General features: G+C 35.6%; 9 protein-coding genes across 18 annotated transcripts; 6 read left to right on the top strand and 3 right to left on the bottom strand.

Annotated features, from left to right (window-relative positions):
• Positions 1–7,734: 7,734 nt before the first annotated feature.
• Positions 7,735–98,928, top strand: LOC102804016 (serine/threonine-protein phosphatase with EF-hands pef-1-like). 3 transcript variants are annotated; one of them, XM_085497869.1, is made up of 18 exons: positions 7,735–7,870; positions 45,742–46,508; positions 59,408–59,535; positions 59,892–59,991; positions 63,176–63,217; positions 64,513–64,667; positions 69,236–69,350; positions 70,312–70,358; positions 70,818–70,984; positions 80,528–80,564; positions 80,742–80,801; positions 81,924–82,073; positions 85,411–85,527; positions 85,724–85,909; positions 87,145–87,287; positions 88,808–88,914; positions 89,718–89,960; positions 96,057–98,928. In XM_085497869.1, exons 2-18 carry the CDS (start codon positions 46,448–46,450, stop codon positions 96,326–96,328), a joined length of 2,130 nt encoding a protein of 709 aa, XP_085353995.1. In that variant the 5' UTR covers positions 7,735–7,870; positions 45,742–46,447; the 3' UTR covers positions 96,329–98,928. The 3 variants fall into 3 exon arrangements, with proteins under 3 accessions (XP_085353995.1, XP_085353996.1, XP_085353997.1); XM_085497870.1 differs by lacking the exon at positions 63,176–63,217; XM_085497871.1 differs by lacking the exon at positions 80,742–80,801 and having other exon boundaries at positions 80,528–80,579.
• A 4,850-nt stretch (positions 98,929–103,778) lies between these two features.
• Positions 103,779–106,029, bottom strand: LOC100373225 (mitochondrial import inner membrane translocase subunit Tim10 B-like). Its single transcript, XM_002737323.4, has 3 exons — positions 105,842–106,029; positions 105,334–105,429; positions 103,779–104,129 (listed from the first exon to the last, which is right to left on the bottom strand). Exons 1-3 carry the CDS (start codon positions 105,869–105,871, stop codon positions 103,839–103,841), a joined length of 417 nt encoding a protein of 138 aa, XP_002737369.2. The 5' UTR covers positions 105,872–106,029; the 3' UTR covers positions 103,779–103,838.
• On the top strand, positions 106,026–127,515 carry LOC100373374 (arfaptin-2-like). 6 transcript variants are annotated; one of them, XM_085497864.1, is made up of 6 exons: positions 106,026–106,232; positions 116,507–116,688; positions 119,381–119,401; positions 120,065–120,629; positions 123,257–123,431; positions 123,869–127,515. In XM_085497864.1, exons 2-6 carry the CDS (start codon positions 116,517–116,519, stop codon positions 124,031–124,033), a joined length of 1,098 nt encoding a protein of 365 aa, XP_085353990.1. In that variant the 5' UTR covers positions 106,026–106,232; positions 116,507–116,516; the 3' UTR covers positions 124,034–127,515. The 6 variants fall into 6 exon arrangements, with proteins under 6 accessions (XP_085353990.1, XP_085353989.1, XP_006819747.1 ...); XM_085497863.1 differs by having other exon boundaries at positions 116,507–116,700; XM_006819684.3 differs by having other exon boundaries at positions 116,507–116,808.
• A 764-nt stretch (positions 127,516–128,279) lies between these two features.
• On the bottom strand, positions 128,280–130,225 carry LOC146746649 (mitochondrial import inner membrane translocase subunit Tim8 A-like). The gene has a single exon (XM_085497867.1). The coding sequence runs from the start codon at positions 130,137–130,139 to the stop codon at positions 129,897–129,899; it is 243 nt and encodes an 80-aa protein (XP_085353993.1). The 5' UTR covers positions 130,140–130,225; the 3' UTR covers positions 128,280–129,896.
• Positions 130,226–130,462: 237 nt separating this feature from the next.
• On the top strand, positions 130,463–153,546 carry LOC100373527 (uncharacterized). The gene is made up of 11 exons (XM_006819685.3): positions 130,463–130,608; positions 138,423–138,469; positions 139,598–139,702; positions 140,602–140,655; positions 141,265–141,382; positions 143,614–143,782; positions 144,458–145,258; positions 145,531–145,641; positions 147,670–147,728; positions 151,191–151,305; positions 152,285–153,546. Exons 1-11 carry the CDS (start codon positions 130,489–130,491, stop codon positions 152,437–152,439), a joined length of 1,854 nt encoding a protein of 617 aa, XP_006819748.2. The 5' UTR covers positions 130,463–130,488; the 3' UTR covers positions 152,440–153,546.
• Positions 153,547–153,843: 297 nt separating this feature from the next.
• Positions 153,844–181,215, bottom strand: LOC102804257 (gem-associated protein 5-like). Its single transcript, XM_085497861.1, has 25 exons — positions 180,836–181,215; positions 175,830–176,011; positions 175,331–175,518; positions 174,686–174,926; positions 174,263–174,422; positions 173,651–173,863; positions 173,215–173,300; positions 172,577–172,653; positions 171,827–171,960; positions 171,535–171,608; positions 170,983–171,215; positions 170,201–170,340; positions 169,546–169,717; positions 166,430–166,780; positions 164,343–164,456; positions 163,861–163,956; positions 163,034–163,171; positions 162,319–162,466; positions 162,047–162,166; positions 160,838–161,048; positions 160,374–160,539; positions 158,903–159,102; positions 157,899–158,055; positions 155,367–157,447; positions 153,844–154,770 (listed from the first exon to the last, which is right to left on the bottom strand). Exons 1-25 carry the CDS (start codon positions 181,130–181,132, stop codon positions 154,558–154,560), a joined length of 6,192 nt encoding a protein of 2,063 aa, XP_085353987.1. The 5' UTR covers positions 181,133–181,215; the 3' UTR covers positions 153,844–154,557.
• A 177-nt stretch (positions 181,216–181,392) lies between these two features.
• Positions 181,393–193,235, top strand: LOC100373677 (large ribosomal subunit protein uL22m-like). Its single transcript, XM_002737326.3, has 7 exons — positions 181,393–181,429; positions 188,685–188,724; positions 188,991–189,141; positions 189,468–189,533; positions 190,624–190,701; positions 192,456–192,525; positions 192,902–193,235. Exons 1-7 carry the CDS (start codon positions 181,408–181,410, stop codon positions 193,108–193,110), a joined length of 636 nt encoding a protein of 211 aa, XP_002737372.1. The 5' UTR covers positions 181,393–181,407; the 3' UTR covers positions 193,111–193,235.
• A 4,428-nt stretch (positions 193,236–197,663) lies between these two features.
• LOC102801531 (putative defense protein 3) lies at positions 197,664–201,062 on the top strand. Its single transcript, XM_085498520.1, has 4 exons — positions 197,664–197,954; positions 198,697–198,919; positions 200,027–200,094; positions 200,436–201,062. Exons 1-4 carry the CDS (start codon positions 197,735–197,737, stop codon positions 200,534–200,536), a joined length of 612 nt encoding a protein of 203 aa, XP_085354646.1. The 5' UTR covers positions 197,664–197,734; the 3' UTR covers positions 200,537–201,062.
• A 4,017-nt stretch (positions 201,063–205,079) lies between these two features.
• On the top strand, positions 205,080–209,962 carry LOC146746648 (uncharacterized). Of its 3 annotated transcripts, XM_085498519.1 has the most exons (6): positions 205,103–205,198; positions 205,505–205,664; positions 206,252–206,940; positions 207,603–207,762; positions 208,947–209,082; positions 209,316–209,962. In XM_085498519.1, the coding sequence occupies exons 3-6, from the start codon at positions 206,864–206,866 to the stop codon at positions 209,462–209,464; spliced, it is 522 nt and encodes a 173-aa protein (XP_085354645.1). In that variant the 5' UTR covers positions 205,103–205,198; positions 205,505–205,664; positions 206,252–206,863; the 3' UTR covers positions 209,465–209,962. The 3 variants fall into 3 exon arrangements, with proteins under 3 accessions (XP_085354644.1, XP_085354645.1, XP_085354643.1); XM_085498518.1 differs by lacking the exons at positions 207,603–207,762; positions 208,947–209,082; positions 209,316–209,962 and having other exon boundaries at positions 205,080–205,194; positions 206,252–206,847; XM_085498517.1 differs by lacking the exons at positions 207,603–207,762; positions 208,947–209,082; positions 209,316–209,962 and having other exon boundaries at positions 206,252–206,847.
• Positions 209,963–244,286: the final 34,324 nt, after the last annotated feature.

Raw genomic sequence — 244,286 nt, 5'->3', positions numbered from 1 at the left:
TGTTGTTATCGTCGCTTGGGGCTCAATTGCCGCATGTGTGCAGGTGACGACCCTCTCGCTTTAAAGTAGCATTGTCAAAACTACGCTCATGCACGTTCTTTTGTTTTCTGGTTGACCTTTACTAATATTGCACTCACTGTGTGTGATATGCAGTTCATTTGAACTCAATAAACATACTCTAAAATGATTTAACTTCACTATTTTAACATTTGAGGCTTTCAGTCCTTGTTCGGATGAAGTATGAAAACAGGGGCTATCAACTTTAGTTTCATCTGTGCATCTGTTTGGAGCCATTTCTTGACATGCTTTGACCAATCTCATTCAAACTTCACATATAGACAATGTGTGGCGACTTACAGGTGCACGTAATATTTTTTCTGTGATTCAGACAAAAATGGCAGATTCTGTTTTTGATTTAATTTCTATCCTGATTCCTCACTTGTATATCACTTGATTTAGTTAAAAGTTCATACTCTATTAAATTACTATACTCGGGGTTGTACTCGTAGTTTTATCAAATTGATGGCCATTTTGTCTAAAATCTTCAAATCAGTCTCTAAATGTGTTCAGAACCATTTTTTGGATGTGCACAGAACAATTTCATTCAAACTTTGTATAAGAATCGTGCCTATTGAGTTACAGGTGCATGTCTTATTTTTTTCAAGATTGGTGGCCATTTTTTTTTTCATTCATTTCTATTTCTCTCTAATATTTCACCCAATTTAGTTGAAAGCGTGTACACAATTACTATGCTCATAGGTAATATCAAAGAATATGTTTTAATCTGCTTTTGCACAGAAATTGGATTGATATGTGATCAAGCTCGTATTTCATACATAAATTTGACATATGCGCAATATGCATATGCATTTTTTTTCCTGATCCAATTCAAGATGGCTGAATGGCAGCTATTTTAAAGCCAAAATTGATCAAAATCACACATATTCATCATTCTGGAACCACATCACAGTTGTGCATGGCAACCATTTTGTTTTAAAGAATGTAGTTCCAGAACCATATCTCCTTACATTCTTGAACCGATCATATACATCAGACATCATATTGGACAAATGCACATAAATATTGATTCATCATAAAACACCAAAATTTAAACTAGTGCAGTTCTAGGTACAAATAGGCAACATAATAGGTGTGTGTTACCTCATTAATGTGCATAAAGTGCTGTTGCAGACATGTGCATGCAACCAGGGCTATCATGAGGGCATAAGGCAAGAGATATGACTGAAATATGATTATACATAGCCTCTACCCCATCAATATATTGTATAGAGAAAATATTGCAGATAAGATGTAAACAAAAAGCACCAGCACATAATTATGGGATGAAAAAACTGAAACCCAAATAATTCATAACAAGGATAATATTGATATCACTGGTGATCAAATCAAGTCCGAGAAGTGGACGCACCCAAATATAAACTCGAAATTACGAACAAGACCAATTATTAAAAAACGGATGAACAGAGGGACCAGGTTTATGGATCTCCAAACTAAAGGACTTCTCGACGAAAGTAAGAAAAAACATATGGAAACTTGGAAAGTTGTTAAAACAGCGCACCTTAAATGTGACAAACTAAAAATAGATAAGTAGCGGCAACACGGGGGGGGTGAGCAGTTACCCCCCCCCCCCCCAATTCAAAATTTTGTGCTGCCACCTCTGTAGATGATGAATTCTAAGACACAAGACCTTTACCCACGATGCAATCAGAAGATGGCCAGGGCCCAGGACTAATAAATTTGGACTAGTATTAAAGATGCAATATGAACAAGACCATGTCATTTTTTAAATTTGTTTGATAGTGTATATTAATGAAAAGGTTTTAGAATTGTTAATAACATTTTTATTTTGAGTATCATTATCAACACATATCTATCCCAACAAAAAAACAGAATGTACTGCGTGTTCATCAATTTCCATTATTTCCATTATACTATTTTAAAATTATTGAAGAATGACTTATTTTTCGTTGAGCGGGCAGCGGATGAGCGGATTTAGAGAGCGGCCGAGTTCCCCCCCCCCCCCATTTTTTCAATGATTCATCACGTGATGTTGGCTGAAGTTGGTAAGACCGTACTGTTGTAAAACATACGACTGTAAAACCATTCATCATTTTCACTGATATCATAAACTTCGTTGTTTTGATTACAGTCCCTCAACGGGACTGTGTTTTGATGTATTGAGCAATTTCACTGGGTTTTCAAGTTCATGAACTTGGCAGAGAAACAATGAGTTCTACCGTTATTTTACATGACCACGTGGATTTAGCGGATTTTACTTATCGACGAAAATAGCGAAATTAAAAACCAACGAATAATTAAAGGGGAAGTAAATAGAGCCCAATTTGGTATCTGTGAGTATTAAGTTACGTATGTTGATTATAAATTTGAAAACAAAAAAATTAAAAAAGATGACTATCTTCAGAGTTATAATGATTTTAATATGAGAAACTTACCCGCGGCAGATGAACATGCCACGAAACGACGGGCGCCGCCAACGACAAACAACGTTTATAATACGCAGCATCCATTACAGTAGATTACATATACAGTTATTAAAAAGTTAGGTCTAATCAAATTTTCTATTTTTCAATTACTTGTGGAAGGTCGGATTGCTTTTAATGGCTGCAGGCTAACTAAAATAGGAACTCTTGTCCTCTAAAGGGTTTAACGAAGTGTCGTATATCTTATAACGGCATCGAATAATTAAAAAAAAACGAATTTCCAATTATTCGCAATATTTATAAATTTCGTGAGAGCGCTTTAAATGGTAAATCAGCTGGCGGCTGTAACTAGATTCGCCTAGACCTGCCCATAATACTGGTATATACCGGAATACGGCCAAATATAACAACGTAAATGTAGGCTCAGCACAATTATTTCAGTCGCATTTCTCTCAAAAATGCCACCGTAGTATAAGCACCACCGGGGGCGATGTGCAATGCACGAGTATTGTGCCCTCTCTCACTGCGATGAGAGCATTGATTGCATTTGCCACAAATCGTTTTCTGAATTCTTACTTGCCTTCTCCGAGCATACCTCGTGTTTCTCAAGGAATGTAGCCTCCGTCATAACAGAATATCCAACATTTGGGATGGTCAGCGGCTGACATCAATATGACGTGTTGGCGTCTAGATTCAAAACAGATTCATGAATATTGAGAATATATTGATTCTAAAGTGTTTGTGGGAGCTATTCCTTTCGGCTCCGAACATACCGAACCAAACTCAGTTTTCGTTCGGCTCGAACCGTATAAACACACACGAGATAGTATCCTGTTACTGTAAAATACTTTATTTCCGCTTGAAATTTATTTTCGCTGAAGGTGTGATTCAGTGAAAATAAAATCCGGTGAATATACCTTTTTTCCTATATTTAACATTCAACTCATCAAAAATCAGTGAAAATACATTCCATAAAAAACACCAACAAACTTTTTACAGCGAAATTTAATTCATGCTAAAATAATGTATTTTACAGTAGTTTGTCAAAAAAGAAATAGTGTTCGGCTGCGGTAAAATGCTGCCGTGTAATTAAATGATAAGATTAAAATTAGTATTGATCCCATCATACTCCTTCAACTACGATTCTACTTAATAATTAGGTTTGTGTGAATGGGGGGGTATCCAACCTCACGGTCCAAAGAATATAATGTACCACTAATACAGATAATTTCTAGGCTGATTAATTTCCTCTTATTAAGGTGGTTCTTCGCTTATCTCTGGTAAATCTAATATGAGAGTAGCCGAAGGGCCCAAGAAGTAAGAAGGTAATCGGGCTAGCTAATTACAGTGGAATACAAATTTCTTGGACTCGGAGTCTGGGGAAAACTATTTACGGAATAATGAATAATATATGGCTAAACACTTGTTATAGAAAAATGACATAATAAATAAAAAGGTTTTAGAAAAAAATGTGTTAAACATCTGATAATACATTTGTTTTAAAATCAATCATTAACAAACTTCTTAAAATTGTAAAAAAAAAAATTGTCAATCAAAAGTTCCAACCATGTGCATTTGCATATGATTTGTGGATCGAAGTTATGCGTCTGATACTGTATGAGGGCGTAGTTTATACTACAGTCTCTATCATCTGCTGATCGTGAGTATGCATACATCATTTGTGAAATTACCAAAAAAGGTAGTAAACAGACCATTTAGTGAGATACGGGAACAATAGCAATTCTCCCCAATTTTATTTAATATATTTCTGTATGATTTATCAAATAAAAAAAAGTGTATCAACTGCCATTAACAGCAACACTGCAACGTCATAAATTAAAGCTACATTTTGTGGTGATACAGCTTTACACAGGTAGCAGGAAATCGGAATACATTTATAAAATTCATTTAAAAACCGGTTAACCACACTTAATAGTAACAAACTCTTGGAATTTGACAAGTAGATTAAAAAAAAATAACAAATGAAAGTTGAAAATAAATTATGATACGGATATATTAATGAAGAGGCACCTCAACTAATTGTTTGAGAATACGTAACGTTGCACTATAAGTTCTATTAGAAAACTACGGATTTCTAACTAGTTGCTAATTCAACAGTCAATACAGCGTTCTTCTAGTAATCAGCGTACAAGTCATGTTTGTAATACAAAAATACAATTGGTGATGAAGCTTATTTTATTCTGAATTGCACAGAACCCAAAACAACGAATTATAAGAAACCAATTTTTAGATTATAACGATGAAGTTTGACAAACTATATAACAAATTTAAATTTCTTTAATGTTTCAGACGTAAATATGTTACTTTTCAAAATGTGTTCACTTTATTGTGCTATCGGTAAACCATAACTAAGCGCAGTTGTTAAAAGCATACATTTGTACTTTTCCGTGTCAGTGTTGGGTTCAGTTCAAATCAGCCGTCGAATGCAGTGCATGTCCGACAGAGAGGGCGCAGTATAACAGCACACAGCGGTCACTCCGAGTTCAGTGGAGGGTTTAGTGCCCCGTACGTTCCCATCTAAAGACGAACATCTATACGCACACAGTTCAAATGATATGACCGTTATTTGCATTTTAGTATTTAAATATGTTCGCGTAGATGCGTGTATCAAGGTTTGACAGATACATATCTTCACTATCTATTCCCGCATACTACAATATGCGTGCCGACCAACATCAATAAATATGCGCTTTGATGACTATCAGTTGGTTGCCTTGACTACGTCAGTTTACTGTGTTGGAACTTTTGATCCGTGATTACCTCCGTGTAAGTTGCCAGTGCAGTACGAGTCTTCTCATCTTCTCAGCGGCTCAGACGGAAGTGACTGTTAACTTAGCCGACAGATTACCCTATTCCTATATCGGTAATACAGTATAACAGTGACATCACGGGGAGGTAGCAAACACATAAGGACTAGATTCGCAGATACACAGCTAGATTTGCAGATCAATCAACGTATACCAATCAAGGTAAGCAATTCCGCCTTTCCCGGCCGCAGTGTGATTTAAAATGTATTTAATTATCACATATCGATCGAGCTAGTGTGCCACATGTATAGGTAATGCGGCAATTCGTGATATAACAACACACGTTTCCTTTATCGGTCGAGGCTGGCACTTCTTATAGCATACGGTGACAAGAATATATGGATCTTATACATTGCAATAAACGCGTCTGACTTAGGTGAGTATCATACCATGGGCTTTGTGGTGGAAGGACACCACTCGCACGAATATCAAGTAATTTTCTATGAATATGGTACCCTTCCCTTGGTATATTCATTATACGGAAATCAAATATTAATTTCTAATCGCATGCATTGACTCTGCACATTGTTTCGTTATTAGCTGATTTCTTCCCCTCCTGTCCAATTGGCATGGTTTCGATTTTCAGTCAACAGTTAGATTACTGCCAGTGTGGGTTGAATTAGTTAAAAATAGTACGACTTAAAACTTGCTCAATGTTATCTCTGCACCGTAACCAGTGTCACCAGGCTACTGTTGCTAAGATTACAAACAGGGGCGCGTGTTGTTGTTTCACGTGACTAGGCCAGGGAAGCGTTTCATGATTAATGCTAATTGGTGGGTGATACTAGCACATGAACAATATACTACGCGTGATAATTACTGACTCAGAGATACACAGTGTTTTTAAAACCACGTTGCTCGATCGGTCTGGTGAGTTTACTCTAATCTCTTTGCGGGCGGTTAGAAACCGATTAGTAAACGATCGATGTGTTGAACAAATAAAGCGTGCGTGACGTAAAATTGTGACTATAAGTAGCTACGAAAATACTCAATAACGTAGCGGTCGTATATTTAAAAAAAGGAAAGCAGTTATGCATGTGATTAGCATTTTTTTCTTTACATTTCGCAAAAGTTGAGTAGGCGCTGCTAAATAGAATATATCCCCGCGCCGGAAGTAAATGTGAAAACATTACTAGCTAGTTTGCCCAGACACATTTCCGTTACTCGTAATGTCACTCTGAACGTGTGAAAATTATTATTATTTGCGTTGTTGTCACGGTTACCGTCTGTATTATTGGTGATATACTACCGTAGTACTGAAGATCGTATCCAACTATTACTGTGACCGCAAGCAAGAAAGGAACGCTATTAAATAGCAGTATGAGACACTGTTTTGATATGGCATCATTTTGTATAGTGCAGCTATTTTGCTAGCGAAACGGTGTCTCATGCTGTAATATTGCCGTTCTATCCATTCTTGTGGTCACAGTAATGATCATTCCAATCGGACTGCTTAAGATCCTCAACATTTGGTTGGTGAAACAGATTGCAAGGAAAACCAGAAGGGGTCCTCGAGATGGTGTGCATCATGATGACGCATACTAGAGGCGGCGGCGCGAAGTTTTGCATGAGCAGTGGCGGCGGCACCGGGCGGGGGCGGGGTCGTGGAGGGGATGTTGCCCACCCGAAAAAAATGTTGGGGCGACGCCCCCAATCAAGCTGAAACCATTTGTGTCGGCGAAATGTTCCCCCTCAAAATGCAGGAAATAGCGTTTCAGTGTGTCTAAATTTCAGATCTCGCCTCCCCACGCAAAACGTCGTGCCGTTGCCTATCTGTGAATACACCAAAGTCCGCGCAACCTCCGCGTAAAGAGCGCACTCTGGAACCACAGTCACTCTACTAGGAGACTGACTGTGCTGGAACGGACCAGTGAGTTTGGGTTAGGTAGTGTATAATCCCCTCCCTCTCGGTATTAGTAGTACTGATTACTGTAAGTGGAAAGGTCGCATAATTACAAAGCTGACTGTTCCAACGGATTCACATCCACGATAATAAAAAAAAAATATATTCACTTTTCAGTACTCAAGCTGCAAGTAAAGTGCATTGCGAGCATGGGTTTTCATTAGGGCACACACCGAGGACACTCGATTCGCGAAGAACCCACAAAAGTGTACTTATTTTTCTGCCTTGGTAAGCTACACCGGGTTGTTGACCATTTGAAAACAGAGGACGGCCGGTAGAATTGAAAAGATGTTGACACATTCAAGAAATTAAAAAATATACAAATAAGGCAACGCGAAAAAAATGCACCGTTCACAATCAAAAGAAAAAAAATAATAGTCAAAATTGTAATTTATTTATCAGTTGGCTATGTTCTATTCAATGTCATTGTGAAGATATTACAAATACTGTTCACCTAATCACGGTTACTAACCGTGACCGAATCAATGACATCATCTCTATCAATTCATCCAACTCAGAGTCAGTCCAAGGTCAAACATGGTCGGCCACCCCTATAGTAAATGCCCCACTTGTTATCGTCCACTTTAAATCTATTATGGCGGCCATTCCGAAAAATAGGGAGACTGATGTATCGTCACATTTGGGAGATTTCCTGAGAATTATGAAGACTGCGTGAGGTAAGATACCATTTTTCGCCCGTAGAGTAGAACAACTGCGATTTCCGTCGCATGTTCTCGACGGTGCTGTTGTTTTTCACTCAAAAGATAACTGTCGTGTGATTTAAGACACGAGTGGTCGCTCCCGGTCGTTCGCCAACACATAACAAAATGTTGTGTATGGCGGCGTCAATAGCAACACGCGATACAGACCCTCATGCGTTTCTTCGCCAGCATGTCCCACGATAAATATAACTCCAGTAACGGTACAGTGGTTGAATTCACACACATTCCATGTTCATGTTTTTTATGGTGCGACCACAGTCCCCGTGGCGTGACTGTGACAGCCTGTAAACAGTGCGATTCTGTGATAACACGCTCGAGTAGTTGTCACATACGCAACTGGGGTAAACATTATTATAGCTGCTCACCCGTGCACTGGTTTCGATTAGAAAACAGAATATCATAAATTTTATAAAATCATAATATGCAGGAAAAACGTTTCACTGATATTATTATTTCAGTTTACGCTATCATGACCTTGCTATCACCGCGCACTGCAGTATGATAGTGATGTAGAACATTTTACATTCCCGTGTGCGCATAGCGAACCACCTTTTAATTGTAATAGGCATAAATAATGGTATAAAAACTATTGTATTGTCATAAAAATCTCTGTGTGATAAAAACTGCAGGGGAAATATATTTACAGGGCATGGAGGTGATTGCTTAGATACCCTACCTGAATGCCTTGATGCCTTACAATATTTCCTTTAATCTGTCGAAGGTATTTCTTTTTTTTAGAAATTTAGACATTGGACTTATGTATTATCATGAAACCAAAGTTCAAACCCTGATATTTTAGAGTACAGTTACTCATAATATTGCATAATGAATTTTGCAGCAATTGAACCTATTCTGAGCACACCCAATAAACAGACGAGTAAACAAAAACAAACTAGAATTACTAAAATTTCTAAAAACTGCTTTAAAATTGATTGAAATTGTGAACTAAATTACTATCTCAAGTCTTTATGGCTTTCGTAATTTTTGACGGTTGTATTTGTCTTCAATTCTTTTGTGTACACTTTTCAACTTTTCTGGATATGTGTAATAATTTGATTTTCATTTTGGAACTTTCACCTCAAATATTGAAAAACTATATAATAAAATATATAAAGTGTGCAAACATATTCTCAAAACGTCTAGACTCTGATGTAAAAGTTTATACATGTATATTGATGCAAATTGTGACAAGTAACTTACTGAAGCAATTAATTCAATTTGGGCTTTTTAAAATTTATTTTTTCTGTTGTGAAATTTATATATAAAATATCTGAAATAAAAAAAATACATGTCGTGTAATACATCAGATTTATTAATTACATCAAATCTGTGTTCTTTGATCAAAGTTGTTTGACGTAACACAGTAGATCAATATGATCTAAACAGTTATATTCCAAGATACACATATTTGAAAGTTATATCATACCACAATAAATCAGTGGATCAGACTGATGTCTTTTCTAATCAGTGAAACTTGACCCATTCTGCAGAAGGTCTCTAAAAATCAAACTAGCAGTGGTGAGTCAGTCTCTATTGCCTTGATAATTATTTCAGTTATGGAATTTAATCAGAAACCATTTTTATTTTTGGCTTAATGAAGTCTATGAGGTCATACTAAATACATCTTTGTGCAACTTTATCTTCTAATAAAGTTGAGACATTTTAAAAATTATTAGATGTAATTTTTTATACAATGGGAAAGGCTCTAGTTGTTTACTATCGGTATGTTATTTGTAATATTTTGTTTTTATCCTGGATTCGAGCTGAAGGACTGTGTTAACATTCTCAGCATGTGTCTGTACTGTGTCATAGCCACATATATGTTCATAATACACATACTATGTGTCAGATTAATTTTAGGCTTAGACAGACAATATAGTATGCTGCATGTTTTTTTTTTACTAACTTATAGTAAGTTAGATCCAACCACAAGCAAAAATTTAATTTTTTTTATTGCAGTGAAAATAAATTCAAAATATTCATTGTAGTATGTTATACATTTATTGACCCAAATTTATTAGATTTTTTATGTTGCTCGTCATCAATATTTTGGTTGAAGAGAGAAAGTAATCTGTGGTACAATGTTGTATTTCATGCTTTTACTTCATGCCTCATTACCTGAAAGCATTTGTGGGTTTTTCAGGGCCATCTGTTATATTCACATAAACTAATTGTTATTATATACGTTGTGCCTTTGCATGTATGTTGTATAGAAATGCTTTGACAAATATGTATATGTATGTTCATAGTGCCCCCATCATTTTCCCTGGTTTAATGTCACGATATGACAATTTGTCAGCATTCATGGGAAATACAATTTTGCAATAGTCATTGATCCCAATGAAATGTTCACGACTACAAAATTTTGCATTTTTACATGCTTCATTCAAGAAAATTTGTCCCTGCTGCAAAATAACGTGGATTACAGTATTGCTGCAATTGTCATCCTATTATTGGAATTCCTTTCATATTTTTTAAATAGCATATTATGATTTTTCTATTAATGCCCCAACCAATTGCCATATTTCTCCACATAATTGTAGCATTTGATAAATCACTCTCCAATTCCTAAAAAAATTATCCAGTTACATATCCCTAGTGTTGTTTTGATTCAATTCAGTTGACAATTAATTTAATATAATCTCTGCTGAACTTCTATCTAGCGACAGCTGAATGAAGTAAGTGGGTTTCACTTGCAACCCATAAATGGTGACCATTACCCGGTATATTCACTGCAGGTTATATTTTGTTTGATTGAGTAAATCAATAAAAAATTACTAGCATACACGATGGTGGCAGTGAAATGAGAAAGAAATCAATTCTGCGCTAATAAATATTTGTAGGTGTCCAGATCTCTTATTTTATACATTCTGGTTGACAACAGTGCATTGTGGGTAGTTTATTCAGCCATCATTTCACACATGATAATTGCTCTTAGCAATTAGTGGATTTCTAGGAAAGTTCAAAAGCTACTCCCGTAACTATAAAGACTTGAATGCTGTGATTTGTCACTTTGCTGACTGAGGTTAGCTTCTGTTGTTCTGCCAAAATGAAACTCTTACCTTTATGTTGGTAAGGTTGAAGTCTTGCGCCAGTGCAGTCTTGTGTACATGTACAAAGTGGCATAGCTTGACACTGTGCTGTCATGTTTATTTGTGGAAGCCTGAAATATTGATGTTGTGTGTACCTGTAGAAGGTACAGGTAGCTGCTTGGTGCAGTGCTGTGTATTTGGATCTGGAGACCAGTGAGTAATGATAGTTTCTGGTTTTCTGGGAAAAGTAGACGTAATAAGTTATAAGTAGAAAAACAATTGTTTTTAAATTGGTGTACTAATATTTTAGTAAGGTTTTTCTTATTACCAAAAGCTTACAAGCTTTGACTTTGTGTGCACTTCAGAGAGAAACTTGATTCAAGTCAGAAATGAGCTACAACAACTAGTTTTCTCATAATACCAATACATTCATCTTTTTCCAAAACACTGATCTTTTCATCTTTGAAAATATTTCCGTGGTTATCCTAGTTTGTTAAGTGGCAGTTGGTTTTTTTTTTTTATAAGCCATTGAGGGATATTCTGTGATTGATAGATGTTGAGGCTCTTATCCTTGTCATTTATCAATGCTTGTGAGATATTGTTGGTTATACATGTAGCAGCTGCCAGCTTTTCTCATGAAGTATTTTTTTTTCAGCTAACTCTAAAGTTGGTGCTCTGAATGGCTTTTACTAATGGTTTAATGTATAAAAATGTTCACGTGAAAGGAAATGAGAAGTTTTCAATTGTAGGAGGCTTTGGGTACTGCTCGCTAGCCAATTAAATTCAGTATTTCTGGATCATTTACAGCCATATTTCAAATTGGAGATAGATCAAATTGAATTTGTTCCAAATTACTTTCATTTTATAGTTATATTTTAGTGGTAGAATTACTGTTATTTCCAAATTTCTGGACGGTTTTATAATTTGTCAGTAACTAGTTTGAAGTCCTTGGCATGTGTAATATGCATAGTATAAGGTATCTGAATTCTTGCTGATAACCACAAATTATTTTTGTAGATTTATTATGATTGAGCTTTCAGCATCTAAAGGTATCATCAATTCAAAATCTCGGATGGGATTTTCTGTTAGATGACTGAAGATGAACTATATTACAAAATCAATATTCGATCTGAAGCATTACCCATTAAGGTTGGTCTGAAATGCACGCCAGGCTCTTGAGTTGAGTTTCCTGTAGAGTCATTAAGGTCCTCATGTTTCCATTGCATCTGAGCAAACATCAAGCATTACGAACATTCTAGGTTTGTTGTGTTAAGCGCATACGCAAAGCAAAATTCAAAACAGCCAAGTTACAGTACTCAAAATAGGTGATTTTCCGAACAATTTCGAGATCTCGCGAGGTGCATGAAAGACGCGCGTCAAACGTCTGCCGCAAAAATCGAACGATTTGATTTTGAACTATAATTTCTTTATTTCGCAGCTTACATTGACCGGCCGATCTTCGACAGAGGAATATTGCTTCCGAATACCCTCACTTAATCGAAATTGCCTATCATCAAATGTGGACAGCACATTATTAAGCATGGAAATGTCCCCGAAATACTTTCGCGTTTGTCGAATCCCACGCGATGTTTGACGCGACTACGACGCTATGACCTTTGTTTGTCCTGTTTTTACGTTCGATTTCACGCATAACGCGTGATTCTCGCAGTGTACGGAAAATGGTCTATTGAGAGGGCTTTCAACTAAATTTTGTCAGGCTAGGCTACAGAGACATTATTAAATCTTGTTTGAATGTATTCCAAACATTGAGACTTATTAGTTCACTTGCGTGTGCGTCCATACCAACATCAGTACAAACTTCACATACACATAACACATATACCGATTATAGTGAGGGTCACGGAAATCGTTCCCTAGAACTAGTCTAGTCCATGATCCTTTGAAAAGAATGAACAAAATAAATAGTAAATAATTATATTAATAATTTATATACAAGTACATAGTTTTATAAATAGTTGAATAGACTCAAAGTCTTAAATGAACGAAAGAGGTGAAAGAAAATAAACTGATTGAAGCATTTTTGTCAATTACTTGGAGAAAAAAAAACTTAATCATACAAAGTCAAAACAGTAACAATAAACTTACAAAAAAAAATATATATTTAATGGGAAGTGGTGTATCGGTCCCATTTTAAAAACCCAAATTGCCATTTAACAGCCCAAAGCCAATTTACGGCAGAATCCTGAATCAATGAAAATCTTCTTTGACCATAAATTTACTGTAAAATACTTCATTTTAGCTGGAATTAATTTTCACTGCATAGACTTTTGGGTTGTTTTGTTTCGAGTTTATTAGTCCCCGTTCGGACGCAGTCCGAAAACGGGGACTTATGTTTTGCCCTGTGTGCGTCCGTCCGTCCGTCCGTGCGTCCGTGCGTCTGTGATCACCTGTATCTCGAACATGCATGGACCGATTAAGTTCAAACTTCACTCATACATCACACATTATATGGGACATATGCACATGCATTTTTTTCATGATCCGATTAACGATAGCCGAATAGCGGCCATTTTAAGGCCGAAAATGCATCAAAATCGCACATTTTCACCATTCCGGACCCGGATCTCAGTTATGCATGGACGGATTTTGTTTAAATTTGGTACATACATTAAACATAATAGGACCTTGATGCAGGTCATTTTTTTTTTGGATCGGGTTCGAAATGGCCGACTGGCGGCCATTTTGTTTTAAAGAATTCAGTTCTGGATCCGTATCTGAGACATGCTTGGATTGATCGAGTTCAAACTTCACACACACAAGGTACATCATGTCACAAATATGTATGTGCATTTGTTTCATGATCTCATTAACGATAGCCAAATGGCGGCTGCTTTAAGGCCGAAAATGCATTGAAATCGCACATTTTCACCATTCCGGACCCGGATCTCAGTTATGCATGGACGGATTTCATTCAAATTTGGTACATACATTAAACATAATAGGACCTTGATGCACGTCATTTTTTTTTTCGGATCAAGTTCGAAATAGCCGACTGGCGGCCATTTTGTTTTAAAGAATTCAGTTCTGGATCCGTATCCGAGACATGTCTGGATTGATCAAGTTCAAACTTCACACACACAAGGTACATCATGTCACAAATATGTATGTGCATTTGTTTCATGATCTCATTAACGATAGCCAAATGGGGGCCGCTTTAAGGCCGAAAATGCATTGAAATTGCACATTTTCACCATTCCGGACCCGTATCTCAGTTATGCATGGATGGATTTTGTTCAAATTTGGTACATACATTAAACATAATAGGACCTTGATGCATGTCTTTTTTTTTTCGGATCAAGTTCGAAATGGCCGACTGGCGGCCATTTTGTTAAAGAATTCAGTTCTGGATCCGTATCCAAGACATGTCTGGATTGATCAAGTTCAAACTTCACACACACATGGTACATCATGTCACAAATAGATATGTGCATTTGTTTCATAATCTGCTTAACAATAGCGGAATGATGGCCATTTTAAGGCCGAAAATGCATCAAAATCACGTATTTTCACAATTCCAGAACCGGATCTCAGTCATGCATGGATGGATTTTGTTCAGATTTAGCACAATGTGTTGTACATATGCAGGTGCATTTCGGTCATGATCTGCTTTGAATGTATATGTCTCTCAAATATGAACGGAACAGGGACGTGTCATTGACAATGACTTGTTTCTACTGATTTTTCATGAGTTGAATTTAAAATATAGGAAAAATATATATTTGCTGGAATTTATTTCCTCTGAATCATAAAGTATTTTATAGTGATATCTTCTTTTACAGTGACTGTAATGCCTGTATAAAATATTGCTTTTGTTGATGTTAAATGCAACTTTTAATGGCTATTAAAATCTTCATCAGAAACGAATCATTTTATACACATCATCTTCAATTATTTAAGTTGAGAGCATCTTTGTAAATGTTCTTGTAAAAGTGGATATTGATTCTAGACAAGTGTTTTCTTTTTACATCTTCAATGCTTTGTTCTCATGGCAACCACCGGTTTCAAATATTGATGTATTCTACATGTACATGTATGTGGTAATACTATTAGACTGTTTTCATTTATTTAAAATTGCCTATTGTCCAATTGACTGTTCAGAACAAAACTATATACTAATACATGTATTATATTTGATCTATTATAATGTGCATGAACTTATGTGAATGAAGGATATGTGCTTCTAATAGAGCAAATACAGTATAATATTATACAACTACATGAATATACTGTAAAACATGTTGAATAAGCGACATGCACTTTCAGCGAATTGAGGTAAAATGACGTAATAGAGAAATGTTGATTTAGCGAATCTCTCTTGTCATTGTTGATTTGCTGTTTTCATGATACATGTCTGTCACGTACCAAAACAAATGCACAGTTGTCACCTCCGTAAAAACAAAGAAAAACTGTCAAGTGTAATTAGGAAGTGCCCCAGAGTTTTATGTTCCGGATTACTGTATACATATTCCCAAACCTTGCCCATTTTTAATTCATAATAAAGTCATTATTGACATCTTGAATTAGCGAATCAGTTCTCTCGCTAAATTCGTGAACAATTTTTGGTACATCCAATATTAGTTTTCACATACAGAATACTAAGTGTAGCTGAGTAAGGTTTTATCCAATTCCGGAAGTAAATTGCTCTGCATTATGTTATTATGGAACAACAATATCTTTGATGAACATATTATTCAACATTGTGTCTATAGAACAGTTTTTATAATTTTCTCAAGTCAAACTTATTTGATTTGATCACTCAAAACTGTTGTTCATGTTGCAACAGTACTGTTTAATTATTTTCTGGACAAAGAATATGTCAAATGTCAAATTGTAAAAAAAATAATGGCAAAAAAATAGAAAGTACTTGTCTGAAAACTTTATCAAAATGAAAAATAGCAGTTCCGAATTTAAAACCACAGACATATAATAAATTTGTTGTTGATTATTTATGGTTATTTTGTCATTCACTGGTAATTTTCAAACAAAATTGGTTTGTAGAAATTATGTCTGTCAAATGACGTTTTGTATCTGTCTAAATGTATATGTGGATTACTAAATGTGGTGCGCCTGTCTAAAGTGACAGGTAGACAGGTGGCTGGCTAAAAGCCGGGTTCATGTCAATCATAATAATCTAATCCAATGTCCAACTGGTGGCCATTTTGTTTCTAAAAAAGTCTGTGTTTAAACTTGCGTTTAAAACTGTCTGTAAAGATTTTGATAAACTTTTGACAGAATCACTTAATGGTATTGTATAAAGCTGGAAGTTACCATCTCTAAAACTATTACCATGGCAACTTACAAGTACACCATCACCTTAATAATCCTCTGTAATATCTACTTCTTTCTTCGCTGTTTAATGCAGGAAATTACGAAAACATGTTGTTTAATTACATAATAATTTTAACTGAATCTGAATGTGTTATTAATAACGATTGAACTACAAATAAATCAACAGAGATTGAAATAATTAACACTTTTGAAGAGACTTAGGAAATGAGTTACTATTTATAGTCCAGCAGAATTAATGATTGATTCAGATAAAATGAAATAGGGAATTGAATATATAAAAAATAGCATTATTGTGTTCATTTTATAGTGAGTCCTTAATTGGGCAGTTAAAATGCACTAGTACTTGTATCTTCTCTATAAAAGCATTGTTGCATGTAGATGTAGATGGTGTCATGTTCTTGATGACCAGAAATGGCGAAACTAGGGTGAAAAAATACTCCCGCTTTGTGATGGCGAGAAATCGACAGTTGATAACAGGGGATTTTATTGTGGCAACGTTGATTGGTACACCTAGAAGCACAATATCATGTGTACAAGTTTAGGTTACACCCGCACGCATACATATCTTCGACTTCCAGGAAAGTGGGGTATTGATGATGCAACATATTTGAATTTTTTAATTTGATGTCATTTTTTTTCATCTTAGAGTAACTTATGGTTTTAGCTAAAACATTGATGAATAGTAAAAATGAAGCGAAAGTTTTATCTGTTCTGTGGTGTGTTGAAAACCTGTAAATTAAAATTGGAACAGTCATCACTACTTTCCTGGTGAAAAAATGTTCACTTTTTTTTATGTCAATTAAAAGTTTACCTGTATAATGTATGAGAACAAATCCTTAGTACCGTTTTTTTTGCTGAAACACAGTTCTAATATTACGAGAAGATTATTTTTCATTTATTGTTATTGAAATGGTTCCATCTTTTTGAAAAGATTTGTACATATGCAGAAAGTATGAAGCTTATAGACCACTCATGTTTTAGCTTGTTATTTTGTGTAGCAGTTTCAGAGTCACCATGGAAACAGTAATACATAATCTGTAATATCGTCTAACTAGCATATAGTCTACTCCTTGTTAGAAACAGAAATGCTCCTTATTATTTCAAAGATGATGATTTAGATCCTCACCATTGGGTTCCTTAGCAACCACATCTTAGCTATTAATTGATGCTGCACAGAGTAATTGTGTTAGTGGCCTGACCTTTATGCTTAGATTTCTCAGTAGAAATGTTAAATTTATAAACGCTGTCATGACCATTGCTATCTGTTCCAATGTCTGCCTGTGGAACTTTACAATCTTTTAACCAACATTGCTGTTGCATAGAAAGGTAGAATTATTTGGATATAGAAAGTGAATTCAAGGTTTGGAAAACACATATATTTATATCAAACTATATACTAACCTTCACAGAAATCCATTATTAATTAAAGTGCAACGCCCAAGACAATTCACATCAAACTACATCATAGAAGATCCATCACCCTCCTCACTGAAAACGCTACTCAGTTTCACGCACATCATCCTGATTGATATGCGAAGGCGAGAAAACTGCATACACAAATTTATATTATCCCTATTTTCTAAAATTTATACTCAAATACTTGCAAGGCTTTCCTGGAGGCATTGAAGACAATTTTCTTAGATGCACAATACCCGACTGCCTTCAATAAGTGCCCTGCAGAAAATCCTCATATTGTCTGTTTTATTATGTATTCTAAAGGTACTTTCTTGAATCATGCAGTTTATATACATGTATGCATGTAACGTTTCATCACATGCTGATAGAAAATTGCCCAGAAGTGTGTTGTCATTGTTATCCCATCTTACATAGTCGGACGTTTAAAACATATAATTCAAATTTATACCGTAGTGTTCATTTAAAATATTGCATTTTCTGTTTTAGTGCTGTGCTGATCTGCAATATAAATATAAAAAAAAATAATCATAATACTGGAAATTCAAATTTCCGAACTATGGTTGAATTTCTGCTATTAATTCCTTGGCAACATTGCATGTTTGAATTCTGTGTAACATTGTATTTTGCATGTGTTGTATACGTTGTTGGACGTTTAAAACATATAATTTCATTTATAGTGTTCATTTAAAATATTGCATTTTCCGTTTTAGGGCTGTGCTGATCTACAATATAAATATAAAAAAATAATAATCATAATACTGGGAATTCAAATTTCTGAACTATGGTTGAATTTCTGCTATTAATTCCTTGGCAACATTGTGTGTTTGAGTTTCGTGTAGCATTGTATTTTGCATGTGTTGTATACGTTGCCGTCGCATGGAATCCAATTATCAAACACAGCACAATGAGGCTCTTTAATCTCAACTGCAGTAAACATCAAAGCAAAGAGATATTCTGTACACTATCTGTTGCAGATCATGTATTTCATTTACATTGTTGCATGGTTCAGTGCAACCTTATGTGTCACATTTTCCCTTCAAATTGTACTTTTTATCAGCATGTTATTATCAATCAAAGTGTCTTTATAAGTGTGAATGTACTTGATTTCAAGTGCAATACAATTACTTTTGTTCATACCACAAGCATTTGGCTTATGTATTCTGATTGTCAAATTAAATTTCTAAAACATCGATCAATGGCTGCCCACGTGTAAAGTGACAATCAGATTTAAGAATAAAGGCTACAATATACATCAAATTGTGCATTTCTGTTCTTTCTGTAATAGAAACAACCTGTTGTGTTGTGTGTAATATCTCTTAATACATGTATGCATGTCCCAAAAGGTCACACATCAAATAAATCAGGTAGATAAATTTCCTTTTAATACTGAGTGCTACTATTACTCAAACTACCGGTACATGTATATTCCCTTTAAATTGATCAGACGGTACCACATGCTGCAACCTTTTTACATTGTAACTAAGCCAATGTTTCTCCCCATTTGCTTAAGCTACAAACCCATCACTTTCTTTCATGTTACCTCCTAATTTAACCCATGAGTCTCTTTTCACATGTCATGCTTTGTGAATGTTACATATACTGTAGAATACTTTATTTTCGCTTGGAATTTATTTTCGCTATTTTCACTGAAGGGATGATTCTGTGAAAATAAAATCTAGCGAATATACTTTTTTTCCTATATTTCACATTAAACTCATCAAAAATCAGTGAAAATAAAATTCCACACAAAACGCCCAAAAAGCCTTTCAGCTAAAATTAATTCCAGCGAAAATAAAGTATTCCACAGTAACTAAAATACATACAAGTGTATATGATGTGCTATAAACCACACTGTTGATTTCATTCTTCTCAAGCTACTACTCTATATTAATTTTGTTGAAAGTCTGTTATATAGTATTTGAAACAAAGGACTTCACATTGTCCATTGGGGATATTTGCTTAATTAAATAATGAGCTCAACTGCATCTCGCCCATTACTGTACATAAATCTGTCTGAGCCCTGCTTTCGCACGGTAATGGACAGTACACTGTTCTTGATTTCTTGACTATTAAACTTAATTTTTTTCAAAGACAGATGCTTACAATGTACATTTGTTTGTAAAAATAATTGAGAGCATCTCATTTATAGTGAATTTGTACCCCAATAAGTGTGATTTTTAGTGGTCATGCATACTTGTAGGTCTGATCCACTGATTCATGACAAATTATAGGGTTAGTTCATGGGAAAATGATTTTTGCTGGTTAATTTTCAAGGATTCCAGCAAAAAATACAAATTGATTTTTTTCCATCACACACATCTTGGAAGATAAAAGTAAATCCCACATATTTCAAACTGGAATTCTATTAGGCCAAAAAAAATAGTCCAATGATTACTGCGATATGCAGAAAAAAATGTTTTTGACTAGGAACAAATCATTAATTTTTGTTGTCTTTATTAAATTATGCATATTTTACTTCAAAATAAATATAGTAATTCCTAATATCACTTCACTCACTCATTATATCACCTGAATTGTCTCTATCATAAATTAAAAAAATAGTTCAACTAGTGTTCATCAAATACAGTCTGTGTCTATTTAAAATTTTCACTGCTCAAAATGATGCTAATTTGATGACTAGCAGATTTTGCTCACGTCATGGTGACTATACTTTCTTAAATGTTCACTAAGCGCTACATAATTGCGCGATCTTCCTGAAATTCACCTGTGTAATTTTATGAAAATTTGTGTCACTAGATTCACAACTCAAATAAGTTGGACACACTAAATTCGTTTGACAGAAGTGAGGTTCTCTGATCTTGAATGAGGAAAAAAATGTTGAAATTTAAATGAAAAATAATAATTTTCCGAGACTGGCCTAGTCGTGGCAATTTTCTAATTCTTTCTTAAATCTTGGTCCCATGCGAAATTACCTTGACTGATCTATTCTGAGGTGTATTCATTGCTATTAATTATTCATGATATGCAGTGACGTTATGGGACCCAGTAGTTGAACACTTCCCAAAAAAAAAATAAGAGTGCTCTTACGCAAAAGATTCTGCGTGTCAGGTCACAAGTGTGTTATAGTTGCATAGAACAGGTCAGACCACCTGCCTTGCGTATAAATTTTGGTTGGCAGCTGATAATTAATGCTACTCATTAGCATTTTTTTTACTGTTAGGGATTCTACAAACTCGTTGTCACACGCAACGTAATATTACCGTAATTGGTATAGTACAGGTGTGATGGTTCAAATACCAAAATGGCAACAGTAACATAAAGACTTCCCTGGCGGCGATGATAAAATACGAACACGGAGCCAACAGATGAGGTTTCAACTGGTACTGGTATTATTATACTCTGCAAACATCAAGTACAATAACGCGGTAAAACTCCACTACTCCAATAACTAGATACTTAATCTCCAATACAATTCAACGAGATCTCCGATCTGAACTCAGTGCTGAACAACTCCCCTATATATACCCCCACTGTCTATAAATAGACCATTACATCAGCATACATAATGAGTCTGGAACTTACTACAAATTTCTAGAATGTTCCATTACCTTCTATTGCCTCCTACAGTGTTCTATTCAACCATTTTCTAATGTGACCATTAGCCATTCTTCTTTCCAGAGTTCCATGCGACTAGAATACCAAAAGTATCCCACACACTGCCATTTAGTGGTGAAACGCCACAAGACTTTTTCTTTGTGTATTCGTGGTGTGTTTTTATTATTAGAAGGCTCTCGTGTTGATTTATTCCTACCAATAATCAAGTTTTGGTCGGTGTCTTTGAAAATAGTACCACTGTGTCGCATTGACCAATCATAAGATTGTAGAAATATATAATCATAGAACTCTGCATGGGAGATTGACCTTTAGGGTCATGAAGAAGGGTTTCTAGACAACTGGACCCCAAGACAACTGGACCCCAGACAACTGGACCCCGAGACAACTGGACCCCAGTCAACTGGACCCCCCATACGTGACGGAACGAGTTGTCTACATCTGTGCCGTTTATCATGATTTTGATAAATAAATGGATCTGATTTAACACATCTCGGTAACCCTAAACCGATCTGAGCGAGTTGTACCACTGATGGCCATTACGTGCGAATAGCTACTTCATTGGAAATGTACTCCATTGTTCATTACCGTTCACATGCGTCGCCATGTTTGGGCGATACCACCCTCTTCTTTGTAAGGGGTCCAGTTGTCTGGGGTCCAGTTGTCTTGGGGTCCAGTTGTCCAGTTACCATGAAGAAGGACTATCCAAGGACAAGGTTCTTTTAGTTACGCTATGTTTTCTTAATTGTTTGGTTTATCACTTTCATGTTTGAAAAATTAATCCATGTACAGTGTCAGACTGAGAGTTGATCCACATCCTGCAAATAACACAGTTTATCATTGATGCCACAGACTCTCAGACACGATAGATTAACAAGTAGACTTACCTGGTGAATAATGCGAGTACTTCACGCATTACCATCAGTATATTGTGACATCCCTTGGAGATTGGGTAATATACTGCATTAACGGTTAATAAATAATGACAGGGTCATCAGTTACATGATGTCTGGCTTGCAAGCTATATTAGAATATGAATATAGTTAGAAATCAGGTGAAAATACACTATGACAGAACCTACAGGCTTTTAAAAGATAATTTTTGACATTATTTGGTGGATATTAAAAAAGATCTGAAAACTATCATACTTGCTAAATTAAGAATCTCTAGTCTTACATGAAATATAGGTACCCGTAGGTATAACTAGACACATTACACATACAGACAAGGTTCTGCAAATCTGCAGTTTAATGTCTTAAAATTTTATCTATGATGAATAGTTGTGGAAATTATAGTGATTTAGAGTATATTGTTGATTTAAATGCCATAAAGTATTAGATAACAGCAGATATTTTTTGATTGAAACCATTTGTTAAATTCGGTCATCAAGGAATATATCCTGAAAGTTCTTGTGGTAGACTGCGTTGCAAAATCCTAAAACATACAATAAGGTACAGATAGCCTTTGCTACTACATTGTACGAGTAGATATACATGTACATGTACCTGTAATAATACATACATGTGCTGATACATGTAGTAGTGTATACTGTCTTAAATTTACCAAATTGATTTTTGCTTACATCAGCTGACAGGCTTTCATTATACTGGTATAACTTTTGCAGGTTATTGGATTCCTTATTATTGACCATTTATTACAATTTTATTTTTGTCTAGCCTGGATAATTTTATCGATGCATGATACTAACTTTACCTATAATCCTTTTCTGAAAAATCAAGATGGTGGACTACATAAACTGATGAAAAGTTGAATATCTAGAGAATGAAAAGTGATATATTGTCAAGCTCTTTTATCTGGGAGCATTATGTTGTTTTAGTTCTATTTTGTACCTAGTATTAGTGATTACACTTGAATCACTGAGAGCTGTGAAAAAACAGATTGCATTGTTCGATCATATGATGATTGTACACTTTTTCTGCATCTGGTATACCATTCACAGAAACCAACAAACTATAGCTGCGTAATGTTAACTTTATGGCTTTTTGCTTCGGGGACAGCACAAGCAAGGTAAGACACCACCCTTCTTGGGTCTTAACTAAGTACGAAGTTGATCATAGTTTGTTTTCATCCCGAACTGGGAAAAGACTTTCATAATTTTTCTGTTTGCTCTGAAAACCCTCCACCGATCGGCGTCTGACACTGCCTACAGTTCAAAATAGTCATTTTGACTGACCAGAGTCTATGGTGGGTAATTAAACGTAGTGTATTTAGGCGAGGGTTCTCTGAACCCGCCTATTCACATAGTTCATACCCACCATAGACTCTCCCCCCCAACCACCCCACTTTTTCTGTAGCATTGGTCTAAGTCCTTGAGGCGGAGAGAAAGGAACCAGAGTGATTGTACAGCCGCCTATGGTGCTGCCATGTGGCCTCGGTCACGTGGGTTCGTGACGTAAGGGGTAAAAGAATCTTGGCGTCATGGGGCTTCGCCAGACCTAGATTCTATCTCTCCGTCACCGGCAGAATCGCTGATTAATGCCTACAGTTCAAAATAGTCATTTTGACTGTCCGGAGTCTATGGTGGGTATGAACTATGTGAGTAGGCGGATTCGGAGAACCATCACCTAAATTACATGTTTAGCAGATTGGTTGAATGTATAGTGTTGTATTCCCTATGTACATGTATGTCCTGTTGGTATTTTAAATCAGCAATTCTAGGGCAGGATCTGCGTTCATCTATCTTGCTAAGGCTCCATGGAGAAAGGTGAATCCCTAAGAATATAAATTCTATGCTACAGTAACCTAGAGCTATCAAAATACAATTTAAATTGTAATTTGTTGCTCAACAAAATGATTGGGCTTATTTTTTTTGTAAATCCTCCAAGAAACAAATCAGTCATTCATGTTGATTAGAAGTCATGCAGGGTTTTTATTACAATTTTTTATGCTACAGGAGATTCAGTAAAATTAAGCTGTACATGAATTGTGATTACTCAAATTGTTAAGGGGCTGTGGATAGTTACACACAGCAAACATAATCTCTTTGTTTTGGATTGTTGCATATGCACAAAAATTTATACTTATGTTTAGGGGAATAGCGGAATAGCAAAAAAAAAAAACAGCGTCAGCAGCTTTTGTTTTAATTATCCACGATCCCTGAGTAGCCAGGGGCATTCTAAGTCTCTTCTTCAAAACAGTTGTTGGCACAAAGCATTTTCCATCAACTGTGCTTTCAAAATACATTTTATGAATTTTACTCCGTGACATAGAGTGATGGTTTCATTTCAGCAAAAAAACCAAGTCTATGTGGATTTCTACTTTGTGTACATGTAGTCATGTATCACACACTGTTATATGTACAATTGTCATCAAAGTGACAAATTTTGCCTAATGAAACTTTTTATTGTCACATTACATGTATTTTGAAATGTCTGAGTGTTACATGCTTATCTTTAAAAGTATAATACCACATTTGAACCTTCATTTACCCAGAGGCCTGAACATACAAAATCGGGAAAAAATGGTGGTGGGCGCTTACCCGAGGACTACCCCAAAAAAGATTTTAAAAAGTTGTTTTTGTGATCGTATGATAAGGTAAAATAAAGGAATGCTTTCGTACACTTTGTACACGTACTTATTTCTTGATTTATGCGAGGTTTCAATAAACGTGAGCACTCTGTCAAGAACTGTGGGAACACTAAGACACGGGGTCGAATTTCAAGAATAAAACTTGTTTTATGTCAGCGAATGAAGTTGTATTACTCACTGAAATTGGCTACAAAATATGGTAAGTATTGTAATCAATGCACGGTTACTTTTTTAGTAACTGTGATCAGTGCATGCAAGTGGAAACGGCCGGGAAAAACTACCACTTGTAATCCAAGATGGCGATGACCTGATTAGCATAATTTTGTTCACGCACGTATTGATACATCGCATCGTAATTACTGAAAAATAGCAGACAGGGTTATGAAACAAATAAACCTTTTATTACTGATGTGAAATGTTCACAAACACAAAGTGCTAGCTCTCGTTATGGATTCACAGTCAGCGAAATACTACGTTTTGAAACCAAGGCTAAGTGCTTCAAACCACTCACCAAGGTATGGATCGTTGCAACATTGCAATATTGGATTCATCCTGAATGAAGAGAAAGCAGAACGTGTGTGCCACATGCTGCGTGGTTCATCTTATGTCGTTAAGTTCCAATGAGTTTTTACGTAAAAACACAAACAAAGCGGCCCTTTTCAGGGCCACCACACACTCCAAAAAGAGAACTACTGTAACAAACACACTATTTAAATAAATCGTTCGTTTTTGACAAATAAAACTTTATTGTTGACCCCGTTCTTGGCTAAAAATCACCCTGGGCGTTTAACCGAGGATGTCCCCAACATGTAACTTTTGTGAAAACAGGGGGTGGGCGCTTGCCCAGGGAGGGGCGCGTGCCCGGGGTAGTACGGTATAGTGAGCATGTCTTATGGGTAATAGGATAGGATAGGATAAGATATTTTATTTGGCACGTACACAATACAGAGCTAGTTTAAAGTCCAAAATAACACAAACAAAATAAGCTAAAACAATTCTAAAACATGAAAAACAAATTTTTCTAGACTACTACAAATAAAAAGATCAGAACTAATTTTGTCATTTTTACATCTGAAATTGTAATGTTTTTTATCAACAACTTCATTACAGTTACACAGATGACAGAATCTGTCTTCTCTTTTAATGCCTCTATGTCGACCTCTTTTGACTGGTAGCTGATTGGCTGAAATCCTGAATTTGGTTAGAGCATTTCTAAATAATATATTTTTTCATACACTGTATGAAAAGTGAACCTGAACAGCTGATAGTAGCTAGAGTTTATTACAGAGTATTGCATACTAACCCCTTTGGTTAATGAAATTTTAATTTCATAAACAAATGGGATAATTGCCAATTATCATATAATACTGGTTAAATAAAATCGAAATAACAGTGGATAGCTCCCGTAGGGGGCGTCCTTCCCCTGTCATCTGATTTGCATACTTCCATTTTTAACCACGAGATTGATTCACGGTTGAAATTTGGGCTTGCCAAAATATCATTGTTTTTGCGGTGGAAATACATTGTTACCACCCATCAACACAGCCACCGAACTATTAGTGTGTCAGGAAGCTCTTGTGGACATCAAGAACTTCGTACTTAGTCACCTTGAGTAAAAAATTGTAGTTTTAGTAACGAAACTCAAAAGCCCGCCTTCAGTTTCAAGATGGCGGAAAATATGGATACCGGAGAGTTGAACACCGTTCATCCCCCAGCACTTCGGATTCAAACACTTTCGGACGAAAGTGTGAAGAGTGCCATATATCGATGCTCACTTACGATGATCACCGTATTTGCATTCCATGTGGCAGAAAATGTAATGGGCACATCAACTGCGGTGTTTGCCTCGCCTGGCCGATAGAAACTTGGAACTGGGATTCCCGCCTACGCAAGTCAACGGGAAAATCAGGAAAGAAGAAATCCAAAAAAACGTCATTTGGAGGAGTCTTCGGTTTCATCGGTACCTACCAACGCTGAGGACGAACTATTGGCAGACGAACCCAGCCAAAAACGTCCAAAGGAGACTGACAATGAGCAAAGTGTTATAGCTCATTTACAGAACAAGGTGGATCTACTGACCAGAAAAATTAAAGTTTTGGAAAACCCAGTAGACGAAGAGGTACCACCAAAAGCATGGAGTGTCAGCGCTCTCCAGGCGGAAAAGAAAAAATCCTACACAACAGTGGTGCGAGAAAATGTTGAAGACGCACTGGCTGAGGCAGGCGTGATTTTTTCTACTGAAGATGCTACAAGCAACGCGGGGGAGGCCGGCTCGTCGAAAACCACAACAGCGAGTGGTACCGACAAGGAGGACCCCGAATTCAAAATCCGCTCCGATGCTATCACGAAAGGTGCGGTTATGGTCAAGAAAATCTTACCTCTACCGATTCCACCGATGGCGGACGCCCCACGTTTCTCGATCGGTTTGTCTACACTGCCGAAAAAGGACACTTTTACGACTTCAGCAATGCTACCATGGTCTCCCCGACTGACACAGGGCGCTGCTATAACAACGCGTGATCGGAGGAGGCAAATGGGATCGTGAAGTTACCGAGAAAACCGCTACAGCCACCAAGGACGACTTCTTGGGGACTAACCGGGACGATTGGAGCAGACGCTACCAAAAAGTCATACCGCCCGCTGATGAGTGGAAAACACCGGTCGGTACCGACGCCAGCCTGCACGAACGACCTCTCGGCGTACAACCACCAGAACTGGAGCCATGCGTCCGGGAAATGGTCGCCGAAGGAAGTATAACGAAACATCCACTCGGCAAACCACAAGTTTACATCCCGTATTGCCTGTCCCAGTCAACGCTATGTAGATTGGAAAACAACGTTTGGGACACTTCTCTTGCATTAAGCCATAGAGAATTTTTCACTACTACTACACAAATTCAGTTAGCGAAATTCAAAACAGGCAACATCACCAAGGATGAACTGTTTAGCACATTAGAGCCGCTGTTGGTCGCGACTAACGTCGTCGACGCTGACATAATACAGAGTCACCTCCAGTTACGAGCGACTATTCAACACTCTCGCCGTGCAGCAATTTGGTCCGCTATGCTAAAGACAGCCGCCAACGCTGAAATCAAGAACGAATTGGCGACGATCGATTTCAGAGGGACCAAATTATTCGACGGAAAACTCAGCGCTGTGAATTCTAAGTTGAATGAGAAAGCAGCGGCAAAAGTTAACCGTGTGATGATCGAAGGCGCCTTTAAAGCCAAGCAAGCCGCTAATAACAAACAGAGCATCGCGACCAAGGCGAAGCCAGTTAACCAAGCTACTACGGGTCAGCCCAAGGGAAACGCAAAGGCAAACCCGAATCAGGCAAAAGGAAAAAGTGAAAACCAGCAGCGACAGAATAAACAATTCTCGAAACAGACTGGTAACACTAAAAAGTCTTCCTGACTATACGTCAGCAAAAATGGTAATGTATCAAAACAAGGTGCGATTAAACATGTCAAATATTACTCAAGTCTCCGAGTATTTTTGTCAAACAAATCAAACCACAGATCCCCTTACACATATACCACTTGCATTAAACGATTCGGTTCAGTGCCCAGGTCGGCGGGAACCAAGTCGTGCAAAACATCGTGCATTAAGCGATTTTGTTCAGTGCCCAGGATGGCGGGAACTCAATCGTGCACAACAAAAACACGGTCGGCCGCACCTCAGGTCGGTGGGCGATCGTATAAACAAACAACCGGCCGAATGCGTGGACCTAGGGAGAATGACGCATCGACCGGTGAAAAAACAGAAACCCGTAAGGCAGAGTCCCTACTCCCCTCCAGGTTGGAAAAAAAGGGGGGGAAGGACGTTAAACGGGGATATAACGCCGCATTCACTCCAGGGGGAAATGGAGAAATCGGCGATGTCAATGTATACCGCCACAAGCGACCGAGGGTTGGTGAGTCCCTCGACGCCGGTGGCACTGCGTCTGCAGAAATGTATTCCCCGGTGGAAAGAAACTATAAACGATCCGTATGTGATATCGATAATAACACACGGGTATCGAATACCGTTGATAAAAGAACCGAAATGCAAAAAAAGAACATGTATTTCGGGGAAACCGGGCTCTACTCAGTCAACAATACTGAAAGAAAGCGTGGAAATACTACTCGAAAAAAAGGTAATTCAGCGGGTACAAAACCCGAAAAATTCTTTCATCTCGAGGTTATTTCCCGTCAAGAAATCCAACGGTGGGTACAGGCTGGTGCTGGATTTAAAGGAGTTGAACAAATTTGTGAAGAAAGAAACGTTCAAAATGTTAACTCCGGCACTAGTGAGAGCGTCAATTCAAAAAGGGGACTGGATGACGTCCCTCGACTTGACCGACGCTTACCTGCACATACCAATACACACAGAAAGCAGGCGCTTGTTACGATTCGTGGTGAACGGTGTAACGTATCAGTACACCGTCCTACCTTTCGGCCTGACGTCAGCCCCACTTCTGTTTACAAAAGTTCTACGCACAGTGGTGGCGTTACTGCACAAGAACGCAGCAGACGTCAACCCCTACTTAGACGACTGGCTGATAAAAAGTCAAAATCGGAACCTGATTTGTCAATCAACCGAGCGGACTGTCAGTCTACTGTTAAAGCTAGGTTTTCTGATAAATATGGAAAAATCAGAATTAATACCGACGCAGAAAATAGTCTTTCTGGGCATGGAACTGGATGCGGAGAAAGGCATGATCCGACCAGCCCAGCACAGAATCGACAATGTACAAAAAATGATACAATCATTTCTAAAACAAAAACAAGCCACACTACGCCAGGTAATGCGACTAGTGGGGATGTTAACTTCGATGAGGGGCTTAGTACCGAGAGCGGCGCTACAGTCCAGACCGATCCAACGCCTAGTGTTAGACACACAGTTAAAAATGCGACTATCAAAGGACGGGATAAAATACGAAAAACCGGTACTGTTCACACCGGCCTTTCTGGAATCACTTCCGTGGTGGGGCAACCTCAAGAACCTCACGGCGGGGATTCCCATGGACAAGGCGAAACCGACAGTAACGTTGGTGACGGACGCATCCATGACGGGCTGGGGAGGGCACTGCATGGACGGGATTGCACACGGTCAGTGGAACGAAAAACAAAGGAAATTTCACATAAACCGACTGGAAATGCTAGCGGAGCAGTTCTCCCTGCAATCCTTCAAAAAAGCGGTAAAAAACCGGGCCGTGTTAATAAGATCCGACAATCAGACTGTAGTAGCTTACCTCAACAAGGAAGGGGGAACGAAATCACAGTCGTTAAACGACCATGCTGTAGCAGTGCTAAAGTGGTGTGCACAAAACAAAGTCGAGCTGATGTGCAAACATATACCGGGAGTCCAAAACGGTGTAGCGGACTCGCTATCCCGGGGGAAACCCTACGACGACACAGAATGGGAGCTGTCACAGACGGCAGTAAACCTAGTGTTCGACATGTTGGGGGAACCCCAGGTAGATCTGTTTGCAACACCGGAAAACAAAAAACGTCCCGTTTTTGTGACGCGTTATCCGGACAAACAGTCACTGACGTGGGACGCACTTCAGATGGAGTGGGGCGGAATGTTCAGTTACGCATTCCCACCATTTCCATTGATCCACCGAACGTTACAAAAACTGGAACAATCGGAGAACTCGCACATGATTCTAGTGGCACCGAACTGGCCGTCTCAGACTTGGTTTCCGTTACTGCTGTCTCTGCTAACGGACCATCCGAGAAGCCTGCCACAAGAAATCACGTTGACACAACCCGGCGGTTATACACCAACCAACCCGGAGCTGTACCAACTTCACGTGTGGAAACTATCCAGCAATTTAGAATTGCGCAAGGGTTTTCAAGCCAAGTGTCGCAAACAACGACGGCCGGGCTTAGGGATTCCTCAAATGGATTGTATCAATACCACTGGGAAAAATTTCGTAATTGGTGTCTTGCAGGGGATATACATCCACTCTATCCCTCTTTGCCCCAAGTAGCGGAGTTTTTTTCTTATTTGATCAACGAAAAAAAGTTGAAACCGGGGACAGTAGAAAACTATAAATCGGCGATCAACTCTGTACTCAAACTAAGCCTAGACAAAAACATTTCGGATGACCCGACAATCTCCGATCTGTTCAAGGGCTTTATTACACAGGCGGGCCCCATTGAGAGGTACAAAGCACCTGCATGGAGCTTGTCAGTAGTCCTTGAAGCGCTACGACAATTCCCATACGAACCGAAGGAATTGGCGTCACTACAGGACTGGACGAAAAAGACTGTTTTTCTACTAGCACTCGCTTCAGGGAGGCGAGTTAGCGAAATACACGCTCTGTCATTTGAAGACAATTTTACGGTGTTTTATCCCGATAAAGCGATTTTAATGACATCAGTAAAATTCAGAGGAAAAAATCAGAAACTGCACGAGACGGCGACTCCGATCGTTATCCCGGCACTGAGCAATATTTCCAATGAAAAACAAGACAGAATTCTTTGTCCGGTACGTGCGCTAGCTTATTATAAGAAACGTACTTCCGGGGTCAGAAGGGGTCAAAGGTCGATGTTCGTTTGTTACCAAAAAGGTAAACAAAGCTCAGCGGCGTCGAAATTCACGTTAGCGAGATGGGTAAAAGAGACAGTTTACCACGCTTATAGTGATAAGTATTTGAGCACAGAGGCAGGCAAAGTCACTGCCAAGATGCATGACTTAAGAGGCATAGGTAATACACTGGCATTTGCTAGCGGAGCTTCTTTAGCCCAGGTGCTAGCAGCCGGGTCCTGGAAAACTAGCAACACTTTTCTCTCTTATTACCTGAAAGACCTAGCGGCCGAGTCACAGGGCCTACACTCGTTAGGCTACCTAGTGACAGGCCAAGTTGTAACGAAACAATAGGGCATGTAACTTTCCGCAACTGCAAGAATTATTCAGTTAGCGGGAGTTATACAGTTGGGGGGATGGAATTTTTTCAATTCCATAATCAGGTGGGGTAGTATTTATCTGCCAAGAGATATTCTCTGGTAATCTGTCCCATTTGTTTATGAAATTAAAATGTCATTAACCAAAGGGGTTAGTATGCAATACTCTGTAATAAACTTTTAAAACTAGCGCCGAAGGCGCATATTAGTTTTTATGTTTATATAAGAGATTGCATACTTACCTTCCCACCCAAAACCACCCCAGATAAATAGCTACGAATCAATATCGTGGTCAAAAAGATCTGGAAGTATGCAAATCAGATGACAGGGGAAGGACGCCCCCTACGGGAGCTATCCACTGTTATTTCGATTTTATTTAACCAGTATTATATGATAATTGGCAATTATCCCATTTGTTTATGAAATTAAAATTTCATTAACCAAAGGTAAGTATGCAATCTCTTATATAAACATAAAAACTAATATGCGCCTTCGGCGCTAGTTTTAAAATTATAAAGGTTTGTGAGCAGTTACCCAGTACTATAGAGTTTGTCATAATAGGTGTTTTTCCGTCCAATTGCGAGATCTTGCGAGATGCATGAAAGACACGCGTCGAACGTCTGCCGTAAAAATCAAATGATTTGATTTTTAACTCGAATTTCTTTATTTCGTAGCTCACATCGACTGGCCGATCTTCGACAGAGGAATATTGCTTCTGAATACCCTCACTTAATAATCGAAATTGCCTATCATCAAATGTGGACAGCACATTATTAAGCATGGAAATGTCCCCCAAAATATTTTCGCGTTTGTCGAATCCCACGCGATGTTTGACGCCACTACGACGCTATGACCTTTGTTTGTCCTGTTTTTACGTTCAATTTCCTGCATAACGCGTGATTCTCGCAGTGAACGGAAAATGGTCTATTACAAGATCTCACTAAAAAATAAAACTGACGTAATGATACATCACAGTACAGACTGTGAAAAAGATAAAATGAGGACAACCTGTGCAGACTCAGACAACCAATACAACAGACTGGCAACGCGCAGCATTTTCTATTGAAGTAATGCATGCCGAGTTTCTTATCTTAACTAGTAAACGTTGCAGAGCAACAAGATTATCATTAGATCTCAAAAAATAACGCGAGATCTATTCATATTCCAATCAACTATCGCGATACATTGTGGGACGTACATAAACACAGGAAGTGACATAGACGACAGTAGTTCTTAATTGAACCACAGCGTACTTCGAAAAAGGCATTTACAGAAAAATTTGGCAATCTGACAACGATAGTTATGACTTGGAAGCTATTTTAGGAGAACATTTTGATGAGAACATTGACACAGATAATGATAATTTCTCTGAAGATCCCCTGTGCGATCTCGTGATCGAAGCCTCAAAGTTGCAGAGTTCCTTTTTCGTTTGTCCTGTATGTGAGAAGACACTGAATTAAATACTGTAAAACTGTCTTTTTCGCGAATTTAGCGAGGGAACTGATTCGCCAATTTAATATGTCACTAATGACTTTTTTGTCAATTCAAAATGGCTGCCAAACAAAAAAATCAACAATGACAAGAAGGATTCGCTATTAAAATCAAAATTTCGCTATTACACCATTACGTCATTTTACCACAATTCGCTAAAATTGCATGCCGCTTTTTCAATATGTTTTACAGTAGCTTGAATTTTCTGTTATTTTTTACTTCGCTCACCACAAATTCAACAAATCATTGATAATTTATTTTTGTGTATGTTTTCCATTTTCTGAAATTCAGAATAAATAGAAATATAGTGGGCTATTTTTATACAAAACTATGGCGGAAGTCAAACAAAATTAGTGAAACTCCAAAATAGCAACAATACTGACACACTATTGACTATTTAATTAGTCACTGAACTACGTGTATATCGCATACTATGAAGTCGGACCCCCAGTTTTTACCTTTAACCAGATTACGCTGATACATTGTATCATGTATATGACACCCGCTATCCCATGTATCAGTAATCCTGAACGCAAAAACAAAACTACATGTACATTTGTATTGACATCCAAAGTGGTATGATCGCTTGAAACGCAGTAAAATGTCCTTACCAAAAAAAAATATTGAAAACCTTCAACAGTAAGAAATATCATTTCGAAGTTGTTCATTATATATTCAAAAACTATTTGAGGTATATACTAAGACATTCAGTTACTTGTAACACACCTAAATGCTGGCTGATTCTTAAAAATCGTACACAGCTGCAAAGGTCCAAAATGTCCTGAACGTATCTCCCATTGTTTTAAAATATCTGGATTCGTTTTACGAAGAAATATGCGAAGTGTGCAGAATATATGCTGTTTAGTGAATTTTGACGGTGCTACATTGTATGTCAATACAACTGAGCGAGGCGCACATAGCATATAGAATTAAGCCGATTAACACCTTTAAAGCTTAAACAATAGGCATTGCCAGTCGGTTGTATTGGTTGTCTGAATCAAGATCAAGACATTTCTAACCCAACAGCGATATTTCCTGCAGTTTTCAGTGATTTGTTGTGTAATTCAAGAATGTTTATTGCCAGAGAAAGCCCTTGGTAAATTACATATTAACAGTTATAAATACATCTGTCACTAATTAGATTTTGTTCACTTACTTCTTTGTCATAATCAATGGTTCCCATGAATAACTAAATGCATGATGTGTATTCTGTATAGGCATCCACATTTAATATCCTCTTTCTGTCTGGGCACGCACTCAATTGTGGTTGAGCTGTTCATACCACCAAGTACCTTGGATGGTTTTTTCTCAGATTTGTTCATTTCATGTCAAAATCTCAAATTCTCTAATTTTGATGAATATTTTTGTTATTTTTGGTAAAAAGTGATATTTTCAACTTCTTGTTAGAAACGACAAGTTCGATTGCTTTGATATTACATATATAGGTACTACATGTGGACCTCTTTCAGATTTGTTCATTTCATGATGATATCTTTAATTCTCTAATTTTGGTGAATATTTCTGTCATTTTTGCTAAAAAGTGATATTTTCGACTTCTTGTTAAAAACCACAAGCAAGTCCAATTGCTTTGATATTGCATATATAGGTACTACATGTGGACCACTTACAGATTTGTTCATTTCATGATGATATCTTCAATTCTCTAATTTTGCTTAATATTTTTGTCATTTTCGGTAAAAAGTGATATTTTCGACTTCTTGTTGAAAACCACAAGTTTGATTGTTTTTATATTACATATATAGGTACTACATGGTGATATCTTCAATTATCTAATTTTGATGATTATTTTTTTAATTTTTGGTGAAAAGTGATATTTTTGAATTCTTGAAAACAGCAAGTCCGATTGCTTTGATACTATACATATTGTTCATTTTCTAATGATATTTTTTGTTCTTTATTTGAAATGTGCATTGCTAACAGCGGAGCTATCTCAGCCGACTGGCTGCTTGTATTTCTCTATAAAATAAAATGTTTGTTTTTTTTGTTTGTTTTGTATGTAATCTTGTTAGGTATTGTACTTTTTGTGATTTAAATTTTTATGAGAGACAAGTTTTCCCTAATTTCAACGTAGTGAAAATAGTCAAATTTTATACATATAACAGTGAAAATTTCTGATTTTTATTAAATTTTGTCCTTGCAAATGCAATAAATTTATCCACTATATTCCATGTCTGTCACGGTGCCTCCTTGCCTATACAATCATAGTGATGTTGTCAATGCTATAAAATTGCAGGAGTTTCCCTAACATTTCTGCAATTAAAGCGGTTTATTTAAATGAAATCATTTGTTTTGGAAGCCCCAGTAGTGTAAGTCCATGTATAGATCTAGGCCATTAAATAATTATTGTTTGTTTACATTTATGTTGTTTACAGTATCTGTGAGTGTTGATATTTAAAATGTTACTTGTCAAAATATTGCACAAAATCGTGAATTAATATTTACCTTTTTTATTAAACAAATACCTGCAGAAAAATACTAGAAAACATGATATCACATGAATACTCAGATGTGTTCTACAAGAACAGTGCTTTCATGTCATGATAAATCGTAATCCAATGTATTCATCAATATGCAGTGCCAAACATCAATATTGAATATCACATGTTTTCATCTATATTGTGACTTTCAATCCTAGAGAATGGTGCCAAAATGGATTGTCACTTTTCTTATTTTGAAGTTGAGGTACCCGGTATAATAAAAGTCACCACCGTTTTGAGAGCTCAACTGCATTAGTCAAATTGCTAGAAAATTGAAAACCTCAGTGGTAACATTTCCTTTTCGTAGAGTCATACCTACATTTAAAATTTGATGGCCTATTCATTATTATAGCGCTATTTCCTGACTCAATCTGTTTTTGTATATATATATGGATATAATGAATGAAGCAAGCAGTGTGATATCATTTTAATGTCTGTGACTCACATACTGTATATGCATGCATGCTTGACTAGATCACAATAGATTGCAATCTCACTGCTGCCATCATGTTTTAGACGGTACATCTTTCATGTATTCATCATGGGTGAATGAACGGCAAGGATCAATGCAGACAATTTGATAGTACTCACTATATAACAGGACTAGACTTACAGCTGAGTATGTTGAAAGATTGTTATCCAGACAAGTCTGAATATTATAGTTTCCTATTTTATATTACTTTTTTATGTCAGAAGTGTTTGCAATTTGTATGACTATTCTGTGTTTGATATGGGTTCAGCTTTCCTATGCGACATACAGTATACAGTACGTTTGTCTTGTTTTGATATGAGTTCCATATATATGCAAGATATACAGCAAGCCATGATGCAAGTCGTTGTATACAATTCACAAGTTCAATATGGGCTCAATATGGTGTATACAGGTCATATGGGCTCCATTTTGATTATACAGCAGGTTATATATTGATATGGGTTCCATTTTGATTATACAGCAGGTTATATATTGATATGGGTTCTATTTTGATTATACAGCAGGTTATATATTGATATGGGTTCTATTTTGATTATACAGCAGGTTATATATTGATATGGGTTCTATTTTGCTTATACAGCACGTCATATATTGATATGGGTTCTATTTTGATTATACAGCACGTCATATATTGATATGGGTTCTATTTTGATTATACAGCACGTCATATATTGATATGGGTTCTATTTTGATTATACAGCAGGTTATATATTGATATGGGTTCCATTTTGATTATACAGCACGTCATATATTGATATGGGTTCTATTTTGATTATACAGCAGGTTATATATTGATATGGGTTCCATTTTGATTATACAGCACATCACATATTGATATGGGTTCTATTTTGATTATACAGCAGGTTATATATTGATATGGGTTCTATTTTGATTATACAGCATGTCATATATTGTTATGGGTTCTATTTTGATTATACAGCACGTCATATATTGATATGGGTTCTATTTTGATTATACAGCAGGTTATATATTGATATGGGTTCTATTTTGATTATACAGCACGTCATATATTGATATGGGTTCTATTTTGATTATACAGCACGTCATATATTGATATGGGTTCTATTTGATTATACAGCACGTCATATATTGATATGGGTTCTATTTTGATTATACAGCAGATTATATATTGATATGGGTTCTATTTTGATTATACAGCACGTCATATATTGATATGGGTTCTATTTTTATTATACAGCACGTCCATTTTGCTTACATAGCGTTTTTGCTGTTCAAATAAATTAAGTGCGCCCTCAACTGAGATGTATAGTGATAAACAAGAAATAATTACTTTGGTAACTATGACGCATATATTTAATTATTTAAAATGGATTCTTATGGCATCCTATTCAGGTTCATTTGAAATAAATTCCTTTCCCAGTAAATCAGTGTGTTAGAAAAACAGCTTCTCTTCGATTGAATTTTGGTAATGGATTGATTTACTGTAATACATACTATTCTTAAAGTGAAGAGTTGATTTCTGATGAAATAATACATTTGTTTCCATGGAAACAGATCAACAAATGCTGACCTACTTTACAGCAGCCTAGTTGTTATAGCAACTGCACATCTTTTCAGCAATATGTTTGTTTTGTAAGAGAGATTATTGCGAGAAAGTACTGTTAGTGGTTTCAAGTTTCTTATATTCCAGGAGCAGAAATTTAGTTGCTTGGCCGAGCAACTCAGTTTGACCTTGTTTTTGTTGAATGGGTGAGGGGAAAAATGTATGAAGGATAATATCTGTTCCTTTTCATCGTCTTTCTGGTTACTGTTTTCTTCTTACTATATTTACTCTATTAGAAGTGCATCCCTTATAAAAGCATACTAGTACATAACTGAAAAATGTATTTATTTTTTGTTGGATCAATTTCATTAAAATTCATTACTATGATGCTTTCTAATCCAAAGACTCATATGTAAGCATGTGAGTTACTCACCAGGCTTGAACTCCATTACTCTCTGAGTACAGACAATTTAAAGGCAAAAATTATTCAACATGCCTTATTAGACTGATTGCAATTGTGAATAAAATATTTAAATATTTGTTTGTGGTTATAAACATGCCTGTCTCTCAAATAATGAAACAGTTTAAGCTTTTCACCACCAGACTTTCTTGCCCAAATTTTTCTGTAATTTTTTCCTATATTCTTCAATATTTCTGGAAATGAACCCTAATTTTGGAGCCAACAGACAACATTTGAGTCAATTTGAAGTTTTTACTCAAAAAGTTTGCCTATTTTTGTCCCAATCTTCTGAAGGAAAGTGCAGACTATAAATGGGACTATTGTGAATATGTGATAAAAAGAGGGAACTGGTGGTGAAAAGCTTGAAAATTGTATTAATTGGCTATAAAGTAAAAGAATGTACTGTAAATGCATTAATTATTCACTGGGTTTTAATTTAGCTATAATCCGCTAAATTAATTCTATATGAACATGTTAAATAACAATCAAACTTCTTTTTTCCTTGACAAATTTGTGAAATTAAAAAAAACAGTGAATATGCTCAAAACATCAAAATAGTGAAATAAAATGTCAGTGAAAATAAATGGTTTTACAGTAACATAAGCCAAGCATAGCACTCTCAGCATTATTCACCGCATAGCCTATATGTTACACATTGTACTGATTAACTTTTTTTCGTCTTTTTCTATGGAAACCTAATATAGAATTATTAATAATCAGTTGATTACAGTGTTACAATACTGGTAGTTTTTTTTTTTGTATATGCATTCTCTTCTTGTGGGGAAATAATCTTTATTATGGGTGACACATTAGGATAATTACATACACGTACATGTATAGCTGTGATCAAAATTACTTGACTTTTTGTCATTCCTGTTAGACCACCATTCATGTATATCTGAATGATTTTGTTTACAGCTACATGTACTTTGTATCCTCAATGATAATAACAAATTGAAGTAACTTGAAAACACATCTACTTGTAAATCACAGTAATGATTGAAGTCCAATTTTGAATCCGATCTGTAAATGTAACTTGCTCATTTTAAAAACTTGACCAATCTTGACCAATTGATATTTATCGTACTGATTATATGTCTTGCATCAACACATTTTTGAACAAGCTATAAAAGCAAAATTCAATTTTAAATACATGTACTAGCAATTTTTTTGAAAATGTCACATACACCAATTTTGGAAAATACATAGACAAGAAAAGATTTTTTTTTACCTATATATAAATATACATTTTGCCCGTATCTAATAGCAACCAGCTCAATTTGATAACCACTTAACCTATGTGCATGTACATTTGTACATACTGTACTTGTAACAAACATAGTCTTTCTCAACTACTTTCTTGTTGATTTTAATAGCCAGAAACATTACTATGGCAACTGTAAAGAAATATTTAAGGTAACAGATTCTGATTTCAGCTTTAAAAATCAAGAAATACGTATGATATAATTTGATTGTACTCATTATTGCTACATGTTTCATGAAACGATCAATATGCGAAAATCATTTGACCACATTTATGTCAAATGTGCCAACACTTCTGAATTATTTAAACAGAGTTGCTGCTACAAATGTTCCACATATATAAATGCAAGCCTCAATTATTCGTGAAAATATGTTTTTATATTCTGTACGTGTGTGCGCTTTGATTGGTTGGTTAAAAAGCACATACAAATTATGGTCTTTAGTGTGTTAGTGTTAACTGTTAAGGGTGGAGTCCTTCCAAATGCATTTGTGACGTCTCATGTAAGTAGCATGAATCTTAGTACATGTAGATGTCAATGCACTAAGTATACATGTACGTTTGATCTATTGAAAGTAAAACAAGGAACAGATGGTAGCGGTGAGATCTGTTCAACAAATTGCCATTGGATATGTTGTTGATTACTGTTCATATGAATCCCTCTCATTGATTCATGTGTGTGTTATTTCATATATACTTTGCAAGGCTTCTAACGCATACTCTAGCTTCAGGTTTGTTGAAAACAGTTTTTAAAATTTTTTGTTAATATTTGTCGCAATGATAGACATACGATGCATATATCTGTGATACATATATGCATGCCCGCTTAAAGGCCCAATTTACTTGCCCCGGGCAAGTGTGAATTGGAGGTGTGGCTATGCTAATGAATGTTGTTAATCACTTGCATAGCCTATGACGCATCCTGTTTCAGCGGTCCAACATCAGGTAACTTTGATTGACAGTAGTTAATTATTCAAAATTAGTAGCGCGCCCCTTTCCCCGGTTTGTGTTTTTGACTTTTATCCGACAAAATCTCAGCTCGTACACTATTTATTGTCATAAATACTAAACACAGTCACTGCTGTGATATTCGTAGTCACATACATCCACTTTGGCATGACATAATCGACCTGTAAGTTAGAGAAAACGCGTTTTCACCGGAGCTTGGCTGGAGCTGTTTACTACAACGTGACAAGCAAGGAAATAATCCCTATTGTTTAGGAGCGTATTTATAGTATACCTGGGCCTTTAAGAATAGCTAAATATTGCATTAGAAGTGAGACTACAATAGTCCAGTCACTGCGATATTACGTAATGCATGAAATTGAACGTAAAAATGGGACAAACAAAGGTTGCAGCATCATAGTGGGGGCAAAACATCACATGGGATTCAAGTGAAAGTATTTTGATGGCAGTTTAAGAATGTGCTATACACGTTTGATGATGGTCAGATTTGTTGAAGTAGAAGCCTTTCCATGCTATATTCCCATTGAAAAATCATGCAGAACCCATATCAATATATGACCTGAGCTATAACAAAAAAAAGTTCAAAATCAAATCATTTGGTTTTTGCTGTATATGTTCGGTCTACGCCTTTCACACAATAAGTGTGATCTCACCGTGAATGGAAAATCAACTGATCCGCATGTGAGCATAACAAATTTGTTTTAGTGGGATCGAGTTGTGTCTGTGATCAAAATAAGTCCTATTTTAGCAATCCAGCTTGCAATAAGTCTTTGGCTTATTTGCTTTTCTATTGGAGATGTGCTCGTAATCTAATAGAACAAGTATGGTAATTGTATTAGGGAAGAGTTTCAATGCTTTATATCTCTATTTTGAATATTATGTTGCTAAATCATTATTATTTAACATGTTTCAAACCCCAAGCCATAATAAAACTTAACCTAAAACCTTGAAATATATGAATCCAGAATCTATCCCCAACCCTAACTATAATGTCTCCCCCAAAAGTGTATAATCTTGAACTATTGCATTCGTGACATGTGAAAATAAAAAAAATTGAGTTTCTATAATTTATAATAGAACTGTTACATAGCCTTATTACTGCACTAATGCCAGGCATCTTTCTTTAATATTTAAATTACTTGTTGAAAGTGTCATTATTTACTGTTGTCTGAGGAGACTTGTAAAACTACAAAACTTTTCTGCCAATGATTTATTATTAAATACTGCCATTTTACCTTGTTAATGGCTCTTATGGTTCTACATCATGAATCCTCATCCCATATGGCGCAAATGTGAGTATTAATCATTTGGTTTGCACTTGATATTCATTAAAGTGAATATAGTGCTATTTTTCCTTTCCATTTACTGATGTTTGACAGAATTCCAGGTTTTTTTTTCTCTTGTGATTCAGCAGGAAGGATGATGATGCACACTAATAAATGCAAACAACTCTTTTCTCTTACGGCAGATTTTGAAGAAAACAAATCAATGGCCTCAATCCAGAAAAAAACAATCATTAATTCACAAATTGTAACTCAAAGGTTTTTCTAGTTAAGAAAGAAGATTGTCCTGAGGTACAGTTTTAATTCTCTGATTATATGTAACTGGAGGTGGCTTTCTTTTTGTTTGATTGTATCTTGTATCTGTCAGTTTAGGTCCTGATGTCTATTCTGACTCCTCCGACAATATGTTTGAATACATAAACCATGCAAATGTATCTAGTACATTGTATGATCACTGGTTATGGCCAGTGGCGGATCCAGCAACGCTTAAGATATACGGAGTGTAAATCGCAGAGAAGCTATGCGTAATCCAGATAATACGAATCGTCATGCCCCCCCCCCCCTCTGGATCCGCCACTGGTTATGGCCAATGTTACAGTACATGTTCTCACTGGTATGGCCCATGTGACAGTACATGCTTTCAGATAAATCTTAAAAATAAGTAACATCAGTGAACACATTTGCCAATTTAACTCGCAGCAATCCAGGAGTTTTGCCAGTTGTAGGAGGGCTGTCACTAGATATTTGTCTAAATTCCTGATATTTTATCTCACATTTCTGTTTTCAGACATAAACATTTTTATGAGGATCTGAATCTTTGGAGCTGGCAAAACCCTCAGAATGATGATAGATTGCAGGCCATGTATAGGCAGTGTCATAACATAAACCACAAATAATTGCATTACATTGTCTAACAAACAATGTGACATGCAATAAGGTCCTATTAAGTTCAATGTACATACCAAGTTTGAACAAAATCCGACTATGCATGACCGAGATCCAAATCCGACATTGCAGAAATGCTTGATTTTAATTTTAAAATTAAAACAACCGCAATTCGGCCATCTTGATTCAAATAACCAAAATATGAAATATGTACATGTGCGACATGATGACACGTTTGAACATATATGTAGCTTTGGAACTACATTTGTTAAACCAATATGTCTCCCAGGCATCCATTCTTAATTCGATCTGAAAAACAAAATGATGTGCTTCAAGGTCTCATAATGCCCAATGTATCAGTATGTACTATTAAAGTTGGAGCGAAACCCAACTATACACCACTGGTATCCGGAATAGCAGAAATGCTTGATTTTGGCCTTGAGTCATAAAATTATTGGATGTGCACCCGATATATGTGATGTATTTGTGAAGTTTGAATGTGATCACACTAGGCATGCACATGCACAGACGCATGTACAGAGGACAAAACATAAGTCCAGGTTCCAGGACTGCATCCGAACGTGTACTAAATATACCATGCATGCAAGGCATCAATTTTCTTCTTTGGGTTATTTCACAAATACTGTCTGTGGTAGAATTAATTTGTATCTATAACTGACATTCTCTTGCATAATCATTTTATTACTATTCTGGGTATGCTCACATCAATGAATGTTGTTATAATTAGATTTCTGGAAATCATGTTCTTGGAGCAAAAAGCTTTCAGTTGAAGGGGTTTAAAAGCTTTCTTCTGTAAACAAACATTGTCTATCATTACCTTCTATAATGATTTCTTTGCCGTGCATAATCATCGTAAAAAAAAAACGCTATATACAAGTGCTAGTGTTATTACATGCTAAGGATCTGGACCAGGCCTTTAAAACAAATCACATTTAACCTGTACCCTACTTAGCATTTCTTAGCCCTTGCTAAGCATTTGCACATGCTTTTTTTAGTGCTGGCTAATGTTTTTGACCTCTTAGCCTGGGCTAAGAAGCTATGTGTGAACGCAACTATGGGCATACATCATCTTATCGTGCGTAATTAAGGTACCCCTGACTGGTTTCATAAAAATGTTTGTCAGAGTGCATTTTTAATGTCATTTGGGAATATAAGAATTATTGAAAACGCCACAGTAATATCACGCCAGCATGTGTAAAAAAATGGTGTAAATATGCATTACCGGGGTATTTTGTATTGAATAGTGTAAACATGTGATGATGTTATGGGACCCATGTCAAACACTAGTTGATTGTCATGATGATCGTAGCACAGGATAGTATATCTATTGATCTAGATCATAAACTTTGGATGCAAGTGATAGATGGGATCTAATTGAGAGTGAGAAAGCCACAAAACTTGTTATTATCCTCAAAAATTATTTCATTCTCTCATCACTTGTTCTAAATAACATGGCTACTAGATCAGTAATTGAACAGTGGATGAGAAGGCAAAGAAAAACTATTTTTCGTGGCCATTTGCATTTAACACAAAATGGAACCACTGTAAAGTTCAGAATACCGGTAAGACCCCTTTTCTTACAAAATAAATTTTAATGTGATATTCTTCGATTACCCACACTGCATTATAAAATACTATTTTCACATTGTTATATGCATCACCTTCAAATCACTTTCCAGCCCTTAACAGCTAAAATGATTGCAATTGTGACTAAAATTCAAAAGGGGTGACTAAAATGTCTTCTTGGTCGGCGAATGGTGATTGATGCATGTGTGCTGATATTAAAAGTGAGGGCTATGTGTTGTTTACAGTATGAAAATTGTTTTGTTGCTGCCATCTGAATGCATTGATCAATCAAATAATCAGTTCACTTCATGAACTACATATTACTATTACGTCATAATGTTATAAACAGGTTTAATTACCAAATTCAAACCCTACAGGGCTAATTAAGCCCAAAACAGAAGTGCGGGTCACATACTACGGATATATTAATTACATAATTTGCTCAATAATTCATAATTTGTTTGGCTTTTATATATCTCAAGTTCTAATCACAATTCAATCCTGATATATATATGCTCTGTGACTTTGCACAGACCTTATTCTTTTTATATTAAAATCTGTGTATATTCAGTACCTGGTTTGCCTAATAATTAGTCATTTTCAGCTTTTCGATCAATGTCTCAAACACTAATCATCTTGTTTTAATGAATCTTGGTACATACATAATGTAAATACTTCAAGACAATACAATGAACTAATTAATTGCTAAATACATCTATAACAATTACCTAATTTGCATAATAATATATCTAACGATACCGGAGAGTTCTTTCTTTTTAAGATTTTCTTTTACTAGTATTAACAAATCAAAAAGACCTGCTGTAAAACACATTGACATAGCTACATATGTCATTTAAGTGAATTTGATTCATATATTAAGAAAGTCTTAATTTAGCTGTGCCAACAATCAGTTAATAAGTGACATCTTAAATTAGCAAACTTACGGATTAGATAAATTATCTTAAATAACATAATAGCTAAAGAAACATGATCGTCAGTACAAATGTATATGCAAATATATGGCATGCTCGATAGTTTTGCTAATATATGGGTGATATAGTGATATATCCTGTATATCCACTTTGAATTAACTGACCCATGTGCTTTTGTGAAGTAACCACAATATCATGCCTGGATCACCCTAAAAAGACAGAATGTTCTTAAACTGATTGTAATTCTCATTGCGCATATCGCTATTTACTCTATTTCTCTTTGAGTCATTAATAACTGTCTGTGACAAAACAGAATCTTCATGTTTTTCCTTCAATATTGTAACTAATGGTGCATGGCGTACATAGACCACTTTTCTATAGTTGGTTATATGTTAATTTTAATATACCAGTATTACATCTCAAGTCTATGAAATCTCAACATTTGATGGTGACGTCAACATTTAATTTGTATGTTATCATTAATGTCAACTGACAGCGCTCTATTATGATTGGCTGCGTAATTGTTACATGAAGACCACCCTTTGATATGCGTCTCATTTACCTGTCTACGGGGGGTCAATACCCGTCATATTAGACGTAAACATGACAGAGATGTATGATAAACTCAAAAACTAGTGATGTATTTTCACCACAATGTCTTCCTCTTTTACAGGGAAGGCGATTGATTGACATTTAGATGCTGAGAAAGATATCAGATGTTACTGTTACTACAGCAGGAAAGTGAATTCAATATACAGGGGGAAAAAATAATTGCTCTCCGTATTGTGAATTGTAACCGCAAGGGTTTATGATTTGAGTTTCAGAATTCTCTGCATCTAGTGTTTCTTTTGGAAACCTAATGAGAGTGCTGTGTGACATTATCTCATGTGTGTTCTCAGCGTATCCCACCTTCAAGGTGTCATCAACTGGGATGTCGTCACCGCATTGATGTTTTCTCTCGCTTCCATGCAGAGCTCACAAATTGATGACTTGCCTACTGGGATATGAGCGGAAAAATGGATTAAGCCTCCCATCAAACAAGGCCCTTCATAGTGGGTGAGAAACATGGAAATTAAATCAACGAGCTACCTTTGTTTGCAGATTCAATCATAGCCTGGACTAAAACATGTGAGTGAAATGTTGATAGACTCTGTTTCATCTACACTGAAGAACAGTGCGTTGAGTATAATAACATTGTCTGCTAGCGAAATAGCCTATGAGTACTGCATGATTACATTACAACAGGCTGTTACCATTCTGTGAGTACTTTGAAGCGTGAATGCTTAAGCAACATTGAAAAAAAAGAGTACATAGTCTCTCTTTTAAAATATTTACACTGTAATAGACCAACGATTTTGACGTGGAAATTTAACATTTATATGATCATGGGATGTGGTACCTCAAATCAGAGCTATCAAGAAATGACCAAGTCCGAAAAGGGTAAGTCGATTTTTGCTGTGTGTCCTGTTTTTGTCTTCGTTATTGTACTGACATTTACATCTGTTACTAGTAATAGGATTTCTGTATATATTTTGGAATTTTGGTTTTCATTGCATTCAGCTTAAAGTAGAGTAGGTTTAAAGTAGGTTTAATATTTTTTTATAAAGTGAAATTAATTTATTTATGAAATAATTATTGTGGGATTCTCAATTTTATGGGAATCTTAATGTTTTTATGTACAGTTGTATTAGAACATTACTGAAAGAGTTTTAACTGTGACCACATAAACTCACCTACATTGCTGGTTTGGTTTAAATTCCACCACTGCGACCATGTGGCACTCACATAAATTGCTGGTTTGGGTTTAAATCCCACCATTGCCACTATGTAACACTCACATTGCTGGTTTGGGTTTAAATCCCACCACTGCCCCATGTAACACCCACATTGGTGGTTTGGGTTTAAATCCCACCACTGCCCCATGTAACACTCACATTGCTGGTTTGGGTTTAAATCCCACCACTGCTCCATGTAACACACACATTGCTGGTTTGGGTTTAAATCCCACCACTGCCACCCTGTCGAACTCACATAAATTGCTGGTTTGGGTTTAAATCCCACCACTGCCCCATGTAACACTCACATTAGTGGATTGGGTTTAAATCCCACCACTGCCCCATGTAACACTCACATTGCTGGTTTGGGTTTAAATCCCACCACTGCTCCATGTAACACACACATTAGTGGTTTGGGTTTAAATCCCACCACTGCCCCATGTAACACACACATTGGTGGATTGGGTTTAAATCCCACCACTGCCCCATGTAACACACACATTGGTGGTTTGGGTTTAAATCCCTCCACTGCCCCATGTAACACACACATTGGTGGTTTGGGTTTAAATCCCACCACTGCCACCCTGTCGAACTCACATAAATTGCTGGTTTGGGTTTAAATCCCACCACTGCCCCATGTAACACTCACATTGCTGGTTTGGGTTTAAATCCCACCACTGCTCCATGTAACACACACATTGGTGATTTGGGTTTAAATCCCACCACTGCTCCATGTAACACACACATTGGTGGTTTGGGTTTAAATCCCACCACTGCCCCATATAACACACACATTGGTGGATTGGGTTTAAATCCCACCACTGCCCCATGTAACACACACATTGGTGGTTTGGGTTTAAATCCCACCACTGCCCCATGTAACACCCACATTAGTGGTTTGGGTTTAAATCCCACCACTGCCACCCTGTCGAACTCACATAAATTGCTGGTTTGGGTTTAAATCCCACCACTGCCCCATGTAACACTCACATTAGTGGTTTGGGTTTAAATCCCACCACTGCCCCATGTAACACTCACATTAGTGGTTTGGGTTTAAATCCCACCACTGCCCCATGTAACACCCACATTAGTGGTTTGGGTTTAAATCCCACCACTGCCCCATGTAACACTCACATTAGTGGTTTGGGTTTAAATCCCACCACTGCCCCATGTAACACCCACATTGGTGGTTTGGGTTTAAATCCCACCACTGCCCCATGTAACACTCACATTAGTGGTTTGGGTTTAAATCCCACCACTGCCCCATGTAACACCCACATTAGTGGTTTGGGTTTAAATCCCACCACTGCCCCATATAACACACACATTGGTGGATTGGGTTTAAATCCCACCACTGCCCCATGTAACACACATTGGTGGTTTGGGTTTAAATCCCTCCACTGCCCCATGTAACACACACATTGATGGTTTGGGTTTAAATCCCACCACTGCCACCCTGTCGAACTCACATAAATTGCTGGTTTGGGTTTAAATCCCACCACTGCCCCATGTAACACACACATTGCTGGTTTGGGTTTAAATCCCACCACTGCCCCATGTAACACACACATTGGTGGTTTGGGTTTAAATCCCACCACTGCCCCATGTAACACACACATTAGTGGTTTGGGTTTAAATCCCACCACTGCCCCATGTAACACACACATTGCTGGTTTTAGTTTAAATCCCACCACTGCAACCATGTACAACTCGCCTACATTGCTGGTTTTGGTTTAAATCCCAACACTGCCTCCACGTAGAACTCGCCTACATTGCTGGTTTTGGTTTAAATTCCACCACTGCCACCCTGTAGAACTCTCCTAAAGTGCTTTTTTGTGTTTAAATCCCACCACTGCGACTCTGTGGCACTCACATAAATTGCTTGGTTGGATTTGAATCCCACCATAACCACTATGTAACGCTCACATTGCTGGTTTTGGTTTAAATCCCACCATTGCCACCATGTAACACTCACATTGCTGATTTGGGTTTAAATCCCAACACTGCCACCACGTAGAACTCGCCTACATTGTTGGTTGTGTTTGAATCCCACCACTGCAACCATGTGGCATTCACATAAATTACTTGGTTGGATTTGAATCCCACTGCTGCCCCATTTAACACACACATTGGTTGTTTGGATTTAATCCCCGTGTTTGGTTTGAAACCATCCTCTTCTGCCACATGTATTATTTAATTTTCATGAACATGTGAATTAATAAATATCATTGGTTGGACATTATGTGATTGCAACTAAAACTAATTTAAATCTTATTTTCTGTGTGTGATGATGTTTATACAGCTACAGTGTTCCTGTCAATCGTGTGGAGTCTAGTGTAACAGTGACATTTGAAGAAAAAAAAAAAATTCCCTTCAGAATGATACTACCGGTATTACTTTCACCAAAAAAAGGCAATATTTTGACGTTAAATGAAACTCGTATTTTATTGCATGTAATACTGTGAAGGCATTAATTATTCACTGGTTTTTAATTTTGCTATTTTCGCTGATAAGTAAAATTTGCTAAATAAAATCCACATGAACATGTAGAATAACTAGAAATTATTGTTTTCCTGCCAGGTTTGTGGATTTGAAACCCAGTTAAATTGACCAAATAGTGAAATTAACTGTCAGTGAATAAAAATGGTTTTGCAGTACAAATGTATTTACATTGTAGTTCAGGTTCTCATACAGTCCATTGATCATATACTTATTCATACTGTTTTATTCATACAAAAAGAACAATCATAGTAATAATAAATATTCTGAAAATATATAGATTAAAACGCCTATAAATAAACCGTCTGTGTTGAATTTGCAACATTTCAGTTGACAGGGTGTGTGGTATTAGTATTATTACTATTACTCAATAAAAAGGACTCACAGCAGTTAATAATAATAACTTCAGTTATTAACTGAAATTAATAATACCAGTACATGTACTTGATATATAAAGCTTGTTGCTAAGACAACTCATTGGAGATGTGTATACATTTATGTCACCATGACAACTGGTGTGGGTCTCTGATAATGTACATTTATGATGTAGATGTGGACTCCATGGGGTAATGACTGTTGAGCTGCTCTCTAGTAATGGTAGCAACTAAACATTTTAAGCACTTTTACTAAATTAAACGCTATCATTATATGAAGTCTTTGTTATAAACAATATGTAAATTCTTCTTTGCACTAGATATAAATACACTACTTATTACTATTCAATGAAAATGATGTTAAACTTTTGAATGCCTGTTACAAATTAAACATTAAACTTTTATATATGTTTCCAAAAAAGTTGTTTGATCCAAAAAGAAAAAAGAAATAAAAATACAAATAAATGTGAAATGGTATTGACAGGCCAGGCCTTATTGGTCGAAATTTTGATGTAACATTTTTTTTCTGTATTTTTCCATGATTTGTAATTTTTTTCAGGTCATAACCAAAATTTAGGAGACAATAAGATGCTATGTGAGTATAAGATATATTAACACATGGCAAAGTGGTTGGGTTTATTAAGGTACTCAATTGTAAGTTAGCACATCTAGTTTTTAGTTGGGCAAACATATTCTTTAATGTAATTAATAGTTTTTTTCTTCTTATTATTTATTTGACTTTTTAAACTTTGCTTGCAGCTAGTCTATGCCTGTATACTGTAAACTGCTTTAATTACGCAGGAATTTTTTTGTGCAAATTTTGCAAGTTGGTGATAAACTTTCGTAGCAGTGAAAATTCCTTTGGTGTCCCATGACACCGATTACCAGGACTTTTGTGATATTTTTTTTTCTCAAATGCAGTAGAATTGTCTAACTACGAAAATTTTCAGCAGCGAAAATTAAACGTTTTACAGTATCAATGCATACTAGTAGACAGTAACAAGCTTATTACCGTACTCATCTGACTTAGCACCCATGTTCAACTACTGGTAAGTGGCCTTTTTGGGTTCACGTTCGACTGAGTGCCCACCCTTTTTGAAAAGCCCCATTTCAAACCGGCAATCAGAAAACATAGTCATTGAACATCTTTTTAGTTTTTCAAATAATTACAGTAATAATACTATAATAAAATGTGCATATTTTTTTCTGTACTTTTATTCATTAAATTGTAATGACAATGCAACTCATTTTGCAATTTTATTTATGCAATATTCTTGGTAAAAGTTAACAAAATAGTCTTGTACCAGTATAATTTATTTACACATTTTTTTCACAAATTTGTATCAATCCTGTAGGAAATTGAATTGTTTAAATTTGATCTAAAATTAACAATGAAATCATTAAAAAATACATAAAAATGTGCAAAATGCTGCACCGGTATTTTTGCAACCAAAAATGATCTGTTTTTTTCAATACTTATAAGAAGTATAATGTTGAATTTATGGAAAATGTACAAGTAGCTCTTTTTAAATAAGAAGTGATTGAAGCCAATAAAGTGATGTACTTGCTGTATTAAAAATGCATTTCCAATTGAAATGGACATAATTTCAAAAATTGCATTCATTTGCTATGTTCACACGGCATCATTCTATCGGAGCCGAACTACTGCTCCTCCCACGGATTAACAGGAGATTATCTCCAATGCGTTCATACGGTCAGGAGCCGAACGCGAGCCGAGATCTGCCAGAGTTCGATTCAGTTCGACCAGAGCCGAACGGAACAGTGCCCTTGAATAATTAGTGACAGAAAACGATTTTAGTGTCGGGCTTGTGTTTTTTTTGTAATACATGGCATGATGCTGTTGAGCTAGGAGAAAAAAGAGCCTGAACATGGAGGTAGAAAAGACAATGACTGGTATTACGATTTAGGTACTAGTATCTCGAATAAACAGGAAACACGGCAGCTAAAATGCGTTTAATACAGCCTATTCGCTCAAGTTATTGTCATGCAAAATTACCATTTTGTAACTATTCAACTGTAGTGATATCTAAACTACGAGGAAGAATCACAGATTCTCTCTATATATCATAGAGGGACTATGGAAGAATCTAAACCTACCAGGAACACGTCACCGTACCGCGTTTGGTTCTACGATTTTTATCTTTAGTGTCTTTAAAAAGTTTCCGTTCAGTCGTTCTTTCAAGTTTTTGTCGCATAATTTCGCACGTCATTTTTTGTTTCCCGTTGAGCTGTTAATCTATCGCAATAATTCGTTACTATATATTAGGACGCATACCTCTTATTCAAGCCAGAAATTGCGTGAAATTATGAAAGATGTTGTCTTGAAATGAGAGGTTACTCGAATAAGACAATTGAGGGCGTGATTTCGGCTCCGATAGATGGGCCGGCCCTGATGCGTTTACACGATCGGAGCCATGTCGGGACTGAACCCTATCGGAGTTCAACCCTGAGGGTTTAGTGGAGCCGAACTTGGCTCGAGCCGAACGTGTTTACACGGCCATTTTTGCTGGCTCGAGCCGGCTCAAGCCGTTGGGCTCCGATAAAATGCTGTCGTGTGAACGTAGCAATTGTGTCAAAACCTAATGTCTTCATATCAACAAATGAAACATCAACAAATTTGATTGAATCTGGATTAGATATAAAATTTTGATAAAAGATGATAGGATACAAAGTCATGCATTTGATGAAGAAACTGATCCATGCCTGTAGCTATTTGTAAATTGAGTGTTTTTTTTAATTCCTATGCTTTAAACTTTAAAGTTTTGGTTTGTGATGGTGGCTGGATTTATTTGTAGTTTCCATAGAATCAGTGGAATGTAACATTTTGTGTAATGGCACTTTTTACACACATTCTTTTTGTGATTCAGCAAGTGAATCAATCACTTTATTTAGATTTAATATCAAAGATCAACTGTTCAAACGTAACATCTACTAATATTAGTCATTAAGCACATTGACAAACTGTGTGGACAATATGCTGAGTGTATAGCCACATTTATCGCCCAGATTTGATTGTGTTAATTCGCCAAACTAGGTCATCTTTTGATAATAATGTAATCAATTTATGCATGAATAAAGTATTGCTGCTTTACAAATTTCAATAAATTTGTTGGTATTATAGAATCTCCCAAGTGACCTTAGTCGTTGGTTTGCTGGGACTTGAAGTAACAAACAAACATGTGAACAATGGTGCTGAGGCATGAAAAACAAGCAACATAAAAGTTTATATTCCATATGTATATCCATAGACCCAAGATATATATATGTATATGGTATATCCTAGCAGTATAGTGAGATCACATATAGGTTTTTCATTGTCACAGATATCGGGAAGTCTGTACAGGTAACCTGTTGTCAGCTTCTCTATGCAATGTTTAAACTTGCATATCTCAAAATTATCCTGAGATCTCAGACTCATAGTACGGATTGACCTTTAATTTAATTGAAAAATCGTGTGGATAAATAAATACAATGATGGTACGGTAGTGTTTTCGTATCCAAATAATAGTTGTGCTCGGTAGCTTAGCGACAATGTTAAACTTCATACATTTAATCTTATAAATTTTAATGTAAATTATACAATCATTAGTATTTATTTTAGTTGAGCTAATTTGTATTTCTATTGATTCATATTTTATTTCTGTTTCCATTTAAAATGTAATTACTGGTGCGCTATTAAGTTATTGTAAAAATTAAAGTGTGGCAGTCGTCATGCCATGTGCTGTTCGAAATGGGACTCATAGTGACGTATTGAATTTCAAAGTTGATGGGTGTATATTCTTGTACAGTCTTTCTGATACGTTAACTGCAAAGGCTGCTAGTTGATGGACCAATTAAATTTATATAGGGCATGGAATATTAAAAAAATTATGTGGATGTAAGTCAAATATGCTTGATACTTTGTTGGGAAATGTGTTGTCAAATAAAGTTCTGATAACGAGCAAAAATCAAGTGATATCACATCACCGTCTTTGAATGCCAAAAGGATGGAGAAATCATATTTTGATGGTAATTTATGCTAATTATACATGACCTAAAGCGTGTTGGTGGATTTGCATTAACAATTATGGCTTCTGATGGTGTTCTATAATATTTTTTTGAAAATAAACTTTCCGTTGACATTGGTTAGTGTCATTTCATTATTGTTACATCTTGAGTGAAATGCAGTATACCGGTACCGGTAGTTATGTGTCATATTGCAATAATTTTGTAGTACCGGTACCATATTTGCTCTATTAATAATAATAATTATAATTTCATTGCCTCCGTATAAAAAGATTTACATAGGATAAGTACAGCAAAAAAGAGCTTTAAAATAATAACAAGATATATTAGAAGCAAATCCAAAATTCTCACTTGTTGTTTTAATACTGAATCATTAAAATATGACTTGTTTTGACCATAGAAACACCTCTTACATAACACATACACTACTAACAGACTAAATGTAGTATGTATAATGTAACTAGATGCATGTAAGAACTATTCGAAAAACCTGAATAGATGATTTTCCGTACAATTGCGAGATCTCGCGAGATGCATGTAAGATGCACGTCGAACGTCTGCCGCAAAAATCGAACGATTTGATTTTGAAATTCAAGTTTCTTTATTTCGTAGCTCACATCGACCAGCCGATCTTCGACAGAGGAATATTGCTTTCGAATACCCTTACTTAATCGAAATAGCCTATCATCAAATGTGTACAGCACATTACTAAGCATGGAAATGTCCCCAAAATATTTTTGCGTTTGTCGAATCCCACGCGATGTTTGACGACAGAACGACGCTATGACCTTTGTTTGTCCTGTTTTTACGTTCGATTTCATGCATAACGCGTGATTCTCGCAGTGAACGGAAAATGGTCAATTCTAATCTCTTACACAATTAACACATCAGCACAACTTAACTTCCAAGCTGGCTATCAGCTGCCTTTTCCTTTTCATATAAACTTTCAAATTTTAAAGTGAATATTGTCATCACTAATTTCAACATACTCGATGTAGTCTTTAGCAAAATTATTAAGAATCATATTCAGGCAGTTTACTCTGCATATTTTAAAGGGTGATAGTCATCATGCTGCGTCCTGTTCGATATGGGACTCATAGCGGCGTATATAACGTGTGTAAAATACATTGTTTATTTACATAAAATTTGAACATGTGCTGCGCAACGACCACCGCGCTTTAAATGGTGATTTTGAAAGCAAACTAAACCAGCTTCAAGCCAGATAAAACTACATGTAGCTACCCATAACTGCAAATGAGCATGCAATTTACATTTGTTCCACACCAGAACTGTATGACCATCATGAAGTTACGCCTGCATGGTCTATACTGAGCTGATATGTACTTGTAGTTCATTTATATGTGTCACTCACTCTAGGACACATGCTTTTAATCCTATCTACAGTATTCCAAGTTCATTGAGAATCCCTGATAACACCAGGCTTTATTCAGTCTGATGATATTAAATAGGTTCTGACTTTTTATTTTGAAGTGGTAATTGAAATTTTATACTTCATTCAGCTTGCTTAATTCAAGTGCATCTCATGCTGGTAAACCTTGTAGGAGAATTAAAGATGTATTCCTTAGTGGCTGTGAAGACACAATAACCTTTTTGAAGGAGAGTCAAGTTCAGGAATAAGTTGCATTGAGTCTATTAGGGGTGTGTGTGATAAACTCTCAGTGGAGGGGAAGGAAAAGTGAATTTTGAAAAACAAATCATCATAGATAAAATTAAAAAAAAATTACAGAAAAAAAAATTGATTGAAAAACAAAACAAGCACACTGACATCATCTAGAAAAAAACCCATCTATCATCTTCCCATTCATATACCTGAACCAAAAATTGCATTCAATGTGTACAGTGGGCAAAAATTTTACATAAAAACTGAACTGTTCTTTATCACATTGAGTGCTGAAAGTCTCCACGGTTATAGCAGTATAAAATTGTGTAAAATTATGTAAAATTTAGTTACCTATACTGTTAGAAGCATATCTCCAATACAGAAGTTCATACATAAGCCAAAAATTACATTTATCATTGCTGTGTTATTAAAATATGACTTCTAGTGTATTTTGACCACAGACTCACTTACATCTGTCATTTTACCATATACTATAAAATGACTAATTTTCACTGGGTTTAAATTTCGCCGATTTACCATTTCAGGCATATTCAGTGGGTTTTAAATTCACGGTTTTATCATTTAGATAATGTGTTCTATGCTGAATTTTACATACTCACCTGGTTTTAATTTAGCGCATTTTTCAGTCAGCGAAATAAACAAAATTAAAACCCAGTGAATAATTAACACTAATAAAGCAAACACGGTACCTTGAAATGTTGAAACATCAATTTGATGTGACTTTGATTTTTAATTTCTGCAATATGTCAGTCACTTGCCACACATCCCAATTCAAATGGTTATTCATCAACATATAGTTTTATTAAACTTAAATTCAATAGAGATCTATTAGATTTTTATAACAAAGAAATATCATTTCATATCTGATACATTGATAATGAAGAAAAGATGGTTGAATCATAGATCTTACAATAGATAGTAGCTTGGGTCAATGGTTGAATACACATCATAGTATTTCAAATATTAGATAGCTATTTTTTTTAAATGACGCGCACTATGAATTATCAATTTCCATCAAATTATGTTTACCCTCAATATATACATACATGTATCAGTAAAACAACATTTTTGACTTATAGTTTTATTCCCACTTGATGCCTGTAAGCATCATATGGGCTTTGGTTTTTGTACAATTCATGGGAAGTCTTATCAAAAGAAAATTATTAAATCAATTTTTTCAACGAAAGAATTTTCTAAAATAAAGTATAAAAGTAACCTTGAGTGATTACAAAAGTGAAAAGTATGTTTGATTCAACGATTAGATCACCATGAACTTCAGTGCTCTAATATTTCAAGATTTCATAAATTTCATGGTGATCACAATTATCAGTGGGAGGTTTTCTGCGTATAATTGTAACTTTCTTTTTTATATGCATTGTAACCTGTTTCCCCAGGTTAGTGGGGTATATTTCTTTAGAGAAATGGAAATAAAATAATAAATATTAAATAATATAATACAAAGTTGGAATTCAACATTGTTTGTTTGCATGTAATATGAGCACTTGTGGTGAGACTGGCGTTTTAATTTCTCTTTTAAGAAGAAAATATTGGTTATGCATGTTCAAATGTAAAAATATCAATAACTTCTGACAGGTCTTCAATAGTTTCACTATGTTTTCATGATATATGCTGGGGAGAGGCTCAATTAGGTGTGAAATTTACTTTTCAACAATCAGTCAAATCTATAGTGAAAAAATTCTAATCCTCTCATAGTAATTGATGCTATTGAACAAAACGAAGACTTACTGTAATTACTGTAACAGTAAATCCTTGCTATGCAACTTGCCCCAAATTTTAAGCAATCCAGCTTGCTTTCATGTTTTCTGATCTTTTCACTTTTTGTGTAACTGACACCAATTTCATTAAGATTGGTTGTAATCTTGCCATTGCTTGTGCTTATAAATATTATATTGCAAGTATTATTTTCATGCATTTTGGGATCATCTTTTTATCAATTTTCATCGCTCATCACCAGTTACCGTGGAGATAAAAAAACACAAGAGATGTACATGTACTTTATTGATTTTCAAAGTTAGTTATTTTAAAGTCTTCTACAGTGTATTGCAGTATAGTTTTTATGCATGCAATTATTAATTTATTTTTAATATTTACTGGGTTTCACTATTTTGATGTTTGGATTTGCCATGTTGGGCCTTCACAGTTTCAGAATTTAATGAATAAATTAAATGCCTAATATTATTTTATGTTTAACACATTTAGCAATTGTTTTGACAAACACAACTAATCCTGCTAAACTATCAAGAAGGAATTAACATAAAAACCCGTGAATACTAGTAATCAAGACTTGTGTAATATTTTATAGGGTTATGGTTATCATCTGCATCAGTTCAAAAATATGCATCACAGCTTTTTAAAAATGTCTGAATTTTTCATAAACTGTAGACAAATCAAATTTTCATGAAAAATTAAAAATGAAAGTGTGCAATAAATTTTTTGAAAACAACTTGACTGAAATTTTATAATATTTTTCTGGACCTTATTGCATTCATTCTTTTTGTGTTTTTTGATAGTAAAGTTCTTGTAATTTTTTGACTCCCATGTGCGAAGCACAAAATGGGAGTCTTTGCAGTTAGTGTGTGTGTGTGTGTGTGTGTGTGTGTGTGTGTGTATGTGTGTATGTGTGTCCGACTGTTCCACTGCTATCTCAAGAACCATACATCGGTTTTTGATGAAACTTGGTACATAGATGTCATATGACACTGCACAAACCTAATAGTTTTTATGGTAATATCAGTACATATAATTACCTAATTTGTATAATTAATTAATTTTCAGCTTTTGATATAAGTAGTGAGCATTACATTTCAATGAAACTTGGTACTTACAAACTCAAGGACTATGCAGAGATTGATTGTTTCGGATAAACATTTGTGCATATTAATCTTCAGCTTTTCCATGGGTATCTCAAGTACTAATCATCGCATTTCAATGAAACTTGGTACATAGATCCTTTAGGACTATGCAGAGACCTGATTAGTTTCAGGGTAAATAATTGTGCATATTAATTACCTAATTTGCATAATTAATTTTCTGCTTTTCTACTGATATCTAAAGTACTAATCATCACATTTCAATGAATCTAGAATTATGCAGAGACCCAATTAGTTTTTGGTAAATATTTTTGCATATTAATCACCTAATTTGCATAATTAACTAATTTCCAACTTTCACACTGATATCTCAGGTACTAATCATCACATATCAATGAATGTTTATACATGGATGCTGTAGGACAATAGACAGACCTGGATAATTGTTGGTTAAAATCTGTACATATTAATTACCCAATTTGCATAATTAACCAATTTTAAGCTTTCACACTGATATCTAAAGTACTAATTTCCATTTTAATGAAATTTAGTACAAAGATGCTCTAGGACAATGTACAAACCTAATTAGTTTGGGGTAAAAATCTGTTCATATTAATTCCCTAATTAGCATAATAATTCATAATTTTTTGGTTCTAATCACATTTCAATTAAACTTGGTACATAGAGTTTTTGTTACATTGCGCAGACCTCATTAGTTTTACACTCAAATCTGTTCATATTAATTTTCTGATTTGCATAATTTCGAATTATATTTAATGTGTCTCCAATACTCTCAGCACATGGGAGTTCTTTCTAAGCTTTCTTTGATTATTTTTTCTTGTACATTTTGTAATTAGTTTTAATAATATGATCAAAAAAGATGATGATGGAGGATTGTGAAATAAAATATTGCTATCAGCTTACCATTACAAACTGTTACTTTTGAATTATTAATATTGCTATTTTGTTGACAAAACGGTGAACTATATTGCCATGTTGCTGGATGGGTTCTTTTTCGTCACAGTAAAATATATACATTGTAGTTGAGAAAATGCTGATTATGTATGAAGTAATCATCTACATATCATCCACTACTTACTGCTGCTGAATCCAAACATGGATACCGAGGTGTTAATCTCTTCTCACTTCTTATTTATTATTTACGTCATCATGTTTTGTCTTTATCTTGTAGCGATGAAAGCTGCCTTACTGATTCAAAGATGGTATCGTCGATATCAAGCCCGCCTAGAGGCAAGAAGACGAGTCACCTGGAACATCTTCCAGTCGATAGAGTATTCTGGGGAACAGGATCAGCTCAAGGTAATGTTGAACAGTGTACTCTGAATAATTTATAGTCCTGACTCGGTGTTTCAGTAGTATTTGCTTTAAGCATAAAGAAATTGTGAAATAATCCAAACCAGGATTGAATAACAAATGAGTGAGAATAATATGTTGGAGAACAAAAAATGCATCCATTAAGGAAATGCTTGCAACGACTTTGTTGAATGAGTCCCATTCTACACATAGCAACATACACATTTGTACATGTTAGTCAGGTGTCTTTATTTGCAAAAAAACTGAATGCACATGATGGCTATGGCAGCCATCCTTTAATTTTGCACCACATATTTAAATAAAATTGGACCAAAATATTGAAAGTATTTTTTTTTTCTTAGTTGTATAACTTTTTCAATGACATGATAGACCATGTGGCTGAATCAGAACCGGGAAAAAAGAAGTTTCAACATGCATTGAATCATCACCACTACGACTTATGTAAGTAGACTCTCAATCTTCATGTGAGGAAATTGTAATATCATACAATGTATTACTTCAGGGAAAGTAAGAGAAAAAATACATGTTTCATCAGGGCAATTAATGGCTCCTTGATGCAGTAATCATAAGTTTTCCGATTTAAAAAATAATGTCTACAACAATTGGATTTTTAGCTTGCTTGATAACCGATTTTTTTTATTTTTTAAACTATCTAAATCAACATAAGATCATTGATGTTTAAAATAAAACTAAACACTTGTATTTTCATCATGTCTATACTCATACTTCATACTAAATTATTCCTCAAGTTTGGCATTACTGTCTTTTTAGTCCCCGTTCGGATTCAGTTTGACCTCTGTGCGTCCGTGTGTGCGTTCGTGTGTGCATATCTTAGACATGCCTAGACTGATTACATTCAAACTTCACACATACATCATACATAATATTATACATATGCACGTCAATTTGTTTCAAGATCTGATTCAAGATGGCTGAACGTTGGACATTATGGGATCTTGATGCACGTCAATTTGTTTTTCATATTTAAAATGGCCGACTGGCAGTCATTTTCTTTTAAAGAATGCAGTTTCAGTGCCATATCTCAAAGCCATGCTTTGACTGATTATGTTCAAATTTTAGAAATTCATCATAGATCATGTCATAGATGTACAAATATATTTGTTTGAGTATCTGATTCAAAATGGCCGAATGGCGGCCATTTTTGTGCTAAAAAATCATCAAAAATAAAGCATTTCTGGCATTGTGGAACGGGATCTTGGTCGTTTATAGATGGATTTTGTTCAAATTTGGTCCACACATAAGACATTATCGTTCCCTGATGCACATAATTTTATATATCAAATCTGATTCAAAATGGCTGACTGGTGGCAATTTTGTTTTAATAAATGTGGTTCTTGAGCCGTATCTCTGACATGGTTTGACTGATTATTAGTCCCCGTTCGAACGCAGTCCGAAAACGGGGACTTATGTTTTGCCCTGTGTGCGTCCGTCCGTGCATCCGTGATCACCTGTATCTCGAACATGCATGGACCGATTAAGTTCAAACTTCACTCATACATCTCACATTATATGGGACATATGCACATGCATTTTTTTCATGATCCGATTAACGATAGCCGAATAGCGGCCATTTTAAGGCCGAAAATGCATCAAAATCGCACATTTTCACCATTCCGGACCCGGATCTCAGTTATGCATGGACGGATTTTGTTCAAATTTGGTACATACATTAAACATAATAGGACCTTGATGCACGACATTTTTTTTTTTGGATCGGGTTCGAAATGGCCGACTGGCGGCCATTTTGTTTTAAAGAATTCAGTTCTGGATTCGTATCTGAGACATGCTTGGATTGATCGAGTTCAAACTTCACACACACAAGGTACATCATGTCACAAATATGTATGTGCATTTGTTTCATGATCTCATTAACGATAGCCAAATGGCGGCCGCTTTAAGGCTGAAAATGCATTGAAATCGCACATTTTCACCATTCCGGACCCGGATCTCAGTTATGCATGGACGGATTTCATTCAAATTTGGTACATACATTAAACATAATAGGACCTTGATGGACGTCTTTTTTTTTTCGGATCAAGTTCGAAATGGCTGACTGGCGGCCATTTTGTTAAAGAATTCAGTTCTGGATTCGTATCCAAGACATGTCTGGATTGATCAAGTTCAAACTTCACACACACATGGTACATCATGTCACAAATAGATATGTGCATTTGTTTCATGATCTGCTTAACAATAGCGGAATGATGGCCATTTTAAGGCCGAAAATGCATCAAAATCACGTATTTTCACAATTCCAGAACCGGATCTCAGTCATGCATGGATGGATTTTGTTCAGATTTAGCACAATGTGTTGTACATATGCAGGTGCATTTCGGTCATGATCTGCTTTGAATGTATATGTCACTCAAATATGAACGGAACGGGGACGTGTCATTGACAGTGACTTGTGTTGAAATGTTATATATTCATTCTACATCATGTTATAGATATACAGATGTATTCAAAATGGACAACTGGTGGCTATTTTGTTTTAATTAATGCTGTTCCACAGCAATATCTTTCAATATGGACAAGTACTCGTTTGACCAGATACAAGATGACTGATTGTCAAAAAATCACTATAATCAAGCATCAGCTTCTGGATCCATATCTCTGACATGTTCATGTTTGAACTATATTACTATAAACAAAATTATAGCTTGATAACTAGGTATTAACGAGGACTGTGCCATGCATGGCTTGTTTTTTTCTATATTTGTTGTCATTCCACCCAATGCATGCTTTGATAATGAAACATTTTGTTTCACATTCAAGTCACTTTCACTTTTTGTGCACTCCATACAAGTATATAAATATATTACCTACACATGTTTATTATCATAATTGTATATGATTGTTTGTTTGTTTGTTTGTTTGTTTGTTTACAAAAATATTGAGTTACATGCTTACATTATGTTATCATTATTTTAAGGTAAAGAGTGAAACTATTTATACAACTGGTGTCCAAAAAATACTTTCGAAATTCACTTACCAGTATGTTAGCATTGCGAATAAAAAGTTTAAAAACAAATAATGAGATGAGTTTCAAGTTCACTGATTTTTGCTGTGGTTTCTAGTCTTGGATGAACACTTAAACAGTACTGTATGTCAATTCTCATAGATGCCTCTTCCAGTTTACTTCAGAGATGGCATGACTTTAATATGCATGACAATTTTTACTGGCTGATAAATTTGTTTGTCCGCGAAAGGCACAAAATGTTAATATATCATCGTATTTCCTGATACCATTCAAACTTTGTTTGACATTTATAGTGGATTACTGAGATAGATTTTTTTAATTAAAAATGGCTGACTGGCCACCATTTTTTGTATGCATTAATCTTACTCATTTCTTGACGCTCTTTGATTTTGTTTATGCAATTTGTTCAAATTATGCAAACTACACATGCCGGTATCTCAATTAAATGGCTCTTAAACTGATGAGGGAATAGTACAGTTACAATTAGTGACCTGGCATCTAAAGAACTTGAAGCTCCTTCATTGCAAACTCTATAAACTCACTTCAATACGACTTTAATACACAGTATACTCTCCTCTTTCTCCTAACTCTTTTCTCAATCTTCCTTCCTTGAAACGATTGCAGTCACGGACTTGCCAGGATCCCCTTTGCAGTCAGCATTTCAACGTAAGAATCACAATGCATGGCAATCACAAACACCTTCCTATCCTTCGTGACAGTACAATATCCCACCATCCCTTGCATATTTCACATCCCCTTCAGTAATGAACTGTTCAATTATGTTGTACATGTATATATGAGAACACTTTTTGCTAGTCAATGTTTTAGTTAATGAGTAACATATAATGAAGATGAAGAATTCCACTGTTCCTTACATGATTATACCCGTGTTTTAGTGTCCAAAAATATTTGTTAACTGCACACTTTGAGATGACAGGTTTAAAGTATACACATACCTTGACCCTAAAAATTAGTTACTGTTCGATTTTGACAATTTTTACCGTACTTTCATTTACATTTCCGAACACTTAAATAAATTACAGCGACTTTCATTGTCTGAAATTTTAAATAATTTTTAATAAAAATGGCATCACATCTAAATATAGATGAAAACATCCTAAAAATATGATAAATTTGCTATTACATTTCTGTGAGCATAAACAAAATCTATATATACTGCACCCTTGTTGTACACCCTATAAATTCAGAATAAGAGTAGAAAAGTGGCAGTATATGTGTGTGTTTTTTTTTTGGGGGGGGGGGGTTTACATACATGTCATTCGTAAAATAAAAACAGTGAATTTTCAAATAAGTTCCCAGAAAAATATTCTAATTGATTAAACATTGATTCAAAAACCCAAAACATTCAAAGAAATTTCAAGAGTTTATGTAGGGCAAATATCGCCATCGACAATGCTATGCATGTCGCCAATGTGAATTTGCACCATCTATCAGCGTATACTGCATGGCAACGCTTAGTGTGCCAGAATGTCGTATTTTTCAGCCTTGTTCGGAGGTTTTCTTCAGTTATTTTACATCAATATTTCGCAGTTACACAAATTTTGGGTCTAACACAAAAAGGCTAAATACAAAACCCGACATGCTGGAACAACATCAGCAAGGTATCGATCCACCTCCAATTATTATTGAAGACTATTGTGTGACGTACACATGGTATTTCAATAATTGTCAGTGTGTCCGAATGTTTGCTTTTTTTGAGGCTTCCGTCAAAAGGCTATGACAATAACAGCTTTGTATGACATTTCCCCTGTCACAATCTTGCGGTTAAAATATAGAAATTCTTTACTTGTGTGCCATCTTGTTTGTGCTTTATAGCCTATTTTCAAATGAAATTCCCTATCTTTATAATGCATGCATAATCATCTCTCTTGATTCTTGAAAAAAAAAGCTAGTTTTGATCTCAGGCCATACCTTTTATACCTTCCATTATATTTAACCAGCATCCCAAAACCAGCAAGAAGAGGATGCAGAGCTGGAGAAACTGACAGACTTCAGCAACATTAGTATAGAAGAGTCATATAGTGGGCCACACATAAAGTTTCCTCTGACATTGTCTACTGTGAAGAAGATGATAGAAGCTTTCAAAACTGGACAGGTGAGTCAGAATGCAAATAAAAGTCTCCTGCGGAAAATAGAAACTGAATGATTAAAGCGTCACAGTCATGGCGCCACGTTGTTCAATGTGGGTCCTATGTGACAATTACATTTGTAAAATAAGTTTAAATATATGTTTACTTGAAATTTGAATTCTCGCTGCATGACGACTGCAGTGTTTCAGCTTATCATTGTTCATGGGAATACTTGCTAAAGTGGTGTAGAGTGAGTCTTCATTTTCAATTATAATATGAGGTTATTATGAGGATACCCAAAAGTATGCACGAAGACAGTACAGTAAAGCGGGAGTATCGACCGGCGTGCAGCGGAGGTCGATGTGGCTGCGTACTGTCTGAGTGTATAGTTTTTGGTATCCTCATAATAACTTTATTATTATACATCTTTTCCTCCCAAGGATACAACATGGGAATGCTGGAATACAAAAAGTTTAGAACAGATTGAGCAGTCAAACTCTGGGGGCAGCCATGTTTGCTTTTCATTGTTAGAGCACGCTTACGTGCGCAATCGTTCCATATTTGGAATTCGCTAATATGGTAGGATTAAAATACCCAGTGCAATACCACAAAATTATGGCACACTGTAACTTATGGCATTACAGTGACAGATGTATAATAATTAATATTATTGTAAATCTACCACAGAAAATGAAAACAAAATTATCGCTCCATAAATAGCTGTATTTGCACCTGTTCAATACATCTTCATTTTATTGTTTAAATCCCTTTATTTGGGGTAAACTACGTCATTACCATTGAACGTGTTTCAAATTATTGACATCACATCCGAACACTGGGTGACTCAGACTAGCTGCATCTTATAAATTTTAGAATGAATAAATCCTTCGGATACTAGTATATTCTCGTCAAACTGCCTTAATTTGAAAAATTATTTAATTCTCATTCTGGTCATGTTTTCTGGCATTTTTGACTATTATAAAATATTAGCAATGCACTGAGACAATAACTATTCCAGATACATCATTAGGAAACATGTACACACACTTGCAGGTATTGTTTTGGATCATTTCCAAGCTTGGATAATCCTTGAAATTTTAATCATCAATATCCAGATTTGGTGGCCAGCCCTTGGGGAAAAGGCTCTTTCAGCATTATTCATACAGATTTGCAGACATGCTTTGTGGCTATGATGTACAATGCAATACACACTATAAATTTATTTGGTTTAAGGGCCAGTATCAAACCAATCTTGATTAAAATCCGCTGTAGGTTGAGAATCCATTACAATGAACTTTTAATTCCAGTCACCAATCTACATGTACATCCGCTCTAACTAAATCACATTCAGACAGCTTCTCTCTGATAGAGATTTGTCAACCAGTTATAGCACGTCTCACTTGAAAGCTGCTGGTAATACGACATATAATTAATTGCTATTATAAGAACTGAAATAACTTAGATACAAGTCATTTGATAGATGTAGAGTACATATGTATGTGATTTACGTAAAAGCTTGACGTTAACTTTTTAAACTCACTTATCCAAAATGTAATGTATGTTGCCTATATACATATATAATTACTATTATGTTAAGGCAAGGGAGTAAGTTGTCCGAATGACAATTTTACTTGTTCCAGTTATGTATGGGATAAACCTTAGTGTCTAGTTCTGTCCACTTGTCCAGTGACTGAACTATGTAGTGCCACATTTGTAGCACTGCATCATGGGAAAATTCAATCTGTTCCAAGTGACATAGGGAGTAGGTGTAAAATACATTTTTAGTCCCCGTTCGGACAAAGTCCGAAAACGGGGACTTATAATTTGCTCTGTCCGTCCGTCCGTCCGTCCGTCCGTGTGTCCGTCCGGAGTCGGAGTCATTTGGATATGCTTTGTCAGTTTTCATTCAAACTTGGTACATAGATTATACATGTTAGGATACATGACCTCCAACTGTCTGTGTGTGCGTCCATCCGTCCGTCCGTCCGTCCGTCCGTGCATGCATCCGTGCTGAGTCGTATTTCAGAATCCTTTGAACCAATTTCGTTCATTCTTCGTATGTGCCTAGTACTTTATGTGGGACCTATGCACATGCAGTGGTTTAGCGATTCGATTCAAAATGGCCGCCTGGCAGCCATTTTGTTTTTTGAAAAAGTCGTATTTTGGACATGCTTTGTCAGTTTTCATTCAAACTTGGTACATAGATTATACATGTTAGGATACATGTCCATGATGATTTGTTTCACAATTGGATCAAAGATGGTCGACTGGCAGACATCTTGTTTTTTGAAAATGTTGTATTTTGGACATGCTTTAGTACATAGCATAGATCATACATGTTAGGATACATGTCCCTGACTGTTTGTGAGTTTCTGTCTGTCCGTCCGTGCGTCCGTCCGTGCATCAGTCTGTCCAGAGTCATATTTCAGAATTCTGTGGACTGATTCTGTTCATTCTTTGCATGTGCTTACTTTAGAGATTCAATTCAAAATGGCCGACTGGCAGCCATCTTGTTTTTTGTAAAATGTTGTATTTTGGACATGCTTTGTCAGTTGTCATTCAAACTTGGTACATAGATTATTCATGTTAGGATACATGTCCATAACAATTTATTTTGCAATTGGATCAAAGATTTTATGCGGTATCTTGTCAGTTTTCATTCAAATTTGGCACATACATGTACGTTATACATGTTAGGATGCATGCCCATGACAATTTGTTTCAAAATCTAGTCAAGGATGGCAGCCATCTGACTTTTTGGCCTTACTACTATATTTCCACAATTTATGTACCATTTTCATTCGAATTTGGCACATACATCATATACATATCAGTGTGTTTCATAATCAGATCAAAGATGGCCGAATAATGGCTGTTTTTATTTTTGGCCATATTACTACTACACGGAACACGTGTTTTGATGTAAATAAACAATCTGTTGTATACGCCACTTGAAACTCAAGTTTCAAGGACATGCTCGCGACAACCCCTCCGCTTTAATATGACGAGCACAACGAGAACTTTCAAACATTTAACAGGGACTGTGTCATTTTCAATGACTTGTTAGTTTATGAAGTTTGATTGTGCACTGCGTGTTGACTGTCATGCTTTAACCTTTTCACCACTAGTTCTCTCTTTTCAACATAAATTCACGACGTGGTCCTGTTTATAGTCTGCACTTTCCTTCAGAAGATTGGGACAAACACAGTCAAATTTTTTTGAGTAAAAACTGAAAATTGACTCAAATTTTGTCTGTTGGCTCCAAAATTTAGGTTAATTTCCAGAAATATTGAAGAATATAAGCAAAATAATATCTTCAAATTAATCTTATTCAGCTTCAGACAAAACATTACACATAATTTGGGTCTACCGGAGTATACCGGTATGTATACCGGGGTACATATATAATAAAGTACACTGTTTAATTTTTGCTGCTAGAAATTTTCAAGATTTCAGAAGTTTATGGCATTTGTAAAGACAAAAAGTCACTGAGAGGAATTTTCCTTTACAGAACCCTGATAGTCTTTTATTATGTGTCAAATTATAAGACCTAACATCTTTGGCAACACTTCCATTTGGTTTATTTCAATTCTCTGCATACTAAGTTTTGAGATGTACATGGTAAAGAGTTGCATTTCCTGATATGGTGAACAGAAAATCTCAAGTATGGGTGTTTCCAACATGCAGTGAATAATGCAATTTGTAGCAGCAGCAACACACTAACAAGAACTGATTATCAACCAGTATTTGACCCTTCTTGATTGCTGTAATCCCTGCAGGGTTTCCCACTTGGCAACCTGTTATCAGTGTCTTTGTGTGTTGCCTTGTAATTGTAGAACTTTCTGAAGATGTTATTATCTTTGTTGTTTGCCGCAACAGATAATATACACTTTATACAGTGTCTTCAATGTGTTAAGAGTTTTGTCCTTGCGTAATTGATAGAAGTTCACTGGATAATATAAATAAATTTTACTAAAAGATCAGTTTCAATACCTACTAGCGACAAAACACTTCTGTGATATAGAAAGTACTATGTAGATGGGTGAAAAACGATTTTGTAGAATATTTCTATTCTATTCTATTCTATTCTATTCTATTCTATTCTATTCTATTCTATTCTATTCTATTCTATTCTATTCTATTCTATTCTATTCTATTCTATTCTATTCTATTCTATTCACCCATAAGACCTGTATACTGTGCCCTTACTCACTATAATAAGCTTGTGTGTACCACAAAAAACAAGCTTAAAGTTTAGAACAGCCCAATGACATACATGTATTATATGCATTTATAGATTTATAAATAATTTTTTTTAATTCTGACTTAGTTTATACATAGATACACCTCACATGAGACCATCTGCTTACTACCAGGGTAATATAGCAAACACAGTATACTGTTTTAACAAACAGCCTGCTGGCAAATTTTTTCTAATTTTTTTCAGCTATCTGTGGAGGATTTTAGCAAGGAAATGTGTTAAAATAATGCAAACCTATGTAATTTGACTGATCGGTCGCCGATCACGATGTTGGTAACAGTTTATTATAAAAGAAGCTACACTACAATATATGTCACCTTTTTATCTCTTCAGGTTTTACATGCCAAGTATACATTACAGTTACTGCATGAAATAAGGAATAAACTAAAACTGATGCCTAATATTAGCCAAGCAACAACCAGCCTTGCCAAGCAGATCACTATATGCGGTATGTGAAAAAAGTATTCACTTAGATGTAGGCAAACTGCTTAGTGGAATGGTAGCAAGCATTGGATAATATTTCATTCTTCAATTTTGGCCCATTTCTAACTTTACATGTAACTAATTTCTAACAAAAATGTGTTGTGCTCATTACAAAAAAGCTTGTTATATGATAATTTATTTCAATCACATCAGCATCAATATGAACTGATCAGGGAAATCTGTTATCTATCTACGGTACCTATTAATCTTCCTTGCAAAATTGCAATATTCCTAGAAATAATGTCATTGTTTGTTGTAGCTTTGCCTTCCACATTTATTAATCCGTATGATTGTGATTAAATATAATTCATTTCAAATGTGCCATTAACATTATTAAGATTCAATAATCCACCATTTTCATATTTTTTTCAAAATCTGACTTAATTTTCATAAAGCCAATTTGGTTTCACTCATTCATATAACGTTTGAATCTCACCAGTTTTCACTGTACTAGTAACATGCATGTGTGCAGAAGTGTTTGTCTTGGAATTTCAAGAAAAACTGATAAGGAGATAATGGTTTTAAGTTTATTTTGGCACCTGCTGTAATTGTCATGTATAAAAAATTTTTTTTTTCACTTTTCCTCCATACTAAAATTATAAATACTGTAAAATACTTAGCTGGAATTAATTTTCACTGAAACACCTTTTGGGTCTTTTGTGTGGAATATATTTTCACTGATTTTTGATGAGTTGATTGTAAAATATAAGAAAAAAGGTATATTCGCAGGATTTGATTTTTCACTGAATCATTCCTTCATTAAAAAAAGCGAAAATAAAGTAGTTTACAGTATAAAATATACATGTTCTGGCGCCATCACTGTACACTGCAAAACAATGAAGCCACATGGATATTTTGTGAATGCAATCATGTGGTAATTTCAATGTTCAATATTAAAATTACAACTTTTTTTTTTTTTTTTACAGGGGATCTTCATGGCAAAATAGATGATCTTTTTATGATTTTTTACAAGGTATTGTATTATTGATTTGATTTATGAATAATATAAAGATGTCAGATAACAAAAAAAGCTTGATAAATCGTTAATACCCAAAAAGGTTAATATCTGTTGAGAGAGTCTGTGAACTGATTTTTCTTTCAGTTTTAATGACAATAATCACTAATGTTTACCATATTTGCTTCATAAAGAGTACATTTTTAATAGACAAAATTTGAGAATCACAAATTTATTCATTATTATTTTAAAGTAAATGAGAAAAAAATTCAAATTTTATGAAAAATCAAAATTAACATCACATTTTTAATGACAATTTAAAATAAAAAAAACAAAGAAAAGTGTGCATTGATTTTTGAGGACCAAATGACCAGACACTTTTTTTTTATTGAGCCTCAACTTACTTGTTGACAACCATTGTAATCCCCCACTGCGACTATAAATTCTGGCTTGATATTGATAATTATCTTTTTCTAGAATGGTCTGCCTTCCACTGAAAATCCTTACATTTTCAATGGTGATTTTGTAGACAGAGGACCCAACTCAGTGGAGATAGCACTTCTTTTATTTTCATTTATCTTACTCTATCCAAATGAAGTCTACCTTAACAGAGGGAATCATGAAGATCACATTATGAACTTAAGGTGAGTAAAATAAGATAAACTTATACAGCTGAATAGAAATGATATATTTCCATTTGAGCGTAAACATGTTAGTAAATACAGTAATAAAACAAACACAATGAAGTCTTTAAAAAAGACTGATTATTTTTGTCTTTTTTTAATAAATGACTTTTTTCATTTTCATTTACAATTACCGGGTACCAGTAGTTGTAAGCTGAAGCTGGTGGAAACCATAGACCCTAACCCTTATCTACTGTACCATATTCAATCTATCTAAAACTGAACCCTATCTGCCTAAGCCAAACTCTTTAGTAAATTAAAAACCTGCATTTCTAATATAATAGTTATCATGCCAGAAAACATGACCAGAATGAGAATTACGTAAATCTTCAGTTTGATGAGAATATACTTGTATCTGAATGATTTATTCATTCTAAAATTTATAAGACTTCTTGTTAAAAACCGCAAGTCCGATTGCGTTGATATTACATATATAGGTACTACATGTGGACCTCCCTCAGATTTGTTCATTTCATGATGACATCTTTAATTCTCTAATTTTAGTGAATATTTTTTAATTTTGGTAAAAAGTGATATTTTTGACTTCTTGTTGAAAACCTGTTCCTTTGATACTATACATATTGTTCATTTTCTAATGATATCTTCTGTTCTTTAATTGTAATGTGCATTGCTAACAGCGGAGCTATCCCAGCCGTCAGGCTGCTTGTTCCTTAACATTGTGCTCCATGGAATTGTTCTAAAAATAGTGATTTGGGGAAAATATTAGGACAAAAATACCTCACTGTATCACACAAAAGAATGCTATTTCATGTTGAAATGGGACAATAGCTTCACGATTTTATATAATAAACCAGTGAACATTTTCATGCGATTTATGACCATATTTTCAAAAAGTAGGCTTCTACCTTAAAAAAAACCTTGGTGAATTTACCAGAACTTATTTAAAGGTAACTGAAACTGAAGGTTGATTAGAGGCCTCTTTTCATGGCATTACACTATACTGATGCTATTGGCTTTGCCATGAGTACCATCAGTATAAACACTTGAAGTTTGTGTTTTTACCTACTTTGTTCAGACAGTGGATCTTAAATTGTTTGTAAGTAGTTAATACAAAATAATTGATGGGAATTGGATATTGGTGTCGGATAATTTTCATCTGAGCTTATCAGTATCTGGTGTCTTGTGAACATGATTGGACACACAAATGCAGATAGGCCTCATGGATAATGTATACAGCGGTGAATTGTGTGTAAAAACTGATCAGAAATAATAATTGATAATCAAATTTTTTTCATGGAACTGATCATGCAAAAAAATGACAATATGAGACAGTGTTGGTAATATCTATGATGAACAATGGAAGACAACGACTTTGTAAATTATCAATTAGTTTTGACACACTTTCATATATTTAATAACTGATTTGATGGCTGTTGCTTTGTCCTAACTATGACTGATGACAGTCTGTGGGGTGACTCCCCATCATGACATTGTCAACTATGCTTCCTGCTTGCTTTTGTTTGTAGATTGGAAGACTGATGGTTGCCTGCTGGTTGTTGTATGCATGTGTGGGTGTATATATTAATATGACTAAACTGCATTGTTCAGTCGTTCCTTGTTATATCTGATCTTCAATTGCCAGATGTACGGTATATATATATAGATAGAAACCTAGAGATACATCTGCCTCTGAGGTGTTGACCTTCAAAGTCAACCTTATCAGTGGTTTTGCCTTGCCCATAATTTAGAAGTTGGGTAAGGTATGATTTAAAAATTGTAGATTAATGTTTTAAACTGGAATACCAGTAAATTAATTTAATAATGAATTAACACCAATAAAACAGTTACAATTCTGTTTGACTAAACGATGAGAATATTTAGGAAATAAAGATAGCTGCATCAGTTCTCCACAGAATGATGATAAGAAATATGCTGCCAACTATGAATGAAGTCGTAGATCTATAAAGCCGTTATATTTCTCTATAAAATATTTGCATCCTATGACTGTTTGAGTTGAATTCAAATTTTGCTACTTCCCATACACTGAAAACTGCCGAATTTTTGCTGCTGGGAATTATTGTGATTTGAAGATTTTATTATTGCTGACACACCTGCAATTTTCATGGGTGCAGAATTTTATGATTTTCACTAATTTTCTAGACAATTTGTCTCATGCAAAATTAAAATCTTTTTACAATATACAAAGCATTATGTATAAAAAAGAAAACTATTTTCAAACTGGAAAAGTTTTATAAATATTAGGATTTGTATCAATTATACTGTGAAATACTACCGGTAGCTGGAATTAATTTTCGCTGAAAAGACTTTTTGGGTGTTTTGTATGGAATTTATTTTCACTAATTTTTTAGTTGAATGTTAAATATAGTAAAAAAAGGTATATTCGCACGATTGTATTTTCACTGAATCATTTCTTCAGCGAAAATAGCAAAAATAAAGTATTTTTATACAGTAATTAATATATCACCAAGCCAAATTGTAAGATATGGAGAAATATAGAAACCTGTTTGAAAATGCAAATTTGTTGACATTGTCTGGTGACTCCAGTGTTTTACAGTATCCTGATGGCATGAACCCATAACGATGATTTTTTACCATTAAAACATAGATAAAATTGATTACAGTATAAAATCATTCAAAAACTGTTGTTTGATGATTCACATACATGCATGTCATTCATATTTAAAGTTTTTATAGAGATACATGTAGAAGGATGTGTTTTCAAGAAAAAAAAAGCAAAATAATCTAAAAAGAAGCCATTTTAAAGCCATTATTTTCTATAAGATTCCGTGTAAACACATTATTCTATGAATAATTTACATCGTGACAGCCCTCATAACACTACATATTATTTTTATAGCATAAGTCACTGAATAACATTTTGAAATATCACAGAATGTTTCTGCCATAGAAACCAATTGTAAACTACTCAAAACACTCATTTTTGGTGGCAATTTGTGGAATACTTAGTTCAGTGACCAGATATTTTTGTTTCAGAATTTTGAACATCAAAGTAACCCAATCCCTTTTGCTGCATTTTGAGAATTTCTGAGTACGTTTTTTAATGGCAGCAAACTACCTTAAGTATATAACAGTAGCAATTAGCTCCTGATAATGAACCCATAAGCATTACGTTTTTATTAGTCCCCGTTCGAACACAGTCCGAAAACGGGGACTTATGTGTGTCTGTGCGTGCGTGTATGTATGTGTGCGTGCGTGCGTGCGTCCGGACCTGTATCTCAGAAATGCCTGGACCAATCACAATCAAACTTCACACATACATCATACATGATATTATACATGTGCACATCAATTTGTTTCAGGATCTGATTCAAGATGGTCGAATGGCGGCCATTTTTGTGCTAAAAATTATCAAAATCAAGCATTTCTCAGCTGTTTACTGATGGATTTTGTTCAAACTTTGTATATACATTAGACATTATAGGACCTTGATGCACATTATTTTGTTTCACGATCTGATTCAAGATGGCCGAATGGGGGCCATTTTTTGTGCTAAAAAATCCTAAAAATCAAGCTGTTTACAGTTGGATTTTGTTCAAACTTTGTATATACATTAGACATTATAGGACCTTGATGCACATTATTTTGTTTCACGATCTGATTCAAGATGGCCGAATGGGGGCCATTTTTTGTGCTAAAAAATCCTAAAAATCAAGCTGTTTACAGTTGGATTTTGTTCAAACTTGGTATATACATTAGACATTATGGGACCTTGATGCAAATAATTTTGTTTTTCAGATAAGATTCAAAATGGCCGACTGGCGGCCATTTTGTTTTAATGAATGTGGCTCTTGTGCCATATCTCTGACTTGCTTTCACTGATTATATTCAAATTTTAAATATTCATTATACATGATGACATATTGGTTTGACAATCCTATTCAAAATGGCCAAATGGTGGCCATTTTTGTGCTAAAAAATCATCAAATATCAAGTTATTCTGGCATTTATGGATGGATTTCGTTCAAACTTGGTACATATATTAGACATTACAGGTTCCTGATGGACATCATTTATTTTTCAGATCGGAATCAAAATGGCTGTCTGGCGGCCATTTTGTTTTAATGAATGGGCTTCTAGACCCATACCTCTGACTTGTTTTGACTGATTATATTCAAATTTTAAATATTCATTATACATCATGTCATAGATAAACAGATATATTGGTTTGACTATCCTATTCAAAATGCCCGAATGGTGGTAATTTTTGTGCTAAAAAATCATCATATATCAAGCATTTCTGGCATTTATGGGTGGATTTCGTTCAAACTTGGTACATACATTAGACGGGTTCCTGATGCACGTCATTTTATTTTTCAGATTGGATTCAAAATGGCTGACTGACGACCATTTTGCTTTAATGATTGGGGTTCTAGAGCCATATCTCTTAAATGCTTTGACTGATTATATTCAAATTTTATATATTCGTTATACATCATGTTATATATGATGCCTGATTATGAATGCTGTTCCAAAGCAATATCTCTCAATATGGACAAGTACTTGTTTGACGATCAGATACAAATGTCAATCATTTTAACGTTAAAAAATCATATTCCTGACATGGTTATATTCCAGCTATATTACTGTAAAAAAAACTATATATCTTAAATTTGATAACTAACGGGGATTTTGCCATGCATGGCTTGTTTAATGTAACTTAAGATCCCTGAAATCCAAATTCCCAATCTGAATAGTTCTATTATGCTCTACATTATGAGCAAATTTTAAGCTATATACATATAATAAGGTGTTAACATATGGCAATAAAGCCTCGTTCACATCAACACTAGTTCTTTCAGATTCAAGACATTCAGTACTATGGGCTGGCGAGCTCAGATGTTCAATGATAATATGCTTGCAATAAGCCAGAATATGGGAATGTGGGATTATGCATGACTGACAGTTATTCAACCAATTGAAGCAAAATTTTACTGAGATATATATTACTAAATTTGTTACGCTGCTGTGCATTTAATGAGGAATGAGGAAATTGCTCAGACATAGCCCATAATTTTTTGGTTGGAAAATTCAATCATCCTGCTGTGCTCTGTTTCTTTATAGGGGTCTAGATTTTCTATTTGCCCTCAATTGACTATCGGTAATACATTCTGTTGAGTGCATTATTGTATCATTTACATTTAATCTTTATTGAAGGGGAATGTACATCGAGTACAGTAGTACGTCTGTCTGCATCAGATTTGAGTTGTTGTTCACACCGTCTTGTTAACTAAATGGCACTGAGCTATGAAAAACATGTAACTGCAGGTACTTTTCCATGCTAATCATGATTTTAGAATTTGTAGGAAAACCTGCGTCAATGTTCTCTGAAAGTTGATGTAAAATTTTTTTAATAAGACCTATAGGCATTGTGAATCTGTATCCATTTGACCCAAAATTGACCATTTCAACTCCAAAAATCTATAGAAAACTAAATATGTGACTGGTTGGTTAGCATGTGATCTTGATCATTCTTTCAGATCACCGATTGTTAAGGCTGTTCATGAATCAGAAGGTCTTTGATTGGTTAAAGTGCCAGATTATGAATATTCAGCAGATCACTGGTTTGTCAAAATGCCTGTAAAACACTTGCTACCTTGATGTCCAGCATGAAATAAATATTTAAATAAAAAAAAACAAGTTTCAAAGTTCAAATTTATTATTTATTGAATTTTAAATAAACTTCCACTCATTTTTTTTAAATACAATCTCAGACGACAAATGTACTGTACTATTAGTTCTATAATAACTTATGGGAGTTCGGACCTATTTATCCTACATTAAATTTGCAGCCTGTCATTGTGGCTTACAATGGTATATCATGAGTTTTCCCTCTGTAATCAGTTTTCAGTTTCACTCGCCAATGTCTTTTTTAAGCGGTGGTCGTACTTTTAAATTAGTGATTGCATATTGGGATACTGACTGTGCCAGAAGATGGATTGTTTGATAATATTTTGTACCCATGGAAATAAAATAAAATTACAGACATTTACAACACAACCATGATTTTTATTAGCATACTAGAAATGTCCACACTTGAAAAGAGAATAGTTTTACAACTATGGTATTCTGTGGATGGCACCTGCATGGCTTCCTATTGTGTCTGATGTTAGTTGGCACAGTTTCACTTTGGGGTAAGTCAGAAAGCCAGAAACAGTTGACTGCGACAGGAAGAGGGTGTGGCCACAACTCAGAATCTTTCTTCAATTGATTTCAGATGATTCATTATTTAAAGCAACAATAGCGGTAACTATCAAACTTTTTTCTCTGTTTGATGAAACATTTCCTTAGTCATTATTATTAGTGTTAATTTGTAATGGCCATTGTCGAAATGTGGACACTAATACATGAACACTATATACATGTACTAACATTGTACGTTAAATCACTTGCAAGTGAAAAAAAATGGCTGCAGGGTTACGTCCAGTTTTCAAGAGGGCGCCCTCTATTCAAATTCAATTTTGTAGGTGAACCTCAAGGATTATGGTACAAGATGACAAATTACCAAGGCCCTAGGTGAAATGTCAATTGCATTGCCGTCTTGAGATGCTAAGCCACTCACTGATGGCGTTTCAATGGTGATTTAATGTATTATTTCCATAGCAGTGTGCTGCATGCATCTGATTTTGTAGTGTTCACGATGTGATTGATTTAACAAAATGACGACTACTTGACCCTTAGTTTTCACATCTCATTTTCTGTGATATTAACCTTGAGTAGGACCACTTTGCCTATGCAACTGTATCTAAAACGATATTCCAGTTAGATTTTTTCATCTTTATTTGATTATATTTAGACAAACAAATGTTCAAAATCACAGCTATTGTCACTTTAATGATTTAAATTTTTTTTTATACGAGATGTTCATTTCACTGCAAAAGAAACAAAAAACATAAATGTATTGATGGGCATTTCACAGGCACTTTAAAATAAGTTTGATAGATGTTCATTGATCAGCAGTTTTTTGATTGGTGATCATGAATATTCTTTAATCTATTCTGCAAATTTAATCTAGCAGGTTTGATTACTGGAAGGGTAAACCTAATGTGATGTGCTTGATAGCTAATACTATTGTAAGAATGATGCATTTTCAGATTGATTACTTGTGTATGCAGGCTTTCATGGTCCCAATCACTATCAATAGCAACCTAAAATGACTCCAATGTACGCCAATTTTAGATATATTGATTGTAGTAACAAGTTGACATTGACACACATAAAGCAATACTGTTGACAAGAAGTGGTGGTGACAGTATATCAATCACCGTCTGTTGCTTGATACCAACTACTAATTTAAATGTCATTGTCAACTACTGTCATGCTGCGTATACTTGTAAAGGCATGAGACAGAGATTAGGAACTTGTAGTTTATGGTCAAAGAGAATTCATTTGGTTCAATAATAATAACTTTATTACACTACTAAAAATCTTCTGAGGGGATTTGTATAATAAAGAACATAAATACAAGGAAATACAAAAGAGATAAAATTGAAAGGGAAAATAAAAGAAAAAATGTCAGTAAAATAAAAAAATAAAAATTAATTACTTTCTGTGGTTTTAAAAATTGTGCTCTTCAAATATTTTTCTAAGGCTATCTTATTCTCCATAATCTTTTGAAATATGGATTTCACATCCATTGTGTAAATATTTTGGTGGGCATTGTGTGTGTCTTGCTTATTGCTTATATGGTGGGTCCATATAACACCAATGGGTGTAAAAAAACCACTTTGTTTACACAAAAGAGACCACATCCCCTTAAAAATAGGATATTTTGTTTTCCTCTTTATTGATTCTTATGTTTATATTGTCTGTTGTTACTTAATCTGGTCGTGTAGGCCCCAATGTTGTGTCCAGTTCCTAAATGCAGTTTTGTTCAGTGAGATCATAGGAAAGTAAAATACTCAACCAATCACCGGGTACTGTAAAATCTGTATTAGAAGCTGCGGCTTCTATTAAAATGGTACAATGCAAAAGAAGGAATGCGGCTTCAATTAGAGCATCTACACATATGAGAAAATGTAAATGTTTGGTACTCAATTGCTCAAAAAGGATGGGTGCGACTTATATTAGAGATGCGGCTTTTAATACAGATTTTACGGTACATCATTTTACTTGGCTTTATTGTACTTAAACATTAAATCATCAAATATGCAACGTGCATCTTACATGGCTATTGAAAACTGGACACTTTTTATACAAGGCATTACAATAAGACAGTGAGAAAATAGAAACGAAATTCCATACATGTTTTATATTGTGAATGTTAAATTTTATGTCACATGAAATGTGTATGTTTGATATTTTGACCTTCTATCAAATCTTGAAAGATTAAACTATTTCTAGTCTTTCCTCACCATACTGCAATCACCATCCAGGTTTTCAAGGACAAATGAAATGTGGAAATGAAATATTTAAGAAGTAATAATCTGTCATATTGAAAATGGAATGTAATCTCGGGGTATTCTATTCAATAAAAAAGCATGAATTTTTTTCTATTGTAGTATCTGTTATTAATTTTCTCCATTGAAATTGAAAGTATAAAATTGTCTACTAATCTTTTTGCGTTATTGAAAACAGACGTCATAATGACATGTACACTTTGTGAGTAGCTGCCAAAAGAAAACTGATCGCTGTCATACTAGACTTGCTGTGCTATGTGTGTGTAAATAATATTAGCTTGGAATGTATTGATTTATGTGTCTAATATAGCTACGAAAATAGTGCATTAACCTTTAAACTAAAAGTCAACATTCCTCACCTTTCTCAAAATATATTTTTTTCAAATGTTTTAACCAAGACATGTAGCAAATGAAAACAATTATAATATGCCCATTATGTCCAAAATTGACAAAATAATTAGAATGCCGGGAACCAGGGAAATCAGCAAACAAATTGTACACAATTGCACATCATTACTGTGCATATACATTGCATTTTGGTAGATAACTTCCCATTGTATATAATGACTAATTATTATTGCTTATTAAACAATATTTTTTTGGCAATTTTATTCATATATATCACAATACATTATAAAATTCATGTCACTCAGTGAAATTTTCAGAAATTAAAAAAATACTTTGACCATAGAAAACAATGCCAAAACAAAGATAAACTGCAAATTTTAAATGAAACAGACTATAATGAAAGAAACAGTAGAATTTGTCATAATTTTTTTTTACAATAATCACCATTATCATGATGTTTATCATGTTACCTGCTTTGATTGTTCGTCATAGCATTAAAACGGGGGAGTCGTCACCTGCACATGCGGCAGATGGCATAGCATGTCATTAAAAACGACCGACTGTAACACAGTCATTAAATGATGTTAGTATAACTTGCCTTATATTACCGGTAATTTATTTATTGTGCGGGATACACCATATTAACATTCCTATTTACAGTTGATGCTAACTGAAATTGAGATATCAGCAAATTAAATCTTTAATAAAAATAATATTTTTCAGGATTTTTATGGTTCTGCTATTTGGTTATTTTCAGATATGGGTTCATCAAGGAAGTCATGAGTAAATACAGAGTAGGTATATATAAAGTAGGTCATCTTTTTATTAACCTAGTTGTATTTCAGTGTCTCTTCCTGTCCGCGTCGTCCATGTTGACCACCCGCCCGTGATACTGTGATGGTTTGTATGATACCCAGTTTTGTATTATTATTCCTACGTGTTTTGTTTGCTTTATGTTTTGTTTATTGTAGATTGACAAAAGCAGTTTGAGGCCAAATGAAAGAGGATATATTTCTGAAACGTTTTTAGAGGTAGGGAAGAGCGCCACCAATCAGACGCTTCTCTCTTCCTCGACCTTTTTTTTTTAATTTTCTCTCCTCTCTCATGTACACCTCAATTCTCTGTTGAAGCTGATGAATCACATTGAATTCATAATGCAAATATTATCTTAACTGAACACTGTAAACTGAACCCTATGTTTGCTGAAAACCTGTCTCAACTGAACTCTATGTAAACTGAACCCTATGTTTACTGAAAACCTGTCTTAACTGAACTCTGTAAACTGAACCCTATGTTTGCTGAAAACCTGTCTCAACTGAAATCTATGTAAACTGAACCCTATGTTTGCTGAAAACCTGTCTTAACTGAACTCTGTGTAAACTGAACCCCATATTTACTGAAAACCTGTCTTAACTGAACTCTGTGTAAACTGAACCCTATGTTTGCTGAAAACCTGTCTTAACTGAACTCTGTGTAAACTGAACCCTATGTTTGCTGAAAACCTGTCTTATCTGAACTCTGTAAACTGAACCCTATATTTACTGAAAACCTGTCTTAACTGAACTCTGTGTAAACTGAACCCTATGTTTGCTGAAAACCTGTCTTAACTGAACTCTGTGTAAACTGAACCCTATGTTTGCTGAAAACCTGTCTTAACTGAACTCTGTATAAACCTGTCTTAACTGAACTCTTAGCAAACTGAACCCTATGTTTGCTGGAAACTTTTCTAAACTGAACTTCGTACAAACTGAATCGTGTGTTTGCTGGAAACTTTTCAAAACTGAACCCTGTGATCTGGAAACCTGTGATTAGTGAGCTCTGTGTGAACTGAAGCCTCTATTTGCTGCATACTTTTCCAAACTGAACCCTGTGTGGTCTGGAAACCTTTCTTAACTGAATCATTGAAACTGGAAACCTTTCTTAACTGAAACCTGTGTAAACCAGTTTAAACTGAATCCTATGTAAACTAGAAGAAATCTGAAGTTAGAAATGAGTGTGATTTATTTTTCCACATCTATCTATCTACTGGAATTGAAGTTGTTAAATTTGATGAGGTGATTCATTCAATCTATGTTTATACTGTTAACCCTCATTGAAGGGTGTAAGATAATTTACAAAAATAATCACTTCAAACTTTACTTTCTTACACACAGAAACATGCAACCAAAGTTGTGAGGTTGTTTGAAGATGTTTTTAGTTGGTTGCCACTAGCAACAATCATTGATGCTAAAATCTTAGTTGTTCACGGTGGCATCTCAGATAAAACAGATCTAACATATATGAAGAATATTGACAGACATAAGGTAAGTAACAATTGAATACAAATGACAACTGTTTTCATATCTGAAAATATGGCGTCCCATATTGCTTGAATATGAAAATTTGTATAAACGAAATTTGTTGTGCTTTACTGTATTAGCTGGTTTCTTGTCTCAAGTGACATCGCATACCAAATCACAAGAGGTTTGTAACTAGTCATGGTACACGGATTTTGATTGGTCCATCAAGTTTATATGTTTTGATTTATTTTCACTTGGTTACCTGATACAAGCTCTTACTTTCACAGGGAGTGGTCATAGAGTAGGATTACCAATTTACTCTCAAATGTTGTAGGGTTATATAAAATTGTTTTGTTATCACTTTGCACAAAAATAGCAATAAAAGGTAGAACAATAACGTATAAAGTGTAAGCAGGGAGACTGAGTGGGCGTGACGTTTTTGCAGTATTACAGACAGGTTTACATAGGATGGAAATTGGAATGTTTTCAGTTTACTTCGCAATTCACAATAGACTACAAGAACCTAGAAACTATTTGTACTGCATGAATAATAATGGGTCAGGTATTGCAATTTGTGTCAGTTAATTGTGATTGGTCACTACTACTAAATCCTGGTGGGGATTGATCTCTACTATTAATGCCTGGTGGGGATTGGTCACTACTATTAATGCCTGGTGGTGATTAGTCACTACTATTAAAGCCTGATGGTGATTGGTCACTACTATTAAACCCAGGTGGTGATTGATCTCTACTATTAAAGCCTGATGGTGATTGGTCACTACTTTTAAAACCTGGTGGGGATTGGTCACTACTATTAAAGCCTGGTGGGGATTGATCTCTACTATTAATGCCTGGTTGGGATTGGTCACTACTATTAAGGGCTGGTGGGGATTGGTCACTACTATTAAAGCCTGATGGTGATTGGTCACTACTATTAAACCCAGGTGGTGATTGATCTCTACTATTAAAACCTGGTGGGGATTGGTCACTACTATTAAAGCCTGGTGGGGATTGATCTCTACTATTAAAACCTGGTGGGGATTGGTCACTACTATTAAAACCTGGTGGGGATTGGTCACTAGTATTAATGCCTGGCAGGGATTGGTCACTACTATTAAATCATGGGGTGATTAGTCACTACTAGTAAATCCTGGTGGTGATTGGTCACTACTATTAAAGTCTAGTGGTGATTGGTCACTACTTTTAAAGCCTGGTGCTGATTAGTCACTACTATTAAAGCCTGGTGGTGATTAGTCACTACTATTAAAACCTGGTGGGGATTAGTCACTACTATTAAAACCTGGTGCTGATTGGTCACTATTATTAAAACCTGGTGCTGATTAGTCACTACTATTAAAGCCTGGTGGTGATTAGTCACTACTATTAAAACCTGGTGCTGATTGGTCACTATTATTAAATCCTGGTGGGGATTGGTCACTACTTTTAAAGCCTGGTGCTGATTAGTCACTACTATTAAAGCCCGGTGGTGATTAGTCACTACTATTAAAACCTGGTGGGGATTGGTCACTACTGTTAAAGCCTGGTGGGGATTGGTCACTACTGTTAAAGCCTGGTGGGGATTGGTCACTACTATTAAAACCTGGTGCTGATTGGTCACTATTTTTAAAACCTGGTGGTGATTGGTCACTACTGTTAAAGCCTGGTGGTGATTGGTCACTACTATTAAAGCCTGGTGGTGATTGGTCACTACTATTAAAACCTGGTGCTGATTGGTCACTATTATTAAATCCTGGTGGAGATTGGTCACTACTTTTAAAGTCTGGTGCTGATTAGTCACTACTATTAAAGCCTGGTGGTGATTAGTCACTACTATTAAAACCTGGTGGGGATTGGTCACTACTGTTAAAGTCTGGTGGGGATTGGTCACTACTATTAAAGCCTGGTGCTGATTAGTCACTACTATTAAAGCCTGGTGGTGATTAGACACTACTATTAAAACCTGGTGGGGATTGGTCACTACTTTTAAAGCCTGGTGCTGATTAGTCACTACTATTAAAGCCTGGTGGTGATTAGTCACTACTATTAAAACCTGGTGGGGATTGGTCACTACTGTTAAAGCCTGGTGCTGATTGGTCACTACTATTAAAACCTGGTGGGGATTGGTCACTACTGTTAAAGCCTGGTGGTGATTGGTCACTAATGTTAAAGCCTGGTGGTGATTAGTCACTACTATTAAAGCCTGGTGGGGATTGGTCACTACTGTTAAAGCCTGGTGCTGATTGGTCACTACTATTAAAACCTGGTGGGGATTGGTCACTACTGTTAAAGCCTGGTGCTGATTGGTCACTACCTTAAAACCTGGTGGGGATTGGTCACTACTGTTAAAGCCTGGTGGTGATTGGTCACTACTGTTAAAGCCTGGTGGTGATTGGTCACTACTATTAAAACCTGGTGGGGATTGGTCACTACTGTTAAAGCCTGGTGGGGATTGGTCACTAATGTTAAAGCCTGGTGGTGATTGATCACTACTCTTAAAGCCTGATGATGATTGGTCACTACTATTAAAACCTGGTGGGGATTGGTCACTACTTTTAAAGCCTGGTGGGGATTGGTCACTACTATTAAAGCCTGGTGGGGATTGGTCACTACTTTTAAAGCCTGGTGGGGGATTGGTCACTACTTTTAAAGCCTGGTGGGGATTGGTCACTAATGTTAAAGCCTGGTGGTGATTGGTCACTACTGTTAAAGCCTGGTCGTGATTAGTCACTACTATTAAAGCCTGGTGGGGATTGGTCACTACTTTTAAAGCCTGGTGGTGATTGGTCACTACTATTAAAACCTGGTGGTGATTGGTCACTACTTTTAAAGCCTGGTGGGGATTGGTCACTAATGTTAAAGCCTAGTGGTGATTGGTCACTAATGTTAAAGCCTGGTGGTGATTGGTCACTACTGTTAAAGCCTGGTGGTGATTGGTCACTACTGTTAAAGCCTGGTGGTGATTGGTCACTACTGTTAAAGCCTGGTGGTGATTAGTCACTACTATTAAAGCCTGGTGGGGATTGGTCACTACTTTTAAAGCCTGGTGGGGATTGGTCACTACTATTAAAGCCTGGTGGGGATTGGTCACTACTTTTAAAGCCTGGTGGGGATTGGTCACTACTTTTAAAGCCTGGTGGTGATTGGTTACTACTTTTAAAGCCTGGTGCTGATTAGTCACTACTATTAAAGCCTGGTGGGGATTGGTCACTACTATTAAAGACTGGTGGTGATTGGTCACTACTATTAAAGCCTTATAGTGATTGGTCACTAGTATTAAAACCTGGTGGGGATTGGTCACTACTTTTAAAGCCATGGTAGTGATTGGTGAAACTAATTGTCACATTTGTGCCATTATTTGCAGTATTTATCGGCTCTTAGACCTCCTGTGGATGAGTCAGTAGAGCAAATAGACCCAGACTCTCCAGAGGCAGATGATGAAGAACCGAGAGGTAGAGTGGATGTCCAAGAATGGAGACAGGTATATAGACACATTACATATCAACAACTCTATTGGTAACCATTCATTTATTCTTTCTGTCATGTTTTATGGGCTTTATTATTTTTATTAAAATTTAATAAAGGAAACAAAAAAGATTTGCCAACAATGTCAGGAGTGATAGTTCATTGCAATAATTCTTTGCATCAGATACTGAATATTCCTTTTGTTTGCTCAGATCCTGGACATCCTATGGAGTGATCCCAAAAACCAAGAAGGATGCAGACCAAACACCTTCCGTGGAGGTGGAAGTTATTTTGGTCCGGACATAACCAAAAAAGTATTAGCTAAACATAATTTAGATTTACTAGTGAGATCACATGAATGCAAGCATGAAGGCTATGAATATACACACAATGATCAAGTAAGATATGACATAATTTTTATGATACCCTCATTATGAAGAAATAAAGTTGATATGAAAGCGGGAAATTGCCACCTATGCATGAGCCTATGTGTTTTTAGCATGCATTGCAATCATATATTTAAGATTCAATTCTCTCATGTGAGCAGGTGACAACCACAGTCAGCTGGCGCACTCGGGATAATAAAATAAATGCGATATTTACTATATGGGGGCCGCCATCTTGAATATGGCATAAAACTAAATTAGCAAGTGGTGACGACCCTTTACTTTTACCCTTTGAGTGCCAAATTTGGGTACATTTGTTCACATTTTCTGTTGTTTTCACTGAATTCAATCTTAATTTTGGGACCAAACGAACAAAATGTTACCTTGCTTCTATTTTTTGATAAAAGTTTTAAACAGAATTATTTGTGGATGGTACCTGAAATTGACTTTGGCGCTCAAAAAGTTAAAGCAACTCTGCCTCATCAAAACTATGCACGTACATATTCTACTGTTCTTGTAATTATTCTTCTATTCTCTGCTTGGTCTTTACCTTGTTCTACATGCTTTACACAGTTCAAAACAATGACATCACATGACACATAATTTTGACAATTTGGATTTCCTGGCTTGGCTGTAAATATGCAACTGTCTCTTATCGCATCTCTAAAAACTGGCTGCTATCTTTATATAAACATTCATTGTTATATAAGCTTCCCCTATTTACATGTGCTGTTCTGACAACACTGTCCCTTGGGTGGGAGTGACATGCATATTCAATATAACTGAATATGAGTTAAACATTTTTTGATTTTGAATTTTGATATCTTGTGCATTTTTGGCTTGATGTCCTAAAAATTGATGTACATTATAATTTCGCTGGCCTAAAATAAGTAACCTAATTCTGGACTGCAGAATAAGGATATAGTGTTTTTTGGTAAAATGTGCAATAGCAGGTTCAACTGATGGAAAATAGGTAATCAAATTGTATGGTACATCAGATTTTAGAAAATTAGGTGGGTAATATGTCATTTAAAATATGCCTTTTGCTTTTGTGCTAAATCAAGTGAAAAACGACACCCAGTTGCATAGCACATACATTATGTACTAGCACCACATGAGCCATGGGATATACATTCCTCTTCTTTTGTTTTTATGATTGAATAAGTAGAGGGCGGTATTGGACAATGTGGATTGAAGTGTAACATATTTCTGATTGGTTCTAATCTTATGGTTTCCTCTCTTCACAGGTGTTGACAGTATTTTCTGCATCAAATTATTATGAACTTGGCAGCAATAAAGGAGCCTATGTCAAATTAGACACTGACCTCAAACCTCGCTTTGTTCAGTACAGTGCAACTAAAATAACTAGGAAGCTGACGGCAAAACAAAGGTAAATTGTATAGAAGTATAGAAAGGCAAAATATAAATGAGAATAAACAAAATCTACAAGTAACTGTTGCAAGAGATTCTGTGAGGAATCTGTATTTTGTTAACTTTTTAGCTCTGAAGTCGAGCAGAGCTTATAGTATTACTGATTGTCTGTCGGCACTCGTGGCCGCCGTCGCCAACTTTACATTTTCGACTTCTTCCTAAAAACCACAAACTGTATAGCTGTGAAACTTTCTAGGAAGGTACCTTGGGTGGTTTTCTCTCAGATTTGTTCATTTCGTGTGGATATGTTCGATTGTCTTATTTATAGCGAATATTTTTGTAATTTTTGGTCAAAAATGCTATTTTCGACTTCTTCTTAAAAAATACTAGCCCAAATGCTTTGATACTTGCTATGTAGGTACCTTGGGTGGACCTCTCTCAGATTTGTTCATTTCGTGATGATTTCTCTAATTTTGATGAATATTTTTGTAATTTTTGGTAAAAAATTATATTTTTGACTTCTCCTTGAAGACTGCTAGTCTGATTGCTTTGATATTGTATATGTAGGTACATCAGCTGGACCTCTGTCAGATTTGTTGATTTTGTGACATCTTAAATTCTCTAATTTTGATGAATATTTTTGTCATTATTGGTAAAAAGTGATATTTTTGATTTCTTGTTAAAAACCGCAAGTCCGATTGCTTTAGTATTACATATGTAGGTACTACATGTGGACCTCTCTCAAATTTGTTCATTTCATGATGATATCTTCAATTCTCTAATTTTGATGAATATTTTTGTCATTTTTGGTAAAAAGTGATATTTTCGACTCTTATCAAAAACCGTGCGGCAGGTCCAATTGCTTTGATATTATATATACTACATAGGTACTACATGTAGACCTCTCTCAGATTTGTTCATTTCATGATGATTTTGTTCTTCAATTATCTAATTTTGATGAATATTTTTGATAAATAGGTATATTTTTGAATTTTTGTTGAAAACAGCAAGTCCGACTGCTTTAATACTATACATATTGTTCATTTTCTGATGATATCTTCAGTTCATTAATTGAAATGTGCATTGATAACAGCTGAGCTATCTCAGCCGATAGGCTGCTTGTTTGAATTTTGTTTGTCTTCTTGATTTAAAATGCTAAGTTTGTGCATTTCTGATTCTGCAGTTGAACCATTTCATCGTTCCCAACAAGCATCAATAATCATTGCATTGTTGAACAACACATAATGGAACAGCAAGATGGGGTCTTCATTACATATTAACACATATGGTTCTGAAAATTGCATGCATTTATCTTATATCCTATATCAAATACTGTAAAGTACTTTATTTTAGCTGGAATTAATTTTCGCTAAAAAGACTTATTTTGACAGATTTTTGATGAGTTGAATGTAAAATATAGAAAAAAAGGTATATTCGCTAAATTTTATTTTCACTGAATCATTTCTTAATTAATTCCAAGCTAAAATAAAGTATTTTACAGTAATCACTAATTAACTAATATTTTTCTTTCTCCTATAGTTTAAGCATTGTAGAAGAGTCAGCCATACGAGATTTACGATATAAAATTATTGCAAATAAGAGTACATTAATGGAGGAGTTCTTAAAATATGACACCCATAAAAATGGTCAGTATCTTGCATTGTGACACATGTACCATAGATTTCTTGCACTAATGTGTACTGAATGATATTTTTGTGAAAAATGGAAACAATTATTCAAGTTGGTGGAATAAATCATTGACTAAACAAACAATAAATGACAAAGACGCAATTCTTCTGAAATTTGCATAAATATATATATATTTTTTTATAATAATCATAAAATGACTTCCAGCCATTATTTGAACTTGTGCTGTTATACATACCATATTTGTTCTGTTAAATGTACATCTCCAATAGATGTGCACTTGTATGTTTGATAATTAATTACTACTTATTTTGACCATTTACAAAATTATGTAAACTTAGTAATACAGCAAATATGTCACTGTAGTGCTCTTATCGAAGTACTATGGCTTACAATGTACTTCTACTAAATGTAGGCTTGAACTTCGGTATCCTGAGGGTACCCAAATTTATGGCAGATATTTCTAAAAAAATAACTTGAACTGAAATTGTGAGGAAACTATTTAAATGGCATCAAGAAATTCAGGTGGCTCATCTTGATAATCACCCCTGTAATTTTCAAGTCTTGTGTACAGTACTGTCGCTCCCTATGAGGGCTCTGTTACATTGTCAGTTTTAACACTTCTGTATAATTAAATTAATATTTTTGTTGCGAGGAATTGATTTAATATCATTCATGAGAACAACATTTCATACAAGTTGCTGTAACATTAGGACTGCTTTGTAGTAATGTTTTGTAGTAATTAAGAGATACTGATGTATATGTAGGTAATATTATGGGATGTTTACCTCAATTCCTACAGGCACAATAACAGTTGGTGAATGGGCACAGTGTATGTCTGGTGTACTGGATCTGCAGATTCCGTGGAGATCATTCAAGGACAAGCTTGTGGAGGTTGATGGTGATGGACGTGTCATGTATGAAACATGTGTAGATCTGGATGTCATTCACAACTTAACCTCAGGGCCTAGTATCACAGAAACATTGTATCGAAATAAAACTAATTTAGAAACAATATTCCGCATAATGGATAAGGATAACTCAGGTGAGTTTACATTTACAGGTTGTTTGCTGCCCTCTAGGGGCCAGAATGGGTTATCCAGAGAGGTGTTTCACTGTGATGTAGATGTAGCTTAAGATAAAGTCACTATGGCTTTCTGAGGCAAGTATTTGTAGCCCTCCCAATGATGTTAATACCACAAATATAATACAGTGGCCCCTCGCTAAGTCACGAGTGTCGGGATCCAAGCAAAAACCGAAAGCCGCGACTTACTGAGGGACCTCGTGAAAGAGGGGGGGGGGGGGGGGCGTGCATTGAAAAACATATAAAAAGCACATATAAACCCTCGGTTTAGTTAATTGATGTATCATCATATGTGTCAGGCAGTATTCGAATAAAATCATGACTATGTTTGCTGTAAACACTCCAGTGATGCGTTGTTTATTTTGTTTGTGTCCGATAGTATGTGGGTTGTTTACTTTTGCGACTTCGACGGTAACAGCTTCCAAAATGAACCAGTTTTATTGCAATTATAAACTTGTTCATCAAAATAACTATCTTCATAGATAATTTCCCTCAGTTTTTCGGGAAAAGTTCTGACAGCGTCCATGTTTGCAGATCGAGCTTCGCCTTGGATTGAGACTGCGTGTATAGCATGTCTTCTTTGCCATCGCTAGAACCACCCTGAACTGGCCTCAAATTCTAGTTGCGTGCTTTGCATTGGGTGATGGGACCAAAGAGTGGAGTTCCAGCAGACCGTTCCTGAAGAAATGTAAACAGCTTTATCGATGTCACCATTGTCGGACAATTTCGCACATTTTTCTGTTCAGTCCCGCCTCTTGGTAAACTTTGAAAACAAATTTACTCTTCATTTTTTACCCACCCACGAATAGTGGGCTCACCCACTGCTAGATCACGTGCAATCCTTAACTTGGTTTCACCTCTTCTTGACACGGTCGATCGCTGTGAGTTTATGGCATACGAACAGACTGGATAGCTTTCGCTTTGACATGCTGCTCAGTTGAGAAATAGAGATCAGATAATGAATTCAACTCATTGTTGCGAGTTTTATTGAGGTATACCAAAATGGGACCGGCCGAGAAGCACGTACGGTCACTACTCGACACCCCTGTTGACACCTTGAGTAAGGCCGCCGTCACCCATTGAATCTAAGCAATTGACGGACAGTAGGTGTTAAGTTGTCTTTTTAACGGTTGGTTAAAAACACTATGCAACGAAACATTAGTCTTTGTACTTCAAAACTGCTCTCAAAACACAATAGAAATTTTGGGAGCCATCAAAGTACCTGCGACTTAGCCGAATCGCGACTTACCGAGGCGCGACTTAGCGAGGGGTCACTGTACATGGTTTTGGTGTGATAAAATTAATAGTGGTAATTGATGCAAGCTCATATTTTGTGTCTGACAACATGGACTTATGGAACCAATCGAGTTCAAACTTCATATATACATCGGACATCATATTAGACATATGCACATGCATTTGTTTCATGATCTGATTCATGATGGCCGATTGGCAGCCATTTTAAGACCAAAAATGTCTCAAAATGACACATTTTTACTATACTTGGTTTATACATTGAACCTAATGGCACCTTGTTGCATTCCAGATTATTTTTCAGATTGGGTTCAAAATGGCTGTTTGTTGGCTATTTTGTTTCAAAGAATGTACGGTAGTTCTTGATCCATATATTTAACATTCTACAGTTCAGACTTCGCACATACATCAGACATCATATCACCATCAAATCCAAAATGGCTGACTTGTAGCCATGCAGTTCCATGAAGTCATATCTCATACATGAATGGTCCAAACAAGTTCAAAATTCACTTTAAACTCTATACTAAACTTCAAAAATGCTGAATGAAACATAATAAAGCTCACATTGTACAAATTTGCCACAGATACAGCATCTTTGCTGCCAAGGTTCTACATTGGTTTTTTCACAACTCAATGAGCGCTTTTTTTTTTAGCTCCGCTGTCGACTTTGTCGAGCGGAGCTTATCATATAAGTGATTGTCCGTCGTCCGTGTCAATGTTTTACTTTTTCGACTTCTTCTTGAAAACTACAAGCCTGAATGCTTTGATACTTGGTGTATATGTACCTTGGGTAGACCTCTCTCAGATTTGTTCATTTCATGATCATATCTTCAATTCTCTAATTTTGGTGAATATTTTTGTCATTTTTGGTAAAAAGTGATATTTTCGACTTCTTGTTAAAAACCGCAAGTCCAATTGCTTTGATATTACATATATAGGTACTACATGTGGATCTCTCTCAGATTTGTTCATTTTGTAATGATATCTTTAGTTCTCTAATTTTGGTGAATATTTTTGTCATTTTTGGTAAAAAGTGATATTTTCGACTTCTTGTTAAAAACCGCACGTCCAATTGCTTTGATATTACATATATAGGTACTACATGTGGATCTCTCTCAGATTTGTTCATTTTGTAATGATATCTTTAGTTCTCTAATTTTAATGAATATTTTTGTCATTTTTGGTAAAAAGTGATATTTTCAACTTCTTGTTAAAAACCGCAAGTCCAATTGCTTTGATCTTACATATATACCGGTAGGTACTACATGTGGACCTCTCTCAGATTTATTCATTTTGTAATGATATCTTTAATTCTCTAATTTTGGTGAATTTTTTTGTCATTTTTGGTAAAAAGTGATATTTTCTTCTTGTTAAAAACCACAATCATTTATGGTGAAAAATGATATTTTTGAATTCTTGTTGAAAACAGCAAGTCCCATTGCATTGATACTATGCATATTGTTCATTTTCTAATGATATCTTCTGTTCTTTAATTGAAATGTGCATTGGTAACAGCGGAGCTATCTCAACCGAGAGGCTGCTTGTTTTATCTATTTACTGTTTTGTAACCTTTTATTCCTTTTTAAACTTTTGTAACCATTGCCAATCCCTCCGGGGAATGTGTAAGTGTTAATAAAATTATTACTGATGGAAAAAGTACATCTTTTGGTTCTGGGCACAACTTACACTAATTACCACCGATGACTTCTTTGATACTTTCTAATCATCAAAGAAGTTACCTAATTAAGGTAGAGATGCAGTTTACCTGATGGGTATTTTAATTAGGAAACTAAGATGACCTCCCTTGTCCACAAAACTATATATTTTCGGAAAGCTTATTGTATGAATTTTAAAATTATGTTAGCATTTTTCTTTATGGACACTGTAGTTTGAAATATGCACAAAAATGTGCTTTTTTGGTCAAAAGTGATTTTAAAAAAATTAGCTCCTAAACCATGTTTCTGTTTCCTGTCAAAATTGGTTTATGGGTACATCTGCTTACTATGAAGAAAGTGCCGTCTTGAAAACTGTCTACCAGTTGTCAATTTTGCAGGGCAGCAGCTCAAATTTCACTAATTCAGTTTTTGCATAAATTAACGCCCAGGCTAGTTGTCTGTACGATTGTTGTAACACAGTTCACTCAAAAACAATGCCCCGACGGCGTTTTGAAGATAAACACATTGTCAATCATTTGTGAAAATTTCAAAACAAAAGGTTAAAGTGTCTAGGAGCTATTTTTTTTTATAGTTCTGGGATGTGCACTAAAAAGAAGCTGAGATAATGGCTAATTTGCATAACAATTCATCCAGTAAGAAATTTGCTTATGCTCATAATTAAAATGGCTGTAACAGTTCCAAATTTAAATGTATTATCGTTTTGTTAAAAGTTAAATATAGCGCATAATAGGGAGATCCTGTCATTTCTTTTTATTATTTATGTACAGCCTTGCTAAATCTTGCTAAGCATTCAAAAGAGAGAATGTTTGTACCTGTTTTTGACTCCCGTGTGCGAAGCACAAAAGGGAGTCTTTGCAGTTACCCTGTCTGTATGTCTGTATGTATGTCACTTTTTTTGTTCCACCGTTATCTCAAGAACCACTAATCAAATTTTCGTGAAACTTGGTACATAGATGCTCTGGGATGATGCGCAGAGTTGATTAGGTTTTGGTAAAAATCTATGAATATTAATTACCTAATTTGCATGATAATTAGCTGATTTTTAGCTGTTCCAAGACTGTTCCACTGATATCTGAAGAACCACTCATTGGATTTTGATGAAACTTGGCACATGGATGCTCTGAACTAGTGCGCATATTTGATTAGTTTTGGGTAAAAATCTATGAATATTAATTACCTAATTTGAATGATAATTAACTGATTTCAAGCTGTTCCATGACTGTTCCACTGATATTTGAAGAACCACTCATTGGATTTTGATGAAACTTGGCACATGGATGCTCTGAACCAATACGCAGATTTGATTAGTTTTGGGTAAAAATCTATTAATATTAATTACCTAATGTGCATGATAATTAACTGATTTTAAGCTGTTCTATGACTGTTTCACTGTTTTTTGAAGAACCACTCATTGGATTTCAATGAAACTTGGCACATGGATGCTCTGAACTAATGCGCAGATTTGATTATTTTTGGGTAAAAATCTGTTAATATTATTAATTACCTAATTTACATAATGATTAATCAATTTTCGGCTTTTCCACTGATATCTCAAGTACTAATCATAAAATGTCAATAAAACTTGGGACATAGATGTCATATGACACTGCACAGACCTGATAGTTTTTAGGGTAATATCAGTACATATTAATTACCTAATTTGCATAATTAATTAATTTTCAGCTTTTGATATTTCAAGTAGTAATGATCATGTTTCAATGAAACTTGGTACATAGTTACTTGAGGACTGTGCAGAGACCTAATTAGTTTTTGGGTAAATATTTGTGCATATTAATCACCTTATTAGCATAATTAGTTAATTTTCAGCTTTTCACCTGATATCTCAAGTACTAATCATCACATTTCATTGAGACTTGTTACATAGATATTCTAGGACTGCAGAGACCTGATTAATTTTGGGATAAATAATTGTGCCTATTATTTACCTAATTTGCATAATTAATTAATTTTTTGCTGTTCTATGGCCGTTGCACTGATGTCTAAAAGCCACTCATTGGATTTCAATGAAACTTTTAAAGAGTACCCATCACATTTCAATGAACCTAGGACTATACACCATATAAGTTTTTGGTAAATATTTGTGCTTCTTAATCACCTAATTAATATAATTAATTAATACTGATATCTCAAGTATTGATCATCACATTTGAATAAAGTGCTCTAGGACAATAGACAGCCTGATTAATTTGGGGTTAAAATCTGTTCATATTAATTCTCTAATTAGCATAATAATTAATATTATTTTGGTTCTAATCACCTTATTAGTTTTACACTTAAATCTGTTCATATTAGTTACCTAATTTGCATAATTAGTTTTCTGCGTTTCCATCAACATCTCAAGTTCAAGTAATTTTGAATTAATTTTGAATGTGTCTCCAATACTCTCAGCACACGGAAGTTCTTTCTAAGCTTTCTTTGATCTATATTTTAAAATTATTTTTTGAGTATGTTCCACTATTCACAATTCTACAAAATTTTAAGTCTATAGCCAAGACTGTTTGGATAATAAAAAGCAAGAACAAAAAATTTCACTCCCAAGTGCCCACGAACCTGCATCTCTACCTTGAAGCTTGGAAACGTCGCAGTGTGTACTGGTTGGTCTGCACAACAGTCAAAGTCGCCATCTTTGTTCATGAGACCCATATCATGCACATGCGTGGCATGGCAGCCAACCCCCTTTAATTTATTCTGTTGTCGCCTCACATTATACCTTGGCAGTACTTCCACTATAAACCTGTATTCACTCTTGACGAAATAAAACACATCTGCACATTCTCTTGTGCATTCCCATGGTAAGTCAAATGTTGTGATACATTTCCATGGGAAATCAAATGCAAAGTTGTGTGTTTATGTTGGTTAATCAATAATTTATATACCTCAACAAAATCTATTAGTTGAAGTTCGACAAAAACATTCTTTGATGCATCCAGCTCCTTGGCACCTAATCCAATCATTCAATTTAACTGAGGTCAAATACAGCTTTTCCCAACACGATCACACACAGGTTTGTAGATACGGAATTAGATACTGATGCAGTGGTAAACTAGAAATGTAAATATTTCCTTTCCATGTTTAAAATGCAAACTATTTTTTTTATATGCAGGTCAAATTTCAATGGATGAGTTTGGAGAAGCGTGCAAGATACTGGCAGAGCACATCAACAGCAGCATATCAGATGAACAAGTACGCGACATGGCGAAGAGTATCGATATGAATAAAGATGGATACATAGACTTTAATGAATTCCTTGAAGCATTCAGATTAGTGGACCCCCATTCTGGGAAAACGCTGGTCCCATCACGGCCAGGTTCTTCCAGAAGTATGTTGAAAGCTAATGGGAAGACGAAGTCTAAAGAAAATGTTAACATGGTATAGCAATATGGTACTGAAATGAGTTGTATGCTCTCACTCAGAAAAAATTTAATGGAACTAACCATTATATCCGGAGGGGTGAAAGGCCATTAATGCAGGTGCACACAGGAGTGAAGGTTATTGATACATGTGCACACAACTAAGAAGAACTGAAGTAAAACCAAATTTTCTATTCCAAATTGCTCTTTTTAAATATTTATTTCTCTATTTTACTAAATTCTGTTTAAATTGTACATATATCCCACTACTTTTATGAGGCTTTTATGTAACAGAAGATTGTACAGTATGTGTTTAATTAATACAGTCAAGGAAATTTGTACATATTATTGCGTAATCACCGTTTGTTTCACATTTCTCTCTTATTCACATGTATACTGAAGCAGACCGGATTTAGAATAAAAGGCAACCACATGAATGTATAATTCATACAGGGTTTTCTGTACTATAATGATAATATTTTGGTAAGTCTATTAATTGATGATAGCAGCCTTGTGTTGATTGGCTTGATACATTCCATTAAATGTACAATATTTTATATTTGTTTTAAAACACTAAAATGTAACCCAAATTTTAAGTCAAATGTTACATGTTCAAAACAGATAATTCTTTGTAAATTGCCCTAGTATTTAATTCACCAGGGTTCCAAGACATGGAGTTACAGTAACTTTGGTGAAAACAATTCTCAGAATTGGCATTAATCATCAAATTCTTAGTGTGGAAAATTAAATGGTTTACATTAAAAACATTCCTGTTATGATATTGGGATACATCGTAAAATCATCATTCATGAAAATGGTTTTTGACAGTAACTTTTCTTCTTTTGTTGATTATTTTTTGTGTCAAGTAGGTTTTCAAATTGAGAAAAACAAAGTAATGGTCAATAAACATGATATTACAGGCAAAATTATAGACATTTAAAAAAAACGAAATGACAGTTAAGCTTTAGCTTAATCGCTTTTATTGTTACAGCCACACTGAGCACGATCACTGACACATGGTATTCATTTATTTACTGTAATTGTATTTATTTAAGAAATCAACAACATATTAGTTTGTTAACCATGTTAACATCAATCAACAGATAGTATACATTACGAGCAAAGTAAAAATCTGTAATTATGACACCAGTGTTTTATAATTCCTAACACAAGTTTTAACAAATTTTTGTACAATAAAATGTAATTTATATTCAAATTAATTTTTTAAATGTTGTGAATTTCAAATGATTTGTTTTGTATATAAAAAAAATTAAAGAATATTTAAATTTATTTCCATGTGGACATGAATAGTTAATGCTATATGTTGTGACTAATATTTAATTTTTCTTGCCGTTAATTGATGTTTGTGAAATTATTTAATTGGTGTTTGTGAGTTTTTATTTACACAGAAATTTGACAGATCAGGCTGAGGGTAACTTGATTTACTTGTCCTTTCCTCATTGAACGCTTGATATTAGCAATTTAACTCCTGCAGTTCAAGTTTCATTTGTTTGTTTCTTACAAGTGATAAGTAATATTTCTTGGTGGAAATAAATCAATTGAAACTTCTTTGCTCTAAATGTAAATAACTAATCATAGTGCAATTGTTTAGAAATTCACGTTTAGTGTGAATGTAATTATATGGAGTCTCCATAATCCTGTTCCAGCATGATGTACCGTAAAATCTGTATTAGAAGCCGCATCCCTAATAGAAGTCGCACTCACTCTTTTTGAATAATTGAGAACCAAAAATTCATCATTTCTCATATGTGTAGATGCTCTAATAGAAGCCGCATTCTCTCTGTTGCATTGTACCATTTTAATAGAAGCCATGGTTTCTATTACAGATTTTACAGTACTACCATATGTGCATTCATGTAAAGGATGTAAACTGCTTTTGTAAGAATGAAAAGTTCACAGGGGTTCTACGACACATAGTGAATGCCATAATATTGTACATTTCTAGCAGTTTACAGCATTCCAGGGCAGGGCATGGACTGTACTCTGTATACAGGATTTACACATTTACTAGTTGTAGTTGGCAGCCCCTTTCTCCAACCCTGTATAGCGACTTGTCTACTGTGGAATCATTTATTTTAGCTGGAATTAATCTTCGCTGAAAAGACTTTTTGGGTGTTTTGTATGGAATTTATTTCCACTAATTCCCGACGAGTTCAATGTAAATTATAGGAAAAAACATATATTCGATGTATTTTATTTTCACTGATACATTCCTTCAGCGAAAATTAATTCCAAGCGAAAATAAAGTAATTTACAGTACAATGTAAATTGTTCTGTCTTTGCTAATTGGTGGTTGAATCCTAGATACTCTGCGAGGGGAAATTGTGCAAATAATAGTTTTAATCTAGACTTTTTATCTTGATAATGTTGTTGTTTTTAAGGAAAATGTTTTCAATTCTGCTGTAGGAATGTTCTTCCCCTCCCCGGAGTTTCAAATGTTCAACCTCTAAAAGAGGGCATTTTCAATCTTGGGTGCAAGGTAATTTTTTCTTGCTTTTTTCCGGTGATCTCATCTTTGTAAATGTTGCATACTAACAGGGTATATCAAAAACATTTTGTTGTCTAGTTTTTATACTTTAATAAAATCTAGAACATTTTTTTTTTTCAATATTCGGACTGCTTTTTGGTCTTTTTTGTGCAAGTGTGTGATGAACTGGTGAACATAGTTTTGAAACTACCCTTGAATTGAAGCTAAACTCACAGAAACAAGAAATTAAAATGATGTATTGAACAGTCCCCATAATTAAAATTTCAATGAATGGAAATAAGATTACACACATGCCAGATCTAGTTCCAGACATTTCATAATGCCCAATTGTAGCCCATCTAATAATTGATTGGATGACAGATATGTGCATACTTATGCCATGATATACAAGGTTGAGGTGTTCATTGAGGGATATCTGATATTTTATGTACAGAAATGTAATTTTCAAAAACACAAGAAAGAAAATCGCTGCCATTTTGAATGTGAAAAAAAGCCCTGCATGTTCAACTATCACACCAGATCTGTGGAAAATCAGTCAATGCATGTTGAAACGAGATTGTAATTTTATGCTAGGAAGAAAAAATGCAAAATTTATAGAAACAGATTCAGCTTGGTTAAAAAGCACTCTGCAGTGCACATTACAATCAAAGAAACCTCAGAAACAACTGATACATGTATGTACTATAAAGAGTATTTGAGGTATGAAGTACAAATCAATACCGTATTCATTTATTAGCACAACTCAAAATCATTGAAATATGTCTTGTTTATGACTTCACACCAATTACTACCACTTTTTGTTTGAAGTTAAATATTTGTCTAACATCTCTGAGGAAGGCTCCATTAAAACACTGCCCAATAGGCTGTCTCAAACTTGCTATGGCGCCCCAAGGCTGGCTACACCAACATGTTGGTCCTTGTCCTTGTTACAAGGATTTTTTTCAGCAGGCAATATGCTGTTTCACTGGCCAATATTGGTCTGGGAAGACTGTACTTAAGGTCGTCTTGGCTGCAGGTAGGAGATGCAGCAAGTACAAGCTATTTACTTTCACTGATTAGTGTTTTAGTCTGACTCGGTCACCTAACAACCTTCTTAAAGTAAAGAATCAAGACCTGCAATTCAGCCTCTGTTATACTCAACCCACGATTGAATCCGGTTCCTGGTACAACAAGGCAGCTGCAGATCCCATGTCCAGTGCGCCTGCTATTGCATTGCCAGAACAATCACTAGCAATGAGTTGAACTGGCCCAGAGGTTCACTGGCCAAACAAACATAGCTAAAATACACAAGGCTTGCCCTGTATATGTTATATGTTCTAATTAATACCAGCGCAGTCCTTTTAATATGGTAAAACAAGGGAACAGTTCTAGTAGATATTCCTTTCAAATTCATTTACATTGTTAGAATTTATTGAACAAAATGTTAAAGAGTGCCCTCTGTTGACAACATCTGCAAAAAATGTGACGTAATGAGAAAATAAAAAAAAGGAAAAAAAAAATAATTCAAAGATAGAAGCACACAAAAATTATAGAATTTCTAATTCAAAAGAACAAAAACTAAGTTAAGAGGTAAATCAAAATAAGCAAGATTGGGGAATACTCAGGAACAAAAGTTATCTTAGTGTCATATCAATGTTTAATGATAGAATTACAGCTTTTGTTTATCTTTCCCAGCAAGCACTCAAACTATACAGAAGTTATCAATAGTTGTATTCACGTTACACAAAGTACGGGCTAAGATTTAAGCTGATTTAGGCTTATCTAGCATATTTGCATTTCGGCTAGACCCAATTGCGTCCACGCACAGGGAGGGCCAGTCGTTAGCACGGGCTAAGGGGTGCCATTAGTCGGTGATCTTTGGTAAGCGAACGAAAAATGGATGACACGCGTGAGGTTCTATTTCTGCTGCTGGCATGTTTCGTTCTAATTTTGAGCGACGTGCACAGGAACGGGACAGAAGACAGACCCAACAGTAACAGTATACAACGGGCGTAACAGAATACAGAGTTTTATTAATGCATGTCGTAGACAGCGAATCAAATTTATTTCGTCTACAATTGGAACTGCTTTATGCTCTACTACAGCTCTACTATCAGTGTGGAAGCGAGCGTGGAGTAATAACTGGTGGAATAGAGTCGTTATAAGAACATGGGACAATTTTCACACCCAAAGGTCGCTGCAAAGGGCGCTTAGCCCTGGGCTAGGCATTCTCGCATACTTCGTTAGCCCGTGCTAAGGGTCTAGACCGCGTCTTAAATTCGGATCAGATTTAACCCGTACTTAGCATTCCTTAGCCCGTGCTAAGCGTTCACGCACATTTTTTTAGCACGGGCTAAGGAATTTGACCTCTTAGCCCGTGCTGAAGTGCTGTGCGTGAACGCAACTAATTTCCTTCCAGTAAACGTACTTGTATGCCCAGAGTATACTGACTGTATCTGAATAGTACTAATCTAAAATTGGCAACAATATATATAATATATAAGGAGATGTACTGATCGGTCTGCGAATTTAGTTTTAACGGAATACATAAATGTAGTATACTGATGACTATTACTGGACTAAACAAAATTACAGTATTAGTGCACATTTTTATCCTGAAATCTGTATTGCTGGCAACATTTGTTGAAAGTGCTTAAACTTAATGTGGCTAAACAAATCTGAATGTTATGGAATTTGTGATCTACCAGTACATGTACATGTATCCTGATTGAAACTGAGCATTTTAATAGTTTATCATAACAATGTTCTAATAAGAAAATCCCATCATGCATTGGGCAAGTGATGAACACAACTTTAGGAACTACGTAACGTTTGATGTTCACAATTTGAGTGGATGTATGGACCATTTGGCCATTTTGAATGGGACTGTCAAACCAATATATCTGTATATCTATGACATGATGTATAATGAATATTCAAAATTTGAACATAATCAGTCAAAGTAAGTCAAAATATGGGTCCAGAAGCCCATTCATTAAAACAAAATGGCCGCCAGTCAGCCATTTTGAATCCGATCTGAAAAATAAAATGACGTACACCAGGAACCCGTAATGTCTAATGAATGTAATAAGTTTGAACGAAATCCATCCATAAATACCAGAAATGCTTGATATTTGATGATTTTTTCAGAACAAAAATGGCCACCATTCAGCCATTTTGAATATGATTATCAAACCAATATATCTGTATATCTATGACATGATGAATAATGAATATTAAAAATTTGAACATAATCAGTCGAAGCAAGTCGGAGATATGAGTCTAGAAGCCCATTCATTAAAAGATAAGTCCCCGTTTTCAGACTGCGTCCAAACGGGGACTAACAGACTCAAAGTCTTGTATGCATCACACACACCAATGCTACACATAGAAATTAAGATTTTGTGATATGTGCATCTTCAAATTTTTCACCAGAATATCCTGTATGTGATTCAATGATGTAATTATGTAATGATTTGATGATTCAATGATTTGACGATGATGATTCACTTGTTTAATGCCCTATTAGGTGATGAAAAATCAATCTATAGAAAAAGTTTTGGTAAATTTTGGCAACTAGTGAGAAGCATCTGTAAGATGACATCAAATAAAGCAACTGTTGCACTTACTATATGACACATATAGTGGGTTTCCATCCTGGTGCAAAAACATAGCTTTAATATCAAAAACTACTAATAAACCTAATACAAGTTTGTTCGCATGTTTTTTATGAATACGGCCAAAAAAGAGACAGTGACAAGACAGTAATATGAGGTTATTACGAGGATACCGAAAAGTATGCATGAATACACTACAGCGGGAGTATCCACAGATGTGCAGCAGAGGTCGGTGTGACGGCACACTGTCTGAGTGCATACTTTGCAGTAACCTCGTAATAACCTTATTATTATACATCTTTTCCTCCCAAAGATACATCATGGGAATGCCAAAATCCAAAAAGTTTAGAACAGATTTAGAAAACTTCTTTGTGTGGAAGTCCAGTCAAGCCCTGGGGGCTGCCATGTTTGTTTTGCATTACAGCAAGTCTCAGAAGTATTGGGGCAGCCAATTTGCAAACTCGCTAGCGAATTGGCTAAATGTTTGGGTTTTGACTAAACAGTTGGCTTTCGAATCTCGCTGGTGCCAACTCGTGGTCGCGTCCACTCCGGGCCAATCTATTTTGCATTAGGAAACATAGTATGATTTTACGTAGCCTGGTATATGTCTTGATTCCCCTGAATGATTTGCTTTGCGAGGCGTGGTAATGTGAAAGTAGTTCCCCTGGTCAGCCTGAGAGTGGCCACAGTCAGCTGGCGTACAGGTGATAATATGATAAATGCAATTAATCCATTGATAATTACTATATGGGGGTAGCCATCTTGAACACTGATTGAAACTAAATAAAGAGACAAGTTGAGAAAGTTTCCTATAAATCAGGGAGAAAATAAATTTTCACATCCAAACGATTCGTTGGGGTAACATTAAACCAACTGCTAATAAAATTCGACTTCATTCATCGTTTTTGCATGGACAATCCCTTGTATACGAACACCACGAAAAAAATAGAACACTTTCCCTGGTATATTTGAAAGCGAAATCGCCATCCAACTAAAGTATGACGACTGTCCCCTACTGTTATATAGATTCACTCGGAGTGGACGTGACCACAGGATGGCGCCAGCAAGATTCGAAAGCCAACTGTTTAGTCAAAACCCAAGCAGTTAGCCAATTTGCCAGCGAGTTTGCAAATTGGCTGCCCCAATACTTCTGAGACTTGCTGTAATAGAGGATCCTCTCGCATGCAATCACTCCATATTTGGAATATGCATTTCCAAATATGGTAGGATAAAAATACCCCGTGCAATACCGCAAAATAACGGCACACTGTATCTTATGGCGTTACAGTGACAGATGTTTAATAATGTGTTTTATGGAGTAAAGGGTAGGCAGGGTGGCTACAAAAATTGTAGTTTGTCTTCCGCAATAATTATGTATCAGTACATTTAATATCAAAGCACAATAGAAATAAGATATCTAGTCTGTGAGGCTAACTTTGATTACTCGATGCAGCCACATGGGGTTCAACTTCGGCTGCTACAGGGTCATTGACAACAGGAGCCACTGCCTCAATTTTTGTAGTGCCTTCTTCAGTATTTTTACTCAGTTCTTGATTTGTTTTGTCAAGTATATCCTCTACTTGGGCCGCTAATTGCTTTAATTCTGGAGAGTCTTGTTCTGTAAATTGATTCTTGTTCATAGGGTTCAATTCCATATAGGTTCCAATCATCCTATGGTTAATGTTGATTAACTTGGAAGAACATTTGTCAATACAGGCTTCCTATAATCAAACAAAATATCATATTTTGTAAACTTGAGTTTATTAGAACTGTGGAACTACTTGACTTTACTCTGACTTACAATTATTATGTTGACATACTGTGTTAATATTAGGAGTAACATCAAAAGGTCAATGTTGGATAAAACAGCATGTGGTGTTGCACCATTCCTGTAAATGAGGTTATATTTTATGTTCATGGTCACTATTATGGAATTAAGTTTTATTATATTTGCACAACAATAGTACAGCTCACACATCTTTAGTTGTCTAGTCCACACCAAATCATTGAGGTTACTGCTATCTCTCCCGACATATTTTTTTTGTATTCGTTATCAATTGTAAGTTCACATGGGAATCTGTCATCCAAAACTATGTAATACCAGTTTTTTAGAGGGCAGGGCAGAATATACTCCGATTGAGAAGTTTTGTATAGTTAGCTCAGTTGCCTTTGGCTTACGAGTATACAAGTTGTCGAGAGTGTGATTTTTTTGTTCAACTGCGAGATCTCGCGAGTTGCGTGAAAGACGCGCACTGAACATCTGCCGCAAAAATAGAATGTTTTAATTTTTTTCATAGCTCACATTGAAGGGCTGATCTTTGACAGGGGAATATTGCATTTGAATATGCCTACTTTATCGAAATTGGTCATCATCAAATGTGTACAGCACATTATTAATTAAGCAATTGAAATACTTTCACGTTTTTTTAGAATCCCAAGCAATGTTTGTGACCACTACGACCTATGACCTATGTACATATGTACTGTTTTGACATTCAATTTCACACATAATGCAGGATCGTCTATTACTGTAAAATTTGTATGAGAAGCTGGATTCCTAAATAGAAATGGTACACCTATTTTAGAACAATTTAGAATCAAAAATTCACCATTTCTCATCCCCCTTTGTTGCATAGCACCATTTTAATGGTAGCACTGGCTTAATACAGATTATACAGAAGTATGTATATTCAATGCAAACAAGTCCCTCGCTATTAGTTTGACATATCCTGTTGAGGTTGGTTTGACTGACTTTGTTCTAATCAGGGCGTAACATTACAAGATCATATAGCAAATCAGTCAGCAATGTTGCCGTTCGAAACAAGAAAGCGATGACGGTAAAACTGGGCGCCTTTTCAACTATATAGGCATATAAAAGTGTTTTGACATTTCAAATGTGTAAGAAATGAATATTGATGTACTTACTTCTTCCTGGGACAACAGTCTATAGTTGAGATTTGCAATACAGTGGCCAAAACAACTCTCAGTAAACTTATTATACTGTGTTAGGAAGTCTTTAAACTGAAGAAAGAAAAAATGATGGCTTGCTAGAAAATTTACACTAAGAGGTTACACCGATTTGACAGATTTTTTTTTGCAAACATCTTATTCACAAACTGACAACATTTATACTTTTACAGTACGCAGTCATGACATAAGAATCGATAATTGACAAATTACCCTTTGAACTGCGAAATTATTGTTATATTTTTATTCACGAATTAATTAATCAACCTCTATATAAAAACCACCTGTCTATGAAGAATATACGATGAACCAGGTGTTAGTAACTAAGTACGCAACACAGATTCTACCTGATTCTACTGTTTGTTTTGATCCCAAAAGTACATCATGGCCATCACACATGATGTCGTCTGCAAATTGGCGTGACCATTGATTATTATAATATTCACGATTATATACAAATTCTTACATTTCTAGCGGCGGCGCGGTCTTGGTCCATGTTCACTCACTCAGTAGATTACCATATTTTGATAAATAACAAACAATAAAACGCTATAAATACGTGTTCTTTGCGAAGCAATTACTGCTCAATTGTTCCACACATGTGTTTCATGGTGAGCTCTCGAACGACCCCCAAAAGGTCACGAGATTTGGCGAGACTTTGGCGGTTGTCCCGGATGTGTCGACACACAGACAAGTGCACAGTGCAGTGCAAGTTGTTGCAACGAGTAGGTGGTGTATTGGAAATCTAATTTTTGATGGATCTCTGATCGGTATATTGTAAAAATTAAAAGACTTGGTATTTGGGTTGTGCAGGAGTTGGATGATAGCAGTTGTAACATAGGTGGATTTTTCCTGTGGTAAGTACTTCGCAAAAAACGCCTTTCGTCAGCAACCGTTGGCCAAGCAATCTTGCCAGAAATTAATTTCCCCATCTCATTCATAATTTTTTACACGTTTGAGGTTCCACGTGGGTAATTTGGGTTCAGTTACTTATAAAATGGTTATTACATTTAAATATCCTAAGCGTCTGGCTGTTGACCCCAACACGTTACTGACCAAAACCCCGTCGCATAAATAAATAAAGCTGGTTCAATTGTAATATAGGGTTCTCTGATTCGTGGCAAAATGAGGTGAGTGATCGTTAAATTTAGTCTAGTCTCGACCACCCGGAAGTGACACACTTAATGAATGTTTACATTCATCCCTTTACGCTTATATGTAACGTTTTATTTTTTAAATATGCCCTAGACTTTTCAAAATAATAAATTAACAAGAAACATTTTTGTGTGGGAATTTGAAGGAACAATTTATCAAGCTTTGGGAACTTGTATTATGGGATATATACTAGATGGGTGAAAATTTAACAATAAACTAAGACTAATATTCAAATTATTTTTTTGTTCATGTTTTTTAATGTTAATTTTTTTCTTCAATAGATTATCAGGAACACTAAAATTAGAACTGAAGTAACTTATAGAATGTAACTGAACACTGTCAGTAAACATAAAATATTGACAACATGGGCGGATTATATTTTTCAAATGCCAACTTCATTTCAGCTTTTCAATGAATTGTTTTATGAATCACAAGAAAGTTTATATTAATAGCTGCACAAAACCCTTGCACCTTTATTTCAACTGTTTTCTACATGTTTGTCAATATTTGTTTTTGTGAATCAAATGATCAGTTGAAAATTGGCATCATTTGAAAACATCATAATAATATGTATGTTGTATTTAAACAATAATGTACCCCCTCTCCCCCGTGGCTCATAATGAACAAAAGCACACTTTACATGACATAATTATGAGCCACCAGGGAGTACATTGTTACTAATCTGTATACTGTATTTAACATCAACACGTTCACGCAACAATTCCCATTCACACACACGCATTCATTTGAACATAACACGTATACAAAAAATAGAGAAACTTGGAACTCCCTATCTTACATGATGTTAATTTTGCGATGATCGGGAGGACCATTGATGTGTCGATGGTTTGAACCTCGTTAACCAGGCAGCGACGGCTTGCTGTATTGCACCCCATCTTGCTTGCAAGCTGAAGTGTAAAATTCCTGCAGCAAGTCAGCAAGCTCAACGACAGGAATGTTCTTAAAATTGGTGGCGTATGCCCCTTGTGTTCAAGCCATTCTAGGAAGAAAACTTGGACTCCCTATTTAGTCTGCTGCGAAGTATTTTTTTTTCATTTCTAGCATTTTCGAGCACATTTAACTGAGATATGTGACATCGATAAAACGGGTCATCGTGTTTGCCTTTGGTGAGCTACGTTTATTTACGCGTTGGACGCCGGTACCGAGTGTTTCTCACGAAGCTGGGAATGGCCAGACTAAAACTTGTGTTTGTCGTTATGGCGGGAATGACATTTTTCATGTAAACTAAGAACAAATAACAGGTTTCTACCTGTCAGAATAAGTAATATTTTAATGCACTGTGACAGTTTTGGTGATGCAATATGCTACCGTACACCCTGAAACTGTAAAAACTTTTACTAGGTTTTAAGGCATCTTTGCCATGCTTTGTTCATTTATTTGGCAGTCGCTTCACCATTGTTACAACACTCCAAGTGATCTAACTTTGTTTTCGCAAGGCAGTCTGACCGATTATCCCAGTATGTAGTGCATTATCTGGATAATGTCCACCAGCTATCTACTTTATAGATACAAAGTCATTACTACTGTTTATTTTAGAGACTGTTACTCTCTGTGACTTTCATATATTTGTAGAAATTACCAAATAATGAAGCTGTGGAACTAGACACAATGCCCGGTAAGAGTTCCTTAAGGCCTCCTCACATATAACGCTAATCCTAACCCTTCCCCTCCAGTGCCCTACCCCATTTCAGTTGTACATACTCTATTTCTAGTCACTTACAGTTGTTTGGAGGGGCATATTGAATACCGGTACAATTGGGGCTGGAGTGTTAGGCTTAGGGTTCAGGTTAGGGGTGAGGGGCCTTAAGGAACTCTTTCATGTTGTGACGCATTTCCATAGGTAAACAAACACAAAGTTGGATTTTTTTTAGCAAAGCTATGACGTGATATAAGACTGCAAATTCTATTGATATATCAAGCTTCTTAGCACATCAAATCAAACCATTCATTTTAACTTGGCGTCAAAAACAGCTTTTCTCTGTATGATTACGCACAGGTTTGTAGCAACGGCCATGGGTAGTCGGCTACAGTGAAACTGCGATTCGGACAATGGGTTTTAAGAGCTTGAATAATTTTGTTCATGATTTTATAATTGATATTTCCATAACTGACAAATTCTGACTTTCAATCACTTCCCAAAAATGTTAATCAAATTGTGAACTTGTTCAATGAAAATAAAAATTTAGCCTTGTATAATTACCGTTTATACAATGAAATAAATTACATGTATTACTAGCGTACCTGGGCCATAAGTACTGTACGTTATTGTGATTGGATGATATCCTATATAATTTATGCAAGCTATGGTTAAATGGCTCATAATGCACCATTTATCCATGGCTTATGATTTCAACGTTATGTTCCAGATTATGAATACCAATTATTGATACCAAGTCAGTAGCTTTTGAAAATTGAATTTAATTTTTTGTTATGCTGGGAAATTAAAGTAAAATGATGGACATTATGATATATTCAGTGAAAAAGGAAAAGAAAAACCAGTATAATAGATTGTCGTCTACATTGGTTCACTTAAGCGAGCATCACTGCCTATGTACAATGCTGTTCGACAACTGATATTTTTTCAAAAATTGGTTTATTATGATAACATCAAATCTATCAAAGTCTCTGCTAAGAAACACAATTTAATTTAATCTCAAAAAATAAGAGGCTACACCTTATATTTCTTCGTAATTTACTATTGACACATCAAGAACAAGTTGTTTGATTTTTTTACCAATTCTACAGGAAGATAACTGTGTGTAATAACAATAACTTGCACTGATGGTGGGTATATCACAAGATTGCATAATTCACCAGCCCTGTGGACTTTTACAATGACTTGACAAGATAAGACTTAAATAAAGCATACAAAACAACTATTAATTTGGCTGACAGCGTGTCATTGTTTTTCTGCTAGCTTGGCAACAAGACTAATTAAAGGCTTTAAACGCGCAGAGTTCACCGTTTCTGACCATGATATATGGTAACTGTTATGTGTGTCTATACATGTACCAGGGACTGTACTTGAGTTGGTGTTTATTCAAACCAATATCCAAGTACACAGTTGTTAATTTCAATGTCATGCTATCATCTGTTACATAATTTGTGGACAAAGAATATATTTAAAGGTCGGAAATATCATTTTAAAAACTTCACACAAATGTTATTCCAATTGTTGCTTATGTAACAGTTTTATAATTGCTACATTGTACGAGTTTTAATTATCTCTCTATCCGTGTGGCATAAATGAGTAGCACTGTGCCGGAAATTAAAATAACAAATATTCATCTGACCTTCAAACTGATTATGCTTACAAAAATGAATTTTAATTAATATTCATAGCTGTCACTTTGGGTAAGTTCATGTATATAAAATTGAGTTTCAAAGTATATATTCTAAATTTAGAATTCTGACTTGAAAACTCTATACTGTGGGTATAACAATTGAATAATGATCGTTGATGTATGATTTATCACTACTGTAAAATACTTTATTTTCGCTTGGAGTTAATTTTTGCTCAAGGAATGATTCAGTGAAAATAAAATTCAACGGATATACCTTTTTTCCTATATTTTACATTCAACTCTGTCAGAATTCAGTGAAAATAAATTTCATACAAAACACTCAAAAAGTCTTTTTTAGCGAAAATTAATTCCAACTATAAAAAAAAGTATTTTACAGTACTTTTTTTTTTTTTTAAAGGGATGACATTCCTTATAAATGCATGCCTAATTTGTGCTCGGTAACTTGTACATGTTTATGTGTGTCAATATGGACTTGTGTGCCAAGTGTTTTCATTCCCACACAGCGTGTTTAATAAAGTAAAGAGTTCACTATCTTTATTGTTCATGTATCTTTATTTATGAAATAACACTTATTTTGTTGGCTGCCAATCTTATTTTGATAGATTTTGTGTACGTGTTATAGCATGTTTGTTTGTTACAGCCCCCCCCCCCCCCAAAAAGTTATAATGCGTTACATACTAAGTTCAACATATATTAAAATAATGTGTTCAAATACATGAATTAAAGGTAAATTTAGATCACCAAAACATCCTCTGAAACTTAGAACAATTCAGTTGAAATTTCTAAAAATGGCCATCCTAAGATGAGAATTGATGGATGTGCTTTCAGGCACTGGTGATTTTTACCAAGTGAGAATTGAATCGTAATACATGTAAATGGTTGGCTATGCATGTGCATTTACCATGCAAAATGTTACCGGTACTGGTTGTTATAATAATATGCCGGAACCCCACACCCTCCCCATAGCTTTTGTTGCGTATGGAAGTTATTTTCACGAGTGATGCAGTGTATCCTGTGGGCGGACTTTCACTCGGCAAGTATATTCATGTGCCCCAAGGGAAAATATCGTACTTTTAAATATTATTTATTTCTGCTATGTTTCAAAAAATGGTACTCCTGAAGGGACCTAATTTGCATATGAGGTGTGGAAATACCGATTTTGATTTCAGGGACGAATCAAAATAAACTGTGATAAAAGCAAATATTACATAATTCATAAAAATGAATGAAATTTAGCATGCTATTTTTTCTATACAATTGAAAATTGGTTCATGTGAATAAAACGATTTGTACAAAATCATTTTAAATTATAGTTCATACTGTATTTACTTTGGTTGAAAAAATATGTGCTAGTACCTGATGATGAGGGATTTCTCTGCAACAGATGGTACCTTGTATTACAAAGTGACAATGGAAAATTGGACTTAGATGTATTGTGTTTTGTAATATAGTATCACGCTTGGAAAGCAAGTACAATTACTGTGCTAAAATTATAAGTGATCCTAAAATCGGTTTATTTTTCTATCAATTTAAAAAAAAATATGTTCTGCCTTATATTGTCTGTTGCTGCAACACTATACGATACAAGTACATGTACACGCCTGTTTAACTGTCACACATGCAGACAATCTTGTCTTGTCTGGGCTCACTGCTCAGATTTTGCGCATTAATCATGTAAATGGAGCAGCCAGTGTACCGATTACTGTTGGGAACTGTCCCCAGGCACAAAAACATAATAACAGATAAAAAAAATGACATGAACCATATTTGCTTTATTATTAATAGCATTTAATGTATTCTGGATCATTAAAATATCACTTGTTTTTACTCATATAGACAGTGTGTTGACACCTCAGCGATTTATCAAATTTCTGAGTGAATATGGTACGTTGTAAATAATGATGTTTTGTATTTCAATTCATGAGTAGCATCATATTATGTATGATTTGTGAAAAGTAGTTATTGTAAGATTCCAACAGCTGTCAAATATTAGAATCATAAAAATATAATTATACAATATAAAAGTGATTTATTACATATAAATGTTGCATCATATGAAGGTTCATACAAGTCGCATGGTTGTTGCCCATTTGCACATGAAATCACTTCATGTGCCACAGCCTTGTGATTGTTAATATTGTCTAACCTTACTGCTTCTGTTCAATCTCAGGTTTCATATATACATGTATGTAATATTGCTAGATGAAAATAATAACCTTTTAAACTACATCCTGACGTTTTTAAACAATTTGTATTTTATTTTCTTATGCATTATTATATTTAAATGTTTGAAGGAGATGATTTCATTCACAGAAAAAAAAATTCTTTTAAAAATACTAGCAAAAATGTTTTGAGAAATGTGTAAATTATTCATTTGACCAACGATTAAGATGTCTAGAATTTAAATTTTAAAACTGACAAAATAATGAAATTCTCTCCGAGTGCAATGTGTGGTAGGCAGAGTATGTAGTATAATGTTTGTACATGTATATTGTTATCAATTCCTTAACAAGAAATTTCACATGATTCAGGCATTTTTTGAACATGACCAATCCTATATTTGTATAAATGGCTGGATAACAATAATGTGATTATGGGGATCTGTGTTGTTTAAATCGCTTCAAAATGGTATGTAGTCACTCTGTCTGGGGCAATGCCTTGATGTTCAACCATCAACAAATTCAACAAGAAATGTTATACAGGCTCATGGCCATGGAAACACCATAATATTTCACTTTCTTTAGTTTTAGCTGATTTGATCGATATTCAAGTATTCTACGGTGTATGTGTCAAATTCACTGATTTGTTAAGGAAACCATGGTACCATAAAAAAAAAAAAAGGCATTCTGTGATTCTTTTTTTTAGCTCCGCTGTCGACTTTGTCGAGCGGAGCTTATCATATGAGTGATTGTCCGTCGTCCGTGTCAATGTTTTACTTTTTCGACTTCTTCTTGAAAACTACAAGCCTGAATGCTTTGATACTTGGTGTATATGTACCTTGGGTAGACCTCTCTCAGATTTGTTCATTTCATGATGATATCTTCAATGTAATTTTTGGTAAAAAGTGATATTTTCGACTTCTTGTTGAAAACCGCAAGTCCAATTACTTTGATATATTATACATATAGGTACTACATGTGGACCTCTCTCAGATTTGTTCATTTTCTAATGATATCTTCTGTTCTTTAATTGCCATGTGCATTGCTTACAGCGGAGCTATCTCAGCCGACAGGCTGCTTGTTTATATATTTCCCTGGTTTTCATCAGGTTCATTAAGATGTAGCTACATGTGGCATTAAAAACAAATCCAAGTGAATGATTAAGCATTTTACAATAATATTGATCCCTCTATCCCTTCATGATACAAAGAAACTATGTCATCCTTATATGGGAACAAGAACAAGGTTTTGTATAATTTATATTTGACTTGTACAAAACAAAATTCTGTGCTCTACATGTATGGAGAAGTTCATTTAAAAAGTAACAATATAAGAAATATAATAATAATATATTCATTGACAAACACATGTATTTAATATTATTTTGGTAAAAGTAAATTATTCAGTCTTAAAAGATGTTCTAGATACAAAGAACCATGTCAGTTGAAAACCCGTCTGTGCCCTGAAGCCACTTGGGTATAGAAAATGGGTATCACTGTCACCTGTGAAATCACTGATGCACATTTAAAAAGTGGAAATCGTGTATTTTAAATTGGACTAAAAATTGCGAGCAGATGTTCAAATGTAAGCGGCGCAATCATCTAACCTTATCCAGGAATCACCTAAATTTCAAATGAATTTGAATATTGGCTGCATATAAAAATTGACTTCAATCCTTACATATTTACAGTGTAGTTAATAAAATAAATGTACTGTAAAAGCATTCATTTTTAGATTTTAATTGGAATATTTTGATCATATTCGCTGAGGTTTATTTTTCTTAAGATTTCTCAATGAAACGATGGGTTGTGATTTTACATGCTCAAGTGGATTTCACTTATCAAAAGCCGCAAATTTAAAACCCAGTGAATAATTAATATGTTTACTGTACAATTGGGACATGCTGTTTACTGCTTTGTTATGCACATTCTCTTCGATCTTGTTCTCATTGCACTGTCTGGTTAACCTGGCATTTATCAGTTGCTCTCAGTGTCCAAACAGGTGCTGTAAGTGTACTTGCTACAATTTGATTTTCACACATTAAATTGTTTCCTGAATAAAAAAACAACTCTCTTCTATGCTAGTCTGTTTAATTGACTCACTGCATAGCTTTTTGTTCTGAATAGGATGTAGACATGCCAGATTGTCCCTGTGAAAAAAAAACAAAAAACGTACAGCTCATTTGCTCACTATTACTTGATCTGTCAATTCAAAAGCGTGTCAGTTTGTGTCCTAATATTATTTTATTTTGTATTGCTTCAATAAATTAAGATATACATAACACTACAGACAGAATACAGTAAAAAAAAACAGACAAAAAAACAAAACAATAGGGCAAGTTATATATGTTTTCAAATAATAAAGAGTAATTATGACTAGAGATCTTTAAATGCCGAATTTCAATTGTACCTTGTATTATCTTTTTTAATAAGCTGTTTATTTCTCAACATTACGTGATGTCATATAATTGCTTTACACATGTAGTACATGTGCACATCAGATTAGATTTTTATTCTATATCTTTGGAAATTGGCATCCCTAAAAACATGAACAGTGATTGCTTTTGTAATTGATATTATGTGAAAAAAATGAAATAAAGCACTTTTTGTCAAGATTTTATCTATATTCCTTATTTACCGGTAATTAATAATTCTACAAAAGCCTTGGTGTGTGAATAGAATCTTTTTCTTATTATATTCATATTATTATAATACTGAATTAAATCGCTTGATTCTTTGAGATAGACACATCAATAACTTATGTGATGTAGTTCAATCTTTTTTTTTTTAACATGTTACATGTATTACATTGATCCATTTTAATTCCAAAGTAGAGTACACCAGCAGCTGCTGTCACACAATGGTGGATGCTTCTTAGTGATTTCAAAGTACAGTACATGTGTCATACATACAGTGTCACACATACAGTGTCACAGGATGTCTGTCTGTGTACTGCACCATTACTTTGGCAGACAAAGCAACCCGCCAAGTATGGTTGCGATGTTGCTGGCGTTTTTGTTTATGAAATAGCAATATTGCTCTAAACAGGATATCTACAATGTAACTGTTTTTAAAAATCACTGTCAAATTGAGATGCATCTAACTTTTAGTTGTTTAACCTTTTCACCAGTTCCCTCTTTTCATCACAAACCCACAAAATAGTCCAGTTCATAGTCTGCACTTTACTTCAAAGGATCAAGACAAAAATAACCAAGTTTTTTAAGTAGAAACTGAAAATTGACTCAAATTTGTTTGTTGGCTCCAAAATTATGGTTTATTTCCAGAAATTATGAAGAATATAAGAAAAGTTCAGAAAAATTTGGGTGAGAATCTTGTGGTAAAAAGGTTAATTTCAATGTACTGCTACTGATACATGCACAACATGCATTGTATGTAGCAGTCTGTCATGTACATGTATGCATACGTGAAGTGGAGTTACCATAGTAAAACGAGGTCAGATTTGCCTTGATCATAAATATGTACTTGATTAAGATAAATATAACCTGTATGTAATTTATTCGGCTGGATCAGTGAGATACATGTACATAAAAAGCAAGGTGGCAATGATGATGTGTGCTGTTGTAAACCTTGAAATGCATCTCATCAAACAAACGTGTGGAATTCATGTCAGGGTTTTTTCTAAACCAGGGAACAGGGGTGCAGCGCCCTGATACTCGCAGCTGGTACCCTCTCACCGAATTACCGATTGAACTTTAAAAGTCATAAATATATTTTTTGCGCCATGTACTTCTGTGCTGCCATACGACAGTAAATCTTTCTCTGTGAAAACCTCCCAGCAACCCCAGCTGACAATGTGTCTGGACACCAAATACACTAAAATTACCCCCAAAATATTTTAATGGCGATGTATACACCGTTAACATGGAGCAGAAACCTTCCGTTATGGCGTTTCCATGTTGATCCGCCATGTTGTTTCTGTGCTAGCTACTCTCGCTCAACTCCCTCGCCTGTGTGTGCTCTTTCTTGTTCTTGTTTTTCTAGAAAAACCCCTGCATGTCATCAACCCATATTGCTATATCTAGGTAGTGATTCTGATATGGAATAAACAGTTTATGTTTGATGTGCAAACCATACTTGGCTCATGAAGATACTTTTTCTCTTGATTTAATTCAAATTTAATATTAGTATAAATTTGACATTGAAAATAATAGAATTTACCCGTCCGTAAAATTATGGATGCCTTCTTTATGGTAATTGTGTGTCGTGTTTACCTCACATTCAAACACTTTCCTCTGTTTACTTCAGGCACAGAAGCGCTATCAGCGTGTGATGGAAATAGAATCCTGTCTCTGAACACAAACATTTGCCATTGCTCATTAAATTATGCGATGGTCGATACGATCACCATACTACTGTCTTCATGCATACTTTGGGGTATTCTCGTCATAACCTTGTAATATTAGAACATTTTATGTTCCAGAATGAAATTTATTTCTTACATTATTTTTTTTTTCATGTGTGTTTTCTATAGGCGTTAATCGATGATGTCAGACTTAGGATATTCCAATGTTCACATTGATCACGGCGAGGCACCAAACGGCACGGAAACAGACGATACATTTGAACAGGACTTGAAGAACATGTTGCGAGATGGACCAAACCTGACTGACAGTTCGTCAACAGTGCAGGGTGGCGCGATCCAATCACCCAGTGGTCAGTTTACTGGTATTGACCTAACTAGCCCTCCTAGAACTACTATCCCTATCACACCTCCCACAGTTGTCCCCAGCGACGCTGCCGCCAGTCGTTTAGCCAATCTACAGGGTGGTACAGGTACATAGTCATATTGTAAACAGTGGCATCTTATAGTTTTTCAGAGCTTAGCTGGCTGACTGATTCTCTCATCAGTATTTCTCTTGTGCATTCATGTGTTTGTGTATCTGTAGTTCATTATTATTTTGCTCGTGTACTTGGACAACGTCATTTTTTTTTTTATACACAAGTCAGTTTAACTGGCATGGAAACATAGGAAACACTATTCAAATGTAGATACATGTAGGTAATTGATATTACAGATTTGCATGAAGAAGATATTTAATTTTTAGATTTATAGTGCATATTTTATTTTTAGAGAGTAGTTTTAACTGTGTTGAATGTACAAGTACTATTATCATCAGACCAAAATTAATTGCATAACTTGTAATCAGAATGAATATATTGTGTTGGTAGGTCTAGAATAAGCTCTTGAAACTGTAAAAATGAAGACATGGTAAAAATAGACTACTAGTAGATTCAGTAGAAAATGTTTTATGCAATGTAGCATGATCAGCTAAAAAATAGCATTGAAAACATGTAATCCAGATCGGTCAGGTCCAGTGTTCTCACCAGGTTTTTTAACCTTTATATGGTTTTGCATTAGCGACAGAATTGCCAAGCAACATAAGTAAATTGTTTCTATTGTAAAAACTATCGGTATATGCAAATTAGGTTGCTTTAATATACAATGTAGCCCTATGCATGGGCATTTGCCTGGGAAAAACACTGAAGACATAAGTTTAAAAATATCAATGTTATTCAGGTTTCTTCTTTTGTTTATATTTTAAAAACTCTAGTACAGTACTACTTCTTAAATTCCATCACTCGTAGCGCATAGGATTCTTGTAACTTCTTGTGAATTACATTTACATAGATTCTCCAAGTACAGGTTTTAGTTTACAAATTGTGTGCTTGTTGTTGTTTGTACATGTATTATTATTAGTGTTGTATCTAACATAACCGTATGTGCATGTTGTGTCACTGTGTTGCCAACATTCGTCCATGGGAGCTGTGCTACTCAGAAAGCCTCTATATGTACTGCTAACTGTGGCTAGGCCTACACCACCCTGATAAAAATCCTGCTACTCTCCTTTTCTCTCCTTTTAAACCATCATTCTATCTACTCTACACGCATTCAAGGTTTCAAACACTCTAAATTACACTAGGCTGCCTTGTGATTTTGTTAGCCCACATACATGTACCGGGGTACTGTCATTTTATACAGCGCCCTCACATGGTGCAGTATACATTGCCTCTCCATACTCAGCACTTGACTGATTACTACAAAGTTGCCATCTCTCAGAACCTGGCAGTACATCTGTTCCATATTTGTTACCTGAAATTGCATAATGAGAGGCGGTCATACATGTACATGTACTGAGCAGTCAGCAAAATACCAAGGAGCTGAAGTGTCATTACATTTCATTGATTTTTAATGCATAAAACTAATAATAGACTTGTGGTACTGCGCCAATGATTTTAAGTCTGTCACAGTTGTACTGGTAAGCAATATCACTACCAAACAAATACCATCCACGTATTATATATACACAAACAAACAAACAAACAAACAGTCTGCATATAAATTTACAGGAACTTTGTAACTGAGCTGAGCATCACATTAATATAAAGATGTATTTGCTTGATAGTGGTCTTCTCTACAATTAGTGAAAACCACCAAAATTTTGTCTTTGAGATTGCTCAGGATGATGTAAGGTCAGAACAGCTGAATACTGGATACTTTGTTTCAAAGTTTTGTAAGTACGTACTTGCAGACGTTTGTCTCCAGTCTAGACATTATTTCTATGTGTGAATATGTTAGGATTGTAGTGTGTCAGTAATCGAGAATATTATGAATTAAAATAGATGAACAATTGTTCTAATCTTACAACATCCATTGTATCTCACATATAGAGTTCACTTCATGGCCAGTTTAATATAACGTCTTATATACATGTTACTCATTAAATTGTCTAAATTTTCCATATTATGATAATTATTCTGATTGCTAATCATGCGATATCAAGCGAAAACTTCATAGATTTTTCTTTGTTCGACCTTGGAGTCATACCAGGGTTGGAACAATGGACCTTCGGGAAAAATTTGAATGTACATTGTATGAATCTGTTTATTACACTTCACAGTGCATGTTACTTGTAATTGTAAGAAACAATAACATTTATCATCATCTTGGTTGTCCATTGTGAAAAAAATGCATAGATAATCAAAATAGTGATAAATAAATACATAACATTTCTTAACACAACGTGTGTCTTTTTATACAGGAATCCTAAACAGTAACAACCATACTTGTACCTCAAGTTCATTACTAGCTAACAATCAGAATCACCTGCATGAAAAATAAATTTAAGTTTCTCATGCCAATTTAAGTTCAACTAATATTACTATATCCAGTAGTTTATTATCCGCATCCCCTAATTTCATGACAGACTTAATATTGTGTGTTTAATATGCAGTACCATTTGGCTTCATTGCCTGGCATTGCGACATATCACCAAACTTTGAATGCAACTAATCTTTTATCCACATTGAATTTCCTTTCCATATTGAATGCTCCTGGCTATCGTAGAAGACAATGGCAGTTTCCAAAGTATGTGCTTCTGAATATGTACTTACATGCTTGCACTTGTTTTTTTGTATTTGATGAAATGATTTTACAAGTGTGTGTGTGTGTGTGAACCTAAAGAGAAGTCGAGTGCACTCACATATGTACAGTTTAGTAATTCGTCCATGATTTTTGCATTTCCACAGGTATCAAATAGGTTTTGTTAGATATAAAAAAAAAACACCTGTTTGTACAAGACACTTTAAAACCACATGTAATTTTCCCAGCAATGTATATGGATGTTTACCCTCACTTTTTTCGCTTCTTTTGGAAATGTATTTTTAGTGTAACAGTAGGAGAGAATATTGCAATTCATTTAGATGCCATTTTTCGTAATGCATATACTTGGTAATTGTTAAAGGGCGATGGTTGCCGTACTGTGACCTGTTCGATATGAAACCAATAGTGACATACATAGCGCGTGTTAAATGCATTGTTTCTTTACATGAAATTTGAACACATACTGCATGACAACCACCTCACTTTAATTGTACCAATGAAAAGACACCCAGGCTCATACAATGTACAATGGTAAATGAGGGTCATTAATTAAATTTTATACTGTGTTAGTCATTCAGTGACTGGATGGTTATTCAAAATGCATTTGTATCTCTCATTCAGTTACATTTTCTTTCTTTCTACAAATAGCACAACATTCAACAAGTGGAAATGTATATGGTGGTAGCACCCATGAGGGTTATAGCGCTGGAGGCATGAGCACTGGGCATGGAGCTATGACTACTGGTCCAGGAGGCACAGGAAGTCAGCGATTCTTAGAAAATTCCAAATCCAAAATAGATGCCATAAAGACGTGGAGCGTATCCACATATAAGTGTACTCGGCAGATGATTTCTGAGAAATTAGGTCGTGGGTCCCGAACGGTGGATCTACAGTTGGAAGCGCAGATAGAAGTCCTTCGTGACACTCAGAGGAAATATGCGAATATACTTAGATTGTCCCGGGCATTGACGAATCACTTCTATCAAGTAGTGCAAACGCAGCGGGCGTTAGGTGAAGCATTCACAGATCTGGCTGTCAAGTCACCAGAACTACAAGATGAGTTCACCTACAATTCGGAAACTCAAAGAAGCCTATGCAAGAATGGAGAAACGTTGCTAGGTGCTTTGAATTTCTTCACCTCCAATGTGAATACTCTCTGTCACAAGACAATGGAGGATACTCTACTGACAGTGAGACAGTATGAAACTGCCAGGTGAGAAAAACATGGCTTTATTCAGTCTCCATGACTAACATTTATTGAATGTGCAATGGAGCAAAATTAAACTTGTTTTTGTTGTTGCTGTTGTCATATTACTAAGTGTACAAACTTTACACTGACATTTATATTGTATTTCTGGTATTTGTTGGCGGTTCTTGTGTGCTGGTTCCCAAATATTTTTTCCTCATACTTATAGTATTAAAACTTATCTGGGAAATATTCCAGCAACAATTTAGCAAACAGCTCACTTGATTCAATCATGGCTTCAGTTTTGTCCGATAGCCATGCTGGTCTCGTCCATTTTGAAGACTGCTGTGAAAAATGGTTCTACCTCTACCAATTAATCTGATATATTTTATACAAGTTAGGAGTTCTTACAGGGCTGGTGAATATGACGTAAATATAATTATATTATACCAGTATATTGATGGTGTTAATCCATTGATTTGATTGGTCCAAACACAAAATTTGCATATGCAATCCATGGCTGATAATGCACGGCTAAACTAAGTGGCCCTGGAACATGAATTGACTACAGATTTAATACGGAAATACATAAAACCGGTATTATTTGATTTTTAAGGAAATATAGTCGTTGAATTTTGGAAGAATATTGAAAAAAATACTGAATTAAAAACATCTGAAAAGTTATATAACTATAATATTGCTTTTTGTTAATGGTGGGGTCCAAGTTGTGAGCGTCGGTCGTTGGGTGATTGTCGTTCGCCACACAAACCTACTAACCACCGTCCCTCAACACCGTGAGGTGCCTACACGGATGCCAGAACGCTGTGTTCTCAGTGTTGTTACTTTGGGATGGATTGCGAACTTCCAACAAAGAAAACTTGAAGGATTTAATGACATAAAAATGCAAAAAACTACGAGTCACAGGCAAAAATGTATGCCACCAATAACAACCAGTGTCCGGTAGCGGCAGCCGGCTGACAAAATTGCAGTGCACCCGGGTACTGTGGAATACTTTATTTTCGCTGGAATTAATTTTTGCTGAAAAGGCTTTTAGGGCGTTTTGTATGGAATTTATTTTCACTGATTTTTGATAAGTTTAATGTGAAATATAGGAAAAAAAGTATATTCGCTGGATTTTATTTTCACTGAATCATCCCTTCAGCGAAAATAGCGAAAATATTTAGTATTCTACAGTAATTGCCATCTGTTTAAAAAAAAACACGGGACAACGCTGGATTCGACGACGATATATGGTATTGTAATTCTCCACTATGGGTAAATAAATTATAGGAGATGATGAAGCTAATTTCGAAAGCTACAGATTTGTGCCGAGTGTACACCAACCACTGTATTAGAGCGACGGCGTGCAAAGTCTTTCGGCCGGGGTTGAGACAAGGCATATCATGTACGTGTCACAAAAACGATGCGAAAATCCGATCTTACACCATCAAATTTATCCCAGAACAACGACAAAACTTGTAAGTCATACTGTCACAAAATTTTGGTTATACCAAAGGTATCCAGGTCAGATGTTGGAACTGAGGTCGCTGTGCCGGTCGCCGTACATGATACACCGCGTCCGCCGTGTCTCAAATTTCGGTCGAACTAAGTACCGCTGAACGTCAAATATCCACAGTTAGAAGTAGTATGATGAGTCACAAAACCGGTTTATTTCACAACTGTACTTTCAATGGGAAAATTACAGTCCAAATTGTACAAAAACCGGAATGAAAACGTGGAAAATCCGTTGTTTAAATGATCCAAACTGTACACGACCCTGTATTTCAAATCGCGTTGTGCGTCAGTAAAAGGTCAGAAAGGTCATCCTTTGTTATGCTAATATGTGTGTTTACGCTGCTCTATTCAACGTGGATATGTTTTTTTTTCATGTGGAATAAAAATTAGTTTGTATTCAATTTGAACTGTGTTGCGCATGTAATTTTTGTATGCATTCAGCGTACAACTACATACTATTCTTATAAATATTCATGTTCAAGGGCCATAATCATGATCTTTTAGTAGATGAAAGTAAACTCTTTTTTTACAAGATTTATCGAATTGTCAATATACTGGTATAATATAATAGCAATAACCCCCGCCGAAGTTGGGTATACCACTTGATATTGCACAATTCACTCCATATATGCACTCGCCTGTGGCTCGTGCATATATGTCGTGAATTGTGCAATATCTCGTGGTATACCCGCCTTCGGCGGGGGTTATTGCTTAAATATACAAAATAGTTTGTGTAATACATTATAGTTTTGGAGACTAATAAGTGTTAAGTACCATTGCATTGTTCACCTCTGCTGCAGCATGCATTGGTCTGCCAAGGGTGTGTGACCACTGATCTGCGCCAGGTCATCGGCTTAAAATGATACAATGCAACAGGGGACGAGAAATGGTAAATGAGAAGTGGTAAATGTTTGGTTCTAAATTGTTCAAAAGGAATAGGTGCTACTTATATTAGAGATGCGGCTTCTAATACAGATTTTACGGTACTTGCTGCCCATATACCCTTGAGACAACAGTGATATTCAATGTCAGGACTGTCACCTGGCACAAAAAAAATAATTACAGAAATAATCTGTAAAATTATATAATCGTGTGCATGCATTCCTATATAAACCATCAATCTTTATATTTCTCTGTAGGGTTGAATATGATGCCTATAGGACAGACATGGAGTCCCTGCAGCTTGGTCCAAGAGATGGTGGCACTGCAACTAAATTAGAAGAAGCCAAGACCAAACATAATTTACACAAAGAAAAGTTTGATAAGTTGAGAGCTGATGTTGCGATTAAACTGAAATTTCTAGAAGAGAATAAGGCAAGAACTTTTCCTTTGTTGTGAGATAATAAATATTTTGATAAATAAATGTTTTGATTCACTTAGTAAAAGAAGATGACTGCCCCTTTTTCATAATTTAAATTAGCATAGTAGTCAAACGCCCAAAAAAGACCAAGATCACTCACATTACAGGTAAACTGCATACGTCGTATGAACTCAATGTGAAATATGATGGTACATGCATGGTGACTGTGGCACAATTTATAAATTATAAATCTGTCTAAAACCAAACTCCAAAGTGTTCAGTGGGGTTATTTTCTATTCTCAGTTGTTTTTTTGTGTAGATAAGTTTAGACAGTTTTCCAGTTTACACAGGGCTCTATTTAGACAGGCTTCCAACTTAGACAGGTTTTTGTGATTGCAAACATACACAAGCAGATTTATAATGGAATTGTACATTATTCTCCATATTTCAGGTGAAAGTGATGCATAAACAACTACTGTTGTTCCACAATGCAATATCTGCTTACTTCTCCGGTAACCAGGATGCCTTGGACGCCACACTCAAGCAATTCAGTATTAAACTGAAGACCCCATCAGAGACTGTACCTTCATTCTTGGAGACTGATCAACAACATTGAAGTTTTACTTTGTATTAGTTAACCTTTTCTGTCTGTAAATGTTGCAATTGTTAGAATGATAAAATTCTTTTTCATCTTTATCTAAACTTGAATTTTGATCATTTGTCTAAATTATTAGAGGTTGATGACAATCACTCAATAAGCATGTTCCTGTTCTTTTTGGGTTATTTATTACCCAGTTAAGGGGACATTAATCTCTTTATTTTGTCAATAAATTCTGCCTATCTATGCCTCATAAGGTAATCCTGTTTAATGTGTAAACAGAAATAAGGCCCTCCCTGCTACATACTGTAAAATGACTAATTTTCACTGGGTTTACCGTAAATTTCACTGATTTACCATTTCAGGCATATTCAGTGGGTTTTAAATTCACAGTTTTATCATTTAGATAATGTGTTCTATGCTGAATTTTACATATTCGCTGGGTTTTAATTTAGCACATTTTCCAATCAGCGAAATAAGCTAAATTAAAACCCAGTGAATAATTAACCCTTTTACAGTAGATGGTATCGTGTGCAAATACTTCACTGTCTCAACACTTCCAGATAACACTGATACGTTTAGTCTCCAGTTTTGTTGTTCTCTTTAGTGTGCACGTATGAGCAAGCAAATTTAACTGCCTCATTAAAGTTGCAGACGAGCACTACATTTTTGAACTGTAAACATTCAATTAAGGTTTAGGTCTAATAACATCTTGAATTCACCAGTGAAAGAGTACTTTCGTCATTCTACCAGAAAGCAACATTGGTCTACTGCCCTCTGTCCATGTAGGACTATTCAAACAACCCTTATTTTAATAGGCTGACTCCTTTACTCATTTGATATTCTAGTTACTTTAAATCTGTAATTTATTGAAAAAAAAAATAACAATCATATTATTGAAATCCACATCTTCCAGTTGAATGGAGGAAACATTTTTAGCTTTTTCTTTTTTGACAAGATATCTTCATCTACTGGTAGTTTATTTATATAAAAAAAGTACTTTGATTGAAGGTTGTCCAGTTTCTTTTTATAAGTAATCATCTACAAGCAAAACCAGGAATATAAATTGTACTGTGACACTATATTGCAAGAAGTGTGGTGTAGAAGCATGATCTGAAAATTGTTGATACAACAGTTATTCATTCAATTGTAACTTAGTGAGTGGGGAATCGCTCACAAGCAGGGATGCCCAGTGAAAATAACAAAGTAAAGCACCACACTGTGTGCAGACCAGTCAGTATCAAGGTTTTTATACTGTTATCTACGGTGAGGAGACACACATAAAAATTATGCACACTCATGCTGTTCTTTTATTTCTTTTGTTATTATCACTGCGAATCATCGCCCTAAAGTGGTTTCCCCCACTTGATGCACACCAACAACATAATGGCTATAATGTCCGTATTCAGGATTTTCAAGAAAACCAACTTTCCATAGTTTAGACATTAATTTTCAACACGCATTATTGTCATTCACATGCTTCTCATCATCTATGAAAAACAAATTTGACAGCCTTTACATCAAGTGCTTTTTCTTTACTTTTTTTTTAGCGCTTATTTCTCTACTTCTTTTTTTTTTTTTGTTGTTGAGAAATTGGTGTTTTGAGAGCTTTCATTGTATTTAAGATTGGGATCTTTATCAATTTTTACTGCATACAATTTAAGTAATAAGTAAAGTAAAATGATGTTGTTGAATGTGTAAATAATTAATGAATAACGCAAACAGGATGAATATGCGATTTTTGAAAATTGTAACTTGGTGTGGTTTGTAATCACTATTTTTTTCTAAAAATACTATGTTCTTGTACTGTAGATATTACCTTTTCTGTGTGCCGTGACTTTGTGCTATGATAGTCTGTAGAGTAGACATCTTAATATGTGTCAATAACAAAAATAGATATTAAACCTATCAAGGGCAAACAATATTTTTGTTGCTCTCATGTTACTTTTTGAAGAGTTGGGGAAATTTTCAAGATGTATATTTGCATGGCTCTGAATCAGCCCTAGTGGAGAGGTTATAGTGTTGGTATGTATGTTGTGTTACTGTGCCCACTCTCTGAGACTGTTGGGCATCCAATTTAACAATTTATATTGGAAGACTGTTCTCAGCAACAGTGACACACCATACAACCAACATGTAGACCTATAAATCAATAATAACTATATTTAAGGTCATCGAGTCTAGAAAACAACATACAGTGATAATCTCTTCTATCCTGTTTATATACCGGTACATGTGCCTACTACTTGTACACATTGGTGTGGGTACTGTATTATAGACATATAGTATTGCACGCTGAAGTACCGAGTACTACTAATTGTAATACCATATTTACTCTATTAGTAGCAACGGTCAAAATATTTTAATGATTTAGTATACAGCCAGCATGATTTTGGGTTTTGTGCTTCTAATGTTCTATTGGAGTTGTGCTTCTAATAGAGAAAATACAGTAGTAATCTGTGTCTACAATATGACACTGATTTGTGTTCCACAAAAACCACATGCTATCTATTCTGGTGTGCATGCCTGCATAAAGTGTTATTGTATTGTATTCTATTATAAGTCGTGTATCTGGTATTATTAACCATTTCTTAGAGTAAATATTCAGAATATAAGCAGAATTGCAGCGACTCGCTCATAAACAAATGAAGGGTTGGATGTCCTGCTCTGATGTTAACAATTACAACAATCTAAGGGCAACGTCAAAAGATTGATGTAGAATAAAAAAACTTGATTCCTTAATTTTTCTTCGGCACCTGATCTGAACATGTTTTGCCAAACCATGTTTATCATAAACAGATTCTATGATTGATTTATAATTCTGTCATTGATTGAGTGTCAAATATTAAAATAAACAATGTTAATAACTTTAAAGCTTGGATATCAAAAATTCATCACAAATTTATGATGAATGAGGACGCATTAAAAAGTAAAACAGATTTTGTCGGATAGACTTGTTTCAGGCCCATAGCAGTTCCTTTCCCATACTAATGGAATTAAGTTTTTTTCCCCACTACATAATGTTTTGACGTTTTCCCAAAAAATTGTTATTATAGGTTTATATCTACCCTTGATTCTACTTGTCCCTCTTTTAGATATTTGATGGTAATAGATCAATTTCAATATTTTCTGCTATGCTGATAAGGTATGCACAATGTATAAAGCAATATTTATTCTATCATACATGTGAAAATCTAAAAATGTGACGCAGGCTAGAACAGGTACTGTTTTTTTTTAAATGGCCCTGCATGAAACGGGCATGTGAAAATGAAACTGAACATTTAATTGTTCTGTGTATGTAAATATAAACATAAACGAGTAATACATTATTTGTCTTTCCAAATTAATAATGTACTATGTTTCAAGTATTTTGTGCATGATGTGTTGACATGCATGCTGCTGGTTTAACTGTAGTCAAACTTTTATGCTGTATGTCTTAAATATAGGGGGAGAAGCGTGCAGATCACTCGTATGTAGCATTAAAAGAAATGATCGCAAAATATTTTGTGTGCAGTCTTGTGTGTGGGTCAAATTGGGACATCTGCATTATATTTGGGATATTTATAGCAGATAGCCATATACATGTAACCTAATTATGGAAATCTAGAACATTCATAATCTATGCTGTGGTCATTCTTTGACTGTGAAGGAGAAAGCTTAGCAGCTCCAGACCGTTGTAGGGAGAGAGAGAGGGGGGGGGGACAATCCCACAGATGCATGTTGGTTTACCCAGCTCACCAGATAACTGACTTGTGTCTAGCATCGTCTGTCAAATCCAAAATGGTTCACTGGCAGTCTTGTTTAAACAAATGCAGTTTCAAAATGCCACATCTTGTACATGCCAGGACAAATCAATTTAAAACTTCACATGCACGATACACGTATCTGACATGCCTAGACCAATCAAGATTTTTGCCAACTGGTAGAAAATGAAAGTGCGATAATAAATACGATTCATTAAGGCCTGTTGACACGTCCCACACTGGCAGATTTTAGTTGGGCAGATGAATCAAGTCTTTCCTAACTGACCAAATGGGGGTAAGTCCCAAGTTACTAAGTTTAACCCATGAATGAATATTGAATGAAATGTGCTATTGTACTGTGTAATACACACTTGTAGGAAAATCACTTTACCTTCTCCATGTCTTACTTTACATCTGTAAGTGGTTCAAATCAGGCAATGTTTACATGTCACAAAGGGCATAAAAGTGCGTTTATTGTATTTTACTTTGTTAAATGGTATTAACTATTTCACTGGCAAGGATTTGTCAAAACTGTAGGATATTTTATTAAACATCATTCACATCGAGATAGTGTACAGTTCGTCTTGGATTCAGCTCGCATCTGTTCTTTCCGGCATATATTTGTACTTTGAAGTATGTAGAATTCAAGTTGCAGGAATCTGAACACATGCAAGGCGTCAGTAAATGACCAGTTGTCACACGTATTAAACTTTAATATAAACAAACGTATGCATTTACGTCGCATAGGACCCACATCAAAATGACAGTGTAACAACTATGATACTGAGACTGGCCACATGAATTTTCAATGTTGCACTATAATGCTGACAGACAACTGTTGGCGCACATTTGAGATTCAATGGTGAATCATAAAAGTTCACTAGTGTCTAAGCATGGATGTCATGAAGATTACATTTAAAGTGGTTGTCTAATATCCCAGCCTTAGTTTCCACTTATTTACAAATAACTTCATGTTGAGAATATTCGTACCAAATTGATGCAAGTAAAGTCAAAGATGTATAACAAAAGAAAATCAATTAATCAAATTCAGATTGCCAAAAATGTGTGTACCACTAACAATGTATGTCTAAGTATGGAGGATTTGATAAAATCACATAATTCATTTAATAGACCGGTCACCCAATCTTCACAAATACTGTAAACGGACAAAATTGTCAAATTTTGCAGTGAACATTTTATTTGGAACTTTGTGACTTTCATGGCTTATGTTTCAGTTTCAAGCATTTTCAATATGATACTGACTTCTGATGTACCCCATCTGCTCTAAACCGAAGCCACACCGTTGAACAGTGCTATGGGACCATTCCCTTAAAATTCTAACAAGACGGGATACATCAGCAATGAATTAAACATCAGCTCGTTATGATAAATGAATGATTGTATTACTCAAATTCAGTAGTAAAACTTGTCACATGGAATAAAGACAGCGCTCAGGGTTTGCGCTAGTGTCTCGGCAAGACGAGTCCCACTTACAAAATTTTAAGAAATTGAAATTTGACCCTTTATAACTTTATTAGAGATTGGACCCCAGCTTGCCTGAAAAACTGGGTCCCTCTTCAATAATTGGAGTCCGGGAAGCAAAATATGTGGTTAACGCAATCCCCGAGCGCTGTACATGATACTAAGATATTATAACTGTTCAATACATAAATGAAACAAGTGTCATCACTGTCGGAAATAATACATGTCCACCCTGACAATTTGTTTTTAGGAAACAGATCCACTCGTTCATTTACAGTTCTGCCATTTACTCAACATGGTAATGTGAATTACCAGATGACTGGCGGTTGTTAGATCAGAATAAAATCTCAAAATCAGGATAGATGTTGGAGACCTGATGCAGGTGTTCAGTAGGTATCATTCAATTCTTTTAAATCATTTGGGATAAAAAGTCCTCACATTTAGTACAGTATTCTTCATTGAGTTGCGATTATATCCTTCAACAGTTCCTATTGTGTAAAGCCCAGGTATGTCCATCATCCCTTGATATCATTGTCATTTGGTATGTCCTGCTAGTTGGATATTGATAATTCTGGTATGAAGTTCATTGACCCCAGTGAATGAAAACTACGGATATAGTTCACACACCAAACTATATTCACCTAAATGTCACGAAGTTATTTGTGAGAGTTCTCTAATCGATTAACGATGAAATTTGTTGTATCGATGAACCTCTCCACGCAGTTCACAATGCAGCTCTCCGATTTGGAGTCCATTTTGCTACTGAGTCTGGAATCGGCGAGACATTTGTCCCAACACTGTCCCGTTAACTGGTGCACTAGAGTCTGGAAGCGCTGCCTCTGCGATTCTACATTCAGGAAGTGTGCGACTTCTGGGTCGACGTCGGGATTACCCTGCATGGTGGAGGTTGTGTTAAAGGACGGTGAGCTGTGTAATACAACGGCAATCGTCGAAACCTCGTGTCACGTAGTTTAAGATCAAGGAGTGACCTCTTCCCATAAGGCAGTTGGATTATTCTATTTTCAGTACGAGTTTTTAAGCAGATATTGCTATGTAATCAAAACATTATAATAGCAAGAATAATAGCAATTAGAAAAACAAATTATGATATATATATTTCGAGAATAATACAGAGATTTCAATTAATACGATGAAATTGTTGTTACGTGAGTAAGATCCCATCTTGGACACCCCTACACACAGAGTGTTATGATCTACTTATTCCGGTTTCCGCACGAATCCATCAACATGGCGGCGGATCGGGAATTCACGCATTCGTCCACATTGTTCACCAACGAAAGTGGCCAGCCGATGAAGTTTTATATGCGACCATGTGAGACTAAAGCAAACCTTCGGCCACTAGTGGAGGTATGGAGTTTTTCTTTTACAATTTGGAAATCTAGTAAGTTCGATTTGATCCGCTAAACTTTACTGTGCTAATAATAAATTGCGGGAGATTCAAAACAAGCTGGAAATTATATCGATTGAGTAAAGTGCTCGATTACAACGCCTGGATCAGGAAAGTATTCTCGGGATATTCAAAACAAGCTGGAAAGTATATCGATTGAGTAAAGTGCTCGATTACAACGCCTGGATCAGGAAAGTGCGACTTTGTTGGAGTTGCAGCCTCGGAATTATATTTGAGCGTGCACTTGTTAAATTACTGGCGAATAAAATTGGAAAGAAGAGTGTTTTTGCTTTTGTTTGATACCGTGTTTGCCATAATGCCCGTCGTTATTTACCCGTAATTTGTGAATTTCACATAAAAGTGTCCGATAGTTGGGCCAGGGAGTGTATTCTCTTGTACTTGTAGATATTTGCGTTTGCTACCAAATACTCAGGATTTTCCCGGTCAAACAACAATGTTAGAAATATACGAATGCCGTGATAAAAAACAAAACATGAAAACAAACTCTTTCATTCAGGAGACAGCAATTCACTTTTATCTCAAAATGAAGAGATATTAATTTTTACCTTGTCTGTATCATCTTAGATAAGGGTCAAGCTATACAAGGGGGAAATGTATATGTCCTTGTTGTTATTGATATTGTTGTTGTTGTTTTTATTCAATTTCATTCAAAGGTGCTGGAAATCTCGACATAAAATAATCTCGACTCATTTTTTATTGGACAACTCGACTCAGTACCCCTAGATATCTCGACCCACCTATTTCAGACGACCTGCCGTCTTGACCAAATCTCAATAGCGAGCATAGACTAACATGTTTGTTTTAAACACTGAATTATTATTTTTTGCTGCTTTCGTTGTTCATTTCACAGCGCTTGACCTCTGAAAATGATGTCATTTTTTTGAGTGATCCATTGCACTTGATGGGTGAGAAGTAATTCTTCAAGGGGGTGACACCGAAGCCTGTTGTCACTAATATTGACAATTAGACAAGTAACAAAAAGCGTGAAATGTTGTTAACAAACTTTTTGTTTTATGTTTTAGATGCAGGCTTATATTTAAAGCCCCACGTGTGTTATTCAAGATTGGTTAAATATTAAATAAATTTTTTCGAAATAAAATTTGTGCCTTGCCTTGGTATATCTCTTTTTGTTTTGTTGTTTTATATGTATATGGCTCTTGTGGTGGCCCTGAAAAGGGCCGTTTTGCTTGTGTACAATTGTACTAATTTAGTGTTTGGTTTGACCGTATATTTTGCTGCAACAGAGTAGGAGATAAGTTGTCGTAATGTCGCCAGCAACATGTTGATCTCACAACTTAAATATCTTGCCCTGTACTTGTCTGTATATTGATCTTTGTTATCATTGTAATTTGTCTTCTTTAATTAATTTTAATTGTACTTTAGTGTACATTGCCTCTATGCAGTAGCGGTATAATAACATATAATTGAAGCTTGCTTCTTCCTGTTCTTGAATTCAAACAGCGGTGCTAGCCCTCAACGTCGTTATTCCTGCGAATGGTTCTTCTGTATACCGTCCATGATGATGGTGGCCAATTTGCACTTTCTATCCATGTCGATCTTGTATACTGCACGAGTCCATCAGTCTCTTCTACTAATCATGCAGCCGATGATTTCATCTTCGGGTAGGAATGGTAATGCTATTAGTTGGCGGATATAATGATGAGTAGGGCCGTTCTCGTTATAAGAAACTTGCAACCCGAGCTGCCCAACACAGCTTATGTCCAGTGAAAATAGCAGCCCTTGATGTGAGAGCCAGGAAAAACACTCCTCACCGCAGCCAACATACCTGCCTCGAAGTCCATCACAAATTTCTGTACCCCGAGTCCTGGCAAAGCTAGTTTAACATTCTTCGAGACTTCCTCATAGTCTCTTGCCGTTCTCCTCAACATCAGAACATACTCCAGTGACAACTGTTTGATATTTTCACAATCCACAATTTCCACAATGGAGAACATCTGATAAAATGGTCGGCTGACAATCTTAAATGTTGCGTCCATGTACCATGTCTTTGAATGGCCTAGGTGATGTAACCATCCATTCTAAGGTCTCTTTTGACAAAATCTGGAGGCAGGAAACCAGTTTCAAGATCGAAATCTATTGCATGTGGTTCTTTAGATCTCATTTTTTGTTTAAGATGGTTGGCAGTACGAATTAAATTGGCTTCTACGGGGTAACTGTATGATGGTTCGTCTAATATGTCTCCATTGCCGATCGCCTCTTGTACTATATCTGCAGCAGAACATTGTACAGTGTATGTTGCCTTTAGCAGTCTTATTAACTTCAACCATGCTTTTTTATTTTGTCGAAATACCCGGCTGGCCTGGCACTGCAACACCATGTTGTCTTCCTTGAGTTTTTTACGGTCTTCGCTTTATAGGAATAACCTTGGTTATCCACTAACATGAAGTTACCTTGAATGGACATTCCTTTGATGATCGCATGTGTAACGATGTTTTCTTCTCCAAAACGAGGAATGGGATTTGGCAGATCTTCATTCGAAAGTGCTGTAAAAGAGTTGTCAGAGTCCGATAACAATGGCATTGGCTGGACATCCATATCAGCATCAATTGGCTGCTCAATTACAGCGGTTGCGTCAGTCTCTAACAATTCAACACTAGGCGACGGACAATCACTGCAATGCCGTGTAATAGATTCTATGTCTCCACGAATAAGTTGACGATAAACATTCCTTGAAACACTAGAATTACACTTGCGTTGTTGTCATCTATTGCAGTTGCCACTCAAGAGCTTCTTGGCGAGGACGAACTTCCATAGAACATACATCGCATGGGTACACGGGAATAGCAGACATAACTTTGATTTAACTTGGAACTCAGGGAATGTATTGAGAACAGCTTGAGCAGGTTGAAATCCTGAACTCATGGACCTCATAAGCAGTTTTTTTTTTATTGAAAGTTGATTTTTGCCGACATTTCACACTTCTTATCCAATTAAAATTTGTTAAAAATATTTTACTATTTCACACTTCCCGGCCAATCATATTCATTAAAAAATATAATTACCTTTTAAAATGTACGAGAGTTAAAATCATAGTCATATATACAAAATTGTTGAAAACATATGGAAGCTGAAATCATTTAGTAATGAGTTGCATATGTCGGTAATATTGTTTGAAACGTACGTGGGTTAAAAGCACTTAGTGGCATACGTTGGTGCTTCACGTGCAATTGCGATCTTCGGTGGGCGCCACTTTTTAAAAATTTGTCAAGTACCTAAATGTTGGCATGTGATTAACAATGCTTTGTAACCGCAAACAATACAATGCTGAGAAAAATATATATGAAAAGAATGAACAACGAGACGCCAAAACTTATGGATTGAACCATCTTTACTATGGAATAATCAAACGTAATAAACTTCATTATAATGTCCATAAAAATAACCAGGTTAAACACTAAGTGCTATTATGTCACACCACAATCATTTTTATTACTAGAAAAGAATACTTCTTTTGCGGCATTGTATGACAAATATTACACTGTGTACCTAAAAAATCAAAGGAAAGACATTTACATTATTGTAACAATCACGCTTTTAAGTAAACAATTTTGTGTGTTGGTATTACCTCTTACATACTTATTATAGGAACATCAGCAAAAAGCATCACCTCACCTATAATAAAAGTCAGTGAGAATCATCTTTAATTAACACTTACAAAAGAACAATGCGCATTGGCAAAGATGTACCGTAAAATTCCTTTTTGAGGCCGTGGCTTAATCAAGAATGGAAATCTCGGCCCTCCCACTTGAAAAACAAAAAGTCAGGGGTCGGCTTCAATTGAAGATGTTTGAAAGCCCAGTGCATGGATATGCAAATTAGGGGTTAATGATATGTTAATGAGATGCATGCATATGGTCGAGACTTTGTTTCAAGCTTAGTAACTAAACAATAACAAAAAAAAAATGCCTCAATAAACATTCAAAATGCATGCAAATATTAGTCTCACATAATATTCAATAAATACACACATGGTAGTTTGGTGCAGTCTCGCTCTTTTTGGAATATGTGATGACCCTGAAAAGGACTGTTTTGTTTGGTTGTGTGGAAGCCACACAGTTAGTTGGATTGTTAAAATCAATAAATGTCTTAGCCGTCATCATCGTCGTCCCTGTAAAATATCTCTGCAATTTCTTCACCAACTGCTTCGTCGTCTGTTTCAAGGTCTTCGTAGAGCAGGTTATCCTCAGCTCCATCAAGAGAATTGGATATCCCAGTCTTTTTAAAAGAATTTGTAGCTGTTGATTCCAGAATTTTGTTCCACAACGTAACAACTCACTCAAGCACGGTCTTCTTAACGGGGGCCTTGCGTTTACCAGCTGGTGTGAATAGTGCCTCACCGGTTTTCATCCACTCGTCACACTCTACGTGCATATCGTCCTTCAGCGGTTTATTAACGCCCACATCTAACGGCTGGAGAAGAGACATTAATTCACCAGGAATAACAGCGATGTCTATGTTGCGGGAATACAACTCTTCTTTCACCTTTGCTGTGAGGTGCACGCTGCGAGTCGTCGCCACGTTTGGGAAAAGAAAACTCGGAAAACTATCGAAAAAAAACAGCGTTTGGTAATAGTGTGGAATGAAATTGATTGATAAATTCAATGATTTTGACCGCAAGAATTTGATTTGTCTATATTTTTGCGCGGCCATCTTGAAGTAAAAAAAAACATGACGAATCGAGTTAATGTTTCAATTTTTTACGTGTAAATCATGTGACCTTTCATAGAAATCCACGGAACAAACAAATAAATACTTACTTACAGGACTCGTTTATATATCCCTTTTTTTGTACTTCCACTCTTATTTCTTTCCACGTGAGGTTGTCTAGTCGTCATTTTCCTTTGAATATAATTAACGGACGGACCTTCTGACCATCAGCCATTATCGTCAAAACTGCAGCCCCCTTTTTTTGAATTTGTGGTTTTAATGTGCACTGTTTTGATACCCTGGTGTTCCAGAGTACGGTTCCCGGGCATATCGAACCACAACGGTGTCTCGTCCATGTTGTATATGTCACTCAGAGGATAACCATGCTGATGACGCAACTGGATGACGTATCGCTGGAATTTCAGGATCTTGTCCTCGTAGTCGGCTGGTAATTTTTGCCCAATTGATGTACGGGAGTGAGTTGATAACGAATGACGTGCCTTAAATGCATGAACCCAGTCATCGGTTGCTTTAAACGTGCTGTCCTTACTCATTCTTCGAGCTTGTATTTGTAGCTGATTGCCATTTTTCCTGAGTCCGTCAAACCACTGTACGAGCCTGTCATCTTAAAGTCTTCTCCTTCACTCTACGGCCAGCACCAGGCAATCGTTGGGCTTGACTCTTGTTGTTGTATAATTGATCTTCGCTCGAATCCATTGACGGACTTGTTTCTCGTTAATACCAAAGTGGTCAGCCGTTTTTCTGTCGTTCTTCCACTCAAGTGCTTTACAAACAGCTTTTAGTTTGAAAGATGAATCATAAAAAGCACGGCTAATACGGCTAATTTGATGAGGCATGGCTTCGATAAAAATAACGATAAGTTGCATAAGCGAACAGAGAACTTTGAGCAGTATCAGAACTGGACCCAAAATGAAAATTTCTTCAAAACTCGGGTTCATATCTTGATGCATCTCTTTCATTGTATTTTTTCAACCAATCACGAACAAATATTCGTTTAATCGATTGTCACTGAGCTTTTGTTTTACTCAAGACAGGAAGAGTGTATTACTTTATTTCATTGACCGTTTCACAACCCTATTACCATGTCGGCATATCAAGTCGGTTCCACTCAAGTTTATTGTCACACATACAATAAAAATAACACCATGTCTAACACTCAAACACAAACAATTAGACAACGTTTGTTTATTAGACAGAAAGAGGGACAAGATATAGCAAGCATATGGTGACCTACAGGAAACACAACAAGCAAACATTTGGTATTGCACAATAAAAATAATGTCTATCACTCAAACCTTCCTTTGTTTACGGGGCCATGGCATGTACTCACTGACAGGAAACAAGGCAAACACAGGTCTGTCTCAGAAAAGCAGGTCGGCTTCAATTAGGATATTTTGGTGTAACTGAAAATTCCACATTTTTTGATTGATACATTGTTGCAAAGTCTGGGGTCGGCTACAAATAGACATGCGGCCTCAAAAAGGAATTTTACGGTATACGGTATTGATGTATGCGGTATATCCTTGCCATTGATTGGAAAGGAGACATGACGTACTAATATATATTCTTGCTGTACGAAATGAGAAATGCCGTACTGGGGAAATATATCCTTGCTATTTGCCATATCACTGAAACGCTATATACACCCACCAAGTTAAATGGTAGAGCCCAAGATGGCAGTTGATTTGCATTTACGAATCGGTTCAATCAGGCTCTCTGGGTTTCATGTTTTGAATCAATAGATGTCAATCATTCAAATACAGTACGATGTATACCATCGCAGGATTATTAAGTTATGAAGGGCGACACTATCAATTTTGAACGTCGCGTCGCGTCGCCACATAGGGTTGGGTCGATGTGGTGGGTCGAGATGTCCAGGGTGTCTGTGTCAAGAGAATTTTGGGTCGAGATGTCTAAAAATTTGTTCAAACATGAATTTTACTGTAGCCAGTTTAGGAACTATGATTATCAGTCTAACTGGCAGGTTTATTTTCAAGACATGGGATAAAATTAATAATTCTGTCTTACAAAGACGTAGAAATAATTGGACAGAACGAAGACATTTTTACTACTGATAATGAGAACCAGATGTTAGTAATATGCTCTCCAATATCTGTCAATAAGTGTAGTAAAAAGATGTGTTGTTAGTGGAGTTATACAATCATTTTATTATTCTATAACTTAAGGAACATTGTACATGTAGTATTTAGGTATTTTCTTGCAAAATTTTGCTCACCGATAGATGTGTTTGCTCTACTATTATTTATTTTAGGAACTTTTATACAATGTTACATTGTTCTATAAGTGATATTGAGATTAATATAGTGCTTGTAGTATAATTTGAGGAAGATGAATATTAATTATTTAATTAATTATTAAATTTTAGTCAGTATTTTCTATGCAAAATGTTTGCATATATAAATACATCGTTTCACTTTTGCTATGCAAAGAAAAGTTTGAGACTCTGAATAAACGGACAAGGTTCTAATAGTTACGTTATGTTTTTCTCCTCATTACCCAGTTATATCTATAACAGTGTTTTATTTTTCGAAAAAATCTCCAAATAACTTTTCTAGGTGTGAACAAATTAAGTTAAAGATTGAGGGAGTATATCCCCAATCAGGGGACTTGGGCTGCTTATCAATTACCAAGCCTTGTTGGGTCAAAAACTGTCACTGTATGAAGAATTGTCTTGTGATTTGTTTGCCAATCTGATGAATTTTGTGGCAAAGTACGCTACTGGTAGATGTTATTACCTCAGACGCCCTGTTTTGAACCAAGTTCGGTATTGACTGAATAATACAAACCTGAAGACCATCATACCACCTGTACTGCCATCACTACTGACAGCATTAATGGCATGGTTTCCAATCATGTAATTGATATTACCAAAAAATGTTTGTATCGACATCTGTGTTTGACTGGCAGCAGAGAAACTTGTTAAAATGATTCTTGAGTGTTTTATTTTTTTTCAGCAATTTGTTAAAAGCAGTAAAAATATCACTAGGGTAGTTGTTTTATTGGAAGCGAAAATAGTATTAATGTGTTTTTTTTATATTTGTAGCATGGAGGTGGAATTATCACGAGCAAGTTGGATCAAAACTGTATAAAGTAAGTTTTTGCAAAATTTGTATTACCATTTCAGTGCTCCAACAAACAAATGACCCAAGTGGCATACCACATGACAGTATCATGAGTTGGTAATCAGACCTTACTTTCCAAGGCGAGTGATCACTTAACTGACCTATGACTCATCCAAATTAAGACTAAAGACTAAGGATGCCTCAGTGTTTTAGGAGAGTTAATTTTTCAGTCTCTGGGCATTCTAAAAAGGCAGGCCTGAGAAAAGCTAGTTAGTATACTCCCAATTGATATACTATTACTGTAATATACTTTACTTTTGCTGAAGGGATGATTCAGTGAAAATAAAATATAACGAATATCCCATTTTTTTTCTATATTTTACATTCAACTCAACTCAAATATATTTTGTACAAAACACTAACGTCTATTCAGTGAAAATTATTCCCAAGTAAAATATTTTACTGTATTTAATAGCATAGCCCCCCCCCCCCCCTAATTGCAGACTTCAGAAATAAACATATTGTGCATTTGCTATATTACTAGCAGATGCACTTATTAGGTAAATGACAGGTGTGTGTATGTTGCCAAAATACAATGTTCTTCTCAGAAGAATATCATATTGTATTGGTTAATTTGCATAACAATACAGTACATATATGTGAATTATTTTATCATATTCATTGTTATGCTAAATTGGCCCTATTATTTATCAAAAATTAAACATTTAAATGCAATTTTTTGCATAAATGTGCTTCCAAAAATAAAATTTTATGTTCATTTTCTAAGGGTTTATCATTATAAATGTGCCCTTTTAATTTAGCAAAAGTTTTTTTTCTTTTTTAGGACATCCAATTTTGTGTTATTTTTATTAATGTACTGGTTGCCTAACACCTTTCTTGTTTGCCAAAACTTTACCAACAAATATTTAATAAAATTAATCATACCATGAACAAATAATTATTTTTAGAGGTGGCCACTTGTTACTGGTCACTGAAACAATCTCTACGCTACAATGTACTGGTCAGTGAAACAATCGCAATATTGTTGTAAATACATATACTCATTGCTTTCATATTACAAAACAAGAATGGCCAAAGTTACTTAATAGAAAAAAATTTATGTTTTAAATTATTTAGTATGTCATTGCATATTCAGAATTGCAGATGCCAAGGATAGCATACGATCTGATAACTACATCAATGCAACATATATCAATGACTGTGTTCAACAAAATAGACTGATATCTACAGATAAATACAAGTAAGTCATCAGTAAAACAAAGGAATTTATATTAGCTGCCACTTGGAGGGCAAAATTTCCCACTTGTCCAGTTCAGCAGATTTCACACATCTCATAGCATATCGTAGGTGAGACTATCTCATTTTCAGGCATCATGCCCCCTTCATACAATGCTGAGGCTGTGGCACACTTGGTCATAGTACGAGGTCAATCTTGTTTGGTATTCAACTTGAGCTTGGACTTTGTCTGGTGCAATAAATACTACGCTATTGGTGATCAGGGCTAAAATAAACGATTGTAATTTATGTTTGCGAGAAGAAAGTTCAAAGAAATACATTTGTGTTACTCACCTACAATCATTTTAAATATATACGACATTCAGCTCACCATATATATAACAGTATATGTTATGGTAAAGTTTTTGCGAGATACAAGCACATATGGACATTGGTTTGTATTGTCTTAGTACAATATATCATAGAGAATAATCTACTAACAAGTAATCAACTGGTTGTGTTTTCAATGAACATGCAATTATAACTTGCTTACTGACTTTATCGCACTGAATTTGTGTTGATTTTAGAGAAACTGAAGAGTTTCATTCTCTTACTTTTTTTTCGAAAAAAAAATATGTACGATGCAACTGGCTGATGCACATGCTTCATTTCTGGTCAATTTATTTTCTGAAATCCATTTAGGAATTTTTTTTTGAATTTTTGTCATCGAAATTATGCCATGTGTAAGTACAGTGTATGGTGAGAACATTTTATCCAAGGAAGCAATGGTAAATGGTTCAAAAATCTCCATTTTCATGGATGTTTGGTGACCATATATTTTTAGCTGGGTTGTAAAAAAATATCTAATCACCATTTGGTGATATGAGAATCTCACTAACACATTTTGTCAATCATTTATTTCAGATTGAAGTTTAAGGCGAGTTCGCCCACACCATCATTGAGTGACTCAGTATGCAGGTAAGCATTCATACTCCACCCACACCATCATTGAGTGACTCAGTATGCAGGTAAGCATTCATACTCCACTCACACCATCATTGAGTGACTCAGTATTCAGGTAAGCATTCATACTCCACTCACACTATCATTGAGTGACTTACCCGGTAGTATGCAGGTAAGCATTCACTCTCCTCCCACACCATCATTAAGTGAATCAGTATGCAGCTAAGCATTCATACTCCACCCACACCATCATTGAGTGACCCAGTATGCAGGGAAGCATTCATACTCCACCCACACCATCATTGAGTGACCCAGTATGCAGGGAAGCATTCATACTCCACCCACACCATCATTGAGTGACTTAGTATGCGAGTAAGCATTCATACTCCACCCACACCATCATTGAGTGACTTAGTATGCAGCTAAACATTCATACTCCACCCACACCATCATTGAGTGACCCAGTATGCAGGGAAGCATTCATACTCCACCCACACCATCATTGAGTGACTTAGTATGTCTAAAAACAAGTATTCACTCAAATATAAATTTGTCTTTCACAGCATAGTATTCTTTAATTGCACTAGGGTGCTCTTCATTGTTTTATTGTTAATCTTTCTATAGCGTTGGACGATCCAAGTATAATTCTGTAGAGGATGATAAGATACTTAAATATCTTGCTTTACATCGCTATGAGTGTCTTGGTGGTAACCAAATATGGAAGAAGATGGAAATGCTGAAGGTACCGTCACATTCTTTGAGAATTGTCTTGTAGTGATAGCATAGTTGGTTCTGTGGTTACTGTAAGCCTTCTACCGCATGTGCTCCAATTTGTAGTGCATGCGAGTGTGTCTACAGTGTCTCCTTTGCTCTATTAGTCGTGCATATCTTTGATCAATGTGCGTAATATTTCAATAATTCATTAAAAAACAAACTTATATATGTATAGACGCTTCTATTTGAAATTTATTTTCAATAGAGCAAAATACAGTATAAATAATTTATTTCTTGGATCACCAAATTACTCTCTATAAGCTTTTTCTTTTCTTAAGGAATTCAACCACTTGGCTAAGAAATTAAAGTACTTAAACGATATCAGTCCACCTTGATGTTTTTTGTTTTTGCTCCAGACTAATGCGCAGATTTGATTAGTTTTGGGTAAAAATCCGTGCAATATTAATTACCTAATTTGCATAATGATTAATCAATTTTCGGCTTTTCCACTGATATCTCAAGTAGTAATCATCACATTTCAATAAAACTTGGTACATGGATGTCATAGTACACTGCACAAACCTGATAGTTTTTAGGGTAATATGAGTACTTATTAATTACCTAATTTGCATAATTAATTCATTTTCAGCTTTTGATATTTCAAGTAGTAATCATCACATTTCAATGAAATTTGGTACATAGATGTCATAGGACACTGCACAGACCTGATAGTTTTTAGGGTAATAGCAGTACATATTAATTACCTAATTTGCATAATGAATTAATTTTCAGCTTTTGATATTTCAAGTAGTAATCATCACATTTCAATGACACTTAGTACATAGTTACTTAAAGGCCCAGGTATACTATAAATACGCTCCTAAACAATAGGGATTATTTCCTTGCTTGTCAAGCTGTAGTAAACAACTCAAGCCAAGCTCCGGTAAAAACGCGTTTTCTCATCCTTACAGGTCGATTATGTCGTGCCAAAGTGAATGTATGTGACTATGAATATCACAGCAGTGACTGTGTTTAGTATTTATGACAATTAATAGTGTACGAGCAGAGATTTTGGCGGATAAAAGTCAAAAACACGAAATAATTAACTACTGTCAATCAAAGTCATGTGATGTTGGACCGCTGAAACAGGATGCGTCATAGGCTATGCAAGTGATTAACAACACACATTAGCATAGCCACACCTTCAATTCACACTTGCCTGGGGCAAGTGAATTGGGCCTTTAAGGACTGTGCAGACCCCTGATTAGTTTTTGGTAAAATATTTGTGCATATTGATTACCTTATTAGCATAATTAGTTAATTTTCAGCTTTTTGCCTGATATCTCAAGTACTAATCATCATATTTCAATGAGACTTGCTGCATAGATCTTTTAGGACTATGCAGAGAGACCTGATTAGTTTTAATTGGATATTAATTACCTAATTTGCATAATGTTCCACTGATATATAAATAACCACGAATTGGATTTTAATGAAACTTTTAAAGAGAACTATGCAGAGACCCAATTAGTTTTAATTGGATATTAATTACCTAATTTGCATAATGTTCCACTGATATATAAATAACCACGAATTGGATTTTAATGAAACTTTTAAAGAGAACTATGCAGAGACCCAATTAGTTTTAATTGGATATTAATTACCTAATTTGCATAATGTTCCACTGATATATAAATAACCACGAATTGGATTTTAATGAAACTTTTAAAGAGAACTATGCAGAGACCCAATTAGTTTTTGGTAAATATTTATGCTTATTAATCACCTAATTAACATAATTAACACTGATATCTCAATTACTGATCATCACATTTGAATAAAATTTGGAACATGAATGCTCTAGGACAATAGACAGGCCTGATTAATTTTGGGTTAAAATTTGTTCACATTAATTCTCTAATTAGCATAATAATTCATAATTTTCTTGTTCTGTTCTGTTCATAATAGTTACCTGATTTATATAATTAGTTTTCAGCTTTTCCATCAATATCTCATGTACAAGTAATTTTGATTTAATTTTTAATGTGTCTTCAATACTCTCACAGGAATTCTTTCTAAGCTTTCTTTGATTCTTTCCATGTGTCAGATTTTCTATGTTTAAACTCATGTTACCTCTGACTTAAAACATACTCTAAGTATCCAACAACTCAACAATTAAACTCCAATTAGTCCAATTAATGGAACGGATGATCGTTGTTGTTAGAAGAAACATTTAAATCATTCACTGTTTATTCTCAGATTACTGATCATAGCTGGCAATCGATGAAAGACCACTTTCGACGAATTTTAAAGCCTCGGTTACAAACATATATCAAGAAACATGAACAGGCAAAGAAGAATCAAGTTGACAAAAACTCTAAACCCAAGTCACCAATTAAAAGTATACTTAAAAAGACTCCACCGACAGGTATGAATGCATTACATGGAAAGCTCAATGATAACCATTGTTTTTTATTAAATGGCTGACTGACAGCCATTGGTTCAAAATGGCTGACTGACAGCCATTGGTTCAAAATGGCTGACTGACAGCCATTGGTTCAAAATGGCTGACTGACAGCCATTGATTCAAAATGGCTGACTGACAGCCATTTGTTCAAAATGTCTTACAACCACTGATTAATAATGACTGACTGATAACCATTGGTCCTAATTGGCTGACTGATAACCATTGGTTCAGAATGACTAACTAGCAACTATTGGTTGCTAAATGGGTTTTCTAACCCCAAAGATGATATGGTTTTGCACGAGTTGATAACAATTTTCTATTTGAATACATCTGATTATTGTGGAGCTTTTGAAAGAATTGAATAAAATTAGAAAATAAACGTAAAAACAAAACAATTTCAATCACGTTATTTCAAACCGTCTGTCCTTTTAACGGTAATTCGGTGTTCACTTAGACACTGGACATCAGCAATTTGTTCAATTATTTCGGATAAAGGACCTCAGTTTTTACACCCAAAATTGAGCAACAAATTAGTGATGTCTAATGATGCTAATTGATATTTTGGACAAAATGTCTAATGCTAATTTTGCGACAACTGAATCCTAGGGGTCACAGTGTTTCAATTTCATTTTCTAGATACCAGTGAGATTAGCATCAGTGAGTTCAATAGTAGTCAAGATATCAGTGATGTGTCTTCATTCGACGCTGAACTGTATGACGCAGCAAATATTCAACAGAAACAAGATTCTATGGAGAAGAACAGAAAGAACAGAGAATCTCTTAAACAATCACCTCAGGGAAGTGTTCCAAAGAGTCCAGTTCAAAGAAGAAAGTCACCTCGAAAACATTTGTTATCCTCTGGCAATGAAGAATTGCAGAGCAGCGCAAATGGATTGTTTATGGCGAGTACTCCACGTAAGAATAAAAATGTGAAAAAATTACACACAAAATTAAACACTAGTCATGATGATCAGTTAAAAGAGAGAATACAGGAATCAGGAGATGATGATGATGAAGATTCTGAGCCTGAGATGCGAACAACAAGGAGTAAAACATTCAACAAAAAGAAAGTTGGCAGGAACAAGAAATCAGGAACTGATGAGACTGATGCGGGAGGATCAGACGTGACTGGCACACCAGCTAAAAAAACACTCGCACTGCAGCAAAATAGCGATGAAGAAATAGTTCATGTTGAAAAACCTGGGTCTTGGGTTGAGCCATTGGAGACCACATCAGCTGATGATGGTTGGGACACAGAAAATAGCGAGCCTGTGAGAAGAGTTTTAAGAAGACGAAGAGAAGCATTTCACAGTTCTGAAAGTAATGAAGAGGAACGTAAAAAAAGAAAAACACGAGAACACAGACAAGTGGTAGAAGACGCAAGAAGACTGCGGAGTAAAAAAAGGAGGGAGGGAGATCAGCCTGGAACACTAGAAGGTAATATAAACTTTATAAATGTTTTAATACATTTCATGGGAGCGGCTTGCAGGTTGTAATTTTCATTCCATTTGTTGGATGATACCTCATCAAGCTGACATCCTTTTGCTGTGTGTAGTATGCTATTAAAACTCGTATATTATTACCCCTCTTCTGTCCTGTGTTGACGTGAATACGAGTACATGCGAACACTATAATATGACACTATGATTTATAGCGTGCATGTGATCATGTGCACTTGTGTGTTTATGAATTATACCATCTTTTCACAGCGGGTCCTAGTAGGGAAAGACGTAGCAGCTTGTCTTCGCCACCGATGTCACCAAGGGCCAATCATAAACTTAGACAATTTGTCATGGAAGATATGGATCAAGAATTTGTTTGTGAGTTTTGTTTTCATTTTCCACCCTTGTCCTGCATACAATTGCTTTACGCAGGTTTTTTTCTAGAAAGAAACTGCAAGAGGGAGCATTTCAATTCAGCAGCGCCACCAAGTGGGGGAGATAGTTATTCCTACCAGGGTGTGGAGTTTCCTTGGAGACAAAATTACTATCAGACAGGTCACAGTTGCAGACTGTGGCCACATGTGATCTCTGGTCAATGGGAATTGTATGGTTGCCAGAAGATCTGCTTCCCAGGGTAAAGGGCACATGGCCATGGCATGAGGGCGCTGCGCCCCTGTTCCCTTGTTTAATAAAAATCCCTGCTTTACGTGTAGATTACATGTACATTGCCTCAATCATTGGTGTCTGTCCTCATCATAGTTATCTCTGGTGTAAACGTTTTACTCAATTAAATCTTTTTTTAAACTTGGATATTTTCTTTGCTTAAAAATTCTTTTGTGATTACAATGGCTCAATGGTTTTTTTGATCATGTACAGTAAAATGTCAATCAAGTTCAATGTTGGTGTACCTAACCAGCATGTATGATTTTAAAGATATAAGTTAACTTTAGCTAAAGTAAAACATTTGTTTGACATAGAAATAAAGGCACATAATGCAGATGTTTTCAAAAGCGAGTGCGTCATTGGTTTGCATCAGTTTTATTTTGAACTCACTGTTTAGTATCTGTTTAGTATATGTTTAGATTCTCGGTTGGCTGAAAAAAAGTTGTATTGCCTAAAGTAATTATTTTATCTCATTTGTCGTGAATTTTTCATGAATTACATGCAAACCAATGAGAAAAATGTATTCTGCATTTTGTGTTTGTTGCCTCACCTTTTCAGCAAAATTAAATTTCAAGTGAAAAATAAAGTGGTCATCAGCGAATTGTGTATATTCCAATTGTAGTTGTACTCTAGTTAAAATGTCATCTTTGTTCTCCATACTGAAATAATAAAATCATTTTTTCCTCAAAGAAAATAATCAAAAAATTACCAAAATCAACTTGACTTATCAATAAGATTCTGTATGTTTTTAAATTTGCCAGAAGAAGCAGTGACTCGCATGATGCTGGTATTTCCAGTGATGAAAGTAACTACTAGTATCATGTGATTTCCTTCATCCCCTTTTAGAGGCCACTCATGGAACTTTTTGGCGGTATTGTTGTCCTAACAGTAATTACTTCCAGTAATCCTCGGGGGCGGACATCCGGGCATTTTAACCGCCTGGCAACCCGCGGCGGTGAAAACAAAGGCCCAAAACTCGCAGAAAACAGTACTTTGGGATGATTGTTGAGACTCCCCTGAACAGTGTAACAAGATTAGCCCTACGTGTGTAACATATATAAATTTGGTTGTTCAGGATTACTTCAAAGTTGAGTTTGTGTTGTTTTCTCGAATTTTCACCGGCTCGACCGGCGTTCCACAGCAGCACGCACAGAGCCCATAGAAATGCATGGCACAGTGGTGCGCGTCTTAGCAACGTGGAACGTCTGTGACGTAGCTCCACCCCCGAGGATATGTCCTTCAATCACAATAGCCGAGTGTTTTTGGGGCGGAAAAATAATTGATAAAGTAAATTCAAAAAAACTACTCTAAGAATTTGTGACTTTTAGTGGAAAACAGACATTTTACCTTTTGAGCATCATCATTTTTCCTGCCACATTGTTGGTGCATTTTTTCTGTATTTTTTTAAAAATCTTCTCCCATGTTCGTGTTAATTTTAGACCAACTTTGTGCAATTGTTCATTTGCAACAAGTCCTAATTTATGGAACAGATTATGTGGGTTTATTTTGTGTATGGTGGGAAAATTCAAATTTGCTGTTAAAAACAAGTCAACTTTTCTCACCAATCACAAATTTTTAACCATAATACTTTTTTTTTTTAAATTTTGACATAAATTGGTCCAAAATGATCAAAATAAAATGTAGAAAAATATTTAAAAACAGGCAAAATGTTGCACCCAAATTTTTTGCTGAGAAAAATCATGGCGCTCAAAGAGTTAAGTAGAACATTGTTATTTCTTTTAGTGTCACAAACTATGGAAAATGATGAGAGCAGAATGAAGCAGATTTATGACCAAGTTAAGGTAATGATGACATCACACTTATTCAGTCATAAAAAAAACAGCCAATTTTCACTCTGTACCAGTAGTTATCTGTTGATTTCATTGTTTGACAATATTAGGATGCAATCTGAGTGAAATATGCACCTATTGATTCTGTTCACTCTTTTATGATTGGATTTGTGAACTAATCAGCAAATGTGTCTTACTTTAACCTCCTCAACACAAGACTTTCTCGCACACATTTTTCTGCACTTTTTTTTATACTCTTTAATATTTCTGGAAATGAAGCCAAATTTTGGAGCCAACTGACAAAAGTTGAGTAAATTTTCAGTTCTCACTCAAAAAATTTGGCTATTTTTGTCCCAATGTTCTGACGGAAAAGGCAGACTATAAACAGGACTACCGATATTTTGTGAATTTGTGATGAAAAGAGGGAACTGGTGGTGAAAGGTGTCGATGAGAGGGAGAATAATCCACTATTATTTCCCTAATTATTACTGTGATATTCCTTTGTATTATTGATTCAATATTGTTCAATTGGGTTTCAGTGCTTTCTTATATTGTTATTGTGTTTATTCAATTCAATTGTTATTGCATGTTTAACTCGAAGAGAACTAGCACAAATAAGAGGTATGTATGGGGTTCTAAAAACTAACTCTGTGACGCGATTGTGCGACTCGCCGAATGTCGATTATTGCACTCTGCGACAGGAACGCAGTGTCACTCTGCGAAGAGCACATTTCCCATTGGTTGGTCGAAAAGCGTGAATCTCAATGGTCGATCGATGTAAGCGTACACAGCATGCCTTATAGAAATGTTCAGTTTTAAATGGTTATTTCGCCGACTGCTCGCGAACTACGGTAAACAAGTATTTACCGACGACATGCCGCACGATTCGGTAATCAGCAAGTATTTAACATTTATTAACATGTATAACATCCCCCGGAGGGTATGAGAGGGGTTACAAAACACATGTACGTTGGTGTTGGGTGCCTTATTACGGTGTAACATCAGGGAGCTGGTAACATTAACGCCATCTTGAAGTTGTAAGGCTTCGTCCGCAACTATGCTCATTAGCATAGGCGGCAGCTTCAAAGCGAGTAGAGAGCGAAGTACGTTTCATACGTTGTTACTTTCTTTTTTTGTCATTAGCAAGTATAATTTGTTATGACTATTCATCACTTTGAATTCCCAAATAAAGCGTGTAGCGGGTCAAACTGTTTCTAGGCAATCAATATCGTTTTATTAAGAATATTAAGAGAGAAAAAACGTAAAGCTATGTGAATGGATTGAAACTACTGCTGAAGATGGAAAACTACTATTAAAACGGCAGTGTCAACGGAAAATTAGATGAGTGGACGCTCTCTGCATAAACGGAAACGATGGCTTTGTTTATATAAATTGCATAAACGAGGGGTGAATGCAAAAGTCCTGTAATTTTGCATCGGAATGATCCGAATCACAACAGGCTGCAGGCTAGTCTAAATTAGTAAATATGACCTTGAGTTGCAAATTTTTCTTTGTCTCGTCTGTCATTGGCGTCTTTGCTTTCTTTCTTTTTATCGCCATTGCGTTAGTAAGATGGTGTTATTAAAATAGAATATAGACTTAGAAAATAAAACGATTTCTCAGACGAAGTCTTGACTGATAATAATGCTGACAATGGACGTTAGATAAATATGCATTGTTTGCGACAGGAAGCTTGTCACCCGTTCTATCAGAATCGTCAACAACAGAGTATAACCGGTAGTATACATATACATGGTATAAACATTATGCAAATATTAACGAAACGGTAGTAGTGTTAGCGTTTGAGCACTGGTCTTTCCGAAATTTCGAAAAGCTGGGATGATGAATCAAGGTACAAAGTAACCGTTTCATCAATTATTGAAAAAAATCAAGAAAAAAAAATAATTTCCCTTCCTGCTACATTAAGATCAATATGGACCACCGAAATTTGGCGTTGATTTAAAAAAAATAAACCAAAATTTTCAGTAATACTGACTTCAAAAATTATGATACAAAAATAATTACATTCATACCACAAAACAATGCCGTTTTTGTTTACTTTTCACAACTGTTGCAAAGTATTTCATTTCTGGTGGTTAAAATACCAGCTGATCGATCGTAGACCACAAGTTTTGAGTCCGTTTATGATCTAAACGAAGGCAGGCGATTGCAAACAACTGTTGTCATGGCAAAACGTTGCAAGTCGTGAATGATTTTTTTTTCCACAGCATGCAAATTATTTTCCCTGATGCTCTCAACAAAGTCAAAGCTGACGTACAACATTCGTTGCAGAACGCGTGAAAAGTACTTTGCGTTCCACTCGCTTTTTCTAGCCAGCGGCGTGATGCGTCTAAGAACTGTAAACTATGTGTCATTTGTTTGGTCCCACAATTTGTCTTCCATGTGCTTGCCGATCACCAAACAGTGCGGTATGTCGCTGGTACATAGTGTTTACACACTTTTTTTTTACCGTACCTTTTTTACCATTTAAAACTTAATTTTTTATAAGGCCTGCGGTGAACATCGACCATTGGGATTCATGCCTTTCGACCAACCAACCAATAGGAATCATGCTCTTCGCAGAGTGACACTGCAATCCTGTCGCAGAGTGCAATAATCGACATTCGGCGAGTCGCACAATTGCGCCGCCGAGTTAGTGTTTAGACCCCCATACATACATGCAAATAACGATAGCAGACGCCATTTCAATGCTATTCTCTTATTAGCCAATCATAGCTCATAGTACTATGAACCAATCAGCACCAAGCCTGCTGAAAATTTGTTACGGTTGCTCATCCCACCAAGGCTATAAAAGGCTTGAATACTTGTTTTTAGCACGCGAGTACATGTAACCATTTCCAGTGACATGTACTAAATGCAGTTTCTTCATATCGTTTATTTGTTTCCTGTTCCTTTGATTGACATTCCCTTGTTGGAGTTGAGATAAGTGTGAAACTCTATTCTCAATTCCCCCCCCCCCCCCCCACAAAAGGATTGAATAATCTGGACTGGCTGAGATCTTCATGTAATGTAACTAGTAGCAAGATGTCTCACAGTTTTACCATTTCAATTGCATTATGTGTTTCAGAGGATTTAGTAATAAATATAAAAAAAGCATGATTTGATCGATACCAAACAGGTCAGTTGTAACTTCTGGAGCAAGCATGGCACGTATGTTTCATTATTGTCGAAGTTGCAATTATCAGAATGATACTAAATAGTCTCTGGATTTGATAGAACAATAGCTGTGGTAGCTTGATGTACCTGAAGTGCAAGTGGCATCCCCCCCCCCCCCAGTCTCATTTTACACATCGTCATGACCATTATGTAAAAAAAACTGTTGATGTGTACCGCTAGTGTTCATTGCTTTGTACTCATATAGCATGTGCTTTTGTGAAAAATACTTCTATTTATCTGTTTTGCTGATAACTTTTAAGTTTAAATTGTGTCATATTCTCATGTTTGTTTTTTCAGAGATTGATATACGACTATGATGTTTCCATGACTACAGCTGTTAGCGCCCTCTACCAATGCAGTGGTCATTTTAAGACTGTGAGGCAGTTATTAAAGACAGCTAAATGTTCACGGGGTAAGAAACAAACAATATGTATTTTTTTTTTTCATGCGTAACATGCACATCTCAACAGTGTAAGGTAATACAGGACGGATCAAGAATTCATGTCATATAGTTTGACATACTGTAGAATACTTTATTTTCGCTTGGAATTCATTTTCGCTATTTTCGCTGAAGGGATGATTCCGTGAAAATAAAATCCGGTGAATATACATTTTTTCCTATATTTTACATTAATCTCATCAAAAATCAGTGAAAATAAATTCCAAGCAAAACGCCCAAAAAGCCTTTTCAGCGAAAATAAAGTATTCCACAGTAATATACTTTGCTATTGTTTTTTCCATCGTACGTGTGCCAAGTTTATATGTGGATCGATAATTATGGATTGTGGTAAAAAAAAAATAGGAACAAATTTGACGATATAGTACACCATCGCTGTTTCATTTTTTTGGACTGTGGAAATATAATCCATGTGAAGAATACATGTGATTGCATGATATTTTCTTTTCGGTTGATGTCAGCAGACACTTGTCACCGCCACAGCAACATCAATACTCACCTATACCTCAAACTCTGACAGTAATCACTGACGTCAACCTAAGAAATATTGTGGGATTACATTTAATTATTCGAATTAGTAGAAATGAATGTTTTTTCTTCTGCCACATTTTCTTTTTTGTTGTTGGTAAGACACAAGCGAGTTTTCATGTTTACCCTAGCTGTTTGTCCGTTTCATTAATATGTTTGGGAAGCACACAATTAAAATGAAAAGTGAACAACAACTGCAACTTTCAAAGAATGTATTTCCAATCCAGTTAAAGGTAGTTGACAGCTCACCATTTTGTTTTTATACTTAATCGTTCAAGGCTTTTGAACAGTTGTACTTGGCATGTTGCAATAATGATGGCCGACAGGGACTGCATTTTCGCTCACAAAGCACCAAGTGACTATTACTTGAACTGTTGTTTATATCTAAAACAAATAAACTTTGCAGGTACCGGTACTATGTCATGGTGCAAAGCTGACGAGAGAAAACTACAGAGCAGCAGAGCTGAGGATTTGAAAACTTTGTCAGCAAAGTACAGTCCTACTGTTATTACCAGGCATATGCAGTTCTTGGAAGATTTGTCATCATCTGATTCAGACTAGTCTATGAATTCTATGTTACCATGACAATATATATTTTTTTTCGTTTTCCATGATGCCCTATCAACATTTATCCATTCAGAAAATGTGGACAACTATAACGAGAATGATTAGGGATGAAATGACTTCAGACTGCCAAGTATTATGTGATAACTGTCTCGTTGACCTCACCACTGCCCAGTTCTAGTCTGATAACCACACGGTTTTAAAACATGTTCATGATATTTTGGATTGAAATATGTACTCCACATCAAAGCGAATTTATGTACATGTAATAATGTAGAATATTTATTATGAACTTCGCTGTCAACAATTGCATTTTTTCGACTTTTTCTTGAAAACTACTCAGCTTAATTGCTTTGATACTTGGTATAAAATTGAGCTGGCACTTTTCAAAAAGAAGTCTTTTGGGTGTGTGTTGCTCGTAAAGTCCTTAGTTTCATTTAGGATGTCATCATGTCACATTGTGAAACGAAAAAAACATTGTCATCAGTACATGTGATCCGGAACTTTTTTTTTTTTTACACACTTGTTCAACGCTTTTATCACTCCCATGTAAATTTTGTATTTTTATTTGTGAATTTGCATATTTAGTGATTTTTATTAGAGATAGATTATTTATTTCTGTGTTCATTTTTATACACAATTTTTACAAGCATTCTCTTTTTTTTATCCTTTTTCCTGGGCATTGACTCGATATAAATACATTGTATTATTGTACATCTGTCAGCGTGCCATATCAGGAAATGCAAACTCTAAATATGTCACGATTACACACAAGCATCCTCTAATAATAAAAAAAAATAAACAGGGTCTGACTGGTCACCACACAAAGAAATTCGGCCTTCCCATGATGTATTCCTGAGAGGAAAAGTTGTATAATTATTGCAAGAATGCATTCAGACAGTACTGTCTTTGTGCATACTTAGCAGTATCCTTGTAATAACCGTATTCAAAGTAACACTGTGTTCAGAAATGCCTGTCATCTTCACTGCCAACATGAATATTTACCAAAGACACTTTTCTAGTGTCCTTGTATTTTGTGTTCTAACTTAACGCTTGTACAGTTCAATAAATACGAGTTTATAATAAACATGTTTTCAGTCTGCATTGCCATTGTACTCTTCCAAGTGTAGAACAGATTATCATTACCAACCATGACTACCAACCTATTTTGGGATTTGTATGCACATACATGCACCCTATGGTGGATCAAGACCGATTACTTGGGGGGGGGGGGGTAAAAATTGACGTTTTTGACTTCTTTAAAACTGATTACCGGTAGCCTTGATATTATACATATAGGTACTTCAGGTGGACTTCCCAAAATTTGTTCAGTTTGTAGTAATTCTGACCTATACCAATACACACGAGATGTTTCAAGACAATACTAAATAAAAGACAATATTCTATACATTGTACTGTTGATTTATTTTATCAACTTATTGGTACAATAGTTACGTCCTTTGTTTCAATAAATAAAAACATCTTGTCAATCCGATGTATTTGCTCCACCAGAAGCACATCACTATGCCTTATAAAAACAAAGGTAAAATTGCAACTCGACTGTAGATGGCTCACTCGCCATGTAAATAATTTTTTCTCCTGTTGCAATGACGAGCATGTGAAATAATTATGTACACACTACTGGAGTGTTGAAATGAAAAAAATTAATCTGGCTGAAACTGACCCTTTGTTTATAACATGCTCTTAAAAATAATTTAATCAAGTTTGAAAATAATCCAAAAGTTTCAGCTTTTGTGACCCTTCATTCTGTAGAGTAACAAAGTGAAATAATTTACTTTATATGGATGAATGAAAAGATTTTTTAGCAAATGGCTCACAGCACTTTGTCTAACACAGTCAAGTGTCAAATAAATCAATATTTTGTCTACCATATACTACTATGACTAAAAGCTGGCAACCCTACTTGTATAACAGATAAAATCATAACAAGTAAAATGAATTATAGACTTATTCCTATGTTATAAATACTTTGCATTAAAAAAAAGAAATCAACGTAATAGTAGACATCTTGTATAAACCCTCATTCTGAGGGGGAAAAAGAAAGGTATTAAAATATACAAAAACTTAGAGAAAAGTAATTTTCCAACAGATTCATTACTGTTGACTTTGCAATATTTCCAACTTTCTGAGGAAATATTTTATCTCTTGACTAGTCTGTGCATGCTTCAGACCCCATTGCACAACATCCATACTCAGCTGACTCAGTGGTTGGCATCTCTTTTCACCACATTCAACGCAGGGTTTTTTATTAATACAGTAATGACCCAAAATCATGGCAGACTCCACTGGTTCAGGGAATACAAATTCCTAATTAAGAGAAAAAAAAAATTGAGATATATCTAAGTCTAGATGTGGGAGTCGATTATTCCAAAACAAGGTATATGTAGAGCGAATATAAACGGTAATCGGGGAATTAATACACAACTACATGAAACTCGACAGCACTGTTGCAAAGTTTATAATGTGTGCTCGTTGGTGCAGTGAATTATTAAACATAAAACTCCTGATTATTCATGTAGTTGTGTATTAATTCCTCTATTACTGTATGTATATATATATATATATATAATATATATATAAATATATATTCCATATATTGATTTTTTAATAATAATCTACCCTATATTCAGTTTTTCTAAGTTCCTGTTTACATGATTTCAAATGATAATGGCTTATTTGTATTTAGAGAGCTGCACTCTGGGTAATTGGCCAAATGTTCAAACCATCTCAAATTCCTTGGACACATACAATCCCTAACAATCCACACCAGGTTCATGATTACTTTTGGGTAGACAAGCAGATACAACACCATGGTACATCCAGTACTCTGAATCACAATCCATTAACTACTAGTAGATACATAACCTATGTACCATTATGATCAAATTAATCGTTATACATACCTTACTATTTGGAAATTGCTGCAACTGTTCAATGACTTCAGCTTGTTCTTCTGATAGAACTGGTAGAGTGACAGCTGGATGGGAGTATCTAACATCCACTGGCATATCTTTCCAATCAGGTGGCAGATCATCTTCATCATCATTTTCAAGCATACTGATATCTTCTTGACTGTCTTGTTCAGCAACGTCTAGTTTCAGTTTAAAGTCAGATTCGGGATTGTTTGGATTATCTTGTGATTGTGATTTCAACTCTACTGATTTAACCTCATTCAATTCAATGTCTATAACAGAAGCCTGATTTGTAGAAGAACTACTTTCTTCAGGGGCTGACTTTTGGTCGATAGTAGAAGGGACACCCTGTGAAGTAGAATGATCAGTGCGAGAAGGATTATGATCTGTAACAGAAAAATCATAGTCTGTGGAAGAAGAACCATACGCTGGTAAAGGTTCATGCTTTGAGCTTGTAGGATCATGTTTGGTGGCAGACAAACCAAGTACTGGTGTAGAAGCATCATGAACTGTTGCCATGGGATCCTGAGCCAGATTAGAAAGATCTGTGGCAGAAAAAGCATGCTCTGTGGCAAGAGGATCATACTCTGTGGCAAGAGGATCATGGTCTGTGGAAGGAGGATCATGGTCTGTGGAAGGAGGATCACGGTCTGTGGAAGGAGGATCACGGTCTGTGGAAGGAGGATCACGGTCTGCGGAAGGAGGATCACGGTCTGCGGAAGGAGGATCACGGTCTGCGGAAGGAGGTTCACGGTCTGCGGAAGGAGGATCACGGTCTGCGGAAGGAGGATCACGGTCTGCGGAAGGAGGATCACGGTCTGTGGAAGGAGGATCACGGTCTGTGGAAGGAGGATCACGGTCTGTGGAAGGAGGATCACGGTCTGTGGAAGGAGGATCACGGTCTGTGGAAGGAGGATCACGGTCTGTGGAAGGAGGATCACGGTCTGTGGAAGGAGGATCACGGTCTGTGGAAGGAGGATCACGGTCTGTGGAAGGAGGATCACGGTCTGTTGAAGGAGGATCACGGTCTGTTGAAGGAGGATCACGGTCTGTTGAAGGAGGATCACGGTCTGTTGAAGGAGGATCACGGTCTGTTGAAGGAGGATCACGGTCTGTGGAAGGAGGATCACGGTCTGTGGCAGTAGGATCATCGTCTGTGGCAGTAGGATCATCATCTGTGGCAGTAGGATCAGCACAATCATGATCTGTTGTTGAAGCTCCATGAGCTTGTGCAGAAGGATCACAGGCTGTGTGCTCATTTATGTGGTCACCAGAACCTTGCTCAAAGCTGGTTTTAACACCAGATACATGTTGATCAGGTTCCTTGACTAAATCATAGACTTTCTCATCATCAGAGTCCTTCACATCAGGCAACTGTTTTTCTTTTCTCCTCTGCTTCTGTTCCTTCTTGTCCAATCTTTTCTGTCTCAAAATCAACCCTTTCACAGCCTTCTGTATGTACATCATTCTTGTATTCAGGGCACTTTTCTGGGCTTGTATATCTGATAGAAGAACATTTACTATCAGTTGAAGTTTAGAGATATCGCAGGAAATCCAATCATGAGGTGGTTGATAAGCAGTTGCATCACTTCCAACTACATGCAGGTTGCCATCACTCACTTGGTTTTCATAGCAACTAACATCATCCTGTGATTTGTTTTGAAAAGATGTCTCAACACCATTCAATCCTTGTAAGGCTACCTCAGCATCAGATCGAGATTCACTTATGTCAGTGTCTTTTTCTTGTTCGGCATCTCTGTCTGAAGAAAATCCATATTTAGTAATGTCAGTGACACCACCTTCAGCAAGGTCTTTGCATTCTCCATCTGCAACATGCTGAGCAGAGTCACCATTTGCTTTGTAGCTATCACCACCACCAATCATTCCAGACATAGCCAACTGTTGACTCTTTTTATTGTCTTCCCTTGACCACCATAAACTATATACAACTAGGAGGCAGTAGTATGCTTCTAAGCTGTCTAGTTTATTCAACTGTTGACTATGCACGTTTTCATCTTTATAGTATGTACCTTCTTTCATCAACATTCTTAGAAGCGAAAACGTCTTCCAACCTGTATGTGGTAAATAAAATGCGAACAGAATATTTGAAGTGGTATTGAAGAACGAGCTTGAACTTTGTTTTTGAAATTTTCAAGGCAAAAATTTAGAAAATGACCTTAAACATATAGAAATAATATAAAAGGATAACAAGGCAATCTCATTGGGCATCAAGGCAATTGACTTTGTGATGTTGAAAATGAGGCCTGTAATTAATGGAAGTGGTACTATTATTCTTATTGTGACTAAACTGCATCCATGAAGTCCATATAAAAGTATTCCACAAAAGAAGTCGCCATTACTAACCACTATATTACGAAGCTGCATTCTTACTTTACATTATACGCAGAACACCCCATATCCCCTCTGATTTTTAATTATAATACATAGCATAACTATTACAACATGGTACATGCAGTGTGTCATTAGAGTCGTATTGGATTGAGAGATGAATACATCACTTACCCTGAGGCAACATAATAGTAAAGATATTCTGTTCCATGTCATAGTATCCTCTTTCATGACATAGTATAATGGCTTGAAACCAATGATTGACAGGGGTCTGTGATGTCACAAGAGATAGCAATGCCAAGGTCATCTCATGTGACAGATGCAGCAGAATCTGGAAAAAAAGAAACGAGCAGATTGAGTTACAATAACATGAATAAGGACCTCAAATTAGAACAAAATTGAAAATCTACGGTAGAGTTGAATATGTTTTATTGTAAATTTGAAACTTTTGTGATTTTAGGAGTGGACCATTAGAAACTCTGGAGGGGTACGAGATGGCTGAATTGAAAGAAGAATTTGCACAGAAAAAAATCCTACAAGTACAATGTATCAATATATTACACGCCGGAAATCAAAAGTTTTATTTTAATAATTTATCCTGTGAAAAACAAACTGGCACAGTGAAGGAATAAAATTAGTTTTCCTGCCATCAACCACAAGTTTGTAATGATCCACCCCTTAGCTGCAATTTATATATATTTTTTTTTTTAAATCTCAATCAATTTTTGAGTGCTTGAAGACAATTTCGAAAACATTTCATCAGTTTATTAACAGTGTAAATTATTGGACATCTAGTAGTGTGGTACAGTACATTAAATTACCCAAATTTCCATGTCAGATAGATAAGGTGTTGGACATGTAGAATATACTATCTAAAACCTTGCCCACAAACGATGTTTTGGCATTTGGCAGGTTGGCATCTTTTGGTGGCCGAAAACTCAGTCCATTTATTTACTAGTCACAAACAATATCTAATGCAGACCAATGTTTCTGAAATTTGCTGTAAGCATTTTGTTATCAAATTTCAATCATTCCATACACTGAAACTGAGTTGAATTTTGATGCCTATATTCAAGGTTATACTTTGTCAATAAGCTGAGCTGTTAAGCATGTGACAATAGTTCATTTCACCATATACTGGTATTTATTATGGAGTGTTTAAAGTAAAACTATCACACCTCTTTCTGAGATAGATGTTCTTTTCTCGTTGGTTTGGACTGAGATAAAGCTTCATAAACATCAGAGAGTTCATCGTACTCTATATTGTGGTAATGTAACCAGATTCGTATTGCTCGACAATAAAATAAGTCACCGTTGTCAAAAGTACAGATTGGCCACCTGGAAAAGTCATCTCCACATGCCTTGGGTTGCAGGTATTCTGAAAAATGAACATAGTCTTTCATACTTCAGAGAAATGTACAGCAAATGGTACTGAATGAGTGATTCAACTATACAATATGTCTTTGAATTTGATGTTCAGAAGTGGGTTGTAATGTCAATGATATAGTAGTCATTTGTATTGTACACGTGATATATTTTATATATATTATCTAATGTCTAATGTATGTGTGAAGTTTAAACTTCAATAGTACAGGCATGTGTGAGATACGGCTCAGTGGAACTGCATTTGTATAAACAAGATGACCGCCAGTCAGCCATTTCGGATTTGATGATGAAAAAAATGCATGTGCATTTGTCCAATATGATGTCTAATGTATGTTTGAAGGTTGAACTTTATCGGCCCAAGCATGTGAGAGAGCACGAGAAGGCTGAATAAAGACGCGCACGCGCACACACACTGAAGTCCCCCTGTTTTGTTTTTTTCCAAACGGGGAAATAAAAATATTTCTGGTCAAATTGTTTTTCAAAAAACTTGTGCAGTGGCTTACCAGGAACATAATTTTCATTTTATGCCTAATATTCGTTTTTTTCAGTGTCAGTGACAAAACTACATATAGAATGAAATGAAATTGAAGTGTATCTACATGTATGAAGGATGGACAAGTAATTGTATCACATAGGTCCCATTAGTTTAAGAAATAGTTTTGTTTATCATGATTTAATTTGGACATGAATGGTCAAAACATGTCAGATGCGGGTTCAGAACTGCATTTGTTATAACAAAATGGCTGCCAATTGGACATTTTGAATCTGATCGAAAATCAAAATGACATGCAACAATGTACCATAATGTCTAAAGTATGTACAAAGTTTGAACAAAATCCATCCATACGTGATGGAGGTCCGACTCCAGAATGGCAAAAATGCTTGGTTATGATAAATTGAATTTGAAAAATGGTTGCTCTTCTGCCATCTTGAATTGACTTAAGAAATTAAAGGACATGCATATGTTGCCAATAAATTTTCAAACAAAGACCGATTTGTTATTATGGTTAAGCCTTGTTGCGAATTTAAAATTGATTTATTACCCCAAGTCATTTCTTTTAAATAGTTTCAAATAGGCGGTAGAAGGGAATAACGAAATACTGGTCAAAGTTTTGTTAGTTCCATATATCTTTAAATAATGAACAGAGTTTCAGTTTTCAATTAACATTGAAAGTCTCAGGGCACCAAATATAGCAACTTGGCAATAATGTTGACTGGGACCTATTCTGAACACGACACTTTAAGATACAAATGTAGCCTGACCTTTGACCCCTGGACTCAAGGCATTACACCATCTTTGCATTCGGTCCTGCATTGTGATTGGATGATCAGTGAAAAGCACATCTTGGTAAGCTTCACTCGATATAAAGTTCATTTGTAGAAGTGACTTGACCAGCATCTCATGTAGTATTAGCTGTAAATGATGTCCCTGGGTAAAAACACAATTATCAAGAGTGTTACTCAGTCTCCTCAATTACTTAGTTTAGTTTTCCTAACATTATAGATTTTTATTTCTGTGCCATACACAAATGTGAAAAAATAAATTTAACTATACAATTCTAACTACTGATGGTAACATTAAAATATCATTTTCAAGCGAGTAAATGCGAGCTCAAACGAATTTTATTGCTTTGCTTTTTGAAGTAGCAGTCCAACATTTATTATAGAAAAAATACTTTTACCAAAATAAAATCAAATAGTATGCCAGATTTTCAGAATAACTTTACCTTCAAATTGGGAAGAGTTAAGAGCATTTCATGAGCCTGCAGCCAATCACCACTCTCCTGACACTGATTGGCACACTGAAGAGCCAATGAGGAAGCTTGATCTAGCTCATTTGCATACACAGCCACCTGGGATGCTATTTTTAGAGATGTGATATCTCCCCTTCTGGCGAGTGATCTGATAGCATCACATCGGTTATCAGTAGCTAAATAACTGAGAAAATAGACATAAGAATATTGTAAAGTAAAATCAATGTTGCTAATATTGGGACACTTCTTGAATTTGTTGATGTAGAAAGCTCGACTGTGTCCAAGTACTTGATTCAATTTTTATTCTGCTGCCTCTGACAACTAACTTAATTATATATATTACATAGTTACTTATACCACTTTTGATCATTCGAACCGCTACTGTGATTTCTGTAAGCCAAATGTATTCATGCTGTAAACAGCCACACTTGTATTTAAATCCTAAATGAAAGTTACTACATATAAACACATGTATACATAACTTATAAACCACTACTATAAATCAAACTGTGCACCTTTAAGTAAGGTGCAACATCTGGAGTTGAAGAGTAAGAGTTCTTTCTCGTCTATTTATACAAACAAAAATTAGGCAAGGGTGGGAGGTTAGAACCCACATCAACCGTTGCAGGTAAAGTAGCCTTTTAATGACTGAGCTATTGTGAACATTATCATCAAATTCCTGTACAAGAATGGTCATTTCAATGTCATGTGGTAGCCATGAGCAAATTACAGAGCTTATGGATAGACCTTGCAGAATATCAGTTTTGTCCGCAACACTCGCTCAATATTGTGGGTTTACAGATACCGTATAACCCCACAGTTTATACAAATTGGTCAGAATCAATTAATCAACACTATCTCATGCATATAATACAAATTCATTTCTCTTTCTCTGTACATTTATCCTTACCATTTCCATTGTTAACATTTATTAAATTTATGCAATGACTTCAAGTAAACTAAAAAAACCATGTATATCCTATTCTATTAAAATATCTTTTGGTATTGAACATCTCGTTCAGTAATAGTTTTTCTATGTATGCAGTGGTCAGTTGTCAGTGATTATTTCATGGTGCGTGTTTGTAGAGGTCCGAGGCAGTCCATACAAATGCGAGTAAAGCATACATTTAATGAAACAAAATTTGAAATCGTATCAAACTATTGATGTACATGCTTACTTACCATTTAGCAGCCTGTTCATAGTTACCATCAGATTCCAAGTGTGCAGCCCATTCCCAGTACAGTTCTAACAAGACAGGATCTTTAGGTGATAATCTGACTTTAGATAAAGCTACGGCTTCCCTGAGACATTAAAAACAATATTTAATAACATATAAATGAGTAACAACCCATTTCATGTGTTTTTTTAGCAACAGCAATAAATATACTGAATATTTGTATTGATAGTTAAACTCTGGACATTCAAACATACAAATGTTATACAGTGCACCTACTTGTAAAGTTTATGTTCCTTTAATACGTTGATTGCATCATATACTTTGTGTGCTGAAAGGTAATAGGACACTGCTTTCATGTACTGTTCCTGTGAACACAGTTGCTTTGCGTAGCATTCACATGACTGGATCCAGAGGTTCTGACCACCTGTAAATAAACAGTAGAAATACATCACAAAAATACGTCACAACACCTGACTTTGTGTCCCATTCGCCATGGAAATACACCATTTATTAAGAGTGAATTCAGGTTCATCATGGTGAAGACGAGATATCACATGATGGAGCAAAAACATTATGAAGTTTAGTACAAAACCACACAGATTGCCATGTGTGGACTAATATGCCATGTGATACTTTTGTTATACAAATGTATGCTAATCACAAATCTATTTTTACCAGTTTTTTGGTGTTTAGATAGTGTTTTTTAAATTTTTTTGCCCACAGCTCAATCTGGCTCAAGCCAGTAAAATTTAAAGCTTCAGCTACAGTTCAGCTGTAATGAACCCATGGGGTTGAACTTCGATATGCCTATGTTCAGTCACAACTGTAAAAAAGCACAATTTCCAGTTAATTAGTGGAAGAACATTAGTTTGGCTCTGATAAAATGCTGCAACAAAAACCTAGCAACGAATTAATCAATTGTAATTTCCTGTCCAGCATGCTGGTGGTTATCAAGGTGTGGCTAAGGAGTCCAGGTACATTTTCTACTGACCTAAAGGTGCCATTGACACCAGCCAATCATTGAGCTGTCCTTTATCCTTGGCAACCTGTAGGGCTCTTCCAATATTTCCCTTCCAGATTTCCAATTGGATGAAGTTGTCTATATTGCCTTGCTCCAAATGATAATCACCTGCAATAGATTCAGAATGGCAATAATGTATACAGAATGTGGAAAGTGATCTACTGTAGGTGATGTCATGAAGTCTTTCATTGACATCATTCATATTCATTTTGAATATTGTTGCTCAGAAACAGCTCAAGCTGAAATCCTGGGCTGGGGGCAATGTGAAAGACCTGTCATCTACCCTCTGGTGACATCCTAATGCCAACCACTATTTTATTAACCATCTTCTACTAAACATAACTGTACATCTTGCGCTATCAACCATGAACAAATTAGGGAGGGGTAAGGTATGCACTAAATCCATTGAATGTCAGAGTAGTAGTAGATTAATGAAGGTTTGATTCACAACAAATTTCACAAAATCAACATCCATTATTTGGTTATAGTACCACATTTTTTGTCTTACTTTGTTGTAATAAAATAGTGGACAGCACTGTGGGTGGGATTTAATCTGGTCAGGGCAATGTAAAAGCTGGTACATCATGGGGCTGGCAGGATAAAGGTTAATGTGTTAAGAGTTGCATATATACAAAGAATACATAGAAAGAGCAAAGAAAGACAATGTTGAGATATCTACTGTTTTAGTTACTCATGTTGATCACTATTCATTTGACATGCATTTGTGCTACGTGCAATGCATTTGACTGATAAAGACTGGTTTTATGAAAACGTATATTTCTTGATTTGTTTCATACCTTCTTGTTTGAACATCCTAAATGCAGCTTTTCTGTCAGAAAACATTCCTAGATTGGTATGTTCACCTTGACCAATAGACAGATCACTGCCGGCACCTACAATGAAATGAACATGCAATATTTACAGACAAACTAAAAATTTGAATACGACGCAAAACGAAATACGCAACACAAGTATAATGTGACATTACACATCCCATGATTGGGTTGCAGAAAAAAAAATAAAATAAAACTTGATAAATTTGCATTATACTTTGTGAAGTGTGACAACTTGGAACACTGATGGAAATTTGGCATCTACATGAAGGTTTCTGTAGTGTTGTCGCAGCTGTCCTTCAATTATCAGTTATGAAGTTCAAAGAACGAATCAAAATCAAGGTCAATAAACTATTATTTGGCCTGGTTTACTCATACCACTAGATATTGCGAAGAAAACATGTGTTCTTATAACTATGGTGTATCACAATTATATATAGCCTTACTATAGATGGTCTTGGCTAGATACCGGCAGTCTTCTTGTACGTAATGTTTACCCCTATTATCTAGTGAACTGCAATTTGGAAACAAAGATTTTTGTTTCTTTCTTCTTTTATCTGCTGTTCAAGGTAAATATAAAAATACAATTGTAGTTATGATGTAAGAAACTTGAAATGAGTTTTAATGTATTCATGATTGCTATGATTTAATGTCATATAATTGCGGGTTTATCTATATAAATAGAAATGCAGGGCCAGGAAATACAGCGCCATCTGGAGTCATCCAGTGGAGATGCCTGAAGAGGGCCTTATATTACATTTGTTCTTTTCCATAGCGGCCGATGGATAATTTGTTTCTATAATATAGATACATTTATTATTAACTGGAATTACTTTTTTCTGGTACAAGAAAGGATGGAAACAAATTCAAAATCAAAGAAAGCTTAGAAAGAACTCCCGTGTGCTGAGAGTATTGGAGACACATTAATTCAAAATTACTTGAACTTGAGATATTGATGGAAATGCAGAAAACTAATTATGCAAATAAGGTAACTAATATGAACACATTTAAGTGTAAAACTAATAAGGTCTGCACAATGTAAAAGTAATAAGATCTGTGTAATTTAATATCTATGTACCAAGTTTCATTGAAATGTGATTAGAACCAAAAAATTATTAATTATTGTGCTAATTAAGAGAATTAATATGAACAGATTTTAACCCAAAATTAATCAGGCTGTCTATTGTCCTAGAGCATTTATGTACCAAGTTTTATTCAAATGTGATGATCAATACTTGAGATATCAGTATTAATTATGTTAATTAGGTGATTAAGAAGCATAAATATTTACCAAAACTAATATGGTGTACAGTCCTAGACATGTAGGTTCATTGAAATGTGATGAGTACTCTTTAAAAGTTTCATTAAAATTCAATGAGTGGTTCTCATGACAAATTAACTAATTAAGCAAATTAGTACCGTAGTTAATATGCACAATAATTTATCCTAAAATTAATCAGGTCTCTGCATAGTCCTAGAAGATCTATGTCACAAGTCTCATTGAAATGTGATGATTAGTACTTGAGATATCAGGTGAAGGGCTGAAAATTAACTAATTATGCTAATAAGGTGATTAATATGCACAAATATTTCTCCAAAAACTAATTAGGTCTCTGCACAGTCCTCAAGTAACTATGTACCAAGTTTCATTGAAACATGATCATTACTACTTGAAATATCAAAAGCTGAAAATTAATTAATTATGCAAATTAGGTAATTAATATGTACTGATATTACCCTAAAAACTATCAAGTCTGTGCAGTCTCATATGACATCTATGTACCAAGTTTTATTGAAATGTTATGATTAGTACTTGAGATATCAGTGGAAAAGCCGAAAATTGATTAATCATTATGCAAATTAGGTAATTAATATAAACAGATTTTTACCCAAAACTAATGAAATCTGTGCATTAGATCAGAGCATCCATGTGCCAAGTTTCATCAAAAACGAATGAGTGGTTATTCAAATATCAGTGGAACAGTCATGGAACAGCTTAAAATCAGGTAATTATCATGCAAATTAGGTATTTAATATTCATAGATTTTTACCCAAAACAAATCAAATCTGCGCATTAGTTCAGAGCATCCATGTACCAAGTTTCATCAAAATCCAATGAGTGGTTCTTCATGTATCAGTGGAACAGTAATGGAACAGCTAAAAATCAGCTAATTATCATGCAAATTAGGTAATTAATATTCATAGATTTTTACCAAAACCTAATCAACTCTGCGCATTATCCCAGAGCATCTATGTACCAAGTTTCACCAAAATTTGATTAGTGGTTCTTGAGATAACGGTGGAACAAAAAAAGTGACATACATACATACATACATACAGACAGGGTAACTGCAAAGACTCCCTTTTGTGCTTCGCACACGGGAGTCAAAAATATATATCATGAACTTGAATTTTCCCGATATTTTGAACTTTTGTATAAGGATTCAATGAAAACAGATGGGTAGCATACATGCAACTTGTTTCCATGGAAATGTACATTTTAGATTTCCTCACTAATTTTGAATAACCTCACCTCTTTTGGCACCAGTGAAAGCAGTTTCCATAACATCAGCAGCACTGCTCTCAGAGGCAGCCACATTTGCCATACTAACTTCAAACAGTTGACTGGAAATTATCTTTTTCTCACTAGGTAGTATCTGGCCTACAGAGGGCGCATACTGGTTATCAGTCACAATCCCGTAGTAGTTTAATGCCTCTTCGGGGGAGATCTGTGGAACGACTCCATGCATCATTTCCACGCATTCAACAGGTACTAAGGTGTCCTGTAGAGGTGGTATCCTTGATTTTACATCCCTATTCTGTCTGTTTTTACCTCTTCCACGGCTTTTACCAGTTCGTTGAGAACTCTGAGCTGCTCTTTTATCTATAGAGAAGTAACAACATTTTAAACAGCTATTAACAAAGCAAGCTTTGAGTATGTTCAATATTCACAGGCAACTGTAAATGGCATAGTTCCAACTAATAATTTCTTTGACATTATAAAAATTAATGTTCAGACATGTTAGGGAAGAGTAGGAAATCAAACGGGCGGTTCACCGCGGTAATCACCGCGGCTCTCCGCGGTACACCGGGGAGAGCCGCGGACTGCTTATAATTAGGGGTTTCTACCGCGGTGGCCACCGATACCGGTTGCAACCGCAGTCGTGGAAAGGTGTGAAATACGTACTTAACAGTTTCCTTTGTGATTCCATGAGTCTTTGTTTCAAATAGCTGTTTTTAAATCGAGCAGGTTACGAGCACCGCTGGCATGGAAATACTAAGCATATACCGTAGTAATATTATCGGCCCACATATTTTATTAATATAAAAATCCATAAGTCCAATGCTGTATACGAATTGTTGTTGCGTGAAACAATGTTGTATTTTATGCATGTATTTATCACCAATTCCAAGAGTAAAAGTCGTAACTTTCGAAGGTACGAGTATTATGACTCGTCCATACATTTCACTTACGTTTGTTACACTTGAATAAAGTCTACCACATGAAAATAATGTTATTTACGAAGTTTTAAATAGCCGAGCCTTCCTGATTCGAGCCTCTTGTTGATTTGACAAGGGTGGGTATCATTAATGTTTATTCTTTGCCTGTATCGCATTCCAGACAAAAAGTTCAAGATCGGTAAACAAGAAATGGACGAACTAAAATGTCTCCTGTGTTTCACGTGCGACATGATTATTAAAAACAACAGAGTTAAGCGGTCATGTACGTTCTATAAATCTAACCTTGCACACATAATCTTGTATTGACGTGTTTGTTTGTTTTTTTTGGTCAAAAACGACGTTGCCTTTGAGGCTTTCAGTTAACTCTTCGCGAGAGTTTTATAATACCGATTTTTTGAACAAATATTAAGTAACTATATCGTTTTGCGTCAAACTGGGTGGCCCGAATTTAAATGCGTCAGTGCGTGAACTCATTGAGGTCATTGCCCATTGCCGCACGTAATTCAAACACGTGGTTATTAGAGTTCAGTCGAAATGTACGTGAATAACGCGATCGAAGTGCGCTGCGAGTTTATTATAGAAAAAACAAACATTACGCATGTTATTGTATGGTTAATATTACATATTCACTTTATTTCGAATAAAATAATTCACCGATGAGTCACAAGTATGTATTTAAAATATTTTCTCGACTTTCGTTAGACACCTGACTCCGGGACCTGACTATCTGTTTCAATGATTTACTAGTAAATGCGCCCATGTTTATATTTGCGTAATAATTACGAATGCAACACATTATCAAGTCGGTAATATTGAAATATTCACAGACCCAATAGCCCAGGTTAGTTTTCCAACAATAATAAAAATAACTTAGTTTGCGTAATTATTATAAAAGTAATACATTGCAAAGTTGAAATATTTAGAGCCCGTCCAATACTGTAAACATATTTGCGTTATTAGAAAAGCAGCACACTAAGTAAACGATGTTGAAATATTCAAAGCCAACACAGAGTTGGATACAAGTTGTGTTATTACAGTACCGCCGGATAAGATAACAAATTTACGAGATCGAAGCGCGGACCAAGAAAGAAGAGGGTTGCTAAGGTAACGCGCCAGTTCAGTGCGTGACTTGGGGGTCAAACTTCGGTCAACACACACTTGATGTCAGCATCGCCGCCTAGCAAGTTTCGCAACGTACTTGAAGTTCAATTGTGCCCCAAAATGATGTCGACGATCACTCAATTGTCGCAACGCATGTTGTACCAAGTCCATGATACACCCCGTTTCGACTTTGGCTTGCTTTTTTTTAGTGCATGTTCTTTTTCACGTAAATGCGACCTCTCACCAATGTATTAAAACACTTTGAATTTATACTTTATGCGTGATTATATTTGGTCTACGCGAAACATTAATCTTTCTAAACATTTTCTGAGACCATGCATGATATATATTCACAAAATAATGCGATCTTATTTTATATTATGTTGATCTCTACGTCTTTCTGGATCGTTTTGTGATTTTATTCCAAAGCTCAGGCAAATAAAATAATGTGAACTATTATAGACTATTTTCCTAGCTTTTGGCTAGGCCAAATTGGTTTAATTTTTCATTAGAACTTTGTGATCCTTTTAATTTCTCAGTTCTTTGTGTTCATTAATGGTCTTGACAATAAGTGTGAATTGCTGTGCGAGCCCACCGCACACGACCGCGGTAAACCGGGGTCATGGAATCTATGCATAAATTTGCATAAAATGCGGTCGACCGGCGAGTACCCACCACCACCGCGGTAATGACCGCGGTGCACCGCCCGTTTGATTTCCTACTCTTCCCTTAGTTCCTTTGTTTTCTGACTTTTCCCCAGATGGGGAATAAACACCTCTCCCCACTCAAACAGTGCTATGGGATGTGTTTATGTCTATAAGATAAAGTATAAAACGTCAATCATTTGTACATTTAAATAGTAGATTACATAATAAGAGAATGTGTGTATTGAATTTGTGAAGTTGCACACATTTGCTTCTGGCTGCAAAAGTTCAATTGCTGAAAGAAGGTGTGTAGTTTCATGCTCAAATTAAATAACCACAACTTTACTCTTAAAAATGAGATAGAGAGCAATACAAGTGCAGATGAATCACATATTTTTTTCTCTTGACAGTGTCTTAGTATGAGGCTGACAAATATACTTACTTTTAGGCGGTTTGATGAATTCTTGCTGGGATATTCTCCATTTCTGTAGTGTGAAATCTTCACCACCAGTGTACACTACATCAGGATGCAGCACACTCCAAATGACACTGAACAGTCTGCCATGGTGAGCACGGTAGTTAGCAATGGGTTCTCCATTCATTACATCCCATACCTACAATAAAGTCATAGAAGATATGTATACACAAGTGTAGATGTAGTGTTTGTGTCTCTTTTCAGAGGCGAGACACTCGTACCAATTGTGATTAAAATCATTCCATTCCATCTTGCATTCCTGCGAAAATGAAGTTTCGACTCGTTCTAATTAAAGTTTTGTATTCATTCAGCTTGGCATATTGACTAAAAATCATGAAGTTATTCCTCCAATTTTAATACAGGGGAAATAACCCTCTCCCACTCATTCTGAGATTTATTAAATCAAAACTCGTATCAGAATTTTATCTTCTTTATCTTCTTAGTCATTATTTATCTTAGCTCAATTTCTGAAATTGTCATCAAATCACCTATACCAAATGCTTCAGATCAACATTGTGATCAACATTAACCTGGGACACAGGACCCATAATTGACAGAAAATATCACTTAACTTAAATATTGGATAATTCCGGCAAAAAATAAATAATCTGAAACAAGTTACCTGAGCAGTTCCATCATAAGAAACAGAGGCCAATTTCTTATCACCATGGGGACTCCACGACAACCCAGTCACTCGTTGAGAATGTCCATTAAGTGTAATATAACTGCCAGTAACCGGTGTATGCAGAGGAACTCCAGCACCTGAATAACGGAGTAAAACATCTGAAAAACCTTTCACTGCTCTTATCAACTTTTGATGATTGCACAGGGAAAACATAGTAAGATTTTCATCAAAGTTCAACATTTTTAAAAATACGATTTATTTTTTTTAGTTTGTAAATAAACATTTTGTTAACATGTAACAAACAAATAAGAACAAAATTTAGAAGACAAGCAGCCTCTCGACTGAGATAGCTCCGCTGTTAACATTTCACATTTCAATTAAAGATATTATTACAAAATTGACAAATCTGAGAGAGATCTAATGTAGTTCCTATGTATATAATGTACTAGCAGTTTTTAACAAGAAGTCGAAAATATCACTTTTTTCAAAAAAGGACAAAAATATTCATCAAAATTAGAGAATTGAAGATATCATCACAAAATTAACAAATCTGAAAGAGGTCTACCTGAGGTACCTACATGCATAATATCAAAGCAATCAGACTTTTAATTTTCAACAAGAAGTCAAAATTATCACTTTTTACCAAAAATTACAAAATATTCTTCAAAATTAAAGATATGATCATAAAATGAACAAATCTAAGAGAGGTCTGACCAAGATATAGACAAAATATGGTACCGGTATATGAAATTCACTAGCCAAATTAAACTGGTACATACATAAGATAGCTGTTAGATCATAAACGTGTATTGGTGGATCATTTCCACCAACAGCTAACCAGTTTCTGCAGTCCTCGTTATCTCCGCTATCAATATCAGGTACCGAGCTGTGTTTACTGCTACGTTTACTGTGTGTGAAGTCAGGATACCACTCGATACGATTGATGATTTTATGGTGGATTTGAATAGTGCAGAGCAGCAGAAGATGTGGGGCTTGAAATACCTCCACTGAACTGGAAAGGATGCGAAGAATATTAATGTAAATAAACTAAAATTCTATGATGATTGGTCAAATTTAGTCGTATGACCATTGTCTTAATTCTGATTGGTCAAATCTAGTCATATGACCATTGTCTTAATTCTGATTGGTCAAATCTAGTCATATGACATTGTCTTAATTTTGATTGGCCAAATTTGGGGCATGTGACCAAGCACAAGTCTTGAAGATAAAGTGTAGAAATATCAAACTGATGGAAAGATTAACATATAATTCAGGTGACAACACTCTGTTGGAATGCATAATAGCGACACATGTACATGTATTGTGTTTACCCGTCATCGTTGCCAACTGCACACACCGTACCATCAGGTTTCCACGACACTTCACTTCTCTGAGGTACTTTGTGCTGAAAAAATAAAAAACATTGTATGATACTACAAGTACAGTAAAAAGCAAACTGTTAGTGAAACATTTTGTCCATTCTTATCTATTTCTCAATAATTATATTGTGTATTTTGTATCAAAAAGACAATTTCCATTTGTTTACAATGAACATTTTTGAAACAAAATTATGCATATACAATTTCATGAAAGACAACCTAAATAGACTCCAGTAAAACTTACTTTTATATTGTTAGTTTTCCTAATGACAGAATTGATATCAATAGCATCATCGGCCAGTCTATACGGATTATGTTGTAGTATGATACCCTCACCACCACAACTATACACACAGTGACTAGGGGAAGATTTGTTGTCTGTAGAAGAGCATGTACATTTGTGAGTACAGTTGCATGCACACATAGTATCGGATTCTGCTGTAAATTCGCCCATCTGAAAAGTCGCCCTGGACGATTTCACGGCTGGTGGGCGCTTATTTGGGGTTCAAAATTTCAAAAAATAATCATGAAATATTTTTTGGGGACTTCTATTTTCATTGAAAAATTCAACTACACCGACTTTCAATGCCGGCAGTTGGGCCACCCAAGACGAAAAGAAACTATTGCAGAAGCAAGTCTAAAATTTGATACATTTTTTAAAAATCAAAACTGCCTGGGCAAATTTACGACAGAATCCTGTATGGGTCAAGGTTTTCATGCATCCTCATAACCTCGTAACAAATCTTCCTGATCTTACTGCTTGGTGAATAAACCTCAGAATTGAGTAAAAAAAAAAAAAAAAGTGTAAATTATTGGAACTTCACGATCTTTGTTTTAAAACAAGCACGCCATCTTGAAATATCACAATTGTTTTAATATTTGGAATTTCCATTTCCAAATAAAGTAGGAACCAAGTTCAAAAGCACAAAATAATATTTTTAAACAACTACTAATTGATGAATTTGATGTTGCGTCATCAATAGAGTAAACCTACCTATTGGAGGGCAAGGAGGACCCCAGTCTACACAGTACACAGTCCTTTTATGGTAGGAATTGGACACACTAGCAGGTCTGCAAAACAATACAATAGTGATTTATTACATCATTATGGACAACACCATTATGCAATATAATAGTTGAAAGATACTGGTTTAAAATCTGATATGTGTGTGCTGGATAACCCATGGGTATCTCTCCCATGATGACCTACATGTACTTTTTTTACCAATCAATGACCAGTTTAGTGTGGGGGTTCTTTCCCTAGATGACATGTGTTTGCTTCCCTCCCTGGAAAACACATATGGAAAGGTTTCCCTTTCTAGATAAAATGTGTGGAATTCCTTTCCCTGGATAATGTGTGTGGGGTTCCTTCCCAGAATAACATGTGTGAAATTCCTTCCCTGGATAATGTGTGGGGTTCCTTACCAGAATAACATGTGTGGAACCCCCTCCCTGCATAACATTTATGTGGTTCCCACCCAAAATAACATGTGTGGGCTTCCCGCTGGATAACAAGCGTGATTCCCAAGCTAAAGACTAGAGGCCTTCCTCTCTGGATGAGACAAGGATTCCCCTCATGATGGATGACATGCGGGCAGCAATGAGAGTGAACTACCAAACTCTATAACCTACTTCTGTGAGAATACATCATGTATACCAACTCTACCATCATCTGTACCATATGCTAGATGACCTTCTCGGAATGGATGCCATGATAACTGCAAAATACAGAAATGTTTTGAATCTGTATCTATACTTCAATAAGGCAAACTCTGAAACTGAAAAACCAGATTCAGGATTATCCAGAACCTTACTTATACTTCATTTTAGAGACAATGAAAGACAACCTTTATCATGATGGTCGTCCATTATAAGATAAATTATGGTAATTATTCACTAGGTTTTAAATTCTCTATTTTTGCTGACAAATTAAATCCATGTGGGCATGTAAATTAAATAGAACTTATTGTTTCACTGAGAAATCAATTAATTTAAAACCCAATAGATCAGATCAAATATCAAAATAGCGAAATGTCCTTAAGTAATAAAGTAACCACCAATTACTTACAGCTGTGACCTTTGACCTAATTCCCTGCCATATCACAGTGACATCATATGTGTTTGATGGTGATGATGTATTCCAGATACGTATCATATTATCCCCAACACCTACAGCGAGCCTGCCCGGGTCGATAGGTGATGCCACAATGGTGTATACAAACCCACCCAATGTTGGAATTGTGCTCACTGCTCGGCAGCTTTTGAGATTCCACAAAATAATCTGTAAAGAATTAGAAGATGAATTTCAGCAGGATCAATGTGAAAGGTTAGTTTGAATTTGATGAATATTGCAAATTTATATTACCATAGCTAATTTGTTTTTCAAAACCAGGTTAGTAAAGCATGTTGAGACAGACAGACAAACAAACAAACTGAGGGATGGACAGATGGGCGGAAAGACTGATGGACAGATGGGTGGAAAGACTGATGGACAGATGGGCGGAAAGACAGACAGGATCAGAAATTATTAAGTAAATTTTCCGCAAATAAAATTAATACAAACAGTTTTTCTGTAATTTACTCAAAACTGAATGTGTAACTGACATGAATCACTTAGTTTTTGATATTCAGCATATATGATATATCAGTAAGAGCTCTGTTCCTCCATTTTCAAAAATACCTGTCTATCCATGGACACTGTTACTATAGTATTCAGTGCTGCATCACCACCCGGTACGATATTAAATACAATCCGGTTATGACCTTTGCCATCACTCTGTCCTAGCAGTTTCCATTTCTGCTTTCCAGGTTTACATAAATCCCACATCAACAAGTCACCTCTAGAAAGTAATTAGGAAGAAAACAGTTTAGAAAACAAATTTGGCAAATTCCAAAATCATTTTAAACTGATTAAATTGGTTGGTCTATATTGTACAAGGAGTCAAAAGTATTAATAATACAAGAAACTCATGAAACTGTCATTTCCATGGAAATAATCTCCATTTTTATATAAATTTTTCACCATTTAATGGTAAACCGCCTTATAGTGTAATAGTATTTACACGTTTTACGAGAGCAATATAGCATATGTTAACGCAATTACCCATGAGAGCTGGACAGTAGTTCTCGGGGTTTGTTCTTAGGCCAGTAAAGAGTCAACCAGACTCTAGATTTCCCAGTGTCTTCCATTTTGCCTTTGAAACCGCTGGCTTTTGAAGGAAGTTTCAGTGTTAGCACAGCTTTTCCTTTAGACGTACTCCATAGTCTAATGGTTCTATCTCGACTTCCAGAAGCCAGTAAACAACCATCAGTGGATGAAGGAATTTCATTTCCCAATTCTTCTTCTGAAGAATAAAACAGGATAGGCTGTGTATTTTGAAAATGAATGGCAGCTAAAAATGGCTCACCTAAACACAGTAATGTAAGCGAATATGAGAGCTGTGCTATTAACATTAATTGGGGATTGATAAGGGTGAGTGAAGTGGTCATTCACCTAAGAAAGAAAGATCTGAAGAAAATATATTGTGTTCTAATCATTGTAAATGACATGCCGCATTTCCTCTACTAGAAGCACAACACCAACAACTGCATTTATTGTATTCACAATTATTAAAATATGACTTATTTTTACTGAATACATATACAAACAGAGCAAACACGATAGTACCTGAGATGAGGCTTAATCAAAAATAAAAGTGAAAAATAAGGTTAATGACTCTCTCACACACAGTATACATCTCCTCAATACCTGACTGATCATCAACTGCCCCTTCACCATTTCCTGCTTCTTTTTTCTTTCCTTTTTTCTGTCTGATGTCTTCTCCCAGAGTTGGTGCCCATGACAATGAGTGAACTTCATCATCATGACCTCTCAATTTGTGTATTACACATCCCCTGTTCTTAATGTCAATTATCAATATATTACCGAGTTTGTACCTGAAATTAAGACAAAAAAAAATGCATATCATAATATTAAATGATACCCTAATGTACAATGTCTTTAAGCATCACCTGCATGATTGATTCAGAATAGGCACACAAATTATATGCACTTGCATACATCTAAATTTTCTGTTAAAACAGATAAAAAAAAATTATGTACTTCATGCAATTTTTCTGCTTTTGAGAACGTCCTATAATCCCTGAATATCAATAGAAGACATACTGTACTCTACAGCATGATAGCGGACATTAAAGCTGAATTCGGAAACATTTTTTTTTTTTTTTTTCATCAATGGAAGACTTACCCAACGGCAAGAAATTGGACATTATGTGGACTGCAGGCCAAACTGAATATGTGGCCATTCTCTGGAAGAAACTGTTTTGTATCTCCACTCACGTAATTCCATTGTATTATTACACCCGTCTCATCAGAGGTGTAGATGAGATGTTTATCAACACCTGACCAGTCGATGGCTGTAATCTTTGACTGGGAAAAAGAAAGATAGAATTGATAAAATGGGAGGTGGAAAATATGCATGTATGATGAAAGTGTACGAGTCCGGGATTCTTAAATAATATGTAGCAGGCAATTTCTAGCGAGCGAATGCTGTCGAGTTGTTTATTGAGAGTTATTAAGAGTTTGAAAATGGTAAATTTCTGGTCAATCATCTTCGCTAGCCAAGGTCTGAGTTTATTCGGCAAAGCCTCTAAACAGACCTTGGCAGAATGACCATCAAATATGCATATTCTAACAGCGCCCCCAGTAGTCAGTTGCGGCTAATCATTGTCCAATCAGTCAAATACCCCTTTGGCTTTTAATTTTAAACAAAATGGCGGCGCCCATGAATCGTGCTATTTGTGATAATAAAATTGCGAAAGTTTTCGGTGTTGGTGCCTTCAAGTCTCATCAGGTACAGGCAATCAATGCAGTTTTGTGTGGAGGATGTCTTCATAGCGACAAACACAAGAAGTGGAATTTTGTTTTATAATTTGGTACGTCCAAGCTGATTGGGCGCCTTGTTTCAAGGCATGCCCAATCAGATCTCACTGCTTCAGATACGCAATTAGCCTATGCGATCCCGCTCGGTATCGTGTAGAGGCCTATAGGCCAAATACACGAAACCGTGCAATTCGGACGATGCTGGTCAATGGGCAGTGGCATTTTGTTTGTTTCACACATTTTGTGAAGCGAGACAGCCAATTCATGGTGAAGCATCTACAGAATTATGTTCAATGATGAGGCAATTTTATTCCGGCAATGGACTGAAAATAGTTCAACTTTGAATAGATTTTTGTGCCATTTTGATAAGCAATAACATACAAATTATGCGTGGCACTACACGTACATCTATCTTGAATTCCACTCAACTGAGCATGAACTAATAACTGAACATTTGCAGTTCACATGTTACGGCTTTCTTTGGTTACATCAGTTCTATATTTAATAAATCAATAGACTACTTGGCTGCACTCGCTCACCAGGCATATTACATGTACATTATTCAATATTGTATACATGTATGACAGAAAAATAAAAGGCAGAGCTCCAGAAGGAGTACCTACACTTTATGCAAATTTTTTAAAATTATGCTAATTTATTCATGACGTAGCAGTTTCTGTGCTCATGAATATTCATTAATTTGTGGCTCAATACATTTTAAAAGGGGCGATATATTATTTTTGGGGGAAGAGTTAGAAAGGGGGATTAGCAATCCTTAGGGGGTCAATACAAAAGAAGGGACCCATTTGGAGAGCAGCCATGCTCCTCGTGTCTGTTGTTGCACGCGACCTACAGCTGTCAACTGTGTTCGTTCTTCGACTGTGTTCGTTCTTCGACGACTTCGGCTGGCTTCCACGTGGGGTAGTATTCTTGTGTTCTGTTTTCCTGACTTGAGTTTTTGAATCCGCTGTTTATGTTTTTAACGTCTTTCATGTCTTTTGTAGGAGTGTCCAATCCGTGATTCGAACTTGCGATCTTTTAGTTCCCAGCGCACTGTCTTGTCCACTGTACCACGAGTGTCTTCACACAGGAATTAGGATTTAAGTCCTATTCATAGGAGCACTGTCTTCACTAGCATTCGAAAATCTAACTAAACATACTGGATCGAACCAGCGATCGCTCACATTGCTGTCATAGTACAAATCAACTGAGCTATGTGGGTGGTCATGCAAATTAAATAATTTGTTGTCATATTTAGCTTTATTGCCAAATGGTGTTTGCGAGAAAAAGATGGGCAGGCAAGGGAATTGAACCCAGGTCCTCCTGATCACTATGTAGAGAACTGACCCACAAGACCACAATGGATTAACTGGATGTGTTTGCATTTGATAAGACTATATAGTGTGTATATATATAGAAATACAACATATTTCTATTATTGAGTTACAATTGTCCAAAAAATTGCCAATTTTGTGTTTTTACTTGTGTAAACTACATGCATGCCATAACCCGTTAGTGTACATCTTGCCAATTGGGTGTTTGCCATTTGCGTTGCCCATACCTGACCCGACCCTAACCCTAATGTCAAGACACGTTCCTGTTAATAATTCCGTTGCCCATACCTGACCCGACCCTAACCCTAATGCCAAGACACGTTCCTGTTTATAATTGCTCAATAATGATACTCTGTTGTGCACTGTCTGCGGGTACTGTAAAATGACTAATTTTCATTGGGTGTAATTTTCACTGATTTACAATTTCAGGCATATTAAGTGGGTTTTAAATTCACGGTTTCGTCATTTAGATAATGTGTTCTATGCTAAATTGTACATATTCACTGTGTTTTAATTTAGCGCATTTTCCAGTCAGCGAAATAAGCTAAATTAAAACCCAGTGAATAATTACCCCATTTACAGTAAGTTGCATTGATGTCAACTGATTAAACAAGTCGCATTTAAGTAATTTCCACTATTAACAAGTGGTTAAATTGTGACAATAAATGTGTGGACAAATATTTGAGATTATTTTTGGTGTAGACAACTCTTGTTTAATTATTTTACACCATTACAAGTTGTTAAATTGAGAGAATAAATGTCTCAACAAATATTAAATACTTAGTTTGATGTAAACAACTCACGTTTGATTAATTCCCACAATTACAGGTTGTTAAATTGAAAGAATAAATGTGCGGACAAATATTTTAGACTTATTTTGGTGTAGACAGCTCTCGTTTAATTATTTTACACAATTCCAAGTTGTTAAATTGAGAGAATAAATGTATGGACAAATATTTTAGACTTATTTTGGTGTAGACAGCTCTCGTTTAATTATTTTACACCATTACAAGTTGTTAAATTGAGAGAATAAATGTGTGGACAAATATTTTAGACTTATTTTGGTGTAGACAACTCTCGTTTAATTATTTTACACCATTACAAGTTGTTAACGTGAGAGAATAAATGTATGGACAAATATTTTAGACTTATTTTGGTGTAGACAGCTCTCGTTTAATTATTTTACACCATTACAAGTTGTTAAATTAAATTAAGAGAATAAATGTGCGGACAAATATTTTAGACTTATTTTGGTGTAGACAGCTCTCGTTTAATTATTTTACACCATTACAAGTTGTTAAATTGAGAGAATAAATGTGCGGACAAATATTTTAGACTTATTTTGGTGTAGACAACTCTCGTTTAATTATTTTACACCATTACAAGTTGTTAAATTGAGAGAATAAATGTATGGACAAGTATTTGAAACTTATTTTGGTGTAGACAACTCTCATTTGATTAATTCCAACAATTACAAGTTCTTAAATTGACAGAATGAATGTATGGACAAATATTGACCATTATATTTGTGAGTAAATACCTGTTGTTTAATTAATTTCCACCTCTACAAGGTTGAGAGAATAAATGTGTCGACAAATATTTGATACTTATTTAGGTGTAAGAACTCGTGTTTGACCAACTTCCACCATTGCAAGTTGTTAAAATAATGAAATAAATATACTGGTATCATTGGATATTTGATTTAATTGTGAAACTTTCTAACAAAATGTTAACTGCTGGCTTCTAACCCTCAATCAACAATTCCGCAGACACGGTATAAATTCCACAACACCACAGAAGATATTCGTCTGTTGCCTGAATTGTTTTCGTAATATAGGGAACGCCATCGACACTTTAACAAAACTTACCTTGACTTGGGTCTTGCTCATCTCATGTCACAATCTGGAAACTGTTGAACAAATTGCGCGTCGTCCAGTTTAAGACGTTAGTTATTTTATTATTTATTCATTCAGTTTTGTATGGTGGAGTTTTGTGAGGTTTATTATTTTTTTGCGACGTTCTTTGTTTACTTGTTTACGGTTTGAAAGATTTCAGTTTATTTGATTTACGTTTTTACGGTAGCTCTGAGCGGGACTCAAACCCACTGTCTTTTCAAGCTGATTTTGTTTTATTTTGATGGCACGCTTGTGTACCACGCCACGACGTTGGTCGTTAAGTGGTGTTCATTTTTCTAACTACTCCAGTGTTCCGATGAGTTGAACGGAAAAGCCAAAACGATTGCTGGTTTCTGATTGCTTCGGTTCTGGTGAGTGTGTATCTAGTGTGATTCGAACCCATGTCGTTTGTATTGGGCGTTTTTTTATTTTCCATGTTAGCTACGCCGTAATATGCAACCACTTCCCCGTTTTATTGTGATTTTGAGTGTTTAATGATGTCTTCCTCACCCGTCACGCCATGACCCAGTTTCAACCACACGGCCATTTTGCAACACAGTTCGTGACCCTCGGCGTCACCCGACTGACTATATGAGCGTTCTGTTCAACTGTTAAGCTAGGATTTATTACCGTTATTATCATTATATTGTCACGTGATTTGTTTTACCTTATGTGTAATGTCTTAAGTATCTTTATTGTAATTTGTATATACCAATTCGTATATACCGAGGAAACGACCCCGATTGAAGGTCATGTATTTTATGACGTCACCAATTCGTGTGTAGGTACTGCTTCTAGATCTGTGCCAAATAAAATATTACATGTATCCTTATTGTGGAAAATGGTGACCTGATTAACCCAGAATGTGATTTCCATACTGAAATCTTGTCGTCAACTATTCCCTTTTCATAAACTTGGAGCTGCAGGTTAAGTTTATTTAAACAATATTTAGAAGAATTATACTAATATCATGAAGGTCCAACACATTATATAAAGACAACAATAATAACTGGTAATGTATGAATGCTGTTTCTCGGCTAAATAATTACATGTATTTTAGCACGTAGTTAGTTGGGCAACATTCGCAATATTATTTTACAAAAACCGCAAAATACCAGCACACACAGCAGAAAAAAATATACCTGGTGACAATTATGCTCATGAAGAGCCACTTCTGCTTCGATATCCCATAATTTCACATGGTGGTCATCGGCTGCACTGGCTAATAATTTGGCATGGTCCACGTGTTTACAAAACGCAACACCTGTCACACGGTCTGAGTGTCCTGTCAACGTGCCGCGGAAACTCGGAGGATTTTTTCTCGTATTGAACAAGTATACAAGATTCCGTGCACCAAAGGCAAAGTCTCCATACTTATTTGTGTCACTAACTTTGCTGCAGTACCAATTTGGCGATGGAGAAAGTATGTTTTCCGTCATTTTAGCGATATTATTTCTTCAACGTAACAAAAGTGCGCATAACCATGGGGGCGGCCATGATGGTTCTGGGGGTCACAATTTACGACAAATAGTAGTCGCAAAAATTATTTTTTTATATTGTCTCTAAAGTATCATTTTTCTTGAAATGGTAACTAATACATTTTTATAAATAGTGTACATAAGTGTTATTACTAAATTTCACCAAAAAGAAAATTAATTTCTAAAAGTAATCAACCGTCGTAAAAGAGTATGTTAGAACCCACACATGTTTCAAAATGGCCGCTGTACTGAAAACAGGTAAGGATCACGAACTATTTTTACTAAAGTTTACTGATCATAACCCAAGAATCTGTTAAATTTGCAAGTACAGATCAGTGATCTGAGTAATCCTCACGAGGGATTAAATAATTTGAAATTAATTATTTTCATTGCTACTTAAATGGCCTTAAATTTTATTCAATTCGTCCGGTCGGACGCAATTCATAATTGTCCTGCAAGTCGATTGGTCACTTTCAATTTCGTCCAAATTCACATTCGACCCAATTCACATTCTTCCCACTGTCCTTGGTCAGCCTTACGATCTTGTGTAGGATAATGTCGATTTATATGTCGGTGTGTTATGTTTCGTCAATACCTACGTACGTATTTAAGTGCACAATAATGTTATAATGTATTGTGCAATGTAATGTTATACATCTACGATTTACGACAGAATTGTACGGTAAATCTGTCAAATAAATACATGTATGGAATCCTGTTTTTCTCAAGCACTGTCTGCCAATCACTTTTCAATGACCTGTCATTCACTAAACCTGTATGCCAACTATTGAATTCAATTGAATTCCTCCTTGTTACTTGTTAGACGAGAATGGAGGAAAAACAACATTTAAAAAAAGAAAAAAAATGTCAAGTGTGTTATCTCGGTGTGAATACTTGAACATAATGACATTGATAGTGCATTGCAATGAACTTACAACATGCATCTTTAAATCTTTAAAAAAAATTTCAAAGAAATGTACACAGCACATATAATTCATTGCAGATATTGTTATTGTCCGGGCTTACTGTAAACAAAATGAATAAACTTGAATAAATGAATAAAATGAGACAAACCAACTTGTGACAAATCTATCGAATACAACCGAACTCGGCCAGATTTCAACTCGGCCAAGAAAAAAATGCACAACTCGGCCAGTTGTGAATGTCGAGGTGTAAACTGGTCATTGGTCAACAATTGTCACCTTCTTTCACGTCTGTTGCCGTGGCGGCATTTTATTTCCAGATGTTATATGCTACACAACACACCCAGTGACGCATCCGTTTCACTGACTGTTTTTGACTAACTCCCGTGACTGTTTTATTGTCGATTTTAACAACGCAAGTTTACATACAAACACAAACGCTACTGGTTCTCCGACATGTTCAAGTTGTTGATTTCAACATTGGCTGAACATTGTCGATTTCAGTGACGCAAATTTTCTTTTCAAAGAAAAAACACAGACATTACATCGGAATCACAGACATCACATCGGCGACCGTCTGGCTACGCTGTGTAACAACACAACACACAAAAAAAGAAACGCTCCTGTTTCCCCGACTGTTGTCGATTTCAGTGACGCAAGTTTTCAAAGAAAAAGCTCTGCTATGTAAAAACACTAAAACTAATGTTTCAATTTGTAGCAGTTTTGTATGGCGCAACATTTTATTGTGTGATCCTTAATGCATTTTATTTTTCAGATCCATTACAAAATATTGTGAAGATTTACGAGTTGCATTTAATAAATCACTTCTGTTATAGATAAACTCTATGTTACGGTAAAATAAACTACTAGTACAGTAAAACCTGTCAAAACCGACCCCTGGATAAACCGACCTACTGTCAGAACCGACCGATTTATGTAGTCCCGAAATTTCTCCATAGACGCCTATGTTAAAACAACCTGTGAAATCCGACCACTGTCTACTCCGAACACCGACCGCATTGATCGGCCCCAAGTCCAATATTCACACTGAATACATCGACCATCCGACCAGTTGCACCACGTCCGCTGTCTAGTAATCCGGTCTGCCCGACCTAAAAAGTGTGCATTGTGTTGAATTTACCGTGAACGTCACAGAAACAATATCAAATCTCACACTACAAGTAACGTCCCGTGTAAAACAATAGCAACTGATTAAGTTTTTCACACCACACGCCATCGCATCACGTGATGTCTGGACAGTGTAATGACCCCGGATATAAACAAATGATCGGGGTCATCAACTTCAATTGCGGTGAAGCACACTGCATTATCACTTCTTCAACGATCAAAACATTGAGTTTTCTTCTTTCCATAACGATTCTGATCGACAATTTTGTGCTTTCGAATGTTTCCGTAAAGGGGGCTTCAAGATTGAAATTTATGATGACGAAGAAGCAGACGATGACAAAGAATTCGGAAACCTTATTTAGCATGTTGCAGAGCCGCAAACACAGTGTAGCGTTGTAGAATACCTCCACTTTGATGAACGTATACCGACTGAAGCAATGTATGACGGCGAGTGGGAGCAACAGATTGTTGAGAATTTTATTGCAGACAAAGAAAACCATGAATCTATAGACAACGATGACAACGACAGTCAAATTATTGACCCCCACGATGACCGTGACTTGACGCATGGCGATGTGCTAGACATGTTGACAAGATTACAAAACTTCGCAATAAACAAAGACTCCAGCTACTTGACAGATATCCAAAATTTCATAATTCGAACGAACAAAATCGTTGAAAAAAGATGTTCTTTAAAGCGGTGAAAACTTGATGATTTTTTTACATCGTAATTTGATTCATTGACTTAACAGCAAAATCAACTGTCTGCATAAATTATAATAATTACATGTAGCTCACGTGAACTTACGTTGTGATGTCATTCAAAATGGACGCCTTCAGTTACGATACGCGATACTTACCCGGTCTGTTCCAACAGTTATTTTAATGTTTATTGATTTCATGTACATACCATAATATTCTTGTCTTGTTTGGTAAATTATTTTATTGAAACAATACAATAAATGTAAATACATGTATAATCACCGGAGGCAAACTCCGGTGTCTTTCATTTGTCCCGTGTTTACAGCACATGTAATTGTTGTTTCAATCGAAGTTATGCCCACCCTGAATAAACCGACTCCCTCTGAAAACCGACCATAGATCCCAGTCCCAGTCATGGTCGGTTTTGACAGGTTTTACTGTATATATAATAATGGGCTATGCTTGAGTACGATTCACATGCGTCTTGACTCATGTCACCGTGATAATAAACCATTTGACAAGGCTACAAGTGTGATTCACAATCGGCCCTAACCCATGGTGTGTTTTAACTTGTCATTGTGCTTGGCAAACAGGAAAAGGCTACAATGCTTCATGCGCGGAACCAAGCTATGTATACATTGCTTATATATTTAAAAACACAACGCGGTTACTACCAGATTATTACATCATCTATACCATTTTTCTCACCCAGTGTGATTACACTCACACATATATATATATTGTCTGTAGCTGGGGGAGCAGTATATATGAATGAAAATAAAAATAATAAGAACATAACGGTTAATCACTGGAAAAAAACCATGGATTTAATAAGATACCTCCAAGCAATAACAAAAACATTTTGGCAAAGCGTCCCGGTTTTATTGGAACGTTCACAGCCATGGCTGCGCCCTCTAGCGGCTGATAGCCATAAGCATAATTCTTTGCCAAATTCTGCTAGGAATGAAAACACCTTTACACGACTTGTTACTTTCAAAAAAATAGTTTTATTTGGGAAAAGTACAGACCAATTTGAACACTGCAATTGGTAAATAAATGCAAATACACCGTTCTTGTAAGATACGAGTTATTGGTAAATAAATGCAAATACATCTTTCTTGTACGATTCGAGTTATTCGTAAATAAGTGCAAATACATCGTTCTTGTAAGATTTGAGTTATTGGTAAATAAGTGCAATTACGCCGCGCTTATAAGGTACAAGTTGTTGTACATAGGGGAAATTCTATTTTAGTTGTTGAAAGTCACGGGACAACCTGGCAATATCATGAGTGCTTGTGTTTAATGTTTGTGCGTATCTTGAGAGATCGACGCAACCCATAAAATATAAACCAGCAGTAATAAGTTGTGTGTTTCAATAAAAGAATGGACATATTTGGCATAAAAATCACAATGGAAATACTGTTGATAACTACACGTGGTCACACCTTTTACCGACTTGTTAAAGAAGAGCTCCCCTGTCGTATGCCACCAGTCACATTAAAACAAAGGAAAGCTTCTAACATTAATCGCGCCTCGCACGAGATGTTTGTTTATTCATCCATGTCTGTCGATTACAAGTTAGTATGCCCACGCTTGTAGCTATGAAGTATTTTACGCACCGATCACGCGAACTCCAATGTTTTTGTGACCATAAAGTTGAAAAAAAAAAACATGACACAAATTGATAATATACATGGAAATATGAAAACAGTGAAAACTGTTATTTCGAATAACGATTGCGCCATATTTAAAAAATATATTAAGAAACATAATGTGAATTAAAAAACAATTTTGCTTTAGAAACCTACCTTGTTACCCTGCAACATATTGAGATGCGCGAAAATCTAACTAAATTCTACCTCAGTGACCATAACTTGAAAAATGAGACACAAAGAACCCCCCCCCCCCCCCCGAAAGAAATGTCCTATTTGAAATGGCAAAAACCAAAATCCAAAACTTTGCCACCAAAGCACCGTCCCTCAACACCCGGTTAAGAAACGATGACTTCTATTGTCCGTATGTTGAGGGACGGTGACCAAAGACACAATTCATAGCTTTGCTAAACAACAGTGGTCTGACACTCCCTGTGGCGAGGTACCCGGAAAGAAATATTTTGAAAAAAGACACCAACCCCAGTGACAATTTTAGTTTGTTTTATTTTATTTATTTGTTGTAACCTTTGCTATTGCAAACTCGAAAGCGACATGTCGAAGTTTAGTACAGGCGGTATCATCAATTACGTACTCGCTTCTATTCATGTCATTGTTTGCAATTTAGCGTATAAAGTACAAGAAGTCGGGCATTTAACTTGGCGACAGAGTGGGACATCTTGCTACATTGTTACATTCCGACTTCAGTTCTTAATTTATTCACGTAATTCCCCATGAAAACACATCCTAACAAACCACAAAAATGCGGACCCTGAAATGTATTGCTCAACAACCAGAAGAAACAGTTTATTTGTTTATTCACTGATAGACCAATACAGACTATTTTGTCTGCCTACATAAACTGCTACACTCTTTTCCTCTTTCCTTCAACGTTCTCAATTCATCACGCGACAAACCACAAATGAGTATTCGAGCCCTGACTGAAACAGATTTGTATTAGATCACAATCCCTCTGGACTGTGATTAGATGTATATTCTAGTTATCTGCCTGCGAGCCACACAGGTCCACTGCACAGTGTCAATCAATCGGGACCACATGGTGTCTAGTACAAAGGCGGTGGCGAGTAAATAAAAAAAAAAACATCTGCTGCATTGTGTAAAATAGGGTGTTAAATCGTGAAAATGCCCTGCAAAAGACGAAAAATAAGCTGTGAGTAAGATAGTCATACATTCGTTGTGCATTTAATATATTAACATTAAATATGAACGCATATCGAATATAATTTATACCCAATCTGTTTTGGATCGTCTAAACCAGGACCGGATCGTCATGGCAACATGTTGCTTGTTTGAGTGGAGTGGATCGCCAACAGCCTACCGATTTGTATATACAATAACATGGCATAGTTTCAAAACTCTTGTATTTCATTTCCACTGAAGATTACTACATGCCTCTCACCATTCTTGATTCAACCCTTGCCGTCCGTGCAGTATTTATTTTTTACATAAATAACACGGCGCTCGTTGCTGCCGCTTGTGACGCGGAAACAATAACAAGCGTCTAACAAACGAATCACACCTTGCACGATGTGTTAATTAACCATGAGGGTTACGCCATGGTTACTAACCGTGGTTACACAAACCCCAACGTTTTTGTACCCATAAAGCACTGCGTCACTGAAACCGATAACCCTTGTGGCCATATTTTATTTTTTAACAATCGACAACCCTTTTTTATTAACAAAGCGCGATAAGCATCACTGAAATCGACACCCTTTGACGCCCGTACATTTTTTTATATTTTATTGTGATATGACTCTGGCAGTCTGTAATACAGCGCTCGCTGTTGCGTCACTGAAATCGACAACCCTTTTTTTTTATTAACAAAGCACATAGGCATCACTGAAATCAACACCCTTTACATTTTATTGTAATATGACTCTGGCAGTCTGTAACAGCGCTCGCTGTTGCATCACTGAGATCGACAACCTTTGACCACGGTTAGTAACCGTGCTTTGACCAAAGACTATAGTCTTTGCTTTGACAAATATATGCTGGCCGAGTGCGGTCACTGGCCGTGATCGGTCACCGGCCGAGTAGAAATCTGGCCGAGTTCGGTGGTCACCAATCTATCTATGGGGTGAATCAACTTGCCTGACGAATGAAATTTTGTCTCAATGTAAACGAGCACTTCTACATTTACAGACCTGTACACAGAATTACATTTCCATCTATTCAGCTGGTCATTCACTGGTCATAATTCTTGCCCTGGGCAAGTGTGAATTGGAGGTGTGGCTACGCTAATGAGTGTTGTTAATCACTTGCATAACCTATGACGCATCCTGTTTCAGTGGTCCAACATCACGTGACTTTGATTGACAGTAGTAATTATTCAAGATTAGTCTGCGTCCGTTTCCCTGGTTCATGTTTTTTACTTTTATCCGCCAAAATCTCAGCTCGTACACTATTTATTGTCATAAATACTACACACAATCACTGCTGTGATATTCATAGTCACATGCATCCACTTTGGCACGACATAATAGACCTGTTAGTTTGAGAAAACATGTTTTTACCGAGCTTGGCTGGAGCTGTTTACTACAGCGTGACAAGCAAGGAAATAATTCCTATTGTTTAGGAGCGTACTTATAGTATACCTGGGCCTTTAAGTGTGACAAGCTATATCTTCAGAAGCAGTACATTAATGTGACAATGAAATGATAATTATGCATATTGAGGTAATCAACAAAACCATTGGTGTATTGATATATAATTTAGTCCCAAAATCAGACATTTTGTATGACATACTCAGTGTTTTTGAAAATGTCAGTGGATGTTCACAGGGATGTGTATGGGGTGCGACAAAGTCCCAATGAATACAAGCACCAACACATTCACAGACCTGTACACAGAGCTATCATGGGCTGTGATGACCATGGGTAGAGGCATTCAGCATCCTTGTAGTTATGCTGTACACACTGTTATTGTAGCAAGATTCCATCATGATCACATCTCTCTGTTGAAATAGTATTTGAAGGATGTACTTTATTTTGTATATACATACTTGTATACTTGTGAATTAAATGTAAAGACTGCGATGGAATAGTGTGGTATTTCCAATATATATTATGTCTTCTTTGTTGTTTGTAGGGAGAATCGGTATATCCATGTTGGAAGGCCTAGTTACAAGGTATGTATTAATTTAGCAGTTATTTAGTTGAAAATTAATTCTCAATTTGTTTGTTTTATATGTGTAGCCATCTTAGCAGTGTACAGTGGAATACATTTCCATAATCATTTTGTACAATAAGTGATAAGTCAATCCATATCTGGTTCTCTCTGTGGTGTTAATCCTACTCCAGAGGACCTGATCCTGGTCAAAGCGAACTTCTGCACATTTTGTGCATGGATGGATAGCAGCAGTAATTGATCTAATTCGTGTCACTTTCTTCATAGGCATCCTGCATTCCACTGTTCACATACCACCATTGTACAACGTTGTGGCATTCATACAACGCCAACACTGTTCTGGGGATACAGAAAATGGGAAGCTAAAAATAAAATAGTCTATCCACCCCAGAAAGAGGGAGAACCACCAAGATTAGCCGTATGTATATGTCTGATTTTTGAGAGAAAATATTCAAAATTTCAAAATCAGATGTCATCGTCTTATATGGTATATCGCATGTACTTAAAGCGGGAGGTCATCATCTGCACATGTGTGGGAATGAGGTCCCAAGCGATGATAACAACACACGCTAAAAACGCAAAGGTTCATGGGTAGACGCTTGTTTGTAAAAAATGACATGCTATGGCCATCTGACGCATGCGCATGTGACGACTCCCTCGCTTTGATTGTACTTAATTTAAACTGTGTTTTTCGTGATCTTGCATATCCATGCACATCATAATTTCCTTTTGTTTACTTTGTAGGAAATTCACCACTGTAAACGAAATCTTAAATACAGCCAAAGAAGAATGTGGTATATTGCAACATTTGTGAGTCATTACATTTCCTGTGAATTTGATTGGTTTAATGTAACCTTGTGATTTCTGAACAGGTTTCCATGGAAACAGTGTGATTTTGCCATAGAGTTTAGCTGTGGGTTCATTACACTTTTTGTGCTAGTCCTTGTGGTGGTATTTTAGTCTGGTACAATTGGCCTCTTTAAAATTGTTATTTTCAGATAGTAGGATCTTCAGAAAGAGCTATGGTTTCTGAAAGAGAATTGTGTCTAGAAACGTGTGACACAAAAGTGTATTGCAGATAGAAGTCTATTTAAGAAGACTATTTTCTCATATCACAAAATCAAAAATATCACCTATCAATAATACATTTATTAAACTCTCACCAACGAAAAATGTCACTTTAGTGCATATTCTTTGGATACTTGTGTAAAGTGAACATGTTATCTGCTACAGATGCATGAATGTACTGTCAACTTTAATTTTAAAAAAATATACAGAAAATTTATCTCATGTACATGTGTATGTACAACTATTGAACAAAATGAAACAACCACAATAAATACCAAGACCATTAGCAAACTATTGAAAGTAGCAGACTGTCTTTTTCTAGGCGTTATCTCATTCTATGAAGAGCACCTATCGTTACTATAGTGATGTCATTTGGTCACCTAACATTTGACTTTAAGAAAATGGCTGCCACCAGATTTATTTGAGTCGTTTTTCATCACCGTTTTCACTTTGATGAGTGTTTATTCAATATAGTATCAATAGGTCATATCTTTGATCGTGTGATACGAGTACCCAAAGTATCTACTCTAGATTTCAAATCGTCATCATAAAAAAATGTTGGCAAAATTTCAGGATATTCATGCGTGAGATGCGTCTATCTTTAAATATTTTATATGTGCGGTTCAAGATATCACTTGAAGAGTGCTTGTGAATATTCACGTTATAAATAAAAATCCTAGACAATATTTGAAGTTTGCATAGATTTTCAAATGCATGCTACATGTATACCCAAATTTATTGTGTTATATTGCTGCACATCAAGTCATTGTGCACTTTTTTTTATCCATCCTTGATGTATCTGCTCACAACCTGTCTTCCTTTTAATTGTTAGATAAAGAATATGTGGATAGATGAAGCTCTTGCTGAGTTGCAGTTTGTTAATAAAAAGGGAGCCCAAATGGTTATGGAGGTACAGACATTTTTCACTTTTACTCTAAATTAGATCTAATTTTACTGTATATGTATGAATTCTAAAAATATCATGTTAGTTCACTAAAATGTTTTCAGTCACCTATTTGCTACATAATTAAAACAAGCTTGATTTTCAGTTTTTTTATTTTAAACTTTAACAGTGTTCAAGGGATTTTTTATAAAGATGTACGGTATGTAGAATTTACTGTTTGGTCCAGTACATGTACTACATGTGCCAGAATATATGATTTTTAATGGTACCCGGTAACTACATTTGGCCATATGACATTTCTGGAAATATATATTTACTGTTTATAAATGAATGAATTTTTCAAAAACTGCTGTGCGTATAACAACACATCAAAACTTTGTCTGAGAATCTGCAGTCTAGATAAAATAGACCCTCAGTGTTCTCCACAAGGGGTTTTAGGCCCATCAAGTTTTACGACCGCCTAGTAACTCTCAACACCCTCCCATCAACGTACATCCAGCTGAAATTATTTGTAAAAAGCTTGCATTGTTCTTCCCAAGCCTAAACAAAAGAGTAGTTGCCCAACCCTTTATTTTGCTATTGTTTCAAGAGTCCAGACATAAACAATTGCCACTGGAAGTCTGCAAGCAGTTATCAAGTGTATTCATGGCAATGTGTCAATCGCCTGAATTCATTGTCGCCCGACATTGTTGCCACTTATTGCTCACGATACACAACTACAGTGGTTTCAATTTACAGCTGTATTTTTTATAATCGTCTTCCGATCATGAAAGATGGAAGTAAATATGAACAAAATGTATATGCACAGAAAATAAACAAATATATTAGCAGATTGCATGTAAACTTGAAAAAAAATTCTAGCCGTATTTACAACGTTCGCTTGATTTTCATCGTGAAAACAGCAAACTGATGACCTTTTTGCCTACCCCATTCAGTGACCGCTGTTGGCGCTGTAACAATTTAGTATCTAAGTTGCATAGGGGAACAGCGCATTCTGGGTGTTCGTGTACTGAATTCGGAAAGCGGTAAAAAACATCAAACATGGCTGCCGGATTAGTTTACCACGAGTACTGGTATTTGTAATTGAATACATATTTTAGTTATCTTTTCCACTTACTTTTTTCAGTATATCAATTTTTTATGCCGAATCATCTTTCGAGAACATAGCAGATTCTTTTATTTTGCCGATTGCTAGCATTTTTTCTTGAATTCCAAAACAACGGGTGAAAACGCTACGTGTCGTGATCGTACATACGTAAATGTATCGTACCGTCCGTCGGCACGGGTGAGTACTGATGCCACAAAAAAAATATGGGTTTTATTTTGACAAACCGTCGGTTTTGGCTTAGGGGACAAATCACCTTGTATATTTTCTACATCATAACTCAATTATGTTTTGTACTTGCTCTTCATTGCTCGAATTGCATTTCATGAACGCAGAATATTTTGAGAACGTATAAATCACCAATTTTAAACTTTTCGTAAATATTGATATTGACCAATCTGTTTGTATTTCAAAAGACTGTAACATGTTTCAATTAAATTAAAAAAAGAATAGTAGATAACTGTGTATTGCAGTTCATGACATAAATGCTAGAATGTTGTATGCAAATGATATGCAAATCAATATGCAAATTTATGCTAATTGGACCACCCACCAGCTATTTTGGATTGTGGAGAACACCGGACCCTACATTTTGTGAATGTGTTTGCTCTATTAGAACATTCTAAGTGTGAATAGTTGATATATATTATTACAGATTTTATTGGAAGCCCAAGAAATGGCCGTGAAAGATCATAATGTAGAATTCAAGTCCAATTTACACCTTGGTAAGTAAACCTGTTTTGTTTTTTTCATGTTCTTCCCCCTTTTTCAGATTTCCAGTATGGTCTTGCTAATGTTCCACATCTTCATTCCATGTTTTGTTTGTCTACCAAGATATTTGGTAAAGTTTCTTGCATATTTGAAAACTTTTCTACTTCAGATGTGTTTCACTGGACAATCAATAATTGTTTTCTCACTGTACTTAACACAGCAGTTGTACATCAAGTCAAATCATCGCAAACTCAATAGTTTTAATGTACATCAAAATTTTACAGGTTGTCTTGTCTCGTATCAAACACTTACTTTCCTTCATTCAATACACCTCCCCCTTTCTGAGAACTTATCATATCATAACCATGGCAACTATAAATTCCATTTCAGCTGAATCATTTGCTACTAAAGGACATTATGACCATGCTGTACGATACCACGGGAAAGGCATGTTTGGCGTGGCTAGCATAGTCTACTGTCACTACTTTGTGAAACTCAAAGAAGGACCCCCACCCAAGACCAAGCTTATAACTGGACATGACAAAGCAAAAGAATACATAGAAGAATTGAAGAACAGAACTATTATACATGGATTGTGATGTCTAAGTTATTATTACAAATTTATCAATTATTGTTGCATATCTCTCCTTTAACACATTCGTACATTTGGGGAAAATAACATGTACTTGAATAAACACGCTAGTCAAGTGTATCCCAAGCTAAATGACTAAATTCATGAATTCTACAGTGGAGGCCAGAATAGTGTGTTTGTTCTTTTGTATGTGCTTACTTACACTTGTGGTACATTGCATGTTGTGTTTATGTCAATAGTGGTTGATGACATTTCTATGAAAGTCATGTAATAAGAATATACTGTCAATAAAATTAGACTTGGTGGTAAATAACAAAACACGAAGAATTGCAGCAAAATGATAGATTATTCTGTCTTTAACTGTTAGCATGCTCTACTCACAGTATTGCTTAAAATGGCAGCGTTCTTAAACAGAATATGTAAAGTATCACTCAGAAAATATTATCGGTTAAAGTTCAATAATGCCACCACATAGTTACATGTAGGCAAAAACATCAGGTAGAGTTGGTCAGTGACATCAGGTAGACTGCCTTTAGATAAAGTTAGGCAATGTTATTTGGTTGAGTTAGGCAGTGACATCAGGTAGACTGCCTTTAGATAAAGTTAGGCAATGTTATTTGGTTGAGTTAGGCAGTGACATCAGGTAGACTGCCTTTAGATAAAGTTAGGCAATGTTATTTGGTTGAGTTAGGCAGTGACATTGGGTAGAGTTAGGCAGTGACATTGGGTAGAGTTGGCCTGTAATTCATCAAAACATTATGTGGTGGTGCAAACATTTAATGGTTTGGAAATAAATATACCTAGATAAATCCTGAATTAAAAATTGATAATTATGGGAATAAACATTGTAGAAATGGTCAACAATTATGATGGCTCAAATACTAATATTCTCTGATTAAATTCTGTTGAAAATGCAGAAACTAGATTCTATGGTGCAGTTCCTGGTGTAGGCAGCTGCCCCTTTAGACCGCTTTGATGTGTGACAAAGTCTGGAATTATTAATATACACAGTGTGTTTCTGTTGTATTACAATGCACAATGGCAGAATTAAATCGAATGAAGGGTCACCCATTTGAAATTATGCTCGAGCAGGAGAAAAATGGTCAATTGTATACTTTCTTCACACTAGGTTTTCTTTTTTTTTTAAACTTTATATTAAACTGTTGAGAGAGCATTTTTTTTTCTTACTACTGTAGAATACTTTATTTTCGCTTGGAATTTATTTTCGCTATTTTCGCTGAAGGGATGATTCCGTGAAAATAAAATCCAGCGAATATACATTTTTTCCTATATTTTACATTAATCTCATCAAAAATCAGTGAAAATAAATTCCAAGCAAAACGCCCAAAAAGCCTTTTCAGCGAAAATTAATTCCAGCGAAAATTAAGTATTCTACAGTATTTAACTTTATTGATTTGTTTTTACTTGATTTCAGCCCAAATCAATTTTGTTTCTTCCAAAATCCCACAGACCCCTCAGCAATGTTGAAATAAAAAACAACAAAATCTTTTGCAAATAAAATTAATTATGAAATGGGGTCATATCATTTCCCACTAACTTATTTGAATACTATGTTCTAAAATGTAATATTGAATCAAAACAATTGGATTATTATCTTCAATAAATTGTACAGTCCACATACATTGATTACAACTTAATATACAATATTTCATGGCATTTGTGCAAGCTCACTTATCAAATTTAAAAAAAAAATGGCTATGCATTAACCAGCCAATCACAGGAGAGTGGTCTGGTCACATCACTAGATCTGCACATAACACACATTTAGAGGGAGATTAGTGATTGATTGCAAACATTCATCAGCAATGATGAGAAATGATGTGGTTCTGTGTGATTATACTATTCATAGCAGTGTATGTGGTGCGCATCTATGGGTATGGTTCAGGAGCCTCTACTACTGTAAAATCTATATTAGAATCCACGACTTCTATTGAAATGGTACAATGCAACAGAAGGGATGCAGCTTTTATTAGAGCATCTACACATATGAGAAATGATGAATTTCTGGTTCTCAATTGTTCAAAAAGAATGGGTGCGACTTCTATTAGGGATGCAGATTCTATTGACATGGTACAATGCAACAGAGGGGATGCGGCTTCTATTACAGCATCTACACATATGAGGAATGGTGAATTTCTGGTTCTCAATTGTTCCAAAAAAAATGGGTGCCACTTCTATTAGGGATGGGAATTCTAATACAGATTTTGCGGTACTGTATGTGATACAATGACTCCAGGTCATGCCAACATTTCTCCACAGCAAGGACACGAGTCCATTTACTTTAACCAAAGACAATATGTCTAATGTCTTTGCTTTAACCATGATACCACGGTTACTAGTAACCGTGGTGATACCAAGCTTATATAGTGCCAGTTCAGTTAGATGACAGACGAGTGTGGAATTTCCAGTCTAATAAATCGCCTACCATAGAGGTGATGTGACCATAAACAACTCGACAGATGACTCTGAAAGTAAGGATAATTTGTCAAAAATGTTCACTGAATACAATTAAAGATGAAAGGTGTGCAGTGTGCAAAATACAGTATTGTAGTTGTTAGCATTGAGTAACACTTTGAAATCATTGATGGACATCTACAGATCGATCAAAACTATATTGATACACTGGATGATTTTCATTGGATTGCTAGATGTTGCTTTTTCTAGAAAATCTGCATTGGTTGGGAAATCGTTACGCTTATAACACTTGTAATGTTGCCAAGAGACTGAATCTTGTGTTCTTGAAACCCTCCCAGTTAACGTGGTTGGGCGGGATTTGCAGGAATACTCACCACTGACAATTGGAACTTTTTCCAGTCCGAGCACCAAACTGATCGATTGTAGCAATGTCGGTGACAGCGTTACACATTCCACAACAGCACTTCGTTCACATGGAATCCACCTGCCCAGGCCGTCATCATGTATGCATTAATTATAAAGTTAGGGGGTCAATTTGATAGCTAGAGACAGGCTGAAACAAGATTGTTGTGGACGAAGACAAAAAAGCCTGATGTCTGCATAATGTAAATGAATAGAAAAAAAAATAATAGTAATTGTCATCAAGGAAATAAGAATAATACATATACACCTTTGTCAACTTATAGTTGAAAAATGCATATTAATTATAAAATATCAATTTGCTCGGATTCAGTGGTTACTTACTAATTCTATTGATTTTTTTTTAAATTTCTGTTTTACTGAACAACAAAAGTAATACAATTAATTAATGATTGAGAAAAATGTTGGTTCAGTATTTTAAAAGTTGACGTGGAGGTGTAGATGAATATAGTAGCTCTGTAAAATATTGGCAATCAGATCAAGATCTCTTCCAAAATCCAATTAAATGGCTTTTGTCTTCAACTTTTTTTTTGTTTTTAGATAACTTTCCCAAAATACTGTTTCCATTGCACTCGGATCCACATTTCTTCAAAATTCGTGTATTTGTCCATTATAGCGCCACCAACATAAATATAGTTGTGGGTCCGTCAGCCAACTGTACTTTTCAAAAGTGTATCACCACCACACGGCGCTCCATAAAGTGACATACAATGTTATTTCGAAGAAGGTTTGTGTTCCCCATCTAAAATCACACACTGAGTAACCAATCTAAAGAACAATACAGTACGAAATGCAATGTTTTATCAGAGTTCCTCTAGAGGGACTGTGGTTTTATTAATAGTCACATGACTGAAGCATATATTTGCGCAAATCGCTCTCTGGAAAATATAGTTGCCCTCTGTTAAACGCGGCAAAATAGTTATTGCGTCGGAAGTATTTTGCAGTGAAATAATATCTACAGGCACGTTTCTTTGCAAATCTGGGAAATCACTGGCTCATATTTTCATCGTTTATCAAGACTTCCACTGTGGATGGAGTAGAGATTAAGGGTTATTGTAGGATTAGTGTTCGTGGAATATCCACACCCAACTATAGCCATGTCGGTGATCCATGTGTACATTGCACCACCGTCCGGACGGTGATTGCACATACATGTACTAGTACTAAAAAGATGCGCCCTCTAGCGACGAAGAACCTATATGACGTTAACATGACGTAAATTGGTTGAGGAATACAGTGATTAATTAAATATGTTCCATAATTCATCAATGCAATTATTATGATTATGTTACTGCCCTTTGAACTCATCTTTATTCAGACGAACAGACAATGCAATTACCCATATCATGCATCGTCTTGATCACAGAAGGGGTGACGTGAGAAATCACGTCCATGTTTTAACCAGTTAAGCGCAATATATTTCAAGTCTGTTTACTTGTTTTCAACGCCAATGTATGGGCCAGTGATTGTTCAAGTAAATTGCCCTATTCAAATACACTCTACCACGAAAAATATTAGATGAATGTGATATCAAAATAGATATGGGAGATTATGGGTTTCAAACGCGCATGCGCGTCAGCAGAACCTGAAACTTGCGCGAAGCAGTCCCTCTATATAGACTATATAGGGACTGTGCGCGAAGCAATTACTGACATGTGTTGCACGTATGTATACCATTACTCACAACTTCCTCGTTAAATGTTTATTTTAATTTATGCTAATGTCAATAAAACACATATCATAGTTTACTTAATAAATGAACCACTGCCCCAAAAATGAACGTCGTCGGTATTGTGAGCGCAATACTGTGGTGTTGCGTTGGCCGTGTCAGTCCTCATCCATGGGGAGCTCCACGGACTGCATGTATTGATATGGACCCCGGACATTTCACGGTGTACGGAGTAGAGTCCAAATACCAATTGCATGGCAAAGATGAGCCTGGACCATACACCATCAGAGCACAGGATGTGTACGTGCCCGGTGGAATAGTCAACGGTAAGTGAACAACATATGACTCGATATACGACGGTAAATTACTGGTCAATCTTAAGTTATGTAGTGTTACATTGAACGTAGGGTGTTACTTAGTGGTCAGAGTTTAATGTTACTTGAAGACATCCCAAGAGCCAATGATTTTGACAAGAATGTATTGAATTAGCGAAAATAAACAGGTAAGTTCAAACAAATTTAAAACTATTCGTGGAGAGATCATCTTGAGCTTTAAAGGTATATATTCCAGCTCACTGCCTCCACCGTTTGTAGTGAGAGACTTCAACGAATACGAAATCATGCGAAGGGACAGATGAAAAGGAAATTTTGTGAAAGATCTTCAATAGTCATGTGATAGACTTTTCTGAAAACAATGGTGACGAAAACACTACTATTTTTGAATACATTCATTTAAGCAATTTTGAAATTACAAAATGATTACAATGACCCGGGGTACTCGAGTAAAACATAGGCATGCAATCTTTAAAAAAATCAAGTTCGATGGAGGGGGGGGGGGGCGTCAGTACATACCAAGGATAAAATATTAGTAATTTCCCCAGAAATTCTCTTAGAGAAAAAATGACCAAAATTCCTCCTCGGACTTATTTTTTTTTTGTTTCAAAAACAAAACACAACCAAAAAAACGTGAATATCAGGCAAACAACATTTTGCGCATTTGTCAGCCATCTGCCACTCGATTTTCTAATGTTCAATCTCTTAGTGGAATAAAACATTTATTTGTTTACAGTTCACATCATCGGAGGAGATTACAAAGGTGTAATAATGCAAGCTCGTCTTCCTGACTCAGATACACCTATCGGGCAGTTCATCAATCCACCCCTCCATACAAAGCTGACAGAGTGTAATCACAGAGACGACACGGTAACTCACGCCAATGACGGAGATAAAAACAGTCTTATTTATTATTGGCGAGCACCAGACAAAGGTGGATTGGGACTTGTCGAATTTGTGTAAGTATGATGTTGATTTGTTTATCGGTAAAAGACAGAAATTGTACGTATAACTGTACCTAGCTATAAACGCTCACACGCAGTATAGTTGCACCGAATCATAGTCTGCCAATATTTAGAATACCATGACTAAGTATAGATCATGGGTTACTGCGCCCTCGGCGACAAATTCGTACCACCAAGTGAGGTTGCCGATGAGTGTGCTGTAACTCCAGCCAAAAAGATAATGTTCGCAGGACCGTTCAGTCAGCTAAACCGTGGGAGAGCGAGATGGCGAATTGTTCGAGTTACGGACATCGAGTTGTATGCTGTCCGTAACTCGACGTTCATTTAACTGTTTATTAAAGTTCGAGTTACTCAATTTGCACGTTAAACAAACACAAAAATTGTATATTTCGCCAGTGACTCAAATTATGTTAACTGGTAATTGAACATCGAGTTATAATTTGGGTGGAGTTTCGCAAACGTAGGAGTGGTTTCTAAAATATGGGCGTGGCTATTTTTGTATTTCGATAATTCAGCATTTCGGGATAGTAGTGTGTTACTGAATTTTGGGAATGGGGGTTAAACTCGTAGTTATGAACACATTTCCTCGAAAAAAACCTACTAAAAATATTGACGACTTTTTAATGCTTCTAGACATCAAAAAGAAACGTATAAGACACTATATAACGTTTTTCACCATACAGTTTTTTCATCGTGAATAGAAATATCAAATATTTAAAAATGAAGAAAATGACAATATTTGTTACTTCTGTGCAGCATTCTACCTTACATTTTCATTCCGTGGTAATGTTGTCAATGCAATATCAGTCTGATGAAAGACATTGCTATTTCATTATATTTCCATTAGTTTACCATTTTCTGAAAATCGCTGTTTTGATAACTTTACCAACGTTAAGCACATTACTCGATTTTAGCAACGCACATAACGCTTTTTGAGGACAAGTGGTGCCTTGGGATCTAATATACTACATGCAGTATTAAGCTACACACCTTGTTAAGTATCGACTGTATTTAGTGATGAACATGTGTATATACAATGTACTAATATTTTCAATTCTCCACTCGTATATCGACCCGGGGTATGTTCTATTTTATTTACAGGGCAACGGTCGTCAAGGACCATGGTACATATTGGGTGAAGTTAAAGTCAAATCAAGTTAAAGAAAAAGGTAGGATTCAAATTACCGACATTCGTGATTAAAAATGGCGGACAAGCGGCCTTCGGACATTGAACGGATTATAAATAGCAAAGTTTGTCCTTTTTAGCCGGGCGTTTTTAGCTTGTATTAAAAATATATATTCTGATAAAATAGTGTCTGCTATTTTAGTGTATTTCCCACTAACATTTTTGTCATTTTGTAAAACTGAATGAAAATGTCATGATAAAACCAAAAACACTCATTAACTCTTAAAGTTTTGATTTATTTATTATGCATGAGAAATTCCGGGGTTCCTGCAAATCGAATGCGGTTTACAACGATGGGAACTAACTCGTACACTTGTATTCCAGGACCGAATGCCGCACCCTCTTCGACGCTGCATACATTTCTTCAGATAGTTATCGGTTTATTATGGACCCTGATTTATATCTGTCATCGTCACAGAAGCTGAGACGTGTTGCGAAAACTAACAATTATGGACCATGTGAATATGAACCCACATCAACTAGCTGAAAAATACTACACAGTTATACTCCAGTTTGACTCCATTATAGTCATTTAACAGCTGTCTGACATGTGTTTACAACACTAGTGTGTGACAGTCATACTTTTTTTTTTTAAATGCACTTGTAAGGTAACAACGAAATACAAAATACATTGCCTAAGACGACCGAATTTATGAAGATAAGAGTATGATTTTTCTTAACATAAAATTTACGACAACCAGAAACATTAAACGGTTAACTCGTACTCGTTAAATCTTCACTTTCTCCGTGGAAATATTATATTTCCAATAAGTGTTCGTTGTTTTAATGTTTTTAGTATAATGTAATTATTTCAGTAACTAAGAGGTTTCAACCGCGCGATAACAGAAAAACCCCCACTACATATTCTCAGATGGTATTCTAAGTCGACCCTCATTTTTTGTAACCTCTATAAGATTGTTTGTGACAATAAAGTACAGTTACGATCATGAACCCCGTATGCGGGTAATATTTATATTTTGAACAGCATATGTGTGTGCTATATATTTGTATAAACCAATCATGTAACAAGAACAATGATAGAAACGAAGATAGTTCCGCTTTTGAAGTAGTAATAATATCCGATCTAAATATATACCCTATTTAAAGCACTTACTACAAATGCACCTGTTTGAATACTTGATGACACCAGATGCAGTTTCAAAAAAATTATATCAAGTCAGCTGAAGTCTTGGCCAAATTAGCTACGCTGGCAAATGAATACTTGGTGACAATAGAAGAACCAGGTGTAGTTTCACGAATAAATTACATCAAGTCAGAAAAAGTCTTGGCCGATTTAGCTACCCTGGCAAATGAATCAAATCAGTTATTGTTAAATACAACCTAAACCAATATATAGCAATTTATTCAAGTTTATTTCTGCTCATCTATAAAGGCAGCTCAATTCCTAAATCATGGAAAACAAGCGAACCTCACCACAAGTAAACTGGATTATAACCAATGTGGAGAATTTGCTTCCTGACACATGTTGGATCTGTTATGAAATGTATTGCACCGAATTTGCAAACTATTCTTGGAATGTTTCCTGTGTGGTCAAGGTATTAATGTAATGTGCTACATTGAACAATCCGGAACCAGTCACCCTCTACCAAATATATCCGATCTCCATTGTTTATGCCCTCACTGTGAACCTCGGGCAAAAATTTTCTCGCCATGCCAAAAACAACCGAGACAAACAGAACATCAAACCATTCGAATTTATAATAGCGGGATCATTTGTGGAACACACAGAGAAAATGAGTCCTATCTCTCAAATGGGTAGTTCTAAACATGAACATACAAAGGAAAATCCGCATCCATTACAGGAACAATAGATGGAAACATGATATCTCTGGTAAAGGATGTGCCTATCTGCATACAAAACCATGCAGAACGTTACTATCAGCTCATCCCTGAATAGAAAGCTACAATGGAAACAGCACCACAGACCGCAAGATCCCCAATCATACAAGGGCAAAAAATATTTTTAAGAGTGGCATTCTTCAACAGATTCAAAACAGAATACAATATATGGAATCAACACAACAAGTTCAACACTCAAACCTGTTGCAGAGGCTGATGACCTAAGCAACAATCATCAGATGCACTACAAGCACCAACGGACTGGTCAAAGATACTGTTCAAACACATACCTAATAACTTGAAATATGCAGGGACTTTACTCAAAGACAAACCAAAATAAAGTTCCCTATCTCAATGACCTTGTCAATTTTTTATGATGCTAAACTTATTGCATTAGCAGAAATTCACTTCAAACCAGAAGTACTTGATAAACATTGAGTGTTAATATACATTCAGAACTCTCTATCTTGTATTATATTTCTGTGTCACTCAAATTATTAATGTCATAATTACTAATGAAGGATGCCAACTTTATGGTCCAAGATTGTTTAACTGTATGCTAAAACATATTCGAGACACATCGAACTGCAGTATGAATACTTTCAAATGCAAACTGGACAAATACTGTGACTAGTAAAGTGACTCGAATTTAATCTTTAACATGGTTAAATTACTATGCATCTGAACATTAACGTTTATAGGATGAAGGCAAAAATATAGAGAATATAGCAAATTATCTTTTTGGGGGGATATTTTTGTGTAATCGGTAATTATGAAAATTATTTATGGGTGCATACAAATTATATTTCGGTATGAATTATTCTTAATACAAATTTCTGAATCACCTTTTCAAAATCAGCCTTTTCAGAATTGTTCTCCCCCAAAACGAAAGAATTTAACAATGTTGAGAAGCTTATATCGTAGGGTTTAACTACAATTAACTTCCTGCACATTGCTAGACTGGATTCAGAGTCAATTCCAATATGACTCTGTTATAATTAGAAAACTCAATGTTTATGGCAACACTAAGTTAAGGACACAAGTCATTTTTCAAAGGTTTACACAGTGTTGTGTTTACCAACCCATTTCTTTCTAGTGGCATTCATTGACAATTCAGGGTAAATTCTGATAACATTTTCTGCTAACATTTAGCGTTGTTGGTTTTTTGTACTGGACGAGGGTTATGTAAAATCAAGATCTCATTTATTCAGATGTTAGTCTTCAATTTATTAATACATTAATATAAAACCTTTGGAATTCGTGTTCTAAGCATGACTCTGGGATTGCGTTATTCCACAACCTCTCATCTAATACTTACAGTATTAATTATATATCTTCATTATGTGATTAAGCTCTCACATCTAGACTTCTATCTCAAACAGACCAAGGTGTGTCCTCTGATTTATGTGATTTTGCTGCATAGAAGGTTTCATCTAAAAACTCAACTTTTCAGGATAATATTTTTTATGAGCTATTTATAGGGATAGATTTCCATTTTCGAGCCGTTAATCTCGTGCGGATTGAAACGAAAGTGCACTTTTGCATCGGATATAATAGCGTTCATTTTTCGTTATTATCGTCCGTGCTTTTAAGTGAACGCGTATTACCGATTATATATCCACCACGTAAGGTACCTGAGGCTATGAAACCAACTTTAAAAGCTGAACTGAATAGTGTGGATGAACCAACGGACTGGGTTAAACACGTTGTGATTGTAGAAAAAGCAGACACTTCATGCCTAGATCCGAAATAGTTAAATGAATCAATACGTCGTGAACACTATATCCTTCCAATGATAGAGGACATATGTGCCAAGTTATCAGGTGCGAAACATTTTTTCTGTATTAGATGCATCAAGTCTTTTTGGCAAATTAAACTTGATGAAAGTAGTTCCATGTTAACTACCTTCAATACTCCCTTTGGCAGATTCAGATTGAAACGTCTTCCATTTGCATGTCCAGTGCATCAGAAGTGTTTAAACAAATTATGTCACAGATTTTAGAAGGCCTTGAAGAGGTGGAAAACTCCATCGATGATATTTTGGTATACGTTCAAGAGGGCAAATGGTGTGAGACTGAGAAAGGTACTCACTCGACTTCGACTTCAACGGTCCACATGTCACATTGGTCGAAATCAGGTGACGTTGAACTGGTAATGGAGTCAAGTCAGACTCTGATGAGGTGAAAGCTGTGATCGAAATGCCAAATCCTACAGAAAAGAAAAGTTTTCAATGTTTTCTTGGTATGGTAACTTTTTTTGGAATTTTTTTCCAAATCTGCCAACAATATCTGCTCCACTAGGCGTACTAATACAAAAGGATATTGAATGGCATTGAACAAAACAACATTCAAAATCTGTTTATGCTCTCGAACAACTACCTACACAGGCTCCTCTCCTTGCATACTACAACTCAAATACAGATATTGTAGCAACTGAAGATGCTCAAAAAATGGTATTGGTGCTGCTATTCTACAAAATGAACGTCCTGTAGCATTCGCTTCTCGTGTACTAACTCAGGCCGAACAAAATTATGCTCAAATTGAAAAGGAGACCTTAGCAAATTTTCAATTTATTGTATTCGCTCGACCTATATTCATATCATGCAATTTAATTACCTATATTCATAATGCAGTCGTATCCACCTTAAGAGAGGTATGTCATATTTTGTATTTGTATTTCACTACATTAATATTCATGACGTAAACTAAAACTGTATGCGCATGCGTCAGATAATAAACTCAAGCTGTACAAGTTCTAGTAATCGTGTGTGTCTGCGTGTATTTCTTACAGTAATCTTCTATATATGATTCTTAGAGAGCGGGAGCATATTTAATAATGTTGGTGGATCATAGTTCAAAGACAACTTAGTTTTAAATAATTCCATTATACTAAATAATTGTGGTGTCGATTTTGAAACCCAAATTACAAGTTGTAATTTGGCAGAACATCGCATTTTAATAGACAAGGATCCTGTACTTTCGACATGCTATCTTATCTATTTCGTACCATGTATATGACTGCCTGTTTACGCTTGCGCCGTGGTTATTTTTATTTTATAGGCTATTTATAGGGATAGATTTTCGGGCGTTACTATCGTACGGGTTGGAACCAACCTGCATTTATCATCCATTTTTCGTTATTATCGTTCGTGCTTTTAAGTAAATAGGAACGCGTGTCAACGTTTTGACGTCTTGTTAAACGAATACTGTACACTGGTGCGGTTGTGAGTACGTTCATATTTACAAAACAGCGACATACGTACGTCTATGATGCGTGTACATACTTGATCGGTTGTATATTATCCAGCGCATTATGTGGATATGCATGTACAGATTTATTTACTCCGCATTTGATTTTTAATACTGCTATATTCATCTATTACATACACCGCGTCATGTTCAATGCGAGCCATAAATGTCACGTTTGTAACGTGTTTGTTTCCACACATTCGAACACGTGCTACAACTGTGCTGTTTTTAGAGCATCTAATTCCATCAATTAATAAATATTTAATTCATATCTATTCACGATAGGACCATGACAATGAAGAGACCAGTTAAATTTGTGATAGCAGGTATACTAGTGTACGTTTTAGCGAATCTTCTCGGCGTCTCTGAACACTTACATTTCGAACATGGCCTGATTTCTCGATTCCAAAATTCAGGTCGGTCTGGTCCACATACGCAACAATCAGTAAGTATGATATATTTATGTGATTTTACTTTATCGAGATTAACAACAAAAATGGCCCACATATTTCAATGGGTTACATATTATATCTTATGTGAATAATTACGGCAATTAACCTAATATACAATAACGCATCAAATCTCAAAATACTTACTGAGATTTAGCGTGTACACCAGTCATTTAGTCCATGGTGTTACCAACAAATAGGGCAAAGGTTGGGTGTTATCATTGGAAAGGTATTTATGCGTGAAAACATATCAAATATATTTTTCATCTAAATTTTGCATAGTTTCTGCGTTTTGAGATAATATATTATCATATACATACCTAAATTATTCCGTGTGTATTCGAGAAGGTACGACAACTTTATTCATTTCTGGTATAGGCCATACTAACATATGCAAATGATTTGCATAAGTATTGAAGTATACTTAATTAGACAGTGTAAACCTTGATTACGTGATTTCAAATTATATATATGATGAAAAATTTGAGAAACCATCAAGGCATATTTGTGGGTTTATATCTTCACAACTATATTTATCATACACTCAATAATTTACAATAGCAAATGAATCTTTTATTTTCAGAAATATTTCAATAACGGAACTAAATACTCCAGACCTCGCTATATCCTGCCAATACTCGTGTGGTTCGACGGGTTATCGACGCTCTATAATGAGTTCTCACGGTCAATGATGTTTGCAATGCAAGAACAGCGTACCATTGTCACCATTCCCTTTCACAACCATGTCGAAACACAGGAAGGAGGTCTTCGTGTGCAGAGATCCTTTGAGGAAACGTTTGATGTTAAAGAATTTGAGAAACTTTTACCGATCGTTAATCTCAGTGAATACATAAAGCACTGTGGAGTGGTGCTACCAGCCCAGAATATCCTTATACCAGAAACAAACATTATACAGACGAACAATAAAAATGTGAACACAACTATGGAAAACTATTACAAACTAAGGTCATTGGACACAGATTATTTCATTTCAGTTTAACAAGACATACGTCATCTCTACAATAGATATTTGGGCATTCAGCTGCCCGTAATCACTGATTTAATCACAGAAGACTACAACCTCACCGCCGATTGCGTTGGTGTTTTTCCATCCAGAGATCTAGCTGTTTCCAACGAATATGAGTTTCAGCAAAGTATTGTCAAGCATTGGCAGTTTGCTGCATATGTACGTGAGATGGCTAATGATGTATTGGAAACACTGTGTGATGGTAAATACATTGCAGTGCATTGGAGAAATCAAACAGGTGAAAGGTAAAGTTGAAAACTAATAAAAATTAAAAATGAAACCTCAATAAAAATAATGATTTCTCCACAGTGCAATATTGGACTGGGAGTCGCATAATTTCCCATACTTCACATGAATACGTTGACCGCCAAACATTCGTTTCGACATGGAAAACACCTTTCACAATATTGGTAACACAATGATGCCATCATATTGGCCGTATTATGGCGATAAACATTACGACAAAAAATACTGCGTATAATGTTTTTTTTTCTCAGCGTATGTAACTACTATGCCCTTCAAATATAGAATTAACATATTTGTGCTTTTTTCAGTGTTATCGTTTAATACCCACTATGCTCCACAAATATATCTGTTTATCGTATGATGCAGTCATTATAGAACGAAGCTAGCTATAAATTTTATTTGTACTCTATTTAAGCTAAACAAGTCGTTCTGTTCGTGTATTATTGTAAGATAATTGTAACGCCATTCACCTATATTTCTGTCAACATAAAAACAACGGTGTTACCAACTTTCACATCATACATTACTTTGCACAAACAACAATAATTCATGTTTATTTTCAGTGTGTTCCAAAATAGTTTACTGCACATGTTAGACCCCCCCCCCAATTAAACCACTGTTAATTTCAGATAAATTCCAATTATCTCACTGTTCGTTTCAGATGCATCCCAAATAATCCAATCGGTAATTGTACATTGAAAACTCAACGTGAGTTAATTATGTTATCAAGAGCAACACCTGACATTGTAGACAGTGTTATTGAGACAGTCAGGTCACATCAACTACGATGTATTTATGTGGCTTCACCGCCATATGAACAGGTGAGTAACTATATTACCCATAAAAAACATTGTTTATTTGATTTACCAATATATGAGCGCATGTGTTAGTACAATATAATTTGGACAGGAAAGTTGCCATGAGCTTGCGAATTTATTATCGTCCCTTTGTATCTCAGCTGCTGTGTAGGTTTCATCTAAAAACCTAAACCTAAACTTGTTTCAATTGAGTCAAAACCGATTTCCTCACATCACCTCCATCCAATACGAATCCACCAACCATTGCGTTGAACCATATTTTGATGGACATTTTGGATTGAAAATCGGTAAAGCTGCAACAAATTCACTAACTAGATGTTTTCATCGAAAATACTGTCTCAACGAATAATTTACCTTCACCGCTATATGAACAGGTGAGCTACTATTTTTGGATTTATCCCCCATAAAAAACATTGTTTAATTGATTTACAAATATATGAGCGCATATGTCAATACAATATAATTTGGACAGGGAAGTCGATATGCGCTTGTGAATGAATTATTGGCCCTTTATATCTCCATTCCTGTGTTGGTAAAGGTTTCTAGCGACAATCACTAGACGACAGCAATATGGCTGATGAATTCCTATTCAAAAATTAGATATAATTCTAATAATTGTTTTGGGTCTATCGACGAGAAATAACTTGATTGTATGCTGAATGAGAAGGTTTTGCGGTGAAAACGATAATGGCGTATGAAATTATGTGACATTATGTGTGTGTTTATGTTACTATTACACTCTTGTAACGGTTACATCTTTGAACACACCATTCGGTCTATACCAGCCTGATATTGGTTTCAGCGTAGGCAAATGGTGTATAATTTTCTCTACTCTAATTAAATATTGGATTGATATACATTTCTTTTGATACTATGTCATGTTCTTAGTTACTACGAATGACGTCACAGCTTTACATCATTTTATTTATTTTTCATATTGAATATCGATTCGGACAAACATTTGTTTTGATGATATTGATACTTACTAAATATTCAATAGACCACAATGTGTATTTGCGACAGGATGATTTTTTTTCCAAAACGCCTTACCGTGTCATAGACATTTGTCTTCCAATTATTTGACATATACTGTAACGTGTTTGCAAGTCGTTTCTTTTTGTCCATTGTTTTGGATTCTTGAACATAATTAATGTAAGATTTATTTTAGGTTATTTTTATATTCATAGTTGTTTATATCAAGTCTCAAACAGAAAGACGTTGCGGTATTTACCATTGTTGATCTTATCGGTATGTCGAAAATGGTTGCCATGCACAAAGATGATAATTACGTATTGTCATTACTGGAGCAACTAATTGCTGAATGTAAGTTATTTTATAAATACACTGAGCTTACACTTCTGTATAATTTTGAGCCGCTTATTTCACTGATAGCACTGAATACTCAAATTTGACAATTAAATAGAATGTACTGATTTATTTACAAAGCAATATATTTAAAACTTTGTGAATATGTCATCAATTCCACAAAATTTAAAATCAGTGAATCTTTTTTCCTGTTACGGCATTATTAACCCTGTTTGCTTTTAATTTTACAGACGCCGAGGTGTTTATTAGTAGCCGGACATCAAATTGGTCGTTTTACGTCGAATTTCGAAGAGATCTACAAAAGAAAATTACCATCGCGCTTAATGAAATAGGGAAAAATTCGCTCGCGTCCACGCCTGAGCTTAAAAATTTGCTTTAACAAACAGATATTATTTTTAGTGGCCAACACTTGAATATCTTTTGATAGAACATTTTAAGAGGTTGGACAAAACCATTATGTCTAATGACAGGACGTGGTGGTTCATGGTTATATATATATATCAACGCTGTGACGAGAAATTTGCTTACTAATAATAAAATAATAATTGCTTTTGGTTTTTAACATGAAATATTTCAACAAATACATCTGGCAGGCAAATGGTAATTTAGAGGTGAACCCGGATTTGGGGATTCATACAAAATTTCGCATTCAAGATTTGATAATCACATTTGCCTCTTCAAGAGAAGTTGGGATATCCTGTTGCATCATTACTCGTCTGTGCATTAACACTATATGGGTATTATTAATTCAGTAATTATTAACTTGTGATTGTGCATGAGACCAGGGTGGAAGATCTATTCTGCCGATTATACCAATTACATACTTTTTATTATCCGTAGTTTCTGTGTTAATTTACCTATTCTGTATTTGTTAACATTGATGTTCTAGTCATTTCTTAACATAAAGATAGTGGATTACATCAGAAGCTATATTGATAGAAAACTAAATACTCTGATGTAGATCTCATCTTTGATCAGTATACAAACTTCAGCACACAGTGTACGACTGATCGAAGTAAAGAAGCAAGTGATTCCATTGAGTCTGCACACACTTTTTTCTTCACAGTGTAAGACCTGCTTGTTGCTAATGAGAGGGTAGTCACGAAACTCACACTGGACAAGGGGTTCTTTTACTGCTAGAATGGGGTAGACAAGACAATAGTACTGGAAATGAAATACACATAAGTGACATACACCAAAATATCGAGTTGAACTCCTGGCTTTATTACCTTTCAAAATAATTACAGGAAATAAAGCACAGTAAATACAATCGAATAAAGTCACTAAAATAAGGGATTGCTTAGGGAAGTGTGCATTGGTGATAACTCACAGTTCTAGGGTGTAGAAATGGATGACAGTCAATGGCTTCCGCAACACAACGACGACGAAATACAGAAGTCTTGCTTGCAGAGAAACGCTGTTATTCTGGAGGGCACCCCTGAAAGCAGGAGATCGCAGAGCAGCTCATACAAGTCTCACATAATGATGGCTGTAGCCTGTATCACTTGTCTCACAAGATCGTAGCAGCAACACACAGGATACTTGATTAAAATGATGGACTCCAACTGTCCTCAGTCTGTCCAGTTTATAGGCATAAATGGCCCAGATTCAGTAACACCACCTGGGTTTCCACATGAACCAATCAGAATGTTGCTAGCAGCTGTGTCACATAGGCAACTCAGTAGATCATAAACATCTGTTGTTATTCAAATAACAGCACACCTGGTAGATTCCAATTCTCCTTCCAGAGTTGAAAACAAGTATGACCTGTCAATCACCTTTATGACACGGCAATGCACACCATTTCTTCCCATGATTCCATGCACAATTCTATTTGCAGGGTTTGAGGTAATATGCCAAAAACATAGAATAAAGGATGCTGACAAAAGGTGTTTGAGTATTAATGTCAGGTAATCTGCAGTAGGTTTTTCAAAAATAAGATCTTCTGGAAAAGTTATCCATATTACTGGAAAATACTGGAAAAAGGGAATTTAGAGATGAAGGAGAAGCAATCACACATCGATATAAACAGGAAACAGGAACAGGAATATTAAATTAAACTGCAACAAGCAGTGATGGAATGTGAAACAGATATATAAGATAATGGCAGATGATACTTTATATATTTACTATTTAGAGCTTTGGAAACCTAAGAAATGCTATAAACCACAGGATAATGGTATCACATATTCATGTAACTGTAATTGACATCGGAGAAAAAATGAATGAAATGATAGTGTATTAATACAATTGAGGAATTATATTCCACATAAATCGGGATATGACTGCGTTCGTAATGTTAGATCACAATACAGTAAAGTGTAATTATTAATATGTATAGATTTTTTTCTTTTACTTGTTATTATTATACATCTGTCACAGTAACGCCATAAGTTACAGCGTGCCGTAATTTTGCGGCATTTTACGGGGTATTTTCATGATTACGCGCGTAGGCGTCTTCTAATAATAAAAACAAACATGGCTGCCACCAGGGTTTGACCGGACTCCATACAAAGAAGTTCGCTTATTCTGTTCTAAACTTTTTAGATTTCGGCATTCCCCATGATGTATCCTTGGAAGGAAAAGACGTATAATAATAAGGTTATTACTGTACTGTATTGTACTGTTTCCGTGCATACTTTGAGGTATCTTCGTAATAACCTTATATTAATTTTTAAATACTTCATCTTTCCGTTCACTAGTTTTATTTCTCCAATATATTGCAGCGAATTCTCCTTCACACATTGTTCCTAACACATCCTTAGCCATTTCCTGTAAATAAGATGCTGGTTTCCAATATTTGACAATTTTCTTTTCTAACGCTTTATCATTTTGGAAGACAGGGTCTCTAGACGGTATCACACCGACACAGTCGGTGTTTTATCGTAATCATTGTAATAGGGAGAGATTAATTCTTAGATAATTTGAGTAGAAAATCATCGTCGTATTATAAATATTTATCAAGTATTGTGTTCTCAACGAATTCAAGGTAGAATATTTTACTCGTGAAGTTCTGATGGTGTTTTTGTATCAGTGGAATGAGGACCTTTTTAGCACGTATGACCTTTTCACGGTGCTTTATGTATTGAATGCAGGGATTGAATGAGATTGGCGATCGGTAAAAGTTTCCCAAGTTCTTTCACATCAAACTGAACACGAATACCACTTTCCTGTGTTTGTACAGTGCAAGTGCAGTGCAAGCATCACTGTCCTCGAATACCCGTACGGTTATTAAGCGATGATGAGTAGTATTGATAGAATATAGCGAGTTCGGCTTTCCGTGGTTTTCTCTTTTGAGCGTCCCCGTGTTAAGGTAGCGAGAAGGGAAATTTTCATTTTTTTCTTGATTTTTCAAAAATTGATAAAACGGTTACTTTAGACCTTGATACATCACCCCAGGTTTACAAAAGATCGAAATTGCGAAATAACGTTGCTTAAATTAGTGTTTTAAAACACTAGCAGAAAAGACTACAACTGCCGTTTCGTGGATATTTGCATAGTGTTTATCTTTGAAAGGGTTTAAATGATAACATCTTATCTGTATACTCTGTTGTTGACGATTCTGATATAACGGGTGATAAGCTTCCAGTTGCAAACAATGCGTGTTTATCTAACGTCCATTGTCAGTATTATTGTCAGTCGAGACTTCGACCGTGAAACATGGTCATACAGTACTCATTTCGCCCAACCTTCCGCTTTTACATCGACCGCTTATCGCTTAATTTCCGACCACGCGGTCTTGTCCGACCGGAAACCGACCGCATTTTAATCGCGTTTTTTTTTTCGCTCGCTCGCTCATTGAAAACATTGACCGCTCGCACAAACACTGAAAACTGGCACATGGGTGGTCGAAATGGTGGTTTTGATAGTAAAGTGTGAACATACAACTAGTATTAACTATTATTACATTCTGAACGACACTTCAAACCTAATAGCTGTATTACACTTGTATCGTGAAAGCAACTGAACTGGGACCTCTTGTTACGTGTTTTGGGTGCTTGTTCTAGATGTAATATTTTTATTTTTATTTTAATGAGACAGTTACGTGCAAAAAGCCTAGGTAACTCCTTTTGACAGAGCAGAGAAACGAGGAAATGTTAGTGATTAATTCCAAAAATAACGATATCGAATCCACATCGGTCCACGTCTGGTAAAATTTGACATTCAATTTTTAAAATTAAGTCACGATCATTGAATGAGCTCGGTCTATACCGTATACGTACCGCAAAAGTGTTCCCACAAAAAATATTTTCGACTAAAAACGGCCACATGCCCTGCAAAATCGAACAGAGCTTGACATGTATGAATAATTTATTGGGCTTAAAAGAAAAACGTGTCAAATTTAGTTATAGCCATAACTATTTGGTGGCCAGTCGATGAACAATTCAAAGTCCTTCAAGGCTGAAAATCATCGACGCTACTCTGGTTTACTTTATTTCACAACTTGCAGAGAAAACTGATTCGCGTGAGCTCTAATGTATCTTAGCCTAGTATTTTCTTTTTGAACTAAGGTCAAATTCCATCAGTTTGTCAAAATATATGATTTTCAGCGAATAATTTTGAAGCCTGTCACAGCACAAACAACTATGTGAATCGACGCCGGTGATTGGATTGTACGACGACCCTTCAATTAGCGTCAAATATGCTTTGTTACAACATCATTGATTGGCTGAGAGTCACCTGATCGGAGCACGAACTGGGTCACAGAACCATATTTGTCCGCATTATCAACAGGACTTTGCAAAATAACCACACCCACATTTTCAATCTTTTTTAGCGCGGAAGTTGCCAACAAATGTAAAAAAAATCGTGAATTTCATGGATTCGAATAAAATAAAGCAAGCGATTGATAAGGATGATTATTAATATTTTCCCCGATGCTCTTCGAATTTTTATTTTTTTTTATTTCAAGGTAAGAAATGGCTAGTTGAAGTTGCATCGTCTTCAATGCGGTTGTTTCACCGCGAACAACTCTAGCTCTGTTTTGGGCATGGTTTAGTTTTGCGATGTAAAATAAAATATATATTAAAATAATAATACTTGATTAATTATTTGGGGTTTCAGCCCACAAATTACGGACATGATCTCCATGAATTACGATCAATGTTTGTCTTCTCTCGGCTGATTGTCACGGTGTTGATCGATGCCCTTCGTAAACTCAGTATGGAGAAACCAATGGGGATCGACATTCCAAACAAACAATCGAAATTATCAACGAAAGACGAGATTTTTCTAGATATTTACAAACATACTGTCATGACAAACATATGTAAAATTAACAAATACACAAAGAGGTGTAATATTAGGTTTTATTTTAGGCTTAGAAATATTTTCTTTCACTCAGCCCATGCATGTAACTGCCATTTAGCTTTACGGTCCTTCAGCATCGGGGGAAAACAACAATAATTATACAAAACACATTGCGAAGACTCAACAATCAGGAAAGAAACCCTAGACAACCATGTCGTACTTGTGTTGAAATACATTTTGTATTTCACGTCAGAATATTGTTTAAAATAAAATATTCAGTCCAAGCCAAATCGAGGTCAAAGGGTCAGGTTGCGTGCATATAATTATATATAATTAAAACAAAAAGTATTTGAACTTTTGTCAGCTGTTCAACATCTATAAAAAACAAAAAGACAATTATAAGACAATGTGAACCTCGGAAATTATTCTGTTAGTCCGAATTTTAAATGTGCGCGAGCGAGTAGGTGGGCGGTGATATTTCGGGGTTTGCGCGGTCGAAAAAAAAGCGGAAATTGTCCGGTTGAATTCAACAAGCGGTCGCAAAAGCGAGAGAAAAAGGTGATTGGAAAGCGGAAGCGGGCGGGAGGTTGTGCGAAAGGAGTACTGTAACTTTGCACAACTTTCTTTTAAATCGTTTTATTTTCCAAGTCAATATTCTATTTTACTAATACATTTTTTTTCTAACGCAATGGCGAAGAAAAGAAAGAAAGCGTTGACAGACGAGGCAAAGAAAAATCTGCCACTCAGTGTCGCACTCTGACACAGCAATTTTTTTTCAAACATCGGCCATTTTGTTTCACCATGAAAACCGTTTTATTAGATGTCTTATCTGAGACACTTGAAGGATTAGCTTGTTTGTAAACTGTCAGCGTGTACAGTGGGACAGTAATGTTTGTCAGAGGATTATCCCTCGTTGTTCGTTTGCATAACAATGAAAAACCCGAACGTTCCTGGAGTACGGACTCAAATGCCAGCAGTTTTCTTCATTTTTCACGCTCGAGCTTGAAATTATTCATTATCTGACACTCTTTATGAGTTCTATGATATCAGTGGTTAATATGTTTGGCCATTTTTAGTGTATATTTATAATAATGCAGCAAATCTACAGTGTTTTATTAACCAAAACTGTTTTTCGCGTTTTTCTCGAGTTGAAGTTTTGATCGAGTACGACTCATTGGGACCGCCGCCAAATCAAGTGCGTTCGGACTAGGACATTCAAACTCGTAGTTATCGTTCAAAAGATAATGATGGTGCGAAATATGTCTGGGTTTTTAAAGAAAATGCTTTGTCACAGAATAATAGTCGTTTAAAGGTGCCAAGTATGAAATAATTTGGGGACAACAAAACAAACCTGCATAGAAATCGGAATAATAGGTCTTTTGATTATCGGAGACGCATTTCAATGGACTTGATTACGGACAATGCATAACTTAAATTTCACCAGGAAATTCCGCAGTGTGCTCTCGCAATCGCGTACTTAGTCATTTTTACAAGGTTCGCCATTTTTGATGTCACGTGATAATTATGTAAACAATGTCTGTCCAGTTTGTGCGAACTTGCACCTCTATACTTAGTCTTTTGATATATATAACCTAAATTACTGTTCTGAACGAGACAACAGACAGAGAATGTTTTATTTAAAAACGTCACAAAACCTTCTCGCTACCTTAATGGAAACAAGATTGTTGTGGACGAAGACAAAAAAGCCTGATGTCTGCATAATGTAAATGAATAGAAAAAAAAATAATAGTAATTGTCATCAAGGAAATAAGAATAATACATATACACCTTTGTCAACTTATAGTTGAAAAATGCATATTAATTATAAAATATCAATTTGCTCGGATTCAGTGGTTACTTACTAATTCTATTGATTTTTTTTTTAAATTTCTGTTTTACTGAACAACAAAAGTAATACAATTAATTAATGATTGAGAAAAATGTTGGTTCAGTATTTTAAAAGTTGACGTGGAGGTGTAGATGAATATAGTAGCTCTGTAAAATATTGGCAATCAGATCAAGATCTCTTCCAAAATCCAATTAAATGGCTTTTGTCTTCAACTTTTTTTTTGTTTTTAGATAACTTTCCCAAAATACTGTTTCCATTGCACTCGGATCCACATTTCTTCAAAATTCGTGTATTTGTCCATTATAGCGCCACCAACATAAATATAGTTGTGGGTCCGTCAGCCAACTGTACTTTTCAAAAGTGTATCACCACCACACGGCGCTCCATAAAGTGACATACAATGTTATTTCGAAGAAGGTTTGTGTTCCCCATCTAAAATCACACACTGAGTAACCAATCTAAAGAACAATACAGTACGAAATGCAATGTTTTATCAGAGTTCCTCTAGAGGGACTGTGGTTTTATTAATAGTCACATGACTGAAGCATATATTTGCGCAAATCGCTCTCTGGAAAATATAGTTGCCCTCTGTTAAACGCGGCAAAATAGTTATTGCGTCGGAAGTATTTTGCAGTGAAATAATATCTACAGGCACGTTTCTTTGCAAATCTGGGAAATCACTGGCTCATATTTTCATCGTTTATCAAGACTTCCACTGTGGATGGAGTAGAGATTAAGGGTTATTGTAGGATTAGTGTTCGTGGAATATCCACACCCAACTATAGCCATGTCGGTGATCCATGTGTACATTGCACCACCGTCCGGACGGTGATTGCACATACATGTACTAGTACTAAAAAGATGCGCCCTCTAGCGACGAAGAACCTATATGACGTTAACATGACGTAAATTGGTTGAGGAATACAGTGATTAATTAAATATGTTCCATAATTCATCAATGCAATTATTATGATTATGTTACTGCCCTTTGAACTCATCTTTATTCAGACGAACAGACAATGCAATTACCCATATCATGCATCGTCTTGATCACAGAAGGGGTGACGTGAGAAATCACGTCCATGTTTTAACCAGTTAAGCGCAATATATTTCAAGTCTGTTTACTTGTTTTCAACGCCAATGTATGGGCCAGTGATTGTTCAAGTAAATTGCCCTATTCAAATACACTCTACCACGAAAAAATATTAGATGAATGTGATATCAAGATAGATATGGGAGATTATGGGTTTCAAACGCGCATGCGCGTCAGCAGAACCTGAAACTTGCGCGAAGCAGTCCCTCTATATAGACTATATAGGGACTGTGCGCGAAGCAATTACTGACATGTGTTGCACGTATGTATACCATTACTCACAACTTCCTCGTTAAATGTTTATTTTAATTTATGCTAATGTCAATAAAACACATATCATAGTTTACTTAATAAATGAACCACTGCCCCAAAAATGAACGTCGTCGGTATTGTGAGCGCAATACTGTGGTGTTGCGTTGGCCGTGTCAGTCCTCATCCATGGGGAGCTCCACGGACTGCATGTATTGATATGGACCCCGGACATTTCACGGTGTACGGAGTAGAGTCCAAATACCAATTGCATGGCAAAGATGAGCCTGGACCATACACCATCAGAGCACAGGATGTGTACGTGCCCGGTGGAATAGTCAACGGTAAGTGAACAACATATGACTCGATATACGACGGTAAATTACTGGTCAATCTTAAGTTATGTAGTGTTACATTGAACGTAGGGTGTTACTTAGTGGTCAGAGTTTAATGTTACTTGAAGACATCCCAAGAGCCAATGATTTTGACAAGAATGTATTGAATTAGCGAAAATAAACAGGTAAGTTCAAACAAATTTAAAACTATTCGTGGAGAGATCATCTTGAGCTTTAAAGGTATATATTCCAGCTCACTGCCTCCACCGTTTGTAGTGAGAGACTTCAACGAATACGAAATCATGCGAAGGGACAGATGAAAAGGAAATTTTGTGAAAGATCTTCAATAGTCATGTGATAGACTTTTCTGAAAACAATGGTGACGAAAACACTACTATTTTTGAATACATTCATTTAAGCAATTTTGAAATTACAAAATGATTACAATGACCCGGGGTACTCGAGTAAAACATAGGCATGCAATCTTTAAAAAAATCAAGTTCGATGGAGGGGGGGGGGGCGTCAGTACATACCAAGGATAAAATATTAGTAATTTCCCCAGAAATTCTCTTAGAGAAAAAATGACCAAAATTCCTCCTCGGACTTATTTTTTTTTTGTTTCAAAAACAAAACACAACCAAAAGAACGTGAATATCAGGCAAACAATATTTTGCGCATTTGTCAGCCATCTGCCACTCGATTTTCTAATGTTCAATCTCTTAGTGGAATAAAACATTTATTTGTTTACAGTTCACATCATCGGAGGAGATTACAAAGGTGTAATAATGCAAGCTCGTCTTCCTGACTCAGATACACCTATCGGGCAGTTCATCAATCCACCCCTCCATACAAAGCTGACAGAGTGTAATCACAGAGACGACACGGTAACTCACGCCAATGACGGAGATAAAAACAGTCTTATTTATTATTGGCGAGCACCAGACAAAGGTGGATTGGGACTTGTCGAATTTGTGTAAGTATGATGTTGATTTGTTTATCGGTAAAAGACAGAAATTGTACGTATAACTGTACCTAGCTATAAACGCTCACACGCAGTATAGTTGCACCGAATCATAGTCTGCCAATATTTAGAATACCATGACTAAGTATAGATCATGGGTTACTGCGCCCTCGGCGACAAATTCGTACCACCAAGTGAGGTTGCCGATGAGTGTGCTGTAACTCCAGCCAAAAAGATAATGTTCGCAGGACCGTTCAGTCAGCTAAACCGTGGGAGAGCGAGATGGCGAATTGTTCGAGTTACGGACATCGAGTTGTATGCTGTCCGTAACTCGACGTTCATTTAACTGTTTATTAAAGTTCGAGTTACTCAATTTGCACGTTAAACAAACACAAAAATTGTATATTTTGCCAGTGACTCAAATTATGTTAACTGGTAATTGAACATCGAGTTATAATTTGGGTGGAGTTTCGCAAACGTAGGAGTGGTTTCTAAAATATGGGCGTGGCTATTTTTGTATTTCGATAATTCAGCATTTCGGGATAGTAGTGTGTTACTGAATTTTGGGAATGGGGGTTAAACTCGTAGTTATGAACACATTTCCTCGAAAAAAACCTACTAAAAATATTGACGACTTTTTAATGCTTCTAGACATCAAAAAGAAACGTATAAGACACTATATAACGTTTTTCACCATACAGTTTTTTCATCGTGAATAGAAATATCAAATATTTAAAAATGAAGAAAATGACAATATTTGTTACTTCTGTGCAGCATTCTACCTTACATTTTCATTCCGTGGTAATGTTGTCAATGCAATATCAGTCTGATGAAAGACATTGCTATTTCATTATATTTCCATTAGTTTACCATTTTCTGAAAATCGCTGTTTTGATAACTTTACCAACGTTAAGCACATTACTCGATTTTAGCAACGCACATAACGCTTTTTGAGGACAAGTGGTGCCTTGGGATCTAATATACTACATGCAGTATTAAGCTACACACCTTGTTAAGTATCGACTGTATTTAGTGATGAACATGTGTATATACAATGTACTAATATTTTCAATTCTCCACTCGTATATCGACCCGGGGTATGTTCTATTTTATTTACAGGGCAACGGTCGTCAAGGACCATGATACATATTGGGTGAAGTTAAAGTCAAATCAAGTTAAAGAAAAAGGTAGGATTCAAATTACCGACATTCGTGATTAAAAATGGCGGACAAGCGGCCTTCGGACATTGAACGGATTATAAATAGCAAAGTTTGTCCTTTTTAGCCGGGCGTTTTTAGCTTGTATTAAAAATATATATTCTGATAAAATAGTGTCTGCTATTTTAGTGTATTTCCCACTAACATTTTTGTCATTTTGTAAAACTGAATGAAAATGTCATGATAAAACCAAAAACACTCATTAACTCTTAAAGTTTTGATTTATTTATTATGCATGAGAAATTCCGGGGTTCCTGCAAATCGAATGCGGTTTACAACGATGGGAACTAACTCGTACACTTGTATTCCAGGACCGAATGCCGCACCCTCTTCGACGCTGCATACATTTCTTCAGATAGTTATCGGTTTATTATGGACCCTGATTTATATCTGTCATCGTCACAGAAGCTGAGACGTGTTGCGAAAACTAACAATTATGGACCATGTGAATATGAACCCACATCAACTAGCTGAAAAATACTACACAGTTATACTCCAGTTTGACTCCATTATAGTCATTTAACAGCTGTCTGACATGTGTTTACAACACTAGTGTGTGACAGTCATACTTTTTTTTTTAAATGCACTTGTAAGGTAACAACGAAATACAAAATACATTGCCTAAGACGACCGAATTTATGAAGATAAGAGTATGATTTTTCTTAACATAAAATTTACGACAACCAGAAACATTAAACGGTTAACTCGTACTCGTTAAATCTTCACTTTCTCCGTGGAAATATTATATTTCCAATAAGTGTTCGTTGTTTTAATGTTTTTAGTATAATGTAATTATTTCAGTTACTATGAGGTTTCAACCGCGCGATAACAGAAAACCCCCCACTACATATTCTCAGATGGTATTCTAAGTCGACCCTCATATTTTGTAACCTCTATAAGATTGATTGTGACAATAAAGTACAGTTACGACCATAATAATGTGAGTAATATCTATATTTTGAACATTTGAACAGAATATGCGTGTGTTATATGTTGGTATGGACCAATCATATAACAAGAACAATAATAGAACCGACGATAGTTCTGCTTTTGAAGTAATAACAATATCCGACCAAATATAATTTCCCTTTGTTTATATATTATGATGCAATAAACCAGAGTTTTTATCATTATGAATAAATCCTTTATGTCGCGTACGACTTGTTTACCACTTCCGTGTCACTGAGAATGTTCTAGAACCGTACTGTGTATGGGTGGAATTTTTAGAAACTGGTTGAATAGGTAATATGACACTGTAGAAAGCAATATAAGGTAATGGAACATTCTAGAAATTTATAGTAAATTCCAGACTCATTATGTATGCTGATGTAATGGTCTATTTATAGACAGTGTGGGTATATATAGGGGAGTTGTTCAGCACTGAGATCGGATCGGAGATCTCGTTGAATTGTGTTGGAGTTTAAGTATCTAGTTATTGGAGTTTTGGAGTTTTACCGAGTTATTGTACTTGATGTTTGCAGAGTATAATAATACCAGTACCAGTTGAACCTCATCTGTTGACTCCGTGTTCGTATGTTATTATCGCCGCCAGGGAAGTCTTTATGTTACTGTTGCCATTTTGGTATTTGAACCATCACACATGTACTATACCAATTACGGTAATATTACGTTGCGTGTGACATCTGGGGGCTCGTCCGGGAGCAGTGAAGACATATAGAAGACAACATGGCCAGCGAGATAAAAGATATGTCGAAACAAGAGTTGATGGAATGGGCGGATGAACTGGGAATGACTGGAGAAGACAAAAGGAAATTTATTTTGGAGCAATTGAGTTCTCAGCGGGCTGACAGACAAGCGGCGAGAGAAGAGAGAAAGGCAAAAATGGAAATAGAAGTAGAGGTGAGGAAAATGGAGATTGAAGAAAGAAAGGAAAAGTTACGGCTGGAAGCGGAAGCAGAACAGCGAGAGAAGGAAAGGGAAGCAGAGGTAAGGAAAATGGAGATTGAGGAAAGAAAGGAAAAGTTACGGCTGGAAGCGGAAGCAGGCGAAAGAGAAAAATTGCGAATGGAAGCAGAACTGCGAGAAAAGGAAAGAGAATTTGAGTTGAGGAAATTAGAGCTGCAAGCAGCAATGCCGGGGTTCCAACAGGCTGATTTTGGTGGTCAACGAAATGTGGTCGGTGATGCACAGTCACCAAAGTTGCCTGCATTTGTTGATGGTAAGGACGAACTTGATAGTTATTTATTGCGGTTTGAGAGGTTTGCAACGAATGCGAGTTGGCATAGAGATGGATGAGCCACAAAATTGAGTGCGCTGTTGACTGGTAGAGCACTGGAAGTATATTCCAGGATGTCCGACACTGATGCAGTTGACTATGATCGTGTGAAGGTGGCGCTGTTGACAAGATACGATTTCACAGAGGATGGTACAGGAAGCGATTCCATGAAATTAAACCTGAAAGTTCCGAGAGTCCTGACCAGTTAATTGTGCGGCTTAAGAATTATTTTGCTAAATGGGTTGAGTTGTCAGGCACTGCAGCAACATATGATGGTGTTACCGACTTGATGGTGAAGGAGCAGTTTATTGGTGGCTGTACAAAAGATCTTGCAGTTTATCTTAAAGAAAGAGCACCCAAAGATTTAGATGAGTTGGCAGTAATAGCAAAGCAGTACCTAGTGGCACATGGTCGACAGTTATCCACAAAAGACCAGGTGAGGCGTAACGATAATAAGATGGCCATTAGAAATACTGATGTGGGACAGGGTAGTAGTATTCGATGTTATGTATGTCAGGGTGTTGGTCATCGAGCAGTACAATGTCCATCCCGCGTTACTGATGACAACCATGACAAAGGTGGACAGTGCCTTCAGTGTGGTGCTATAGGACAGGTGGCTAAGTTCTGCCGTAGTGGACAACACAGGGGTCAAGAAAGAAAGAGTGTCAAACCCAGCACTACTACTGGTGCAGCTGCAGTGGTTAAAGAGGAGTCTAATATCAGTGCTAGCTGTGCTGTTCAAATTAATGGTGACGTGCCTAAAATGGTTGAGAAGGACCATTTGTTGTTAGCATCGGGGGAGCAGTTAAAGGTTGTGAATGGTGCATGTATGGAACGGAGTGGCGTTGTGGAGGACAGGACTTTGCCTGTGGGTGAAGGGAAGGTTGATGACACAGTTGTGACCATGTTGAGAGACACTGGGTGTAATGACATTATAGTCAAGAAGAGCTTGGTACCAGATGACCAGTATACAAAAAAGATGGGTCATATGTTGATGGTTGATCGTACTGTAAGAAGGGTTCCAGTCGTCATGGTGGAAATTGATACGCCATATTTGAGAGGCACGGTTGAAGCATTATGTGTGCAGGACCCAATCTATGATTTAATTGTTGGGAATGTGCCCGGAGCAAGACCACCAGATGACCCAGATCCAGTGTGGAATGTGAGTGGAGCAGTAACAACCAGAGCGCAAGCGAAGAAATCTGGTAAGGTGAAGCCGCTCAAAGTGTGTGATGTAAAGACTGGAGCACATGTAACAAAAGACAAATTAAGCGAGATGCAGCAAGCAGACACATCGTTGAAGAAATATTATAATAAGAGAGAACCAGAAGTGAGAGGGCACCATACAACCGAGTTCCAGGTATATGGAGGCTTGCTATATCTTGTGTATCGGGATCGTTCAGTTCCAGGTGGCAAGACGGTACGTCAAGTGGTTGTGCCGAAACTGTTGAGGACTCGTGTTATGGAGATTGCCCATGATTCAATATTTGGTGGACACATGGGGATAAAGAAGACAGAAGACCGGATTGTGACTAGTTTTTATTGGCCTGGGCTACATCAAGATGTTACCAGTTTTTGTAGGTCATGTGATGTGTGCCAGAAGACTGTTTCAAAGGGATCAGTTGTGAAGGCCCCATTAGGTAAGATACCTTTAATTGATATGCCATTCAAGCGTGTGGCTATAGATTTGGTTGGACCAATTACACCAGCCAGTGACGGGGGTCATCGATAATCTTAACTATGGTGGACTATGCTACACGGTATCTAGAGGCAGTTCCACTTAAAAATATAGATACGGAGACTGTAGCCGAGGCGTTGATTGACTTTTCTAGCCGATTGGGGATTCCAGAAGAAGTACTAAATGACATGGGGACTCAGTTTGTGTCAGAATGCATGCAAGAAGTATCAAGATTGCTCAGCATTAAGAGACTGACGTCTACGCCCTATCACCCCATCTGTAATGGACTGGTGGAAAAGTTTAATGGTACTTTGAAGAAGATGTTAAAGCAGTTGTGCCATGAACAACCAAGGCAATGGCATCGGTATATTAGTGCTTTACTCTTTGCGTATAGAGAGGTACCACAGGAGTCAACTGGTTTTTCCCCATTTGAGCTGTTATATGGTCGAATGGTTAGAGGCCCAATGAAGATCCTTAAAGAGTTATGGACCGAAGAGAGCGATACTCCTGAGATAATTAATAGTTACCAGTATGTGTTTGAGTTGAGAGATCGGTTAGAACAGACTTTAGAGATTGCTCGAGAGGAATTGCAAAAGGCACAGAACCGATACAAGTGTTACTATGATCGTAAAACGAAGAAACGAGTGCTTAAGGAAGGAGATAAGGTGTTAATTTTGCTGCCAACTGACAACAACAAGCTATTTATGCAGTGGAAGGGTCCTTATGTGGTGGAGCAGGTAATAGGCGAAAATGATTATCGAGTGAGGGTAGGTGACAAAGTGAAGACGTATCATGTAAATATGCTAAAGTTGTATATTGAGCGGGAGATGTCACCTCAACCAGATGGAAGTGAGACAAGTTACTCACCAAATACGGCCATAGACTTGATGAATGCTGTGCGCGCAGCTACAGCGGGGTGCAACGAGTCAGATGAAGAGAATGCTGTAGACGAAGATGATCTTCTAGAGTTAGGAACTTGTAAACCCAAGGAGTCAGGTAAAGATGTTCAAATTGGTACAGACCTGACAGAACACCAGAGAAAAGAACTGGTGGGTTTAGTCAATACTTATGATATGGTGTTTACTGACTTGCCAGGAAAGACCAAGATAATCAGTCATAAGATTGACCTGACAAATGATACACCAATACGATCTAAGCCATACTCACTACCATATGCAATAAGGGAGAACCTTAGGCAAGATATTGAAGATATGTTAAAAATGGGAGTAATCAGGAAGTCCACATCACCCTATGCGTCACCGGTGGTGATTGTAAAGAAGAAGGATGGATCGAATCGCATATGTGTAGATTATAGGAAATTAAATAAGGTCACTGAAACCGACCCTGAACCAATGGTAACAACAGGGGACATATTTCAGAGGCTACATAATAGTAAGTTCCTGTCAAAAATTGATTTAAGTAAGGGTTATTGGCAGATACCAGTAGCTGAAGAAGATATACCAAAGACAGAATTTGTTACTCCTGATGGAACTTATGAATTTTTAAGGATGCCATTTGGAATGAAGAATTCGGGAGCTACTCTGGTGCGGGGAATCAGGAAATTATTGTCAGGTATGGAGGGGGTTGGAAGCTATATAGATGACCTGATAGTTTATTCAAGCTGCTGGGATGAGCATGTTCAAGTATTATCTGAGTTGTTACGAAGACTGAGGGCAGCGGACATAACAGCAAGACCATCCAAGTGTGTTCTGGGTGCAACATCAGTAGAATTCCTGGGTCATGAAATTGGACACAATAGGGTGAGTCCGAGTCACGACAACATGGAAAAAATTTGAGAAGCGCAAAGACCAGTGACCAAGAAAGGTGTCCGATCATTCTTTGGGCTGGTCAATTACTACACTGGCCACATCCCCTTATTCGCAACTATTGCAGCACCCCTGAGTGATCTACTAAGGAAAGGACAACCCAACAAAGTTGTATGGGGAGAGGCCCAGGAGAAAGCATATAACACTTTGCGGGAATACTTATTGGGCAAACCAATTTTGAAGTTGCCAGACCCACAGAAACCATTTGTATTGCGGACGGACGCGTCTCAGGTAGGAATTGGAGCAGCACTTATGCAGAATCATGGTGAGAAGCTTCATCCAGTTGCGTATGCAAGTAAGAAGTTATCCGATGCAGAAAAGAAATATTCAACTGTAGAAAGGGAATGTTTAGCCATTGTATGGGGTGTGAATAAATTTCGCCTATATTTAGCCGGTGTGGAGTTCATTTTGCAGACGGATCATAAACCATTGTCTTACCTGGATAAAGCCAAGTTTGCAAATGACCGAGTGATGAGATGGGCGATGACTCTGCAAGGATATAATTATCGTGTTGAGGAGATTCCTGGACGGGACAATGTGGTAGCGGACTACCTGAGTAGATTGATGGACTGAGGAACTTTTGAACAGTATAGTAGAATGTTATTCGTTTATGACTGTATTTCATATTTTATTATATTCTACTGTATGTGATTTTCGAATTTTTGTACTCAGAGCTTTATTCAGTTCGATTTGATATATTGTATTGTTGTTTTATTTAAAATTGTTATCGTATTCATATCATTGACGGCGTTGCTAGTCATGTAATATTATATGTTATAATATTCTTGAGAGGGGAGGCATGTCGCATACGACTTGTTTACCACTTCCGTGTGACTGAGAATGTTCTAGAACCGTACTGTGTCTGGGTGGAATTTTTAGAAACTGGTTGAATAGGTAATGGAACATTCTAGAAATTTGTAGTAAGTTCCAGACTCATTATGTATGCTGATGTAATGGTATATTTATAGACAGTGTGAGTATATATAGGGGAGTTGTTCAGCACTGAGATCGGATCGGAGATCTCGTTGAATTGTGTTGGAGTTTAAGTATCTAGTTATTGGAGTTTTGGAGTTTTACCGAGTTATTGTACTTGATGTTTGCAGAGTATAATAATACCAGTACCAGTTGAAACCTCATCTGTTGACTCGGTGTTCATATGTTATCATCGCCGCCAGGGAAGTCTTTATGTTACTGTTGCCATTTTGGTATTTGAACCATCACACCTGTACTATACCAATTACGGTAATATTACGTTGCGTGTGACACTTTACTAAATGTTACTTATTTGTGCTTACAGGCATGTTCTTTAAAAAATATTGTCATAACAGATTTATCATAATAATTATCATAACATAAGTTATCTAGGCTATCCAAATTACGACTTCATTTTCTGATCATATTCATATTGATCAACAATTGGAGAATTGAAACACTTTCAAAATCTTATTTAAAGCATTTACTACAAATGCATCTGTTTGATTACTTGATGACAATGGAAGACCCAGGCACAGTTTCTAGAATGAATGACATAAAGTCAGCTGAAGTCTTGGCCAATTTAGCTGACCTTGCAAATGAATCAAATCAGTTATTGTTAAATACAACCTAAACAATTCACTGAAACAATATATAGTAACTTATTCAAGTTTATTTCTGCTCATCTAAAAAGGCAGCTCAATTCCTAAACCATGGAAAACAAGCGAACCTCACCACAAGTAAACTGGATTATAACCAATGTGGAGAATTTGCTTCCTGACACATGTTGGATCTGTTATGAAATGTATTGCACCGAATTTGCAAACTATTCTTGGAATGTTTCCTGTGTGGTCTTAATGTAATGTGCTACATTGAACAATCCGGAACCAGTCACCCTCTACCAAATATATCCGTTCTCCATTGTTTATGCCCTCACTGTGAACCTCGGGCAAAAATTGTCTCGCCATGCCAAAAACAACCGAGACAAACAGAACATCAAACCATCCGAATTTATAATAGCGGGATCATTTGTGGAACACACAGAGAGAAAATGAGTCCTATCTCTCAAATGCGTAGTTCTAAACATGAAAATACAAAAGAAAATCCGCATCCATTACAGGAACAATAGATGGAAACATGATATCTCTGGTAAAGGATGTGCCTATCTGCATACAAAACCATGCAGAACGTTACTATCAGCTCATCCCTGAACAGAAAGCTACAATGGAAACAGCACCACAGACCGCAAGATCCCCAATCATACAAGGGCAAAAATTATTTTTAAGAGTGACATTCTTCAACAGATTCAAAACAGAATACAATATATGGAATCAACACAACAAGTTCAACACTCAAACCTTTTGCAGAGGCTGATGACCTAAGCAACAATCATCAGATGCACTACAAGCACCAACGAACTGGTCAAAGATACTGTTCAAACACATACCTAATAACTTGAAATATGCAGGGACTTTACTCAAAGACAAACCAAAATAAAGTTCCCTATCTCAGTAACCTTGTCAATTTTTTATGATGCTAAACTTATTGCATTAGCAGAAATTTACTTGAAACCAGAAGTACTTGATAAACATTGAGTGTTAATATACATTCAGAACTCTCTATCTTGTATTATATTTCTGTGTCACTCAAATTATTATTGTCATAATTACTAATGTCATATGCTTGAATCCGATTGTTCAATGTCGAATTACCAGATGGAGAAATACTATCTAAATGTTCAAAAACAGCTAATTTGCTATTAAACTACACAGGTACCCTATTTATGTCTTAGTATGCTCAATAACCAACAAGGAAAGAAAATATTCTGGACCTTGCTTTAAGTGACAATACAGATATGACCCGTCACTATGACATTTCAAATGTTTTCTCTGATTCTAACATTATATCACTTGTAATAAATTTTAAGTGCACGAATGAAACATCTTTCAAGTTGACTGGGACAGGGATAAATCAAATACTTCAAGGTTCTTTGAAACAGTTGAAGAACAATGTTATAAGAACATTCCTGCAGACCGTCAGAACTACTTTAGCCTATTCAATTACAAACTCCTACTTTACTACTTTACCCTGTTCAATTAGAATCTCCAAACAAGGTGAAATACCTGGGATTCTCAACCAGGCAATAATTTACCTTGTTCATAAAGGTTGAACAGTGCCTCAAAACTGCATACCTATATCATTGACCTCACATCCTTTGAAAGTCCCAAATAGTAAGCTTTCTAGAGGAAAAATTTCTTCCATGCCTCTCAACATAATTGTCACAGCTACTCCGCCATCATGACTACATTCCTTCAGAACTAGCGAAAGGTCAATATTGTTTTGATCTGCCTTGGTTTTCAAATGATTGAGTGGATTATAGAATTTTATGTCATAACTACTATCCATTGGTATTGGGGGAAAGTGGCTGTTTCATTCCACAACTTTCTCAGTGGCAGAACACAGTCAGTTTCTGTGAAAGGAGTCAGGTCAAATCTGAAATATGTGCCGAAATGAATAATGATGTAACATTCTCTGAGCACGTAAAACAGATTGTCACTAAAACTACGAATATGTGTGGCAGGATACATCGCACTCTCAGGGCAGGAACTCCAAATATTATGAAAACTCTTTGAACAAGTCTTGTCTAAGCCATCTTTGATTATTGTAAAGTATTGAAATAGTTCAAAAGCAGTATACTCACAGAATCACGAATGTGACACAACTCAACTATTGGGAAAAACTGAAATTCTGAAAATGTCCTCAAAAGAAAGAAGAATGGAAAGACACAGAATTAAATACGTCTGGATTATAAAGTACCAAATCCGGCAATTCTCTATGTTTGACAACCGCTTTGCAAGATTCATGGCATTTATACTAAATCATAGCTATCCACTAGTTCACTGAAGGATGCCAGCTTTATGATCCATGGTCCAAGATTGTTTGACTGTATGCCAAATCATATTCGAGACACATCAAACTGCAGTATGAATACTTTCAAATGCAAACTGGATAAATACTGTGACAAATAAAGTGACACGAAATTTATCCTTAACATGGTTAAATTACTATGCATCGGAACGTTAAAGTTTATAGGATGGATTGTTCGGCTCGACTTGAGTACTTTGTTGGTCTAACTTGATAACTGATAATTATTTTGTATCTTTTATTTATAATAATTTATTACTCCCATGTGTAATTAAACCTATACTGTACTGTACTATCATACACAATACTGTAATTTTACTACATTTGACTCAAGGCTACTGACATGACTAGTTTGAAAAAAAAAACTATTTCTTCAACTCCGGCAGATGATTCATTATCATCCTTATCTTCTCGTTAATATTCTCATGTTATTGATAATAGTCCATTATTTATTACATATAATATTCCCTGCATAATAAAGTTTATTCATTCATTTGCTGGTAATAGCCAAGAAATTAATGGTTAATTTACATGCACCTAACTAGCTAGTGTAGCAAAAACATAAACTGGCATGTTTTGGATCCTGTCAGTGTTGTTAATGTACCACCTGCTGATTCACCTGTTTACTACCTTCCTGAATTTAACACATATTGTAGGTATATCTTAATAACTAACACTGCGATAAAGATTTCTCGTTTTCGGCATTGTAAAATTCATCATATTTATTGTTGATACATGAGTTGTTGAACACATTACATAGTTTCATGCCGCTTCTTTCAGTCATAATTCAAGACAAAAATAAAAGGCAAGAATATAGAAAAAATATCTTTTTTTCTGGGATACTTTTGTGTAAAATTATTTATGGGTGCATACAAATTATATTTCGGTATGAATTATTCTTAATACAAATTTCTGAACTACCTTTTCAAAATCAGCCTTTTCAGATTTTTTCTCTCCCAAAAACGAAAGAATTTAACAATGTCGAGAAGCTTTTATCGTAGGGTTTAATTACAATTAACTTCTTGTGCATTGCCAATTCCAATATGACTCTGTAGATCATTGCATACTGTTATAATTAAAAATCTCAATGTTTATGGCAACACTGAGTTAAGGACACAAGTAATTTTTCAATGGTTTACAAAATGTTGTGTTTACCAACCATTTTTTAGTTGCATTCATTGACAATTCAGGGTAAATTCTGATAACATTTTCTGCTAACATTTAGCGTTATTGTTTTTTTGTACTGGACGAGGGTTGTGTAAAATCAAGATCTCATTTATTCATATGTTAGTCTCCAATTTATTTGACATAATACATTAATATAAAACCTTTGGATTCGTGTATTAAGCATGACTATGCGATTGCGTTATTCCACAACTTCTCATCTAATACTTACAATATTAATTATAGACATTCATTATGTGACTAAGCTCTCACATCTAGACTTCTATCTCAAACAGAACAAGGTGTGTTCTCTGATATTTGTGATTTTGTTGCATAGAAGGTTTCATCTAAAAGTTAAACTTTTGAGGATAATATTTTTTATGAGCTATTCATAGGGATAGATTTCCATTTCAAGCCGTTAATCTCGTGCGGGTTGAAACAAAACTGCACTTTTGTATCGGATACAATAGCATTCATGTTTCGTTATTACCGTCTGTGCTTTTAAGTGAACGTGTATTACCGATCATACATCCACCACGTAAGGTACCTGAGGCTATGAAACCAAATTTAAAAGCTGAACTGAATAGTGTGGACGAACCAACTGACTGGGTTAAACACGTTGTGATTGTAGAAACAGCAGACACTTCATTCCTAGATCCGACAGAGTTAAATGAATCAATACGTTATGAACACTATAGCCTTCCAACGATAGAAGACATACGTGCGAAGTTATCAGGTGGGAAATAATTTTTTGGTATTAGATGCATCAAGTCGTTTTGGCAATTAAACTTGATGAAAGTAGTTCCATTCTGTAGCATTCGCTTCTCTTGTACTAAATCAGGCCGCACAAAATTATGTTCAAATTGAAAAGGAGACCTTAGCCAATTTTCAATTTATTTGTATTCGCTCGACCTATATTCACATCATGCAATTTCATTACCTATATTCATAATGCAGTCGTATCCACCTTAAGAGAGGCATATTTTGTATTCGCATTTCACTACAAATGACGTAAACTATAACTGTATGCGCATGCGTCAGATAATAAACTCAAGCTGTACAAGTTCTAGTAATCGTGTGTGTCTGCGTGTATTTCTTACAGTAATCTTCTATATATGATTCTTAGAGAGCGGGAGCATATTTAATAATGTTGGTGGAGCGTAGTTCAAAGACAACTTAGTTTTAAATAATTCCATTGTACTAAATAATTGTGGTGTCGATTTTGAAACCCAAATTACAATTTGGCAAAACATCGCATTTTATTAGACAAGGCTCCTGTACTTTCGACATGCTATCTTATCTATTTCGTACCATATATATGACTGCCTTTCTACGCATGCGGCGTGGTTATTTTTAAATTTATACGCTATTTATAGAGATAGACTTTAATTTTCGGGCGTTACTATCGTACGGCTTGAAACAAACGTGCATTTATCATTCATTTTTCGTTATTATCGTCCGTACTTTTAAGTAAATAGGAACGCGTGTCAACGTTTTGACGTCTTGTTAAACGAATACCATACACTGGTGCAGTGGTGAGTACGTTCATATTACAAAACAGCGACATACGTACGTCTATGATGCGTGTACATACTTGATCGGTTGTATATTATCCAGCGCATTATGCGGATATGCATGTACAGATTTATTTACTCCGCATTTGATTTTTAATACTGCTATATTCATCTATTATATACACCGCGTCATGCTCAATGCGAGCCGTAAATGTCACGTTTGTAACGTGTTTGTTTCCACACATTCGAACACGTGCTACAACTGTGCTGTTTTTAAAGCATCTAATTCCATCAATTAATGAATGTTTAATTCATATCTATTCACGATAGGACCATGACAATGAAAGGACCAGTTAAATTTGTGATAGCAGGTATACTAGTATACGTTTTAGTGAATCTTCTCGGCGTCTCTGAACACGTACATTTCGAACATGGCCTGATTTCTCGATTCCAAAATTCAGGTCGGCCTGGTCAAAATACACAACAATCGGTAAGTATGATATATTTATGTGATTTTACTTTATCGAGATCAACGACAAAAATGGCCCACATATGTCATATATTTCACATATTCCTGAGATTTATAAGCGTGTGCACCAGTCATTTAGTCTATGGTGTTACCAACGAATAGGGCAAAGGTTGGGTGTTATCATTGGAAAGATATTTATGTGTGAAAACATATCAAATATATTTTTCGTCTAAATTTTGCATAGTTTCTGCGTTTTGAGATAATATATTATCATATACATACCTAAATCATTCCGTGTGTATTCGAGAAGGTACGACAACTTTATTCATTTCTGGTATAGGCCATACTAACATATGCAAATGATTTGCATAAGTATTGAAGTATACTTAATTAGACAGTGTAAACCTTGATTGCGTGATTTCGAATTATATATATGATGAAAAATTTCAGAAACCATCAAGGCATATTTGTGGGTTTATATCTTCACAACTATATTTATCATACACTCAATAATCTACAATAGCAAATGAATCTTTTATTTTCAGAAATATTTCAATAACGGAACTAAATACTCCAGACCTCGCTATATCCTGCCAATACTCGTGTGGTCCGACGGGTTATCGACGCTCTATAATGAGTTCTCACGGTCAATGATGTTTGCAATGCAAGAACAGCGTACCATTGTCACCATTCCCTTTCACAACCATGTCGAAACACAGGAAGGAGGTCTTCGTGTGCAGAGATCCTTTGAGGAAACGTTTGATGTTAAAGAATTTGAGAAACTTTTACCGATCGTCAATCTCAGTGAATACATAAAGCACTGTGGAGTGGTGCTACCAGCCCAGAATATCCTTATACCAGAAACAAACATTATACAGACGAACAATAAAAATGTGAACACAACTATGGAGAACTATTACAAACTAAGGTCATTGGACACAGATTATTTCATTTCAGTTTACCAAGACATACGTCATCTCTACAATAGATATTTGGGCATTCAGCTGCCCGTAATCACTGATTTAATCACAGAAGACTACAACCTCACCGCCGATTGCGTTGGTGTTTTTCCATCCAGAGATCTAGCTGTTTCCAACGAATATGAGTTTCAGCAAAGTATTGTCAAGCATTGGCAGTTTGCTGCATATGTACGTGAGATGGCTAATGATGTATTGGAAACACTATGTGATGGTAAATACATTGCAGTGCATTGGAGAAATCAAACAGGTGAAAGGTAAAGTTGAAAACTAATAAACTTAAAAATTAAATCTCAATAAAAATAATGAATACATGAATACGTTGACCGCCAAACATTCGTTTCGACATGGAAAACACCTTTCATAATATTGGTAACACAATGATGACATCTTATTGACCGTATTATGGCGATAAACATTAAGACGAAAAAAATACTGCGTATAATGTTTTTTTTTAGCTTATGTAACTACTATGCCCTTCAAATATAAAATTAACATATTTGTGCTTTTTTTCAGTGTTATCGTTTAATACCCACTATGCTCCACACATATATTTTTTTTTACTTTTTATTCAGTGTCTGTTTATCGTATGGTGCAGTCATTGTAGAACGAAGCTAGCTATCAATTTTATTTGTACTCTATTTAAGCTAAATAAGTCGTTCTGTTCGTGTATTATTGTAAGATAATTGTAACGCCATTCACCTATATTTCTGTCAACATAAAAACAACGGTGTTACCAACTTTCACATCATACATTACTTTGCGCAAACAACAATAATTCATGTTTATTTTCAGTGTGTTCCAAAATAGTTTACTGCACATGTTAGACCCCCCCCCCAATTAAACCACTGTTAATTTCAGATAAATTCCAATTATCTCACTGTTCGTTTCAGATGCATCCCAAATAATCCAATCGGTAATTGTACACTGAAAACTCAACGTGAGTTAATTATGTTATCAAGAGCAACACCTGACATTGTAGACAGTGTTATTGAGACAGTCAGGTCACATCAACTACGATGTATTTATGTGGCTTCACCGCCATATGAACAGGTGAGTAACTATATTACCCATAAAAAACATTGTTTATTTGATTTACCAATATATGAGCGCATGTGTTAGTACAATATAATTAGGACAGGAAAGTTGCCATGAGCTTGCGAATTTATTATCGTCCCTTTGTATCTCAGCTGCTGTGTAGGTTTCATCTAAAAACCTAAACCTAAACTTGTTTCAATTGAATCAAAACCGATTTCCTCACATCACCTCCATCCAATACGAATCCACCAACCATTGCGTTGAACCATATTTTGATGGACATTTTGGATTGAAAATCGGTAAAGCTGCAACAAATTCACTAACTAGATGTTTTCATCGAAAATACTGTCTCAACGAATAATTTACCTTCACCGCCATATGAACAGGTGAGCTACTATTTTTGGATTTATCCCCTATATAAAACATTGTTTAATTGATTTACAAATATATGAGCGCATATGTCAATACAATATAATTTGGACAGGGAAGTTGATATGCGCTTGTGAATGAATTATTGGCCCTTTATATCTCCATTCCTGTGTTGGTAAAGGTTTCTAGCGACAATCACTAGACGACAGCAATATGGCTGATGAATTCCTATTCAAAAATTAGATATAATTCTAATAATTGTTTTGGGTCTATCGACGAGAAATAACTTGGTTGTATGCTGGATGAGGTTTTGTGGTGAAAACGATAATGGCGTATGAAATTATGTGATGTTATGTGTGTGTTTATGTTACTATTACACTCTTGTAACGGTTACACCTTTGAACACACCATTCGGTCTATACCAGCCTGATATTGGTTTCAGCCTAGGCAAATGGTGTATAATTGTCTCAACTTTAATTAAATATTGGATTGATATACATTTCTTTTGATACTATGTCATGTTCTTAGTTACTACGAATGACGTCACAGCTTTACATCATTTTATTTATTTGTCATATTGAATATCGATTCGGACAAACATTTGTTTTGATGATATTGATACTTACTAAATATTAAATAGACCACAATGTGTATTTGCGACAGGATGATTTTTTTTCCAAAACGCCTTACCGTGTCATAGACATTTCTCTTCCAATTATTCGACATATACTGTAACGTGTTTGCAAGTCGTTTCTTTTTGTCCATTGTTTTGGATTCTTGAACATATTTAATGTAAGATTTATTTTAGGTTATTTCTATATTCATAGTTGTTTATATCAAGTCTCAAACAGAAAGACGTTGCGGTATTTACCATTGTTGATCTTATCGGTATGTCGAAAATGGTTGCCATGTACAAAGATGATAATTACGTATTGTCATTACTGGAGCAACTAATTGCTGAATGTAAGTTATTTTATAAATATACTGAGCTTACACTTCTGTATAATTTTGAACTGCTTATTTCACTGATAGCACTGAATACTCAAATTTGACAATTAAATAGAATGTACTGATTTATTTACAAAGCAATATATTTAAAACTTTGTGAATATGTCATCAATTCCACAAAATTCATAATCAGTGAATCTTTTTTCCTGTTACGGCATTATTAACCCTGTTTGCTTTTAATTTTACAGACGCCGAGGTGTTTATTAGTAGCCGGACATCAAATTGGTCGTTTTACGTCGAATTTCGAAGAGATCTACAAAAGAAAATTACCATCGCGCTTAATGAAATAGGGACAAATTCGCTCGCGTCCACGCCTGAGCTTAAACATTTGCTTTAACAAACAGATATTATTTTTAGTGGCCAACACTTAAATATCTTTTGATAGAACATTTTAAGAGGTTGGACAAAACCATCATGCCTAATGACAGGACGTGGTGGTTCATGGTTATATGTGACGAGAAATTTGCTTACTAATAATAAAATAATAATTGCTTTTGGTTTTTAACATGAAATATTTCAACAAATACACCTGACAGGCAAATGGGAATTTAGAGGTGAATCTGGATTTGGGGATTTATACAAAATTTCGCATTCAAGATTTGATAATCACATCTGCCTCTTCAAGAGAAGTTGGGATATCCTGATGCATCATTACTCGTCTGTGCATTAACACTATATGGGTATTATTAATTCAGTAATTATTAACTTGTGACTGTGCATGAGACCAGGGTGGAAGATCTATTTTGCCAATTATACCAATTACATATTTCTTATTATCCCTAGTTTCTGTGCTATGTTACCTATTCTGTATATTTTAACATTGATGTTCTAGTCATTTCTTGACATAAAGATAGTGGATTACATCAGAGGCTATATTGATAGAAAACTAGATGTTCATGATGTAGATATCATCTTTGATCAGTGTACAAACTTCAGCACACAGTGTACGACTGATCAAACTACAGAAGCAAGTAAATCCATTGAGTCTGCACACACTTCTTTCTTCACAGTAGATCTTTTCAAAGGTTTGTGAGTATTGAAGTCAGGTAATTTGCAGTAGGTTTTTTCAAAAATAAGATCTTCTAATAAAGTTATCCATAATATTGGAAAATACTGGAAAGGGAATTTGGAGATGTACAACAGAATGTAAAAAAGATGTATAAGATAATAGATGGCAGATGATACTTTATATATTTACTATTTAGAGCTTTGGAAACCTTAGAAATCCTAGAAACAACAGGATATTGGTATCCCATATTCATGTAACAGTAATTGACATCGGAAAAACAAAAACAAAATTCCCACAACAAAGTGCAATACCCATGTATGCTTTCTGACATTTTACGTGTGTTGTTTTAATATCAGAAAAGATAAGTCATCAAATCATTTTTGGAAGGTTATTCGATATCATAACAACACAGGCTGATTCAATGTTGACGTGATAGTATCAGCGAGGTATGGATGTGCAAGTACCAAACTACCATGTATTTTATTCTGCGCATACCACACAGCCTGTAACATGAGATAACAGTCAATAAGATATATATGAGGCAAAGATGATATTTATTTTGATTTAATAGGATAAGTATATTTCGTAATATATTCTTAACTAATGATAGAGTACAGTGTATGTGTATTCTGTTTAAGATATATCAATGATAGGATTGGTTATATTAATAAAACAACATCAATGGTTTATAAATGTATGGGTATTGTATGTATTATGTAAACTATTCAGTATTTGATAATTATATAATGCTGACCATTAATATAATTTATGGTAATACATATGATTTTTACATAGAAAATTGCTCAGCAGATTTCACTGTATGCACGTAAGAAACAGATTGCGTTTCCAAATATGCAATTATGGCCACCATTTTGGATCCATATAAATACTAAATCATGCAGGAATTGAACATAAAAGTAACAACAGAACCTTCCAGTATCCGAAAAACTTTTAAATGAAACAAAAGTCTTGAAGAGAAATCAATAGTGTACACTATGACGGCCATTTTGATTTTATGCAAATAAAGTGTATTTATGCAAATAAGAAATGTTTAAATGATTATATGATTGGTTCAAGCGACATTCAGGTACCTTCAATCAAGAATGTTGCGACTACAAATGTTAGTAGAGGTGGAGATATGCCGTTTTTTGTTATTATCGCAGCCATTTTTGATTTACACAAACTATAAAAAATTGTCCAAGGATGTCAACACTTCATCAGCAGATTCATCAAGGGTGGTCACAGGAACCGAAATCCATCAAAACAGTTTCTATAGATTCTTAATCCAGGTTGGTCACCTTGTCTGCCCGACTAGTTTTGACTAGCCTGGCCCTTCAGACATTATCTGCAAAAACTATTAGAAAACAATTCGGGCGTCAAAATGAGCAAAATAATATGAAACATTATATGTAAGTTGTTTATTGGTACAATTCGCGGGGAGTGGTCGGCACTGTTCGGCCAATGTAACTTCACACACTAGCATGATTCAATTTTAACTTGGTTCAAATAAACGTGATTTGACAAATACACCGGTTTTGAATATGTGTCTCATGAATTCAGAAGGCGACAATAATACAGCCTAGTAATCTCTGTATGAATATTCTAAATATAAATGGCAGGTCAATACGTTCATTCTTGATTAAAAAGATTGCTGTATATGTGTGTCCATGTGACAGTAATTATACATAATTGATTTCATGTCGCTCTAATTACACGCAACACTGATAAATATAGAAATTATATTATATAAAATAGTACGAAACGTATTTTTTATTTGCAATATACCATTACGTCACACTTTCTCTGGTGTTTCAAACCACAATTTAGTTAGTGAACGGATTAATGGTAAATTGTTATGATTATAATTACATTTTTATACACAGCTATTATATTTGGGTCAATATGTATAGGTATGTACAATGCCGTTGTTTTCATATTTCAAATATTTCTATATATTGTATGCACTTTCCATCGTAACATTGACACAAACATAACCAACATTTTGGAGTAAACATTGGTTCCAAAATGTCGGTTCATTTCCTGAAATATGGAAGAATATGAGAAAATAATGAGAAAAAAATGTCTATTGGAAATTGCAAAAGTCAAACGATTTTAGCTAGTGGCAAAAATATATGTTCTAATAAAATAGTTTCTGCTGTTTTACTGTGTTTTCACTAATATTTTTGTAATTTTGTATACACTTTTATTCCAGGACAGAAAGCCGCGCCCTCTTCGACGCTGCACCCATTTTCTCAGATAGTTTTCAGTTTAATATGGACCCTGATTTATATCTGTCTTCATCAGAGAAGATACGACGTCTTGCAAAAACAAACAATTATGGACCATATGAATATATAACTCCTGTTCCTATCACCTGTTGCTATGGTGGTGAAGCAACGATATTGAGAGTTACTTTTGATGATTTATATGAATTGGCTTGGGTACCACGTTTACAATTCCTTTTAGGATTGTTTGGAAAATATCAAAAAAAAAAAAAAAATAAGAATGAGAACACCGTACGCCAAAGTCCATCAATGGAGTGTATTAATACAAATGAGGAATTATATTCGACATAAATCGGGATATGACTGCGTTCGTAATGTTAGATCACAATACAGTAAAGTGTAATTATTAACAGGTATAGATTTTCTTCTTTTACTTCTGTTATTATTATACATCTGTCACAGTAACGCCATAAGTTACAGCGTGCCGTAATTTTGCGGTATTTTACGGGGTATTTTCATCCTATCATATTAGGAAATGCGAATTCCAAATATGGAATGATTACGCGCGTAAGCGTCCTCTAATAATAAAAAAACATGGCTGCCACCAAGGTTTGACCGGACTCCATACAAAGAAGTTCGCTGATTCTGTTCTAAACTTGTTAGATTTCGGCATTCCCCATGATGTATCCTTGGAAGGAAAAGATGTATAATAATAAGGTTATTACGAAGATACGCGTCGGTCGATACTGCTGTACTGTCTTCGTCCATACTTTGAGGTATCTTCGTAATAACCTTATATTAATTTTTAAATATTTCATCTTTCCGTTCACTAGTTTTATTCCTTCCATGTATTGCAGCGAATTCTCCTTCACACATTGTTCCTAACACACCCTTAGCCATGTCATGTAAATATGATGCTGGTTTCCAATATTTGACGTTTTCCTCTTCCAACGCTTTGTCATTTTGGAAGACAGGGTCTCAAGGTAGAATATTTTACTCGTGAAGTTCTGATGGTGTTTTTGTATCAGTGGAATGAGGACCTTTTCATGCAGGGATTGAATGACATTGGCGATCGGTAAAAGTTTCCCAAGTTCTTTCACATCAAATTGCACATGAATACAACCTTCCTGTGTTTGTACATGGTTGTGGAAGGGAATATTGACAATGGTACGATGTTCTTGCAGTGCAAGCATCTCTGTCCTTGAGTACCCGTATGGTTATTAAGCGATGATGAGTACTATTGATACAATATAGCGAGTTCGGCTTTCCGTGGTTTTCTCTTTTGAGCGTCCCCGTGTTAAGCAAAATCACTATTATACAAACAATCAAATTTATATCGCAGTTATAATAATAACGATGCATTATTGTTAGTATCATACATGATAGTGATTTTATCATTTCTAAAAGCGTTATATACCAAATGTTAAAATTGAAAAAATCTAAATTTGAAATCAAGATCACTTTCAAATGTGACTTCGATTGACACATTTCATTTTCCTATTTAGGCGGTACTATATCACACGATAAACTAAATTTACGCATCAAAAACATTATCTGTGCTTCCCCCCCAAAAAAAATAATCCTAGTAGTCACAAAGGTTAATATCTCATAAACTGCGACGTGGGGAGGGTAGTCATCATTTCGATGAAATCGTTCACGTGTTGAGGACCGTAGAAAATCATGATGTACGACGCTCACTGTTACGGATTACTACATATAAAATCAGTAGTAAAATGCCGTCAGAGAGCGGATTTGCCTCTCTAGATGACAACGTTATTGATATTAAGTTCATTAACTTGTAATTTCTTTTACAGTAGTTCTCGAGGTACGTTTGACAATACTATATTTCAATAGATGGCAGACTCTGGACATCTAAACGCATATCACATGGCTATCTTTTTCTCTTGCAAGTGTACAACGTCAGTATATAGCGTATATGCTATTTCCTCAGTGACTAATGACATAAGAAATGATCACTTTTTAAAGCTTTAAGACAAGGCTGAAACAAACAATTACAATGAAGCCAAGTCCTTTAATTTCACATTCAGATATATTAATAATGTACTTTCAATAAACAATCCTAAATGTAGCTATTCTATTCCAATGAGATTGAGGATGCTAAATAATTTGATACATACTAAGACCTGAGTGATCTAAAAACCGGTCACTTGTAGCATAGTGGTTGTCGCATCAGACTCATGATCGGTAGACTCATGTTCAAATCCTACCTCAGGCTGAACATCAAAAGGGTCGATCCCTACCTTAGGTGAGTGTGCCTCAGACTCAATGGGAAGGCCAATACTATTGGCCGAGATTCATTCAATAACGAATGCGGTTTGGGGGCACCTTGGTTAAGGTCCGCAGGTGCTTGTGTTCGACCGAGCCTGGTTGACGCCAGGATAGCACTTTAAACTGCCATTTGATAGGAAGATGGCCACGCAGCCCTGCCATGTAGTCCCAAACATGAATATGACTTCTGTGGCAAAAGTGCTCTATGTGTCATCACTAGCACTTGCAATTTGCACATACAAATCATGTCAGGAAAGACAACAGTTCAATGTCCGGAACTGTCGCCTGGCACAAAAAAAGATAAAAAAAACAATAAAATAAAAAAAAACAAAAAAAAATCATCTGAGTGATCTCAAAGTTTATGACTCGGAGTGATATATGTTCTTTATAGATTTTCTTATTATTTTTATACTGTATGTGTGAATTGTATATTGTAGGCTGCGCTATTGTATACGGGGTAGTCACATGTATGACTTATTTGTTTTGCACAGGGGCTTCCTACTCGGGGATCTGGAAGCTTCGTCTTGCTTGGCTGATAACACTTATACGTAGAGATTCCACCCTTTACAGATAGTCCAGCTTTATTCTTCCCATTTCTCTCCTTCTATCCTTCTCACTCTCTTATCTTACAAAGATTGCCACGATCATGCCACGATCATGTGATTACCAGGGATATGTCTCACAGTTAAAGTCTTGTAAAGTTGCCACTACTAAATACAATAAGTAAACAATCTGTTTATCATATTCCTGAAATATATATTTATAATCTCCACCCTAAACATGCAATTTGTTGATTCTAAACAATAGTACAACGGTGTGTGAACCGAATGTGCGAACGTAAAGAAGCTATCATATTTAGTAAATTTACAGAATAATAAAAAAATACATGGGGCATTTCTAATCCCAACTGCCCCGACATTTTCTCGCATATAATCGAAATAATGAACGTAAATTTTGATGAAAATACATTCTTCCATCCAATGTTTGCGCTGGTTTTACTGCAACTATCGACGCTGTTACAATTATTTGACATTATTATACATCTGTCACCATTGTGGTATTGCACTTGTTATTTTCATCCTACCATATTATGAAACGCAAATTCCAAATATGAAACGATTACGCGCGTAAGCGTTCTTCTAATAATAAAACAAACAAACATGGCTGCCACTAAGGTTTGACCGGATTCCACACAAAGATGTTCGCTAAACCTGTTCTAAACGTTTTGGATTTCGGCATTCCTATGATGTATTTCGGGAAGGAAATAATTAGGTTATTACGAGGATACCACAAAGTACGCACTCAGACAGTACGTGCACATCGGTTGATACTCGTCGATCGTACTTTGTTTCCAAGAAATTGCTGTTGTAGGTAATTAATACTAATAAAACTCGTGCTAATATATACATATGAATATTTATTTGTGTGTGTACATTATCAATGAATACAACTGAATGAAAGTATGTATGTACAGCACCATCCATCGCCGACGTAAACAGTTGTAAAAACACTTAAACTAGTGATTGCAATTAACATAGTCGTCAACACTACAACATATTGTGAAAGTGCAACAAATCAATTGACATTTCTTACAAGTAAAACAGGAAAACAACGGCTGTGTAAATAAATGCAATTATAATAACAAGTTACCTTATTATTCAGTTTACTAACTAAATTGTTAGTTTGTAATACTCGATAAAATGGGAGTGCATTACATTACACATTACATTATATTGTTATAATTAAACATTGCTGATAATATACATTTCTACACTTGCTAGTTTAGCTGTTTTAATATTAGACGATACTACATATACAAATACAAATGAGTATGTACTGAGTGTATAAGTCACAATTAAATAATGTTTTCTATATTTTCCATGAAATGATATGAAATCAATTATATATAATTACCGCCACATGGGCACATAATTATATACCTCTAATTAAAATTTGTCGTGATTTAAATGGTAAGATTCTTGATTAAAGGTACTTGAATGTCGCTTGAGCCAATCAAGTAATCATTTAAACATTTCTTATTTGCATGAAAACACTATATTTGCATAAAATTAAGATGGCCGACATAGTATATACTATTGATTTGTCTAAAAGACTTTTGTTAAATTTAAAAGTTTGTAGGTTACTTGAAGGTTTCTTTTTCAAGTGTACACTATGAAATCAGATGAGTTCAAAAACCGTAACAACTATTATAAATTATATTAATGCTAAGAATTATGTATTATGAGATATTGTATACTATACATAATACATACAATACAAAGAAATTGAAAAAAACAAACACTGGTGTTGTTTTATTAACATGACCATTCCTATCGCTGATACATCTTAGGCAGAAGATACATAAGTATGTATATACATGTAAATACATGTAATTAAGCATGTATAATAAACTCCAAAAATAATCAAAAACATACTGCAAAATGTTCTAATTAAGCAAAATTGATATTATTGTATTGATGGTCATGCTAACCAATTAAGTGTGGCTCATCATTCATCCTTTCATCACATATTCCTTATTGGATATCAT

Source organism: Saccoglossus kowalevskii, chromosome 4, assembly GCF_978046115.1.
Source record: "Saccoglossus kowalevskii chromosome 4, keSacKowa6.1, whole genome shotgun sequence".
Classification (NCBI taxonomy): domain Eukaryota; kingdom Metazoa; phylum Hemichordata; class Enteropneusta; family Harrimaniidae; genus Saccoglossus; species Saccoglossus kowalevskii.
The sequence above is the reverse complement of the archived record's forward strand: the minus strand, read 5'-3'. Positions and strand labels throughout refer to the sequence as shown.

Coding starts and splice junctions, on each gene's coding strand:
- LOC102804016 (XM_085497869.1), top strand. CDS start 46,448: ATGATCATGGGATGTGGTACCTCAAATCAGAGCTATCAAGAAATGACC. Junction 63,218..64,512: donor TTTGCAGTCAGCATTTCAAC/GTAAGAATCACA, acceptor ATATTTAACCAG/CATCCCAAAACCAGCAAGAA. Junction 89,961..96,056: donor AATGGATAAGGATAACTCAG/GTGAGTTTACAT, acceptor TTTTATATGCAG/GTCAAATTTCAATGGATGAG.
- LOC102804257 (XM_085497861.1), bottom strand. CDS start 181,132: ATGACGGAAAACATACTTTCTCCATCGCCAAATTGGTACTGCAGCAAA. Junction 176,012..180,835: donor ATGAGCATAATTGTCACCAG/GTATATTTTTTT, acceptor TCTTTTTCCCAG/TCAAAGATTACAGCCATCGA. Junction 170,341..170,982: donor TGATCTAACAGCTATCTTAT/GTATGTACCAGT, acceptor TCCGTTATTCAG/GTGCTGGAGTTCCTCTGCAT.
- LOC146746648 (XM_085498518.1), top strand. CDS start 205,509: ATGACAATGAAGAGACCAGTTAAATTTGTGATAGCAGGTATACTAGTG. Junction 205,665..206,251: donor GTCCACATACGCAACAATCA/GTAAGTATGATA, acceptor TTTTATTTTCAG/AAATATTTCAATAACGGAAC.
- LOC100373527 (XM_006819685.3), top strand. CDS start 130,489: ATGGCGGCGGATCGGGAATTCACGCATTCGTCCACATTGTTCACCAAC. Junction 139,703..140,601: donor ATATCTACAGATAAATACAA/GTAAGTCATCAG, acceptor CATTTATTTCAG/ATTGAAGTTTAAGGCGAGTT. Junction 140,656..141,264: donor TTGAGTGACTCAGTATGCAG/GTAAGCATTCAT, acceptor ATCTTTCTATAG/CGTTGGACGATCCAAGTATA.
- LOC146746649 (XM_085497867.1), bottom strand. CDS start 130,139: ATGCAGGGTAATCCCGACGTCGACCCAGAAGTCGCACACTTCCTGAAT.
- LOC102801531 (XM_085498520.1), top strand. CDS start 197,735: ATGAACGTCGTCGGTATTGTGAGCGCAATACTGTGGTGTTGCGTTGGC. Junction 198,920..200,026: donor TTGGGACTTGTCGAATTTGT/GTAAGTATGATG, acceptor TTTTATTTACAG/GGCAACGGTCGTCAAGGACC. Junction 200,095..200,435: donor AAATCAAGTTAAAGAAAAAG/GTAGGATTCAAA, acceptor CTTGTATTCCAG/GACCGAATGCCGCACCCTCT.
- LOC100373225 (XM_002737323.4), bottom strand. CDS start 105,871: ATGGACCAAGACCGCGCCGCCGCTAGAAAT. Junction 105,430..105,841: donor ACCGCGCCGCCGCTAGAAAT/GTAAGAATTTGT, acceptor TTCTTTCTTCAG/TTTAAAGACTTCCTAACACA. Junction 104,130..105,333: donor GACTGTTGTCCCAGGAAGAA/GTAAGTACATCA, acceptor GTTTGATTATAG/GAAGCCTGTATTGACAAATG.
- LOC100373677 (XM_002737326.3), top strand. CDS start 181,408: ATGGCCGCTGTACTGAAAACAG. Junction 189,534..190,623: donor TGTGGTATATTGCAACATTT/GTGAGTCATTAC, acceptor TTTAATTGTTAG/ATAAAGAATATGTGGATAGA. Junction 190,702..192,455: donor GAGCCCAAATGGTTATGGAG/GTACAGACATTT, acceptor ATATTATTACAG/ATTTTATTGGAAGCCCAAGA.
- LOC100373374 (XM_006819684.3), top strand. CDS start 116,517: ATGATGTCAGACTTAGGATATTCCAATGTTCACATTGATCACGGCGAG. Junction 116,809..119,380: donor CAATCTACAGGGTGGTACAG/GTACATAGTCAT, acceptor TGGCTATCGTAG/AAGACAATGGCAGTTTCCAA. Junction 119,402..120,064: donor AGACAATGGCAGTTTCCAAA/GTATGTGCTTCT, acceptor TTCTACAAATAG/CACAACATTCAACAAGTGGA.